The sequence below is a fragment of the Watersipora subatra genome, chromosome 3, assembly GCF_963576615.1.
Source record: "Watersipora subatra chromosome 3, tzWatSuba1.1, whole genome shotgun sequence".
Classification (NCBI taxonomy): Eukaryota; Metazoa; Bryozoa; class Gymnolaemata; order Cheilostomatida; family Watersiporidae; genus Watersipora; species Watersipora subatra.
Window position 1 is genome coordinate 67,453,446 of NC_088710.1, and position 278,386 is coordinate 67,731,831.

Genomic DNA, 278,386 nt, shown 5'->3' on the forward strand with positions numbered 1-278,386 from the left:
TGTGTGTATGTATTTATAGATATGACGTGTTGTGTGTATGCACTTATAGTTATGACGTGTTGTGTGTATGTATTTATAGATATGACGTGTTGTGTGTATGCACCTATAGATATGACGTGTTGTGTGTATGCACTTATAGTTATGACGTGTTGTGTGTATGTATTTATAGATATGACGTGTTGTGTGTATGCACTTATAGTTATGACGTGTTGTGTGTATGTATTTATAGATATGACCTGTTGTGTATGCACCTATAGATATGCCGTGTTGTGTGTATGCACTTATAGTTATGACGTGTTGTGTATGCACCTATAGATATGACGTGTTGTGTGTATGTATTTATAGATATGACGTGTTGTGTGTATGCACTTATAGTTATGACGTGTTGTGTGTATGCACCTATAGATAGGACGTGTTGTGTGTATGTACTTATGGATATGACATGTTGCGTGTATGCACCTATAGATGTGACATGTTGTGTGTGTGTACTTACAGATATGACATGCTGTGTGTACGCACCTATAGATATGACACATTGTGTATAGTGATGTTAAGGTGATTTTGTCACCATGCAAGACAATGATTTTCCATACATAGTAAATGTTCATTGCTGATCAGTCGATAGCTGTTCTCTAAGATTGCTGTTATATTGCTAACACTCAGCTAGTACGAGGAAGACAGAACTATGCTGTGAGGTGAGGGTATTACATAGCCTCAGGATTACACATCTAACGGTCTAAGCTGTCTTAGCCACCAATTCAACATCGGATCCATATAAACAAAGGTTATACAATACTGCATATGATCAGCGTCGCTTGGCTATTATGGCCATCATATGCACATGAATGCTCTGATATTCAGCTAGAGAGGACTATAGTTGAGGGTAAACAGTGACAGCAAAAGACTGTAAAGTGACAGAATCAGGTAATAGCAGATCTGATGACAGAGTTGATGTCATAAAAACGATATTAGTAAGTCGGAACGCATTTGGCTGCACAGGGGTACAGGTGCAATTGTAAATTAACACTGCAACAAAAACATTGCAATGTGCAATTTTGAAGCATGCACCATGAGTGAATCAGGGAAACAATTGCTCTGTGTACTTTATGTTGTACATACATGTATGTAGGAAGGGTAAATGGTCCCAGCGTGTTAAATACCAAAGAGAATAATACAAATCTTACTCTATTAAAATGTGATGACACACAATTTACTTGTTGATAAAACAGTTTGATGAAAAATTATTGGAGAAGGTAACAAGAATATAGGCGATTATGAACGCAGAAAAAAAGTAACTGATTGTCTATGGAACCCCTGCAGGTAATAGAGCAAATATAAATCTTACTATGCAACAAATATAGACAGAAGGATGCAGTTTGCATCTAGACTGAAGCCAAAGGGTGTTGACTAGGGAGTATCTGATGTGTAGTGTCCAGCCTATGACATTTACTCTCACTAATACTCTAACTCACACTAATACAGGCGTAGTTCCATGGCTACTATTGTATGGCGTGAGGTGGTGCATAGTACCTTCCATCACAATTGCACAGAAGAGAACATGCTACGCTACAATATCTTATCTAGCTTGTATCACATCCTTGACTTGGTCAGTTAACCAATCAACTCCCTCCGCTAGTCCTTCACCAGTTAATGCATTGCTGGCACATATATGCCAAGGCTTGTCTCTTATATCATCAAGCACCATAAGCGTAGACACCTGCATAGAATGATTGCGTAAGATTGGAGAGATCTTGTGCAATAATCAATTATGTAATTTTAAACATAATGATATAAATATCAGAAAATCGCCAAGTAAAACAAGCATAGGTTTTTATTGCATTGGAGTTGTGACACTCAAGCTAAAATGCAAAAGACGTGTAACACTTGCTCCAGGTAATGTGGAGAAGGTAACTCCTCCAGGTCCTCCAGGTAATGTGGCACGCATTACACTGATGACGCTTCATAACAGCTTTAAATTGCTGAATAAACTTACTTTTAGCTTGTCAGTAAAATTCTATTATTAACATGTTTTGGCAAAAGTTAAAATATTCATAACACACAAGTCCACACATAACATTGTAATTGTTGTAAAATATGTCAAATACAAAAGCTGAGAAAGCAAGTGTTAGAAGTATACAACAGATATAGTATTTGTACACTGTGATATAAGTTGTTCACTTTTAGGTAATCTGTTGTATAGGTCTTTGTGCTGACCAGCATCATGCCATGATATCACAAATTAACTAATTATTATGCAATGTTTTGATTTTTCTTATCGATATATTCTTGGTTTTTATCGAGGTTGATTTGTTATTGCCCAACGTTTACTAAGTTGTAAATGTGCTAGCACCCTGACGCTAATCAACTACTTTTAATAAAAATTAAACCTGAAACCTCTAGTAGTTTCTGTACGTTTTAATTATAAAACTAAGAATACGATGAAATAAAAAAGTGCAGCTACTTTTTGCCAAACATTTAAACAATAATCTTAGTACTACAACGTGTTTTAAAGTAATCTAGGCCAGAGCAATTCCAACAACACAAGAATGCTATATGCGAACAGGCTTTACGTATAACACGACTGCGACAACACAGGAATGCTACATGCGAACAGGTCTTCCTTTACACGTGTACATGTTTACGACATACGAAGTGACAGCTTACTTTGACACTAGTTGCAGCATCTCTCATATCCATCTTGTTAGCAAAGAACAATATTGGTACTTTTCGGCCAGCTATATCCTTATGTTGTAATATTTGGTCTAACTCATCTTTTGCTACCACCATGCGCATCTTGTCACTGCTGTCTGTAACCAAAGAACAGCATTGAGTATTATTTTTAATTACAGTTAACCACCCCTCAGTCAGCCGAGTGCAGGTCATACGAGTGCAGGTCATACGTAGCAGAACATCACAACAAAAATGTCATTCCTTTTAGCCCAATAATAATGTTGTGTTTGCAATAGACATTTTAATTCAGCGAGTTCCTTATAAAAAATAAAATACAAGTCTACACCACAAAGATTGTCAGATTGTACCTACCAATCACAAATATTATGCCATGACAGTCTTTGTAATAATGCTCCCAGAGAGTCCTGTACCTGCCCTGACCAGACATGTCAAACACTTGAAACTTGAGGGCTTTTGTGGAGAATGACTCAACACTAAAACCAACAGTTGGTACGATCTCATGCCTCTTCGATTCAGCTGGCTTCAAATGATTTATGATGGTTGTTTTCCCTACAAGCGAACTAGTTGAGTAACTGGTTTGTGGTGTTCAGCAAGCACCTCACCAGGCCTTCCTGAGAATTTGAGGCCAAACAAAGAAATGAGTGAAACATAAATAAGGTTTCAAAGAAATTAGTAAGAATGTAAGGTGAAAAACAAAGTCATATGAATACCATTTTGAAAAATAACTCTATGCGCTTGATAATTGCCCGCATACATCATGATAACTGTAGAACTCAGCGCCATGAAATTAGTTATCATTAGCAAAATATATGAATAATAGTAAGTAATAATGATATAACAATGTAACGACAAGTGAACTTGGACATATGGTAGTAGAAAAGAACTACGAATGATGTCTATCAGTGTGGTAGTTTGTTTTATGATAATCTCTGTTGACTAGCCTGCATGTTCTTACGTGTATATTTACTTATTGCAGTTATTTTTCTGTCACAAAGTAAGAAGACTTCTAGTCTTGATGACTTCAAAGTCTTCTAGTAAGAAGGCTCACAAGTACGTAGACCCGGCTCAAAAACAGTCCAATCCAAAAATCACTCCTAGAAATATACAAGTTGCGAGGCTGCTCAAGATTCTCAGAGCTGCTCTATCATTAGCAAACTGTTTTAGACACAATCTACTGTTTTAAAACATACTTAAACTAATCAATACAAATCCTGTCTATATTTCTTTATTCCAATTGGTCTCAAGTTCAATGACTGTTTTCTCATTCCTTGACCAACACTGCTTTCTTCAATCATCATTTTTTTCTAAGCATCTTGCCAGCTCAGCCTTTGCAATAGTTCATTTTCTAATTTACTTGAAACGTAAATTACTTAGCCACATTGGATACACTGACTCACAGGTGTTGTTACCACGACTAACATGTACTGACATACAGTATCTAATCAGTCGCACCGCACCTAGAACAGTACTAAAAGTATTAAATGAGTTGCAGTTTCTGGTCAGTTATCCATTTACCAAATCTTCTTTCATGAGCAAATAGCCCTTTAATGGTGAGCTTAAATATAGTTCCAACATCTAAGGAGATCTTGGAAATTACCGAGTTTTAGTCTATTACTAACTTACCATAACTATATTACGCATGACACTGAATGATTATCACTCAAAAGCATTCTGCCAACGGAACTTACAAGTTACTTTGGCTTAACCGGTTCTGGTCACCAAATTCTAACGCGGCAAATATAATGCAATATATATTTCAGCTAGTTATTGTGTTAGCCCGACTTATTTAACAGAAAAGTGAGCACAGTCTGGCTGCAACGCTTACCGCTGTTATCAAGACCGACAACCAGAAGATTTGCCTCCTTTTTCTTCAGCCCCAAAAAAGAGGCAAGTTTATCAAAAATTCCCATGTCATACAAGCTTCTACAATAATATACAACTTTGATATATAACACACACGTCAATGTCAACATTGTAGCAAACAATTAAAGTTTAAAAAAGCAAGTCAGTAAAACAAATTAAACATGAATTACATAACGCCAAATGACACCACACTTGCGTATTTTTTGTTTATTTCAATTTTCTTTATAAATATTATCATTTTAAGTTTAATTAAAATCAATCAACCAATAATAATGAAAAATAGCGTTAATAACTAAATCTATGTACCATGCTGGTCTTGTACGAATGTTACCATGGAATGAAAATGCTGAACCACAATGCACCATTGACGCATGCGTATTATGACTGCTTAACGTGCGCAAACATAAACCTCAGCAGGTAACCACTCCCACGTCAGTTTTGAAATAAATCTGGCTGTTGTGTGCAAATGTTTTGGACTACTTAGTGCCCAGTTTTTTTACGGACACGCAATTCTCACGCTTTCCTCATGCCTTCGTTAGAACTAGAATCAGAGTAAGTACCAACAAGCAGATTAATGTTGATTTTACAGTTATACAAGTTTAAAAACTAAATTTCCTATTATATTTACCATTGCGACAAGGCAAAGTGAATCGGTTCAGTTCTCAAACTATACCAAGTGTATACAGAATAAAACCCCTCTTCACACCAAATGTTTTGCGGATAATATCCGTGTGATGAAAGCATCAGACCTAATGGTGATGGTAACCAATTTGTCTTCTATGAAGTGCTATAATTTATCATTTACGGTGACTAAAGTATTGTCGGCAAGCATGAGTTGAAAAAATTTGCTTTGTCTGTAAAAGCAATTAAGTTCATTTTAGTACGCATTAGTGCAGTAAAAAGTGATGCGTCTTTTAAATATAAGTAATAGATACCGGTATATCTCGTTACAGCATGTAAGATTGTTAGTACTGTATGTGATATAGAAAGTTAATCGTTGGTTTTTACTGAGTACGCCTACTTCATGTAAATCCTATGTAATATTCCGATGTAGGCTAATATATTTATTCGTTCGTGCCTTTTATAATTAAAACGCCTAATTTTAAAGCGTGTGGCTTTCATCAAAAGTTTATTTAGGGATGTTGGTGATGTTTAGTGATGCTGATTCGGCAAGCCAAGTTCAGCTTTACATCTGTTTTACAAATAGATTTTCGTGATGCTTTTGGTATATTATGCAGCAGCTTTCAGGAGACTAGCTTATCTGATACTTACTTTTATAGGGCCAAGCCAAGTTGGGCAGATCAAGTAGAAGAAGGAGATCATCTTGGTAAGTATTACATCACGTTTAGTGTGTAAGGGGCAATTGCGTTATATGGCTCCGTATTTCACCATATATATATATATATATATATATATATATATATATATATATATATATATATAAAGCAGATTTTATGTACTCATGTTCAATATACAGATCTGCCTCCAAGGTGTGAAACTTTTGACAAGAACACTGGCACCAGAGTTGTCACTGAATATAAAATTGATGATGATGGTAAAAAGGTTAAAGTTGTAAAGACCTACAAAGTGGAAACAAGAAAAGTGTCCAAGTCTATCGCAAAGAGGAAGGTTTGAATATTTTTATATTTAAATAAGAGTTGTTTGCAAGTTTTAATTTCGTCGTATATTTTTTAAGTTAGTTTGTTTTTATGTTAATACATTTATCACTATTGATATATGTATTTAGTTCTGGTTCAATAAACAATAGGTAGAGTTTTCCTACGAGGTTTTCCTTCAATGCACTGATAGAGTGTTTATATACTCCTCCTTTCTAACTCACAGACTTTGCCCAGCTCAAATTTTTTATTACAAAAAAAGTCTGCATGTACAGGATCTCCTAACTTTAGCTGCAGTAAACTGTTAAATCAGTCCATATTTTTAATTTTTTTATTATTATATGTGCTTGTATGATGTATTGCTTAGGCAGTAGTGAAAATATGTACTCATCAACTTTGCAACGCGCTGTTGTTTAAAAAGCAGCGTGAGGTAAATAAATTTAAAACTGGCATCGACATGTGAATCAATATTTAAAAAAAGTTAGTACGGTGTAAAAAAGTCATCAATACCTGTAATTGTATTTACTATTTTGTTATGAAGCTCGTTTATGCAAATTGTTCGCTTTTGTGGACCATTTGTTAGCAGTTTATACATAGTCCATACTCCCTTAGCGTCTCAACTCACAAATGACAGTCCAAGAAAGACTGATTACATTTCATCTTAGCATTAATGAGAAAACGAAAAAGTAGTTAGTCATTGCTTGTAGGAAGTATTGCAGTGAAACCTATGTTCATCCACTTTCATTGATGTAGTTGCATGCATTAATAACAATATAGCCTTGTTTCTAGGCTTGGAAGAAGTTTGGTGAGGCGTCGTCAGACCCCCCAGGTCCAAACCCTTCTAACACAATATGTTCTGTGGAAGAAATTTATATGCAGTTTGTGCATACAAAGGAAGCTGCGCAGGAGGCGGAGTCAGAGACAGACCCTCTGGCAGCTCTGAAAGGTAATTCGGGACAAGACATAGCACAAGCATCTCTAGAGCTGATCTCCTTTTTTTGCAGTTTAGGTACTGCCCTTTAAACATGGCTGCTGATATCTTTTCAGGATATTCTAAAAGAATTTAATTTAAGTTTATGTGGAAAGATCTAGAAGATGCTATCTGCTTCATTAGAGAACTTAGTTCATTTCTCCATTATTGTTAACTGAATGACTGAAAAACTATTGATAGGGTACATCAAAATTGTGTCTGTTTGTTCCTAATCAAATTGTCAGGTTACTTAGGCGTTTTAACGAGCAGCTAATTGTTGTTACACTTGTTCCGTCTATTTTCACTCAAGAATGTTGAGAAAATTTTGAACATCTGGATGAACCTGTTTTTGTTCCATAAATGGTACTTGGTTATTTATTTGCAAACATGTAAAATATATTTGGTGACCATGCGGGTGGTCTGCAGATACATTTTGTTTGTACTCGAACTATCCTTCAATTCATTGTCACATGACTGTGTTAACCAGAGTAAAGTACAACAGTAATTATAGTGATGTTGACACCACGTGATACAGCGCGCCTTCCCAGACCTTTTTCCTAAAATGCCCCTGATTTCATGTTTGCTTTAATGAGTAAACACATGCATGACTAATAACAGGGAGTTGTCACATCTGTTATATACTACACGTGAAGACTGAAATAGCAATTTGGCATAAACTGGTCACAAGTGATTTGATCTACTTGGTAAACTGAATGAACTTTATCGCCCCTTAGTTGCAATTTCAGTCTTGTGGACTCAGTCCACTTGTGGACTCAGTCCACTTGTGGACACAGACTCAGTCCACTGCATGTTCCATAGTCAGCAATTGTTTGCCGGATCATAATTAAATTAATTTCGACATATGATTGGATGAGAGTGCTGGATAAGAATTAGTGTTGCAATGGCGTTTTCATTGCCTGCATCTTTTAGCTACCTCGTGATTTACCCAAATTTTCAAAATTGTTGCTACAAAATTTAAGTACAGGAGTGGTTGTTTGTAAAGTTTGAATGCAGCAAATTCTTCCTTTCCCACTCCCTGTTCACTGTAGTTTGTGTTATATTGGTGCAGTATTAATACTGGCTGTTAAAACCTGCCGCCTCTTAAATTGTAAATCATTGATTATAGATTTTGCTTATTATCAGGTCAACAGAAGATGGTGCAGTGCAGGATATGTAAAGGAGAGCATTGGACAACCAAATGTCCTTACAAGGATACCCTCGTCCCACTGCAAGAGTCCCTCAATCAAGGAACTGAGGCTACACCGCAGAATGAGTCTTCTGGTGCTGCAGGCCGAACTGGAGGCTCTGACAAATATGTTCCACCCAGTCTTAGGGCCGGAGCTGGACAGAGGAAAGACGGAGAAACGATGTCTAGACGAGGTAGGCATTGGTTTTGAGGGAGGAGTATCATCAGTATGTAGACTATTTCCTTTTCTGTTTGGCTTTGTTGAATTCTAGCAAGGTGATACAGGGGCTTTAACAACGGGAATCACAAATGGTGTTGTGCTTATGTCAAAAATTGTTCATGAAGAAAAACAACAGGTACGAACAGTGTTGTGCGTATGGAAACAATTTAATATTAAATTATTTAATTTTAATGTTTCGTGCATTCATTATTCAATATGGGTGGTGAAAAAACGAAAGGCTTCTAGTGATAGTGGAAGTGTAAAAGGAGGCAAGCCATTTCATTTGAAATGAAAGTGGCAATAATAAAGAAGCTTTTACACATTTTTATAGAGCATGTTTTATTATTTAGTGTTCTTTGAATTCAGCACAAACCAGTATAGGGGGTCCTACCACATAACGTTGTTGTCAGAATAGTCACTTTTAAAATCACTGTCGTCACTTTTAAAATTACTGTCATCATCTTTTTCAAGTTGGTAACCAAAACGACCTCTTTCTTCACATTTGATATTTTAATACAAGTATCCATTTTGGTGGCGCTTTGGTTGCGTTGAAAGCTTGAAACTTGCTTAGCTTGAACTTCGGCTAATCAAAAGCATGGCTTAACCAGCGGCCTTCACAAATTTAGGGATGTTAGGGGCGTTGCTGATTACTCCGCGAAGAGTGACAGGCGTCCTAGGTTTTTAGGGCTACACTTCTCGTAATGAATATAGACCGAGATTGTCTTTAATAATCACTCTGTCACAGACGTGGAAACGGATTTGCTGTCAGTGTGTTGTGGTTTCATTGCTGTTTCAATTCCATTGCTGTTTACTTAAAGGTTGACTTGCAACAAAATCCACATTACAGTTATTTGATATGAAAGGATTCACCATGTTTTACTCTGTTGTGTTGTAGGTGCAAAATATGTGGAAAGGTGATTACAAGCTCTTAAAAGCTCAAAAATGAACAGTTAATCGCAGCCACACGAGACCGCCGTAGTTTGGATTCTCTTTTCAAAATGGCTCAAATGTGACGCAGTTGTGAGAGATGGTTTCTGTTTACACTTTCATGCAACCTTATTCGTCGAAATATTTTCACAAATATACTTCACGCATTCAATAAAACCATGTCTATTGTTCTTACGCGTCTATTTTATCGTCATCGTAATGCTGTCACTTTTAGCAGTGATATCCTATAACTTACCGTAAAAATTCGTTTAATTTGTTAGCCTTATCTTGAAGGAGTACATATCATTGTCTGATAATCATGACGAGCCTGTTGGTCACTTGTGATAATTGAAAAGTGCTGCAGAAATTATTTGCGCAGTATTGGGTCACATGATCAGATTACGACTTGCCGATTAGACCAAACCGAACCAAAACTGTAAAGTAGCGATCATCTATATTTGATACGGGGTCTTTGGTAAAACCCGAAGTGTTTGTCATAAACTAATGCTACCATAAGTTTTATATTGAGATTTTTATTGGCTTTTCAATTCACATGAGAACATCACGTGACAATGCAATAGCCAAATTTCATGGCTACGTCATCGAAATAAAGAGATTCCAATCTACGGCGGCTTTTCGTTTTTGAGCTTTTAAGAGCTTGTAATCACATTTCCACATATTTGGCACTACAACACAACAGAGTAAGACATGGTGAATCTTTTGATACCAAATGACTGTAATGTGAATTTTATATCAAGTCAACCTTTAAATTACCAGTCAGTCTATAAATGCTAAACCAGATGCTTCAAACCGAAACTAGTGAAGTTTCATTTGATCGTGTTGATTTATGGACAAAGTTAGGGAAGGTACGGCCACGCGTAACGAATTGTTCGTTGGTGTTGACCAAAATGAACAAAAAACACAGAATTATTTGGCCGAAATTCACCGAATTATCTGTGCTGTGCATGCCCACCAAATTCGTCTACGAAACGCTTTTAATTTGCTAAACAAGTTATTAGAATATTAGCGAGCACGATTCTAGCAGCTTGTGCAATTAGTATAGTTCAAGGCACGTATCACGACACACAATAAAAGTACCTGTGCAATTCAACATAGTATACACGATGCAACTGCTTAGTTTGCGCTATTGTTTGTATTTATCGTTTAGACACTATAGCTACAAATCGTTTTTTTTTAATATTAACAGTTTCCTTTTTAGCAGCAAAAGTTTTGTGGTAGAAAGAGTTGCCATCTTTAGCGCATTCAAGTCAGTTGCATCGCATTTACTTTGTGAATTGTCGTAATATTTTTCTTGCGTGTCGCATTATGCGCTTCGGACTACATAAATTTTTAAAGTTTCTAGAATCGCGCTCGCTAACCAACAATAGCGCGACCTAAGCAATTACATCGTGTGTACTATGTTGAATTGCCTTCGTACTTTTATTGTGTGTCGTGATACGTGTCTTCGACTGTACTAATTGCTAAAGCTGCTAGAATCGTGCTCGCTAATAATTTTTTTAGCCATTTGAAAGCGTTTCGTCGACAAATTCGGTGGGCATGCACAGCTCAGATAATTCTGTGATAATTTCGTGATTTCGGTCAGAATTTAGAACCAACGAAAAATTCGTTATGTGTAGCCGTACCTTTAGTAATCCTATTTACACAATCATCGTCACCTCGTCAACGTCACCTACAGTAATAAATGGTCGTCTCGTCTGTCACTTTTCAATTATCCCTGTCATCGGGTCATCAAAATCGTCATAAAACATGGGAGGACCCCCAATATAGATTATTTGGGTAAAGTCACAGTATTTCCGTTATCATACAAGGGACATCCTGAAGCACTTAAACTAGAATTGTGCTTTGAGTTTTTGGATTTTGGTAAACAATTTTCTCATGCTGAAGCAGTTCAGTAGGATGAACAGTTTAAGACAAAAAACTTTAAAATTGCTTAAGTCAATCCATAATTATAAGGTAATTAAGGCCCATCATACAAGGGACGCAGAAAAATCGCTAAAAACGAAACTTCAGTTTTAGGCTGAAAACTCTGTGAAGTATATGATCACATTTTAAATTCCTTTTAGCTGATGTTTGCTATGTATGTTTCAATGTTCAGTGTGAAAGAACTAACAGATTCCATTAATGGTTCTCATTAAACCACATATTATTTACCACTAAGTTTGATCATACAAGGGACATCATACAAGGGACATTTCGGATCACTTGATTTTTTTACATATTTTATTGATAGACAGTAAAGTATCTAGCTAAAAGAAACTACAACCATTTTAATGGAATACTACATCTAAAACTAGCATGCACTGAAACCAAAACTAAAACTATAGAGCTAAAAAATGTTGAGTTTACAGGAAGTGACCAGACATGTCAAAAAACGATAAATAATTAATATCTTAGATAAATATTGGAAATTAGATAAAGAAATGACAAATAAGATCACAAGGACATGCACCTTGCAAATTTACATGTATTTACGTTTATATTGACTGTAAGCAGCTTTGACTGCCTCAGCATTCAGCAGCCGATAGGCTCGACAATTGTTGTCGCATGGAATGAGCTTTGGGTTAATATCGAGGATAAAGTTAGAGTGGGTGACTTCGATATTTCTTGTGGTGGGCCACATCCATTTCTCTCCATTTCTATTTCTACAGAACTATTGCTCGCTTAGTAGGGGATTTTGGCAATGCCTTCTGTACCTTCCGTGATGCTTTTCCTGTAAAAAATTAGAGCACTTGGTTATTAACCTTTGATACTTTTACTTGCTACAAAGTGATAGAAGTCAAAATTTTATAACACAATTCTTATTAATTAAAACCAATGCAATTGAACTGATTGATTTTGTTATAACTTACCAAATGCTTGAGTAGTTGTGTATCCTGGTGTTGACTGATTACTGGTGCTTGCTTTCAGCTCACGAGCCTTCTGACGCTGAGCAGCCTTCTTGAGCCGTTCCTTCTCTCTTCGAGTAGCCCTTTGCTCCTCTGTAAGGCTGGCTGTTACTTTTGCCCATGCCTCGCGTACTTGTTGCGAATGCTTAGCCTTGTACAGCTCTGGATTTTCCGATTTCTTTTTAGCTATATATTTCCTTTGCGCGGCACAATGAGTTGCAGGCCTGTCTTTGACAACCTTTACCGTCGACATTCTGGTTGAGACTGGCAGCTTGTGAAAAGTAATTGTTCTATTGCATTGACCAGCAGCAGTGTCTTGACGGGATTATTTATTAAGGTAGCCAGTCAGGCAATCACAAGCCGACAATGCTTTGAGAAAATTTAGACAATTTTCATGAGGTATAGTAAGGGAATGAAAGAGTAGATGTCCCTTGTATGATAAAATTGTCCCTTGTTTGATAATTTATTTTCTTAATTTTTCTCAAGTAATTAAATTATTTAAAAAAACTAAACATGCCATCATGAACCTCTCATGGTACTATCGGAAAATCCTAACTAGAAATTTTTTCACATGATTTGTTTTCAAAAAAACCAAAAAATGGTGCCCAAATTATCATACAAGGGACACGTATGTATTTGGAACGCCTCTTAAGCAAGATTTATTAAGGTTAAACTTTGGAAACTTTTCCAGTCATAGAAACTTAACTGGATTAAGAGGTTCCTGGTGACACAATTTGCAATTTAAAATATGCATCTAAAAAAATCCAAAAAAATCAATGTCCCCTGTATGATCACATAATCGTCTCTTGCTGCTTAGTTTTCTCAATTTCATGAAAATTGTTCATTATTTTTAAAAATCATTATTAGTTATGGAAAGTTTGGACTTTTAGCTTTCCAATGATGTGTAAAACTTGGTTCTATGATAAAATTTAAAAATCACATCTTTGGTTTCACAATACTGTGATTTGACCCATTTATATAATCATTAAACATGCATCAGACTCGCACAAAATAACAAACTGAGACAACTTACAAACAAGTGCTTTTAACCAATGGCCATTCGGAACGTATCTCGTTCATAAGTTGGGGAGCGTCTGTGCTGCCCTTTGACATTACATAGTTGAACTAGCAGTAGCATTTTTTGTCGATGCGGTTACCAACTACAAACAGCCAGTTGATCACTTCAAAAATCTGGTGATAGAATATACAGTTATTGAAATAGTTTTCTCAGGTTCATATTTTATGGAAATTTTGTTATTCAATAAAATAGCAATTATAGTCTGTTGATCAAAAGAAAAGTTTCAATCACAATTTCAAACCCTCTCCTTTTTTGGGAAAGTGTTGAGACACTTTTTTTGACGTTCATTTCGTATTGAACATGAATGAGTTTAGCTTGTTCCTATGCGCCAAATAGATACTCTCTATTTAAACACTAGGTTTACATGTACTGTAAGACGTTGCTATAATGTAAACCTTTTTTAACGTAAATTCTACATAGCATAAAGAATTTAGGTAGTCTTTGCTTTATATTATGTGAGAAATTCCATATAACGTAAAACTTAAAGTCGGTATAAGTTCTCAAATTTGATTTGAATAACGGGAGTCCCGATAGCTAACTTTAAAAATATCATTTTCTCTCTTGCCCCACATGGCAGAGATTTTTTCTTTGCAACACAGACCGTGCTATCACAAAAAAGGTTAAAAAATCAATTTTAATTGATGTCGAAGGCATATGCCCTGCTCAATTTAATGTAAAACTACTGTAATTATGAACCGTAAACCAAGTGAAAGTGATAAGCATAAAATGAGCAGTTGTCGATACAAACCAGATTATCACAGTTACTGTACAGTCGTTAAATTAAAAAATTAAGCTTTTCTAAGGGCCAAAGGGTCGACTTAGAGAAGATCTTAGAACGGATTAGGCAATTTCCATGTATTTTACTGTTCGTATAGCGTAAAATCCCTATAACATGAATGTTTTTGAAATGGATTATTTATGTTGTAGAAACGTTCACTGAACATCATTTGTATGTACCGTACAGGATGATGTTATTCGATGGACTTGAAAATTTGGATTTCATGGCCAGACACTTTTGCAAATATTTAAAATCCGCGAATGGTCTTAGAGTTGTTGGCTCTTTTCTTAAAAGAATAGGGGAGAGTAACTATTACTTAAAATTAAAAACTAGTCCACATCGTAGTTGGTAAACACAGCGGAGTCCCAAATTCTTTGGTAACCATCGTCGGGAGTTGGAGTTGCACTACATGACAAATGAATAAGTGTATTTAGTTTGGATTGACTTACAGCTCAACATATTTGAATTTACAGTGCATAGATGACAGTTGTTATTCTTGCTTGTGATGGTTTGGTGACTGGTGAGAAGTACTCTGTAGATGTTCCTGTAAAAGTGATTTCCGCGTTTACTAGGAAATATGAAGTTGTCAAGTGGTGATACTAGAGTTAGTATTAGCTGAACGTGTTGTGTTTCACAGCGTCCGCATGAAGTACATGTAGCGCCATTGTCAGGTCACCATGAAGGTCATTATCGTGCTTCTACAGTTTCTAATAATTTTTTAAGCAAAGCGCTGAACATCTTCTTTGTCTTCTGCGCATCGTCTTGAATGCTTCTTCTTCGTGTTTGTAGTTCGACATCATGTGCTAGCTTAGTTATACTGTTTTAGAAACCTTCTGCACTGCGTGTCATGTTTTCTGATGATTGTAGATGACCTTGCCACAATTCGAGTTACTAATCTCTCAGAAGACACAAGAGAAGATGATCTCCAGGAGTTGTTCAGGCCATTTGGTAACATCTCCAGGATATACCTAGCTAAAGACAAAAATACTGGAGCCTCAAAGGTGCTTGTGCATGCCTGCATTTGTTTGTCCGTTTTACATTCATATGATAATTTGGCTGTGCAAACAGAATTCACCTGACTTATAAGTATTGTGTTTGTGCAAGTTATATGTATTCTCTCTTGCAGGGCTTTGCTTTTATAAACTTTCATCGTAAGGAGGATGCTGCACGTGCAATAAAGGGTGTTTCTGGATTCGGATACGATCATCTCATCCTCAAAGTTGAATGGGCCAAGTAAGATACCCTTTCATTGCAGAAACAGGCTGCTCATACTTGTCTCTTACTAACGTGCCAGCAGTAGAACAGTTCCATTCTTTATCTGTTAGGTTAACTGTAAAACTGCACATCACGACTGTGGTATAAATTGCAAAATCTGTGCTGGAGGTCCCCGGGCGTAATGAACAGTGCGTCGTTTTTTCCTCACTTTTCCTTGTTTAGCTGGAACTTGAATATAATGCACGCACTAATATATACATGTATATATATTTCTCAAAGTGTATGTGGGTCTGTCATTTCGGTTATAGCTATAGCGCAGGCTGATTATTTTACTGATGCATCCCTTGCGCTGCGATGCCCTTATTAAGAAGTATTTTTTCAAAGTTTTGATGGATCGCTTCTGGTGGAACAGTAACCTTTTTTATACACACTTGTATGCAAGAATTGTTATTATTAATTCTACATATTCAGGATTTTTATTTTGTTTTTTTCAGTTGTATCATTGCCAAATCATATTTTATATTAATCATAGCAAAACCGACTTAATTTAGCTATTACTTGCTAATTATTTTACATTTACTTGTAAACCTTTTTATAGTCATTTTATTTTTCTTAATTTGACTTGCACGAAACATTTTCCGCATGATATGAAGTTTAAAAGTTGTTTGACAAAGTTTGAAAACCTTAACAGTTGTTTTTATTTTCTCTTTTAATTTATTTCAATTACACAAAACACTTTTCTCATGATTTGTAGTTTGAAAGTTAGAATGGCAAATGTTGTTATATGTTAAATATGAATCAATTTTCTGTCCAAAAACTTTTTTATTACCCGGGTAACACCGGGTAGCACAGCTAGTATATATATATACATTGTATTAGTGCCTGCATTCCGAAATTCCAGCTAAACAAGGAAGAGTGAGGAGACAAGGACGCATTATTCAGCCTTTACATATATATATATATACATATATATATGTATATATATATAAAATATATTAAGAACTGAAAACTTTTAAAATATTTTTTCTACTTAAAGTTTCATGGTTGTTACCATTCATCAGGTAAAAATCATTTAATTTTACCTGATGAATGGTAACAACCATGAAACTTTAAGTAGTAAAATGTTTTAAAAGTTTTCAGTTCTTAATATATTTTATATAAATGCTCTATTTTAATATTGAGCACTCTCTTCTAGTGAACTGCAACCTTATTCTTCATCAGTATATATTATATATATATATATACACTAGTACGCTTGTCAGTCCCGTGCACTGTGAGAGATCGTAATGAGTAATAGCTATGCGCGTAATTAATTCGTGAAGTGGCAAGTCGGCCGAGGGGTGTAGAGTTAGTGCTCCTGTCAATAAATATTTTTCCAGTCAGTTTGATGTTGTTCTTTGGGGTTACTACAGGTCTGTTTTGTGCGTTCGCACGAAACAGACCCGTTAAGAACAGTTAACCTATTCCAACACTCGTTATTCATAGCACTCCTCATTTTTCAGAGCGTGGAGTGTCTCCCATCAGAGTTGAATGAACCTAACCCACTGATCAATCTATACTTTACCAGCGAATAATAATTAAAGGCCTGGCTTGTGTAACATATAATTTACAATTACAGTGTTCAAGTTTTATAGTGGGACATGAGAATTTTATTAGCCATATATAGGAATGATTTTCATTTATGCCAAAACCAATAGATGACTTTGTCTTTTTCAGTTTGACCTTCACGCAATGGTGCAGTAATGGTGCATTCAAATGCTGCCAACTACACATTTTTATTGCTGCTTATGCAGCGCTTAATATGAGTATATAACGGAAAGTAAAAAATGGCTGTTTTTATATCTCAAGTCCAACAAATATGTCATACATAATCAAGTATGATAAATGCAAAGTTTCAAGTTATGTTAAAGTGGCTATATCGCTTGTCTATTGCTGTATTCTGGCAATATAATATTGCTAGAGGCAATAGATAGTTGGCTACATAACTGCACCCGCAATATTTCACATTCTGGATGGACCTTTGCTCTCGGTTGTGCGTATGTGTGCCAATAGTTATGCCTAAATTAGTTCATGAGTAAATTCTCTTGATTAAGCAAAAGTTTTCTGCTCAGTCACTATTTGTTGCTGTTTTGTTATACTTATCTCTAGCTTGGGCACTTGAATTTTAAAAGTGTGAATGTAGTCATGTTTTTGCAACCGGCCAGTATTAGTGAAACCAAACATGCCATGCTATCATGGTTTCTCTCGTCTCTACTCTGTCTCATATATTCACAAACCATTCAACCTCCAGATCTACATGATCTGGCTGAAGATTGTGCTGGTTAAATTTGTGCTGGTTTAATCAAAATCAAGATGCGACATTCATGTTGGTTTGGCATGTTTCTGTGTGAGCTGTCATGACATTAGACAAAATGTCAAGCCTGAAAAAGTTCTTTCTGCCTAAATTTGTTAAAATGCTTGTGTCATGCCTCTCATAGACAGCATGCATAAGATATTTGTCTCAAAAACGATCACTTTACTACAGCCTGTCACTTTGTAACACATCTGATTGCGTGATGCTCAGAAAAACCTGAATTGAATGTGTAACATTGGCCAGCTTATTTTGGTTAGAAGTGAAAAGAAGAGAATAGCGTTCCAAGTCCCTACCGTAACGGTAGTAGAGCACAGCAATCTAGCACAGCAATCGTATTCCTTGCTAAAGCATATTAAATCAATTGAGCTCAGCATAAGGGTATCATATATCATGTATCATACTCTGTATGCGAAGACTTGGGTGTTGTGGGAGAGCTAGGCTTAATACTTTTTATATAATGAGTGTTTTGGTCCTGTGTAGATTCCTACAGTGAGTGGCTGCAGCCCATGAAAAAATATTGCTTTCTAAACCACCAGTGGGGCCTTATTTACAGCGGTAAATAAGATGTACTGTGAAGCAATAGTGACAGCACAGAAACTCACCAGTAAATTTTTGCTCAATAGATGTATCCTCACTAGATTTGTCAGTTCTGTTTTTCGCGGATTGAGACATGATTGTGAGGTTATGTTGAACAGACTTGTTCATCTAACTTTTCATGCCTCGTATTTGCAGCCCTTTACAAATTAATCTAGTTTGGGACAAAAACTAGAGAACTTGGGACTAATTAAACAAGTTTGAGAAAAACTGAATTTTTTTCAGTCAGCCTAGCAAGGCAACATTTTATTTGAATCCTGTTTTATCCTGAGTGTTCTAAAATCGTCAAAGCAGTCTATAAATCTCAGTCTTTAGTTTACACGAGTCTAGGGTGCTATTTAAAGCGGGTAAACTTGGCAGGGCGAGTGCAGACTATACATGGCAGACCTCATATAGTTTATCTCCTATTGAGTTGGTAACAATATCCTTGACAGTCTCTGTGTTTTCCGATAACAAATTATGTGGACATGGAAAAGAGAATTCTGTATGCCCTGCGAAGTTAGATAAACAGAACTATTGGCTGTCACTTGTTGACACGCTGCATCGCTTGTCCTCCTCCTTCGCACGGCTTATGCAAACACGGCTAACAAATTAAAAGCTTAAGCCTATTTATTGCTGTTCAGACTATATATTCCAGCATCGGCTATATATATACATATACACCGTGTGTGAGTTCATGACGGCAGCACTGCATCAAAACGGAAATGATCGATTGTCGCAAAATCAATGAAAGGTTTGGTTTTTATATAGTCCATGAAAGCTGATGGGTAGAATTGTTTATAGACTTCTCTTTGTTACGCACCTATGAAATATTTTCCCTGGTAAATCTATGAGAGAACTATGTGCAATATAGGCTACTACATAGAACGTAACCCGGTGTTATGGTGATGCTGATCGTTTTAAGTTACTTGTAGGTATCATCAAGTTATGGATGTCATGTTTGTTGTTGCACTCTTGCTTGGTAGGCCTATTACTGGTGCATCTTGTCTGAGCTGTTCGCATATTTTCTTGTACCCTTTTGTGAGTTCTGGTAGTTTATTCATTGGTTTATTCTTAGGTAGATCATCTCACCAATAAGTATCTGTAATATTACAGTAGCATGTTTTTAGCTCATCTTATAAGACGGACTATTACTTAATCTTTGCATAAATATCCTAATTACAGATTAAAAATGTTTGTACATGGTGTATTGTGGCTGGGTATATAGAATAATGCTACTATGGCTTGTCTGTTCTACTATCAAGGTCCCATCTACTCATGTACATATATCAAATAATGCTACCATTGCTTGTCTGTTCTACTATCAAGGTCCCATCTACTCGATGTACATATAAATTCTAGTTGTAAACAGAAATTTTTTAATTCTGGGAAACCAGTTATTTTGGTGACCTTCAACTAAGTGAATGCTCTGATTAATGTGTAATAGGCGATATCTGGATTAGTACTAGAGCTAGACAATCTTAGCAAAACTCACTAAGCATGTATGTGATAACTTTCAAAAGCCTGTAGGTCGGATGCCTTTGTAATTGACATCTGAGCACTCATCAATGTAATAACTCGCTGAAGAGTAGTTGTCTTTGAAGTTCTAGCCATTGTTCATTTTAAAAGTTCGTGGCAATATACGTTTGATGAAATTTGAATCGTTTCCGGTCTGAACCAGGTTTGGTCATTGGCTGAATCGAAAGTCGTCTAATCAACTTTCAATGCCCATAACTCCAAACAGAACCCTGAGTCTTTTTCCACTCATTTTTTCCAATAGACAAGTATGACCTATGCTGACGCTGACTTGTTTGTTGCAGGCCTTCTGGGGATAGCAATAAATAATAGACTGACATGCACGCGCTGAGGCTATGCAGATGCTCTATGAACCTTTCATTCGTCATTAGCCAAGTATCTCATCCCTTTAACTGTAAAGGTTTATGAAAACGTATTTTTGACTATATGAAGGTTGTATTGATATTGTGCAAAGAGTTTCAGTTATTATTAAATAAAATATTTGCAATCAATGCATGCGGTGTGTTTTTATTTTATGAAGATATTCGCTTTAGTGGTATTAACTTATTTGATTTCTCTACATAAGTAAGTTTTTTTTGCATATAAAACCAGGTGCTGTGTTTACTTAGAGGCATTCATCGTTATTCGCTCAAACAATTCAGTTGATGTGTTTTGGTGTTAATTCTTTAGTCACGATAGCTGTTCAGTCCGATATCCTGGAATTGTTTTGTGTCTGACCGTATTCCGTAGGTCGGATGCCTTTGTAATTGACATCTGAGCACTCATCAATGTAATAACTCACTGAAGAGTAGTTGTCTTTGAAGTTCTAGCCATTGTTCATTTTAAAAGTGTAACACACTGACCGGGTGCTAATTCAATAATTAAGACAGCATAAAATAATGGTTAATTCTATAATGAAATATTTGCAGTAATGGCTATAGATAGTTTTGTTTACTGGCCAGAGTAGGAAAGAAATGACACCACATCAAATGCAGAAGGCAACCTCAGGCACTTCAGCTATCATTAACTGCCATTAGAGCCAGTATTAGGCTACCTGTCAAGCACCACAAGTACCCGATACCATTGTCATACGGCTTCTTTTATCTTCTCAGTCTTGCCGATTTGGGAGGCTTATTGCTGGATGTAGTTCACTGCTTCATTGGGCTTTGCATTGCTAGGTCTTCATTTGTCTTTAACTCTTGGTAAACATTTCTGTAGATGCTCTGCAATGCTTGTGTTCCATAGCCGTACTTTAGCCTGTTGAGCTGCCGTACTTTAGCCAGTTGAGCTGCCGTATACAAATAAGTAGCAACAAGTTCTTAACTAATATGAATACAGAAAGAACCCATATATTTTAACTATGCCATAATAAAATTGTCCAATTTTTCAGCAACAGACGGCAACATATACTAAATATATATAGATAACATAAAAAGCCTCTGGCTTTATGCGTTGTTTGGCACCGTTAAACTGTCAAACTAGATACTCCTAATGAGTTGAAATTAATGCGTAGCGACAACTATATTATTTCATTGCTGAAAGTTGTTATTTCCTAAAATCTACTGGCATATTTTATGTTCCATTTCTGGCAGCAATTAACACAAATAGAATCATCAGTGCGCAATGTGTGTCAAATGTCGTCAAGTGCCAGATTGGCAAGCTCGCTTTGCACTGTCCGCTGAACAAGCTCATATATTATCATATCCTCAACATGCACACATATGATTGTGTTAAAATTTAGTCTATTAACTTTTATGAGTGACACACATTAGTTTCACATTCACTCGCATATTGACAGCATTGTGAGGCTCAAAACTATTGTGATTTGTGCTCCGCAAAAATATTTATGTTTCCAGGCCTATTGTAGATTAGGGCAAAAGCTTAGCTCATGTTTTCTCGCACTGAAAATGTCAAATCTTGTTTGAATTGCTATTCATTATTCCGAGGTAGCATTTGAATGATTCGATGATTAAATACTTGTATTGTCTTGCGATAGTGTTTGATAATGCTGGCCTATAGACATTACTATCTTTTTAAATTGTAAATATTTGAAGAGAGATCAGTGGGAGTGTAGCTAGAAGGATACATGTGTTGAATGAATGATAGAATTGGTCAAGTTTATCACAGAGTGTTCATGAGGTGATAAAGACAAGTATTCGTAGTATCACACGGTAACGAAATTGGCCTACAGAATTTACAAAAATAGATAAGCATTTGCAGATATTGAAAAACTTAGGTTAGGTTGGATAGTGCAAATGAGACAATCAACAAGTGAACAGGAAGGGAGATATCTTTAGGTCAGCATATGGTTGGCTTTTAATTCAAGGCTATGTGTACATATTGGATTTATGATTGAGAAAGAGAGCTGTCCAATTTTTAAAAGCATTCAAAACTTTTGCGTGTAGTCATTCTATATGCCATGCTAAACAGTTAACAGCCGTACAGATGGTGCCTAACAAACAAATTTGTGGGGGTGAATCCACTCCTTAATTTTGTGGATCTCATGCCATTTCACTCGGTTGGTGAGTGTCTCGCTCTGTTTTTGCTATTTTATTGCTGCTATTAATGTTTGGGCATACTTGACAACGGGTGGCAGGTGGGTGGAGCTTAGCTGCTGAGTTAATCTCGCAATATCGATATAATCAGGATATTTGCAAGAGATTGCTGGACGACTGCTAACGTACGAATGTAGCAAGTGCTGTAACAATATTTGTATTCAATTAAACCTCAGGACAATAATAAGAGGCTTCTGCTTGTCTGACTCGCATAAAATTTATCATGGAGTTACTTGCTTTGACTTGTCGTATTCTTATCCTGGTCCTCACACAACTGCCACTCTTTACCAGGTAAGTTAAAACATATTATGGCCTTGTGATGATCCAGTATGAAATTTTTTGCTACTTGAAAACAAAATTAATTTTTTTAGTAAACGAGATTGTATGCACCATAAGCGGAATAGGGCATTGCAGCTTTGGAATGTTTTAGTTTTTGTAATGGATTAATTTTGTGCAGAAAAGTGTTTCCAAGGATAGTTACATGTGTAGATAGATAGCCTGTTACATTCAGTACAGTAGTGATAACATATCGTGTGGAAGATGTCTCTCCAGACAAGCTACTAGTTAGGCAGCGAGCTCAACTGCCTCCAGTCTATAAATAGTGTGTATAAACAAGTTATCATAGAAACATAACTAAAGCGTTGTTTTATCAGCGATTTAAACGTGTAAAATGTCCACAGATTTGTTAGCTGTTCATGACTTTTACCTACACATAGCGCTTTAGTGCTCTAAGCGCAGTGCACAAGTATTGCTCTTCTCACGTTATCACTATGAATTTTCTAATTTTTCATGAAGCTACTGGGTTTAATAGTTTGTGGCAGCTAGTTTTCCTAGTAGTTTCCTTGCTTTTCCTTCTATATTTGTATTTGAATGTTCAATTCATTGTGAGAAATTTATCTGTGTCAAATTTTTTCCTCAAAACTGCTCTTCAGATTAATGATGTAACAAAACTGATATGCTACAGCGAGCCATCGAAATTATGTAGAAATTAATAGCGAATAAGATAAACCATAATCGCTGCCTTAGGGAATCCAGCTTGATGCCTACTTGTTCTGACTAAATATGTTCTAGAATATTCCTTGTGATGTGTGTCAAGTTTATACCTTCCTCTTCTTATATCTCATTTGGTTAAAATATTTCAAAGTTTATTGCCTCCTTTGCAGTAAAATTGTGATCATAGGGTTCTTATTAGGTTCTAACAAGTTAGTCCTCGGCATCTAGTAGGTAGAAAGTTGTATATTGGTTCTCGATGTTTGGTTCGAGCTAACGTAGATTACTTTGCACAATCGTGATGGACATTAGGGAATTTGCAGTCAGTTATAGCTTGTTTTATTTACCAGATCTTCAGATAAACCTTGATAAAATTTCACATCATCTTTATTATTTTATTATTTTTGTGTCAGTTTCTGCTAAGAAACATCTACATTCTACTTATATTACAGAATTTCAGAATTGTAGTATTTAAATAATTCTAGATGAGATAAATATGGCTGACAGAATCCAAACAAATTGCTCCATCATTATTATTTTCTCTAAAAATATTTTTGCATTCGAGTTTATTTCTCCTGCAAAGTTTCCATTCGCTTACCGCTAGCTTGAATAGTCCTTATACTCCTGACTGGAGGCCTTCTCTTTCCACCCATCAGCTAGAAATACTCAGTTGTAAATGTTCACAAACTATCGGTTTAACATGCTATACATTTTGCTCTGAACATTGAATTATGTTTTCATTTTAGTTCACACATTTTTCTATTTTTTCGTGCAAAAATTTCGAATTAATTCTTGCCTCAAAAAGTTAAAAATCATTTTATATGAAGTCATTCCGCTACCAGTAAACATGTATTAAATTTTGAAAAGTTTTTTTGAGTTGACATCTAAAGTTTTGAGCTTTTATATATAACTAACAGATTACATAAAATTCTGCTGTTTTATCGGCAGCTTCTTCTCTGCTGCAAATTTTTGTATTTACCTTTGTCATAAGTAGCAATAAATTTTTTAGCTTAGCGAAGAATGACATTCTCCAGTTTCCACAAGCCCATGTAGAGCCTACAATAAACCCAGATAGTATTTGCAAAGATTTTCCAGCGCTAGACGCAAACCAGAGATCTATATGTCGGCGCTATCCACACGCGACTGCATCAGGCATGCAAGGTAGGTCTATTACACAGTTATTTTCTCACATGGCAGACACAGGATGCGTCACTCCCTTCTAAAGCCAATTTTAGGTGTTCAATAAACAAAATTTTTGCAAACATGTTTAAATAAATTTCATTGCTATGACAACAAGATGATGATTTTGATGCACCCCCAATAGCTGTGGCTCTTCCTGTTCATAACGTTCATTTGACAGTTCTCCCTACACTTCAATATATTTATATATTGAAGTGTATTCAATTATATTATTATATTATTATAATATTATTATAATGTTATAATAATATAATATTATAATAATATAATATTATAATGTTATAATAATATAACTATTATATTATTAATATTATTATATTCAATTATATATATTTATCATCTTTGTTCTATATTCTTGTTATCTATAATTTTGGTTTGCTTTAATGCAGGCATATTACTGGCCATTCATGAGTGCCAAAGACAGTTCTCAGGTCAGAGATGGAATTGCTCCAACCTTGATACTACCATAGCTAATGATCATCCCTTATTGCGCCGAGGTACGTTCGTCATCCACTATGAATATCACTTAGCACGCCAGACGAGCGGCATTGAAATCATTGGTTACTCCTTTGATTGATTTTTTCTGCAAAAAATTCCAAAAATTAAGATTCTGCCCATTAATAGCAGCGTTGTTGCGTGCTGGAACTAAACTATAGAAGTAAAATTTTTAACTTCATCCAGTAATTTTATCTTATTAATTAGTATTAGTTTATTATTCTAATATAATAACAAACGTTCAGATATACTAGTTTAAATGATAAAAACCACAAAAAGTACCTAATATTTCACAGCACGGCATTATTTATTGAAAAAAAACTTGCCGAAAAATTCCACCTCATTTTTTCTCCGTACCAGGCTTATGCATTCTGTCTTTGCTGTTCTGTGATTGATCATTTTGCTTTAGCTGATATATTATGCCTATACTTCTTGGCGGACATACAGACATACACTATCTTGTGTATATAATTCTCATTACTTGTAAATGCGTGCATGTGAATGTAGGCTCTTCCACAAATGTCATCTTAACTCTTTACAATCACCTACTTATAAGCCAAATACATGTACAGTCAAACCTACCTCAAATATAGTAAAACATGTACATCTGTGGAACTTCAACAGGAGTTGCAGACTGGAACGAGCTTGATCAAGGTCAAACATGGAAAATGTTCATAATAAATTTACTAACAATGCTTGAAAAAGTGCCTGTAAACTCTTTATCTTATATATTGTAGTTGTTGATGTTTGACCGCTATAGACTGAGAACCGTGTAGGTTCTCAGTCTATAGCGGTACAGGTATTTGAATCTCTCTATACGCTATTATATAATCATTATCAGTAGACAAAACTAAAATTTATTCTTCCTAAGTCGTATAAAAAACTGCAAGACTGTTTTGTAACAAGAGCAGACAAAGCTGAACGATCGCTGATGTAAGTATTCAGCCATCTCTTGTTCTTGTAATGTTGACATTCATTCATAAGAGCTCCGATGATCAGCCTCTGAGGCATCAGTGCTTCTCGCTGACCTTCACTCCAGTCCATTGGTGCTTCAGCATTCCCCACCGATACACATCTAAGGTAGTTTAACCAATAGAGTGTCAAGCCACAGCGATGCTGCTGACCATGAGAAAGGGTGACAACTTTCTCTTGAGTGCAGATAGCGAGATAGTTTATGAATCATATAGGGAAAAGAAGGAATTTCAAAACAATTAAACAAGTTAAAACGTACTTATTTTAGTAACAGCACAAACTGCTCATAGCAGTAGCTATCGACTTTCAACCACTTGCCAAATATTTTGAGTATGGTTTTAGTTCTAGCATCCTTAGCCTTGACATAGGCGACTTTAATGTGTTTTACTATTATTTCACCTGCTAGTATGAGTCACACGCTTGCTGTTATAAGTACCTTACATGTGTAGGCTACTGTATCTTAGCTGGCACTCCTACTTGCCTCTCGCTGTCCCCAGCCGGTCACCCTGCCTGCCTACACTATCTTCTCTCGATTAGACTATCATAAACCTGCTGTGATTCTATTCCTACAGAACGTTTTCAGGCTTTCATCAGTGAGAGTTTATTCACAACATGATTTTTGGTCATTGCTCGCTTTTCCGTAAGCTGGCATTGCGTTTTTTATGACCCGAATGCTAGTTGCCCAACCGATGAGCCAGTAACTTTTTACTGTAGAATCTTGGGTTGCTTCAAGCAAGACATCTAGAGAGTCAGGGTTGCTATAAGGTGCCTCAGCACAGAATGCCATGTTATTTTCTCTTAGTGACAGACATCGTTGCATTCGTTATGCAGTAGTAGACAATATGCATGTATAGTAATGACTTGTACATCTATTCAGTAGCAGGCTCTATGGTAGTGTAGTCATAGCTCGTACAACAATACAGGAGTAGCTGTTACAGTAGTATAGTCATAGCTTGTACAACAATACAGGAGTAGCAGACACAGTAGTGTAGTCATAGCTCGTACAACAATACAGGAGTAGCTGTTACAGTAGTATAGTCATAGCTCGTACAACAATACAGGAGTAGCTGGTACAGTAGTATAGTCATAGCTCGTACAACAATACAGGAGTAGCTGTTACAGTAGTATAGTCATAGCTTGTACAACAATACAGGAGTAGCTGGTACAGTAGTGTAGTCATAGCTTGTACATCGATACAGGAGTAGCCTGTACAGTAGTATAGTCATAGCTTGTACAACAATACAGGAGTAGCTGTTACAGTAGTGTAGTCAGAACTTGTACAGCAATACAGGAGTAGCTGGTACAGTAGTGTAGTCATAGCTTGTACATCGATACAGGAGTAGCCTGTACAGTAGTATAGTCATAGCTTGTACATCGATACAGGAGTAGCTGTTACAGAAGTGTAGTCAGAACTTGTACAGCAATACAGGAGTAGCTGGTACAGTAGTGTAGTCATAGCTTGTACAACAATACAGGAGTAGCTGATACAGTAGTGTAGTCATAGCTCGTACAGCAATACAGGAGTAGCTGGTACAGTAGTGTAGTCATAGCTTGTACATCGATACAGGAGTAGCTGTTACAGAAGTGTAGTCAGAACTTGTACAGCAATACAGGAGTAGCTGGTACAGTAGCGTAGTCATAGCTTGTACATCGATACAGGAGTGGCCTGTACAGTAGTATAGTCATAGCTTGTACAACAATACAGGAGTAGCTGTTACAGTAGTGTAGTCAGAACTTGTACAGCAATACAGGAGTAGCTGATACAGTAGTGTAGTCATAGCTCGTACAGCAATACAGGAGTAGCTGGTACAGTAGTGTAGTCATAGCTTGTACATCGATACAGGAGTAGCTGTTACAGAAGTGTAGTCAGAACTTGTACAGCAATACAGGAGTAGCTGGTACAGTAGCGTAGTCATAGCTTGTACATCGATACAGGAGTGGCCTGTACAGTAGTATAGTCATAGCTTGTACAACAATACAGGAGTAGCTGTTACAGTAGTGTAGTCAGAACTTGTACAGCAATACAGGAGTAGCTGGTACAGTAGTGTAGTCATAGCTTGTACAGCAATACAGGAGTAGCTGATACAGTAGCGGAGTCATAGCTTGTACAGCAGTACAGAAATGGTTTTGTATAATAATTGCCTGTTCATAGCTCCATAAGGATGAGAAAAATTCTACACTTGAAAAAAAATTTTAAGATTTTTTATATTTATATTTTCACATGAAATATTTTATAAATTAGTTCAATCAACTCTTAGAATTCAGATGCACAAATGGATGCCGGTGAGGGCAACCTGGCAGCAAGCATTACCTTTAGACGTTTTCCGGCGGTGGTTGTTGATTTTTTCACATTGATTAGCTGGATGCAGCCTGCACTGCATAACATTTTACCTATGATTAGCGCATATCTCTCCTAGATAAACTTGTCGAGGCTGATATTTGCCATGTTCACATTATCCCACGAGTCATTGAGCGAACAGACGAATTTAGGCAATTAGCTTATGAACAGTTACTCTTAATTAAAGCAATAAATTTATAATTCACAGTAAATACTCAACTCTCCACTAATGACCTAAACAGTTGTTCTTGTTTGTAAGTAAACACTCGATCGACATCCCTACACGCCTACGCCGAATGAGGCATCGCTGTATTGTTCTATACTCAAATTTTATTTATTTTATTGTTTCTTTTGATGATGAATCATCGCTGTTTATTTACCGGCGGAGCGAGTCATTCTTTATAACTCATGTTTTGGTGATAAAAGTGGCTGATTTAGTGCATTTAGCACTATCCTAGCCTGAGGATTGTGCTTTCTACGGACAAAAGTCTGCTATGGCAACACTAGCAGTCATCACTGAAAAGGCTACTGACAGGACATTATGATTTTGTTAGTCCGAGCCGTTTGCTTCGTAAAAATCATAGAAGAACTGGTCAGGCTATCTTGTCAGGATATGACTCATGCTCCATCAGCAAAATGGCTGTACACAATAGTTGCCATCTCAGTGTTTATACTACATGTACTTATTTTTCCCTGTACTTTTTACACGTATTTATCATAGAATTGGTAATTTACAGTAGTAAAAGTCTTGATGACTGGCTGTCGGTAACACTCGATCTCCCTTACTAGTGGTGGCACATTCTGTCTTATTTAGATAGTCGACTTCTAATCAATCCATAGAAGATTACTAGCAAAACTCAAGGTTACTGAGACTATTTTTATTAAATCCGTTGCTGCCACAACATATCGCTTTACTAGGGAGTAGTAATCAAATTCAAGATTGGTTATTCTACCTATTTCTGTTTTCTGTGACTTTATTTGCTAACTGACAACTCACAAACTCAATTTTTTTTACGTTTTGTGAAGAATAACTGCTGTTTTTAAAATTTTCATAAAATGCAGATGGCTGGCTGACAGCTTCATGTGTTCAGCTAAGTTCCTTTATTGTCATATTATATATTATATTTATTGTCATACCGGTAAATAAATCGGGCTGCTGACGTTGAGTTGAAGGCCAGTCAGTCGGCTTGGAATTATCCCGCTATGAGTCGACCACCAATTGTATTGGTTACCTTTAACGTGCTCATTAGCAGGGAGATCAGGACTTCTGAAAATACGTCATAAACCTTTAGAGACCAAAAATGTTTATAAATGTTTACGGTTTGAAACAATATTGTGAGACTCCATCAGGTAGTTTTCACAATACACTAAACAAAGCTCAGCAACAACCTAAAGTTGTTAAATGGATTGTTTCGAGTTAGTTGTCATAGAGACAGTTCCTGCTCTACTAACTAAATTATAATTCTCTGTTTTTTGTTGTCATACCTTTTTAATCTAAAGCATCTGATTATAAAAGAAGTAAGTCAGCTTTACGGTTTACTCTATTCTTTTGAAAACTAAAAATTATTGCTTCCAGGGATGGGGATGTCACGCTGACGCTCTATTTACCTACACTGTTTCTGTCATACCAATAGTTGAGTTTTAAACAATAATTAATATCCTAATTATCTTAGAGTTTTCTTTATGCAACAAAACATAAGATTAGTGTTTGTCGCGTTCTGACGCAAGTATTAGTGTGGAGAAACACCCGTAGATGTCTTTTCTGTTTTCTCTTATGACATCACATTGGAAAAATTTAATCCAAAAGTTCAACATACATGTAAGTTTTAGGATTTTAATATTAAAATTTTTCAAGTTTTACGCCTTAGGTTATGATCCTATTATGTTATTGACTTCAAAACTTTGTTGGAGATGAGGATCTAGATGTTTACATTTAGTTTAGGGTTTTAGTGCTGAATGCAGCTTCCTTCCTAGAGCTGACAAAGTGATTCATGGCCTGGTGATTAGCGGAGCTGCTGCCGGTATATCAGCAGACTAAAGGAAACTGATGCTAACCACCAGCGCATGCTTTTGGTATGCCCAAAAGGGGCTCCTTAATTTGACTGGTTAAATCCTTAACCGAAAAACTCAACCACGGGAATTCGAAACAAATATTGCTAATTGATTGAGGAATTCCTTTATTTATTACTCAGTTTAAGATATCATCTTTCAGATGTGATTCTTCATACAAGCTTTAGCAATACTCTCTCAAAAGAAGACTGTATGCGCCAAACTCAGCGATACAAGAATTTAACAGTCTGTTGATAAGGAGCAGGGAATGTTTAAAGCTCTGTTGTCAGGATATAATGAAGTTGAATGAAATCAAAATAATGTTTAAAGTATCCAAATATATCAAAGGAGTAGAAAAGAAACCGATAACAATATATATAACAATTAATTAACCGCAATAAAATAATAACACTAAAATAATATATATGTATATATAGGGTATGTATACATATATATACAAACCATATACATGGTTTATTGTTATTATATATGTATATATAAATAACAATATGTTTGATTGTTACTATATACATATATATATATATAGGCCTATAGGCCTACATGTATATATACATGTATATATACATGTATATATACATGTATATACATATATATATATATTGTTACTATATATATATATATATATATATATATATATATATATATATATATATATATATATATATATATATATATATATATATATATATACGTATATATACTTATATAAATTAAATTGTTACTATATATATATATAGTAACAATAAAACATTATATTGTTATTTATATATATATATGTATTTATATGTATATATATAATACAGTAACAATAAAACATTATATTGTTATATATATATTGGTATATATATAAATATATATATAAATATATGTATAACAATATAGCCTAATGTTTTGTTGTTACTATACATATAGTTACAAAGTATATATATATAAAGTATATATATATATACATAGAGTATAATATATATATATACTTTATATATAAAAACTTTGTGTATAGGCTATACATTATGATCTATATATACAGCTGCCGCAAGAAAACTTTAGTCAAATATTGTCTAATTATACATGATAGATATATATTTCTTAGTTAAGCTGATAATCATTGCTCTTAACAGTATAATAGTATAATAAAAGTATTATTCTACTTCTATATTAATTCCTAACAAAAAATAAATATATGAGACAAGTACATGTAGAAAGAATATCGGACCATCAATCATACTCAGGGAAAACTTGCATTTTGGATAAAGTTGGTTAAAACAAATAAAAATTGCACATAAAGTAATTTCAAAGAAAAGATATATATTTCAAACACTTTTATTATTTTAATATCAGCAATCACAATATTTTAAGTGTTGACAAAGAAGGCTGGCAGGAAGTTAAAGAAGAATGCGAGGTGCAACCCTATGCATTGTTACGGTAATCGTACCCTTTGAGTTGGAGCGGCCCTTATCAGCCACCATCTCTAATAGACCCTATTAAATCTTGACTCCTTCCTTCCCTTTTAGCTAAACAATAGTTTGTCCTTCAGCACTTGTGAATCAGTTTCTAGGATTTGCGTAATAAATCACCATCAAATATTCTCTATGAAGAAATAACTATTTTCATCTTCACCAGTTGGCTACGTATGAAAGCTTGACCTACGTCGCGCCCTCCTTCATTTATCACTCTCAACAACGCCAAATCATCAAATGGATTTTGTGATTTTTTAAACAGAAATACTGTAATGTCGCGGCAATTTGAGAGGCGCCGCCATCACTCTCACCGACAAACAAAAACATTAATGAATTCTGGTCAAATAATGCCATAAAAATTCTATCATAAGTACTGAGTGGTGCATCTAACTTTTTTGTTTTGCCATTTGTGGTGGCGTTACAAAAGTTCGGTGTGCTTTTAAATAAAATCAAATAAATCTAAAGTGAAACTTCAAAGTAAGTTTATCTTTTGACTGATAAGTAATTAATTAAACAGAACCAAAACTGCAAGAATCCGCTAAGATCCAACTAAGCTTGCCTATTGATGTGCCTCGGTCATATGCATTATTGACAAGCTGTTTGCTGTTGAAACGAGCTTTAGGTAGCCAAGACTTGTCTAAAACTTTTCATTACTTATAATATGAATATGAATAGAGATCACTGCAATACCATCAGGCAAGATCTTTTCTTTACCAACTCTGAGAAAGTTTTAAAAAATCTGCAAGGTTTGATATCATCGGGCTGTATGTTCACTTTTTGGTATTCAGGGCAGTGTGTGCAGTGTGTGCTCACATAAATTGCTTGTTGTTTCTTTTTAATGCCGATAAAAAATTTTTGAAGCACTTATTGCCCTTATAGTTTTACACTCACTACTCAGTCCATTATTTGTGAATTAATAACAATATATATTTAATAAAATGCATTCCTTTCCTTTACAGAAGTATTTTTAAATGATAGTGCTCTATGTCACTGAATTAGTGTTTTATATAGCGCACAACAAAATTATTTTAAGATATTTAATAAATGTATGTTACAATACGCTTTTATTTTCTATTTTTACCATATGTTTCTTATCAAGATTTTTTAAAAGCTGTTATGAGCAACGATAACATAATTAGTATTAGTAATAAGCATATAAAACATTGTTTAAGTTAGTTTATGTATTTTTGCATAAATATTTCTGCCAATATTTTGTATTTGTTATTTTTAGAGAACTTGGTCTGCAACTACAAAATTGAGTAGAGTCGATGAGCATGTCTTGTTTTTCTTAATGTGATCTTTGAACAAAAGCAGCCATAAAAACCTTTTTTTAATACAATTGCTGCAAATTTAATTAAATATTTTGCTAAGTTGGTTACTAACTAGTTTTTCAGTTTTTATTCAGCCTTTTAAAATATGTTTAGATTGAAAGACTCAATTTTTTTTACCTTTATCTGGCTTATGCGTATTAAAACAGTAAAAATTTTTGTTTTTTTGTGTGAGTTTCTAAGAAACACTGTTTATGCAGCTGTAATAATACAAATTTGGCAATTTGACAAAGTGGAATAACAGAACAACAAACAGCGGGTAATAATTCCAAATAAATTTTTCTTGTTAAAAAAACCAGTTTTTTTTATGAAAAGTTCGTGACAAAAGAGTTCAGGTGAGGATTTGTGTCAAATTCTGTATTGATATACATATAAGCAGATCACATCATTGATATATTTTCTGAGTTGTTCTTGGCAACGTCTTTGGCTATTTGGCACGAAGGATACAGCTGTATGATTAGATACACCTGAACTGACAGACTGCACCACAGTGTCTTTAAACACTAAACAGCTCAATTCAACTAAAAGTTTTCAACTGCTGCCAGTATGGAGCCATGTGCATCACCATCAGACAGCAACTAGTCTTACCATGAAATGTAGCCTAGATTATTAGAATATATTATTGACGATAGAATTATCTCGTAAGCAAGAGTCTGATGACATTGACGATAGGTAACAAATCCTATTGAAAAAAATTTAAAATTTTATAGCTTCGAATAGTTTTTAACTACAAACTTTATGTAAATGCGTAAATAAAGGATAATCGTCAGCTGTTGACGCCGACTTGTTTTGTTTGTTGAAGGGTATCGAGAGACAGGATTCACCCACGCAATCACAGCTGCCGGTATTTTGCATCAGGTAGCCACTTCCTGCGCTCTCGGAAAAATCAGCTCATGCAGGTAATAAAATTGCAGAAAGATTTTTCTGTGACTAAAACATTTTAGCCATAAAGACAGAGCGATATTTCACTTTTTGAAGCTTTTAATGTATAATAGTATCACAGGTAATATCCTAAACTATAACCAAGGAAATGTAAAAGCGCGTATTCTATCACCATTTGCTGTTTTGCCAACTAAACTCAAGCGACCAGCACTTGAGAAGTCTTGTGGCCGGGAGAGTAGCAGTAGCTAAAGGGGATACACAAAGCGTAATGAGCAATTTCAATATCACCACTCAGCCTTGATAAGTGTGACGCCTCTCTTTGAGCCGCTTACGCAATGAAACATCCTCTTTGTAATCGCTACGTTTGATGCAGAATATAAGGTTTCTTTTTGTCATTACTGAGAAATCACCTTCCGGCCTCCCTAGACCCATTTAACATTTCAAGAGAAGAGCTCATTAAAATGTGCTAATATATAGCCAGCAGCTCTGTGATCTCTTCAGTGGCTGTATTTCATCCCAAGTCAAAGTAACTGATATGCCATATTCCGTGTGAAACTCCGAACCATCTTTAAAGATTTTCTTAAAGATCAAATATAAAAAATACCGAATGATCTACCATAAACAATTAAAAAATTTCTGCCAAATATTTTAATGTTTGACCTGCCTGGCACGCCTGACATGTGGGAAGCTTTAAACAAATATTAGCAAATAGAAAAAGACATTAAACCTGCTACAAAATTTATTTCAATGTCGACAAAGGCTTGGTTAATCAACAAACACCTGAAATAAATGAATGGTGGTTAGACGGATTGAGACAAGTGTCAACAGGTTCTACCATTACTTACTGCTGTCACCTGATATCATTGTGTAGCTGCCTAAACCAGCGCTCAGTTATTGTCTGAGCCGTTTTCAAAGGTTGGTTGTTTGATGTGACTATTTTTTACCATTTCTGCTCACTTATGCCTGGTAAAGTTCCTAGTCTAAACCGATACATGTTTTTATTAACGGAAAGATGATGCAGACTGACGATTGCAATTTTGGATATTGACTAGGAACATAGGAATATAAACGACACACAATATGACAACTGAGTAATAAGTCTACTTTGAGAAATTATATTTGTATTTCTTCTAGTCATATGGGCGGACAACATCACTCATGCTTGTTACAAGTGTAACTAGTTAAACCTTACAAACAATCTAGAACTGGGTACATATGCCTATTACTTCTAATCCATATGTCTATTATTTCTAATTCATATATCTATTACTTCTAATTCATATATCTATTACTTCTAATGAATATATGTATTACTTCTAATGAATATATCTATTACTTCTAATGAGTATGTCTATTACTTCTAATGAATATGTGTATTACTTCTAATGAATATATCTATTACTTCTAATGAGTATGTCTATTACTTCTAATGAATATATCTATTACTTCTAGTGAGTATGTCTATTACTTCTAATGAGTATATCCATTACTTCTAATGAGTATATCTATTACTTCTAATGAATATATCTATTACTTCTAATGAGTATGTCTATTACTTCTAATGAATATATCTATTACTTCTAATGAATATATCTATTACTTCTAATGAATATATCTATTACTTCTAATGAGTATGTCTATTACTTCTAATGAATATATCTATTACTTTTAGTGAGTATGTCTATCACTTCTAATGAATATATCAATTACTTCTAATGAGTATATCTATCACTTCTAATGAATATATCTATTACTTCTAATGAGTATGTCTATTACTTCTAATGAATATATCTATTACTTCTAATGAATATATCTATTACTTCTATAATGAATATATCTACTACTTCTAATAAATATATCTATTACTTCTAATGAATATGTCTATTACTTCTAATGAATATATCTATTACTTCTAATGAATATATATATTACTTCTATAATGAATATATCTATTACTTCTATAATGAATATATCTACTACTTCTAATAAATATATCTATTACTTCTAATGAATATGTCTATTACTTCTAATGAATATATCTATTACTTCTATAATGAATATATCTATTACTTCTATAATGAATATATCTATTACTTCTAATGAATATATCTATTACTTCTAATGAATATATCTATTACTTCTAATGAGTATGTCTATTACTTCTAATAAATATATCTATTACTTCTAGTGAGTATGTCTATTACTTCTAATGAATATATCTATTACTTCTAATGAATATATCTATTACTTCTATAATGAATATATCTACTACTTCTAATAAATATATCTATTACTTCTAATGAATATATCTATTACTTCTAATGAATATATATATTACTTCTATAATGAATATATCTATTACTTCTATAATGAATATATCTACTACTTCTAATAAATATATCTATCACTTCTAATGAATATATCTATTACTTCTAATGAGTATGTCTATTACTTCTAATGAATATATCTATTACTTCTAATGAATATATCTATTACTTCTATAATGAATATATCTACTACTTCTAATAAATATATCTATTACTTCTAATGAATATGTCTATTACTTCTAATGAATATATCTATTACTTCTAATGAATATATATATTACTTCTATAATGAATATATCTATTACTTCTATAATGAATATATCTACTACTTCTAATAAATATATCTATTACTTCTAATGAATATGTCTATTACTTCTAATGAATATATCTATTACTTCTATAATGAATATATCTATTACTTCTATAATGAATATATCTATTACTTCTAATGAATATATCTATTACTTCTAATGAATATATCTATTACTTCTAATGAGTATGTCTATTACTTCTAATAAATATATCTATTACTTCTAGTGAGTATGTCTATTACTTCTAATGAATATATCCATTACTTCTAATGAGTATATCTATTACTTCTAATTAATATATCTATTACTTCTAATGAGTATGTCTATTACTTCTAATGAATATATCTATTACTTCTAGTGAGTATGTCTATTACTTCTAATGAATATATCCATTACTTCTAATGAATATATCTATTACTTCTAATGAATATATCTATTACTTCTAATGAGTATGTCTATTACTTCTAATGAATATATCTATTACTTCTAATGAATATATCTATTACTTCTATAATGAATATATCTACTACTTCTAATAAATATATCTATTACTTCTAATGAATATGTCTATTACTTCTAATAGGTATATATGTATATATGTCTATTACATGTACTTATAATGAGTATCTTTATTACTTTTAATAAATATATATGTCTATTACTCTGAAACAGATTTAGGAAACGGTTTTAGCGAAATGCTTTCGCTTTATCACTTCCTTTCTTCGATATTTTGATGAAAAATGTCACAAGCCAATCACAGGGTGCCAAGCATACTCTGTCTCAAAATCTACTTTTTTATTTGATAGTCTTCAGTAGTTACTCTCTCTTGCTTATCACATGTAGTCAACCTTTTACACTTGAAGTGAATTCATTCGGAGATTTGTTTCAACTATTAAAGCTATTGTACATGTATATCGGAGCAAGTTCTCCAATAAGAGTGCGCTGTAAATCACCTAATTTGTTGCACAGCCTGTACACTTATATTTCCTTCCTAATAAACGATGCAGATAATTATCCTTAAATTCACAACAAATGTATTATACAAAATTGTGTAAAAACTAGTGCAAAATACTAAAAAAAAATAATGGTAAATAAAACATGTTTATATTGTGGCTTTACCATAAAAATGCATTGATGAAAGCTTTTAGAGAGAAAGGTAGCAATAGAGACACATGGCATAACTTACTGAAACTTCAATTAGGTCAAGGTTAATTTGATTTACATAGCTTTCCTTATTCTTATCATTTTGTGCATTTCACTTTCAAGTTCTACAAGTGTTTTTGCTTTTAAATATAAAAGTACAGTTTTAAACAGCTGTTCACTGGTGAAATGTTGAATCAAATATCTGTTCAAACGTATGTTTAAAGATTTGTATATTAAGCTGACATCAAGTCAAGGTTGACTATATTATCTCTATAACAAACATGCTGCTCGAGTCTTTATAGATAACATTTTGTCAGTGTGTGTATTATAGACCCGCTGTTAGTAACTCTATAATAGATGCATTAGGCCTATAGACCCGCTGTTAGTAACTCTATTTCAATGTAATCTATAATATGCATTAGTGTCTCTATACTATAATTATAACAGTGGAACTTGAGTCAACTATTCCTGGTTCATTTTACTACAGCCAGTTAGTCAGTGATATCATATCATTTAGTGGAGGATGATCACGCCATAATCCAGTTTTTATTCTCTTTTATAATCTTTTGTAGAATCTTGAAACTTCTAAAATAAAAGGTAGCTGAAATATCAACTTAGAAACCTAACAACCTACATGTAAATACTCAGCAAATAGTTGGAGCAGCTTCTGAGAATTAAAGTTGATTCTACCTGTCAGCTGCTGTCAGTTGCGTATTTGTAAATATCTCATGCCGACATTAATAGCAGCTGCAAAATAAATATAAAGTTTTTATAGTTCATATATTTTAATATTAATGCGATAATAATAGAATTTGTCACTTAAGCTATGTAATAACTAATTAAAGTGTTACACAGAGTTTTAAACTGGTAAAGGAAAAGTGTTCTGATTTCTTTTCATGATGCTGATGCAATGTTGCTCTGTTGCAGCTGCGTCAGCACTCTGGGTATGGACTCGGAGAGTGAGTTCAATTGGAATGGCTGCAGCCATGACCTCGGTTTTGGTGCCAAATATTCTAGGAGGTTTCTGCAGCAAAGAGACAAAGATAAGTCAATACAATCTATGATGCAAGCGCACAACAGCAAGCTTGGTAGAAAGGTATGTTTGTACTTAATCATTTGGCCCTATTAATTAAAATAACTGCTGCTGTTTGATAATGCCGTGAGAAACAAAAATCCTGCCACTTGTAGCTGTGTGTCAGTAAAAGATGACAAGAAAGAGTCAGTGGTTGATCACTTTTGCAGGCCGTCATAGATCAGAAAAGCACAAAATGCAAATGCCATGGGATGTCATCTAGTTGTGAGATCAAGACTTGTTGGCTCGCAGCTCCTGACCTCCAGAAGGTTGGAGATAAATTGAAATCCCTATACGACACCTCTGTTCAGGTAAGACATCAGCCGCAGGTGTCAGTTACAACAAGTTCAACTCGACCATTCTCATTTCAGAGTAGCACAACCATCCTTGTTGACTTTCCCGTCCACACTAATGATGCTTTGATGTTTGTGCTCTCTTGTTCACACGCTTTTGCCAACTTGAAATTTTTCAGACAGTCAAGCATTGCGCTATCCCAAACTTACAGGCAAGATTGTGTGTAACAATTGCCAAGTTTACCAAGACTAGCATTTCATTTCAACTTTACAGCAATCATCAAGCAAACATTTCATGGCTCAAAAGGTCGAAGGTCATGATTGGCTATTCATTTAGTCATTCTTTCCCTTGGCAGTCGATAACATCGGCGAACTGTAACAAGGAAAGAAAAACAACATGCCAGCTACCTATACAATGGCTGGCCTCTGAGCTTAGTAGATACCTTGCTCAAGTGTGCCTTTGCAGCCGGATGCCCGGAATGCTTTGCCATTTTTCAAATATTTAAAGATATTTATTTCCGAGACAGTATTCGTTAAAAGCAAACACATCCCAAGGTTTAATGTTACCAGTTACCACAACAAAAGTGCATTTTCTTTCAAGTCCAAAGCGAGAGTTGCATTGTCAAAAGGTGAGGCTCTGACCTCAGTCTCAATGTCATACAGAACATAAATTTAGTCTGGTGCATCAGTATTTTCCTGTTAATGCCTTCACGGCTATCACAAATATGCAGCTTGCAAATCCTAGGAGTTTTCTTGAGTTTATTCAGGATGAAATCTCCTTTACGATTGGCAACTTGAAACCATCGTAACTATGACTGCTTAGCAAACCCGTTGCCTTTGTGCACCTCAAGGAACAAATGTTTCACCTTTTACCAAAAGCCACTACACGCTGTGTTACGTTGGCTCCACACAAATTGCTGTAGAATTATAGGCTGTTGCTTTAATAAGCACCTTAGCTAAAAGCTATAATATTTTATCAAATCATTTATGATGAATGATTGATCTGCCATAATAATCGAGCTGCGCAAAACATCATTCTTCTCCGATGAGATGGTTGCTCTGTGCTGCGTGTGTTGGTTGAGCTTTTTTCCAATTCAAGATAGCTACGGCAATTATATTTTTGATTTGTTTCTTTTTGTCTTTTTAGTGAATTGCTAATAAGTGTTAGCGCAGCAGTACAATAAAAAAGTTATTGATTTAAGTTTGAGCTACTGTTCATAACTCTATTTCACCAGCCAGTGCAGATGAAAGCGAATTAGACCAAGCGGAAAAATATTAACATGGAAAATAAATAGTTTTTTTGTGATGTTTTAGTTATGTTTTAGTTATGAATTTAGTGATGTTTTAGATATGTGTTTGTCTGGTGCGTTCAGTGGTTTGTGTTTGCAGCCTTTGTTGAATATTTCACTTATCATAACATTGTGTTAACATTGGCTCATTTGGTATGTTGATCATTGAATATATTAATGAAACAAAATTGTTAGTAGTTACATTTGATTTTTGTCAGTGAAATTGCACGTCGTATAAAGAGCGTTTTATTAGAAAAGTCTTCCTCTTGCACTCGGTCATATCGACAATAACCGTTTTATGGTTTAGGCTTTATCACTGACTTCCATGCAGCTCTGTTTTCTGTTTTCTCTTGCCATTTGTTGGGTTTGCTTACCTCTACTTCATGTGATGCTTGGCTACATTTTTGAGTCTCAGCCTGGATTTGCCCTGATTTCCTTCGTTGCGGTAATTAATACAATAGCTGTCTTGAGAATGCTCATGGCCCATCCTGTGCCCATATCTCAGCCTTCTTAGGCCTTTTTTATCAGGATGTCCACCGTGAGTGAGAGGCCAGGAATTCGATGTTCTTGACCTTTTCTTTACAAATTTATCTCTACACCAATAACTATATTTCTGAAGTTTTGGTTATTTCTGTTTCCTTCAGAGGACTAAAGAGTAAGCACAACACACAAAGTCTCACATAATTTTAATACCAACAATTTGTTTAAATTATAGCATTTCTTTGTTACAGGTAGATCGCACCAACTCTGTGCAAGGAAAAATAACTCCTCAGCTTATTGTAGAAGACAACTCCGTCAGTAAACGTCCATCTCAAAAGGGACTAAAAAAGAGCATGGTTTTCTATGAAAAGTCTCCAACATACTGCGATGCAGTAAAAGAGATCGGGGTTGCAGGCACAAGTGGACGCGTTTGTAACAAAACATCTCTGGAGGAGAATGGCTGCAGTTCGCTTTGCTGCGGCAGAGGATTCTTCACTATAAAAGTACACAGAGTTGAGAAATGCAACTGTAAATTTCATTGGTGCTGCTACGTCGAGTGCGAGAAATGTGAATACGATGAGTGGGTGACAGTTTGCAAGTAAACGGCAGCGCGCTGCCAGACTCTCCAGCCTTAGATACGAGTTATGTAACCTAGTATATGTAGCATACGGTCTTGCATATTCATACAATCATAACATAACTCATTAATAATCTGTCATCAAACTTGAAAAATCTGTCTTCAAACTTGAAAAAATCTGACAGTCTTGGATGGGTATTTCGTGTGTACAGATAGAGCAATCTCTCAGCTATAACTGCCATTGATCAATAAATGCTCAGCTAAGGAAGCTGTGTAAGCTCTCCATGTTCTCATCTAGTGAATGGCTCAGCGCTCAAACTCCCAGAGCCTAAGTTATTGCATACTTTCCAGTATCTTCTCACAGCGGACTGAATATGAACGCCCGCCTCAAATCACTATAATTAGCCCTAGGTTTGGTTTAGACTACGTGCAGGTGTTTATGATACAAGCAAAATGTATGTCATATATTGTGAACATCATATTCTGTTTAAATATATTCCAGTTGCAGTTATTTGAGGATTTATGAATAGTGACGGTATTAGCCTGTTTTCTAGGCACTTTGTGTCTTATCTACTGAATGGCCTAGCGCATGCAATTAGCACCTGCAAACATTTTGCAGATATTATATTTTCATATGGTTTTCAAATTTAATGCATCATTTATTCATTCATCTGGCGCATTTTATACCAAATAATTTATTAAAATAATCTTTTACATTGTTTTATTTGATATAATAATGGTATATATATTACATATTCATGACAATATGCATATGCATACAATATATCTTGAGATGAAATTTCTGCTCGCCACATTATTATAATTACTGTAATACAGAATCCTGTTATTATTTTTAAAAGCATTATTTAATCACAAAGTTAAGTTTTATCGCATTACTAGAAAAATTTGATCTATGTAGGCCCTACTATAAAAATACTGCTAATGGGGCGCAGCATGGCCTGTGCTCCACAGTTTACTGTAGCCTATGCACACATCATATGTTTGATAAACTATTTTCTATCAAAGGCAGACTGACAACGATTCTTAGCAGAAGAGCCTGCTGGCTCAAAAGGCAAGCTGATGAGTGATAAAAAGATACTCAACTTGGTCTTCAATGAGAAAGGTTTTGCTTTTTCTCTGCCGTGACAAAATTAAAATAAAGCTCAGTTGTGAGGAAATAAAGTTGAATGAAGTATCAGAGCATATGAAAGTATGAAATATATCAGAGCAGAAAAAGAGTAATAATAGTACACATTTATATAAACCTTTTGGTTAGGGTGTCATATTGTTTATGCATATTTGTACATATATGCACATATATGTACATATATGCACATATATGTACATATATGCACATATATTTACATATATGTACATATACCGGTATGTACATATATGTACATATATGCACATATATGCACAAATATGTACATATATGCACATATATGTACATATATATATGTACATTATATATATAGATATATATAGCCAAACACGGATAACTCGCCCACGGATAGCTCGAACACATGGTTAACTCGAACGGATTTGTCCGGTCTGTTCCCACGCAATGATTAACTGCTTTAGATGACTCGAACTTAGTATCATTAACTCCAAGTTTTTTTGCCCAATGGCTACCGAGACGATTGTTATCACTTTAGAATATCACTTTATTCCAAATTATAGAGATAAACATCAACTTTTAGTAGTTCTTAGGCATCATTATTTTCACCATCGGCAAAATATTTTCGTTAACGACTTTTCTAAAGGCTTGCAAAAGGTCTAATTATTACCAAACATCCGCTTTGTGATGGCCTCTCGAAAGCAAGGGAAAGCATAGAAACCTTCGGATAAACTTAAAGTAAAATCAGCAAAATTGATCTTGGTTGAAACGCTCAGAAGTACAAAGATGTCTTTTTTTCTGAGCATTTCAACAGCGATCAAGTTTTGCCGGTTCTAATCTGAAAACTTCCTGGCAGTCACATCACCCCAAACAACAAATATAAATCTCAAGTGATAGAAAACTTTCTGATAATTTTTTAAAACTACATGAGAGGCTCTTTAACTTGCGACAAGCAATCTATGTTTTTGATTTATATATACTTTGTATATGTACATGTTATTGATAAATACATGCACTTGTGACGGTGCACTGATAACTTAAACGCTCTGATAACTCGAACCTTTTCGCTCGGTCCCATGAAGATCGAGTTATCCATGTTTGACTGTATATATATTTATATATATATGAACATATTACATAATATATATTATATATATTATATATATAATATAAATATATGATACAATATATATAATATATATATATATTAAATATATTTAAAATGTATCTAGCACCTAGAAGCAGGTGTAAAAGCATATAAAAAAGAACTTCACACTAAAAACCTAAAAGATAATTAGTGGAGTATGGAATAATAGAAAAAATATTAAGAAGAAAGTAAATTTTCAGAAAAAGCACTACAAATCTGTTTTGTGTGATGCACTCCTCCGACGCGGTTAATATATTATATATATATAATATATATAGATAAAAGAGATTCTTATATATATATGCAAATGTGACATTGGCAGCTTGAGTTGAAATAAAATATTTCTGTAAATTATAGCGGCTGCTTGGGATTATTACATAGCTTACCCTCCTCGTTTACTGGTGGCCATAGAATGGTTGCCTATCGTGTGTCATCAGCACGGACTCCCTTGCCAATTTGGCTAAGGAAAATTAATAGTCATGATGGTTTTAGGGGCTGCTTTGAAGCAGTACTTGCTGGACTCTCTGGAATAGATTTGCTCTGATTTATTTTGCTTAGACAACCATGTGTTTTGTACTAACAATTTCATCTGTTAATTTGGGCTCTACGCCTTGAATAGCCATGCTACTGTGTATCTGTTTTGATTCAATGTAAAATAAAGCGAACAAACAAACCTTTATTTAAGTTATAACATGATCAGATTTTATAGATTTGGGTAACTGCGTGTATGAATACAACAACAATAGGCCTAATGGAGTCGTTTGAAGATTTTGACAGAGTAAAGTTGCTACTCACGGAAGTAGAGCAGATATGTATTTCTAAAATAGGGTACATTTTTACGGCTGCTCAAATATGATGTTAGCAGATTGGCTCAAATCAAGACATGTAGGTCATCAAAAATGATATATATACATTTTCATTCAGTAATTCTTTCACATGCACATTTATTAATCAAGAGACCACCTGAAGATGTAGGTAGTCTTCCTGATAGTTTGCTAGGAAGCAGATCTGCCAACCCTAGAGTAGGGAAAGGAGTGAGAATCTATTTTGGGGGCAATGAAAACGCGAGGATTTGACAAGTGGGGTAAATTTTCCTGGTGTATAAAAACACCACAACGAAAGATAATATAACTCCATATGGAAACTACATGTTGTGGAGGTGGAGGTTATTGATAGTTGAGAATGCCACAAATATGTTTATACATACCTAGTTGTTGATTAGTAGTAAGTATATGATTACTACTTGTAGATTGGGACAAAAAACAGGTTTACTTGAGTAAAAAGGGCTATTACGTGATACGGGCGTGAGATGTGTGAGGCATGGGGCAATTGCATGAGTCTCACGCCTAATGCGTGAGAGTTGGCAGGTATGCTAGAAAGAGAAAAGTAAAAATTATTCTTAATGTTTTGAGTTCAAGCTAATGACTTCCTTTTCTATAACTGGGAACTCGTCATAAGTACAGCTTATAGCCATTTTATACCCTTTTAGTTAACTAATTTTATATTACTACATTATAACTATGGCAAGAGAAAGTAAAAAAGAAAGCTGTATGGAAGTCACGAAGCTTAAACAATAAGACAGTCCTTGTCAAAACGACCGACTGCAGAAGAGAGATAAGTCAGATAACCGTTTTTAAAAGGCAACCAACACATAACTTTGTATGAAACAGGTTATATGACCCATTTTTGTATGGGGTAAATGCCAGATATAGGTTCTGGAGAAGACTAACTAAGACAACCTGGCGAAAAAACTGGAGTTTTTAAAACCTGGCCATGATGATTAGTGGAATCGCGTTGGGTGTAATGACAGTACAACAGTAATTAATGCAATTGCGGAGTTGTCTTCTTTCAAAGTAAACGGTTACAAAAGGCTAAAAAGTAAAAACACAAAAGCCTCAAAACCCTCAAAACCTTCTCGCCGTTTTAGGAATATGGCTATCGTGAGGCCAAGTTTTCCTTACACCGAGTTTTTAACGAAGTTGGTGGCCCACTACAGCCCGCACCAAGCTCTGAAATAACCGGCCAAGTAAATGCACGGCAAGACGAGCAAATTTGCTGATATTTAGCTGACTTTCTAAACAGAACGACTTGAACAAAATATCTTCAATGTTTTCGAAAGCAGTGAAAAAGTTTGGCTTTTCTGTTATACAAAGGGTATGTGTTGGTAATTGGTTCAGTAGCTAGGGTAAAGCTCATAAATATTTAGTTATTTTTAGATGTGCCTCGTCATGTACTGGAACACTATCTTCGTGGCATAACACGAACCTTTTTCACAATATGCACGGAACTCTTTAGGACCCGCTGTAAAAAATTATTTATTTATTTTAGGCGAATGAGTATAAGCTTACAAAAGGTGCTCGAGTCGCTTATCATTTAGAACTGCGCCATAGCAAGCCGACGAATGTTTTATTCAAACTCAAGTCGAATAGCCTCACATAATTCCATTTCTATTCATTTGCTAACTATCTTTTAAGTGTTACGCTGTTTTACTAAGCAACACTAACGCTAATTTAATATTTGTATGGGCCTATTGCTACTGTAACAACTTAATGCATTTGGGGTGTGCTGGTTTAGTGTACTGTATATTAATGCTCAAGGATGGTGTTGTAGCTCACTGTACTATACTTTAATGTATCACTGGCAAAATTTTACATTCGTAACACTTTCAGACTTTCAAAATATTTAAAAAAGCTAAGCAAAGCTATTATTAGAATGTAGGCTTTAATAGAAAAACAATATGCAGATTCCAGAAAGCTTTGGAATATTATCAATGAAGCTAGCTGGCATAAAAAAGCTCCTACGTCAGATATTGACAAAATTGTAATCAATAACTCAGAAATAAAATGCAATAACAATAAAATAGCCAACTCTTTTAACAAATTCTTCACAGAAATAGGACTGTTTTATAAGCACTCACCACGTCTTCACCAGCTCGAAGCAAGAATAATAATGCTCTCCAATTCCCTTTTATGTATATATATAATTGTTTCTTCACTCTAGTTAACCATTTGGGTGGTAATTTCTGCTCTACCAGAGACCTGGGAGTTTGAGCACTCAACCGTTTTGAACCAGTAGCCCATTTGTCACTGCCTTGTCCTGGTTCATCTACAGGCAGTGCAGACCTTGTTTGGTCAGGCGACTTCCAAGCCGACATGGTTTTGATTATTGCACTCCTTATAGAGGTTGTAGACAATATACAAGCAAGGGTCTTGTCTAAGGACCTGCCAGAAGGGTGCAGTTGTTGGTGTTTGAACCTAGGACCCAATGATCACTGTCCCAACACTTTACCAACTGCACCATCTGTCCCGTATTTATATTATATATTTATATTATATATACAGTCAAACATGGATAACTCGAACTTCACGAGACCGAGCAAAAGTGTTCGAATTATCAGAGCGTTCAAGTTATCAGAGCACTGTCACAAGTCCATGTATTTACTTATTTATTAGTAGATACATGTACATATGCAAACTATAATATAAATCAAAAGCACAAATGGCTTGTTTCAAATTAAATGCTTCTAATGTAAAGTTTAAAACGTTTTTATCAAAAAGTATAGAGATTTTTCTATCACTTGAGATTGGTTTGTTGTTTGAGGTGATGTTATTGCCAGGACGTTTTTTAGATTGACATTGGCAAAACTTGATCGTTGTTGAAATGCTCAAAAGAAAAGACATCTTTTTTTTGAGCGTTTTACCCACGATCAATTTTGCCGATTTTTCTTGAAGTTTATGCAAAGATTACCTTACTTTACCTGGGATTCGTTAAGAGCAACACTCCGAGGCAGTTCAATTAAAAGTTTTACGAGGTTTTACGGTACATTGTATATCACTCACGCTTTTTGAATGGATACTTATTGAATGTACACACGTATTCTGCGTTTAGGTCAAACGATGAATAGTTTTTTTAGCTAAGACAACGTATACGTTTAATTACAACAATTTTTAAGACGTTTTAAACATTCAACATTCCGACATTGATTCAACACGGAATCAACGTCGGAAAACTATTCGTCACGGGCTAGCCGGGTCACGCACTCAAGGATTTTCGCCACGCACATACAAAACAACATGCGATTTTTGTTTTGTATGTGCGTGGCGAAAATCCTTGCGCGCGTGACCCGGCAAGCTCGTGCTATTCATCGTATAGCAATATAAATCAAATTTGACCAAACCTTTAGAAAAGTCGTTGACAAAAATATTTTGCCGATGGTGGTAATAACAACGCTTATGAATTACGAAAAGATGAGGTTTACCTCTATGGCTTTGAATAAAGCGATTTTCTAAAGCGATAACAACCGTTTCGGTAGCTGTTGGGCAAAAAAACAGTTCGAATTAACAGTGTTGAGTTCGAGTTATCTATAGCAATTTATCATTACGTGGGAACGGACCAAAGAAACCGTTCGAATTAACCATGTGTTCGAGCTATCCGTGGACGAGTTATCCATGTTTGACTGTATATATATACTTGAGGACCTCAATAAGCTGAGAAAGCTACGTAATCCTGTAAGCCTGTGTTAGAGGCTTTGCCATCTAAAGCCTAGCTGGCTTCCTTAGCCTAAGTTCCTGTAACATAGTCAGGCGCGAAAGAGAAGCCTGCATACACAACACGCCCCTTATTTAAGCCTGAACATAGGTACTGTAACTATTGGGGCTCAAACATCGGTTTTACCACCAATCATGTTAGGAAGCAACAAGCTTCAGGCACAGTGTCGGACATGCATGTATACTATCCTCTGGTGCCATAATAGAGCCTGCAATCTTCGTGAGCTCGCCAATGTGTTAAACAAGAGTTTAGCAATTGTACATGAGCATGAGGGCAGCCTGTTAGCCAGGTGTTAACTCATACTAAAATCAAAAGTGGCCTTACATGTATGGGTTGAGTCGTCAGCTCCTACATGCAAGTCCAGAGTACATACCTGTCCCTGTCTTTACCTGCTCCCGTTTCTTGATTAGGCATCGGGGTCACTCTCTCTTACTGACGTCATCGAATTATTTGAATCATAAAGAAGGTGGATCATACACTTCTCCTCAGAGCCTGGCTCATCTTTTAGTAGAGCCTCCTGCTCCTCCATCGCTTTAGCCCAAGAAGTCTACCCCTGGTCTACCATGCCCCTGTTTTGGCATGGCTAGCCTCGCAGCTAGTACAGGTTAGTGTCAAGACAGCATCTTTTGCACCTCCCTGTTTTGAGGTGTGGAGAGCCAAGTGGGCCTCCCCGCCGACAGACAGCTGGTTGTCTGCCGGTAGTTATGACTGAGCCTTACTAGCCTCTCAGCTAGAACAGCTAGCCTGGGTAGCAGGCAGTCTAGCGTTCTTCAAGACCTTGTCCTTCAGGGTAGCCAAGTTCATCAAGGCAGCTTTGAACTCCTGCTCATTTTCGATCTCCGGCTGGAGCTGGCACTCGTCAACCTCTATGGCTGCAATAGCCCTCCTGTACTCCTCTATTCTGGATCTGCGTTCAGCAAGGGCATGGTTACGCTGTAAGATAATCTCACGTGACATCAAACCAGACTAAACCTCATTAAAGAAGCTGCTCACCTGATTCAGGGAAGGTTGCAGCTTACTCTGAGCTGCCTCTGCGTAGCTGGTGCTACGACCATGCACCTTTGATTGTGGAACAACTTCTTCTGAGCTGGTACCACCCTCATTGAATACTTTCCTGGTCGGCCTTCCTGTCCTTCCTATCTCTGGAACCTTTACCTTTTCTATCAGACCTATTTGTCAAGTTTTGCATATTGCCATCATCTGAAAGATGCCAACATAGACCAGCAGTTATAGGCCTAGGAGGCAACAATGTAACTGGCTTAAAACCTTTCGTACATAATGCATTTAAAACAGCTAACAGTTTCAGCTGCCTCAACTCATTTATGTCCAAAAAGTTCTTGTTCAATCCTTTTATAAAATGAACTTGAATGACCATGGATTTGTGTCTACTTCTCAACCGAACCTCTGCTTCACCTACTACCTTTAACTCGGAACCATTTACTGCAGGCAAAACAGTTGATGGTGCTCTTAACCGTAAATCTAACCTGCTGACTGTTTTTTCAGTTACTGTTGAAATCTCAGCCCCTGTATCAAGCAAAAAATCAACCTCAATATCATTTACCTTTATTGTTTGTACTATCTTATCATCTAATCATTTAGGATTAGAGGAAGAAAACCTCACCCTCCTACTAAGATGACGGGAACATGCGTAGTGCTTGTCTCTTCTACCTGAGCCTCTGTCCTATTCTTGTCACTTTCGCTACTGCTACTTCCATCATAGCGGTACCTGTTAAGATCTTGTCTCCGAGAGTCCTCACAACCATTCCTAGCACAGTCAATACTAGTATGGCCTTTTTTATTGCAAGTAAAGCACCTAGCAGCAGGACAACTGCGAAGCTGATGCTGTCAACTACCACAGTTGTAATATTTATCACTCTTAAGTGAAAGTTCACCATTAGACCTAGTGCGCCAATTATGTCTATCAGCACCAGAATACCTCGAAGACCGACTAAAGTTTCTATGTCGGCTTCTACATTCATGTCTAGCAGACATATTCCCTGAAGTTTTACACCCAGCCTTGGGGTACCTATTCCTGGACCTATTATCATAATAGTATTTCACTCCTTCTAGGCAATTCTATGAACTTCTGCACCTTTACTTGTGTTACGACCAGTGCTTCAGTTTTGTTTTTAGATTGCCTAGAAACAATGGCCGCTACTTCTGAATCATGAGCAAGTTGTCTAGCTCTGAAAGTGTCAGATAACCTTGCCCAATCTACATCCCTTCCCTGCATCAATTGCCTACGTAGCGTTGACTCTCCGAGTCCATTAACATTATCATTGCCACCAAAGTTTAAATTCCTGCTGAGTTTCTCAACTCTTCATATATAATCATTTTCATCACATGCTTGAGAACAAGTTACGAGTTTCATAGTTCTAATGTATACTGTCTTCTTCCCACCATAATTTCTATTTAGGTGTTCCATGGCCTGCTCATAAGTAGAATTATGTTACTCTAAACGAATTAATCATACAGACTTTAAAGCCTCACGGCTATTCTTACATATAGCACTCGATAGCGCAAGCAGTTTAATGCGACTGCTAAAATGATTCTGACCTCCTTCAGCTCTACCTATTTTCAGAGTGGTAAGCTCTCTACACATGAGCCAAATTCTGTTAGCCAAGATTTATAGGAATTGGCTACATCACTAGGGTTAATAACTAACCTAGGGAAATCATTAACATTGAACCTGAATGCAGTCATCGTTAAAAATTTATGAATGCCGCTACCTTGATTACTGCACAAAAGTAATCAAAACACTTAACCTTGCTCTTCCTGAAACGAATAGGTAATTAATTACTGTAACACCATCACTGAGCACTTATCTTTACACCACCCTCGAATATCTACATGACATTTCGAGCACTGAACACTGTCAACGCTGTATCACTGTTCCTTACACCACTCTCAAATGTCCACGTGACAGTTCGAGCACTAATCACTGTTAACACCTTCACTGAATCACTGATCACTCCTTCGCAAGCCAAGTTTGCCTACGACGCCATGTTTTATAAGCACTCACCACGTCTTCACTAGCTGGAAGTAGGAAGAAGAATGCTCTCCAATTCCCTCTTGTATATATATATATATTTATATATATATACCTAAGAACCTCAATAAGCTGAAAAAGCTACATAATCCAGCAAGCTTGTGTGAGAGGCTTTGCTTTCTAGAGCCTAGCTGGCTTCCTTAGCCTAAGTTTCTGTAACATAGTCAGGCGCGCAAGAGACGCTTGCTTATACAACAAGGACCTCAGTTAGCTAACTCAATATCAGAGTGTAACATAATTGCCTTAGTAAACCTGAGCATCACTTCAAATAGTTTAATTTTGAATTGATTGACAGTGGCAAAGTGCAACAGAAATTAAAAAAGTTGAATGAGTATAAAGTGGAAGGCTTAGATAGCATAGTGCCAAAACTAGTCAGAGACTGCCAATTTTTTGGCAGAACCACTAACACATATGATTACCCAATCTATTTTATGTAATATCTTGCCATCAAGAATGAAAGTGGCTAAAGTATCCTAGGACACTTATGTATTCGCGTCATCTAACTATAAAAGTGTCCGAGGGTACTACCTATCTTTAAAAACAAAGGTTGCAAAACTTCGCTAATCAATTGCAGACCAATCTCAATATTGCAAATGTATTCAAAAATATTTTAAAATATTTCAAATCACTAAATACAATTTCATCTCGAAAGTAAAATTATAATTTCTAGCACACAGTTTAGATCTCAAAAAATAAAGATAGCTTAAACTTATCAAGATGCTCTCATTAAGTTTGTAAATAATGCTTTTCCAACCCGAAATGTTTTAAAAATAATCATTGGTGTATTTATTGATTTCTCAAAGGCATTTGACACTATTAACCATGATATATTATTGCGCAAGCTCAAAGACATGAATTCTGTAACACCTCTATCAAATTAACTACCGGTAATCATCACCTAACTGACCGTTACCAACATGGTTTCTTAAACAACACGCTGTAATCTCCTTTTTAAAATCACTTACGAGGTTTCCCAAGGCTCCATATTAGGTCCTACTTTATTACTATTATACATTGAGGACTTATTTCATTACACAAAATCATTTAACACCATCCAGTTTGCTGACAGCACAAACTTGTTCTTTGAACCTAAATCTCATGATGAAGACATTTCTGTAATAAATAATGGGTTGAGCATTGTCAGAAATATGTGCTCTATAAATAAACTCAACATTAAATGTTAGAAAGACTAACTTTATTATAATTAAGAAACCCTCAAAAAAGAAATACTCGTTCTTAAAATTGTTATAAATATAAAAGAACGATCTCAATAAATAGCGGTAATATACATCATGCTGAAAATATCAAGTTTCTTGGTGTAATTATTAATTTTACATTAAACTGGTTCTCTCATCTTGCCAAGTTAAGGTCTAAGCTTGCATTTATCTCTGAACTGATTTATCTCGCTTTTTCTTGCCTTCCCCAACATATGTTAATTCATCTTTATAACTGTCTCATAAGCAGTAAACATCTTCTGTATATACATACATACTACATTGTACAGTAAACATCTACTGTATATACATACATACTACATTGTACAGTAAACATCTACTGTATATACATACATGCTTTGTTGTATAACAAAATTCTTTTTATACAAAAGCGTATTTTAAAACTATGTACAGAAAACCTGTTACTTATCATGCAGCTCCATTGTTTAAAAAAGCTAAAGTTCTCCGTATACAACAGCTTTACCAACAGCGTCTGTGTCTCATAGCTTATACACCATATTTTTTTACCCTTGAATCTCAGCCTGCACCATACTACCTCACTTGACCGTCTAGACTCTCTATAGCTATTCTTGCTGCTATGTCAATTTGTGGCCAGAAACAGGTTTCATACTAAATGTCTTATACCTGAATCTGTTTTCCTCTTTATCTCAGGAATATTAGATGTATTGCTAAGTTTTGAGTGGCACTGAAACAGTATCTGTTGGGTAATCTCGAATAGCCTATCCTAGGGGTTGCTTGCTTGCTGACTTTAAGCATTGTGCGTTGGGCCTGTATCACTACATTCTTGGCTAACAATTAATAAAATATTTACATATGTATTTTTTCTTCACTTTTAGTAATTTGCGATTTTTTATTCAATGCGAACAAAACAATCCGTCGCTTAACTCACAATGCTTGTAAAAGTTTTAGATGGAGTAGATGCTATGTATAGATTTTCAATTTTTCTGCAATTATGTATTTAGCTTCTATTAGAAGTTTTTTTTGGCTTTCAGTTTAGAATTTCAAATTTTAATAGCACTTAAAGCCAATGGAATCGATTTAGGTTTTTGATCTACAATATTGACTTCATATGTATATATATATATATATATATTTATGGTGCTAAATATTATACTAGATGTTTTGTTAGCGATGTTTTGTTAGCCCTTTTTACAGTATGACCTCCTGTTTAGCTTTGTTTTTCATAGTTTTCTACAGTAGCTACAGTTTTACACATTTGTGAAATCTATGGATTAAAAAATACAGTAAATGCTTGCTTGGTCATCACGGATTCTCATGAAAATCTGGCAGTATAACCAGCTGCATGTTTCAGTCACAAAAAACATTGTGCGGTTTATGTAGTCTCCATTATAAAAAAACTTGAGTAGCATTTTGATAAATATTTGCCGAATTCTGCAAGTTGTTTTCTGGATTTTGTAACAATAAATTAGGAATCTTCTTTTAGTGGTTAAAGAGGAGAAACTCTTGCAAATATGAATCTCATTATTTTTTAATGTTTTATTTTATAAAACTTTTTTCTAAGCGCGTAGTTGTTGTATACATTATGTAAAGTTTAGCGCTAATGTATTGAATGACTTGTGGTCAAATATTTTGTAGGGATGCAATGCTCACCTTCAGTCTGGACGGGCTCTCTGCTCCAGCTCAGATATGTCGGTAGGTATCTACATATTCTAGTATATACCTAGACCAGGTAGACCTAGACCATACTAAGTATGGTGTACATGTATAATATACTAGCTGTACCTCCCGGCGTTGCCCGGGTATTAAAAATCAGCTTATAAACAAGGAGAAGTGATGAGAGTTGCCTACCACTTGTTATTAGCCTGGCACATTGCCAATAAAAATAGTATTAAAAACCGACTCATAAACAATGAGAAGTAATGAGAGTTGCCTGCCACTTGCTATTAGCCTGGCACATTGCTAATGGAAAATTCTAGTAAGCTAGTTAATAAGCACTAAGCTTCTAATGACGGGTACACCATGACGTTGCATCAGCGTTGTCCAGCTACAGCTATTATGATAATAGCTATAGCTGGAGGGACGCACATACATACTTTAAGAAATATATATAGATATGCCTAGTGCAGTATACCTAGTAGACTGCAACATTTGTTTACATAGATATATATACCTAGATTGGCCAATAGGGAAAAAGCCTGTCAGACTTAAATAGCATGACGTAACGTCATTGTATTGTACCTCACGCTTGACTGCACTGCTGGTAATAATGAAGCTTATGAGGAGAATTTGACAAAATTACATTTATTTTCACATAAAAACCTTGGATACATAATCCAGTAAACTAAAGCAATTCTGTGATAATATCTGATAACCACCTTAGATTAAAACTATAAAAGTTATGAATTGTTGCGAACAAGTCATGAGCCATCAGGGCTTTATTTGCCACCCTCTCCTATCCCTATTCTCTCTTTTCTTCGTCTCCAAAGAAGAAGTGAGAAGGGGAAAAGGGAGAAGGGAGAAAAGAGAGGGGGGCAAATAGCCCACCCACTCAAAGATCCAGACCCTGGCTAGGTGAATAGACTAATATCGTGTTGAACTAAACATGACAAAATATGATGAGCCTGTGAAGTTTTGATCTGATCAGGGAAATGGAACCAACGGCTTTCTTAGCTAGAGCTAGAACGAGACCAAGGAATGCAGGGTCGGAGTAGACTCGAGGTCAGCAATGAGGGCCAAGGTCGGACCGGATCAGAACGATTTTTTATTCATTTAAGGTTAAGAGATAGTTCTATTACAGCCTAATGTTGTTACATCAATAAACTGAGATAGAAGAAACCCTTATCACACCAATCATTATATTTTGTGGCTTGGTTTATAGATGCAATCTACAATTTATGGCTAGACATTGGTGGATCAATGCTATTAAATGGGTGATAGATTAATAGCATGATTTGGCTAGTGTTTTTATTACAAATTTTATTTTCAACTGCAATTATAATCAACAAGAGATTAGTTAAGAAATACTTTACAAATATAGAAATAGATAAGCCAGCATAGTAGAAAACAAAAATCCATCACTTCCCTAAAACTTCTGGTATTAGTGAAAGAAGCTAAAAATAAAATAAATTTGCTGGATTGAAGGTTCTTAGACGCGCTTTTAAATTCCTCAGGATGCCCTCGTTGTTAATGCCTCAATAGTATTGAGGTGGATCGTTCTTTGTAGCTTAAAGGTTGACTTGCAACAAAATTCACATTACAGTTATTTGGTATCAAAATATTCACCATGTTTTACTCTGTTGTGTTGTAGGTGCCAAATACGTGGAAAGATGATTACAAGCATTTAAAAGCTTAAAAACGAAAAGCCGCCATAGATTGGAATCTCTTTATTTCGATGACGTAGACATTACAGTTTGGTTATCGTCTTGTCACGTGATGTTCTCACGTGAATTGAAAAGCCAATAAAAAGCTAAATATAAAACTTATCGTAGCACTAGTTTATGACAAACACTTCGGGTTTTACCGAATACCCCGTATCAAATATAGATGCTCGCTACTTTACAGTTTTGTTTCGGCATTATTAAATCATCAAGTCGTCATCTGATCGCGTGACTCAATATTTCGAAAATAATTTTTGCAGCATTTTTCGATTATCACAGGTGACCAACAGGCTCGTCATGATTATCAGACAATGATATGTACTCCTTCGAGCTAAGGTTAAAAAGTTTAACGATTTTTTACGGTAAGTTATAAGATATCAGTGCTAAAAGTGACAGCATTACAATGACGATAAAACAGACGCGTAAGAACAATAGACATGGTTTTATTGAATGCGTGAAGTATATTTATAAAAATATTTTGACGAATGAGGTTGCATGAAAGTGTAAACAGAAACCATCCTGTAACAACTACGTCACATTTGAGCCGTTTGGGAAAGCGAATCCAAACTACGGCGGTCTCGTGTGGCTGCGATTAACTGTTCGTTTTTTAACTTTTAAGAGCTTGTAATCACATTTCCACATACTTGGCACCTACAACACAACATGGTGAATCTTTTGATACCAAATAACTGTAATGTGAATTTTATTGCAAGTCAACCTTTAAACAATAGCATGATGTTGAACCTCAGCAACTTCTCCATGGTAGCACTTAGTGCTAGCCTGGGAAAGTTTTTCACCGATCCAGCACCACTAAGCAACACTCTCGTCGCATTCTCACTGTGGTTGCAAACCTCAATCACCACAGGCGAAGACAAATTCAAGCCACCACGATTCTTAACTGTGATTAGGGAATTTGTTGCTTGGTTTACATCATAGTTGGTAACATCTACGAAGCTAGTGATACAATCATTACATTTCAGCTTTGGTGACCTAGCCAGCTACATAGCCAGCTGTAAAATAATCATTCTGTCTCGTTTTTGACTTAAGACATACTTGCATACTCATCATATTTAGTCATGTTTAGTTCAGCATGATATTAGTCTATTCACCTAGCCAGGGTCTGGATCTTTGAGTGGGTGGGCTATTTGCCCCCCCCTCTCTTTTCTCCCTTCTCCCTTTTCCCCTTCTCACATCTTCTTTGGAGAAGGGGAAAAGAGAGAATGGGGATAAGAGAGGGTGGCAAATAAAGCCCTGATGGCTCATGACTTGTTCGCAACAATTCATAACTTTTATAGTTTTAATCCAAGGTGGTTATCAGATATTATCACAGAATTGCTTTAGTTTACTGGATTATGTATCCAAGAAGGTTTTTATGTGAAAATAAATGTAATTTTGTCAAATTCTCCTCATAAGCTTCATTATTACCAGCAGTGCAGTCAAGCGTGAGGTACAATACAATGACGTTACGTCATGCTATTTAAGTCTGACAAGGCAACGGGTAGGAATAGCTATTATTGGCCAATCTAGGTTTATATATCTATGGTTTTAACATAATGCAAACCTTCTATATGCATTGATGGTGGTGTTATATTTTACATCTTTAACCGATTGTACTACTGTAGATGACTGTTCGCGATGCATTGAATGAAGCCTTAAGGGAGGAATTGCAGCGCGATGAGAAGGTTTTTCTCATGGGCGAAGAAGTGGCTCTTTATGATGGGGCATACAAAGTCTCCAAAAACTTGCATAAAGAGTTTGGCGACAGGCGGGTGTTTGACACCCCTATTACTGAGGTGTGTCTGCTATTGCTACAATGTCACTATAATTATTACAACCTTTTTGCCTCTGGACCAGTGATTTATATGTGTCTCTCATAATTACTTGAATAGTTTTGGCAACTTCTGTTTCTACCTTCCTTTCTCTTTCAATAGTTTTTTCATGCTTACATTAATAATTGGATGTCAAGGGAAATAAGTAAACACCTTTTTGTTAGGTGTTTATTAGGGCTTATAATTGAGCATTGTAAAGTGTACTGTTGGCAAAATTTTTAATACTCCTGATTTGGTTTATAAATATTGTACATTATTCCTGACTCTAGTAATGTGAAGTTAGTGCATAATTATTCTTGATTCTAATAAGGTATAAGTAGTTTATAGAAATGAGGCAGTGTACTGCCCACATAATTTTGTTCTCTCTTAGTACCTTGGTAATGTGTTTGTTTCTGGGTACTGTGTTTATTTCTGTGTACTTCATACTGTACCAGCAGCAGTGCATACTACAGATCTCTACCGATTGCAATAGTTTTGTTGGTCTTGTGAGTTTCATGTATGGGCACGCATTTTTCCTCTGGTATGGTTTCACGTATAACGCTAGCTGCAGTGTTGAGCGTGAAGCCATGAAAGATTGGTGTGTAATAAGTATGTGTCACTTTATTCCATGATATACTCAGTTAGACAGGGAAGTGTATCGGATAAATGGCTGTCTGTGGGCTAAAGGTTGGGAGGTCAAATCATTTGAGCAGTGCTATTTTTCATTCCTAAAACTTTATCGCTCTAACTGGACACATGGACAAACAGACAAACATTGGGATTTATGTTTATAGATGAACGATAAATAGCTACAATAGCCGAACTGAAAATACTACATCGCTAATATCAGCACCCCAGTCAGTCTATTCAAGGAGCTTTCGTTACACATCATGTAGTTATCAATTATCCATGAAAGTTTCTTATACTTGTCTGAATAGTAACTTGGTAGCCTGTTTCAGAAATACTTGTCCGAATAGCAACTTGATAGCCTGTTTCAGAACAAGGAGAAACTCGACTGGGGGAGAGGTTCATTGCAGCACGTAGAAACTCTTGTTAGTAAAGTTGAGACTATAACTTTCTTATTTTCTCTGGCACCCTGCTTCGCACATGTGATGACTTGACAAGATTTTTTTTGAACATTTATTATTGAGTAGCACTGGTAATAATATAACCATTGTGCTTGCGCATACATTACCCACCCTCAGCACTCCTTGTCACTCTGCAGAAGATTCGCCATAACTGTCTCATTTGCTTTGTAGATGGGCTTTGCTGGCGTGGCGGTGGGAGCCGCTATGGTAAGTTGTCTGACAAAACTTAAGCACTAGAACAACATCTGTACTTACGCTGCCGATATTGCGGTCTGTTCAAGTCAACTGCTGGGTTAGCCCTTCATCTACTCTAACAGGCCCTTCAAATACCTTAATATTTATAACTTTTTTTGATGTAACTAGCATAGTTTATTTTAAATTATTTTTATTATTGAGGCTGTTTTTCTAGTTGTGTTTCTATAGCATCTTTTGACTAAATACTTACGCTTGGTATATAAAGGTGAGGCTTTACTCTTACTAAAGGTTAATGTTTTTTGTTTATTGATTGGTTACCTCTCGCACCATTTTACCTGTACTTTGCGATAATTGGTTCTGGTTCACCCATAATATTTTAAATACATGAAGCAGAGTTGCAGCTTTTAAATTATAAGTGACTTTGGTAATGTTGCTTGCTACACTTAGCCATATGCTCATATACAGATACTAGCTGTTGTGGATCACCGATAACCGTACATACATCTAGCTGGACGTAATTCCAGGGTACTTCCTCTCACTTAATTTATTTTTTATTTGTATGCAGGCTGGACTTAAACCCGTTTGCGAATTTATGACCTTCAATTTTGCCATGCAAGCCATAGATCAAGTAATTAACTCTGCAGCCAAGACATTTTACATGTCAGCCGGGCAGATGCCTGTACCCGTCACATTTAGAGGCCCAAATGGTGAGCTAAGATTGTTCGTTCATATCTACGCATCAATGCAGATGCTCGCTTTCCCTTAGCGCTGGACTCTTTATATTGTTCATGTATTTTTCAGGCGCTGCTGCTGGTGTCGCTGCTCAACACTCACAATGTTTTGCTGCTTGGTATAGTTCATGTCCAGGTCTCAAGGTTATCTCCCCCTACTCATCAGAGGACTGTAAAGGCTTGCTTAAGGCTGCCATTAGAGACCCTAATCCTGGTAGGCAGGTTAGAGTGAAACTGTTTATCAAGAATATTTTAGTATTATTGCTTACATGTTATGTTCACTGATGAAGATGTTGTTTTGCCATGTTTATATATCATGATATTATGCAATATTATATTATTACCTATATATTATATATATATTAATGTTTTACAATTATATCCATATTTAGTAAAGCGATTCATATTTTTAAGCTATGTCTTGATTTTTGTTGTAGTCGTCTTTCTAGAGAATGAAATTATGTATAATGAAAGGATGCCTATGACTGCTGAGTCCATGTCACCCGATTTTGTGCTGCCGATAGGTAAAGCTAAGATAGAAAGGGCCGGTAAGTGTATTTCTGTATGTTTGCTGCGGTAATTGTCATTTTGAGGTGGTCCTAACACCATAACTCTGTGTTATAGTTACCTCTAATTAGAACATAACTCCGAACTGTCACAACCTGCCCAGCCGCTTGTTTTTATTGGAGTTTACAATTACATTAGACGCTCCTATCTGTACATCTGTATCGAGAATGTCTAAATTATTGGGATTTTACGTTATATGAACAGTAAAATACATGTAAATAGTCTTATCTGCTCCAAGATCGTGCCAAACTTACCTTTTTGGCCTTTTAAATAAGAAAAAACTGAACCAAACTTTTTTATTTAATAACTTTACAGTAACTCTACTATTATTAGTTTGTATCGACAACTTTTCTCTTTTTTGTTATCACATCTGCTTGGTTTAGACTTTATGGTAATTTTATGTTCAGTTAACCTACCTCTACCTCTCCTTATTAAGGAGCGCGTGTACCTTCAATGACAATCTGAATCGATTTTGTTTCCTATTTTGCTAGACAGGAATGTCTATGTTAGAAAACAAGATATATATCTTGTATCTTGATATTTCTACATCAAGTATATGTATGTATAATGTCTAAAATAAAATAAAACAAAAAATATATTTACTATTGTAAGAGCAGTGTCTGTCTGTTTGTCTGTTTTTCCGAAGCCAGAATTAGAAGTTGGGATAAAAGATTGATTTCAATGAGACTCCAATTCGTGACATTTAGATTGGTAAACCGGCACTCTAGCATCTGCACCAATCATCCACTACTAAGTATTTCTGAATACTTGTGCAGTTACTTATTCTCTTTGCTTTAGTGGCTTGCCTGACGATTCTCACGGCACATTAGACTGAGGACACTAATATATATAATAGAGATACCCACAAGTCTCAGAGATGTCCTAGTTATGTCATTCTTTCTCCCAAGTGTGACAAGAGAGAGAACGATATGGTTAAGGCTAACTATGGGACTCTCGTTATTCAAATAGAACTTGAGAACTTGCACTGATTTGATGCTGAAGTTATATGGAATTTCTTAGTAATACGAAGCAAAAACTTACATCAATTTTTTACGTTTAGTGGAATTTACGCTATAAGAGGTTTAAATTATACGAGTGTCTACCATATTAGCTTTACAAGGAAATACGAACATTTGGTAGTTTGTCATTTAGGCTGAACTTATGGTTGGAGCTTAGCTTCTTTCAGGACTATAACAGGTTTCCAGTTAATTGTTGTTAAAATGAGTTTGTCAAATAGATCAACAGGGCTAACACACTGGTTTACTTTGTAGGTTCACATATGACACTTGTTAGTCACTCCAGGTATGTGGGTTTTTGCCTTGAGGCAGCGGAACAGTTGGCGGCAGAGGGCATCGAGTGCGAGGTATGTTTTAGTAAAATGTTGAACGTTGCAAGATATAATTTTAGCTGGTATAATTGTACTTACAGCCATTTTCCAAGTTATTCTCAGACTGTAAGTTAGCGATGCCATGTTGTTATTAGATGAAGAATCTGTCACACTGTCTGATTCCCAGGTTCTTAGTCCGTGATTCTATATGACACCCAGATTTTTAGTTTAGGATACCTTGTGATTCCTAGGTTTTCTGTCTATGATACCTTGTGATTGCAGGTAGTAAATCTTAGAACAATAAGACCACTGGATGAGGCAGCACTAGTTCAGTCTGTCATGAAAACTCATCATATTATCACAGTTGAAGGTGGCTGGCCCCAAAGTGGAGTTGGTTCAGAGGTCTGCGCACGCATAATGGAAAGTATGTATCGTACTTGCCTCAGTGATACAGTATGTATATGACCAACATATCTAGTTGAAGAGTAGGTGAAAAGCTCTGTTACAATCATGTAAAATTTTATTCACAGAAGTTTAAATAAATCTTAAAAAACAAAACTTGTGGTATTGTCGGAGTTGCGATACCTTTTTCTTAAACTTCAATGTAAACTACTAAAGCAATAATTCATCTTGAATGTTTTTGCCCAGAGTGGATTCAGTCAATCTGTAGGTAGCTTCTCAACAAGCTGTGTTATTGCTATGATACCTGCTGAACTCTAATATGAGGTGAAAAAAATATTCAGCCGCAATCAATGCAGTCTGTATAGATAGTTACATATAATTACATGTATACATATATGATATTGACATCTTCTTTGTAGGCCAAGCCTTTGATTACCTGGACGCACCTGCGCAGAGGTTGTGTGGAGCAGACATACCAATGCCTTACGCCAAGTCCTTGGAGGAGAAATCTCTACCACAAGTTTCTGACATTGTAACCGCTGTGAAACGCAATCTCAATGTCAAGTGATGCTAGCATCATGATTGTCATTTTTTATCTGGTTGTGCAGTGACATATCATAATATCACGTGCTATATTCTTCATGTTGTCTAGGAAATCTCGAGCTGATTTATGCTGTTGCACAATATTTATATGTTTACTAACATAAAGTGTATTTACGTATTCTTTGTTATGTTCACATAAAGCCATGGTTCTCATCTGTCTAGTGAGAATCTGTTCACTCATTGAAGACATGGACAACTCCCCATTTACTTTTATAAAATAGAAATATCTCTAAACTGATTATTGAATGGCCATAGATATATTGAATGTATTGACTTACTGATTTTATGTGAAACTTCATCAACTAACTACGTAGTATATATGAGTATAGATAGAGTGTCTTACCAACAGCTATGGCAAGTACAAAAACAACATGAAAAATGGTTTTCAAGTACCAATAAATAGCCATGAGAAAGTGAAGCTTACGACCAGATAAAAGATATACTGTATATACATTGTAGAAGCTACATATATTCATTGTATGAGTTAATATTTAATAGGTAATGTTTCCGTAAGTCAATGAGAACACTTATTCTGTTTTTGCAATATCAATTTAGGAGACATTTATTCGCAACTACATCTGATGACACTCTCGTGGCAATTTTATATGCATTAAATGGTATTGTCTGAAGACACCTGTGACAGTGCGCCTTTGATAACGATGACAAAATGTCTAAATTTTTGCATGACGGTAACATATAGATGAGACATGTATTCCTAAAGATGTCAGTGAAAGCATAGAGTGTACTAGTAGGCTTTTGTAATCACCCTTAGAAAGACGAGTTATATTCCTAGAGAAACTATGGTCTTCAACAGCCTTGCTTGAACTGTTGAATTCCTTTAATATTACAAGGCCATCAAGGATTTCTTACAACTATTCAAGCCTAATTATGACCATTTCAGCTGTTGTTCTACATTTAAACGAATTTTGTTTTTGTCATCAGAACAACGGCCTTCTAATTGCAAAAGCCTGTAGGCAGACTCTCACAACAAAATGAAACACCAACTCCATGGAAACCAGAGTGTGAACATTACGAAAAATTGTCTGCGCATTAATAAGTAGCCTACTCACTACTTTCATTGCAGTAAATTTTTACCTGCATACCTATGTAGCTGCATTATCAGTCTAGTAGTATACATGTCACAGCCATGCAGTACAATTGTATTGCATACTTTTACTACTGCAGTATGCGGAATACATGCAGTACAACTATTTTCTAATGAGCAGAAGCAGTATCATTGCAGTGTTACTTACTGCAGTATGCAGTGTTGCTAGTGCACGTTTCACAGTGCTAGACCGAGTAGGAAGTTTTGCAATAATGCAATAAACGTTACATATATAACATATTTTCATGAAAGCTCATCACAGAATCAAGTATTGAGTTGACTTGGTTGCAGCCACGACACAATAGCGAAACCTGAATGCTGCTCAAACTTGATGTTGTATATGGTTGAACAACATTTACATTAGAGAACATTTCAAAGGAGATTGGTGAATGCAATGTAATCTGTGCAGAAAAATAAACAAACACACATTAATTCAAATGCACCAAATGTCAAACTGCAGCAATGATTGATTTTGAGAAATATATTTGAATAGAAACGAGAAGAATTACCTTAGAGAATTCAAATTTTAGCGATTACAGTGAATTAAAGTAAATCTTGCCCAAGGTTTGCCAGCTCAGACGTTGCGTCAGCACCATGGATAAACAGGCACACAAAACATACACACTGTACAATATCAAAGTTGCAAACACTATATGAATACATATTAACTAGGCAATGCTAGCAAGGTCTGCTGCCCTGATGGCAGATACACAACATTCCTAGATTTAGAAAGTTGGGAAGCTATATCTTCAGCAGCTTCAACCTTTCGCAACTCTATTAGACCCTCTCCTGCTTGGGAAAGAGCTGAGGCTATTAGTTTTGCACCCATCGAATCTCCTTCAGCTGAAATGACTGCGGCTTGCTTCACTTGCTCGGCCTGAAACACAACAACTGAGCATGAACAAGTTTTTACATCAGTAATAAGACTATATCTGTCAGCCTCCCCACTGAACTGATAGCAATGACAATATCCAAGCTACCTATTTTTCCGCTTCAAATAATTCGAGAGCTCAGCACCTAAAAGGCCAGTTAGAGCTAACAACTTCTGCTGGAAAGGAAGTGTGGCCTGTACTGATTGTGAAAGGCAGACCAATGTTTCAATTTATAAAATTTCATTTCTGAACAATATTTGCAAATATACTGAGAGACATGAAACATTTGTAATATTAAGGTATCTGTGAGCGTGCAAAAAACTTTTATGAAAAAATTAGATAAATGCCCGACGTTGCCGGGTAGCAAAAAAGTCTTTGAACAGAAAATTCATTTTTATTTAACATATACAACATTTACCATTCTAACTTTTAAACTTTATATCCTGAAAAAAGGGTTTTTAGTGCAGTTCAAATGAATTAAGAGAAAAATAAAACAACTGTGAAGGCTTTTAAACTTTTTCAAACTGTAACTTTTAAATTTCGTATCATAATTTTAATTAGGTCAGTGTTGGTATTGTAAGGCAAAAATGTCGTATAGAGCAGTATTATAGAAACCCACAGTAATTATCTACTGCAAACACCCCCTGGTAAAATCATCAGAACTTTATATATGTACCGTACATATTAAAATTTAGTAACAAAATAGTATATGTTAACCTTCGTAACTATAGTTGCCTACAGTAACTTTAGTGTATTTAGTGGTTATGATCTACAAGATAATTTAACATTACAGCGTACAGTGCACCCTCAGAATATGATTACCTTGATATACGATTTTTCACCTTACGAAGTGGAACATGATGATTCTGTCACCTCAACATACGAATCTTATTTTACCTTAGGAATTCAACAAAACTTTTGCTCAAGTTCAGATTTGGCACTCGATGTGCTTATTACGTACGTCAAAATAACAAACACGCCAAAATGCTATTCGTCGAAAACATTTTCACAATGTCCGAAGAGACACGATGACCGATTTCTCAGTTCCGCAATTCTCATGTGTAAAACGGTAACATTTTCCCTTTAAAACCAGTAGCAAAGTTGGTGTTGCAATCCCCTCAAACAAAAGGTCAGTAATCAGACAACTTCCCTTAACCTGCTAACATAAATCTGCTTCATTACGAAAACACAATCGTTAGGGCTTTCTTGGCGAATCAGGTTGACAAAGGTTTAATGAGAATGGCTAAAATTACATTGAAGACGAAGATAGAAACTAATGGAAGATAAAGTTTTAATGATAAAAGGTTGAAATTCAGTAAAATAGTTTAAAACTCAACTTTAGGTGTGTTTAGTAAGCTAAACTTATTTAAAGTGAGTTCAAAGTTCATGTTACACGTACATCTGCCTTGAAGGTAAGAACTCTTTACGGTATGTACTGCACATAGCACATTGCAACGTTACATTTTATGCAGATCATAACCAATAAATACACTAAATATACTAAAGTTACTGTAGGTAACTATAGTTACTAAAGTTAACAGACTATTTTGTTACTAAATTTATAATATGTACAGTACTTATCGACATTTTCATTATTTCGTCATAATCAGTACACCAACTACCAAATTTTAATTTCGAGGAAAATTTTTGTTGATATCGTATGGCAGAAAAAAATTTCCTCTTCATATGGCCAGGACGAAAAAACATCGTGTTCCATATTGTAAGGTGAAAAAACCTTATAACAGGGGCATCGTAACCCGAGGGCACACCGTATTAATTAATAATTTAGCATATGCAATCGTCAAAAGGATATAATGTGTATGGCAAAAGCGACTGGTGAGAACAGCTAAGGAAAAGAACAGCTTAGCCTTGTGGTTGCGCGCCCTTGCTAGTAGACTTGCAATTGAATGTTGTGAGTTCAAATCCAGTACGAAGGAGATTTTTCGTTGCTAAGACTTTATTGCTATAACCAGCCAGATGACAACAGATAAACACTGAGATATATAGATAGGATGAAAATCTGTATGCTACAGTCCAATCATTTAGCATCCATAATGGCAGTACGATAATCCATAATGGCAGTACGATAATCCATAATGGCAGTACGATAATCCATAATGGCAGTACGATTATCCATAATGGCAGTACGATTATCCATAATGGCAGTATGATCATCCATAATGGCAGTACGATAATCCATAATGGCAGTATGATCATCCATAATGGCAGTACGATCATCCATAATGGCAGTACGATAATCCAATAAAAAAGACCAACACAAAGACATGTTATCAGTTTCACTAAATTGAGCATATAAACAATACAGATAGAAATAACAAGTGCTAAGGCGGTAGCTAAATAAGGCCAACAAACACATACCTTCTCTACTAGATATCGCGCCCGTTCAGCCTCCTGTTGAGCTACTTGTTTCTGTTCAACAGCGGAGGTAAACTCTTGTCCGAATGTTAAATGCGTCTATAAAGTATGATGCAGTCACTTGACCATCAATAGATAAAACGTGATACTGATATGAGCAGAATACTTTGTGTTATGAAATACATGTACTCGGGGTTAGTAAATCTGTAAAAATTTATTTTACTCTCACACAAATTCAGAAGTTGATGATTGTCACGTCATCGATGATGTCCTTGTTGGCTTTATCAACGCATCCAATGTATTTGCCTTCGACATTGCAAAATAAAGTCCAATAAACTTGGCTCAGATGTGATGGAAAAGCTTATTTTATATTTACTTCAATAAAAACAAGCAAACAGTACCATCCAAACAGTGAAGCCCAATCTTTATTGCAATTGGTCAAAAACTGGCTGCTATAACAAAACGTGTAACTCACGAGGGAGATATCATCTAGTATGACGCCAAACTGGTTTGCTCTCTCAGTGAGCTCTTCATTGACTCGCTGTGAAACCATTTCTCTTTGAGTGATCAATTCGCTTGCATCAAACTGGGCCTGGTAGTAAAAACATGACTAATGGCTAAGGGAGTCAATGCAAGTTATGCTTGGTAAGAAGGATGCAAAATACTTACATGTACAGTGGATGTTCCTACAACTTAAACAATCCGTGAAAGTTTACGTTATAAGGATTTTACATTATACGAGCAGTAGAATACATGTAAATTGCCTTATCCAATTTGAAATCTTCCCAAACGAAATGCCATGCAAAGGAAAAGAAAACTTGACTTAAATTTTTTAACTTGTAGGCTTTACCATAACTGCAGTACTATTGGTTCGCATCGACAGCTTTTCTCCTTTTTCTGATCAATCTCACTGGTTTTATAAACCACGATTGCGGTAATTTTACAAGTTGATAGGGAGCTTACATATTCGACGATTTGCTTATTCTTTCTAAACTGCAAAGTCTATTCCGCAAAGTAAATCTAATAACAAATATTTTATCGTCTACAGTAAAGCAAAACAAAATACTTCTCTATAAAAAAGCGATACTACCTGTTCTTCGTCTATCTGTACCCAGGGGTAAAGATTAGGATAAAACAGAGCCTTCGACGATGTTCCGATTCATGACATTCAGATTGGTGGACCGTCACTATAACGCCTGCACCGATCGATCGCCTTCAAGTATTTGTATACAATTGCGCAGCAAGTTATTCTTTGTTTTGTTGACACATCTGACGATCTATCACGACAAACTAGAATGTCATGTAAGTTGTATATATAATAAATACAGTGGAACCTCAGTTCTCAAACACAATCCGTTCCAGAAGGTTGTTCGAGAACCGAGTTGTTCAACATCCGAAACAAGTTTTCCCATTAAAATTAATGTATGTAAGTTTTAATCCATTCCAAGTCGATTTAACAATTTTGGTAAAGTATTTTTTAACATTTTACACCATAAACTGTACACCATAAATAAAAACAGGTAAAAATATAGATCGTGTTAACTTTAATAAAAGATTTTCTATCTATAATGATGAAAAACGAAAACAAAAAGTAAACATTTTGTATGCTTTGCTCTTAAAACATCGAAAACATTAAAGGTTACGATACTATAACATAAATCGCAGAAATTGATAATGAAACATAAACAAAACGCAACAGATCAGCTACATCAAAAATCGTGTGAAAAAGAAAATATAAACAGCAATGGCTTGTTTACTTTACATCTTTGAAGATGAATCCTTCTCCAAAACAATTTAGGGTAACTCGACTGGAAGAGTTGTGTCTCTAGAAAATCTCTTCGATAGAGACGACATCCTCCCAAATGGCTCCTTTTGTAAAGAATTTATGACGCGAAACTTCTCCCTTTGTTTGAGAACCTTCCAAAAGTGGCTCAAAACAACCTCGTTAAATGTATAAACATGCCGTTTCCGGAGCTGCTCCGAACGTTTAATTCAAATGCGCATGCTCCGGTTTGGTCGAGAACCGAGACGAGCAAATCTCAAATTTTTTGGTCAAAAACCGAGTTGGTCAAAAACCGAAGCGTTCGAGAACTGAGGTTCCACTGTATAACGCTACACGCACGTTGTTTTTCTCTCGTAAGTGCGGCGAGACAGATAACATTCAAATCGAATTAGATAACTCGCCTGACTTGACAAAAGTTGTATGGAATTTTTTACGTAGTACGAAGCACAAACTTTGCATAATTTTTTACGTTAAGTGGAATTTATGTTATAGGAGGTATACGTTAAAGACGCATCTACTGTACATGTAAATTGCCTAATCCGTTCTAAGATCTTCCCAAACTCATCCCTTTGGTCCTTCAAAAAGAAAAAAGACTAGACTCAACCTTTAAATTTAATGACTGTACCGTAACTGTAGTATTATTGATTTGTATCGATAACTTTTCTCCTTTTTCCTATCACTTTCATATTTTTACAATGAGTTAAGGAGAATGCACATCTTCGATGTCAATTTACCTCGAATTTGTCTTCTACTATAGACAGCAAAGCCTATTAAAACAAAAATATAACTTTACTATAACAAGAGTGGCGTCATCTGTCCGTCCATCCTTAAAATAGGTTCAAAGTTCAGCTTTCGACGATACTTTAACTCCTGACATTCAGACCGGTAGACCGACACTCTAACCGAATATTTGCATAGCTACTTATTATCTATGCTTTATCGACACAAATGACGATTTCTCATGGCGAGCTAGACTACCAGGGCAATAGTATATATAATAGAGATAAACCTATACGGTGCTTTCTCTCTCAAGTGCAACAACAAGGAAAGCAATATTTTCAAGGCTAGCCATGAGACATGCATTATTCAAATCGAATTTGTGAACTTGTGCTGACTTCATGCTTTACTTAGTACGAAGCAAAATCTTTACATAAATTCTTTGTTATGTGGAATTTACGTTAGAGGTATACATTATTGGGACCTTTAGCACCAATTAAACTTTATCTATGAACACCAATTTTCTAATTAGTTATCAACAATCAAGTTATCAACATCATAAAGCCTTGCCATTCGAGACAGTACAGAATCACTTGAAATTTTGCTGCTTGTGGCAATGCTTAAGATATGATGATCACAATATGCCACTGTCCATGAGACAAATTTGGGCGATCTTTCAAAGAATTGATCTGGCAAAAAGATAGTTGCAATGCACCTTAGCTCATGATACATCGCAAAATCAATCTTTTTTAATCCAATCTATGACGTCTCACTCCGTGTGTCAATGAATGTTAAGTACTATTTCTAGCGGTCACGCAGACGGCATGTCAAGATCGGTAGGATGGCAGATGGCAGACTTCAGAAATCATACAAATTTATTTTTTTTCAGTTTTTGCAGTTTCATTGTTTATCAAAATATTTTTATGTCTGAACATATATTTTCGAGTGCCCACAAATTATTAGCCATATTTATTGATTTGTGATATTAAAACTTCTTTTTGGCGCGATAATGTTGCTCTTCAAGGGCCGAGGTTTTTGTGTGAGCAATATTTTCTCCACAGAATCAATCTTTTAAATTGTGACGATACAGTATCATTGATCTAATTTATGTTGATCCTTATTTCATTGATCTAATGTAGCAAGACCTTTTCAATTGGTGCTATGGGCAGTGACTTAGACTTAGAAACATACCACAACAGCTGTCAGCACTTCTCTGGTGATAGAAGGTAGGACTTTCTCATCGTAATCGACACCAAGGTTGACAAATATATTGGGTAATGATGATGATTGAGGTCGAAACAAAATACGCAATGTGATGCTCACGTTCTGCAAATCTGCAAAAAAGACCAGTCTTAATGAAGCCAGGAATGGATTATAGCACAGAAAAAAGGATAGAGAACACCAAAACTGAATTCTTGTTACCTTTACTGCCAGTGACTACAGGGACGTTGGTAGGTCGAGACCTCACATCAAATATATATGGAGTTTGAACAAGTGGGATTAAAAAATGTGTGCCTTCTCCCCGAACCTTTTGTGATACACCTGATATCCGGTCAAATATAACAGCTCGATGCCCTCCATCAACTGTAAACAAATTGGATAGTTGTTATGCCTGAAAGTGCCACAACTTACTCTAGACCTTTCCGGCTGCATTTTCAAACTTTTTTATTAAATATTTACAGCTGAGTTATGTGAGGCATATTAAGAATCACTGTCGGTATAATCTCAAAGTATTAACATGGACTCAGAAGTGCAAAAACCAACCTTAGCTGAAGTGTACAAAATAGGTGTAGTATGTTACGTTGTGAAGGTATTGCCTGAACATACCATATCTACTACTAGTAAACAGACCGCGACGTTTACGAATGGCATAGCTAAAATCTTCCATGATTCCCTTTGACAATGAGAGCGATTTAATCGTCTAAACATTAAGCATTAATTGCACTATACTCTGATATGAAAGGAAATAGTTGAAAAATAAATGTGAGCGCATGAGATATAATCTTCTGAATCGAACATACAAAGAGTGAAGCTTCCCTGTACACGATGTAAAGGATATACAGTAGACGCTCCTATAACGTAAATTATTCATTCCAGGAACATTTATGTTATAGGGATTTTGTATGGCCTAAGGGCTATCCCTTAGGCCATACAGAAAGGAAAAATTAGACTTGGCTTTTTAATTTGTTGGCTGTATAGTAACTGTAATATTAATAGTTTGCATTGACAACTGGTCTCATTTTTTTGATTAATTTCACTGGTTTTATAGAATATGATGGCAGTAATTTTACAATAAGTAGATGGGTAACGCACATATTCAACGTCCATTTACAATTATTTGTTCATTTTCTTAGACAGCAAAGTCTATTCTGAAAAGTGAGACTAATAACAAATACTTTAAACGCCTACAATAAAGCAAAACAAAAACGTATTTTACTACAAAAAGAGCGGTGTCTACCTGTTTGTTGTCTATCTGTATCCAGGGGTCAAGGTTACGATAAAAGATAACTATCGGCGATACTTCCCGACTCGTGACATTCAGATTGGTAGACCGACGCAGTAACACTTGCACCAATCTATCGCGTTCAAGTACATGTATTTATTAACAATTGCACAGCTACATGCACATTCTCTGTTTTGTTGACACAGCTGACGATCTATCATGACGAACTAGAATGCCATGAAAGTAGTATATATAATAGATATAACGCTATACATACGTAGTTTTTTGTGGAAGCGCGGCAGCATGTTACCATTCAAATCAAATTTAAAAAGTTGTCCCTACTTGACATTTCCGTTATATGGAATTTTTCAAGTAGTACTAAGCAAACTTTGCATAAATTTTCCACATCATCTGGAATTTACGTTATAGGAAGTATACATTATAGGAGCATCTAATTTATATTTACATAGCATACCCTGCTTACCATTGTAAAGTGCCGAGTTGACCACGGCACCGCCAAGAGCCAAACCCACACCGATTCGTGCAAGGCTGTTTGCAAGTTTCACGAAGTTAGCCATCCAGTCCGCCTGCAGTGAAATAAAAATCAGTTCAAGGGATGATGCGCAGCTGTGTGATGTTTTGTGCAACAAATTTTACCACAATGTTTAACACTTTTGGTCATGAGAATTGCCTACTGACATACACTTCCTGTCAAGGTTCCCATTTTGCCATTGACCCAAGCCACAACTGGTGTAAAAATAATCTTAACTTTGCAACGTTTGTTTTTGCCTAAGATGCATCCAAATTTAGTAGAAACATTGGTTAAATGGTTATAAACTCGTCTGAGGTTCAGCTAAACCATATTTAATTCACCAAAGCACTATTTAACAGCGTTCAGTCCAATAGAAACTGATGGCATGACTTTTATCTTTGCTACACACCAAAATATTTCCTAATCATTTGTTTAGTTTTAATTCATCTTCATATGATGAGCGCTGCAATAAGGAAATGGACTGGCTGTGTCCTATCTATAGCACTATTAATAATGCACGATTTATTAATAGGCCAAAATGTTTGTGTTTATCTTTGCAACAAAATAGGTAAAGTGCTATATTGTGAGGCTTTATACTGTGAGATAAGCCTTGATTTTTCACTCTGTAAGTTCTAAGTTGACATTTGGTTTACAACGAATGGTAGTTATAAGTGCAAAAGTATCAGCATGGCAATAAAAGATAACTAGCAATGGATACAAATGCAGTTTCAGTTTCCTAAATCAATAAAGCTAAGCTTTTAAATTTAGCAATAGATTGAAAGTGAATTTTTAACGTTTTACAAAAGCAGTTTGAGTTTATAGTATCTTTAGCGGCGATTATGAGAAAAAATAAAATCCCTTTTTCTATTATCATCTTTAGTGATAAGATATATACAGCCACTAAGCAAATATAACAATGCTTAATAATTAAAGCACATAAATTACATAATTTTTTTATTATATATTTCAATACATCAGAGTCTTGGCTTTCGAATGAGCCATTGTTTGACATGGTGAGACAGACATTGGTTGACGTTTATAGGATTTCCCCAGAGCTCTACCGCAGAAATGTTCAAAGGTATAAACTTGAAAATTGTGACGTCACAATTTTCATATTCGGTGTTGCATGCTTTTACCGCCTATTTTATTGCTTACTGCATATATTTATCAACTACGATAACGACGCTAGTGGCAAGCGAAGATAGGACAACTCCAGAGAACCAATAAAGATGACAAAGGAATCATTGTCATTAGCTCTCCATGTACAGATTATTTCTATGATAAATAAATCGGACACCAAGCACCATACTATGTTTTCCCGATGATATTATGCTTTAGCCCTCTCTTTTTATTGTGATGTTGAGGCGCACGACCGACTAATTAATTTCAAGCATTGCATGATCTCGCGACAGTGCGATTGACATATAGTCCTAGGGCCGTGCAACTGCAGGTCACAATTTAATCGATGTGATTTCATTACCTTTATCAACGACAGTATATTTATTGAAGCGTAATTAATTAACCCAGAACATGTGTTTGTATTGGTCAGGCGTTAGCACGATCCCCGGGCATTGTTGATTATCTAAAATCCAAGTTTATTATTAGCGCTCTTTGGGTTTAATAGCACCGATTGTCACAGAAAAGTGCAGCCTCAATGGCAGCGAAAGGGATAGACTATCTAATGCTAAATAATAGTTATGACATCACATTGTGGGAACCGCAACCAAGTGTTTTTTTTATTGCAGGACATACTTTTGACACCCTGTTTTTCATAGTTCTCTTATTCTCTGTGTATTGAATATAGGCTCATTTGAAAGCCAAGACTCTGGTGTATTGATCTATATAATAAAAAATTATGTAATTCATGTGCTTTAACATATCATCTTATTAGAAACTTTAATCTGTCATGATTGCAACATGCTTCAACAATTTTCATTTTGATTACCCTACAATATATTACAGATAGGTGTTCTTTAATCAACATGATCATAACTATTCGCTTTGGAGTGCTATCTAGATGTTCTCTTTGCTTTACTAATATCTCAGCTCCTATGTATTTGCCAGTTTTGATTGGATATATGATTTTTAAAAATCTACCAAATTTCTTTAAAGACATAACGACTAAATGCTTAATATAAAGCATAGGTGCACACACAACATCTTACGACAATCAGTTAAAGCCCAGTAAAATTTATATGTTAGCTCTCTAGGTATATTTGTTGCTATTGGAAGCCAGACCATAAGGAACATTTAAAAAATTCGCTTTTTGAAATTTGCTACGACAAGGTATGAACTGAATCCTACAGCTCCCAGCATCAAATGTTATTAAATATACCAAATGCACCACAGTTGGTCATATAAAAGAGATTCGACTGAGCAATTATAGACCACAGACCATTTACAGATATATTATCCAACCAAAAAAAGTTGAATGAAAGATTACCACCTGATGTTCATATTAACAGACCTTCATTCAACTTTCCCGCGATCTCCTAAATTCTGTAATGTTTGTTACAACTCGTCTGCAACTATAATTTGGCGACCAACATTACTCAATCCTCTATTACTATGTTAATAATGTCAAAAGTTGGTCGCATCAGAAAAAAATACACGCGAAAGTCCCATAACGCCTATAGTTTACTATTCGCCTATTACTAACTATTACATATGGTTTCATTAATTTAAATAGAAATTTTGGTTTTTTGGTAACGTTGCAGAAAATATCGTACTATACTAATATAACACAATGAGCGCGCTAAAAATGTTCAATGGTAAAATACAGCCACTATAGTCATAGTCGAATTATTTTTGAATTACACCAACAATCGTGCATATCTACACAAAAAATGATTACCAAACTATTTGTAGCTTTTACATTGATACACGAGTCATTGTACCTATGAACTTGGGTAAAAACACTAATAAATCTAAAAGAAAGTTGCAGTAATATTTAACGTATTTTTGTCGCAAAGAGACTAGTTGAAAATTTAGGAACAGGCCGGTAAGTTATTGAAAAAAAATTCCAGGAAACAACGATGGCTGATGCAAACATGTGCAGGGACTTTCTTTTCTGCACTATCGGCAATAAACAATTTCAAAAATCTTTAGTACTGTATATTTTTTAAAAATTTTTTTTACAGTAGTATCAATTAAAATCAAAATAAAACTATAGTTAAAATTTCTTTGTTTTTAAATCGAAATTTAATAATAGAGGAGTTAATTTGTGCTCAAAGGTTTCCTTTTATTTCTGTCGTGCGTGCTGTAGTTACCTAGTTGATGTCGCTGTGCGTTCTGGTGTACCAATTTGAATTTGAGACAATACACTTTTCGCACTAAGAAGGTAGTTTTACGCTATCGTACGATTTTTTAAACGTCAGGTGTACGTTATCATACACTTGTTAACTATGTGTGATTCCATATAAAATCATTAATTTAAATAGGAGAATTGGTTTTACACTTCAAACTTAGAACACCGTAATTAAACGAGCTGTTAAATCGGTATGAGCTAACTAATCTTATACGAAATTCTTTTCACGAATGGTATTAAATTTTTGCAGTTTGTAAGGTTTTGTGACTTTAAATTTAGACTATTCTGCCTTCAACTTGTTGTTCCGTGTTATTATTATAGGTTGCATTTGCCATGAAACACACTACTTACTCGATAGTAATAGTACACTTGTAATTAGCCCCAGGGGCTTTGAGAAAGTGCCTTAGAAGTACAAATTTGGTGAAGACTTTGGTTCACCTAGATTCTAGCATTAGGCTGAGTTATGTTTCAGTCTGAGATTTAAGTTTCTAACGGTTATGGGTAAGAAACTGTTATGAAAGAGGCGAGTCACGGCATATATTGATGTTGGTTCACCAGGGGCAGCAGCACGTGTGATTATGGCTGTATCTTTTCTGTCAGTAGTAAGCTCATAAGCAGAAGCTAGCACATTATGCTTACTTTCATGTGATAGAATCTTCATCAGTAAAGCTGCTCTCCGATTTATTTTTTTGGATTCAAGCGATTGTAAACCTAGCTTTTTATGGGTGTTGCTGACACTATCTCTACTTTTAAGATTGGCTATAAATCGTGTTGCTCGGTTTTGAACCACTAAGTCTTTGGAAATAGAAAAAAACCAGAAGCCGTCTATATTTAGTCACGTTTTATAGAAAGAACATGTGAATTATGTAAAGATTACAGCGTGACAATGTTCTAGAAAAGCAACAATAACACTACTGCTTTAGTAAAAATTGAATCATAATGAGAATTACATTTGATTAACGAGCTCGGAAATTTATTCACTAATGTATCCTTCACAGGTACTAATCATGACTGACACAGAAGAAAAGGCCGTTTGTGAACAGCAAGATGCTACAAAAGAAGCTGGAGACTCTGCACCAGAAAAGACGGCAAAACAGGAATTGGAGAGTGATTTGGTGCAAGAGAAAGGCGATACACAGACTGATTGTGATACTTCAGTAGTAAAATCGGAAGAAACCCTAGAGACACAAAAAGAGGATATGGGGCCAACCCCACTCGAGTCTAAGATAATTCGACAAATAGAGGTGATAATTTGATCTGACTTGTCTATTTAGATATAGAGACACTAGATCTAGATTTTAGAATACATACAGAAAACCTATAAATATAGATGAGCATCGTGTTTTAAATAATTTCTGCTAACCAATTTCTTTCTGTTAAATAATTTGTTTCAGTACTACTTCGGTGACGCCAATCTTGAAAAAGACAAGTTTCTGAAAGAAGAAATGAAAAAAGATGAGGGATGGGTACCTCTTACTGTTCTCCTTACATTCAACAGATTAAAGGCACTTTCAGATGATTCTCTGATCATAATGACTGCGCTCAAGAAATCAACCACTGATCTTCTGGAGGTGAACATCTATTGGTCATCCTTCACGTAGTACCTTGGTGCAGTGTTTTTTATGTCAGTGCGATTAACTTGAAACAAGTGTCATTTTTGGTTTTGCAGTCAATCTGTTGTTTTGTGCAACAATCCTTAAAACTTCAAGAATTTGTTTACACTGAATTTTGGGCTAGAAGTGCACAGTGTAGTGAGTTATGTTAGGAATTCATTTCATTTTTAGCTTAAGGCTGACAACTCAGCCATTCGAAGGCACCCAACACGCCCACTTCCTTCAGCAGATAATCAGCAGGATTTGCACAAGCGGATTTTATATGTGGTTAGTAATCTATACAGGCTTGCTAAATCAGATTATGGCGAAGTCTGCCAAAGAAAAAACCCATTGTTCGTTCTGAAGCCTCGAATGAGTTGTAAGACACCGTATTAAGCATATTACCTTCAGCTTAAGAGTCTGTAGGATGCTCAAAAGAGCTAAAAGACAAAAGTCATTCTTTATTATTCAGAAAGGCTTTCCTACAGAGCTGCAACTTGATGATCTGATAGAATACTTTGATAAATATGGAGGGGAAAGTGTAGCCTTGAGGAGGGATGCTAAACGGCTATTTAAGGTTTGCAGCTTTTTCTATAATTTAATTGACTTGACCGCTATTTGCTTAATTGTAACTTCTACTAACTATTTTTGGATGTAGGGCTCTGTATTTATTCGCTTTAAAACTGAGGAGCAGGCAAAGTTATTCCTTGAGCCAGAAGAGATGAAATATAAGGACACACCACTTCTCAAAAGAATGTACAAGTAAGTTTACTCATGTCAACAAGTTAGTCAACCCATTGATTGGTTGCTGGACCTCTTGACCTTTACATAACCTCCTGACCTTAGATACATTAACCATCATTTATCCTCCTTTTTTGTAGGAATGATTATTTTAAGATGAAGCAACAAGCAAAGTTTGGTGTGAAACGAGAGGAAGTAAAGAAAACAGAAGAGTGAGTTTAATAGGCAAAGTTTTTCTATCAACATTTCATAGAATTACATGTATATTATCTACTGCATAATCAATAAGGGATAAATCATTTTATCCAAGAAATCAACATACATTTTACCCCTTTATGTAAAATTGTAACATACATCGTAAATCTTTAAAAAATATTATAGTTCAAGCGTTAGAATACTTCAGCACTTCTGACTAAGTTTACGGTTATTAAAAACTTGCAAGTAATCACCAATGAAAAACTCATTCAAAAAGAGATTACTATTATTACTTACTTTATGAACACAATCTGAAACTAATGCATATAGTTAAAAATTATTTGCCTATTGCATGTATAAATTACATATGTCCATACCTATGTGCTTACAAAAGGACATGTATACGTGTGTATGGATGTTTATGTGTACATGTATGGACATATGTATGTATTCAGAATTAATCAGACCTGCAGGTTGTATTTCATTAAGTTCCTTGCTCTTTGAGCAGCTAACTACCAATATAAAGATTAATATTTACTAGAAGAGTAGAAGTCATTAAAAATATTTTATTTTTGATGTATCTCCAATTTGTCCAAACCTTGCAATAACAATGCATTTCTGTTTTAAAATGTTTCCAAATAACTTTCTGATTTTACACGCATGTTAGTGTGACTATTAGAGGTAAGAGGAACTTCTGAGTAAATTAATAGTTTTTATAACTGTCTCTTGATGTTTTTCAATTTTATTATCTCTGTATTATGACGGTAGATCACATTTTCTTAAGATTTATAAATATCTTAAGATACAACATAAATTTCTAACAATTTTATTTCACGATAGCTATTCACTTCAGCTAAATAACACTTTACTAAACGGCGGCATTAGAATTACTAGTACCTGCGTAGTAAAGCCTTTTATCTACTCTTAGGTGGCAAGAGGTTCAGAATCTTAGCTTAAAGGTCTTTGAATAGTACAACGTTGCTGATGTACAGTGCGGTGGCTACGGTTATATAGTTGCTAATATTGGAGTTGTCCTCTCAGTCATTTTTCCTTGTATATTTGGACGCATCAACTTGATTTAAAATGTGTTTATCAAGAAATGATCAAACATTTCATTCTTTGTCCTTAATTAAAATGGCTGAGATTATAGTTAGCTTTTATTGCATCGCCAAACCATCATGTTGAATTTTCATAATAATTTCACAAGACATTGTGGAATTGAGGCTGCCTAAAATAGTTCCGAGATAAAAACACTCAGTGGCATATAATAATGAGTGTTAACTGATATTTGTTTGCCAGCAGGAATAAATTTAACCACTGATGTTTCCAAAGGTTTGGTGGTGAGGAATTTATCAACTACAGTGTAATTATCATATGAAGTATCTGTGTAGAATAAACATTACAAATAACTAGTAAAATATACTGAAGTTGTTTTGTCATAAATAGTCGCAAGGTTAGTTATCAATCTACTGAGTTATTATCAGCCAAATTATTCCACGACCAAATGAGCAGAGCGAAGTTTGAGAGTTTTTATGATAAATGCATGTGCACACAACTTACGAAAATTATTCATCAACAACGTCGCAAACCCTCGTTTCGAAATCTCATCAACAAATTTAACCATCGTTTTGTAGAGTCGTTCAAGTATAATAATGATACAAAACACATATAAACCTATTCAAATATACTACCAAGTCTTTGAAAAGTGTCGACAGTCTCTTAAAACTTACCCATCTGAACATATTATACACAAATAGACAGATTTATTTGGCCGAAAATCATTATTAAAACTTACTAAGCCTTAATTTTATCAAAGTTAAGACCGGAAATTGAAACGTCGAGCGACAGAGAATAGAACGGTCAAGTCGTGCGCATTTCACGAAAAAATAACGTGCACATTTCACCAGTCTATAGCATTGTCGAATTGCCGAAGGTTTCTGTAATTAATGTAGGAGTACTGAAATTGTTTCATTTTTGCCGATTTCAAAGTAACTGACATTTTAGACACTTTTGAGTACTTTGGTATTATTCTAACTGATGTCCAACGCAGTGTAAGTAAAGGAAATGACGATGATATTTTTTTCTAACGATTCTTATGAGATTATTACAATATTTAATTATAAGTTTGGATGACTACAGAACAATGACTACGTGGTACAGATTTTCTAAAAATCTATATAAATATCACAACTTCTTGATATTGCTAGCTATGACATTTTGCAATGTAAACAAAATTGTGAATTGGTTTTATATTATTACTATTATATTAATAACATTGGTTATTCTAATAATATCAGTGCATTTTACTTCTAATATTGGCCAATATTGCATTTCTCCTATTGCAGGGGGAGAGATATAAACATATAATTTTTTCCTTTCATTATTGTTATTTGTTGTATATAATACCCTAGGACACTTATGTAGTCGCCTCATCTAACTTTCGCGTTTTCGCGGAGTCATCCTTTCGCGAAAATTTCATAAGCGAAGCCAAACTGTCATAACGAACGAGCGAAAATGCGAAATTAAATAGCTTTGGTCATTAATATTCACAATAAAATCGTCATACGTATTAGAAATGCAGGCATTTTTCGTGTGTGGTTGGCTCATTGGCCGATTTCTGCTAAACTCATTATAGCTAATACACAGATTGAGCAGCATGGCAAAGCAAATTACGTTAACAGGTTTTTTGGAAAAGCCAAGACAAATGAGGAAGATGATGATATTAGTTTAGTCACTGAATTTGTAACTGATGAGGATGAAAGTCTGGTAGGGAAAGTCATAAAATTTAATAATAATTATTGTAGTGATGAATTTTATTACCAACCAAAAACAATAACAACCTTGAGCCATGGCCACCGCGTGCTATAAATACTTGAGATCTCATATTGGTACCGCATCAGTCACAGCGGGAGGGACCTTGACGTCATTGATAGTCCAAGAAACAAATGGCAGCAAGCGATCAAATTGCATTATCGATCTCGTCAACACATTTCTACCTGTGGTTTACAAATACAAACTAGTCGCAAATTGAAAACAATTTTGTAACAGTGAACTGGACCTGATGAATCTAATTATGTTTGTTCCACTGCATTTATTTTCACATCACTATATTTTCGCACTCATCAGAGCTGCGAAATTAAGTTGCAGCGAAATTTTAGTCTGTATGCCACTCACGAAACTAAATACTAGCGAAATATAAGTGTCCTAGGGTAACACCCACACCCAGTACATAACAGCTACCATTGCAGTTATCCTATTGCACTGCAGTGTCATTTGACTGCTAATATTGCATTTCTCAACCATCAGTACCCTTTCTTTTTTTTCCAATATCTCTTTGGTCGTGGGCTGTATGACAGTGGAATTTCTAGTTTCATAACCAAACTTATCACTTCAACTGCAGGTTTAAAATTCATCTGCAGTATTTCCCTTGTCATAAGGCACACTTTTCACACACTCATGAACATGTGACGTGAAACAAGCAAGCTTTATGAGAATAAGATCACGCGTTGTTCTCGAAGCTAAATTAAATTGACTTATTATGATGGTACCAGTGTAGCGTCTAACGTGTTTCACGACACGAGGTATGCGTCTAGGACGAATTTCCTTTTCACCCATCAAGTATCAACTGAAATGCAAAATTACCATTAACCAATTTTTACTGCAAGCAGTTTTTAGAGCTACTACAGAGTAACAATGTTCATGTTGCTTTTCATTAGCAATATGATTGAAGTGGTCTGCCACTAGATGATTTCAAGGCAATTCTTCTAGGTTAGTTATGTTTTTAAACCATAACTGTCACGTACAACCTTTATTGTATTTTCTAGGTAAATCAGACACACTGATTCCGATTTTGTATTCAAAATAAAGATTGGTCCACTAACCTTCAAAGCAGGGTTGGCTCGGTTTAAACCAATGGAGTAAACCGAGTGGTTTAAACCAGCTGAAAAACCCGGTTTTTATGGTTTTTTCCATTATATTTTTGTCAAAAACAATATTTTAAGCTCCTATTGGTTCATGTGCGGTAGAAATGCAATTATATGTAATTATCAGCTGTGGAAGTTTATTTACGACGCAGTAGTAAATTGATGGCAGAGCTCAAGTTGAAACTACATGTACATGAAATCCTAGCACAACAATGACTTAGTGAATTTCATTTTCAATTGGTTTTATCAAGTGATATGATGATCTCTTTACTGATGAAATATAAAAACCATGTGAAATATACTAATCCAATCATCGTCTCTAATAATGAATGAATACTTTCTCAAGTCTGGCTAGTGAGAAAGAATTACTTATAATTAGAAATTAAAACAATTAAATTCTTTTGGGCAAAAGCTTCAAGTTTGCAAACTAATATTTCATTTATTGGGCACAAGCCAAAGTAGTTGGATTGTTAGAATTCAGTTTATCAAGTTTTTTGTGTTTTGAAAAGTTGTGCCTCAAACTTCCAACATGCCTCGCAAACAGGATCCCGTTTGGCAGTTTTTCACTTGAACTGCAAAAGGCAAAGGTTTTAAGGCAAAATGTAATAGATGTGCTGTCGTAACGCGAGGTCACGCAGATAGGCTTAAAGCTCACGTAGCAAAATGTCAAGCTGTAAACACCAATTTAGACAGTGATGCTAGTATTTAGGTGATAGAAGTTGAGTCATCTGCCACTGCTCCAAACACTAGCAATGCATCTGCATTATGCTCTGCTCTACACTACCACATGACTAATCACTTGGATTAAAATTCCTACTTATACATAGAGCTGTATGTAAAATATTCACTTTATGTGATAAGATTTCTGCTCTGTATTTCATCTATCATGTTTGATTAAAGACTCATTCTGAAATTTCCATATATTGTCTCTCTTTTTCCCATAACAACTCCCACAGTACCATCTTTAACAGATGATTCCACATATGTATGTTCAATACTCAATCATGCAGCTATAGCGCGATGTTAATTAGACTTAAAATTGCAGAAACCTTGGTAAAATTATAAAAACCGGTTTAAACCAAAAAACCTGGTTTTTTCCAACCCTTCTTCAAAGTCATTAAGGCTTTTTTAAAGCGTTTCAATATCCGTTTCGAAAACAACACAATCGGCATTACAAGCTCTGCCCATAAATATGTGACGAAACCTAGCTTTTTCAGGAACGGAAGTTAGAGATGTTTAGTCCGATTTAGAATAATAGAGATGGTTGTCTTAAAATCTATTATTATCTGAATCCAGCCTGTAAAATAATATCAGTCTTTTATGAACGGTATATAAACTATTTAAAATTGCTCGTAGCTTGTTACATGATGTTTAAATAGGCTGAACGCCGAGAAAAATGAGCTCAAAAAGCGTGGTTTAATCACAAGCTAGCGTTGTTATCGCGCTTTTTGAGCTCATTTTTAAATATGCAATGTTAAATAGTTTATCTACCTTTCAGAAAAGACAGATTATTTTTAAAGCTGAATTTAGATAATACTGGATTTTCAAACAACCAACTCTATTATTCTAAATCGGTCTAAACATCCCTACTTAGCTTCCATTCATAAAAAGCTAGGTTACGTCACGTATTTATGGGTGGAGCTTGTTGTGCCGATTGTGTTGTTTTTGAGACCGATATTGAAACGCTGTAAAAAGGCCTTCATTACTCTAAAAGTTAGTGGCCCAATGTTTATTTTGAGTACAAAATCGGAATCAGCTCGTCTGATTTACCTAGTAAATACAATAAAAGTTGTACTTGACAGTTTGGTTTAATTATTACATTTTCTGCATCCCCAGTACAGCCAGAGTTATAAACTAGAAGTTGTCTTCTATGTCTGCAACGTGATACTTTTGTCACTCTTCTTCATGTAGAGCACATGTAAAGTACACTCTTTATAACTTGGACCACTTAGGCGCATCAAAAAATAAGGGAATTGTTTAACTAACCACCCTGCCATATCTTGTAGCCTGTCATATCTTGTAGCCTGTCATATCTTGTAGCCTGTCATATCTTGTAGCCTGTCATATCTTGTAGCCTGTCATATCTTGTAGCCTGCCATATCTAGTAGCCAGTCATATCTTGTAGTCAGTCATATCTTGTAGCCTGTCATATCTTGTAGCCTGTCATATCTTGTAGTCAGTCATATCTTGTAGCCAGTCATATCTTGTAGCCAGTCATATCTTGTAGCCTGTCATATCTTATAGCCTGTCATATCTTGTAGTCAGTCATATCTTGTAGCCAGTCATATCTTGTAGCCTGTCATATCTTGTAGTCTGTCATATCTTGTAGCCTGCCATATCTAGTAGCCTGTCATATCTTGTAGTCAGTCATATCTTGTAGCCTGTCATATCTTGTAGCCTGTCATATCTTGTAGCCTGCCATATCTAGTAGCCAGTCATATCTTGTAGTCAGTCATATCTTGTAGCCTGTCATATCTTGTAGCCTGTCATATCTTGTAGTCAGTCATATCTTGTAGCCTGTCATATCTTGTAGCCTGTCATATCTTGTAGCCTGTCATATCTTGTAGCCTGTCATATCTTGTAGCCTGTCATATCTTGTAGCCTGTCATATCTTGTAGCCTGTCATATCTTGTAGCCAGTCATATCTTGTAGCCAGTCATATCTTGTAGCCTGTCATATCTCGTAGCCAGTCATATCTCGTAGCCTGTCGTATCTTGTAGCCTGTCATATCTTGTAGCCTGTCATATCTTGTAGCCAGTCATATCTTGTAGCCAGTCATATCTTGTAGCCTGTCATATCTTGTAGTCTGTCATATATTGTAGCCTGTCATATATTGTAGCCTGTCATATCTTGTAGTCAGTCATATCTTGTAGCCAGTCATATCTTGTAGCCAGTCATATCTTGTAGCCTGTCATATCTTATAGCCTGTCATATCTAGTAGCCAGTCATATCTTGTAGCCAGTCATATCTTGTAGCCAGTCATATCTTGTAGCCTGTCATATCTTGTAGTCTGTCATATCTTGTAGCCAGTCATATCTTGTAGCCAGTCATATCTTGTAGCCTGTCATATCTTGTAGCCAGTCATATCTTGTAGCCTGTCATATCTTGTAGCCTGTCATATCTTGTAGCCAGTCATATCTTGTAGCCAGTCATATCTTGTAGCCAGTCATATCTTGTAGCCAGTCATATCTTGTAGTCAGTCATATCTTGTAGCCTGTCATATCTTGTAGCCAGTCATATCTTGTAGCCTGTCATATCTTGTAGCCTGTCATATCTTGTAGCCTGTCATATCTTGTAGCCTGTCATATCTTGTAGCCTGTCATATCTTGTAGCCAGTCATATCTTGTAGCTTGCCATATCTTGTAGCCTGTCATATCTTGTAGCCTGTCATATCTTGTAGCCTGTCATATCTTGTAGCCTGTCATATCTTGTAGCATGTCATATCTTGTAGCCAGTCATATCTTGTAGCCTGTTATATCTTGTAGCCAGTCATATCTTGTAGTCAGTCATATCTTGTAGTCAGTCATATCTTGTAGCCTGTCATATCTTGTAGCCTGTCATATCTTGTAGCCTGTCATATCTTGTAGCCTGTCATATCTTGTAGCCTGTCATATCTTGTAGCCTGTCATATCTTGTAGCCTGCCATATCTAGTAGCCAGTCATATCTTGTAGCCAGTCATATCTTGTAGCCAGTCATATCTTGTAGCCTGTCATATCTTGTAGCCTGTCATATCTTGTAGCCTGTCATATCTTGTAGCCAGTCATATCTTGTAGCCTGTCATATCTTGTAGCCAGTCATATCTTGTAGCCTGTCATATCTTGTCGCCAGTCATATCTTGTAGCCAGTCATATCTTGTAGCCTGCCATATCTAGTAGCCAGTCATATCTTGTAGCCTGTCATATCTTGTAGCCTGTCATATCTTGTAGTCTGTCATATCTTGTAGCCTGTCATATCTTGTAGCCTGTCATATCTTGTAGTCTGTCATATCTTGTAGCCTGTCATATCTTGTAGCCAGTCATATCTTGTAGCCAGTCATATCTTGTAGCCTGTCATATCTTGTAGCCAGTCATATCTTGTAGCCTGTCATATCTTCTAGCCTGTCATATCTTGTAGCCAGTCATATCTTGTAGCCAGTCATATCTTGTAGTCAGTCATATCTTGTAGCCTGTCATATCTTGTAGCCTGTCATATCTTGTAGCCAGTCATATCTTGTAGTCAGTCATATCTTGTAGCCTGTCATATCTTGTAGCCTGTCATATCTTGTAGCCAGTCATATCTTGTAGCCAGTCATATCTTGTAGCCAGTCATATCTTGTAGCCTGTCATATCTTGTAGTCTGTCATATCTTGTAGCCAGTCATATCTTGTAGCCAGTCATATCTTGTAGCCTGTCATATCTTGTAGCCAGTCATATCTTGTAGCCTGTCATATCTTGTAGCCTGTCATATCTTGTAGCCAGTCATATCTTGTAGCCAGTCATATCTTGTAGCCAGTCATATCTTGTAGTCAGTCATATCTTGTAGCCTGTCATATCTTGTAGCCTGTCATATCTTGTAGCCAGTCATATCTTGTAGCCTGTCATATCTTGTAGCCTGTCATATCTTGTAGCCAGTCATATCTTGTAGCCAGTCATATCTTGTAGCTTGCCATATCTTGTAGCCTGTCATATCTTGTAGCCTGTCATATCTTGTAGCCTGTCATATCTTGTAGCCTGTCATATCTTGTAGCCTGTCATGTCTTGTAGCCTGTCATATCTTGTAGCCAGTCATATCTTGTAGCCTGTCATATCTTGTAGGATGAAGAAGAAAAAAGAGCAAGAAGAAAAAGAGGTTTGTACCCTTTGTGTCAAGTCTTAGATAGCAACTTTATCTTGCTGCACATATGATCTCATCATCATATACCATACTAGTTATTGCCATCTCTGTGGGCACCTACGGTATATATACAGTCATTTGTGGAGCCGTAGAGAACAAGTAAAAAAGAACTAAAAGAAAGAATTATGCTTATCTGCAGCAGATAGCCGTGGCTTTTATTCTTGCAGCCCAAGTGCATGCTGTATGTATCAGTTGTTTTACATTGCTAGCCCTTACCTGTATTGTTTGCCTATGATTGAAATGTGAGCACTAGATGATGGCCTTTCATGTTGCCCGCTGCTCATGTTTAAGGAATTTGAAGCACGGATAGTCCGAGGAGCCCTACTCAAAGTTGCAGGGTTGGCTACCGACTGCCCCCTTGAAAAACTAAAGGAGTTCTTTGGTGAATTTGGCAAGGTTGCATGGGTTGATTACAACAAGGGAGAGGATCATGTAGGTTGTTTGTCTTATCTCTTTAGCTTGACATTGTCATTCTACCAATAGACCTCTTACGAGGCTTATCATCAAATTGGAGTTGTCATTCTAGTATTGTTGAATCCGTCTCGCAGTGTACGCTATTCACAAAGATTGTCATGCGTGGGTGTTAGCTTTTGTGTGCTTTTATGAAGGAAGGTCTAACTGTTCTTCATTTTAGGCAATAATTCGTTTCGGCAATGAGAATGAGGCGAAGAGTGCATGGGAGAAGGCTGTAGCAGCAGGCACTGACGGCAAAGTTATGTACAATGAAAAGGAACTCTCAAGCGGCTTTATTGAAGGTATAGTTTATTATTATGATTACAGTATAGGTGAATGCTATGATTGAGTACAGTATTGCATAACGGAGTCATGAGTTCTGGTTGAACTACAATTCTACAACTATTTTCTTGAGATACTCCTGCACTATACAGATATGCCTGAAGCAGTTTTGAAGCAGTATAATCAATATGCCCTGGTTTTGGTTTAATATGCAACCCTTTCCCACTGGTCTACACTTTAAATTATATAATGCTAATAACACCGTGCTAATAAGCAGTCTTAGTAGAATCACCAGATGTCAGATTATTAGCAGCATCAGTTTTCTCGTAACCGGCTCAATTTTACAAGCATATTTGGCTATGGCTCGTAAAACAGCTGCGGTCATGGCCAGTCATTTGATTATGTGTGTAAGGAGTTGTGTGTTGTTGTTTAGGGTAGCTGACCAATGAATTGATAGCATTCAAATCGTAAATCTAGAACAATTGTGCCAAAACTTGTTGCTGAGTTTCTCAGTTATCCTATTGACTAAAGCTAAATCGCTGTCTTCACTCGCATCTCCTCTGGTCATGTCTAGTTATATCACTTTTTCGCTGAGTTTGTAGACATGAAAAATGTCTAATATTGTAGCAGTAGTGCAACCACGTCTATGGTCAGTTAATAGCGTCAATGCAATTGTACGTCTAAAATGATGTGCCCATACTACTAGCAGAAGATCATTATTCAAAAAATAGACAGTGATTGGTTGGAGCATTTAGAAACTTGACATAGCATTTTAGAAACAATAGCTCGCTGTATGCGTCATTAAATGACTAGTCAAGGTCGTAGTTATTCAAGCCATGGCTAAATGCACGTGTACAATATAGACAGTTACTGGAAAGCTGATGGTTCAAATGACCTGAGATTTGGGGATTGTACATAAAATGCTATTTAACAACATAGTGTTAGCAGGTTGTTTCATGAACTTGGAATCATATGACTTTTGAAATAAGTTGATGCGGTAGTTTTTAAAGCAAGCAGTTCTATTTCCTTGATTGAAGCCTGTGTTTTCATAACATCTGTTATCTGGGCTATAGGGGAAGAGGAGGAAAAGCACTGGAAGAAGGTGTTTGAGAGTATGAGAAACAAGTATCAGAACAAAGGTGGTAAAAAGTTTGGCAGAGGTGGTCATCGAGGAGGGCGTGGAGGATTCAAGAGACGCAACGCAGGTTAGTCAGGCCTTGGTCACTGCCAAGGCTTAGGCATTAAAATAATATGGTTTTGTAAGTTGTTTGCCCAAAATGTGATGGTGGAAAACAATAATCAACTTATTAGTTTACCTTGTAACTAACGTGAATGATTCTCTCATTAGTTTATAGTTGTCTGAATATGCTAACACTGGGGACATGTTGTTTGCGTAAGATTAATAAGTGCAACTTCCTTTAGCCTATAATTATTGTGAACCTTTACTGTTGCTATGTGTAAGTCTTTAGAGAGTTGGTATGTACTGTTACTATGTGTAAGTCTTTAGACAGTTGGTATGTACTGTTACTATGTGTAAGTCTTTAGACAGTTGGTATGTACTGTTACTATGTGTAAGTCTTTAGACAGTTGGTATATACTGTTACTATGTGTAAGTCTTTAGACAGTTGGTGTGTACTGTTACTATGTGTAAGTCTTTAGACAGTTGGTATGTACTGTTACTATGTGTAAGTCTTTAGACAGTTGGTATGTACTGTTACTGTGTGTAAAGCCTGGTTTCCATATGACAGCGCAAGGCGCGCAACAAGGCGCACGACGTCGTGCGTAGGCCAGCTGTGATATGGAAATGTCAACGCACGACGATCGCGCGACGTGCGTACGCTGATCGCAAGGATCCAACAGAATGGATCCTTACGACGGGTGCGCGCGATGATGCACACAATACACAATTGCGCGGGTGCCCACAATACACTACTCTACCTTTTCAACCTATCCCACAATTCAAACGGATGGCCGTTTTCTGAAGAAATCGGTCTCCCATACGAAAGAGTAAGCCTGGCTTTCATATGACAGCGCAATATCGCAGCGGAAGGCTGTTTTTCCGAAGAAATCGGTCCCTCCTACGAAAAAGTAAGGAAATTTCCCACTCTGTCCAATGAAAAACATGGCGCCTACGCGCGATATGGAAACACTGCATCGCAGCCCAAGAAATGCATTGCGCACGATCACTGGGCCGCGCATGATCATTGCGCTGTCATATGGAAACCAGGCTTTAGACAGTTGGTATGTACTGTTACTATGTGTAAGTCTTTAGACAGTGGGTATGTACTGTTGCTATGTGTAAGTCTTTAGACAGTTGGTATGTACTGTTACTATGTGTAAGTCTTTAGACAGTTGGCTTATAAATATGTAATAGCAGTTTGATTATGTCAAATAGTTTTTGTCTTGCAGTGGCAAATGTAACATTTCCGTTACATTATATCTTAACTAAACTTTGGAAATGGTTGGAAAAACTAAAAAGAGAGATCAGTCAGTATGGTAAAGCTGCTAGACAGCATCTCTATGGTCATTCCAACATGTTTGTTGTGCTGACAAGTTAGTTGCCCAAGTTCTAGTTGTTGAGGTAGCTGCTAAACAATAATTCAGCTTCAAAAGATTTCACTCTAAAATTAGCAATATAAATGTTAGGCTAATAGTCTGCAATATTGTGGTAGTTTAAATGTCACCGCGGATACGATGCCAAAACCCCAAACCTTATTTCTTACTTCTCTTGCTGAAACCACTAGTTTCCAATCTACTTACATTATATATTCGGATATGCCTACAATATAGCCTTCAAAATTAGATTCGAAAACGGCTTTTTTTCATACCTAAATGACTTGACACTGAAATATCGAATTCTTGTAATGTTAAGTTCATGGAGTGTTCATAAGTTAAAAATATCACTAAACAAATCTAATGGGTTCTAGAACTTTTTCTAAATATCTGAGCCACTATTCTACCCTATTCTATTGTTTTTAGGCTCTTGGCTACTATGTAGTTACCTTTAAAATTTATTTGCATCGTAGCGCAACACAACCAGTAGAAATAAAAACAAGCGCGATGATGGAGACTGATTTAATGTTTACTACCCCTGGGGTAACAGTAAACTACCAATGCTGTAGTAGCCCAGGCTATATATTAGTAAGGTCTGATACTATGCCTGTCAATTTTAGGTGGTGACAGCAGCGAGACAACGGCAAAAAAATCAAAGGAGGGTGGCAGCTAGTCTATACTTCAATGAAGTAATGATAGAATTTAATATTTAGTTTGTAAATATTTGACGTTGCTCTTCGGAAGCAGCGACCGTCAATTAGTTGTGTTATTATATATCCACACACGTTTTATACTGTTTGTTATAAAATAAATCTTGTACCCCGTTTCAAATATGAAATGCGTTCATTGTTCTCACCTAAGGTATGCTTTGCATTCAACATTGGCATTAGCGGTCCAAAACAAGTCACTGTTGTTATCATCTTTTACTTCAGAACTTAGGCAGAACTTCAAAGTACGTATTGTGATTTGTAATTTGTTCAGCTTGGATGCTATTACTTTATAGAACTTCCTTACAGCACCAACTCTACTTTGTAATAATTTACTTCCATAATAATGCACAGTAATTAGGGAAGGGTTACGCAATAACTGGTTCCTGCGAATATGAATTATAATGGAGTGCTAGGGTTATCAATCCATTCATTGTGTAGCCATTCATTGTAAGCTGAGCTTGTTGAAAGCCTTACGTAATAATGCGCCATGCAAGAAGAGCATTAAAGTCTGAACAATGCTGTCAAAGAAAGCTTGTTTAAACTGCGCAGGCTTCTTCCATAAGGCTTGCAATTTTGTACCACAAAGCTGAGTGGGAAAGTAGTGTATGTTATGCTCATTCTGTTTTAATTTTTAGTTTGTAAGTGAGTACCTTTGTTCTTTACTAAAACAGAGTTTCCTTATAGTGGAATAGTTGCAACATAACACAATGCTATGTACAAATATTCAATAATGGTGACATGCCATCCACTCTAAAAATGAACGTTTTCTGGCGTTACGCCCATTAACAGTTCATGCTCTATTCCCACCAATACTGTGACCAAGTGATCCCATTGTGTGCTGTGCAAGCACAAGTCCTTCAAGAACTAACACAATGCGAAAATACCTAGGCTCATATATACGCTGTTTGAAATAGGTGATGTGCTGCTATTAGAAGAGCAATAATGAAATTCACAGGAATCCTAGGTAAGGATGTAAGAAATTAATATTTTGGCAATATGTTGAGATTACATTATGATTAGTAGTTCAGTCCATGATTATAATTATTTTAAAAAAGAGGTACAGCATTCACTCTTGCTTCGCCTTTCATAGATCTATTTGTGCAACGGCTGAAGTGATAGATGCAGTTTCTTTCAGTAAATAATCACATAGCTATTGCATCATTTCTTGTTACTAGATACTTGTATAAAATACATTGTATGCTGCCAACAGCTATTATTGAAAGCTAGCTTTCGAAAACATGTAATTGCCTAACTTCCCTGTTTGGGTTTTGTCATTGTCCAATTGCTATGGCGTCCGCTTGTGGGTGACAGTCCCAATGTCTTGCTGACACTATTTTCACAAGCTATGGTTAGATGTAGCTTTATAAAACACGCCTGATGTTGGGGCAAAGTCTTGCTAGTTAGGCTGAAAGAAATTGATATTGCTTTCATCATGGCACATTGAGTAGAATTTGATGAGATTGTGACAAACCAAATGATAAAATTCCTAACTTTGTCTGTATACAAAATGAAGGAAGATATATTGCTAAGATGAGAGCCTGCCATTTGTATAGAGTTAATAGCGTTAGTGTTGGCATAAAAAAGAGGTCAATCAAGTTAATATGGTATCACATTCATTTGTACCAAATAATCCAGATCGTATGAAACATCCATAAAATTGAGATAACAACATTAGTATAGGTATTTGTTTTCAAGTGAAACTGTATAACAAGCAACATTTTGTTCTTTTTACTATGTTAACATTTGATTACAACATTTTCTTGTCACCATATTGTAAGGGTTTATACAACTTTATACCGTTAAACAGTGGAACATGTTATGGAGCAACATGACTGATTACTGTGCATCCTTGAATTGTTAGCTTGTGTGGCTAAGTTGGATCAATGATATACAGCCCCCCAGGGGCTGTAGGCCTATATCATTGGTTGGATCCTATCAAGGACCCGCTTGTTAGATGAAAATGTTGAGCACCATTTCACAATTTAAACATCCTCAAGAAGCTAAAGTCAATTATGAGATCAGTAAGGAATACCTTACTTCTCGGCTTCACTGGCATTACAGAATGTAACAAACTATGCCTAGCTGCAAAACTTTGAGTGAGATTTGTCTTTTTTCTGCTGTAACGTACTTTAAAAATTGATTTGGTTTGAGTTGTGTTTCCGAGTCTTCTCAGCTCATCTCCAAAATGGTCGAGTTCAAAATTTTGCTTGACATCCGAAGAGGTTTCAAAATATTCATTTAAACAACAAATTGTTTCAAATCTGTTTAAGATGTTTATAAATTATAAACCAGGATTAGATTGCATATTTAAAACTTAATCCTATTCACATAGTCCGGCTCTCATTTACTGGTCAGGCCAGTTGATCCCTTATCTTACTGGATTATCTTTGACGAGGGAAAACACTCTTTGTCACCGTTGGGGTGGTGAGGGTGCCTCATATGTTTAAAGGTTGACTTGCAACAAAATCCACATTACAGTTATTTGGTATCAAATACTCTGCATTTGATACCAAATGCAGAGTATCTTTTATGATACCTCATTGCTCAGATACCCGATACCTCATACGAATGAGGTTGCATGAAAGTGTAAACAGAAGCACATCGTGTTCAACTACGTCCCATTTGAGCCGTTTTGAGAGGGATTCCAACCTACGGCATTTTCGTGATGGCTGCAATGAACTGTTCGTTTTTGAGCTTTAAAGAGCTTGTAATCACATGTCCACATATTTTGCACCTACAACACAACAGAGCAAGACATGGTGAACCTTTTGATACTAAATAATTGTAATGTGAATTTTGTTGCAAGTCAACTTTTAACAGTTTGCTATGATATACTTGGCTCGGGTTCAGCAATGTTGTGATAGTGTTTAGCATTCAGCTGAGCAGCATCTCATTTCGTTTATAGGCCTTAGTGGAAAGCTTTAGTAGTAGCATCTGGAGTTCACAGAAATTGATGTTGGTTCACGACGAGCTGCTGATCTTATAGTCATTGTACAATCATCCGCTATCCCGTCAGTCGGTTGACGAGAGTGCACTGCGAGTGTCCTCTGCTTGCAGAATACGGATTAGCAAGTTCAACTTGTGATTTTCCCATCACTTTTTAAACGTTTGCAGGCCAAGTTCATACTGTGCGACTCCACTTGTACTCTTTTTCTACCCTTAAGTTCTGCTCTGACAGTCTCAGTTATTAAGACATGCAGCTAACTCAGCAGCAGTCTTTTACCACGAACTTACTTAACCCAAGGCTGAAAGATCGACAGTGATAAGCAAGATGTCGCATTAACCTGCCGAACATACATACACTAGCCTTACGGTGAGAATAGCAGCCCGTGCTTAGTAATTACAAGCTGGAATAAAACTGCATCCAACTAGATGTTCAGTATAGCAATGCCGCTTGCCGCTTGTACTATTGAGTTCTAGTTACCCTAACAAGAAAGAAATGTGAGATAGATTGCCAAATTAGTCAGCACACTTCACTAAGTACCATACTAAATCTGTAGCAATGAATACCATACTAAATCTGTAGTGATAAATCCATTGTTATTACAAAACTGGCCAGGGAATTTTCCTTGCCAAACATTCACCAAAAACTTGCTGAATGTTTGCTACTACAAAATTAATGGTAAAATATATTAGAGTAGCAGCAAGTACCAGGGTTATGACCATTACAAGAAATCATAACTGTGCACTGATGCCCAGATGTAAAAAACATTGAAGTGCAATAAATTTTGCCTAGATATCCATGTAGTTGTCTTAGCAGCGCAGTAGTAGTAGCAGCGCAGTAGCAGTAGTATGCATATCATAGCCTGCGGTATAATTGTATTACATACTTTTACTACTGCTCAGTATGCAGTATACATGCAGTACAACTATTTTTAATGAACAGTTAGCAGTATTGGTGCAGTTGCAGTAGTGCCTACTGCACAGTGATCAGTGGTAGATGCATTTGGAGTGTTGCTAGTGCACTTTTCGCAATGCTAGATGCAGTAGGAACTTTTGCATGACACTGCGCATACATGCAGAGCACATTTTTATAGAGACTCATCCTAGAATAAAGTATTGAGTTGACTTGATTGCAACCCAAGTTTCCACCAGAGTATGAATGGGCCAACAAATGGATCACAGTTAGCGCGTTGTATATGGTTGAAATGAAATTCTATCATGGTTTTAGTATAGATATAATGTTAATGAGTATAAAATACCAAGAACCCAATTTCACGTGATTAGGATGGTGGTAATGCCAAGAAAGCAAGTAATAATGGTAGAAAGCAAGTTCATGAGCTTTCTAAACATAGCATCTGACAATTTCGCACAGGTTCTTGAAAAGTCATCAGTGTCTGTTGTCACAGTATCAACTTCATACTAATGTGCAGTTGTAGTACCCACGCAGTTTCAAGTTTTAAAGGATTCCTCTTCGCATTATAGATAGTGAATTGCTAGGCATCAGGTAATGTGTCAAGGATGTAGATGCATACCTGCCAACTCTCACGCATTGGGCGTGAGACTCACGCAATCACCCCAAAGAAAAAACGAAAATGCGTGAGATTTTTGCCCCAATTTTTACAGTTTTATATATACAGTACTGTACAATCATTGATACATCAATTGCCCCAAAACCAAATCTCACGCATTGCCCCACTCTTGGGTTGGCAGGTCTGTGTAGATGCGTACATAGTGGATTGCAATGGGCAATTTGCAGTAGGGTGAATTGTCTGCTGTACATTAGAAAGTTTTAATGAGCTGCAAATTACTGATACTGTACTACATTGCAACAATGATATACAGCCCCAATGGGCTGTATATCATTGATTGCAATGATGATAACGCAGTGCAGATCTAATGCGTCACAATACCGGCAGGTATTTCTTATGCCACTGGATAAATAATATTTTGTTGGTAAATGATGAAAATAATTAAAACACACGCAAATATAAGCTTGCAAAACATTTTTGTGTGACATAATCATTTAACCATAACCAAAAATCCGTAACCTCCGAGTATTTGTGCGTAATGGTTACGCACAAAATATGGCCGTACAAAACTTATCCTGAACGGGTGAACGGCGGGTTTGCACATTACGAAAAGATAACTTTATTTTAAGTAGCTCATATATAGTGTTATTTTATTGTGTAACAAATATTGTTTAATAAATTTGATTTTGTGTACAATAAATATTTTCTAACAATAAATTATTGAAAATACCGTAGTACTATTTTAGTAGTACTTGTTTAGCGCGTGAATACACCTCGTGACCTGACGCTTTGCCACAAGTAAAAGCCATGTGATCATCTTTCCCGTGATGCTATAATTGCGCTGCACAACCGCCTTGGCAGTTAACGTATAGCTTGCCGACTGTTACGGTCTTCGTAGCTGAATTATTCGTTGAAAGTTTTTCTACCCACCAGCAAAGATGGTTGAGAAGGGAATGTCTTGTGTGAAGTACTTGCTTTTTGCATTTAATTTGTTGTTCTTCGTAAGTAGTATCAACGTACTTAAAATTTGTTATCTGTAACTTGTGGCCTTTCAGGCTTATTCTCTTTAAGCTTGGTGAGACGATGAGTGATATTTAGTTGAATCTGTTGAAGAATCGCATATCATGTTTATTGCAATAAATTCTTTTGCCCGATTTCGGGATTTACGGGTTCTTAAAACACCTAGACCTAGACCTAGACGTGTCTTGTATGTTAACTGATGCTTATGCAGACTGAACACTCATTTGTTGCTACTGTATGCCATTTCTGTGAATTTCTCATATGGACTCTGCTGTTAGGTGACATTATTGTTTCAGATATTCGGAGCTGTGCTTATAGGGGTTGGTGCCTACGTGCAGGTGAAGCTATCGGATTATCTACAGTTCTTCGAAGCGGGATCTGCTAACGCCACAGCATTATTACTAATTGTCGTAGGAGCCCTCACCCTTGTTATTGGTTTCTTCGGTTGTTGTGGCGCCATTAAAGAAAATAATTGTATGGTCATGACGGTAAGTTGCATGCAACAAGAGTAATAACTGAATCACTAAACACGGTTTAGATGCAGAGTGTTTAATTTTTGTGATGGGAGTCGGAGGGCTATGAGTCATGTTAGTAAGTCATGTAAGTTTGTTACTGTAACATCGATTTACAATAATTATCCAATAGAGGAGACGTACCAATATTTCTTACTATTTTTCTAAATATGAGGCCGTGAACATGGTTTGATATGCACTAAACACGAGGAAAAAAGTCTATATAGGTAATGCTACATATACCAAAAGTTGCTTTGGTATGGAAATACAAAATTGGGCAACGTCATCCATTGTACAGATCATTTGTCTTTTTTGTATGCTTGTAGTTGGGCCATTTTAAGAGTAAAGTTTGCTTTTATTTTGTGGCTTTGACCAGCTAGATCTTCTGGATGTTCTAATCTGACTGGTGGATATGGTTTTATCAGATTCTCATTTGATAGTTTTGTTTGTTCATAGCATCTTCCATTGTCTTTAAATTGGAAATGCAATATATTAATTCATTACTGGTTTAAACAGTTTGCAGTGCTGATAGCACTTATTCTCATTGCGGAGATTGGAGGAGGAATTGCTGCCTATGTGTTCAGGGCAGATGTAGAAGATTTACTCACTTCTGGCATGAATGATACGCTGCAAAAGTATGGCGAAGATGAAGGAATCACAAATCTTTGGAATGAGACGCAGTCCGGGGTATGCTGTTTGTGCCTGCTATGTCCAGTTAGTGTTTTCTTTTAATAGTCGTTTTCTTCCTCATGCAATGCATCTGTTTTTAGTTGCATTGCTGTGGTGTCAATGGCTACCAAGACTGGCTGAAACTGCTTGGAAAAGTACCTGTTTCCTGTTGCACAAATGGCACAAGCTGCTCAACTCCCAAGGACTACTACGGAGAGGTTAGTTTCCAATGCATAATGGGAGCTGTTGGCTACTTTTTCTGCCAATGAGTGAAGCTTTACCACCCTTATTTGTTTGTAGGGATGTTTTGATAAAATCAAAGAGGCAGTTATGTCGAACATCGCGATTGTCGGTGGAATTGCTATTGGCCTTGGTGTTGTCGAGGTGAGTGGTCCACTTATTGCTTTGTCTGTTTACTTCTAGACCTGGTAAAGTAGTCCGTCTGACTTGATCATTGCTATCAATGCCTTAGCAGCTCTCTGTTACTCACCCCTTTTCTATGTGTAGTATGGTAGTACCATTACTCACTCGCTACAATTCTAAACAGAATACCTCTCCAAACAAGTAGTAAATCCCTTGTCACTAACTACGTCTCTGTCTGTCCAATTACAGTTTCTAGGCATTGTTTTCGCATGCTGCCTTGGAAAAGCCATTAGGAGTGAAGATCGCTATGTGTAGGCTGAATAACACCGCACTTATAAATCATATCTACCTTACTACACACTTGAGGTAAAACACCCCTCGCTTTCTGTCTAACACCTATCTCCAATATTCACCTCCGTTACTAATAGTTACTTTAGCGATGATGCTGTTTAATCTTAAACCTCTGCTACTGGTCGGTTGTGCCATAGAGTTAAGTTGAGTCTTGTTGTTGCAGATACTCGGCATCGTGTTGGCATGCTGCCTATCCAGCGGAATAAAGAAAAGCGCCTATGTCACTGTTTAAAGATGACCGCTGTCACGTCCGTCGACTCATCTACATTTTTTACATTTATTAACTTCAATTTGTATTCAAATGTGGAATTATTTTCATAACATAACAAATATTTCTATAGTTTGTACATAATGTATTCTCATTGTTAAATTTGAATGTATTAATAAAAAGTGTATCAATTTCAAATTAAAGATTACATTTACGCACTATACTTGATTTCTTGCTATTTTTTATTGTCTGGCAAATGTTTGTACAAATGCGCTAAACAGTCATTTACTTCAACTTGGCTGACTTGCAGCGCAATTTCGTCTTTACACACGCTCTGCAGGATAGCCAGTATAGGCTGCACATCATAGTTTGCATCCTCATTGGTCAGTATACGCTTCTTAGCAATGTGAATGATTATCTTTAAGAAGTCTCCATAGTTGAATCCAAGATAAGCTCTTAGCAAAACCTACAAGCATGTAGCAGAGGATGAGGAATGCTAGGGCACAGTTTTCTCCTTGTAAAGGAAAGTTAAGCATAGATGTTCACAGCATATATACAGCCACAATGAATATTGCTAAAAAGCAGTATAAATACGCAAAAGTAAACTGTAAATCGATGTTCGATACCCTTCCAAGATCAACACTAACTTTCTATTTTACGAATGTACCAAACCCATGGTTAGAAAAGCAGACAGCGCTGTCGTTGCTGGACCTACCAAGGTTGATACTCGGGAAGAAACACTCACCTGGCTAGGCCCAGACTTGGATACTGTACCCCCAATCACCCGGTTGGTCAATTTGAAATACACCCCCTAAACACTGGGAGTTCCCTAAGGGTGCCCAGATTCCACGCCCCACTAAACATCCAATATGATTCAGAAGCTAAAAATAATTTGCTGCTGGTGAATTTAGCTTGTTTCTGACCTCAAAATCACCATGGAACAGTGTGAAGAAAGCTATGAGAAACATGGGCCCTTTCACTGGCTTGGCTGTGGAAAACCCCTAAAGTAGCAAATTCACTGACAGTGCCCCATAGTCTGAAAACCCCCCTAAACGTGATTTTGGGCCGAGCCTAATGGGCCTTTTGGGGGAGTATCAAACCTGGGCTTGACCTGCTCCAATAAGAATAAAGATTTGGCAGCGGGATGCCGGTGTGCCAGCTAACGTGGGAATGATGTGTGGGCGCAACAGATCCGTATAACGTTTTAATTCAGCATGATGACATTCTTGTTCATTCAACCGACAACAGGTTGCAAAAGATATCGAGGACGCTATTTTGTATACAAAGGGCACTGATGGGACAGTGAAAACTCATTCGTTTCAACATTTTCTCTTCATGACAAAGCCGTTATATGTTGGAAAAACTTTTCCAATATGAATATACTATTTCCTTTTTCTACTCCAAAACCTAAAGATAAATAGGATACTTAAGCAACTGCATTAAAATAAATACATTGTGTAACTATGTACAGCTACAAATTAAAAAAGTTATGTGTAACAATAAACAATAAAAATTTCATTGTTTCTTTATTTTTGAAACGCTAAAATAAAAGCGTATAATAGTCGATCTGCCGTTTAAAAAATAGCGAAAATGATAAAAATGTTCAGTGTAACTTATTCTAGCTTATACTAAATGCTATACTATAGCCTATACTATACTAGTAGTATAGTGAGAGCAGATCTACACATAATAGGTGGAGCTTAGGGAGCAGGAAGTGACATCACATCAGGATCTGTTTGATTGACAGTTGGGGGGCGGAGCTAGGCGGTGTTGAGTCATGGTGTGAGTCATGGCGATCTGTGTGATTCGTGGTGCGAGTAATGGTGTGAGTTGGTTGGTGACGTCGCGGTGGTGGTGTCGGTGGCCGAGTGGTGAGTCGGGCCGCGAGACGATTCGCGGTTGTATTTGGGATTATCGGATTTCGTTGGCGTCCGGTAGAGGTCGCTCTTCCGTGCCGTTTCGGGGATTGACGGAGAGCTCGGTGGCGACGGGTTGACGGACGGTGGCGGATGGATTTCGAGATCGTCGGAGCTTGTATGTATTTTCTTTTTTCCGATCCCGAATGAGAATGATGTGTCTGCGAACGAATATTCATTTTGATTGTAAACTTCATAAATTCTGAAATTATCCATCGCTGTTATGGTTCCACTACTTTTTTAAAGATAATGTATAAATTGATGAAGTATTATTAGTTAGTGTTGATTGTTACTGGAGCTTCTGAGGAGTCAACTTCCAATAGTATGAATATCGACATTATTTCTGAAAGAACTTCCCAATTGAATATGAAACAAAGAGAGTATAGAAGACCAACCAAGTCTAGATTGAACAGAACTACGTCATTACGAAGATCATCAAGAAAAAGTTCGGTAGTAAAGCGGTTATTCGAATCCAAGGAAAATTATATGGAAGGAGATGAGAAAATTACGTCACCTATTGTAACAGTTTTTAAAACCGAGGAAATGCAAGAACCATGGAAATGGATTGATCTAAAAGTTTTGGATATTCCAGCTTCGTTAGAAGTAATACAAGCAAATAAGTCTGAAGAAAATGACAATTGTGAGATTGCGTTGCAATTCTTCGTTGAACGTAAGGGAGAGCGTGTGGTATTATGTTCGATCATCGATCCTCAAAAGTATAACATTCCCTCATCATTTCAATGGTTGACACCAGCTCTCATGATATTGGATCGAAGTGAGATTTACATGAACTCTAAGTCTTCATCAGGATTAAAACTTTTCAGAATTGACGGAGCATGCAATCTGAAGGAATTCAGAGAGAAATTAAACAAAGATTATAAACTCTGTATATCAAGACAGTAATGAGTTAAGGAAATGATATTATGATTAAATTTTATATAGTTTATTTGATGATATATCATAGGGATTTAAACTTACTATCAATGGATATGTTATTGAATAAAAGTTTTGTATATAAAAATGCTAAAACATAATATAAAAAAGACTATTGAATTTCATTCAATCCCAATTTTCTTCTTCTTCTTTCATTGTCGAATGAGAATGAACTGTCTACAATCAAAACATACATTATTTTTAGTGAGATATAGTAAAAGTAAGACATACAATCAGATTAGATGTACATATACTTATTATCTGTACTTTAATAACACTCCTGATGATCTCTTACTACACTTTATAATAATTGTACATATACTTATTCTCTGTACTTTATTAACACTCCTGATGATCTCTGACAGCACTTTATAATAATTGTACATATACTTATTCTCTGTACTTTATTAACACTCTTGATGATCTTTTACAGCACTTTATAATAATTGTACATATACTTATTCTCTGTACTTTATTAATACTCCTGATGATCTCTTACAGCACTTTATAATAATTGTACACATACTTATTCTCAGTACTTTATTAACCTCCTGATGATCTTTTACAGCACTTTAGAATAATTGTACACATACTTATTCTCTGTACTTTATTAACACTCTTGATGATCTCTTACTACACTTTATAATAATTGTACACATACTTATTCTCTGTATTTTATTAACACTCTTGATGGACTTTTACTACACTTTATAATAATTGTACACATACTTATTCTCTGTACTTTTTTACCACACCTGATGATCTCTTACAGCACTTTATAATAATTGTACACATACTTATTCTCTGTACTTTATTAACACTCTTGATGATCTCTTACAGCACTTTATAATAATTGTACACATACTTATTCTCAGTACTTTATTAACACTCTTGATGATCTCTTACAGCACTTTATAATAATTGTACACATACTTATTCTCAGTACTTTATTAACACTCTTGATGATCTTTTACAGCACTTTATAATAATTGTACACATACTTATTCTCTGTATTTTATTAACACTCTTGATGGTCTTTTACTACACTTTATAATAATTGTACACATACTTATTCTCTGTACTTTTTTACCACACCTGATGATCTCTTACAGCACTTTAGAATAATTGTACACATACTTATTCTCTGTACTTTATTAACACTCTTGATGATCTCTTACTACACTTTATAATAATTGTACACATACTTATTCTCTGTATTTTATTAACACTCTTGATGGACTTTTACTACACTTTATAATAATTGTACACATACTTATTCTCTGTACTTTTTTACCACACCTGATGATCTCTTACAGCACTTTATAATAATTGTACATATACTTATTCTCAGTACTTTATTAACACTCTTGATGATCTCTTACAGCACTTTATAATAATTGTACATATACTTATTCTCAGTACTTTATTAACACTCTTGATGATCTCTTACAGCACTTTATAATAATTGTACACATACTTATTCTCAGTACTTTATTAACACTCCTAATGATCTCTTACAGTACTTTATAATAATTGTACATATACTTATTCTCTGTACTTTATTAACACTCTTGATGATCTCTTACAGCACTTTATAATAATTGTACATATACTTATTCTCTGTACTTTATTAACACTCTTGATGATCTCTTACTACACTTTATAATAATTGTACATATACTTATTCTCAGTACTTTATTAACACTCCTGATGATCTCTTACAGCACTTTATAATAATTGTACATATACTTATTCTCAGTACTTTATTAACACTCTTGATGATCTCTTACAGTACTTTATAATAATTGTACATATACTTATTCTCTGTACTTTATTAACACTCCTGATGATCTCTTACAGCACTTTATAATAATTGTACATATACTTATTCTCTGTACTTTATTAACACTCTTGATGATCTCTTAATACACTTTATAATAATTGTACATATACTTATTCTCTGTACTTTATTAACACTCTTGATGATCTCTTACTACACTTTATAATAATTGTACATATACTTATTCTCAGTACTTTATTAACACTCCTGATGATCTCTTACAGCACTTTATAATAATTGTACATATACTTATTCTCAGTACTTTATTAACACTCTTGATGATCTCTTACAGCACTTTATAATAATTGTACATATACTTAATATCTGTACTTTATTAACACTCTTGATGAACTCTTACAGCACTTTATAATAATTGTACATATACTTATTATCTGTACTTTGTTAACACACCTGATGATCTCTTACAACACTTTATAATAATTGTACATATACTTATTCTCTGTACTTTATTAACACTCTTGATGAACTCTTACAGAACTTTATAATAATTGTACATATACTTATTATCTGCACTTTAATAACACTCCTGATGATCTCTTACAGCACTTTATAATAATTGTACATATACTTATTCTCTGTACTTTATTAACACTCCTGATGATCTTTTACAGCACTTTAGAATAATTGTACACATACTTATTCTCTGTACTTTATTAACACTCTTGATGATCTCTTACTACACTTTATAATAATTGTACACATACTTATTCTCTGTATTTTATTAACACTCTTGATGGTCTTTTACTACACTTTATAATAATTGTACACATACTTATTCTCTGTACAAATGTATATATAATAATAAAATGTGAGTGAGATAAAAGCTACTGAAGATACAATAAACAAAGCTAGGATTGTGCTAGTCCATGTTGATATACAAGTGAGCAGTGATTATAAATGTATATATAATATTAAAATGTGAGTAAGATAAAAACTACTAAAGATACAATAAGCAAAACTAGGATTGTGCTAGGCCATGTTGATATACAAGTGAGCAATGATTATAAATGTATATATAATAATAAAATGTGAGTAAGATAAAAGCTAGGGTTGTGCTAGTCCATGTTAATGTACAAGTGAGCAGTGATTATAAATGTATATATAATAATAAAATGTGAGTAAGATAAAAGCTACTCAAGATAGAATAACCAAAGCTAGGATTGTGCTAGTCCGTGTTAATATACAAGTGAGCAGTGATTATAAATGTATATATAATAATAAAATGTGAGTAAGATAAAAGTTACTGAAGATACAATAAACAGAGCTAGGATTGTGCTAGTCTATGTTAATATACAAGTGAGCAGCGAATATAAATGAATATATAATAATAAAACGTGAGTAAGATAAAAGATACTGAAGATACAATAAACAAAGCTAGGATTGTGCTAGACCCTGTTGATGTACAAGTGAGCAATGATTATAAATGTATATATAATAAAATGTGAGTAAGATAAAAGCTACTGAAGATACAATAAACAAAGTTAGGATTGTGCTAGGCCATGTTAATATACGAGTGAGCAGTGATTATAAATGTATATATAATAATAAAATGTGAGTAAGATAAAATCTACTAAAGATACAATAAGCAAAACTAGGATTGTGCTAGGCCATGCTGATATACAAGTGAGCAATGATTATAAATGTATATATAATAATAAAATGTGAGTAAGATAAAAGCTACTGAAGATACAATCAAAGCTAGGATTGTACTAGTCCATGATGATATACAAGGGAGCAGTGATTATAAATATATATAATAATAAAATGTGAGTAAGATAAAAGCTACTGAAGATACAATAAACAAAAACTAGGATTGTACTAGTCTATGTTGGTGTACAAGTGAGCAATGATTATAAATGTATATATAATAATAAAATGTGAGTAAGATAAAAGCTACTGAAGATACAATAAACAAAGCTAGGACTGTGCTAGTCCATGTTAATATACAAGTGAGCAGTGATTATAAATATATATAATAATAAAATGTATTATTATATATACTCACATTACTTACTCTCATTTTATTATTATATATATATTTATAATCACTGCTCACTTGTATATTAACATGGACTAGCACAGTCCTAGCTTTGTTTATTGTATCTTCAGTAGCTTTTATCTTACTCTCATTTTATTATTATATATACATTTATAATCATTGCCCACTTGTACATCAACATAGACTAGTACAATCCTGCTTTGATTATTGTATCTTCAGTAGCTTTTATCTTACTCACGATTTATTATATATATATATATATTTATAATCACTGCTCCCTTGTATATCAACATGGACTAGCACAATCCTAGCTTTGTTTATTGTATCTTCAGTAGCTTTTATCTTACTCACATTTTATTATTATATATACATTTATAATCACTGCTCACTTGTATATTAACTCTTTCGCTACCACGTTAATTGTTGACCAAACGATTATTCTGCCCAAGTTAATTCAAACGGATTTTCTAAAAAATCCGATATACCGTTAGTATTTAAGCAATATCTCAAAAAATGAAAACATATATCGTTTTACTTTTAAATGTATCTTATTCAGAACAAAATTCTCCACAAGATAGGTGTAAAATTGTTTAGCAACTCTTACTCTCACAAAATTCCTGACGCTTTTCTTTGCGTTGAACAAACTCGGTGTGTTTCTTATTGTCATGACGATAACGGTCTGGTTTTACCGTTTTTGAAAAAATAATTAGAAATGGAATTGTTGAACCAAAAATTTAGTTGCACATCATTGGCAACAAGGTTGTTTCATTGGAAACAATTCTTTCAACAACATGTGGAGATTACTGTCTTCTCTTTGCAATATTTTGGAGCAGAGGATGTTCAATAGAAGATTTTCTAACAGTTATGCTAAAAATTTCTGAAACAGATACACGAGATCATGTAGTTCAAAAAACTATACTAGATAGATATGATTGGAATGAAAAAAAATTAGTAAAAGTCTTAATAACGAAGAAAATGAAGGTGTTGACAATGTACATATTCAAGGAACTTCCCAAATTGTTAAATTACTAGAAGATCTGACATAAATTTTTTTTTCTATATTTTACAATTGAATATACATATATACTTTATATCGAAATAAAGTTGGTAACAAATACAACCGAATATTATTTACTTTTTGATATAAGTTTTATATATTGATATACTCACACTGAGTTGGAGCTATCCTCAAAATAATCCACATATTAATCCATGTATGCCCCTTTACTAGTTCATCATCTTCATCTATTTACTGGTCGAGAAACTGTTATGGAATGGTTAAGCCAAACCAAACAGGAGAATTCCATAGGTAAACCTAGGAAAACAATCAGGTCGAATGCCAAGGCGCTTGTCCACACAACAGCCCCTGAAAACAGCGACACTCAACGAACTTAATCGCGAGTAGCCGGCTAACAGAATTCTAGCTGAAGCATACAAGCCTTATGGTATCAACACTCGATCGACCCAAATTCTCAAATATAAGTAGGTATCAAGAGATGGTTAATGAGGCAGAATATTCCATCAGATTATGCAACGCTTATATAGTGAATTGAAGAATGATGGGTGTGTCCAAAGGAATTAATGAAGCGAAAATAGTAAACAGATTTTCGCGAAATTGAATTTCGCGAAAGTGAATTTCGCGAAATTGAATTTCGCGAAATTACACATTATATATATTATATAGTCAACTTTCGCGAAAGTGAATTTCGCGAAAGTGAATTTCGCGAAATTGGATTTCGCGAAATTGGATTTCGCGAAATTACACATATATATTATATAGTCAACTTTCGCGAAATTGAATTTCGCGAAAGTGAATTTCGCGAAATTGGATTTCGCGAAATTGGATTTCGCGAAATTACACATATATATTATATAGTCAACTTTCGCGAAAGTGAATTTCGCGAAATTGGATTTCGCGAAATTGGATTTCGCGAAATTGGATTTCGCGAAATTACACATATATATTATATAGTCAACTTTCGCGAAATTGAATTTCGCGAAAGTGAATTTCGCGAAAACTGTTTATATATATCATTAGATCACAAAATTATTGAACCGCGACAACACTTCTACTTGTTATAAATCCTTCGAGCGAATATGCCTTTTCAATTCAGTTCATAACTTCACAATGAGTACCAGAGACAACAGAAAAAGGAAATTTCAAGAACGATTACAATGTGTAGATAAATGTGTGAAGCGATGGGGTTACTGCTCTCATGGAATGGAAATAAGCGATCGGAAGCGAAAAGCTTGTCGATTTCTCTTACGTGAAAAGTTCTATCAAGATCTCAACGAAAGATTACGGTTTACAGTAAGTACTACAAATTCAATCTAGATGTTATGTAGGAATGATACAATGAATCTTCTCTTCTGAGTAGTAACTATGTGTTCTAGGCTGATTGTATTCATTGCAATTGCAAACTCCAATATCTTAGCAAAGTGTATGTTATATCCCTACTCAGATTAAAACAGATTATTTTAACTGAATATCCTCCTCTGTCTGTGTGTCCTAGTCTGACTATGTGATGTAACATATTTGTTTTTCTTATTGTCTGTATGTCCTACTCTAGCTGATTGCATATCCTATTCTGTCTGCATTACATCTTGCATATCATTCTATGATTCGATGACTAATGCAATTGAAATTTACAATTTAAGTTGGAGTCCATTGTGAATGTAGAGTCTACTATCTCAGCAAGGATATAGTAAACCATCCTGACTGTAATCATTGCAATTGCAGGCTCCCGTATCTCAACAGGAAGATTCCATTCAGAAAAAGGATGGATCTTCTTCTTCTTCAGTAAGTATTACATTATATTTGATTTTTAGTTTGAATGAATGATCTAATCTGATTGTATGTCTTACTTTTACTATATCTCACTAAAAATAATGTACGGTATGTTTTGATTGTAGACAGTTCATTCTCATTCGACAATGAAAGAAGAAGAAGAAAATTGGGATTGAATGAAATTCAATAGTCTTTTTTATATTATGTTTTAGCATTTTTATATACAAAACTTTTATTCAATAACATATCCATTGATAGTAAGTTTAAATCCCTATGATATATCATCAAATAAACTATATAAAATTTAATCATAATATCATTTCCTTAACTCATTACTGTCTTGATATACAGAGTTTATAATCTTTGTTTTAATTTCTCTCTGAATTCCTTCAGATTGCATGCTCCGTCAATTCTGAAAAGTTTTAATCCTGATGAAGACTTAGAGGCGATAGATAATTTCAGAATTTATGAAGTTTACAATCAAAATGAATATTCGTTCGCAGACACATCATTCTCATTCGGGATCGGAAAAAAGAAAATACATACAAGCTCCGACGATCTCGAAATCCATCCGCCACCGTCCGTCAACCCGTCGCCACCGAGCTCTCCGTCAATCCCCGAAACGGCACGGAAGAGCGACCTCTACCGGACGCCAACGAAATCCGATAATCCCAAATACAACCGCGAATCGTCTCGCGGCCCGACTCACCACTCGGCCACCGACACCACCACCGCGACGTCACCAACCAACTCACACCATTACTCGCACCACGAATCACACAGATCGCCATGACTCACACCATGACTCAACACCGCCTAGCTCCGCCCCCCAACTGTCAATCAAACAGATCCTGATGTGATGTCACTTCCTGCTCCCTAAGCTCCGCCTATTATGTGTAGATCTGCTCTCACTATACTACTTATACTTATTCTTATATTAAATGAAACTTCAGCTTAAATATTTTATGGGTTTTACATTTTTCATGCTATATTTGTAATTTTTGCCTCTTTATTTTACTTAAAAAACTAGAATGTTGTGACAATCTTTGAAAGTCGTGTTGGGAATTATTTTGGATTTAAAACCGTATATTTCCGCAAATTATTTACACAAAAATGCACTTCAAACACCCAGATCTTTGACGCAACACACTGACAAAAAGTATTCTCCAATACGTTAACTTGATACCCCAGATCTCTATTGACTAATGGAAATGCTAGGAAATAGAAGCAATAAGGACACCTGGCAATGCCCATGCCAGTCATGCATGTCCCTGCAATCATCGATTTGCCTCTGCACACATGAAAGTGTTTCCTGAAGATATTGCCAGCATTTGGGGACATTGTTCCTGTTAAACCAGTTGTGGTTGACTGATAAAGTCACCTCCTACAATGAGAAAAGCAGCAGCGAATCGAGAGTTATATGCTGCCAGCTATAGCGAGTAGCTGTCACCTACACAGCAGTGAATAGAGTGATATATGCTGCCAGCTATAGCGAGTAGCTGTCACCTACGCAGCAGCGAATAGAGTGATATATGCTGCCAGCTATAGCGAGTAGCTGTCACCTACGCAGCAGAAAATAGAGTGATATATGCTGCCAGCTATAGCGAGTAGCTGTCACCTACGCAGCAGCGAATAGAGTGATATATGCTGCCAGCTATAGCGAGTAGCTGTCACTTACGCAGCAGCGAATAGAGTGATATATGCTGCCAGCTATAGCGAGTAGCTGTCACTTACGCAGCAGTGAATAGAGTGATATATGCTGCCAGCTATAGCAAGTAGCTGTCACCTACGCAGCAGCGAATAGAGTGATATATGCTGCCAGCTATAGTGAGTAGCTGTCACCTAATTGATATAGACTGAATGATTCTATTCATGGAATAGTATAAAAGGCAACAGTATCACGAATACTCTGACGCCAAAATCCTGTTTCACACTTAGTACTGGCAGGATTTGAGAATACATATTGATGTGGCAAAAATATTCAACGCGGATGTTGGACTTGATGTTGGACTTGTTGTCTTTAAATTTCATATTAGCTGAGATAATATTAACCTAAAGATTGTTTATTGAACGTGTTGTTTCAGAATTAATCCCGTATGCTGCTGTACGCGAATATGTGAACCTAACTCCTGACGTCATAGACAGCGGCGCAATATGAATGGTGGAAGGTGTGAAGATGATTGAGTATGAGATGAGAGCAGCGATTATAAATCTTTTACTTTCACCATTGGCATTTCTTCGTCTAGCTACAGCTCATCAACCGAAGTGAGCATCTAGTTTATTTGAGCAAACAGTAAAACATGGGAATATGCAAAGAAAATGCAAATAATGTATGTCAGAATTGCAAGGGACTGAATGACCTACATTTGAGATTACAACTCCTGTAAAGGATGGCCTGTAAACCTACCAAGTTGTGTACTTGATGATGCCAGCCACTAGGAATAAATATTGCTTCTCCAGCCTCCTGCACCACCTCCATCCTCTGCTTATATAAATGGTGAGCGACTGAAGCATATTGTTCTGTTGAAACATCGAATGGTAAGTTTCCAAGCTTGTCTTTGAGCTTATCTTCTCCCCCTTTATAAACAACGAAACCCCGTAAGAATCTCGTAATGCATAAAATTCCAAAAGTTCTGATCTGTGACTGTATTTATATGACTATTACACGGATAAACTAGAGTACTTCGCGTAGCATCCGTTTATGAAAAATTTTTGGTGGAGTGTTCCTTGAGTCAGCGACCAGCTAAATCGTTACCACACGTGTCAGTAGTATGTAGAGAGCAGATCTACACAAAAAAGTGACGGATCCAGCGGGGGGATAGAAAAAGGGGGTTGCGAATTAAATTGGCTAGGGGTGTAGATTGAATTGCGTGGAGTTGAATGAGATGTTGGGGTTTGGGGGGAAATTGTGGTGTAGAGTAGGGGGTTGAATTCGAGGGGGTATGGATCCGCTCCCGGCGTAATCGGCGGATTATCTGTGGATGAGTCATCCGATTAGTGGGGGATGAGTCATCCGATTAAACGTGGATTATCGCGGGATTAGTCGGGGGAATCGTTGCGGATTAGTCGGCCGAATCGTCGCGGATTATCGGTGGATTAGTGGGGGGTGAATATCTGGGACATCGAGGGCTGGTTGGTTTTCCGGAGTGGATCTCGCGGATTATCGAGGAGAGCGAGAGATTACCGGATGAGTGAGGGGGTTAATATCTGGGACACCGAGGGGTTGATTTTCCGGAGATTGTTATATATTTGAAACATTGAATATATATGAGAGAGTGTTTATGTACAAAGTTATTTTTTGAAGATTTGATGATTTTGTAATGTTGAAGCTCTTGAATGGTTAAGAATTTTAAGGAATTTATTTTCGGTTTTTTTTTGTATTTTTTTGTATGTAAGATTGAAATTTGTTGGAGAAATTAATATGTTGAATGAAAGATCAGTTTTATTACAAAATTATTCACTTTAAAAGATATATTTATATGTATTATTCATTATTTCCATCATCATTTTGTTTCAATAAAAATAAAATAGTTTATGTTTAACTTGAAATATATGAAAATGTTCAAGTAGATAGGACACAATAAAGATAATATAGTATAAATGAAACATTGAATATATATATGAGAAAATGTTCATGTACAATCTTTATAACGAAGTTTGTATCGAGTTGTTTATCATTCACTCATCGTCATCGGAAATATCTATGATAGCAGATTCCTTTTTGCATTGTGAACTCTCGTAAAAACTGCTTGCTTCTTCATATCCCATGACTACTACATCGTAGTATTCGCGAGTATTGTGAGATGTTACTAGTCCCTTGTATATAATGATACCCGGATAATTTTCTTTCAACGAAAGGGCATATCTCAAAGGCATCGTTAAAGTTCCTTGAACTTCCTCTCCATCAACTTTGGTTGAAAATGCTACAGTTGGTACCACATTCACCTTGCCTTCAGCATCTTTGTATTCACTTGTTCCAACATTGTGATAGTAGAAAATAGATGGTGCTTTGAACTCCTTGAGATGACGACTCTCGAAAAGTTGTATAAGTTTTTCAAGTCTCTTCGTTCTCAGATTGGCTAGAGTGCGTTTCATTTCCAAGGGAGTTGAGGTTCCTTCTGTTACTCGTCTTAAGTCATGGTAACTTCCCTGTCCATTACTCTTAGGTTTTAATCCAAGATATACCATAATACTTGGATAAGACAGCGATTCATCTAAAAATCGTTTTGGAGCAAATACAGCAGTAGATTTACTAATCCCATTTTCCACATAGTTGAAGTGAATGATACAGCACGCTCCATGGATCGAATGAGCTTCTTCCGTTTTTGTCACCTCCATAATCAATCCTACTGAAAGGTCTGTCATTTTCTGCAGTGATTTTGCTTCCATTAAAGTATCCTTACTTAATGTTCTTAACTTGTCTGCCATATCTTTTGCCCTTTGCTCCAAATTCGTTACGATTTGGTCGGATGTCTTCTTCTTCGTTGGAGGAGTCCTGTTAGAAAGAGTTACAGGTGAAATTTTCTTTTTCGACATCTTCACTGAACTATTCGATCCAGGTTTTATCACTCCAGATTGAGTATTATCCTCCATAGTTGTGTAGTGTGATAATTCTCTGAGATTGAATGAAGAATTGATATCGTTTTAGTAAAATTCTGCTGGTTATATACAATTCTCCTCATCAAATGATTAATGAGTTTTGATAAATTTAGCTGCATCATCCATAATATCAGAAGACTTTTCGCGAAATTGAAAAACGCGAAATTCAATTTCGCGAAAGTTGACTATATAATATATATAATGTGTAATTTCGCGAAATCCAATTTCGCGAAATTCACTTACGCGAAATTCAATTTCGCGAAAGTTGACTATATAATATATATAATGTGTAATTTCGCGAAATTCAATTTCGCGAAAGTTGACTATATAATATATATGTGTAATTTCGCGAAATTGGATTTCGCGAAATTCACTTTCGCGAAAGTTGACTATATAATATATATAATGTGTAATTTCGCGAAATCCAATTTCGCGAAATTCACTTTCGCGAAACTCAATTTCGCGAAAGTTGACTATATAATATATATAATGTATAATTTCGCGAAATCCAATTTCGCGAAATTCACTTTCGCGAAATTCAATTTCGCGAAAGTTGACTATATAATATATAATGTGTAATTTCGCGAAATCCAATTTCGTGAAATTCAATTTCGCGAAAGTTGATTATATAATATATATAATGTGTAATTTCGCGAAATCCAATTTCGCGAAATTCACTTTTCGCGAAACTCAATTTCGCGAAAGTAGACTATATAATATATAATTTCGTGAAATCCAATTTCGCGAAATTCACTTTTCGCGAAATTCAATTTCGCGAAAGTTGACTATATAATATATATATGTCATGCAAGTGCCAAGTATTATTGGTACTTTGCCAACAAACATTATGCTTATTAGCTAAAGCTTTATACAAGCTAATATATTATAGTACTGTCTCATTATAGCTATTAATAATGCTTGTAGCTTTTTACAAAGCTTTTCTATGACCAAACATATAAATACTTGGGTTTTCTGTTATCAAATCAGTTGTCTCTGGAGAGTGCAATAAACCACATTTCTCTAATTTAATACTCTATTTGATTGCTTCTGTGCAGAAACATAACAGAAGCTAATTGGCGACAAGGATTTCTCTTTTGAACAGTTACAAAGAGTTTTGTTCAGATTTTATCATTGATAAAATCGATACAAAGAGTTCTAGTTTATTACAAGAGTAACTGTTCAAAATTGCACCACTACAATGGCAGAAGTAGCAGACCTGATCAAGCTAATGCAGAAGCAGCAGGAGGACCAGAGACAGCAGCAAGAGGAATACAGACGTCAGCAAGAAGAGCATAGACAACAGCAGCATGAGGAGTTCAAGCAGCAACAAGAGGAATACAGACGTCAGCAAGATGAAAGAATGGAGGAGAATAAGAAACTGATGGAGCTACTACTACAAAACCTACAACGGAAACAAGAAACAGCTGCAACCGCTGTTCCAGCCTTCCCAGGTTTTGACCCAACAGCAGAGCTACTAACAGATTACATAGACAGATTCAACACCTTCATTGCAGCAAATTCTATTCATCAAGACAAGATTGCTGGCACTTTTCTCACCAACCAACAGCCTACACTCTACAAGCAGCTTAGTAATATGGCAGCTCAGCTTTCAACACCCAAGCAGATCAACGACCTCAACATGGATGAAATACTGGAATTTCTCAAAGACCAGTATGACCCTAAGCGCTTCATTGTTAGAGAGCGTTACAAGTATTGGAGTGACATGCAGAGGAAACCTGGAGAAACTATTCAAGAGTTAGCTGCCAGAATTCGTCAAGATGCAACTACATGTGCCTTCATAGACATTACAGATCCATTAGATGAGGCTCTCAGAACAAGATTTATCTGCTCTGTAAACAATGAAGCAGTTCTCAAATCTCTCTTCAAGGTCAAGGACAATGAACTCAACTTCAACAAAGCTATACAGGTAGCACAGGAAACAGAAGAAGCAGCTAAAGTTGCCAAAGAGACAGTTTATGGAAACTCGTCTAAAGTCAACAAGGTTGCTCAACAGAAATCAAGATACAAACCACTCCAGAAAAACAACTCTACACCTGACAAGCAGAAGGAAGGAAAGCTATGCTACAGATGTGACCGAACTAACCATACAGCGGATGACTGCAGATTCAAAGCAGCCACCTGCAACTTTTGTTCTAAACAAGGTCACATAGAAAGAGCATGCAAGAAAAAGAAATCATCTGCAGCAGGAAAACCAGTAAAGATGATAGAATGCACATCAACCAAGATGGTGAAACTTGCTGAAAACATCAAACTGGAGGGAGACAACTTCACACTTGAACTGGACACTGGAGCTTGTGACAACTTCATCTGTAAATCAATATGGGAGAAGCTAGGAAAGCCAAACCTAAAACCTACTACAGTTAACTACAAATCAGCCTCAGGACATCTCATAGAGACGCTTGGCAGATGTGAGCTAACTGCCCAATTGGATGCACAGAAAGAAGTCAGACTACCATTTGTGATTAGTGCTGTACAAGATCTCAACCTACTAGGAAGAACTGCTATACAGCAACTAGGCATCTCTATTGATGACAAGCTACAACAGAACCTTGTATCAACAATCACAGAGAACCAGCCAGATGGGAGGTTACAAATCAAGTGTAAGGAGATGTGCAAAGAATTTCCAGAAATATTCAAAGACGAGCTAGGATGTCTCAAGAACTTTGAACTAGAGATAAACTTCAAACCTTCAACAAAGCCAGTCTTCTGCCGACCCAGACCAGTTCCTATTGCCTTGACAGAAGAGCTCAACCAAGCATACGAAGCAGGTGTAGCTAAAGGCATATGGGAACCAACTCAATTCAACCAGTATGGAACACCAGTTGTACCTGTACGCAAATCTACAACAGGTCAAGCTGCAGGGAAGATCAGAGTATGTGGAGACTACTCCAAGACTATCAATAATCAGCTAGAAACACATAGGAAACCTATCCCACTACCAGAAGATCTAATCAGAAAACTAGGTGGAGGCTATTGCTACACAAAGATTGATTTAGCAGATGCCTACAATCAAATATTGTTGGCACCAGAAAGTCAACGACGACTAGCACTATCAACACACCGAGGAGTACTACTACAGAAGAGGTTGCCCTTTGGCATAAGCTCAGCACCAGGGTATTTTCAAGAAATCATGGAGCAACTGACACAAGACCTCCCAGGAGTAGCAGTATACCTAGATGATATACTAGTGAGTGGAGCCAATGCAGAGAGCCATCTACAAAACTTACGTCGACTTCTTCAAAGATTAGAAGAAAGAGGGCTCAGATGTAGAAAAGACAAGTGCTGTTTTGCTCAACCGACAGTAGAGTATCTGGGACACAAACTCACTTCAAAGGGAATCACTAAAGGAAAGAAGGCAGATGCAGTACAACAGATGCCAGTCCCAACAGACTTAACTCAGCTAAGATCTTTCTTAGGAGCTACACAATTCTACAGCAAGTTCATACCCAATCTGTCACAACTCACAGGACCATTGCATAAACTGACACGCAAAGGAGAGACCTGGAAGTGGGGCACTGAACAAGAAAAGAGCTTCAACAAACTGAAAGATATGCTATCAACTGATAGTGTCTTAGCACACTTCAACGCAGATCTTGACATTGGAATCTCATGTGATGCTTCAGAAACTGGACTGGGAGCTGTACTATTTCATCGTTATCCTGATGGAAGTGAGAGACCAATAGCCAATGTTTCAAAAACACTGACCAGCACACAGAGGAAATATGGACAAATACAAAAAGAAGCTCTCTCAATCATATTTGCTCTAAAGAAGTATCACCAGTACCTGTATGGTCGACGGTTTATCTTGGTAACTGACCACAGACCTCTTCTCACACTTCTAGGACCTACCAAAGGAGTTCCAGCTCTAGCAGCCAACAGACTAGCAAGATGGGCACTGGTACTAAATCAGTATGACTACACCATAGAATACAGATCTACCCAGCATCATCAAAATGCAGATGTCCTCTCAAGACTGCCAGTTGGACCTGATAAAGAGTTTGATGCAAGAGAAGATGAGGATGATGTTGATACAGTATGCACTATTCACACTATTGGACAACAGCTCAACTCTACAGACTACAATGTTCTAGCAAAGGAGACAAAGAAAGACCCAACACTAGCCACAGTAATGCGCTACACAGCAGAAGGATGGCCTGGTAACAAAGAGATGAAGGAGACTCAGCTGTCACTCTTCCACAAGATCTCAGATTCACTTTCTATCACTGAAGGTTGTCTTCTATATGGCAACAGAGTAGTCATTCCTGTCAAGTTACAACAGGAAGTATTAAAGATCCTTCACCTTGGACACTTTGGAATGGAAAGAATGAAGAAGCTAGCTCGAACTGCTGTCTATTGGCCTCGCATTGACTCTGATATAGAGGAGACAAGCCGACAGTGCACTGCCTGTGCGGAACACCAGAAGCTTCCACAGAAGTATCCTATACATCCCTGGATGCTACCTGAGAAGCCATGGAGTCGTCTTCACTTAGATCATGCAGTAAACTTCATGGGCAGCCAATGGCTAGTGATGATAGATGCCTACTCAAAGTATCCATGCATACACAGGACTTCATCTACTTCTACCAGAGCTACCACAGACATCTTAGAGGAGATATTCGCACACTTTGGATACCCTCACGCCATAGTCACTGACAATGCTACCAGCTTCACCTCAGGAGAGTTTCAGCAGTGGTGTCAAGAGAGAAGCATTGTTCACCTCACTGGAGCACCCTACCATCCAGCTACAAATGGCGCAGCTGAAAGACTAGTACAATCCTTCAAACAAGCCATGAAGAAATCGTCACTCCCACCTAAATCTGCACTACAACAGTTCCTGATGCACTATAGAAGGACACCACTTCCTACAGGATACTCTCCCAGTCAGCTGCTGAATGGAAGACAGATGAGATGCAAGATTGACACCCTATTGCCATCACCCGCACACATAGCACAGTTTCATCAATCCAGAGAAGTCAACCGATCTGCAGAAAAGACAGTTAGCAAGATACACAGCTACAATCTTGGAGCACCATGCTATGCCTTGTATCATGGACCTAGACGCAACAGACAACCTAGATGGGTTCCAGCCATTGTTACTAAGATATATGGAACTCGTAGTCTCAATGTCAAAGTGGTACCAAAGGGACCTACTTGGAGAAGACATGTTGAACAACTCAGACCAAGATACTCAACAGAAGAAGATCAAGACCCTGGAGATAAACCTGATATAACAGAGGAGACAAAACTGCAACTACCAGCCCCTACAACTGTAACAGAGCAACCTCCGTCTAGAAGAAGACCACGCAACCCTCGTCTACCTGATGGAGATGAGTATAGCAGAGACAAACCCCGAAGGTCTAAGAGAACCAGAAAGAACCTTTAGCTTAGTGAGGAGGTGTCATGCAAGTGCCAAGTATTATTGGTACTTTGCCAACAAACATTATGCTTATTAGCTAAAGCTTTATACAAGCTAATATATTATAGTACTGTCTCATTATAGCTATTAATAATGCTTGTAGCTTTTTACAAAGCTTTTCTATGACCAAACATATAAATACTTGGGTTTTCTGTTATCAAATCAGTTGTCTCTGGAGAGTGCAATAAACCACATTTCTCTAATTTAATACTCTATTTGATTGCTTCTGTGCAGAAACATAACAATATATAATGTGTAATTTCGCGAAATCCAATTTCGCGAAATTCACTTTCGCGAAATTCAATTTTCACGAAAGTTGAGTGAGACAAGATGGATTAGAAGAGATTTATAACTTTTGTCCGGGTTCCACCTCCTTGAACTTGACTAGTATAAATACAGCCAAGTTTGATGGGCTCACCATTATCGAGACTTTTTTTTTCCTGGAGTTATTATACATGAAATTCTCAGAACTTCGAACTATTTCTATACCTAACTGGATTATATATCTCACAAAAGTTTGGATTAATTCTACAATTTGGATATCTACGTATAATCTTCTCTCAGAACTTTGGATTATATTTCTCCGAACTAACTGGATTATATATCTCACAAAAGTTTGGATTAATTCTACAATTTGGATATCTACGTATAATCTTCTCTCAGAACTTTGGATTATATTTCTCCGAACTAACTGGATTATATATCGCACAAAAGTTTGGATTAATTCTACAATTTGGATATCTATGTATAATCTTCTCTCAGAATTTTGGATTATCTCTGTTTCACTGGATTATATTTCTCCGAACTAACTGGATTATATATCTCACAAAAGTTTGGATTAATTCTACAATTTGGATATCTATGTATAATCTTCTCTCAGAACTTTGGATTATCTCTGTTTCACTGGATTATATATCTCCGAAATTTGAATACATCAAGGAAATGTATCCGGCATCTTCCCATTCAGAAGGAGACTGGAGCAAATCTGATGAGGTAAGTTGATTTACAATAATTGGTGGAAAAATTTTTTTAATGAATGAATAAATGTAGAGAGAATAGTAAAATGAGATTTTTAATTCTTGGCAGCTGGAAATCTTCCTCAAAGATGTTCAAGCTTTCACGAGAGCATAATTTAATTTCATCGGAAAATTCTACTCCTTCCACTTCAATTGATAATAGAGAAAGAAGCAGAAGTAGGGAAAGAAGTGCATCATCCGTTTCAGCTAATAAATATATCTGCTTAGAATGTTCGACTTCATTTAACACCACTTCATGGAATAATTCTCAATATACTGATTACTCATGATGATCCCTCACACTACATGGAACTAGCAAGTCTACTAGTTTAATCTATTTAAAGGATCCATGGGTGCTTTACCACTTCATGGAATAATTCTCAATATACTGATTACTCATGATGATCCCTCACAGTGCATGGAACTAGCAAGTCTACTAGTTTAATCTATTTAAAGGATCCATGGGTGCTTTACCACTTCATGGAATAATTCTCAATATACTGATTACTCATGATGATCTCTCACAGTGCATGGAACTAGCAAGTCTACTAGTTTAATCTAATTAAAGGATCTATGGGTGCTTTACCACTTCATGGAATAACTCTCAATATACTGATTACTCATGATGATCTCTCACAGTGCATGGAACTAGCAAGTCTTCTAGTTTAATCTAATTAAAGGATCTATGGGTCCTTACCACTTCATGGAATAATTCTCAATATACTGATTACTCATGATGATCTCTCACAGTGCATGGTACTAGCAAGTCTACTAGTTTAATTTAATTAAAGGATCCATGGGTGCTTTACCGCTTCATGGAATAATTCTCAATATACTGATTACTCATGATGATCTCTCACAGTGCATGGAACTAGCAAGTCTACTAGTTTAATCTAATTAAAGGATACATGGGTGCTTTACACCTTCATGGAATAATTCTCAATATACTGATTACTCATGATGATCTCTCACGGTGCACGGAACTAGCAAGTCTACTAGTTTAATCTAATTAAAGGATCCATGGGTGCTTTACCACTTCATGGAATAATTCTCAATATACTGATTACTCTTGATGATCTCTCACGGTGCATGGAACTAGCGAGTCTACTAGTTTAATCTAATTAAAGGATCCATGGGTGCTTTACCACTTCATGGAATAATTCTCAATATACTGATTACTCATGATGATCTCTCACAGTGCATGGAACTAGCAAGTCTTCTAGTTTAATCTAATTAAAGGATCTATGGGTCCTTACCACTTCATGGAATAATTCTCAATATACTGATTACTCATGATGATCTCTCACAGTGCATGGTACTAGCAAGTCTACTAGTTTAATTTAATTAAAGGATCCATGGGTGCTTTACCGCTTCATGGAATAATTCTCAATATACTGATTACTCATGATGATCTCTCACAGTGCATGGAACTAGCAAGTCTACTAGTTTAATCTAATTAAAGGATCCATGGGTGCTTTACCACTTCATGGAATAATTCTCAATATACTGATTACTCATGATGATCTCTCACAGTGCATGGAACTAGCAAGTCTACTAGTTTAATCTAATTAAAGGATACATGGGTGCTTTACACCTTCATGGAATAATTCTCAATATAATGATTACTCATGATGATCTCTCACGGTGCATGGAACTAGCAAGTCTACTAGTTTAATCTAATTAAAGGATCCATGGGTGCTTTACCACTTCATGGAATAATTCTCAATATACTGATTACTCTTGATGATCTCTCACGGTGCATGGAACTAGCAAGTGTACTAGTTTAATCTAATTAAAGGATCTATGGGTGCTTTACCACTTCATGGAATAATTCTCAATATACTGATTACTCATGATGATCCCTCACAGTGCATGGAACTAGCAAGTCTACTAGTTTAATCTAATTAAAGGATACATGGGTGCTTTACACCTTCATGGAATAATTCTCAATATACTGATTACTCATGATGATCTCTCACGGTGCATGGAACTAGCAAGTCTACTAGTTTAATCTAATTAAAGGATCCATGGGTGCTTTACCGCTTCATGGAATAATTCTCAATATACTGATTACTCTTGATGATCTCTCACGGTGCATGGAACTAACGAGTCAACTAGTTTAATCTAATTAAAGGATCCATGGGTGCTTTACCACTTCATGGAATAATTCTCAATATACTGATTACTCATGATGATCTCTCACGGTGCATGGAACTAGCAAGTCTACTAGTTTAATCTAATTAAAGGATCCATGGGTGCTTTACCACTTCATGGAATAATTCTCAATATACTGATTACTCATGATGATCTCTCACAGTGCATGGAACTAGCAAGTCTACTAGTTTAATCCAATTAAAGGATCTATGGTGTTTTACCACTTCATGGAATAATTCTCAATATAATGATTACTCATGATGATCCCTCACATGGCATGGAACTAGCAAGTCTATTAGTTTAATCCAATTAAAGGATCTATGGGTGCTTTACCACTTCATGGAATAATTCTCAATATACTGATTACTCATGATGATCTTTCACAGTGCTTGAAACTAGCAAGTCTACTAGTTTAATCTAATTAAAGGAACTATGGGTGCTTTACCACTTCATGGAATAATTCTCAATATACTGATTACTCATGATGATCTCTCACGGTGCATGGAACTAGCAAGTCTACTAGTTTAATCTAATTAAAGGATCCATGGGTGCATTACCACTTCATGGAATAATTCTCAATATACTGATTACTCATGATGATCTCTCACGGTGCATGGAACTAGCAAGTCTACTAGTTTAATCTAATTAAAGGATCCATGGGTGCTTTACCACTTCATGGAATAATTCTCAATATACTGATTACTCATGATGATCTCTCACAGTGCATGGAACTAGCAAGTCTACTAGTTTAATCCAATTAAAGGATCTATGGTGTTTTACCACTTCATGGAATAATTCTCAATATAATGATTACTCATGATGATCTCTCACAGTGCATGGAACTAGCAAGTCTACTAGTTTAATCTAATTAAAGGATCTATGGGTGCTTTACCACTTCATGGAATAATTCTCAATATACTGATTACTCATGATGATCTCTCACGGTGCATGGAACTAGCAAGTCTACTAGTTTAATCTAATTAAAGGATCTATAGGTGCTTTACCACTTTATGGAATAGTTCTCAATATACTGATTACTCATGATGATCTCTCACGGTGCATGGAACTAGCAAGTCTACTAGTTTAATCTAATTAAAGGATCCATGGGTGCTTTACCACTTCATGGAATAATTTTCAATATACTGATTACTCATGATGATCTCTCACAGTGCATGGAACTAGCAAGTCTACTAGTTTAACTCAATTAAAGGATCCATGGGTGCTTTACCACTTCATGGAATAGTTCTCAATATACTGATTACTCATGATGATCTCTCACAGTGCATGGAACTAGCAAGTCTACTAGTTTAACTCAATTAAAGGATCCATGGGTGCTTTACCACTTCATGGAATAATTCTCAATATACTGATTACTCATGATGATCTCTCACAGTGCATGGAACTAGCAAGTCTACTAGTTTAATCCAATTAAAGGATCTATGGTGTTTTACCACTTCATGGAATAATTCTCAATATAATGATTACTCATGATGATCTCTCACAGTGCATGGAACTAGCAAGTCTACTAGTTTAATCTAATTAAAGGATCTATGGGTGCTTTACCACTTCATGGAATAGTTCTCAATATACTGATTACTCATGATGATCTCTCACGGTGCATGGAACTAGCAAGTCTACTAGTTAAATCTAATTAGTGAATCCATGGGTTCTTTACCATTTCATGGAATAGTTCTCAATATACTGATTACTCATGATGATCTCTCACAGTGCATGGAACTAGCAAGTCTACTAGTTTAATCCAATTAAAGGATCTATGGGTGCTTTACCACTTCATGGAATAGTTCTCAATATACTGATTACTCATGATGATCTCTTACGGTGCATGGAACTAGCAAGTCTACTAGTTTAATCTAATTAAAGGATCCATGGGTGCTTTACAACTTCCTGGAATAACTCTCAATATACTGATTACTCATGATGATCTCTCACAGTGCATGGAACTAGCAAGTGTACTAGTTTAATCTAATTAAAGTATCCATGGTTGCTTTACCACTTCAGGGAGTTATTCTCAATATACTGATTACTCATGATGATCCCTCACTGTGCATGCAACTAGCAAGTCTACTAGTTTAATCTAATTAAAGGATCCATGGGTGCTTTACCACTTCTTGGAATAATTCTCAATATACTGATTACTCATGATGATCTTTCACAGTGCATGGAACTAGCAAGTCTACTAGTTTAATCTAATTAAAGGATCTATGGGTGCTTTACCACTTCATGGAATAATTATCAATATACTGATTACTCATGATGATCCCTCACAGTGCATGGAACTAGCAAGTCTACTAGTTTAATCTAATTAAAGGATCTATGGGTCCTTACCACTTCATGGAATAATTCTCAATATACTGATTACTCATGATGATCTCTCACAGTGCATGGTACTAGCGAGTCTACTAGTTTAATTTAATTAAAGGATCCATGGGTGCTTTACCGCTTCATGGAATAATTCTCAATATACTGATTACTCATGATGATCTCTCACACTGCATGGAACTAGCAAGTCTACTAGTTTAATCTAATTAAAGGATCTATGGGTGCTTTACCACTTCATGGAATAATTCTCAATATACTGATTACTCATGATGATCTCTCACGGTGCATGGAACTAGCAAGTGTACTAGTTTAATCTAATTAAAGGATCTATGGGTGCTTTACCACTTCATGGAATAATTCTCAATATACTGATTACTCATGATGATCTCTCACGGTGCATGGAACTAGCAAGTCTACTAGTTTAATCTAATTAAAGGATCCTTGGGTGCTTTACCACTTCATGGAATAATTCTCAATATACTGATTACTCATGATGATCTCTCACGGTGCATGGAACTAGCAAGTCTACTAGTTTAATCCAATTAAAGGATCCATGGGTGCTTTACCACTTCATGGAATAATTCTCAATATACTGATTACTCATGATGATCTCTCACGGTGCATGGAACTAGCGAGTCTACTAGTTTAATCTAATTAAAAGATCCATGGGTGCTTTACCACTTCATGGAATAGTTCTCAATATACTGATTACTCATGATGATCTCTCACGGTGCATGGAACTAGCAAGTCTACTAGTTTAATCCAATTAAAGGATCCATGGGTGCTTTACCACTTCATGGAATAATTCTCAATATACTGATTACTCATGATGATCTCTCAACTTCGAAAATCAAAAAATTGTGTTGTATATAGACTTCGTAGTGAGAGTAACTGAATCTTTTGTAAATTTATTCCAATCAACATTTTAAAACATTGAGAATTGTACAATCAACCGAATCTTTCTTAGATTCATCTCATGCGAAATTGCAAAATATTGTAAGTTATACAAAACTTATATTCGGTAAATCATCCGTTAATAGTAAATTCAATCCTGTACGATATAACAACATATAATCACTATAAAATTCAATCATATTAACAATTCCTTCACCAAAATTATATCACCGAACAGTTTCCTCAAGTAATCAATGTCTTGATATACAGAGATTGTAATCCTTGCTTATTTTCTCTCTAAATTCCTTCAGATTGCAGGCTCCATCAATCTTAAATAGTTTCAATTCTGAAGAAGACCTTGACTCCTTATAAATCTCATTTCGATCCAAGATCATGAGAGCTGGTACGCTCCATTGAAACGATGAGGAAATGTTATACATTTGAGGATTGATGATTGAACATAATGTCACACGCTCCCCCTTGCACTCGATAACGAATTGCAAAGCAATCTCATTATTGTTATTTTCGTCAGTCTTATTTGCTTGTATTACTTCTAAAGAGGCTGGAATATCCAACTCTTTTAGATCAACCCATTTCCATGGTTCTTGCACGTTCTCGGTTTTAAAAACTGTTGAAGTGGGTGACGATGTTTTCTTCACACCTTCCGTATAACTATCCTCGGTTTCAAATAACCGCTTTACTACCGAACTTTTCCTGAGTGAACTTCGTAATAACATAGGTTTATTTGATCTAGACTTGGTTGGTCTTCTACATCGTCTTTATTTTATATTCAATTGGGATATTCTTTCAGAAATATTGTCGAATTTCATAGTACGTGAAGTTGAGTCCTCGGAAGCTCCAATAACATTCAGCACTGACTAGTAACGTATCGTGAATTTATATATTTTCTTTTTAAAGTGGTGGATCCATAACAGTGGTGGATAATTTTCAGAAATTTATGAAGTTTACAATCGAAGTGAATAATAAGAGGTTCTTACTTTAACCGAATTATCTAATCCGTCTGTAAACCCTATCGAGAATATCGAGCTCCAACCGCGAAATTCAATTTCGCGAAATTACACATTATATATATTATATAGTCAACTTTCGCGAAATTACACATTATATGTTATATAGTCAACTTTCGCGAAATTGAATTTCGCGAAATTGAATTTCGCGAAATTGAATTTCGCGAAAGTGAATTTCGCATTTGAATTTTTTGTAACATTTATAGTTTATATTTTATAATAAAAACTTATCTCTCATTCAACCAAATATATAACATTCTCCGGAAAATCAACCCCTCGGCGTCCCAGATATTAACCCCCTCACTCATCCGGTAATCTCTCGCTCTCCTCGATAATCCGCGAGATCCACTCCGGAAAACCAACCAGCCCTCGATGTCCCAGATATTCACCCCCCACTAATCCACCGATAATCCGCGACGATTCGGCCGACTAATCCGCAACGATTCCCCCGACTAATCCCGCGATAATCCACGTTTAATCGGATGACTCATCCCCCACTAATCGGATGACTCATCCACAGATAATCCGCCGATTACGCCGGGAGCGGATCCATACCCCCTCGAATTCAACCCCCTACTCTACACCACAATTTCCCCCCAAACCCCAACATCTCATTCAACTCCACGCAATTCAATCTACACCCCTAGCCAATTTAATTCGCAACCCCCTTTTTCTATCCCCCCGCTGGATCCGTCACTTTTTTGTGTAGATCTGCTCTCTACATACTACTGTGTCTTTGTGTGTCCCAATTTTGCGGTGCCTTTATGAGAAAAAGAAGCATTTGAAGATAACAATTAGTGTACAGCTTGAAGATCTACTGTTCTACACACGGTATATGTTTAAGTTATTGGTAATGCCGCACACCTAATTTCATGAACAGCTAATGTGTTTACAATATTGTTACGGACATAATGTTTTTATATAATATTAAGAAACTTAGCACTAACCTGCTTATAACTTTTAAAAAATTATCCCTTCTTGGTAGGCAGCACTCGGCATAAATTCTATTGTTTGACTCAGATGAAACGTTAAAATCTTCCATGAAAGAGCTGAGTAGAGACATTACATGTGGCAATAAGAAAAACTCATCAAAGATTCACTCATCTAGTTATAAAATAAATATTCCTTCTTTACAATACCCAATCAACACTTGACATAAATTTTACTATCAGATCAAGAGTTGAAACGTTAAAAATTTATACTAATTTGAGGAGGGCCATGGTTGCGTAATGCATAACAAACGGCGAAAAATGCAACACTACCCGACCTTTTATTTGCAAACAGAAATCAGTCTAAACCAGATCTCCAACATACTGCATACGCGATGCGAATTTTTATGTTTTCAGTTATCGCAACTAATCTTGTCATTCATGTAGAGCGCCCCTGATAAGATTTCAAAACTTTATGTGGATCGTCGAAATCTGATGTTTGAGGTACTCTTGAACGCTCCTTGTATAATGGTATTATTGACTCGCACACCCATTGCGGCATTACTAACTACAATTCTCACCTGACGGATAGAGAATCCAGCGCTTTTTTCCACATACATTGGCTGACCAGCTGTATGACCTGAGGACATCGGCATGAAAGGGGGTCCTACAGAAGAACAACCGAATATTATGACAGAGAGTTTCGAACTTCTCTATGACAGTTTTTCCATAGATTCACTTGGATAATAGGGATATTCTTCACTCTACAGACAAGAAATATCAGGAGAATCCTTCATTTTATAAGTACTAGTGCCTTGGCAGTCCAGCGTGCGGCAAGAGATCGTCATATGTAATAACTATGTGCACAGTTATTCTGTCATGCAGCAAGGTGGTCGGAGTGGCGTGGATAGCAGCGTGTCTGGCTGCAAAGCTGTATGGCCGAATTTAAATCTCATGCAATGCTATGTTTCTCCCAAACTCTAACCGTGGCTTCAGACAGATGGACACGGCTCTAATTATAGTAAAGACATTAGCTACGCAGTAAAACTTCCCTTCAGACCACCTGACAGAATTGACTGTGCACATTGAATGTATATAAGTTCGGCACGGAAACTGCCTCATTATTTCGATACTCAGTAAGATTGATCACAAGAAACCAAGCAGAGTATCCAGCTGATATTCTATATATCATTCATATCAAAGAATTGTAATGTAACACTTGCATAGCTTTCAGCCATCGCGTAAGATTTGTGGAGTAGTCAGAGTTAATCATCCAAGCATACTTTCAAGCATACACTGACTTTTATTAGGAGCCTCTGATTTCCCTTTGATCCGATGTCTGGTACTAGAAAACTTTTAGTCATAGGTCTGCTAGGGATGTTAGCAGCCAAAATCAGACACTAGTGCAAAGACAAACTTTGCTTGAAGTGGCTCTGCTAAATCATCTCTTGTAATCTTCTATAAGAACTTTATCTCAATGCCAATTCTAATACTTTTTCTAAAGTAAATCAATGTTTATGGAAGACTGGGTGGGCACTAATTGCCATTGATAGGATTGTGGAGGATTGTGACTGGCATACAAGGGTACAATGCTATGCATTGATAACTGAGAAGTATTGATCAATGTACGGATTGCGTCATCAATATAGGAACTGATATCGCGTAGGTGATTCAGAGCATGTGATGCTGTGTGTGTGGCTCAGTCACATGATTCTGAGACTAGATTGAAGTAGATAGAATTCACTCTCACCGATTTGTTCCTACACAATAAAGACTGTATCTCGCCTTGCCTTATATTACTAATGCTTTTCAAATACGACTGTTATTGTAAAATTATTCTACCGTATCTTTAAAGCCTGGGTCCCATATACGCCGCAAGACCGGGGACAGCACCGCAGGTCTATCAGCGATGAAATGTGAACCTACGCAGCGAGTACCGCCAGTAGTCGCCGGCGGTCAATGCAAGAGTTCAGCGCTGTTCAACTTTCGCAAAGAGCCGTAAAACCTTCCCAAAATGCACTGTACAGGTCAGCATCTTTAAAATGGCACGACGATCGAACATTTTTATGCGATTATTAGTGATGCAGCTTTATGTGAACCGAAGCCGTCGAGCCTAGCATCGCAAGTGTTTTGCTGCGCATGATTACCGCCGGGGTCTCGCAGCCAATATGGGAACCAGGCTTTAGACTCAAACAGATGAGCGGTAGGAAGGCAGACAGAGTTTTCCCAAGAAAATTTGGAGCATCATTATTGAATAGAGTAGGTTGCATCAGGTAACCAAGCTGGCTCTAAAATTACTAGCATATATAACTAAAGCCCACTGATAGACCTCCTTTGATGTGGAAAGGCTCTCTCTATTGCGCCGCCCGACTAGCTAAGGACAAGAGACAGGGGTGACCATAGAGAGAGAGGTTACAAGGCAATGACCAGATAAGCCAGCCATAGCTGGGTCAAGTGGAAGTGAGACGAAGCGAACATCCCTTGCAAATACCATCTCAATGCACAACAAGATAGGAAGTGATACAAGTTGTGGGCCATCTTACAGAAAGAGCCATGTCTACATGGAAGAAAGGGGAAATGACAGTAGAGGTAGCATGCCATAACTGACCTAAATATCTTCATCTCTCCAGGCTATAAGTTGCCTCAACATGGGCTAAGCTTATTTGGAACCTTCCGAGAACGTTAAATCCTAATTAATGAGGCAATAGATAACTATATCATTACACATGTGACAATGATGAATCACCCTTTTCCTATTGCGTGTCTATGAATCCGCGTTAATGCACGCTGCGCGTGAGGCTCAGTCATGGTGCTGGTGCCAAGGAAACTCGGTTGCTTAATTCAGCATCCGAGGCTGATGACTGAGTCAAAGTCAAGACTTAATAGAATTGAGTCAACGGCCAATATCTTGCATGGCCCCGATGAATGAGTTCGAAGAAACTGCTTGTTTCCCAGACTGTTCAAGACTGACTCAAAGATGTAGCACCAGCTACTACTATCATAACATGGCATACCCCTAAAAACAACATTTTCAACTGGATCTCAGTATCTGTTAGCCATTTAGGTCATATCAAAATGTGTGAATGCAAAGTGCAGAGTGCATTGTCCTTTCTTATAAGACAATTTGGTTGTCTCCCAGGCTTTTTGAAGCCCAGACATCGCAGAAATAGGGATGCTACTTTACGGTGAGAAAAAAGAAATTGTGACATTTTGACATACAAATGCCCAACATAAGGATAGCTACATCAATCACAGGAGTCGCTTAAAATTTATGAGAGGCTTGCACCATATAAAGTTTTCATATTTAATGGCTGAGCCAGAGATCTACTAGCATTCCATGTAACGATGGCTAGGTCACTTTCCATAATACTGCATCAGCTAGGAAGGTGGAAGTAGCTAGCCATACCTAACTTGGAGAACTGCTGCACAACTGGGTACACCAAAAGACTTGAGGCGCATGTATACCACACATGGTTATTATAATATGGAGACAGGCTAGCTGCCAACTTGAGGACTGGCTAGTTCAGACTACAACGTAGAGCTAGTGACCACTGCTGGTCTACAGTGTTCACTGTGGTGTCACCACAGTGGACACTGTAGTGCCTACCTAGGCTCCACTGTAGGTTATTTATTTCTATTTCAGTTAGTTCACCTACCATCAGCCTATCGTGTACAGCACATATGATGACAGTTTATAACCTTTCCATTTCTGGTATTTACCAGAAATGCCAACATATTTCTGTTCAAATTTCTGTACACATTATGCGCACACATAAATATGTACACATTTACCCTGTACTTACCATCTCATTGATCAATTTCAAAATACTTTTGCTTGTGCAGCAAGGGGGTTGAGAGATGGTGGAATTTTTACAAACTGAAGTATTCCTGTGTAAATAGGAACACTGGCTTTAGAGAATGATCACTATGTGCTATTGTAGAATCCCAAGGTGTTCACTGAGCATTATGTAAACATTAATTTGAGACAGAACAATCACTGTGTTTCCATGACACTCATGATGCACAAATTTGAGTCAATCCGCAAGTTTACGGCATCATGGAATCGGCGTAAATCCGCAAGCTAAGCGAGTTTTGCGATTCGCAAAACTTTATCGAATCCATCATGCTTGCGAATAATGAAAACAGCACACGCGAATGATACGCTTTAAAATACCACTCCAGCTATTCAATTTTAAACATTTTCAATACTTTCGTCCTCCTTTTTCGATCGAGTTTCACGCGCTTGCGTACAATAGCGCAAACACGTCACGTCATAGCGTACAATTCCTTATCTTTTTTCAACAAGGCGCCGGAGTCAATCCGCATCATGCAAATGTCCATAGAAATACTAATTGAAACACTCAATTCACAAGGTAACACAACTCCAAATCCACATGATGCGAGTCATGGAAACACAGTGAATAAGTAGTTAGGTTAACAGTGCATGGATTTGTAATCGAAAGTCAGCTGTCTGGAGAGGAATATCATCAGAGGTCTACTGTACAATCAAGCTTATGACAGCTTTACGATAGAAATTTTCCAGCTTATGATGTAAAATTTCAGAAAATGGTTGACTATACAACAAGTAATTTTCAGCGTACAAACGGTTGAGTTTCTCAAAGCATTGCATTGCGCTAGTGAACATGAAGCAGCTTGTGAAAGTTGAAATGAAACAAGCCAGTAAAGTATAGAAACATTATAATATACTTACATAGTATATACCTATACAGTTATAGTATATACCTATACACTTACAGTATATACCTATACAGTTATAGTATATACCTATACAGTTATAGTATATACCTATACAGTTATAGTATATACCTATACAGTTATAGTATATGCCTATACAGTTATAGTATATACCTATACAGTTATAGTATATACCTATACAGTTATAGTATATACCTATACACTTATAGTATATACCTATACAGTTATAGTATATACCTATACACTTATAGTATATACCTATACAGTTATAGTATATACCTATACAGTTATAGTATATACCTATACACTTATAGTATATACCTATACAGTTATAGTATATGCCTATACAGTTATAGTATATACCTATACAGTTATAGTATATACCTATACAGTTATAGTATATGCCTATACAGTTATAGTATATACCTATACACTTATAGTATATACCTATACAGTTATAGTATATACCTATACAGTTATAGTATATACCTATACACTTATAATATATACCTATATACTTATAGTATATACCTATAAACTTATAGTATATGCCTATACAGTTACAATAAGCACATAAGCTAAGTTAGTATACACTTCACCTACCTTATATTAAAATAAGTTACATCTACGCATCGCTGGCCTAAAGCTCCATCCATGTGTTGATAAAGTACAGAAGAATAACTGCATATTTTTTATTGATAGGTAATAAAGATATTTGTGTTTTTTTAAATAAAAATTAATTTTTACTTTTGGTTATTGATGTAGCCGTACATAATGCCCTTGATTTAATGCTAGACGTGTTCACATTTGTAAACAGAATTTCATAAGCAACTGTTATAGGTTTCTGGGCAGTAGAAAATACGAACAAAATTAAAATGTATTATAAAAGGAATGTCTGCTCCAAAATACAAGAGCTTCGACAATATTACAACCATATGTGTGCAAGTAAGCAGGTTTAGCTGAGTAACGGACCCTAAATAGCTAGTTACCAGACTACAGGCCCATAGAACGAACTCATTGATGCATGATGCCAAGTTTCTGAGCTAACTAATGAAGCCACTCCTACAACCGTTGTTAAAGATGTAGTTGCGTCAAAAATGAAATTAGCACCCATAAAAGGCTAAAACATCAGCTACAATTTGATGCCATTTTTGTCTTTGTAGACCAACCCTGTCCAGAGATATATGCGTTTGAATGAGGCCCTCTTTTAAAAAGCTCACGTTCCAGCGGGTGCCTATTTCGTGACGTCACAAGCAAGGTATCTGAAACGAAACCACGAGCAATAAATATGAGGTCGATTCGTTAGCCAATCATGCGTGCGAAATTTTTATATAGGCCGTAATAAATGTTATCACTCGTAAAACGCGTTGTCTGTGATCTCGAAGATTCTCCTAATTGGAGAATTCATTCTCAACGCGTTTCAACAATTACTAAGTTATATACAGTTTTAAAATGGCTTCAAGTTCGAGCGACCGCTACTCAGAGTTATCTGAGCAACTTTTAGTAAAAGATTAGAGTAGACAGCCTATGGCCAAAGCTGACAGGCGTCAGCAGTGTTTTGCTGCAGAAGAAGACAGAATGGAGGTAAATTAACTTAGAGTCTTCTATACTTTAGTAAATGTAATATTTTTTATAGTCATAAATACATATACTAATTAATAAAATGATAATTCTTTGCTATCTCCAATCATCGTTTCATAGCTTATCTGCCGTTTTACCTAGGCTATAATATCTTTTTCGAATTTTTTTTGGTAAATTAGAGTCATGATTACAAATTATTTTCACTCGTAGGAAGTGGGTAAAATCGATTGATCATTGCAAATCTTTAATTTCCAGAACCAAAGCTTCGAATCGTTGGCTTGGCGTACTTGTGCTTTTATTAAATGTTTATTCGTTTTTAAAATTACACTCGCAATCTATTTAACTCCCAATTTGGAAGCTGTCAATAGATACGCTTTAGAATGACATATCTATGAATGACATATTTATTGCATCTACTTTGTTTACATTTACTTGTTTTACTGATTACAGAATGTTTATGTCGTCCCACCAGCCGAAGAAGCTTTGTCAGTGTGGAAACTGCCATAAAGGAGAAAGCGAGACTTGAATGCGTGCTGGATGATGTTTTGTTTGAGTTTGTTGCAGTAGATGAATTTGTCTTATTGTATCAGCTAATACTATGTGAGTGGCCACGACTTGATGAATATTTTTAATAAAAGCTTTATGCCGAGATGAAAATATTTTTGCTTGTAAAAATTATATAATAAAATAATATTGTTGAAGATAATGCAAAACATGATTTGCAGAATATTGTAGTGAATCGGATATGGTATATGGGTGTCCGCAGAACTGGAGAATGTGAGTTCAAATCCAGTTTGCAGCAGACTTCTCATCCTTAAAACTCTATCCCTGTCTATATTCTTTTCAAAGAAATGGCTTGCTTATTTCACTTATTTAGTATTCGGTAAGAATAGTACTAGTAAGAAACTAGTACGTAGGCAATAGGTAATAGGCGACATAATGTGGGCGGGGCTTATGGGAGGCTGTATATCGTTTGTATGGGTAGCTGCAGAACTGTGCTGATACAAAGACCGCGTTCTACATAAGTGACTTGACAGAATTACCGTAGACCGGTAGAATTGGTAGTCGGTACCCAAATGTTTACACAACATTTGGAGAAAGTGAGTAGAACAAATTTTCAATTTTCGTTATTTGAGGCCTTTGAAACATTCATAATAATGCATCTGTAGCAGGATTCAAAATTTTATTCTAGCCAACATGAGCAAATACGAAATATGATATATGCCAATAGAGCCGCGTAAGACTAGACTTTTATCGCAAATACCCGATGTGAATACGAGAGATAGAGACAGGTTGCCAAACGCGTGACATCATTTTGGGCAAGTCTGGGCACGTTTTGGTGGCCTGAGCGTTTTTACGGCGATCAGATTTTTTCGGTTTTAATCTTCAAATATCTTGGCAATGCGATCGCGTAACACAACAAACAACATATCAACTGATAGAGAAAAAAAAATGCTTTCTTTTAAGATCAACTTAAATTTGACGCAACTACATCTTTAAGAGGCTACGTTTACAGTAATCTGATCCACACTCACGCTGTAATAAGACATTAGCATAAGTCTGATCGACTTATAGTTGAACAAAAATGAAATTTAAACATGTTGCATTTTCAACTTACTGTTAAACAGTATTTTTAAGAAATGCACTAGTTATTCCTACCGTGATGCACATAGTGCCTAGGCTTTTTTTAATATACTTCAATTAAGAAAAAAGTTTACCTAGTTTAAATAATTTTTGTTGGCGAGTTTTAACAGTGTTATATTATTGCAAGCCGTTGGTTAGAGAGCCTGAATCAAATCATTTTTACGCTGTGAATCGCGTCAATAACTGCAGCGTATGACCTAGTTTCACTGAACTATCATCAGTTTAACAAAGTTTACCATTGTAAGAAGCACATTAATTTATGTTACTAAAGGTGCGTTTAAGATAGACGGTTTCAAAATTTGGTTCTGATACAAATATCCATAGAAAATTGCAATAAATATTGACTTTCTTGTATTGTATTTATTTACATCAGTGATCTACATCATGCGATTTGGTTACGTTTGACATTGACCAATAAAATTCATCACAAAAATTATGGTCTGTATATGAAATTCCTGCTAAAAATCTGTTATTTGTTAGCCTAAATATGTTTCAATAAAGGGTGACAGACACTAGAGACTGCGAAATGATTTATCACTGAAAAACAATGTGATCTGCTGTTGGTCAATCGAGATAAATTATTCCAACCGAACACGAGTAGTGTAAACACACAAATATGCCATTTAATCTAAAGGGGAAAGGATTCATATACGAACACACAATCCAATAGCTAAAGCCCAACTCTACAACTACATGTAGTGAAGGGCTGGTCACGTACTTCTTGTTGGTTGACGATTATCAAGATAAGGAGATGAGTTGTTTACGAACACACAGTCAGTCTCTAAAAACTAAACTGAATGACAGGCGTCTGATCACACGACTCTCTCGGTTATCCACACAACTCTCTATTGATATCATATCGGCGGGAATTACTTATTTCATAAAATAATTTATTGCTTTTATGATTTATTTTAATTCATTATTTATGTCAAAAATGTTGCTCAACATCATGTAATTTTATTTTTTTAAGATTATCTAATGATTGATCAGTTTCCTAGGAGCTGTTTACTTACAGTCCAATGACCTTCTCTTGCAACAGGCTCACCTTTTGTAATGTAAGTGACTGGCCCAGACAACTAGCCCCATACATAACTAGCCCCAGACAACTAGCCCCATACATAACTAGACCCAGACAACTAGCCTCAGACAACTAGCCCCAGACAACTAGCCCCAGACATAATTAGCCCCAGACATAACTAGCTCCATACATAACTAGACCCAGACAACTAGACCCAGACAACTAGCCCCAGACAACTAGCCCCAGACAACTAGCCCCAGACAACTAGCCCCAGACATAACTAGCCCCAGACATAACTAGCCCCAGCCATAACTAGCCGCAGACATAACTAGCTATTATACGGAAAGTTGTTTATAGTTTCAATACTGATAGCCACCTAGTGTGACCAGGGTAGTCACTATGGTACTTAGTTAACATAGCCTGATTTGACTCCATGTTGATGGAGCCTAAAACCGAACTTGACACTTGAAGGGAGTCTGAAACCTCAGGATAGCTGAACTAGTATTAACAGCACTTAACAACCATCCTTACTAGCTGAAGGTGTGGGTCGAATATACTTGTTAATGGAAAACTTATCTTTTTATCAGCGCATCACGCAAAATTTGAACTCGGTGGGAGTAGTTGACCTAAACACGCTATCCAAATCATGCTGGAAAAAAAATTAGCTGCTACTGATCACTCCAATAATTATTATAACACATTTTAACAAGAAACCTGTAAAACATTGTAGGAGTTATCTGCATCTGTACACACGCTAACGCCGTTCATGTTATCAGGGTTACCAATTGATATCGTTGCTAGTTGGCTACAACTCTACACCCTATATACATGTACACTCTACGACAGTCCAACTATGGCAGTATGAGCAAGACCTCAATACCGTGACCTATTTACAGGCAACTCTGTGAAGGCTAATGTAACCCAAATAAGGCTTATCTATAGATGACTGAGTTACCTCCTTATATTAGCCTTCTCAAGCGTGAAGTTTGACTTCAGCCAAACTTACTGACTACAGATATTGCTGAAATAATGGAATATAGTACATGTTTATGCCCATTCATCCGTCTCAATGCAGTTGCCTAGCAACCATGGCTCGAATTTAAATGTTGGTGATGTTTGCTATGAGGAAATATTGAGCTGAGTCAGGCCATGGCGGAAATTTAGCATTTAGTTAAAAAGTATCCTACCTACCAGGAACCTTTGGGCCCCATGTATACAAATCTGTAGTCATCAATGCCTTTATCACAGCAATATTCATTCAGCCAATCGGATGAGAAACAGGCAGGAGTCTCATAGAGTTCGACATCTGGATGGGATCTGCAGCAAACCAGAAGCCCAAGTAGAGTTCAACTAGATTACAGCTAAGACTAGGATGGCACAGATAAGTGATAAAACAGTTAAGGATGGGGCATGGATGGCTAGTGCAAAATTGACTATTCAAGGTTGATGGCAAAACTAGAAAAAAGCGAAATGAATTATTGAAGATATAAGAGTGATTCGGACAGTTCACAAACATCATAGAGCCATGAAAAAACCATGACATTGTAATTTCTAGAAAATCATAGTAGAGAGGAAGTGAGCAAAGTTTAAAAATTTAACTGGATGTGGTAGAGTTGAGAGGTGAAACGGAGCAGCCAAAACCTGTCAGGGATGACCAGCTAAAAACTCCCTGAAGAGCCTTTATGATAATAAACAAAAAGGGAGAACAAAAAAACTTAGAATAACTCACTGGCAACATGTTAGCCAGCAACCCAATATTAATCCTCCAATTTAAAAATCATAAAAGAGAGAAAACGACTCCAACATTTAAAAAGCTCAGACTATCTCACCAAATTACCTCATAAAGTGGTAGTCCTTTAAATACAAGCAATCTGTATGAGAAGAGTTGTTGAAGCTGGTCAAGTAATTAAGGTACTCTCTAAAGGTCATCTCTGTCTTCGGGTGGGCACCATACTCCTCCCTTCCACACCTGGCAACAGGTACTGTCTCGTCTCCTGCCAGCATCAGCAAGTACTTATCGATAAACTTTGCTTTAATTTACATATAAACAAAGAGATCAACTATAGTAAAAAAAGTATGCACAAATTTTGCAAGCAATCTCCTGTTAGTCCTGGGTGAGTGCAAACAACTCCCAACTAGTGTAATTGTTATAATAATATAGGGACAATGTACAAATATTATTCAGTTATATATTAAATATAAATATAATGGAGAAAACCGCTGAACTATTCTGCAATACATACCATATTTCTGGCAGATGTAGTCAACATTTAGATAGCCAGTACCCTCATTAGGTTCATCTTGGAGCCAGAGGTCAAATATTGGCCAGCGACTCCCGCCTCGTGTAATGCATACATCTCCGGTCAATATGAATGGGATATTTTTAGAAATGTAATCTAGGGCAACCGAATGGTTTGTCTGGTTAGCATCAATGTGAACCCTAAAAAGAGAGGTTTCATTTTGACACCCAGTATAAATATCAGATATAACCCTTAGCTATTAAAGACTCAGCCTTCTACATCTCCTTATAACTCTTGGTCAAGCTTCCCAATTTGAATATGAACTTTTGTAATTTGGGTTAATTTGTCATCTAAAATAGTGTGGTTACAAGAAACTCAAAATTCATACATAAAACAAATAGTGCCCAAGCCAAGCCAGAGTACTTAGAAAAGTTGTGTTATCAAATTTTATCATTGTTGTTAGTGCCATTTTTTTATTATATTGATTTAGGTCCTATATTATAACAAAGACTATATATACAACTCTGAACACTACACATGAAAGTATAAATGGATATTTTGATTCAGTTTAGTGAGAAAACGAAAGGTGGTGCTCATTTGCTTCCCATACAGAAACAGTAGCTGTCAATATTATGACATAACATAGTGATGTCAGAAGAGCTGCTCCATTTCCATGCTTCAGATCGTATAAATCGAACTACAGAATTTGCAAAATAGAAAATCTAATGCTGTTCTAGACAAATAAAAACAAGCAAAATGTAAAACCGTGTTCATTACAACATGAGGTAGAATTCAAAATAGGCTACAAAGTATACAATATGTACGCTACGTAGTATACAACACAAAAGCTACAACGTATACAACAAGTATGTTAAAAATTACAACCATAAAGTATACACCATAAAGTATATAATATTTCTGCTACAAAGTACACAGCTTGTTTGTCACAATGTATAACGCCTCGATTTTTCCTTGAAAATGAAACTAAATCTTTTGCGTAGGCAAATTCCTTCATGACAAGTAGATATAAATATTTGCGTGTCTGGTGGAAAACATTCATTCAAGAAAGCTCTGTTGATTAGACGCTCAACCTTAAGTTGAACGAAAATGTTTTGCAGTTACATTGTATGTTAGCGAATGTTTAACCATTGAGGCATAACATAATTCTCTTACAAATGCTTTTTTGCATGCAGAGAAGTCATATTTTGGGAAATAGTTTTCTGTATTATCATTGGTAGTTGACTTAACAAAATTGCTTCTACATGTACTAGTGTTAAACATGATTCTTACAAGGCCATGAAAACAGCTCTTTCTCAGCTAATCACAATATAAAGAATTATGAATGTTAAAAGAGGAGATTACTCTGAATAACTCAAATCTTTACCTGACTTTGCCATCATTGTATGTATAGCTACAATTATGCTAACGTGTAAAATTTTAACACCGTAGACCAACAAAAAAACAGACAATTAAACCAGTAAGAGAAGAGTAAATCTCAGGTTGATGGCATCTGTTGGGTTGTGATAGCGAGATAAAGTGTGCCAAAAGGTACCTGAGCACTAACAGTACCCGTACCTTGTTATCTCATTACAGACCTCTAAGCTTGCAGTGCAGTCATTCTCTTTTACCTGTTCCTGGTGCATCGTTGAATAATGGATAACAAGGCTGATTTCACAGAGCCTGTAAGTGCATGTAAAAGTATTTGCCACTTAACAGCTAACTCAAATCAATCAGGCAAAAAACGTTCTTGCTAAAGAATACCAAAACTAAATATAACCAGTTTTCAAGTTTTCAGCCTCCTTGAGGTGAGACACATTTTGGAATAGACTCTGTTGTATGTGATACTCTAGTGACAAGTGTTATATAATAGATGATGTATGTGATACTCTAGTGACAAGTATTATATAATAGATGATGTATGTGGTACTCTAGTGACAAGTATTATATAATAGATGATGTACATGTATGTGATACTCTAGTGACAAGTATTATATAATAGATGATGTACATGTATGCAATACTCTAGTGACAAGTATTATATAATAGATGATGTATGTGATACTCTAGTGACAAGTATTATATAATAGATGATGTATGTGATACTCTAGTGACAAGTATTATATAATAGATGATGTATGTGATACTCTAGTGACAAGTATTATATAATAGATGATGTACATGTATGTGATACTCTAGTGACAAGTATTATATAATAGATGATGTATGTGATACTCTAGTGACAAGTATTATATAATAGATGATGTACATGTATGTGATACTCTAGTGACAAGTATTATATAATAGATGATGTATGTGATACTCTAGTGACAAGTATTATATAATAGATGATGTACATGTATGTGATACTCTAGTGACAAGTATTATATAATAGATGATGTATGCGATACTCTAGTGACAAGTATTATATAATAGATGATGTACATGTATGTGATACTCTAGTGACAAGTATTATATAATAGATGATGTATGCGATACTCTAGTGACAAGTATTATATAATAGATGATGTACATGTATGTGATACTCATGTGACAAGTATTATATAATAGATGATGTATGTGGTACTCTAGTGGCAAGTATTATATAATAGATGATGTATGGGATACTCTGGTGACAAGTATTATATAATAGATGATGTATGTGGTACTCTAGTGGCAAGTATTATATAATAGATGATGTATGTGGTACTCTAGTGGCAAGTATTATATAATAGATGATGTATGGGATACTCTGGTGACAAGTATTATATAATAGACTATAAAGTATGTAATGTAGCATTCCAACATTCCCATCCTATATAAATGTTGACAGGCAGTGGTATTTTTACACCAGGCTCACCAAGTTATTAAACCAGTCATTTTCCGTTCATTTTATAGTCAAACTATAGAAATATATGACTGTCACGCTTAAAAGAGACAACATAAACTTCCAGGGTATATGGTTTCACATGACATTGGGCTGTTTATTTGTGCCATCATCATATACTAAGATTCATTGAATGCCCAAAAAACAGGCACTATATATGTGAAAAACAGAACTATCCATACTATAAGTTTTTTGTTTAAAATAGATCAGAGTTGCACAGAATGAATGCAAGAATCCTACCTTGATTATAATCTCAAGTGCCAACTTCTCATAGTTTGCAAATACGTGAAGGTAAATATTGACAGATAATAGTCATTTATGTAGTTTCAGAATAGCACTAGAAAATGCGCACTTCATCTTGGAAAAAATTACCTATATGAAGTAACCTTATTCTCTACTACCATATTTAATCAACGCTTTATCAGTGATGTAAACTATATATCAACTCAACTCTGTTAAGGCAGATTCTGTTATTTTCTACATACTTCTAAAATTAAACTATTTCTGTCTACTTTTGTGTTGAGATTAGCTAGGTCTCATCAGAGAATCGATTCTTCCAGATGTTGGAACGGTGTGTGAGATGTAGAAAAATATGAAAATTTTAAGACTAAACTCTTAACAATGAAAAGCCATAAAATATCAATAAATATTTTGATAATAAATTTATCGGTTATCAGTATGCTGCTGATATTGATGTCTCTAATTCAAGATAACCCTTATTTTGGTATTGATTTTCTTGCCAGATGTATGTTTTTTAGGATGCGAGAAAAATATTGATGTTTTAGAGCTGAACAAGAAAAGACGAGGAACCATGTATCTTAAGAACACCGATTTAAGGCAATGGGAATAAATGAGAGTTAAAAGCAAATGATTGATTGGTTGTCTCAATCCTTTTACTTAGATTTTAATTTTGTTAGCAATGCTCCGAGTTGTTTGGAGGTGCTTGTATTGTTTGAATGCTTGACCATCATTGCCTGTACTGATGGTGTAAATGGGGTCACTTTTTACAATTCATAGAGTATTTCAGTTTTTAATCTTTCGATGCCTTCTAACAGGCAGTTGTTATGAGTGTTCAAGTTTTGAAATCAGTTGGAAGGTTAAAAAAATTGCTCGTGCTACAGTATATATTTTATTTAAAAGATTTATGGAAGTACATGGAAGAGCAAGCTATTGACTTGAAATGTCTGTTTATTAAACAACATGTTGCTTGCTGCTCAGTTATACTTTATTTTTCTTTGTGCTGTTTGCTGTTATGTTTTGGCTTTTGCTAGTTTTAGCTACTTCTTTATGTGGTTACTGTTATCGGCAGTGCTTAACCAATGATATACAGCCCCAATTTGGGCTGTATATCATTGGCTTAACTAGGTGAATGCTTGGCATTGCATGAGTAACAAAAAACAGCTTATAAACAGTGACAGGTAATGTAGTTACCATTGGCTAAGTTTCTTTACCCAATGAATTTGAGTAAATAAAGCTAGTAACTTAAGCTACGTAGGCAATAAGAGATAATAAGCTACTATAATAAGATCCATGAATATAACTGTGCTTATAATAGTTATGCTACGCATCATGATCTCTCACGCGATAATGATCTTCAAGCGCTAGTAGTAATCAAAAGTATCGTCGCAAGTGCTTGAAGCGTGCGTATATTAACTGGTGTAATAAGTATGTGCACATTTATTCCACAGTAAGGCAAGTAGGCCGCGTAGTGTAGTGGATAGCATGCCTGTCTGCAGAACTGGGGAACTGAGTTCAATTTCAGTACGAAGCGGTTTTACCGTTCCCAAAGCTTTATTGCTATAACTGGATATACAAACAACAGACACTCACATTTATATATAGAGAAGAAAATAGGTAGAAGATCTACTTTGTCAACGTTGAACGCAAGTAACATTTTTTTTACGTAGAAGTGAAAATATAGCCGTTTAATAAAATGGCAAAAGTTGCTGTATAACAATACTAATTCAAGCTTTTGCTCCAGTTACGGGAAAAACACTAAAGGCTGCGCTTGGCACAAGTTAATCTCATTTCTAGCTAAGTCAATGTTATGGGCCAATAGAAAGTAGTATCACGCTAATCTAGCCTTCACAAATAGGTATACTAACATGTCATGATCCACGGCATAACTTATATATAAACCGATTAATAGTGTGCTTTATATCGTATGTAACATTAAAAAATCTATACAAATTTGTTAGTTGATGCAGTTATAATTAGTCAAACTAGCAAATTTAAAATTCGAATTTTAGTAGTGTCACAGTCATTTGGCAAAAAAAAAAGATTTTTGTGAGCCAGGTTACAGCCTTGAAATCAAGATTATGCGATAATAAAATAGCCCTAAACGTGTGTATTAATTTGAAAATGGGTGCCCAGCTTAAACCTTGAAACCATCACTATACGTGCTAGTTTTTTCGAGTAATTTTGGTGTGGATGGTCCGTCGCTGGAGCTCCGACCATGATTTCCATGCAACGCACGTATTTTATGCCCTTCACACCAACGTCAATTAGCCTTCGAGCACGTTTATATTTTTGTAAGCGTGGTACGTCACAGATTCTAGACTTCGATCGTAGGCTATGTTGCTACGCGATCACTAAACAAACAATGCCAAACCTTCGATAAAACCTAACGCATCAAACTCTGTTCGGCATTGACTGTAAAACCAAGGAAAGCGAAATATATCAAAGTATTACCACTCTCACATCAAAGAACAAAACACGTTGAACCGAAATGGCTGTTTCAAAAAACTTAGCTGAAATAGGCAAGTACCTGTTGTTGATGTTATATTGTATTGTGAATATTTTGTACTTTTTAATAAATAGTGTCGTCAGCTCACTTCAATTCCCGGTAAGAATGTAGTTGGTCGCTAACTGTCAGCCGAAAACAATTTAATCACACTGATTTTTATTTCTCGTAGGCTGCTTCTAATCATTTTAATAATAAGCTATTTCATTGCTATACAGGATGGTTTTACCATGCTCCAGAGCCTCCTAAACGAGGTACTTCTCATGAGACACCTTTGGCGTCCCAAATTCCTGGCTTGAATGACTTGTCTTCCATTCCACATGATGATGCACCAAGACCACTTTTTCGAGACACAGGTAATGCTTTTATTACTATTATAGTCATTACAATATTCTGTAAGGAATTATACTAGCAAACGTTCTAAAGCTTCTAAACTATTGTCTCTACAATAGCTAAACATTAGTCATGCTAAATATGGACAAGAAAGCAAACCAATATTGTAAAGTAAAACAAAGTTTTAATATTGAGTTTACCATTTTAGACACAAAGTATATTCGCATGGCAAAAATGGGAGGACGAGAAGATTTGCTCAGACACAGAGACCCTAAACCAAAGAAAAAAGAAGCTGTTGCTTACCCTAGAAGTGACTGGTACTACTTGGAAGATAACAAGCTAGAAAATGATAGTGTTGAGCCTAACAAGTAAGAATAATTTAAAAACTAAGCTGAAACGTCCAACAATTTTTCCTACCAATAACGAAACGTTTGTACCTCTCTATTATTCTTTTTGCAGACCATGGGAATTCCGGCTGCCGGAGTATATGGTGCATGATGAGCACAGACCATTTGGAGATAACTATGACTACAGAAATGATCCAGAAGGATTAATATATTGGAAAAAAGGACGAGTTGCACCAGGTATAAAAACTTAGCCTGCGCACTCCAGTAACAATACTTGGCAACTATTGCAAGTTGGTAGTATTGTCTCACTGATAGGTTAACCACATTTTTCCATGTTTTAGGCGCACCAGAAATCAAACACGTATCTAGAGGCCAGTCTACCCACCAACCAATGACTACTCCAACAGGTCCAGCATTTATTGCTAAGCCGCAATCTGGTAGAAACCAAGAGTCAGAAAAAACAGCTAGATATCCAGATGTGTAAGTTTACCTCCCTTGTGTTAGCTGTTCTTTCTCACTCACTAAGCTTCCGTTAGGCGTCAGTCAGTGTATGAACTGATTTGCATAAGTTTGATTGACAGTCAGAGCGATTTAATGTAATATGCCCTTGTCACCATCAGCAGTTTTTTTAAGTATTCAACTTCAACTCGTTGTTTAGAAGTCAGGCGATCACCGAGCTCTTATAACACCTTGTATTGGAATTATTAGTGATGCTCCAACTCACTGATAATTTCTAGCTATTTGGGTTTTTTTTAAAACTAGGATTACGCATACTACACAAGTGTGTATCTTAACTGCGTTACCATTCCACAGGCCTCCAATGTATGACAGAGATGGCCGACCCGCTATGAACAAACTGTTGGCCTACGGATATGCAAATGAATGGCAAACACCAAGCAATGAGTGGCATGAGAAATGCAGATCATGTAAGTGACAATTAAAAACAAAGATTACTTTAAAATGTGAATGTATTGTTTTGCGTTTTTTGTTTGAATGAGACTAAATGAGCTTTTTCGCCACTGCTAAAGAGATATGATATCTGATCAGATATCATCGTTTACATAAAACATTTGAAGTTTGCAAACCATCTGCTATCCTTAAGCTGTCACAAAGTCCAGCTTAGAACGCCAAATCATATGGTACTTTGCTTACAGTGGAAGATGAAGAGCGCAATGCCAGGGTAGCACATCTGTCAAAACCATCTAGATCAGCAAAAACTACGAACAAAAACATGATGTGGAACGACCTGAAAAACCGACAAACACAGCCAACAAACGCGTCCCGCCGAGTCATGTCGAACACGGGTGTTCAGGGAGACAAACCGCTTTTCAAAATATCTAAGTAAGTATCTGTGTTTAGAGCCCAATAATGGCACATATCATCAAACTAGCGGAATGTCCGGCATTGAACGGGTGTTAGAAATCAGCTGATAAACAGTGACAGGTCATGCAGTGTTCTGCCACTTACCATTAGCCTGGCACATTGCCAATGGCTAATTTGAGTAAGCTAGTAAACTATTGCTAAACTTACTGGTAAGATCTGTGAGAGCAAGCTTTAATTATGTTGCGTAACGCATAAGGCTATGCGTATTTTCACCCAGATATCAACTCAAATCGCCCAATGATTCCATCAATCTCGTGTAGCTCAATGGATTAGAATATTGCTTGGAAAACGGAGATGGTTCCGCGATCAAATCTTCTGTGATATAGATTCTTCATTCCAAGATTTTAATAGCTATAGCTGGACACAAAGAACCACACACAAACTTTGAGGTTTATATATAGCATTCTGAACCTAGCAACAACAGAACTAGGTTGCAGTCGGTAAAATACATTAAGGATAAACGAATATAATATATTATTACTGCAAAAGAGATTACTAGCTCCCATATATGTATATTGTTTAATTATACAATTGATATTAATTTCTAAAGCTCTGCTCTGTGACCTTAGGTTATTCGTTGTTTATTGTCAAAAATCTTTTGTTTCAGATTTGAAAATGTTGGTGCAAGGGTAAACTCCCATCACGTTTTACCACCGATATAATGAGGAGAATTTAAGACAAGGTGATCTCATATCTGCAATTAGCATCTAAGCCCTCATTTTGTACATATTACATAACATCAATAGATTATTAGGGCAAAAGGTCTTCCCGATTATTTGCTTTCAACAGATTTTTTTCTTGTTTTAGAAATCTATGACTATGACGAAGCTTTTTGTAAATATTTAAATTAAACAAGCGTGTGTTCTTTTAGGTGCATATGATTTTCTGTTGAGAGGTCTATTTCATGTCTCAAATAACTAATACTTGTAGAACATTATAATAAATATATATTGTTGCAATCCCAATTGATAGTCAATATACTGCTGTTGTATTCTAACAAATAATCTATATGCAAAGAGAAACATTGTTAGCATGTAAAGAATCTATTGAGCTGTTCTTATTACTCGGAGCATCCACTACTCGGCTAAAGAGAAATCTCATACAAATATAGATGGTCTAGTCACTCTAGTGTATAGTCATATAATGTGCCTTCTCATCTTTTAAACAACACTAGAAGACCACACAAGATAAAGTTAAACTCTCTTAAAAAAGGGAAAACATTCGTTTACAGTTTTTTGTGATTTCTCTAACTGATTTCAAGTACACGTATAATGACACAGAAGCTCCTAACAATGCACAAGTTAATAGTCCAATAAAAACAGGTATTTTTAGGTTGCAGTATAATAAGTTTTTGTGGGTCTAAACTTGGGAAGAGGCTCTTCAAATGGTAAGTTTTGCAACAGTGGGCTGAGTTGACCAAAACTCAATTCATAATTACCATGTACTTGCCATATACATTTATGGCGCAGGAAGCTTGATTTACTTTCTGAGCCAAAACAAATACAACTAAAAACACTTCTGTGACAAACAACAAAATTCCCGAGCTATCAGAATTAGAGTTAATCCTTTTTTAAAACTTGCTGGAAAAGGAAAGAAAGCAGCTCGACTGTATTTATAATAAAAGTCTGTAGTTTATAATAAATAATGTAAAACCCCTATTTGAACACCATGATACTCTACTTTTCAATTTTTCTCCTATAGTGGCCTCTATTAGAGATGATGTTCAAATTTAGGGTGGTGTTGTATTTTTCAAATACATGTAACTCGTCAGAATTTTGGGAAGTTGAACTTAACCCTTTTATGGGTGAAGCGAATCTCGCCTATATTTTGCACTTCCTTTGCGTGGAGTGACATTAACCCTTTTGGTTGTAAGAAATATGTTAAAACTTACCTCCAACTTGTCGTAGATCTTTAAGTAAATATGCATTGAGAAACTGAAAAATATTTTGATCAATTGATATCTATTGCTTGCAATTAATCTATTTCTAATTAGTCTATAGTTTGCTTGGTTGCAATCTGATAGAACTTTAAATTTTTTATTTCATTCTAAATTTGAAGGCATATTTTTATTTTATATCTATATTTAACAATGTTGCATAAGAGTTCATTGCACTCATTGATATGTTTGCTACAGTTTGCAGCCAAAACTTGTCTTTTATGTGCATTAGGAGAAGAGTTACGAGCGTCCATCTACTGTAAGCTGAGTTTAGACAATCGCAATGATGTTATAAAATAATATGCCTTAAATCTGCAAATCTATAAGTTATATAATAGTAATCTACCAAAAACCACCAATATATATTCAAGAACAAGTGATATGTATTTGTAACTTAACTACTTCTACCCATAGTCAAGAGAAAGCAGACACGAAATGAATAACAGAAAAAACAAGACATATTTTACACCAGATAAAACTTGCCGTACAACTCACTCTACACTCATCACCTCGGACACCTTGAATTAGTAGCGAGTAAATCCATTGCTGCTTCTACTGTTTGAGTGCTTGTCTTATTAGATTACTCCACTCTGTTAAGGATGGACCTACAAGGAAGAACTGTGAATCTTTCAGAATAGTAATTTACGTTTGGTCTAACATAGGGTAACATAGCGACCAGAGTGTAAATAGAAGGGCTAGCATAAGGTAACATGGAGATCACATAGCAAATAGAAGAAGGACTAGCATAGGGTAACATGGAGACCACAGAGCGAATAGAAGAAGGGCTAACATAGGATAACATGGAGACCACTGAGCGAATAAAAGAAGGGCTAGCATAGAGTAACATGGAGACCACAGAGCGAATAGAAGAAGGGCTAACATAGGATAACATGGAGACCACTGAGCGAATAGAAGAAGGGCTAGCATAGAGTAACATGGAGACCACAGAGCGAATAGAAGAAGGGCTAGCATAGGGTAACATGGAGACCACTGAGCGAATAAAAGAATGGCTAGCATAGAGTAACATGGAGACCACAGAGCGAATAGAAGAAGGGCTAACATAGGATAACATGGAGACCACTAAGCGAATAAAAGAAGGGCTAACATAGAGTAACATGGAGACCAATGAGCGAATAAAAGAAGGGCTAGCATAGTGTAACATGGAGACCACTGAGCGAATAGAAGAAGGGCTAACATAGAATAACATGGAGACCACTGAGCGAATAAAAGAAGGGCTAGCATAGAGTAACATGGAGACCACTGAGCGAATAAAAGAAGGGCTAGCATAGAGTAACATGGAGACCACAGAGCGAATATAAGAAGGGGTAACATAGAGTAAAATGGAGACCACAGAGAAAATAGAAAAAGGGCTAACATAGGGTAACATGGAGACCACTGAGCGAATAGAAGAAGGGCTAACATAGGATAACATGGAGACCACTGAGCGAATAAAAGAAGGGCTAGCATAGAGTAACATGGAGACCACAGAGCGAATAGAAGAAGGGGTAACATAGGGTAACATGGAGACCACAGAGAAAATAGAAAAAGGGCTAACATAGGGTAACATGGAGACCACTGAGCGAATAGAAGAAGGGCTAACATAGGGTAACATGGAGACCACTGAGCGAATAGAAGAAGGGCTAACATAGGGTAACATGGAGATCACTGAGCGAATAGAAGAAGGGCTAGCATAGGGTAACATGGAGACCAGAGTACAAATAGAAGGGCTAAGATAGGGTAACATGGAGACCAGAACACAAATAGGCAAAGGGCTGTAGCTAAAATTATTTAGGATTTGCTATTTGATATGCTTCAGACAAAACCCAAAATGTAGAAAGCTTCAAGTGTTTGGGTTGTTCATATTGTTCATATTTATTACTAGTAGGCAACCAAGAATACATTCGTAATAAGTTTAATCTATGCGCTGCTACCAACAATCAGCTACTGCTTCAGCACGGCGAGTCAACAATCAAAATCAAACAGTTATTTTGTGATCAGATAGACAAGATGTGTCTCACAATCTCTCTGCTAAACACGCTGTCGTGCTTAATCTTTGGCTTGAATATTATATCTTGGTCAGCCATTTATGCAGCTCTCTGTATAATTGGTCAACTCTGTCTAGTTGGAATTGTCCTCTCACTTCCTGTTCTTATATTAAGGTGAGTGTTTAATCTTATGTTTAGTACAAGTTTATTCAAATAAGTTGAGTAAAAGATGTATGGTAGCAATTATTAACTGTTGTATGTGCAAATCAGATTATTACACAGCTTCATGAGCCTTAAAGTGGGCTACTTTTGACAACAGCCAATCAAATAACTTTATAGCTATTGACTGACTCAACTATTGACTGGTTTAATTGTTCATTAAAATGTGTACTTGGAGCTATATATTTCAGTATATCAATTGCCATAAGAATATTATATAACTTGCCTATTTACGATTGATATAGTCCTATTTAATCATGTATACCTAGTTCCCGCTTTTTAGCCTTGATCTTTGTTTATAGTCAATGGGGGGATAATCATCTTTGGTACTAGATTTACTGTTGATTTACTAGCGAGACATTTGTACATGCAGTATTAATCATTTATATCATATAGCTATATGTATGATAGTAACATAACTTGTTAGTAATAAAATTTGTTGGGTCTCTTAATAATCTTTGTTGATTATTGGAGTTATTTGCTCACTAACAAAAGACTGTCTAAAAGCTACCACAGTTGTATTATCTTGGTAGTTGTAAAACAACGCCTTAAAGTAGTATGTATAACAAGCATTAATGCTACGGTTTACAAAGAGAGCGATGGTATTTCAAAGAGTGAACTTTCCTATAGTAGCTAACTTATATTTCTCTTGTATAGGTGCAACTTTGAACAGAATAGAGAATTTATAGAAGTGGACAAAATAAAAGGTAGTTCTGTTTTGCCTGAAACGAAAAGAACAGGAGAAAAAGTACCAAAAGAAGTCAATAGTGATGGTGAGTGTGCATGAATATAGTTATTATTATCACTATTTTACTTACACAAAAAGAAGTAATTAAACAATACAAATGGGTGACACTAAGTGACAAGTAGCTGCAGGTACAGTGTACAGTGACACTGGCTGCAGGTGTAGATATCATCAATATTGCATTGGTAATATATAAAGCTGCAATAGAAATTAGTAAGTCAATAATAGTTCTGCTGAGCAGCATTCGTCACAGTAAGTTGAGTACATGTTTAGTGTAAATAGAAGCCACTACCGGTTTGAAGGATCTTCTATGCATTGCGTTATATTTTATATTATTTTATATTATCAGTGTAATAATTTCATTTTTATTATGTAGTTATACAAAACTTCTAGTAGTAATTGTTTTAACTATGAATACTTATTTCTATTTTGCTTCTGATCATGTGATGAACTCAGTAGTTCTCAGTAGGTCAAATCCTATTGAAAATCAACCCTATTGTATATCTATGTAGTGTTAACGCTGTTTTCTGTTGCATTACAGATCTGGATTTTGAGCTGAAGGAAGAGATAAAGACTCCAGCAGCTAAATCAATGGATGAACCAGAGGAAATCTCTGAAAGAGAGAATAACTCTAATGATGCCTATGAAGATGCCAGCTGTGTAGTAGAAATATATAGTAATGCTGCAACATTTTCTACGTTGAGCTCTCCAATTGATTTTCAAATAGATAATGGTCATCTAGACTCTAACATTGCTGAATATTCCTTGACTGCTACGGAAAGTACGGATAGTCCCGAACTTAACCTCACTGACACGACTCTACTTCAGAGGAAGGCAAAGCCTACAAAGAAGCAAAAAGTGCGAAGAATTTTCTGTTCATGTTTTGGTGTCAGACAGTGATTTATGGTTAATGGCCTGTGTACATATGTTTATGTTGTTACCAATAATAACCACATATCAGTTTAATATCAAGATAACTGGCGAAATCATTCATAAATTAGGATCAAAGAGTGTAGATAACTCCAGGTAATGGAACAAGTTGTCTAATAAACACCTGCTTGGTGTAAGAGGCTGGTAACCAACTTTTCCAGCCTCATTAACACCATGAATGGGTTCAGTGAACATATCAGCAATTCTTTAGCCGAATAGTAATAGCAAGTTGATGTAAATATTTCATCACCCTGTAAACAAAAAGATTTAACCTTGCACTAAATCTCATTACAAAAAATGCTGCACCTAGTAGATGCAAATAAGCAGCCATCGCGTGATTGAGATTGGTCCTTTCCTTAGTTTTAGAAGAAATCATTTGATTTTTTAAAAACGTTTTACTGAATTTCATTGGCCTCTGAAGCTGTTCATATGACAATTCTGATGCATGTATTATCAATGATATACTGTGGGGCTGTATATCATTGGTATTATACATGCATGTATAATATCAATGATATACAACCCCACAGTATATCATTGATAATACATGCATGTATTATCAATGATAATACATGCTTCGATCAGTTTTCCACTCAACGTTACATATTAATATGACTGACAACAGGGCCTGTAACAATATATGGTAATTAGCTGAAAATTGTTGTTTTTATACTTTCAGTGGAGTAAAAAATAAAATATGTTATATGTACGGTTCCAACATTCAAGCACCTTTTATAAAAGCGACTTGAGCTATTTTGCCATGCAGTACAGTTCATGATACAGTAGACTGAAGTTCCTTAGCAACAACCACTTAGGTTACTTACAAATTAAGCTTGATAGAAAATTGTTATAAATTGCATTAAGATGTTTTGATTTTAAATGTTTTCCAAACATACACAGCAATGAGAATAATAATTTATGTTTGTTGTTGATCTGCACTACCATTTGAATGCACAACGAACAACTGCAACTATATAATTATCTGTGTTGTAATAATTTATGTTGAATAATTTTTTTACACATTTTTTTATTAGATTATATTGCTTATGAATTTGATTGAGGACATAATGAAGCAGCAATTATGTACTTTGGCAAAATGTCAATTATACAATAATTAAAAGTTGTCTTCTCTTTTTGTTTTCCAGAACGAGTTTATTTTGTTTTCTTATGCTAAGTAGTATCCAAATGAGATGAAAGTATCAAACACAAGAACACTGTTGTATACCATAGCAAGTCTAATTTTCTATCAGTTGGTACCATAGATTGATTCTATTAGGTGTGCTAAGACAGGGTTTTATTCAATGTATGTATCCTAGGAACTCATTAGTATTTCGGAGGTTTCTTACAAGCTAAAGGTGTAGGCTGTTCAAACTGTGAAACTATGAACCATACTAGTTAACTAACATGAACTTCCCCGGCCAACTCTTGCTCAAAGTTGATTATATTTTAAGTATAAGTATTGCGTAATAGTACTGTGAACAAACTATTAATCTATTAATCACAGGCTATTAATTACCCTATAGGTTTATTTCAAGATTCTTCATGACAACATAAAGCTATTTCCTAAATTGTTACAGACTAACATCAAGTAAAATAATAATGGAAACCATATTGTGTAACTATTTATTGGTAGGGTGTTCAGGCAGTCTTCTTATTCTTCCTCAAGTAAATCATCTTATTACTCTGAAATCCCTTTTGAACTCTTGTTATTGGTGAGTTTATTTGTGGTGAGTCCATTACACAATTTCTTTTCAGTATTTATCAGGAGACAATATGAATAGCCTATGGCGCCTTACAGTGCCTCGCGTTGCGCGTTCACAACTCGAGTTGTACAACTCGAGTTGCACAACTCGAGTTGTGAACACGCAACGCGACTTTTCAAAAGTAAGGTGCAATATATCGGTATTACGGTAGCATAACCGTAGATCTGGTTATATTAACAATGGTACATCAATAGGCACCCGTTAGCTAATAGAAATTAAACTGTATGTGCTGTAAAACTAGAGCTAATAGCGAACTATACTAAGCCGAGTTGCACAACTCGAGTTGCACAACTCGAGTTGCACAACTCGAGTTGCACAACTCGAGTTATATTTACAAACTCGAGTTGTACAACTCGAGTTACACAACTCGAGTTCATCAAAAATCCAGGCCGAGTTCTTTTAACAGCAACTCGAGTTCAACAACTCGGCTTGAGAACATCTCATCATTTCATTTTCTCTAGCAATATTTTCTATATATAGAATTTATTTTGGTGCATCACTAAATGCCGTTGAAATAATTTCTATGTTCATTTTCGGTGTTCATTCAGTTTTTTTGTCAGGTTCTAGAGAGATAACTCTTTTTCATTTGAAAAAGAAGTGGTCTACCTCCCACATAGATTGTTTTTAGTTTGCTTTTACATTCTACAATTGTTTTTGTCTCGTTATATTTATAGAAATAAATATGCGCAAGTATCGCCAATATATATATATAATTTAAATGTGTCTATATATTTAAACTATTATTATTAACTTTCTGTAAATGTTCTGTAAATGAGACACCCCAATTACTCACTTTGCTTTTTTACAAACTCGTGTTAGTTTTGCGTATAACACAACTCGAGTTAATCATAAACCCAGGCCGAGTTGTACAATTTGGCAACTCGAGTTGGACAACATGGCAACTCGAGTTGTACAACTCGAGTTGTGAACGCGCAACGCGAGGCACTGTAAGGCGCCATACTTAGCCAATAACTTAGCCATTAGCCTGTGTCTGCAGGATGCGTTGTCTAGGCAGACTGAAGTTTCTGGAACCACAGTACTGCCTGGAACAACAGTACTGCCTGGAACAACAGTACTGTCTGGAACAACAGTACAATAGGAACAACAGTACTGCCTGGAACAACAGTACTGCCTGAAACAACAGTACTGTCTAGAACAACAGTACAATAGGAACAACAGTACTGCCTGGAACCACAGTACAATAGGAACCACAGTACAATAAGAACATTACCAACATAGTTGAAATTATGTTCTGAATTCTCTAAACAACGTTTTCATAACATCTAACTGTCATCACGTTGTATGTTTCTAGGTTGAGGCAGATATAGTAACAGTAGACCCAAGAACCTAAAGAACGCACAAGCAAAAATAGCTCTCGTAATTCCATTATGCAACTTTATCAGAATCTGTATTTGGTGATGCAGTTTGTAAATCTGTCCATATAATTTATCTATGCTTTACATGAAGTCATGGTATTTTGCTATGATTTAAGTGGGCACTACTGATCATTTTTACATAAAAATGTGCAACTAATTTTAAAATGTCTGGATGTTTTGAGCTGGCAAGATGGCTACATTAAACAATCAAAGAATTTTGTTGTCATGATTGATTTTTGATAATTGATAATTTTCAGTTCAGCAATTGTCTTAGCCTGTCTTGACAAGCTGTTGTTTTTGCGTAGTTGTCCCCCCGTCGAGCGGCGAGCAACAACAGCTTGTCACAAGACGTACAGCACCTGATGCATCAGCTGCACTTATAGGGAGTTGTTCTCTTCCGTCTACGCGGCTTGGCCGCGATGTTATGTCGGTCGCTCCATTGGTAATCATAACGGATTTCACGCAAGAATTTATGTAGAAAAAAAACAAGATTACAACGTTTAACCAAAGACCAGTTTTTGTGATAAACTTTAGTAGAACTTAAGAATAAAATAAACTGAAAATGAAATCCATTAGAACAAATAAAACTGACTGGTACAAAAATAGAAATAAAACTGACTGAGCGCACAAATAACGACATGTTTAGTCGCTGTTGTTACCTAAGTTCTCAAGTTCTACTAAAGTTTACCGCAGAGACTGGTCGCTGGTTAAACGTTATAATCTTATTTTTTCTACATAAATTTTTGCGCAAAATTCGTTATGATTACCAATGGAGCGACCGACATAACATCGCAACCAAGCCGCATAGACGGAAGAGAATAACTCCTTATAAGTGCAGCTGATGCATCAGGTGCAGTACGTCTTGTGACAAGCTGTTGTTGCTCACCGCTCGACGGGGGGACAACTACGCAAAAACAACAGCTTGTCAAGACAGGCTACAATTGTCTGTGTGTTCCCATTGGGCGCACTAGGTGTTTGAAAATTTTATTTGCCATTTCCTGGCTTCTCTTGACACTCATAGGTAAAGCATGGAAACACTTTGTCGTTATAAACTTGCCTTATTACATTATTGATCTTAAAACGTAGATAGGTATTTTGTACATTAAAAAAAATTGAAGTTGTCTGCTATTGGAATGTCGACAATCGCACCGTTCGCTTAACATGCTGGACGGTTACATCGCCCGTTTAACATAGAGAACAACGTATTAAATCGACCGTTTCAAATGTAGACCAGTTAATCTTCCGACGAGTCATATACACAGCAAACGTTGATGTTGGCATCGTAATTTTGAAGCACGACGACGCGAAAATCGCTTTTAAGATGGCATTTGGTATCTATTCTTTGTTAGAAGCAATCTTATTATGTTTAAACGCTGTATGCGTACTGCACGATAAAAGATTTTTATCAAAACGTAAGTAATTTTGGTGTGACATCTATAATACTATAATGTTTAATGTTAAGGTACTTACCTAAGATGTAGGATACTCCGTGCATGAACTAGCAACATTGACGCCAACTTTTCAAGAATTTTGTGAAACATCTCACTTGAGTCTATATTTACTTTGTAGCAAAAGTGTTTGTTTATTCCAATGGTTCTTAACCTTGTTGGATGTACTGAATCCTGCAAATATGTGTACAACAACCAAACCTTTTGTAGCTGAAAATGTCTGTATATATATATAAGTGAATGAACTAAAATATGCTATTTTTGCCAAATTCATGATTACTCTTCACTAAATCTCTGGGGTTGAACCAAACTCAGGTTGAGAACTACAAGTTTACATGAATGCGACAAAGCATTTCCTGGTTCTGCGCTGACTATCCATGACACCCTCTTCCTAAAACATACATATATTTCAAAAACAGATGTGGAAGCAAAGACATAATGTGATGGCATAACACACAATCAGATCAAACTGAAAAAGCTAGCATTAACTATTTTTTCTATGTAAACTACATCCCTTCTAATTTCTAAGATCACTAACAACAAAATCTGCTAACCAAGAGGGTGGCCTACAAACTCTTGACTTGGTTGGCCTGAACAGGGTTAACAGCTATGGCTTTACTTTTTGCATCCTGTGCAGCAGGCTCAATGCACATGTTCAACTTTTGGATCACAGCTAAGCTCATACATAGTCTACTGTTACTGGCTGTTGTTCCTCTGGCTGCCTTCAACACAGTATAATTTCCTGTACACACCTAATTTCTTTCTCTATCTTTACTGCTGTTTTAGAAACTAAATTAGAAATCGTCCTTGTTTCTCAAACTGTATTATATTTTGGATTGTTTGGTTTTACAGATATTTGGTCTCTAATCTTAGAATGATATAGTGGCACATCTCATTTTGTGGACATTGTTTGTTCTAATACATGTGTTTGGTATCTGAACAGTTCTTCACATGGAACAATATCCTCAATGTTTCATGAGCTGTTATGCCAACACAACATCCGCAATACATCCTCCGGAGCGAGTTAACATTTTCTTGTTGCGATGATTCCATTTGACCACCTTATTACCTAAAACCTTACAAGTGCAGCAGAAAATCGGGTTTTGTTGAATGTGCAGATGTCATCAGATTCGTGTTGCAGTAATAATTAGTATTGTTAACTCATAGAGGCATTAAAACAGGAAGAAAAAAGAATGCTGGATATAGGCGACTATGAACAATAGTTAATTATTCTATATGTGATAGTAATTAGGATATTAAAGGAAAGATACCCATGCATATAATGTAAGTAGTTGAGGGTAAGACAATCTCTGCAGGTTTTTAACTTGTCGGTCAACAGGTTTACACGCTACTTTTCTAGCTCAGGCTTTCAGGCTTTAACATAGAGGAGCTGTTTATTGATGAAGTATCTCACTTGGTAGCCCTCTTTCTGAGAATATACGGTCCATATGTTTTGTAATCAATGCTGTAATTTTATTCGTTAGTTTTTTCTACGTGATATACCTTGAAGACTTATAATCAATGCCAGTAAGATACAATACTCCATTATAGGGATTTATTCCTATAGCTAGTTTCTGCCAGTTACTCCCCACCCCTATTTATCGGGTCCTCCAATGAGCTGGAACAGGGTCAATTCGCTTACATGGGTGACATGCCTTCACTATATTCTCGAACATGTTTTTGGTAACTGTTGGCTGAGTTTGAGGTTTCTTACTATATCTGCGCCATTCGAGGCAGCCTGACAGGGACTTTTTACTCTTGAAGAACTCTTGCAGTGTCAATTGGTCTCACAAGCCCTTCAAAATCGAGCCATACATTTGCAGATGTTGGTTTAGTCATGACTCGGGTACTACTGATCGTTTAACCGATGTGTCATCTACATAATGATCAGTTCTGCTATGCACAGCCTTATGAGTTGAAGAAACTTTAGCCCAAATCATTGTCATAGTCTAGCGAGCAGCATTTAGTACAAAACCCTCGTTCCATCCGATATAGCTCGTGGTTGAAACATACAGTCTGAAATCTATGCACTGAGACCTCCACATAAAGCTGCAGATAGGCCTTTTGGAGGTTGAGTAAACAAACAATGCCACCTGTTTTTCTCTTTTCTCCCAGCTTCTTCTGTTGCACTGCCACATCACTACCAGAATTCCTATGCACATATTAGTTGACCTGATGTCTATAGTCCATGACAGGTCTGTCCTTCTTTCGCTTGTGATGAAGCAGCCTTGAGTGGAACTATCCTACTTACTTTTCTATGTATTTACTCAACATGCGGTTTCAACCAGCCATCATCAATCCGCCGTACCATTTTGTTATTGTGTTGTTTCTTACAGTTCTCTTTTATGGTACGTTCTGGCCACTGATTTATATTATTAGTATAGGCTCTTCACTTTGCCATTTAACTTTTGCCTTCAAAGGTCTTTTTGTGGGAAGTAATTATTGTCAATTGTTCCAGCTTTGCCACCTACCCAATTTTCTCTAGTTCCAACAACTCTACATTGGGTCACACAAAACAATTGCTTATGCTTAAGTTAGCTATTAAAGGTTAATTGACAAGAATTTAAAATTACATCTATATCTAACGATATAATCAAGATATTTAGTTTTTCAGCAATGATTTTGATGTTAGAAGAGTGAAAAGCCACTTTTAAAGACAAAAACACTTGTAATGAAAGCTTCAAATTGTGATGGGAGCAGTTCATTTTTTAGGCAAAACAAAGATGTATTGTCTACGATGTCAATGCTGACGATTAGCCAATGCGTGAATGCAAGACAAAAGTGCTTTTGTTTATGGCGCCTTACAGTGCCTCGCGTTGCGTGTTCACAACTCGAGTTGTACAACTCGAGTTGCCGTGTTGTCCAACTCGAGTTGCCGAATTGTACAACTCGGCCTGGGTTTATGACCTCGAGTTGTGTTACCTATACGCAAAACTAACACGGGTTCGTAAAGAAAGCAAAGTGAGTAATTGGGGTGTCTAATTTACAGAAATTTAATATTAATAATAATAATAATGATTTAAATATGTATACATATTTAAATTATATATTGGCGAGATTTGCGCATATTCATTTCTATAAATATAAAGAGACAAAAACAATTGTAGAATGTAAAAAGCAAACTAAAAACAATCTATATGAGAACCGAGCAGCGAATTTTTTTTTCCCAAACAGGTTTACACACGGCAGTAAAATTTTGGCTCATGGTTGGCTTAGTAATCGAGTTTTAGTAATCAAAACCTACATCATTACATTGAAAGTCAATAGTTATAATTAGAGAGGAACACAAAATTCCAAAATATTATTCAAAATGGCTTAAATTAATGAGTTTTAAGTGAGCGCCTCTTACGTTTTAACAGCACTTTTTGAATGATAACATCAGTTTTGCTACGTTATTTAGAATTTTGTGTTCCTTTCTAATTATAACTATTGATTTCTAATGTAATGATGTAAGTTTTGGTTACTAAAACTCAATTACTAAAGCCAATCATGAGCCAAAATTTTACTGCCGTATGTAAACCTGTTTGGGAAAAAGAAATTCGCAGCCAGCCGGGCAACTTCTTTTTCAAATAAAAAAAGAGTCATCTCTCTAGAATCTGACAAGAAACTGAATGAACACCAAAATGAACATAGAAATTATTTCAACGGCGTTTAATGATGCACAAAAAATTCCATATAGCTAGAGAAAATGAAACGATGAGATGTTCTCAAGCCGAGTTGTTGAACTCGAGTTGCTGTTTAAAGAACTCGGCTTGGGTTTTGATGAACTCGAGTTGTGCAACTCGAGTTGTACAACTCGAGTTATATTTACAAACTCGAGTTGTACAACTCGAGTTGTGCAACTCGAGTTGCAAACTCGGCACAGTATAATTCTAATAATTCGCTATTAGTTTTAGTTTTACAGTACATACATAGTTTAATTTCTATTAGCTAACGGGTGCCTATTAATATACCATTGTTAATATAACCAGATCTACGGTTATGCTACCGTAATACCAGTATATTGCACCTTACTTTTGAAAAGTCGCGTTGCGTGTTCACAACTCGAGTTGTGCAACTCGAGTTGTACAACTCGAGTTGTGAACACGCAACGCGAGGCACTGTAAGGCGCCATATTTTGTTGGCTGCCATTCTACTACATTTTCCCTCTCTAGCTGCCATGCTCCGTGTTTTGGTTACCCTGCATGGCAGATAATTATAATATGCTGATTATAGAAGTACACCAATCGGCTTGTGTGTTTCATTTCGTGGACTACGCTAGTGACAAATTTTTTCTTCGCACAAATATAAAATTGAAAATGTTGTCGGTAAAAATTAGCTATTCAGGGAAGTCATCTGTTTAATACCTACTAATACATGTTTCGCTTTCTTGAAATAGGATTTTGATCGGACAGTTTTTAGATAATATAGTTAAAAGACGAGGAATTTTAATACACCTATTAGCATTGCAGCAGTTTTTAGTAGATATTGTGCAAAGACTGTGAAGTTTTCTGTCCTCTTTTATGACATAAAAATGTTGATAAAATCTAGTATTTGGTCAAAATTACTCTAAAATATTATTTAAACCCCAGTCATGTAAGGATGCTTTGCACTGTCAGTTAACCTTTAAAATATGGCCTATCATGTTCAATTAAAACTAAATGAATTTAAAATATTTTGAATCCAATCAGCATAAAGATAATAATTGAATAATTGATTTGCGTTTTAAATTATTCTTTGTGTCAAGGTTGGAGGTGGTAATTTTGTTATAAGCCTCTAGAACAGAAATTCTGAGTTCTAAACTTAAATACTTAAATGTTTATAGGCACAAACTCTGGTGTGGTGAACTTTAGAAAGCAAAAATTTTCCTCTTTTTGTGTCATAATATCACAATCATTTCTAGAGCACACTGAAGGAATAATCAAAATAGTTTATTAATATCCTCTTTGCTGTTCCTTACTGGGAGGTCGTATTAAACCAGAGGATAAGAAGTTATCTGCACGTTATACAAACTGCTGCTAAGGTCACATGTGGACGTGTTACGGAGAGCTACAGCCAATTAGTTTATATTAAATGGAGAAGCAATCCAACTATGTCAACCATCTTATGGTTTACTTTATTTAGTTGGTCCTGCTGAAGCACCTGGCTTCGGAGAGGAACCCGGAATGAAGTCACAACTACTAAACCTCATAAAATCTATAAGAACAGTTGTAAGAAGTAAGTTTGCACCTCATTATAATGTTCATTCACAATCATATTGGTCATAGGTTTATGTAATCCGTCTGTTTGTTACCCTGTCAACATATTATGCCATAGTATAAGATGAAAGTTGAAAATATTTCTATTTATTAATAATAGCTTTCGTAAAATGCTTCCTACATCAAAGAAACTGGTCCTCCCTTGACAAAATAAAATGTTAGCTGTTCTCCTTAATAGGTTTAGTCTTTGTAAGAATGGCTCCAATCTCTACACAGGCTTAGAAGATCATGTTTTTCTGTTTGATTTTTCTATTCTATATTTACAGTGTCGCTCTGAAGTTATTGCATTCTTAATCATTCGCAAAAATGTTATGCAAAAAGGTGATGTTTCTGTAGTGTAACAAAACAGTTTGAAATTTGATCGCAAGTGGATTCTATTTTATTTGCCTTTTTGTCTATAGATATTTAGATATCTTATGGTAGCATCTGATCTGGTATTATCATAGTGAAACCTTGACTTATGACATACAAAGTCAAATTAAAAGCAAATATTCAACTCAAGATACGATGTTCAAAGTTTTTTAAAACACCAGTCGTTAGCGAAAAATTAAAAAGCTAGTGAAGATGAGAAACTAAACATAAAACAGTGTCTAAATCAACTCGGCTGATATATATTAATCTAGTCGCGGTTACAGTAACACCACATGTCTTTATTGTCCCTTTACCTCTGAATCTATACTTCCATTATCACTTCTCAGCTGTACAGTAATTATATAAAGCTTATCATTATTTTATTAGTCTAGTTACAATAATTATATAAAGCTTATCATTATTTTATTAGTCTAGTTTTTCTATGTAATTTCTATGTTCGCATGTTTAGTTTTTACACACGGTGTTTTACATATAACGCATTTATTTAATGCTAAATATAGCTGACTACTTCAATTAGGTATCATTAAGTATTTTTTGCTGTAAAATGTTTTATAAGGGCTGCGTATATTATAGGGCTAATCTTGTAAGAGTATTTGCGTCAACATATGACAATTTTGACATATGAAGAAAACTGTAGAAATAATTGTTTAGTATGTCATAGTTTGAGTGTATTTCTAACCATTTGTCATAGACATACCATAGCTATATGGCCCTCTTGTGGGCAAGCTGCTGAGTGTGCCATGTGGGAAGAAAACTTTTTGGTACACCCATAGGAATAGGCTGGTCATCTGAAAACAATGACATGCATGTCATTTCTCTTTAGCTTATAAGGCAACTTTGTTAACCAGTAGCATGGCATCTATTAATTGGGACAGCCTGCGCATGCCTTGTAACATTGGTAACAGATAGCTATAAATATACCGGTGACCAGCAGCTGGTTATTTGATGTAGCCTGCTGCAGTCGATGCTCTGTGCTACTCAAATAGGTTAGCACATTTTAAAATTGTAACGTGTGCATTTGGTGTCTTAATACTGTGGTAATACTTTTGTATAATTTAATGTTATTCTACCCTAAGCCTGAATGTATACATCCCACCCAAGTTGCGCTAAAGAAATGCACTAAATCCCAAAAATACAATGACCATGTAGATGAAATTATTACAATCAGAGTTATCTTACTTTATTATACCGAGGAGACAAGTCTGAATATGTCAATTTTTGGAAAGTTCCGCATATGCATTACTATAACATGTACATAATATTTACAATTTCTCGATGCAACCACAGATTTGCTATAGCTTCTTTTGTGGTTTAATTAAGGAATGTCACTTGATTTCGCAATCCATAATATATATGCTCATAGAATTTTCCTTATTGTTAAAAGTGCGTTACTTCATTCATTTTATTAGTTGTCTTGAACTTATCTCAAATTTGTTTGCAGTCCCACTAATAGGAGTCAACATAGTGACTATTGCGCTGAAGTTGGTATTGGGATGAGGTATAGAGAACTTGCGCCACAGAATAGAATTAAAAACATTTTATACGCTGTATATTTATTGACACCAACATTGACCTATCAATTCTCAATTTCATGTACACATATATATAATATAATACATATTGTTTACATTATGGTATGCTTATTTTGTGTAAGATCGATAATGGTTTGGCCGATCTCGATCTCGGGATGTTGTTGGTCCTAATCTAGGATTCTTGTCCCTGCTACTGTAATAAGGTGTCATGCCTCTTCCACGACCCATTCCGCCCCGACTCTCCGACATACCTGCTGAAAAGGTGAGTACAGCCAAGTCAGGTAGGAAAAGAGAAAACTGATATTAACACTGATATTAACACTCATACAAACGAATGATAAGTTATACAGACACAAGAAACTTTGACTTACATCTTGGAGTATAGGACCGCCGGTCAGATGATGAATTCTCATTACTGTATCTGCTACTAGAACTCTGTGGAGAGAAAGTTCTTCTCTCTTGCCTTATATTGCTCATCCTACAGCATAGATCTTGTCTCGAATCATATATACTAGGATGTGGTGAGCTAAAGAACCAAGCTTTTCAGTTAAAAAATGGATTTGAGGAAATAATGTTCAAGTACTCACATGCCACCGCGGCCTCCAGCAAATCTGGCACTGTCATCAAACCTATGGCCGCCACCTCGAGTATGAAAGTAACTGCCCCGTGTACTTGATGAGCCTCTGGGAGTACCTCTGTTGCTACCTCGAAATCCTCCACGAAAATCTGTCCAAGTAGTAAGATGAATATACTGTATGATGAGATATTAGTAAGATGAATACACTGTATGATGAGATATTAGTAAGATGAATACACTGTATGATGAGATGTTAGTAAGATGAATACACTGTGTGATGAGATGTTAGTAAGATGAATATACTGTATGATGAGATGTTAGTAAGATGAATACACTGTATGATGAGATGTTGGTAAGATGAATACACTGTGTGATGAGATGTTAGTAAGATGAATACACTGTATGATGAGATGTTAGTAAGATGAATACACTGTGTGATGAGATGTTAGTAAGATGAATATACTGTATGATGAGATGTTAGTAAGATGAATACACTGTATGATGAGATGTTGGTAAGATGAATACACTGTGTGATGAGATGTTAGTAAGATGAATACACTGTATGATGAGATGTTAGTAAGATGAATACACTGTATGATGAGATGTTAGTAAGATGAATATACTGTATGATGAGATGTTAGTAAGATGAATATACTGTATGATGAGATGTTAGTAAGATGAATATACTGTATGATGAGATGTTAGTAAGATGAATATACTGTGTGATGAGATATTAGTAAGATGAATACACTGTATGATGAGATGTTAGTAAGATTAATATACTGTATGATGAGATGTTAGTAAGATGAATACACTGTATGATGAGATGTTAGTAAGATGAATATACTGTGTGATGAGATGTTAGTAAGATGAATACACTGGATGATGAGATGTTAGTAAGATGAATACACTGGATGATGAGATGTTAGTAAAATGAATATACTGTGTGATGAGATGTTAGTAAGATGAATTCACTGTATGATGAGATGTTAGTAAGATGAATACACTGTATGATGAGATGTTGGTAAGATGAATACACTGTATGATGAAATGTTAGTAAGATGAATACACTGTATGATGAGATGTTCGTAAGATGAATACACTGTATCATGAGATGTTAGTAAGATGAATACACTGTGTGATGAGATGTTAGTAAGATGAATATACTGTATGATGAGATGTTAGTAAGATGAATATACTGTATGATGAGATGTTAGTAAGATGAATACACTGTATGATGAGATGTTAGTAAGATGAATATACTGTGTGATGAGATGTTAGTAAGATGAATACACTGGATGATGAGATGTTAGTAAGATGAATACACTGGATGATGAGATGTTAGTAAAATGAATATACTGTGTGATGAGATGTTAGTAAGATGAATTCACTGTATGATGAGATGTTAGTAAGATGAATACACTGTATGATGAGATGTTGGTAAGATGAATACACTGTATGATGAAATGTTAGTAAGATGAATACACTGTATGATGAGATGTTCGTAAGATGAATACACTGTATCATGAGATGTTAGTAAGATGAATACACTGTGTGATGAGATGTTAGTAAGATGAATATACTGTATGATGAGATGTTAGTAAGATGAATACACTGTATGATGAGATGTTAGTAAGATGAATACACTGTATGATGAGATGTTAGTAAGATGAATACACTGTGTGATGAGATGTTAGTAAGATGAATATACTGTATGATGAGATGTTAGTAAAATGAATATACTGTATGATGAGATGTTGGTAAGATGAATACACTGGATGATGAGATGTTAGTAAGATGAATACACTGGATGATGAGATGTTAGTAAAATGAATATACTGTGTGATGAGATGTTAGTAAGATGAATTCACTGTATGATGAGATGTTAGTAAGATGAATACACTGTATGATGAGATGTTGGTAAGATGAATACACTGTATGATGAAATGTTAGTAAGATGAATACACTGTATGATGAGATGTTCGTAAGATGAATACACTGTATCATGAGATGTTAGTAAGATGAATACACTGTGTGATGAGATGTTAGTAAGATGAATATACTGTATGATGAGATGTTAGTAAGATGAATATACTGTATGATGAGATGTTAGTAAGATGAATACACTGTATGATGAGATGTTAGTAAGATGAATACACTGTATCATGAGATGTTAGTAAGATGAATACACTGTATGATGAGATGTTAGTAAGATGAATACACTGTGTGATGAGATGTTAGTAAGATGAATATACTGTATGATGAGATGTTAGTAAGATGAATACACTGTATGATGAGATGTTGGTAAGATGAATACACTGTATGATGAGATGTTAGTAAGATGAATACACTGTATCATGAGATGTTAGTAAGATGAATATACTGTATGATGAGATGTTGGTAAGATGAATACACTGTATGATGAGATGTTAGTAAGATGAATACACTGTATCATGAGATGTTAGTAAGATGAATACACTGTGTGATGAGATGTTAGTAAGATGAATACACTGTATGATGAGATGTTAGTAAGATGAATACACTGTATGATGAGATGTTAGTAAGATGAATACACTGTATGATGAGATGTTAGTAAGATGAATATACTGTATGATGAGATGTTAGTAAGATGAATACACTGCGTGATGAGATGTTAGTAAGATGAATACACTGGATGATGAGATGTTGGTAAGATGAATACACTGTATGATGAGATGTTAGTAACATGAATACACTGTGTGATGAGATGTTAGTAAGATGAATATACTGTATGATGAGATGTTAGTAAGATGAATACACTGTATGATGAGATGTTAGTAAGATGAATATACTGTATGATGAGATGTTAGTAAGATGAATACACTGGATGATGAGATGTTAGTAAGATGAATACACTGTATGATGAGATGTTAGTAAGATGAATACACTGTATGATGAGATGTTAGTAACATGAATACACTGTATGATGAGATGTTAGTAAGATGAATACACTGTGTGATGAGATGTTAGTAAGATGAATATACTGTATGATGAGATGTTAGTAAGATGAATACACTGTATGATGAGATGTTAGTAAAATGAATATACTGTATGATGAGATGTTGGTAAGATGAATACACTGTATGATGAGATGTTAGTAAGATGAATACACTGCATGATGAGATGTTAGTAAGATGAATACACTGTATGATGAGATGTTAGTAAAATGAATATACTGTATGATGAGATGTTGGTAAGATGAATACACTGTATGATGAGATGTTAGTAAGATGAATACACTGCATGATGAGATGTTAGTAAGATGAATACACTGTATGATGAGATGTTAGTAAAATGAATATACTGTATGATGAGATGTTGGTAAGATGAATACACTGGATGATGAGATGTTAGTAAGATGAATATACTGTATGATGAGATGTTAGTAAGATGAATACACTGTATGATGAGATGTTAGTAAAATGAATATACTGTATGATGAGATGTTGGTAAGATGAATACACTGTATGATGAGATGTTAGTAAGATGAATACACTGCATGATGAGATGTTAGTAAGATGAATACACTGTATGATGAGATGTTAGTAAAATGAATATACTGTATGATGAGATGTTGGTAAGATGAATACACTGTATGATGAGATGTTAGTAAGATGAATACACTGCATGATGAGATGTTAGTAAGATGAATACACTGTATGATGAGATGTTAGTAAAATGAATATACTGTATGATGAGATGTTGGTAAGATGAATACACTGTATGATGAGATGTTAGTAAGATGAATACACTGGATGATGAGATGTTAGTAAGATGAATATACTGTATGATGAGATGTTAGTAAGATGAATACACTGTATGATGAGATGTTAGTAAAATGAATATACTGTATGATGAGATGTTGGTAAGATGAATACACTGGATGATGAGATGTTAGTAAGATGAATATACTGTATGATGAGATGTTAGTAAGATGAATACACTGTATGATGAGATGTTAGTAACATGAATACACTGTATGATGAGATGTTAGTAAGATGAATATACTGTGTGATGAGATGTTAGTAAGATGAATACACTGCATGATGAGATGTTAGTAAAATGAATACACTGTATGATGAGATGTTAGTAAGATGAATACACTGTATGATGAGATGTTAGTAACATGAATACACTGTATGATGAGATGTTGGTAAGATGAATACACTGGATGATGAGATGTTAGTAAGATGAATATACTGTGTGATGAGATGTTAGTAAGATGAATACACTGTATGATGAGATGTTAGTAACATGAATACACTGTATGATGAGATGTTAGTAAGATGAATATACTGTGTGATGAGATGTTAGTAAGATGAATACACTGCATGATGAGATGTTAGTAAAATGAATACACTGTATGATGAGATGTTAGTAAAATGAATATACTGTATGATGAGATGTTGGTAAGATGAATACACTGGATGATGAGATGTTAGTAAGATGAATACACTGCATGATGAGATGTTAGTAAAATGAATACACTGTATGATGAGATGTTAGTAAGATGAATACACTGTATGATGAGATGTTGGTAAGATGAATACACTGGATGATGAGATGTTAGTAAGATGAATATACTGTGTGATGAGATGTTAGTAAGATGAATACACTGCATGATGAGATGTTAGTAAGATGAATACACTGTATGATGAGATGTTAGTAAAATGAATATACTGTATGATGAGATGTTGGTAAGATGAATACACTGGATGATGAGATGTTAGTAAGATGAATATACTGTATGATGAGATGTTAGTAAGATGAATACACTGTATGATGAGATGTTAGTAAAATGAATATACTGTATGATGAGATGTTGGTAAGATGAATACACTGTATGATGAGATGTTAGTAAGATGAATACACTGCATGATGAGATGTTAGTAAGATGAATACACTGTATGATGAGATGTTAGTAAAATGAATATACTGTATGATGAGATGTTGGTAAGATGAATACACTGTATGATGAGATGTTAGTAAGATGAATACACTGCATGATGAGATGTTAGTAAGATGAATACACTGTATGATGAGATGTTAGTAAAATGAATATACTGTATGATGAGATGTTGGTAAGATGAATACACTGTATGATGAGATGTTAGTAAGATGAATACACTGGATGATGAGATGTTAGTAAGATGAATATACTGTATGATGAGATGTTAGTAAGATGAATACACTGTATGATGAGATGTTAGTAAAATGAATATACTGTATGATGAGATGTTGGTAAGATGAATACACTGGATGATGAGATGTTAGTAAGATGAATATACTGTATGATGAGATGTTAGTAAGATGAATACACTGTATGATGAGATGTTAGTAACATGAATACACTGTATGATGAGATGTTAGTAAGATGAATATACTGTGTGATGAGATGTTAGTAAGATGAATACACTGCATGATGAGATGTTAGTAAAATGAATACACTGTATGATGAGATGTTAGTAAGATGAATACACTGTATGATGAGATGTTAGTAACATGAATACACTGTATGATGAGATGTTGGTAAGATGAATACACTGGATGATGAGATGTTAGTAAGATGAATATACTGTGTGATGAGATGTTAGTAAGATGAATACACTGTATGATGAGATGTTAGTAACATGAATACACTGTATGATGAGATGTTAGTAAGATGAATATACTGTGTGATGAGATGTTAGTAAGATGAATACACTGCATGATGAGATGTTAGTAAAATGAATACACTGTATGATGAGATGTTAGTAAAATGAATATACTGTATGATGAGATGTTGGTAAGATGAATACACTGGATGATGAGATGTTAGTAAGATGAATACACTGCATGATGAGATGTTAGTAAAATGAATACACTGTATGATGAGATGTTAGTAAGATGAATACACTGTATGATGAGATGTTGGTAAGATGAATACACTGGATGATGAGATGTTAGTAAGATGAATATACTGTGTGATGAGATGTTAGTAAGATGAATACACTGCATGATGAGATGTTAGTAAAATGAATACACTGTATGATGAGATGTTGGTAAGATGAATATACTGTATGATGAGATGTTAGTAAGATGAATACACTGTATGATGAGATGTTAGTAAGATGAATATACTGTGTGATGAGATGTTAGTAAGATGAATACACTGGATGATGAGATGTTAGTAAGATGAATACACTGGATGATGAGATGTTAGTAAAATGAATATACTGTGTGATGAGATGTTAGTAAGATGAATATACTGTGTGATGAGATGTTAGTAAGATGAATACACTGGATGATGAGATGTTAGTAAGATGAATACACTGTATGATGAGATGTTGGTAAGATGAATACACTGTATGATGAAATGTTAGTAAGATGAATACACTGTATGATGAGATGTTCGTAAGATGAATACACTGTATCATGAGATGTTAGTAAGATGAATACACTGTGTGATGAGATGTTAGTAAGATGAATATACTGTATGATGAGATGTTAGTAAGATGAATATACTGTATGATGAGATGTTAGTAAGATGAATACACTGTATGATGAGATGTTAGTAAGATGAATATACTGTGTGATGAGATGTTAGTAAGATGAATACACTGGATGATGAGATGTTAGTAAGATGAATACACTGGATGATGAGATGTTAGTAAAATGAATATACTGTGTGATGAGATGTTAGTAAGATGAATTCACTGTATGATGAGATGTTAGTAAGATAAATACACTGTATGATGAGATGTTGGTAAGATGAATACACTGTATGATGAAATGTTAGTAAGATGAATACACTGTATGATGAGATGTTCGTAAGATGAATACACTGTATCATGAGATGTTAGTAAGATGAATACACTGTGTGATGAGATGTTAGTAAGATGAATATACTGTATGATGAGATGTTAGTAAGATGAATATACTGTATGATGAGATGTTAGTAAGATGAATACACTGTATGATGAGATGTTAGTAAGATGAATACACTGTATGATGAGATGTTAGTAAGATGAATACACTGTGTGATGAGATGTTAGTAAGATGAATATACTGTATGATGAGATGTTAGTAAAATGAATATACTGTATGATGAGATGTTGGTAAGATGAATACACTGGATGATGAGATGTTAGTAAGATGAATACACTGGATGATGAGATGTTAGTAAAATGAATATACTGTGTGATGAGATGTTAGTAAGATGAATTCACTGTATGATGAGATGTTAGTAAGATGAATACACTGTATGATGAGATGTTGGTAAGATGAATACACTGTATGATGAAATGTTAGTAAGATGAATACACTGTATGATGAGATGTTCGTAAGATGAATACACTGTATCATGAGATGTTAGTAAGATGAATACACTGTGTGATGAGATGTTAGTAAGATGAATATACTGTATGATGAGATGTTAGTAAGATGAATATACTGTATGATGAGATGTTAGTAAGATGAATACACTGTATGATGAGATGTTAGTAAGATGAATACACTGTATCATGAGATGTTAGTAAGATGAATACACTGTATGATGAGATGTTAGTAAGATGAATACACTGTGTGATGAGATGTTAGTAAGATGAATATACTGTACGATGAGATGTTAGTAAGATGAATACACTGTATGATGAGATGTTGGTAAGATGAATACACTGTATGATGAGATGTTAGTAAGATGAATACACTGTATCATGAGATGTTGGTAAGATGAATACACTGGATGATGAGATGTTAGTAAGATGAATATACTGTGTGATGAGATGTTAGTAAGATGAATACACTGTATGATGAGATGTTAGTAACATGAATACACTGTATGATGAGATGTTAGTAAGATGAATATACTGTGTGATGAGATGTTAGTAAGATGAATACACTGCATGATGAGATGTTAGTAAAATGAATACACTGTATGATGAGATGTTAGTAAAATGAATATACTGTATGATGAGATGTTGGTAAGATGAATACACTGGATGATGAGATGTTAGTAAGATGAATACACTGCATGATGAGATGTTAGTAAAATGAATACACTGTATGATGAGATGTTAGTAAGATGAATACACTGTATGATGAGATGTTGGTAAGATGAATACACTGGATGATGAGATGTTAGTAAGATGAATATACTGTGTGATGAGATGTTAGTAAGATGAATACACTGCATGATGAGATGTTAGTAAAATGAATACACTGTATGATGAGATGTTGGTAAGATGAATATACTGTATGATGAGATGTTAGTAACATGAATACACTGTATGATGAGATGTTGGTAAGATGAATACACTGGATGATGAGATGTTAGTAAGATGAATATACTGTGTGATGAGATGTTAGTAAGATGAATACACTGCATGATGAGATGTTAGTAAAATGAATACACTGTATGATGAGATGTTAGTAAGATGAATACACTGTATGATGAGATGTTAGTAACATGAATACACTGTATGATGAGATGTTAGTAAGATGAATACACTGTGTGATGAGATGTTAGTAAGATGAATATACTGTATGATGAGATGTTAGTAAGATGAATACACTGTATGATGAGATGTTAGTAAAATGAATATACTGTATGATGAGATGTTGGTAAGATGGATACACTGTATGATGAGATGTTAGTAAGATCAATACACTGCATGATGAGATGTTAGTAAGATGAATATACTGTGTGATGAGATGTTAGTAAGATGAATACACTGTATGATGAGATGTTAGTAAGATGAATACACTGTATGATGAGATGTTAGTAAAATGAATATACTGTATGATGAGATGTTGGTAAGATGAATACACTGGATGATGAGATGTTAGTAAGATGAATATACTGTATGATGAGATGTTAGTAAGATGAATACACTGTATGATGAGATGTTAGTAAAATGAATATACTGTATGATGAGATGTTGGTAAGATGAATACACTGGATGATGAGATGTTAGTAAGATGAATACACTGCATGATGAGATGTTAGTAAAATGAATACACTGTATGATGAGATGTTAGTAAGATGAATACACTGCATGATGAGATGTTAGTAAGATGAATATACTGTGTGATGAGATGTTAGTAAAATGAATACACTGTAAGATGAGATGTTAGTAAGATGAATACACTGTATGATGAGAAGTTAGTAAAATGAATATACTGTATGATGAGATGTTGGTAAGATGAATACACTGGATGATGAGATGTTAGTAAGATGAATATACTGTATGATGAGATGTTAGTAAGATGAATACACTGTATGATGAGATGTTAGTAAAATGAATATACTGTAAGATGAGATGTTGGTAAGATGAATACACTGGATGATGAGATGTTAGTAAGATGAATACACTGCATGATGAGATGTTAGTAAAATGAATACACTGTATGATGAGATGTTAGTAAGATGAATACACTGTATGATGAGATGTTAGTAAGATGAATACACTGTGTGATGAGATGTTAGTAAGATGAATATACTGTATGATGAGATGTTAGTAAGATGAATACACTGTATGATGAGATGTTAGTAAAATGAATATACTGTATGATGAGATGTTAGTAAGATGAATACACTGCATGATGAGATGTTAGTAAGATGAATATACTGTATGATGAGATGTCAGTAAGATGAATACACTGCATGATGAGATGTTAGTAAGATGAATACACTGTATGATGAGATGTTAGTAAGATGAATACACTGTATGAGATGTTAGTAAGATGAATACACTGTGTGATGAGATGTTAGTAAGATGAATATACTGTATGATGAGATGTTAGTAAGATGAATACACTGTATGATGAGATGTTAGTAAAATGAATATACTGTATGATGAGATGTTGGTAAGATGAATACACTGTATGATGAGATATTAGTAAGATGAATATACTGTATGATGAGATGTTAGTAAGATGAATACACTGTATGATGAGATGTTAGTAAGATGAATACACTGCATGATGAGATGTTAGTAAGATGAATATACTGTGTGATGAGATGTTAGTAAGATGAATACACTGTATGATGAGATGTTAGTAAGATGAATACACCGTATGATGAGATGTTAGTAAGATGAATATACTGTATGATGAGATGTTGGTAAGATGAATACACTGGATGATGAGATGTTAGTAAGATGAATACACTGTATGATGAGATGTTAGTAAGATGAATATACTGTATGATGAGATGTTAGTAAGATGAATACACTGTATGATGAGATGTTAGTAAGATGAATATACTGTATGATGAGATGTTAGTAACATGAATACACTGTATGATGAGATGTTAGTAAGATGAATACACTGTATGATGAGATGTTAGTAAGATGAATACACTGTATGATGAGATGTTAGTAAGATGAATACACAGTATGATGAGATGTTAGTAAGATGAATACACAGTATGATGAGATGTTGGTAAGATGAATACACTGGATGATGAGATGTTAGTAAGATGAATACACCGTATGATGAGATGTTAGTAAGATGAATATACTGTATGATGAGATGTTGGTAAGATGAATACACTGGATGATGAGATGTTAGTAAGATGAATACACTGTATGATGAGATGTTAGTAAGATGAATACACTGCATGATGAGATGTTAGTAACATGAATACACTGTATGATGAGATGTTAGTAAGATGAATACACTGTATGATGAGATGTTAGTAAGATGAATACACTGTATGATGAGATGTTAGTAAGATGAATACACTGTATGATGAGATGTTAGTAAGATGAATATACTGTGTGATGAGATGTTAGTAAGATGAATACACTGTATGATGAGATGTTAGTAAGATGAATACACTGTATGATGAGATGTTAGTAAGATGAATATACTGTATGATGAGATGTTGGTAAGATGAATACACTGGATGATGAGATGTTAGTAAGATGAATACACTGTATGATGAGATGTTAGTAAGATGAATATACTGTATGATGAGATGTTAGTAAGATGAATACACTGTATGATGAGATGTTAGTAAGATGAATATACTGTATGATGAGATGTTAGTAACATGAATACACTGTATGATGAGATGTTAGTAAGATGAATACACTGTATGATGAGATGTTAGTAAGATGAATATACTGTATGATGAGATGTTGGTAAGATGAATATACTGTATGATGAGATGTTGGTAAGATGAATACACTGGATGATGAGATGTTAGTAAGATGAATACACTGTATGATGAGATGTTAGTAAGATGAATATACTGTATGATGAGATGTTAGTAAGATGAATACACTGTATGATGAGATGTTAGTAAGATGAATATACTGTATGATGAGATGTTAGTAACATGAATACACTGTGTGATGAGATGGTAGTAAGATGAATATACTGTATGATGAGATGTTAGTAAGATGAATACACTGTGTGATGAGATGTTAGTAAGATGAATATACTGTAAGATGAGATGTTAGTAAGATGAATACACTGTATGATGAGATGTTGGTAAGGCACACAGATAGAGGTGCTACAGACTTGCATATTTAGATGCAGGCTATAAACATAATACGAAAGCACTTACTTGGCTTGAAGCCATCCGGCACAGTTGGGAATCTTGTGCGACCTCTTCCTCTGTCAAACCCTCCTCTTCCTCTGTCCCTCGATGGAAAAGTAATCTATAAACGCAATCAAACCTTAGGTTGATATTTTTATTTGGTTGGCTCAACCAAATAAACAAATAGACACTTACGCATAGACCTATCAACTATACAGTTAATAGGTCTATGCGCTTACATTTAATGCACTTGAGCTAACGTTTGTTTCCAAGCTAATCAGGGCCAAAAGTTTACTAACATCCAGTTGAAACCTCCTCATACTATTGCTCCCTTTTATTTTGAAATGTTAGTTTGAATTGTTGCTCAGCACGCATGAAACAAAACTTTTGTTTTGATGCACTAAAATGTTGCAATTGGCTCATACTTACTGGCAGTTACATCATTGACAACTAATGTTAGTTTGCAAAAAAATTCCATTTTTCATTTGATGATTTTTCCTGTCAGCTGCTGTTGCAGATGCAAATGCTCCTTGAAGGCAGCATATGACTATAATGGATCCCTTACCAAAGTAGATCATGCAACTATTGCAATACCTGTAGCTACAGCAATACTTGTAGCTACAGCAATACCTAGCTACAAGTATTGCTGTAGCTACAGCAATGGTGCTATGTCTGTCTATTAGTTCTGCCCACAGTTCGGGCGCTAATTGGAGAGACTAGATCAGAAAGTCGATCGTTCTGCCAGTGTCGGTGCCACCAATATCCTATCAGTTTGGTTCTTGTCAGTTTGATAGCTCACTGACAGTAATTTCAGTGAAGAAGTACATAACACATACATGAAATCTAGAGAAAAATGGGAGAACTTGCTCTATGTACATATTGCTAGACTTATCTGAAGGAACTAAGACTAGTTCTTTAACACGTCTTACAATAAGCTTGGCTCTCTAACAAAAACCTACCACAGAAGGCTCATTGCTGGGGACATGAGCTATTTTCACGAAGTCATCAACATGCATACTGGGAGGTCTACTTGTATTCTGGGCTCTGTCTCTAAAGTGGTCTCTGCCCCCTCGGGTAGAGATTCGGCCTCGTTGTTGGCCCCTTCGCATTACACCGAGTCCTCTCATTGGTGCTTTAAACTCGGTGCCTGCTTGTCCTAGTGCAAGAACTTCATTCTTCCTGCAAACATGCAAGTTTTATGTTGACTTCCTACTTTCAACATCTGTTTTAAGGTTCATGTGATTAGGGAAGGTAGATATTGATATGAATAATAGAGGCATATTTTTCATTATTTAATGGTATAGACATTGCTGACTCCGAAATAAGAATGGCAACGAGTAGCAACTAGGTAAACTGACCGTGAGTGTATGATAGTCACTTTGGCTAAATTGTCTAGTCCAGCTTCTGCCTTCTTAAGTTCATCCTCTAAGCTAAAGTCTTTGATATGCTGCTCACACAACTGTATGAGATCCGACTGCACCCTATAATGATTAAAACTGTTAATTACACTGAACAGCTTTGTTCCTACCCACAGAAAAGCGTGGGGAAAATAAACATTACCACAATCAATTGTTACAAAAAAAACTTTGTCTGTATAATGAATATCATAAATGCTTCACCTAGCTAAAGCTATGATGAATGAGATTAACTCTATGGATCTCACATACAAAAGATAAACTAGGATATGCACTGACCTATCATCTGTCTCTTCTACGCTGGAGTCATCGGCCATTAGATTGGTGAGCCAGTAGTCAGAGGAGTGCTTCACTATATCCACATCACATACGACATAAATCGATCGTTTGGAAAACTGCTCTTGAATTGAGGCAGACTCAGTTATTTTCTCAGCCTCTTCGCTGTCCATATCCTCAGCTTCTGTTGGTGAGATAACACAATTCAAGACATTTCAGAAGATTCCAATATGATTGTCTATCTGGGTGTGTTCACATGCTACTGAGAAACACGGGTATTCCAGATGGTCTATCTACGTGTGTTCACACATTACTGAGAAACACAGGTATTCCAGATTGCCTATCTGGGTGTGTTCACATGTTACTGAGAAACACAGGTATTCCAGAATGTCTATCTGGGTGTGTTCACATGTTACTGAGAAACAGGTATTCCAGATAGTCTATCTGCGTGTGTTCACATGTTACTGAGAAACACAGGTATTCCAGATGGTCTATCTGCGTGTGTTCACACGTTACTGAGAAACACAGGTATTCCAGAATGTCTATCTGCGTGTGTTCACATGTTACTGAGAAACACAGGTATTCCAGATTGTCTATCTGCTTGTGTTCACATGTTACTGAGAAACACAGGTATTCCATGAAATTATTAAAGATAATATAGGAATATCTTACACGAATTGTCTCTACAGCTTTACATTATAAAGTTGAGGAACTAGTGACTTCATACAACTTGAATTTTCAAAGTAATTCACAAAATCAACATTGCAAATAGGATTATTACGAAATACCTGTCTGCCAAGGGTACATTTTAATGAAAGTTTTACTTCAGTTAGACATGCAATAAAATGCATCAAACAGTGTGATGTTTTCTAGACCTGCTGAGCACACTGATACTGTTACAAGCAGTAAAAGATAATACATACATCTATTAGACTAGGAACATTACTAAGTCTAGCAGAGAAGAAGTCCATTGCTAGCGTAAAGCTAGTTGTGCGGCATTAAACACTACAAGAGGAACTTGTGTGATGGCATACTAGCTATTCATTGGGAGGTATAGAGACAAATGTGTTCAGACCTGACCAAGCAATTAGTAACATTAGTAACAATCAATTAAAGCACACTGTTTACATATCTACAGACTTTGGATGTTTGCAAATAAATCTCCTATCGACAATAGAAAGTGGGTGAACAGTATGACAGCAGTAAGCGAAAGATATGAGTAACTACAGTGGGTGAACAGTATGACAGCAGTAAGTGAAAGATACGAATAACTACAGTGGGTGAACAGTATGAAAGCAGTAAGTGAAAGATACGAATGACTACAGTGGGTGAACAGTATGACAGCAGTAAGTGAAAGATATGAATAACTACAGTGGGTGAACAGTATGACAGCAGTAAGTGAAAGATACGAATGACTACAGTGGGTGAACAGTATGACAGCAGTAAGTGAAAGATACGAATGACTACAGTGGGTGAACAGTATGACAGCAGTAAGTGAAAGATACGATTAACTACAGTGGGTTAACAGTATGACAGCAGTAAGTGAAAGATACGAATGACTACAGTGGGTGAACAGTATGACAGCAGTAAGTGAAAGATATGAATGACTACAGTGAGTGAACAGTATGACAGCAGTAAGTGAAAGATACGAATGACTACAGTGGGTGAACAGTATGACAGCAGTAAGTGAAAGATACGAATGACTACAGTGGGTGAACAGTATGACAGCAGTAAGTGAAAGATACGAATGACTACAGTGGGTGAACAGTATGACAGCAGTAAGTGAAAGATACGATTAACTACAGTGGGTTAACAGTATGACAGCAGTAAGTGAAAGATACGAATGACTACAGTGGGTGAACAGTATGACAGCAGTAAGTGAAAGATATGAATAACTACAGTGGGTGAACAGTATGACAGCAGTAAGTGAAAGATACGAATGACTACAGTGGGTTAACAGTATGGCAGCAGTAAGTGAAAGATACGAATGACTACAGTGGGTGAACAGTATGACAGCAGTAAGTGAAAGATATGAGTAACTACAGTGGGTGAACAGTATGACAGCAGTGAGTGAAAGATACGAATGACTACAGTGGGTGAACAGTATGACAGCAGTAAGTGAAAGATACGAATGACTACAGTGGGTGACCAGTATGACAGCAGTAAGCGAAAGATACGAATGACTACAGTGGGTGACCAGTATGACAGCAGTAAGCGAAAGATACGAATAACTACAGTGAGTGAACAGTATGACAGCAGTAAGTGAAAGATACGAATAACTACAGTGGGTGAACAGTATGACAGCAGTAAGTGAATGATACGAATAACTACAGTGGGTGAACAGTATGACAGCAATAAGTGAAAGATACGAATAACTACAGTGGGTGAACAGTATGACAGCAGTAAGTGAAAGATACGAATGTCTACAGTGGGTGAACAGTATGGCAGCAGTAAGCGAAAGATACGAATGACTACAGTGGGTGACCAGTATGACAGCAGTAAGCGAAAGATACGAATAACTACAGTGAGTGAACAGTATGACAGCAGTAAGTGAAAGATACGAATAACTACAGTGGGTGAACAGTATGACAGCAGTAAGTGAATGATACGAATAACTACAGTGGGTGAACAGTATGACAGCAGTAAGCGAAAGATACGAATAACTACAGTGAGTGAACAGTATGACAGCAGTAAGTGAAAGATACGAATAACTACAGTGGGTGAACAGTATGACAGCAGTAAGTGAATGATACGAATAACTACAGTGGGTGAACAGTATGACAGCAATAAGTGAAAGATATGAATAACTACAGTGGGTGAACAGTATGACAGCAGTAAGCGAAAGATACGAATAACTACAGTGAGTGAACAGTATGACAGCAGTAAGTGAAAGATACGAATAACTACAGTGGGTGAACAGTATGACAGCAGTAAGTGAATGATACGAATAACTACAGTGAGTGAACAGTATGACAGCAGTAAGTGAAAGATACGAATGTCTACAGTGGGTGAACAGTATGGCAGCAGTAAGTGAAAGATATGAATGACTACAGTGGGTGAACAGTATGACAGCAGTAAGTGAAAGATATGAATGACTACAGTGGGTGAACAGTATGACAGCAGTAAGTGAAAGATACGATTAACTACAGTGGGTTAACAGTATGACAGCAGTAAGCGAAAGATACGAATGACTACAGTGGGTGACCAGTATGACAGCAGTAAGCGAAAGATACGAATAACTACAGTGAGTGAACAGTATGACAGCAGTAAGTGAAAGATACGAATAACTACAGTGGGTGAACAGTATGACAGCAGTAAGTGAATGATACGAATAACTACAGTGGGTGAACAGTATGACAGCAGTAAGCGAAAGATACGAATAACTACAGTGAGTGAACAGTATGACAGCAGTAAGTGAAAGATACGAATAACTACAGTGGGTGAACAGTATGACAGCAGTAAGTGAATGATACGAATAACTACAGTGGGTGAACAGTATGACAGCAATAAGTGAAAGATATGAATAACTACAGTGAGTGAACAGTATGACAGCAGTAAGTGAAAGATACGAATAACTACAGTGGGTGAACAGTATGACAGCAGTAAGTGAAAGATACGATTAACTACAGTGGGTTAACAGTATGACAGCAGTAAGCGAAAGATACGAATGACTACAGTGGGTGACCAGTATGACAGCAATAAGTGAAAGATATGAATAACTACAGTGGGTGAACAGTATGACAGCAGTAAGTGAAAGATACGATTAACTACAGTGGGTTAACAGTATGACAGCAGTAAGCGAAAGATACGAATGACTACAGTGGGTGACCAGTATGACAGCAGTAAGCGAAAGATACGAATAACTACAGTGAGTGAACAGTATGACAGCAGTAAGTGAAAGATACGAATAACTACAGTGGGTGAACAGTATGACAGCAGTAAGTGAATGATACGAATAACTACAGTGGGTGAACAGTATGACAGCAGTAAGCGAAAGATACGAATAACTACAGTGAGTGAACAGTATGACAGCAGTAAGTGAAAGATACGAATAACTACAGTGGGTGAACAGTATGACAGCAGTAAGTGAATGATACGAATAACTACAGTGGGTGAACAGTATGACAGCAATAAGTGAAAGATATGAATAACTACAGTGGGTGAACAGTATGACAGCAGTAAGTGAAAGATACGAATGACTACAGTGGGTGACCAGTATGACAGCAGTAAGTGAAAGATACGAATGTCTACAGTGGGTGAACAGTATGGCAGCAGTAAGTGAAAGATATAAATGACTACAGTGGGTGAACAGTATGACCGCAGTAAGTGAAAGATATGAATGACTACAGTGGGTGAACAGTATGACAGCAGTAAGTGAAAGATATGGATGACTACAGTGGGTGAACAGTATGACAGCAGTAAGTGAAAGATATGAATGACTACAGTGGGTGACCAGTATGACAGCAGTAAGTGAATGATACGAATAACTACAGTGGGTGAACAGTATGATAGCAGTAAGTGAAAGATATGAATGACTACAGTGGGTGACCAGTATGACAGCAGTAAGTGAAAGATATGAATAACTACAGTGAGTGAACAGTATGACCGCAGTAAGTGAAAGATATGAATGACTACAGTGGGTGAACAGTATGACAGCAGTAAGTGAAAGATATGAATAACTACAGTGGGTGAACAGTATGACAGCAGTAAGTGAAAGATACGAATAACTACAGTGGGTGAACAGTAACAGAGCAATAAGTGAAAGATACGAATGACTACAGTGGGTGACCAGTATGACAGCAGTAAGTGAAAGATATGAATAACTACAGTGAGTGAACAGTCAGCCAAGTTTGAAAGTATGGAAAGCGGAAGCAACTGCTCTGTGTTGTTTGTGTTAAATTTTAATGCCTTATATCTTTATATATATAGTATATATTGCATATATAATAAAATAATATATATAATAACATTTTCCTCGGTTTGTATGCAAACTTTCTAAACCAATTTCATTTGGGAGTTGTCGGGACAAATGAGTTCAGCCAGATGGATAGACATTGAGCCAGACATAGAGACAAGCTTTCTTTAGGTTTGTCAAATATATTAGCTGATAATAACTCAAATCAGTATATTTGAATAAAAAGAGGGCGCTGTTGATTCTCACTCTGATCTGGTCGCCATTGTAAAAGTATAAAAAGACATAAATGGGCATGCTGACATAGGGATCTAAAAGATGGAATACATACTGGCATCTGAGAGTGAACTGTCAACAGATTTGAGGATCTTGTTGATGCTGGTAATATTAGCAACTATTCCCTCCAGTGACTCCTCTACCAGATCAACTAGAAGCTTCTCTAGCTGGTCAAGCGGATGGGGCTGCACTTTCCAATTTACCATCTGCAGAGATTTGTAAAAGAATATCATGCCTCCGCACATGCAACAACAGACAAAGGCATAACATGACCTCGAAATGCTTGATAACACTGATTACACCTTACTTTTCGGGAAGATAAGAGTAACAAGTGATATATTTATTGCTAACTTATTGCAATATGAATGAATAAAGAAATGAATACCTGAGCGAGACAGAGGGCAGAGATGGTTTGGTGCCGTTGGCTATCGGGGCTATTATCAAGCTCAACAAGAAGTCTCAACAACTGCAGAGCTGTTGAGAGAGTAGATATGCAGTCAGAAGAGTCCTTGCTGAAGGTATTGTTGAGCCGGGTAAATAGATTGTAGAGTGACATTGAATCCCTAGTCAGACCCCTGAAACAAATAATGGCCGCACATTCTATTATGTTTCTCGATCCACCTAAAAAATTTCAAACAAGAGTAAAACCAAGTTTCACCTTGTGAGACAGCGGAACGTGTAGTCATAATCTGTAAATAGGACAAGAGTCCGGAGAGAGAGAAGCACTGATGCGTAGCAGTGGTCATAGTTGCCGATATGCTCCATAAAGGCGAGAGTTATCTTTTCATGTGTCTCCGCATCTGGCAGCTCATTCGCTAGCTGTGTGGCGATGTCTACACTGTCCAAATCATCGATGAGGGAAATCTCTACGTCACACAGCGATTGCAGCAATGTCTAAAAGTGATACGTAAACTTTTGGCAGCAACTCTTGGTGCTGACACAGTGCTGGTGTACAATCAGCAAAAACGTTGCTAGAGATTTAGCCCAGACAACCGTGTATATACAGCGAGTAAATAAAACGGGCAAATAAAGCAAAAATGGACAATTTTGAAGACCTCATATAATGAAATTAGCTTCAGATATAATAAACAACTTAACAAGAATATTCTGATGTATACGGTAGCTTCAAAACTTGCCTGACGGCACCTACATGTACTTTTGGTTTATGGTCAAATTGTTTGCTTACCACAATGTTCTCCTGACACTGATTGTGAGTCGACGATTCGGACACGGTATTCAAACAAGCTAGCATCTTATTGAACATTCGGATGTAGTTTGAGTTCTCAGCCCTAAAAAAAAGTCTGTGAGGTCACTCATGTTACCTGTAAAATAAGGAGCTCAACTACTAAACGGGTTTCAAGCAAGTCATAAGGCTGATTACACGCACCTTGAGCGAAGAGAGTTTATCAGCGCTGTTTTAGCTGGTGCTTGTTGAACCAGATAGGACAGAATACCAACTATATTTGTACCAATGACGTCTGCCTCATATGTCGTCTTCTTTTTTGTTTCTTCAGCTTGTGTGCCCGCGTCCATTCCTGCCAAAAATGATCCTGCAAGGTTTACAACGTGACCAATAGAGCTATTGCACGCCTAAATTTATCCTTGTAAAAAGACATCGAATCTAAAATGGAAGCCACAGTGTTACAGCGTGCGCCCACCGTGACTCCTCCAGCCCCCTTTCTTGGATTCGGTCTGCCCCACTTCACGTGTGGAAGCAGAATAAGTCATGATAAAACCTCCGCATTGCCTAGTAACTTTGCTTAAATTAAAAAAATGGGGCATATGTAAATAATTAACAGAAGGCTGCAGTGGGTGAGCCTATGCTATGAATGCAGAGCACGCATCCAATTTCGTACAGCTTTTGGATAACATTGCCAGAGTTGAGCTTTTAATCACAGTTAAAAATGTTAATCTGTCACTCCACTACAATATAGCTTAGCAAGAGAAACAATGGTAAAGTGCTTCAGTTGACCTGTTGAAGCAGGTGCCTCTGATTGAGGGTCAGAAGGCAGCGTGTCTATAAAGGCTTTAAGGAGGCATCTGGTGACAAACTGCGCCAAATGGTGGTTGAGGTCAGCGAGCTGCCCGCAGAGTCTTCTGAAGGCATGCTGCAAGTGGAGACAACTTGAGCCTACAAGCAGACAGAGTACATATGGATAGATGAGAGCTATTGAAATTATAAAAAAGGTTTACAACACAGGAAAGTCTCATGAAGATAAGCAGGATTATGTTTGTCATGTTTTGCTGTTTGCTAACAAACATGAGAAAAAAAACAGCCACAAGAACTGATACGCTCAGAGATGATGCCATTAGGATACAAGGTTGCTTAGGGAATTAAAAAGCTTCAGTACTAATGAAGTCACTCATCAACTGCACTGCAACTGACACATAAACGGTCAGTTGCAGTGCAGCATTCACACCATTCTACACTTGCAAAAGATGGAAGCATTATTTTAGAGACCAACTAGCTGTACTACCCGCTGTAGTGTAGTAAAATGGCCATGTAATTTAATGGCTGCATACATTAAATTGATGACAATTTGTGATTTGTCAAATATTACTAGATGTCATAAATATATATATGTATCTTTGTCCACATAAGTCTTTGTGTGAGTAAATAGCAATGCTGGAGGACATTCATAGACATGTGGTGTCAATTCCATAGAATGATTACGCAGTGAAATAATTATCAGAGAAGCTGTAATTTGTATCTACGAATAACGCGTGACATAGCATATAATAGGTTTTTTAATCACATTCGGTCGCCTTGAATTAAATAACGAAACAGCAAAGCAGAATTCTATAATGAATATTAAGCAAAAACAAAGTGATTATAGAAATTTTTGTGGGAGAGTAGTAGTTTAAGAGTCTATTGTGAAGTAATTCTTCCGGTCAGACAATCAAACAGTTTCCATCTTTATATGGTAAACTATGACGGATATAATATGCGCCCTAAACTGAGATGTCAAATGACCTATACATTACCTGATTGCCTATATTATACTTTATTGGCCAGCCAAAACTATTCATTATATTGATACAAAATACCAAATAATAAAAACTTGACAACTGTCATGATATTAATGCTAAAATAAGTAACTTGAGAGATCAGCTTATCAATGACTGGGAACAATACATGGAACAATACATGGAACAATACATGGAACAATACATGGAACAATACATGGAACAAGGGAGAACTAGGAGCAAAGCAAAAAATTAATTCAAATTCCCCGTGCAAAGCACTCTTTGTGAAAGAGCAAAAACTCGTACCCGCTATGCCCTCAATATAGAGCTCCATGTCAGCAACTATTGGTAGGAGATGAGCGCTCCATATGGTTCGATGATTCACATTCAGCTGAACCTCTTCCTCCGACAGCGCCTCATTGCACTACAAATAACATTTTGATATATTGAGTACTTGAGCAATATGGGTTATATGTCCGACCTGTTATTTCATATAATAATAACAGGTCTGACATATAAAGCATACGACATACTATGGTCTGGTCATATAAAGCAGCAATAATAAGGCATGATGAATGAGCTGTTTAATGAGCGGACAACTCCACTATCATTAATAGTTGGGTCATCAGCAAGTCACTCGAAGTAAAAGTGAATGACAGGTTCCTGATCACATGACAGTCTCTGTTATTCATACAATAATTTTTATTCGTATCTAGTCAATGGCAATTCATTAATGAGTAATATTTTAATAAATATTTTCTTTATCTACCAAACTCCAGTAAGGCGATTTCATGTCAGATCATAGACTAATAAATTTAAGGTCAGATGCTGTTCCTATAACTATCAGTGGCCTTACTGAAAATTGAACTATCAGCCTGTAAGTATAACTAAATACATCTATTTAAAATACGTCACTTTTATTACTACAACTTGGACTTCCTGATGTCGGGAGAGTGAGAGGATCACGTGACAATTAAGCTTCCAAAGCTGACTCTCTGCTTTCTGCTTAGCATGATAAGTTTAGAATCAAATTTCGTAATTGAGGGCCTCGTTGTGCTACTAATTCACCATTTGTGAGTGTGTGACCGTCACCATGAGTGTGTGACCGTCACTATGAGTGTGTGACCGACACTATGAGTGTGTAACCGACACTATGAGTGTGTAACCGACACTATGAGTGTGTGACCGACACTATGAGTGTGTGACCGACACTATGATTGTGTGACCGTCACTATGAGTGTGTAACAGACACTATGAGTGTGTGACCGACACTATGAGTTTGTGACCATCACTATGAGTGTGTGACTGACACTATGAGTGTGTGACCGACACTATGAGTGTGGGACCGACACTATGAGTGTGTGACCGTCACTATGAGTGTGTGACTGACACTATGAGTTTGTGACCGACACTATGAGTGCGTGACTGACACTATGAGTGTGTAACGGGCACTATGAGTTTGTGACCGACACTATGAGTGTGTGACCGACACTATGAGTTTGTGACTGACACTATGAGTTCGTGACCGACACTATGAGTGTGTGACCATCACTATAACTGTTTGACTGTCACTATGAGTGTGAGCGTCACTATGAGTGTGTGACCGTCACTATGAGTGCGTGACCGACACTATGAGTGTGTGACCGACACTATGAGTGTGTGACCAACACTATGAGTGTGTGACCGACACTACAAGTAAAAAAATGCTGACAATGAGCAAGCTTCACCTGGATAGGCAGGGGCAGCGGAAGGAGTTCAGAGAGCATCAGAGTACCACTGAGGTAGTTGCAAGGATGTGAGATGGAAAACTGAAGAAGCTGCTTGACCATGCACGTCCAGAGGCTGTTACTCATTGCTGAAACAAGACATGTTAGTAGACCAAACAGTCGGACATCAGCAGACCCACAAGTCAAACTTGGCATCAACAAGAGTCACCTCTAGAAAGAGTCATCCTAGCAAACCTCTACGGACCAGAGAGTTACTAGAAAGGCTACTAGTAACAGAGTTAGCCACACTGAGCATCATAAAACATGGTCAATTGCAACCAGAGGCCATAGTTCTTGACTAATATGTTAAGTTTATTTGTAAATGTAACAACAAAGACATTAGAAAATAAAATAAAAACCAGCAGCAACCAATTACATCTCTAAAAATATTTACTCTAAAGTTAACGTGGAAGTAACATGTATGCTCATAATGCTGCAGAGCATGGAAGTTACTGTTTGAGAGAACATTCCAGAAAACAAATAAAAAAAGTTGTGGGAGGAGTAAACACCTACCGTCATTTATCTCAGTTTCGGTGCCTGTGATCTCAGGCTGCGTGTATAATGCCAAGATGTCTATCGTCAACTTCTGTATCTGCAAGAATAGATAAAATATTAGAGCAAAAGGCATGGCAACAAGAGATAAATGAATTAAGTAAAAGGATCAACCGTCTGCCTACCTGCGTAACCATCTGCCTACCTGTGTCACCATCTCTGAGTCGAGGGATCCGATGGGTACACTGCAAACGACGGTGAAGGTACGAAAAAGAGGTCCAAGCGCCGTAGTGTCTTGATACCTCCCGTTTCTCGCAGCAATCACTTGAGCAATGACAGTCTTCATGAGGGTGAGAGTTGTGTGGAATATGAAGAGTAGTAGGTCCCTGTCCACGGCGGCCATAGTTGCACCTCGCTGCCATGAATGCAGCTGCTTTTCACTAAGTTTCTGCAGTGATTCGAATTTGTTTAACAACAAGAATCACTAAGTTAACACAGCATTAATCTAGAGCTAAAAAGCCGTCAGATTATCAAAACAGACATTGGCTTCGCTCTATAAATTTAAATAATAACGTTTATGTGCATGTAACATATCCATATGTGCATGTAACATATCAATATGTGCATGTAACATATCAATATGAGCATGTAACATATCAAGATGTGCATGTAACATATCAATATGTACATGTAACATATCAATATGTGCACGTAACAGATCAACATGTGCACATAACATAACAATATGTGCATTAAACATATCAATATGTACATGTAACATATCAATATGTGCACGTAACAGATCAATATGTGCACATAACATAACAATATGTGCATTAAACATATCAATATGTACATGTAACATATCAATATGTGCACGTAACAGATCAATCTCACGAGTAGGTCCATATATCACATTATTTACTTACCTGGTAAAAACATGGTAAGAAAATTGTTCCATTTACGATCAACTAAAACGCTGCTACCGTTATGTACGCCGACCACATAGTATGCAAAAGAGACTACTGGTTAACATTTCACTCACATCCATAATCTTGATCCACCCACTTAGACAGTCTTCCTTGTAGATCTCTAGCAAAGCTGTCTGGTAGCACAATTCCTCTGTGGTGAACCCTACAGATCAGGCCAGAGTTGACAACTCCTGATCTATATAACTAGACCACACAAGGTAGGACAGAGCCCAACTATCTATACGTCTAGACCTATTAGCGGCAGCAGATCATCCAAATCAACTATCGCCTACTTCTGCTTCAAGACACCATTGCAGAATCTGTCTTATATGAACACTAGGCAAGGTAATTGCAGTCAGACATTGAAAGAGCTCTTGTCAGAACTGCGCAGCACAAATAATACAACCAACTCATGGTCTCTAACTACATGAGGGATAGACAAAATGGATATACAGAAGAACGAATAGAAACTCCTACCAGTATCCGCTGGTCTAGGAGGAGGCAGACCTATCCTAGACATGACTCTCAGGCAGCTGAGTAATCCCACTTCTACCTTGGGTAACTGGTCGACATAGGAGTGAAAGAGCTTGGCCAGAGTTTCCACGCAGGATTGGTCGAGCTTAACGATCTCCTGGTACGGCTCTAGCCAGTCCAACACACCCCCGAATATCTTACAAGAGCCCTCTACAAGCAGGCTAAACAATGTATAGTCAGGGGCGGAGGTAAGTCTAATGCTGTCGATCAGCTACAACAACCAGTAATAATTTAATGTAAATAGAGCTTCTCATCTATCATGTAATATATACAAGTCGGTAGAGCACAATCTAAACATTTCTGCTGATTCTAAAAGGTGCATGACAGTTGAAAATAGGAATATTTATTTCAAAGTCTTTAGAGACCTAAACTATGGCAAATGCGATAAGATCAAGGTTGTTTTATTATATACATGTACATTATTTTACTACTATGTAATTTGTCAATACATTTTGCTTATGGCCTGATTTCACATACCACTGTAATAGGGCAAGTGATAACTAACTGTCCAATAGCATTCATATGGCAGGTGTGATAAAGTGAGTACTTCTGCACATTAGGGGAGAATTCCAAAAAGTAAATACCTCAGCATACAAGTGTTTTCTGCTAAGGCAAGAATTTATTTAACTACTGTACCCAGATATACCGTAAAACCTCTGTTTGAACGCCACCTTTATTTGAACACCGCCTCTAATAGAATGCCACTATAGAAGAAGGGTTGAATAATACAGCGTCACCCTTTAATTGATCAACACCTCTAATGGCCCGTCACTTTGAAGTTCTTTGATCTTTACGAACCCATAATAGAAAGTAGTCATCTGTAGAAAAGTGACCTCAAAATGGTACTAATAATGACTCGGTTACAAAAATAACAATTGACTCTTTCGTTGTTGCTGTAGTGGTTGCCATGATTTTAGTGATGGTCTAGCTGAGAAGATCAATCGTCACAATTATCAGAACTACACTCTGCTTCGACGTCACTAAGATTTAAATCCTATCCATTGTTTTCAGATTCGTCCATAATGTGGTTTACAATCTTATTTGACGACTTTAAAGCGTTTTGATGAACGATGAGCATACTTTTCAGGAACACTGTGTGAGGTAATAACAGCCATTGTTATGGCGTATTCTAACTGTAAAACGTTGAAAACGTCTTTGAAACTTAAAAATGTTATGTCCGTTTTCTAACTCCAAAGCTTTGCGGTTTTTATTTAAAGCTTTGAAAGCAGCTTCATCAAAATAATTAATAACTGTATCCTGCTAATGTTTTATCGCCCCCCTTTATTGGAACATCACCTCTAATAAAACGCTGTAGGGGAAAGGTTAAAAATAGAGTGCCATGGCGTTCAAATAGAGGTTTTAAGGTAACTGTGCATGACTATTGTACGCATGTAACTAGTGCACATACATGCATGTACATGTAACTAATATACACATGTAACCCAATTATGGGCACAACTAATGCATGTGAACAGTGTATTTGGTTAACGAGTATACCATGTAGTTATTATAAGCATATAACTAATGCATGCATGTAACCAGAGCTGTACACATGTAGCTAGTGCATGTGTGTAACTACTATAGGCTAAAAACAGGATCACTGCGTGCACTGCACTTTCATGACCAGCAGTACACAACTGATTACTGGTAGACTGCTTCCTCACATTTTATAGCATCTATATATATATATATATATATATATATATATATATATATATACAGTCAAACATGGATAACTCGTCCACGGATAGCTCGAACACATGATTAATTCGAACATTTCCTTTGGTCCGTTCCCACGTCATGATAAATTGCTATAGATAACTCGAACTCAACACTGTTAATTCGAACTGTTTTTTTGCCCAACGGCTACCGAAACGGTTGTTATCGCTTTAGAAAATCACTTTATTCAAAGCCATAGAGGTAAACTTCATCTTTTCGTAATTCATAAGCGTCGTTATTACCACCGTCGGCAAAATATTTTTGTCAACGACTTTTCTAAAAGTTTGGTGAAAATTGATTTATACTGCGATACGGATGAATAGCACGGGCTAGCCGGGTCACGCGCGCAAGGATTTTCGCCACGCACATACAAAACAAAAATCGCATGTTGTTTTGTATGTGCGTGGCGGAAATCCTTGAGTGCGTGACCCGGCTAGCCCGTGATGAATAGTTTTCCGACGTTGATTCCGTGTTGAATCAACGTCGTAATGTTGAATGTTTAAAACGTCTTAAAATTGGTGTAATTAAACGTATACGTTGTCTGAGCTACAAAAAACTATTCATCGTTTGACCTAAACACAGAATACGTGTGTACATTCAATAAGTATCTATTAAAAAAGCGTGAGTGATATAGAATGTACCGTAAAACCTCGTAAAACTTCTAATTGAACTGCCTCGGAGTGTTGCTCTTAACGAATCCCAGGTAAAGTAAGGTAATCTGCATAAACTTCAAGAAAAAACAGCAAAATTGATCGTGGGTAAAACCCCAAAAGAAAAAAATGTCTTTTCTTTTGAGCATTTCAGCAACGATCAAGTTTTGCCAATGTCAATCTGAAAAACGTCCTGGCAATAACATCACCTCAAACAACAAACCAATCTCAAGTGATAGAAAAATCTCTATACTTTTTCATGAAAACGTTTTAAACTTTACATTAGAAGCATTTAATTTGAAACAAGCCATTTGTGCTTTTGATTTATATTATAGTTTGTATATGTACATGTATCTACTAATAAATAAGTAAATATATGGACTTGTGACAGTGCTCTGATAACTTGAACGCTCTGATAATTCGAACACTTTTGCTCGGTCCCTTGAAGTTCGAGTTATCCATGTTTGACTGTATTTCTCAAAGTTTGTGTGTGGATATGTGTGTAGTTCCAGCTATAGCTATTAAAATCTTAAAAATAAAATTCGGCGTTTCGTTGGATGCTCACGAACGAATGCATCCACAGGATTTTTATACAAGCACTCTACTACTGAGATACATAAGGCATCTTGTTCAATTACATTATCATATTCCCTATACCATATGCACACGTTAATTATTTTAGCATTTCGCCCACGCGTTACGATGCCCCTGTTAAAAAATATTTTTCATAAGGTTCAATTGCTATATCTGGGGTCAAGGCCAATTTTTCTCCCGTGGCGATTATATTATCTCCGTAGGAAGAGCCTCGACATTCTCTCTCCGTTCAGTCAGACAAAGACAGTATGATCTCATTTTTACATTTGTACCAGTATCGAGAGGTACCAGTATCGTCGTATTCAGAGTTTTGATGGATAGCTTCTAGTGGAACAGTAATCTTTTTTATACACACACACTTCTATGCAAGAATTGTTATTATCAATTCAACATGTTGAGGATTTTTATTTTGTTTTTTCAGTTCGTATTAATTGTATGTATCATTACCGAATTACCGAATGATCTTTTATTGTAATCGTAGCAAAACTGACTTAGTTTAGCTATCACTTGCTAATTATTTCACATTTACATTGAAGCACTATTATAGTTGTTTTATGTTGTTTTTTAATTCATTTGATCTGCACAAAACATTTTTCTCATGTTATGAAGTTTGAAAGTTACAGTAGTTTGACAAAGTTTGAAAACCTTTACAATTGTTTTTATTTTCTCTCTTAAACTATTTCAACTACACGACACAATTCTCTCATGATATGTAGTTTGTAAGTTAGAATGGCAAATGTTGTTATATGTTAAATACAAATCAATTTTCTGTGCAGACTTTTATATTACTCGGGCAACGCCACGTAGTCCTACCATATTTTGTGACAGCGATGACTTTAGAGATGTATGGCTCTATGATGGTGACATCGGTTGTATACATGAGGACCAACTGAATGAAGTCATTCACATACTTGGCTGTGGTGCTGAGACGTACCTTAGTATCAAGTTCTTCGTCTCCTGCGTATATAAGCAAAGTGATGAGCCAAAGTTGTGTTAAAATACTCTGCTGGAGTATCATAGTATATGAATGAAGATTATTACCGAAAAATAAATGAATTTTCCAGGTTCAACATGTGTTTATCATTTACACTAGATTTTCAAAGAGCAAATTATGTTTATCTTCTCTAATTTCTCTTCCAACACTAGTTTATACTAAGTTTGCTAGTAATGTTTTGATAGTAGAATAAATCAAAACAGACAAGCAAGATTAATCAGCTGTTAAATCTTGAAACACGAATTGATACATTCAGCCTTGTGAGTGAGAATATGAAAACATTTCCTAAAAGTTCCTGACAATGTTAGCTAAGTTTAAAACTCTACCTGCATGAACAGATGTCCCAGAGGTAGAGATTATTCAAGCGGTAATGGAATATGGGGCGAACTATAGCTTTGAAAGATCAGTATTTGCTAAGAAACATACCGCAAGGATCAATGAGAGTTAATAAAGGTTCCATATCCAATGAAAGAACATTTACGAGAGCATCTCGTCCTTGAGGGGTGACAGTAAGACCTAACATGGCATGCAATATTGCCAGCAGTTCTGAGTCATCCACACTCGCCTCATCACTTTCAGAAGCTCTTGAGATATTCTCTTTTAGTTGATCAACATATTGTAGCGCCTGTAGACATCAATGCAGCACACAAAAAATGCAACAGAAGGAACTGTGAAAAAGGTACAAACAGGTAAGCTTAGCACAAATTGAAACCATGAATTATATTACCTGCAACTGGTAAACTAATTCCAGTCCAAGTGTTTGTGCTGAATTTTCTTCACATTCCGAGTCCTTATCATACTGTAACAAAAAATTAGCCGACAAGATCACTTACAGGCTGACAGAATAGTGTATTAAGAATACATGGATATGTATAACAGAGATGTACAATACTGCTTTACTCCACAAAACAAGATGATAAATCAACCTGTACGGTTGATTTATCAGCTATTAATCCCAGAGATATTACCATACAAATCATAACTACCATAAAACCTCTACTTGAACGCCACCTCTATTTGACCGCCACGGTGAGAGAAGGGTTGAAAAATAGTGCACCACTCTCTAATTGAACGCCACCTCCATTTGACCGCGAATTTGACAATCTTGATCTTTACGAATTTATAATATCAATTGATCAGTAGAAAAGTGTCCATTAAATCATATTAATAATGAATAGTTTACATCAATAACAATTAATTTTCTCGTTGTCCAACTCCAACGCTTTTCATTGTTTTTGTTAAAGATTTGAAAGGAACACCATAGAAATAATTAATATTTGTTTCAGGCTAATAGTAGTTCCTTGTGTAACTTGCTTAACGTGGTATTGATACTTCAGAACACATGTATATAAAAACCGGTTTACATTTACAATGGTAGATAAATGACTAGTTTTAGGCAAAAGGTGGCGTTTAGTGAGCAAAACTTTTACACATTGCATTTGTGCTAAATGCATCGCGTAAAAGTATTGCTCAGCTGAAAAAATTGTTTGGAGGCTAATATCGACTAGTTCAGCAGGGCAGAAGAGTCGAGGTCAGAAGATATGGTGGAAGGTATTGTACAACCAGAAGATGTTCATTCCATCGAAAGTAACAATCAGAACGCAGCTATCCAAGCAAATGACGCAAATACTTTTGTTTTAAAAATTTTAATTTTTGTTTCTGCATGTAATATAACTATGGTTCGTTTATGCCACTTGTTCATCAATATATATATATATATATATATATATATATATATATATATATATATATATATATATATATATATATATATATATATATACATGTATATCTGTAGCATTTGATCGATTATCATTCTATAACTTATAAATTTGCAGATTTATTATTTGATAGCATCATCGCGGTAATCTGATCTTAATCGCGGTAATCTTATCTTACAATTGAGCAACCTTCATAACTCCTCTTCTGTTGCACATAAAAGTTAGTTTTGGCTGGAAACTGTAGCAAATATATCAATGAGTACAATGAGCTTTTATGCACCCTTGTTAAATATAGATATCAAATAAAAATATGTTTTCAAATTTAGAACGAAATAAAACTAGTTGAAAGCTCCGACAAATTGCAAAGCAGTACACAGGCTATAATATCATCGCAGACTAATTACAAGCGATAGATATCAACTGGTAGAGATATTTATCTGTTTCTCAATGCATATTTATTAAGATAACTTTGACAAGTTGGAGTTATGTTAGCAGATTTATTGCATCCAAATGGTTTAATACCACTCCACCGGAAGAAGAGGGCAAAATATAGGCAACATTCGGTTAAATTTACAAAGGTTGAAATAAAAACAAAGGTTAAATTTATTTTCCGCAATTCTGACCAGCCAGTTGAAAAATACTATGTCAGCCTCTATTTGAACTCCGCCAATTGAGCGCCACCATAGAGAAAGGGATGTGGAGAATTAAGGCTTTCATTTAATGGGTTTTCAGTATCTTATGGTTATTATAGGGCGCCATGTCACGTGGACAACAGCAGCCACAGATTCCAATAATTATGCCTCCGAAATCTCTTGCTGGCGATTCCGCATAGCAACAGAGTGCTATGTGCTATTGACAGCAGAGGCCCTTTTACTGATATCTGGAATATTATCTATATATACTTTAGTTGTCTAATCACAAAAGAGTGTGACATACATATATTTAAGCAAAAATCTTTTACTGCGGTGTTTTCATTATTAAATAGTTTACAAGCTAGATGTGAGATGACACTAAATAATATTAATTGAACATTGACTGAGCTAGTAAATGATAAAACATAAATAAGAGCGAGTTTGCATGTAACAAGGGAGACAATTTCCAATTATAATGTAACTCATTTTAGGAAGCATACGACGATTTTAACAAAATAAATACTGCTTACTGCGGACAGCAATAGAGTTCTGATAATACAATTGATGACATCAACATTCGTGGATAAGTAGAGAATCCCTGGCAATGTCTTCAACATCTCACTTAAAATATCTCGAATCGCTTCAAACACGTCAGGCTCGGTGGCTAATGCAGGGGAGGAGAGCAAGACCAGTAGGACCTCAAGTAGACGGCTACAAAGTGAATGATGGCTGACATAGTTGCACAACTGGTACTTGCTATTGTCCAAGAACGGAGAAAAATAAATGACTAATTCCGCATGGGTAAATTATGGCCAGGCGAAAACCTATAAAACTCACCATGAGGAGAACATTGAGAAAAGACCAGGATATGGATCTGAAGGTGAATGTGAAACTTGATACTGTTTCCGAGCTGGCAGGCTAGTTTGAGCTGGCTGAGCCTGCACATATTTAATATGAAGATAACAAAATACAAGAAATAACAAAGAATGAGAAAATAACCGCTGATGAGGAAAGCCTATAGTGTGATCATGAGATAGCATAACCATGATGTGGTTAACAGAGTTGTGATGAAATACAGAAACATGATGTAGTTAACAGAGTCGTGATGAGATATAGAGACATGATGTAGTTAACAGAGTCGTGATGAGATACAGAAACATGATGTAGTTAACAGAGTCGTAATGAGATACAGAGACATGATGTAGTTAACAGAGTTGTGCTGAGACACAGAGACATGATGTAGTTAACAGAGTTGTGCTGAGACACAGAGACATGATGTAGTTAACAGAGTCATGATGAGATATAGAGACATGATGTAGTTAACAGAGTTGTGCTGAGACACAGAGACATGATGTAGTTAACAGAGTCATGATGAGATATAGAGACATGATGTAGTTAACAGAGTTGTGCTGAGACACAGAGACATGATGTAGTTAACAGAGTTGTGATGAGATACAGAAACATGATGTAGTTAACAGAGTTGTGCTGAGACACAGAGACATGATGTAGTTAACAGAGTCGTGATGAGATACAGAAACATGATGTAGTTAACAGAGTTGTGCTGAGACACAGAGACATGATGTAGTTAACAGAGTCGTGATGAGATACAGAAACATGATGTAGTTAACAGAGTTGTGATGAGACACAGAGACATGATGTAGTTAACAGAGTTGTGATGAGACACAGAGACATGATGTAGTTAACAAAGTCGTGATGAGACACAGAGATAAACATAATGAGATACAAAGACAACACTTACAATGTAATCCTTTGGATGTTTAAGAACAGAAAGAACCTCTTCCAAACAACTGACCATCAAGTCCACCTCCACGTCATCAACACCAGTTGAATCAGCAAATATGGCAGGGTCAGCGGGTTCACCACTGCTGTGCTCCCGCATAAAAATCATTGTCCTTTCAGCTAATCTAAACAGATGAGTTATATATAGGAAGCTGGAAAGCGTTAAACCAAAGGTGCGAGATCAATACATTTAGGAGTGCATGAGATCAATACATTTAGGGGTGCATGAGATCAATACACTTAGGAGTGCATGAGATCAATACATTTAGGGGTGCATGAGATCAATACACTTAGGAGTGCATGAGATCAATACACTTAGGAGTGCATGAGATCAATACATTTAGGAGTGCATGAGATCAATACATTTAGGAGTGCACGAGATCAATACATTTAGGAGTGCATGAGATCAATACATTTAGGAGTGCATGAGATCAATACATTTAGGAGTGCATGAGATCAATACATTTAGGAGTGCATGAGATCAATACATTTAGGAGTGCATGAGATCAATACACTTAGGAGTGCACGAGATCAATACATTTAGGAGTGCATGAGATCAATACATTTAGGAGTGCGTGAAATCAATACATTTAGGAGTGCGTGAGATCAATACATTTAAGAGTACATGAGATCAATACATTTAGGAGTGCGTGAGATCAATACATTGTAGACCATAAAATGACCCACAGAAGAATTAAAGATGACATCCTACACACTTACTTATTAGCAGAGTCTCTTAGCTTGGCAAGGGTCTCATAGAAGTGTACTTTACGTAGCAAGGCAGAGAAGGCAACCATTATCCTTGCATTCTACAATATTATTTAGAAAATATAAAAAGATACAGGAATATTGCTACGACCTCTCAACTCCTGCATATCATAACACCCATACCACTGGCCACCTATCAGCAACCATGCAGGTAATAAATACACTAATATTAGATGAGAGGATTACCTGCTTGGTTAGGGCTATATCTAGCAGTTGTTGGTATCCACTCTTTTCTTCTGTAGACTTGGATTCCCCAATAAACCAGATCATCCCCACCTCTGAGTGAGTGAGCATATCGAGAGACTTTATGATGAGCAGCCGCAGTGATGTAGCCATAGGCGAGGAAACAAACAGGTCAAGAAGCAGCTGCTGGATGCCTACTTCCTGTTCAAACACAGAGCACAATCAAGCCACTAAATCATGCGCAAGTTCTCTATCAGCATGGAGCTACAATGTCCATGTAGTCGCTGCAGATGAAGGCAGAAAATGACTACTCATGGTTGGTTAGCAACTAAAGACAGCTATATATTGACTTATAAAAACATACAAGCATTCTCTGTGTTAGCTCGTTGCAGAGGACGAACATTTTTCCGACAAACTTGATGCCCATTTTGAGATGACGGACTTTGTACGGAGTCTCTGGCTGGGCCATTGCAGCTGATATGCTAAGAGATTCAAGACTCCACTCAACAAGGGTGTTGACAGCTGAATCAAAAGTTGCTGGGTCCACCTGTGACAAGGAGGCCAGCGCGGATGATATTAGCTCCTCCATCTTCTCCATTCCTTGCACCCACCTACAGCCAGATCAAATGAGGCTGTTGATAGGAAGTACAACCGTAACAGAATAACACCTGAAAATGCTATATTTAAATACACGCATGAAGGAAACAAAGAAAAGACTCGCTTGTCATGATGAGGTGGCTCTCTGTGCTTGTCAATAAGGTTAAGAAATTGTTCGGCCGAAGTTGTGAGCGTTTCGTTGTCACAGAGACGCGCTCGCTCCTGTGCGTATGCTGTTAATGCTGGGCTCAGAAACATCTGAAACATTTCGTAAATTATTATTCAACAAAAAAAGTAAAGGACAAAGTTAAATAGACAACACGATGCATGCAAGTGCACAAGTTGACAATGCAGCAAACGTAATTGAAACCATTGAGTGTGTAAAGACTAAAGAGAATCGAGTATAATTTATTTACTATAATATATCACATTTATGATTCAGAACAACCCGGAAGCAAATAGAAAGTAGTGCTGGGCACGAGTACTTCTTGGCCAACGAGCTTAAACTCGTCCCCTTCTGTTCAAGTTTTTCGAGTGTCGGGTAGATGGTAGAGCTTGGCACGAGTACTTCTTGGGCAACGGGTTTTCGGGTATCGGGTTTGTTGACACGGGTTTTATGTCTAAAATTTCCAAACATCGGATATATTTTAAAATTTATAATGCAATTATAATGCTATTCAAATTATTTATTGTTTTTCAATATTGTCTAACGCTATTTTCCAACAACCGATATTCATGTTCGCAGCCTTAACCTTTCGAAATTTGAACCCCAACTGTCGTAGGGCATGGCGTAGGGTGTGTCAGAATCTCAATCGGGCGGAATTCCGGCATTCAAATGGCTTTGTTTACAAAAGCCATTTCTAAGTAACAGCGTAAATCAATCAAATTAATTTTTGCACAAGATATTAAGTCAGAAATTTTACTCCCATTTGTAACAGTTTTTAAATATCTTTACCTACTTCCTACGTTTTAATAACAAAATTTATTTGAACGTTATCGCGAAAGAATTGGCACGACTTTTTCCAGTATATTTTGAGTCATAAAATAATGATGAACATGTACTCAATGGATATGATGCTAATGTACTCAATGGATATGATGTTAATGTACTCAATGGATATGATGTTAATGTAAATGTTTTTATGAGTTTTGTAAAATCGTACAAACACTTATAGTTTCAGCCCGAATAATGATGAAGTACTGTTTTTTTCTGTTTGATGACATTTGCTGTGGGTTGCCTGACTTTTTTACTAGTGTTTTACCAAATATCATTGTATTTTGAGCACATTCAGATTTATATAATAACAATTTAAAAAACTTCGGATCGTTGGACACATTGCCCAGGGTTACTAGCACGCAATGACGAAAAGGCCAGTGTTCAAAGGGTTAACAGGCGGGTTATTAAACAATATTTAGAGAGCCGGGCGCAATAGACCGAGTTTTTGTCCACTCTACTTGACAGATCCGCGTAACAAAACCTGAACTCGCAAGTCAAAACCCAAACCTGCAAGACCGAAATGCTCAAAACCTCTATTACCCGATACTCGAGAGAAGATAAACCCACGAGTCTAACGAGTTTTATTACTTGTGCCCAGCACTAATAAAAAGTATTTTACTGTATATATATACAGTAAAATACTTTTTACTGTATATATACAGTAAAAAGCATATCCCTTTTTTCGCATATCCCTGAATTGTATATTACTAGCTGTGCCTTCCGACGTTGCCCGGATATTAAAAATCAGCTTATAAACAGTGAAAAATGATGAGAGTTGCCTACCCCTTGCTATTAGCCTAGCACATTGTCAATGGAAAATGGTATTAAAAATCAACTTATCAACAATGAGAAGTAATGAGAGTTGCCTGCCACTGGCTGGCAGGCAACTCTTTAGCAAGTGGCAAGCCATTGCCAAGCGCCTGGCACATTGCCGATGGAAAATTTCCATATACTTAGCTTCTAAAGGCGCGTTTACACTGGCCAACACCGACTCCGATTAGGTGCCAATACCCCGACTCAGACATTTCACGTATCGGTGCTGACACCGACTCCCCTTTACATTGCAACGATCGAACTATTTTTGTCGGTACCAACAGCCAATCACAGCGCTTCACCGTTCTGACCTTCACCCGACCACGCAAAGACGAGGACACATAAAATCAACGCGCTTGATGTGAAAAATTCTATACTAGTACTACACTACTACTGCTGCTCCTACTACTACTACCGCTAAAAGCAACTACTGTATGCCGAATGGAGTCTTCCGATGACGATGAGATTTTGTTGATGGCAGGATCAGCTGCGGCAGCTCTGACAGCCTGTATGATGGAGGAGGAAGAACAGGTTTGTTTGATATATTTATTTTGTTGTTGTTTGTTGGTAGTAGCAGTAGTAGTAGTACTAGTTATTAGTTATTGTTTTGTGTGTGTACGCAAGGAGCTTTTTGGTGTACGTTTGCGTGTCACGACTGCTATCAACATACGTACCAGTCTAGTCTACTACTATTTATTCATTTAAATAATATTATTTCACTATCAGAAAGAGCACGAGGGAAAGTTTAATGAGGCTCCTAGCTTCTGATTGGCTGATGAGCGTCCAATTTGTCGGCACAACCGGGCACTGCTGGGTTGCACTGACACCGATTTTCAGATCGGTGCAGACACCGATCTCTCTGTTCACACCTACAGACGCCGACTCATCAAATTTGTCGGTGCTCGACAAAATCGGTGACAAAATCGGCCAGTGTAAAGCACCATAATGACGGTACACCAAGACGTTGCGTCAACCAGCGTTGTCTAGCTACAGCTAATCTAACAATAGCTATAGCCAGAATGCAGACACATGACACACCGACTTTGAGAAATATATATATAGAAGTACTGTATAATACTGAATGGTAAATTGGTGATATTGTGTGATCTGAAAAGTTCTGTTGTGTCATAGCATTTGCATGAGATGAGAGTTTTGCTCATATAAACCAGCGCCTTGAGTTGATGGAATTTTTTTAGTTTTAAAGACGACTAAGATGCGAGTATATAAGCAAACTCTCCTTTATCAGTTTTAAAGACGACTAAGACGCGGGTATATAAGCAGACTCTCCTTTATCAGTTTTAAAGACGACTAAGACGCGGGTATATAAGCAGACTCTCCTTTTTCAGTTTTAAAGATGACTAAGATGTGAGTATATAAGCAAACTCTCCTTTTTCAGTTTTAAAGACGACTAAGATGCGAGTATATAAGCAAACTCTTCTTTTTCAGTTTTAAAGACGACTAAGATGCGAGTATATAAGCAAACTCTTCTTTTTCAGTCGTAACTTTTTTTAGACATGCAAAAACGATTTAAGGCATAATTCTGTTAGAGCCAACCTATGAACAGGAAGTGAAAGACAAACTTATGCATGATTTGCATTGGGTTTGAGTAAACTTTTTGTACAATACATAACCCAATGGTGTCCCTTGTACGTCTTCCCTGATTAATATTTTAACAGTGCTGATAAGGAGAAGCATAAAGTGCAACCGACACACAGGCAAACATCTTAGATACAGCCACACAAAGGCCTAGGAAGATATGTAGAAGGGATGATACCATAAGTGGCGTGACTTCAAACTGGTACGGATTGAAGGAACTGAGCTCTGTGTATCCATCATATCCATCATCATATCCAGTCTGTAAATGAAGAAAAAGACCCTTTGCTCAACATTTGTGGCATAAAAAGATTTTAAAAACACAAATGCAATGCCAAGTGATGACTTATTAAAAGGAAGAAAATGGAAATGTCACCTCATCTGTGGTAATGATATCTCCTGCCAAGACATCTTCCTCAGAATTCATCTCTTGATCATCTGACTCCGCGCCTGCCAGTCCAGTCGTTTCCTCTGTGCTCGAGATACCTCCATACAGCTGACTATTCACTGAGTCAACAGAACCACTGGCAGCAGCCTTACTGGGAGGTACTTTCACTTCAACTAAAGATATTCAACAATCTTCAAGTCACACAGTGTCCATGAACAGACAACGGTGATCACTTCAATACAGCCTAAATTTATGTACGCATTATAGTGCAGATGCGGTGCAACACGAAAACCAGAGATGTTCTTGGCAACTCAGTTTATTTTTAGTAAACTGGTTTTTTTGGCAAACCATTATTTTACTGGAAAACAACCTTCGATAAATCATGGAGGTAATGGAAAAAGGCTTAAATATACAGCATGCTATGAAGGAACTCTGCAGCATCTTTACCACCACTAGTGAGTAAACTACAGCTTTATAAAAAAGAGAGCAGCAGCACTTATCTTAACAACTCTCTCAACTTTTCATCATTTTGACAGTTGGCAAATAAAGCAAACATCTTATAATTCACCATCATTAAGCTGTACTGCGAGTTATTCGCAAAACAACTGCTTTCATGCTTTCAGCGGGAGATAGAAGGTTACATAGACTATGAATAAATAACTAAATGCATCCTAGTTGTATTCAGGAGAGACATTTTTATCAGTCAGAAAGACTTGACAGCCACACAGTATAATCTTTTTATTAGTCAGAGCAGTATTCAGAAAATTATGATAGCCATGCAATAACTCAAATTTAATGATTTTAAACTGTAATTGCATTCATACAAGTTTATTTGATGATTTTAATATCCTTATGAGCGTTAAACAAAGCTCAAGAATAGCGACTCGGCGATTGGATTAGACCAATCCCATTTATTAAAGCACACGTTTCAAATTAAAGGGTCCAAAGTCTCTGCAAGAGAACGGCTCAATTTTTTATGAGATGTAAAGTTGCTATTCCATAGGTATGCGTATGACAAATCAATTCAATATATAACCAGCTTTTTAAACCAGCCTCATGAAAAACCGCTATATGTGGCACTCAAGATATTGCTTTAAACAGAAAGACACTGCTAACCTTGCGTAGAGGGTGGCGGAACCTCTACTTTTATCACAGCTGCCGGGCTGACTGTTGCAGGAGCATTTGATTTAACATCAGTAACTGCCGCCTCCTTCTTAATGCTCACTAAGGAAGAAAAATACTTCATAAGTGTGGGTGCATGCGCAGTAATCATGCAAGTGTGTACATACGCAGTAAACATCTAGAGGTATATGTATGCAGTAAAAATAAGGTTTGTACAAGATGTGTGCAATTGGAGTAATTTCCGAGTAAACATGCCTGTTTGTATATATGTAGCTGTTGACGTTCACAAATAACATGTTACTGTGTACATCAACAGTCAACATGTAAGAGTAATAATACATGAGTTGATGGAAATAGTTGAGATAATGGTAATAGAATAAGCAAAGAGAAGACAAACCTTGTGTAGGTTTAGACGAAAGAGCAGGGGGTTGTTGAGGCTGGGTAGGTATATCCTTCATCACATTGCCATACACAGCCAGTGTGATGGCGGAGTAATAGCCTTTCACAATGAGGCAATCTGTCGGGCATTGTTTCTCCATTAGTAACTCAATATTTCTCTCATTATACTCACAGCTACAGGTAGTTTAAAAGATGAATGACACCCATGTTATATGACCTAGAAACATCTCTTATCTTATCCGTTAATAGACATCAGAGAGAGGTCTCACTGTTTATAAAACCAATGACAAGTTCAATGGATTCAAAAGCATAAGTAGTCCATCATCTTTTAGTAACAGCACTGTCAAAAGTTCACATCGATGTCATGTTTGACATAAAAAATGTCTTACACTCAAATCAAAAGTGCTCAGCTTGTAGAGAGTATAAAAACTGCCTTCCTCACTCATTATTTGTGAACTTGGTGAAGCAATCCACAAATGTCAAAATAAATACTAAAAAAACGCGTAATAGAATGGTAATATGTTTTATTGTCAGTCACGCTTTCATATGATACACTCTGTCATTTTAAGCTTTTCAACATGGTCAAAACAAATAATATACTCATAGTATTACCCTGAACCATAGACCTATTAACTATACGTATAAAGTATAGTTAATAGGTCTATGCCCTGAACGCTTAATGAGAAAATGTGAATCACTTCAATAAATATGAGAGTCGTCTTATCTTCCAGTAAAATAAAAACCATATAATAGCCACAACCAAAAATATTTTGATATCACAAATATCTTATTATTTAAGAAAAAATAAATCAGGTGATAGGTTTGTATTTGCTGAGACTTATCAGTGAATCCATTCTCTCCCTATGAGTAGCTTTGATTTGATCTCTGATATCTCGATTTCCTGTATCTAACTAAGCACTGCCACAAGTGGTTCTCTCCATATTCTGATTACAGCTTGTTAAATCTTTTTACCTTGGCTCCGTATAGCATTGTTTAAGGCATTACCAATTACAACTATGTATGTACATATTTACATGTTTGACTAATGTCAGCAGTTACATATTCTGTAAAATTTGAAGGGTGTGGATACTGACCAGCAATGCAGTACATACCATGAGTGTATCAACAACTTAAGTTGTTACTTTTCAATAGATCATATAATATAAGATTATGAAAACATCGGTAAGCCACTATAGTAGGCATCTAGTGGCTACAATACAGTAACTGTCTCCACTGTAGCCATCTATTGCAAGAACTGAAATGGTTTGACCGTTAATTTTAATATTACACTATTAATTTTAGTGTTGTTCTGTTTGCCTATATTAGGTATTGGTTTATATTTTGTTTTGCATCATTTACAACTTTGTTCACAAGTTTGCAAGACTCCAAGTCAACATTGTTGCTATGTATTTGTAAAGTAACTGCTTCCATATAATGAATATACATGTGTATTAATCAATGTCTAAACACCACTTAACAATACATGTGTAGAGAACTCACAGGCTTCACTCACTCTCTCATAGTTATTTGTAGTGAGTCAATGGATGCATTATATGTTATAAGATTGGATGTGCCATTACCAACTAATGCTTTGTTGATATTTTACGACTTCTTTTACAGACTGCTCTGAACATAGTAAAACTTTCAGCCATTTTAATCACATGACATTAGCGAATTATACCAAATTTACACAAACTTTTTTAAACTTTCCCTAAAAACCAAAAAATACCGAAACCAAATTTTATTGCTCCGTTCTACCATCTACATCACTAAACTTATTTATCTAAATTATTAATGCATAAAGCCAATCACTTTTATAAACAGCCACAAAAAACAACTGAAATATAAATACAACAATTATTTATTACTTGTTATTGTAGTTATACTTGCTATCTCATCTTTGTTTAAAAACATCTCCTAAAGCAGTACATACCAGCAGGTACATCATAACGATATCACACAGTGATAATGCATTATCCTTCTCATTGACAACATTTATAAAAAAGTTTATCTCAACAAGTAACAACTTTAACTATTTTACTAATCCCACTTATTGCTGATGCTGCTATGGTAAATCCAAATCGAATGTATAACCTTGTGTAGCACTTTATGGATAGAAGGAAAAAAACATACTGAAACTTTATGCAACCTAGTGATCATACGAGGTATAACATTCTAGCAACAGTTTCACTAGTGGAAACTCATTACAGAATGTGACACGAAGATATATGTTTGAGGTCATACAAAAGGTCGTACTCATATTTGTGTCCCATCACACCCCGTCCCATCACACCCCGTCCCATCACACCCCGTCCCATCACACCCCGTCCCATCACACCTCAATTACGATAGGTTAGGAGATGTACAAAAGTTAGACTTGATTTACAGAAAGTGACTCCAGCCTGTGTGGGCTACTTTAGTATTATTGAAAAGAGTAAAATAGGCGATATATATCATGCTTCGAAACTGGAGTATCTATGACAACCTTCTATAGTTGAGCGATAGCTTTTCAGCCAGAAAATCTTTTTATAGCTTTGTACAAAATATGTGGGTGGTGCTCAAATTGTATGGAAGTGTGTAGGCCCATATAAAGCAGGTGCGACCAGATATCATATGACTGCTAGTAGTGTCAGTTCAGGTAAGTAGTAATCAAAAAATCAGCAACAGGTCAACTTCTGGGTATGATAAATGGATAAATTATTGTGAGCAATTAAATTATGTTGCACACCTGACTCTAATACTGCACACAACTGACTCTAATACTGCACACACCTGACTCTAATACTGCACACACCTGACTCTAATACTGCACACAACTGACTCTAATACTGCACACACCTGACTCTAATACTGCACACACCTGACTCTAATACTGCACACACCTGACTCTAATACTGCACACACCTGACTCTAATACTGCACACAACTGACTCTAATACTGCACACACCTGACTCTAGTACTGCACACACCTGACTTTAGTACTGCACACACCTGACTCTAGTACTGCACACACCTGACTCTAGTAATGCACACCTGACTCTAGTACTGCACACACCTGACTCTAGTACTGCACACACCTGACTCTAGTACTGCGCACACCTGACTCTAGTACTGCACACACCTGATTCTAATACTGCACACACCTGACTCTAGTACTGCACACACCTGACTCTAGTACTGCACACACATGACTCTAGTACTGCACACACCTGATTCTAGTACTGCGCACACCTGACTCTAGTACTGCACACACCTGACTCTAGTACTGCACACACCTGACTCTAGTACTGCACACACATGATTCTAATACTGCACACACCTGACTCTAGTACTGCGCACACCTGACTCTAGTACTGCACACACCTGACTCTAGTACTGCACACACCTGACTCTAGTACTGCACACACCTGATTCTAATACTGCACACACATGACTCTAGTACTGCACACACCTGACTCTAGTACTGCACACACCTGACTCTAGTACTGCACACACCTGACTCTAGTACTGCACACACTTGATTCTAATACTGCACACACCTGACTCTAGTACTGCGCACACCTGACTCTAGTACTGCACACACCTGACTCTAGTACTGCACACACCTGACTCTAGTACTGCACACACCTGATTCTAATACTGCACACACCTGACTCTAGTACTGCGCACACCTGACTCTAGTACTGCACACACCTGACTCTAGTACTGCGCACACCTGACTCTAGTACTGCACACACCTGACTCTAATACTGCATACACCTGACTCTAATACTGCACACACCTGACTCTAATACTGCACACACCTGACTCTAATACTGCACACACCTAACTCTAGTACTGCACACAACTGACTCTAATACTGCACACACATGACTCTAGTACTGCACACACCTGACTCTAGTACTGCGCACACCTGACTCTAATACTGCACACACATGACTCTAGTACTGCACACACCTGACTCTAGTACTGCACACACCTGACTCTAATACTGCATACACCTGACTCTAATACTGCACACACCTGACTCTAATACTGCACACACCTGACTAGTATTGCACACGACTGACTCTAATACTGCACACACCTGACTTTAGTACTGTCCACACCTGACTCTAGTACTGCATGACAGACAGCAGTCAACTAAGTCACTGAAGTCACTAGTTTTACATAACAGCTGGCCACTGAAGGGCTGCTTGAGACACATTTAATCATGCCACACATGTGCAAGCAGAAATTATATGAATAGTGAGTTATTTGTTGACTAAGAGACTCGTAAATCTTTGACACTGTGTTAAATCAGCTATGTGAGAGCTGTTTGCTGTTGTTTACCTAATGGCCATTCACTTTAAGTTACTCTGCAACCACCGATCCGCCAACACAAGCATGGCCGCCATTGAGTAATTAATACACTGAAATACATCGTCAGTTAAAAGAAACAATCTAAAGACAATAAAAGAACTTTTTGTTTCTAGTGTTTCATCAAACAATCATAAGAACTGATTTGACTAACATAATAAAGTAATAATTATATAATAATAAAGTAAATTAGCGCTTAAAAATGGACAACTCAATTTTCATAACTACCTGGTATTCATGTCTTGTTCAGCTGGTAATCAAAACAAATAATATTGAAAACCGATATTTCTGTACATACTACATCGTTCAGTTCCAAAACAAGCTAGATATTGAGTAGATCGATAAATATATTTTGCTTGCATTACGATGAGTTTTATAGTGCAAAGTAAACTGACATATGGGACAGGTATGACTACATAAATCTGCGACGTACCTGCCTATTTTTTGAAAAGTCGGAGGGTTAGTAGTGTTACGGTTGTTGACAAATGCCTCGACATGAAATGCTGATGGATTAGTTGCTCCCAGCCGAGTTCCACAGGAACTTATTTCCACCTTTGCTCCAAGGGGAATGATCCTCATCTCCTGAACTACTACTACTTCATTAAACTGGATCAAGTCAAGATTGACCCCCTAAAAACATCCATTAACCTGGTTAACACTAATATGGTGGTTAAAAACAAAAATATGCATGCTTCAAAGCGTTTCACAACTGTTTCGTCATACCTTGTGCCTCTGTTACAAGCATTGCCTCTATCCTATAAAAAATAAATCTTCCGCATAATTCTCTTGCTTGTAGCCGACTTTGCGTTTATGAAACTAATGAAATTCTAGGTGTGCAGCTAGTAAAAATTCCAATATAATGCTGAATTGATTAGTGGGCAGTAAATAGGCAGAGTATATATGCAAAACCATCAATAGTAAACTAAATGTGCATTGAAAAAATCTACCTTAGTAATCATATGCATAATATCCAGTACTTTCACAATTGGAAAGCAAATGAACAATTACAAATCTGTTACCCACTGGTTCGAATTTGATAAAAACTAAACTATTTAGAGTGAATGTATCGTTTCATTATCTCCTAGTACTCATTAATTCGGCACATGGAATAACGGATATTAAGAGATGTTGTTAAAAACGACACATTTACCTAAAAGATTTAGCTCTAAACAGTTTTGGATTGTCAATACCTTGTAATCAAACAAGCAAAAGTCAATATATCATGTTCTGCTAGTAAAATAATAGTAATCATTGAGTCATAGCGTCAGCATAAAATAGCTTTCTAACAGCTATTTTGGCCCACCTTTGAAACTTGTGATTTTGCTGTACAAAATATCAACACTGATTTGTTTAGATTCTGAGATAAAACGCAGATAGGAATGATGGATGCAAAATGAATAATAATAAAACTAAACTTACATCGGTAACGTCGTGAGAAAACGTATCAAAGAAAAGCAATTTCAACTGCGCCATTGCTTTTCTATTAATACGATATCTTCAAGCCTTCAGTTTAACATGCCTTGTCCAAAAGTTCCGCAGTGCAATGCAAATACGAGTTTGGTGTACCAATGGAATAAAAGCAATTTTTATCCTAATCTTGGCTTCTGACATACAGCACTTTATATAGGGGGTTATCCGTTAAGACACAAGGCGCAAGTACGTGCAACCGACAGCTTGTCGGACTAACGATGGGCAAATGTTCTAAATGGGTGCGTCTCCGTGTACTTAGCGGCGAGAAGGGCCATCTATGCGGACTGTTCACGATGAAAGTGAATACTCTAGTCTAGAGTGGCTTGCTGATAAAAACGATCCCAATCTAGATACAAAAAAATCATGGCACCAATCGATGAAATACATCTGCGAGACCAAGTGGAGCTGTGGCTCTTTTGATATCATTAGTTCAGTGAGAGTACATGCACATTTCAGCTTGAGTGGCCGCTATGACTTCCTCAGACTAACATGGAAAAGAACTTCTGCAACCTACTTACATATATAAATCAACATGCTGAAAATTTATTGCCAAATGCTCAATCAATATTAGAACGTTGTCTCTAATTGACATGTAAAAGGGTTGTCTAAAGAAATCAAAATGTCAACTAAAACATGTACAGGGTGTACCGAAGGAAGATAATTTACAAATAATAAATCAGAGGTTTGGACTTATATTCAATGGTGCAAGTGCGAACCAAATCTACAGCATTAAAAGAAACTATGAATTGGGAAACAGTGTACATATTTACTAGAGAAAAGTTATGTTGAGTGTCTACAAAAATAACAAAAACAAATATCAGTACAACAAATTTCTACATGGATAAACAATGAATATTTGGAGACAGCCAGTAAGAAAGTTAATTCAAAAAAGTCTGTCGACCAGTCTATGCTCGTTTATATACAGAGAGTGTGGGATTATTATATATGGGCATCAATGAATTGACAGGCCACATGCTTGAGAGTTGAGATCAGAGTCTGTGTGGACGCCAGTCTAGAGATAACAATCCATAAGTAACCTAATGGCTCTGAAAAGAGAGAAATGACAAGTTATAGTTGCATCGTGGAGCCACGACTAATGCTGGGCTATAAGCTATTAATGTAGTATGATACTGCAAATACTGTGCCACATTTAATTGCTGACATGATAGCTATTTTCTTTCCGTATACTTGAACTAAATTATATAAGATGTTCAACGTTCACCACAATATTCGTCAACAATTTTTCGTCATTCAACTTGCATGCTTGATCATAACTCATATTGTAGTTAAAAAAAGAACTTGTATTGTGGTTAAAAATACAATCATTGAAATGCATGCATGTCTATAAAGCAACATCACTATTATACAAATTACTGTTGCATCTTAGCAACACGTTATATACATTTGATTGTTGTACATACACATTACATATAACACAAAATAATGAGTGTAAACTTGTTAGCTAACCATCGCCTGAAGTTTGGCTGTGTATTCCTCCTTTGCAGCCTCATATAGCTTGTTGTAGGGAACTTTCTGATCATCAGTGAGTTTGCTCCATTCTTCAGCACCCTTGCTCACAATTTCCTTGTGTCCCAGCTCAGGATGCTTTGCCCTGAAAGCCTCTAAATAATGCAAGTAACCACTCTTTGGTCTCTTAGGCGCATAAGGGTCCTTCTGCAACGATAAAAGCATTGTATAACAAACTGCAGTGTTTGTAAAACCTTGTTGATGAGATAAAACTTGGATCCGCAGTTCTGATGCAACTGTGGCATATAAGCAACCATCTTTTATGAGCAAACAAAAACTTGTGTAACAGCAAATATTATTTTCAAGTTCATGTTACCAGAACACGCAGCAGCATACCTTTTTGCGAGATCGTTGCGCCGCCATACCGGGAGGGGGTTGGTATGTTTCCATTTCCTTTTCATATCTCTGCTTGTCCAATGCGGCTCGTGCATCCCATGGTTTTCTTTCATCCTCACTCAAATTCTTCCACTTGATTGATGCAAGTTTTGTAAACTCTGTTACCTATAGCAAAGAGTAATTTATAAAAGCCATAACATAAAAGAGTATATGCTTCTTCTGAAACCTTGCTCATTTTAAACCTTGCTACTTACATTTGACGTGTCTGCTTCTCCTGTCCGCTTACACTTTTCTCTGAAATCTCCCATAAAAATGAAATAAGCAGATTGTGCTCTCTTCGGGCGATTGGGATCTTTCTCACTGTTTCGTCCTAAAAAGACAATACTGAAGCTGCAAGTGACATTTAATTAAAATTAATTGTAGTCGTTACAAGTCCTACAAAAACTGACAAAATCGCTGATGAGACGGTTCCCCTTAAAAATGCTACAAAAAAGGTATTTACGCTATTTATAAGAACAAACATCTACTTAATTACAGTAAAAAAAGCATGGCAATTATAATTCTTTCTTTTTTTCAACATTACTATATAAAATTAGCACCAGCAAACTTGAAACTATAATTTCTCCGCACATTTTTTTTTGCAAATATTCACTACATAACACAGAAAATAAAACACGTGCAAAAAATCATACCTTGATTTTCGTGGTATTCCCGCTATATTTTTCCATTTAAATGCTTCAAAATTAACCTAAAAACTGTGTGTGCTACTTAAATTTATCCTTGTTGGTGCAAAATTATCAAGAGAAAACTGCTATCGAAGTTTCCTCAAACGCGTAATAGAGCACCATGACCACATACTATTACAATGTATAAATGATCTTATATAGTAATACTGACCCATTGTGGTGCTATGATTGTATACAGTATATTATTATATGTGCTATGGTATGGTAGTAAGCGTATCAATCGAACGCTTCAAAGCTCTATAGTTTAACATTAAACGCAAACGTTGGAAACACACCCGGATTAAACCCAAATATAGTTTTAAATTAAATAAAACAAGTTATATTTATTATACATTTTAAAAATATTTTTTATTTAATTAATTATTTAAATAAACAATTTTTGCATGTTTGCAACAAATTATTGTTATAAAATATATTATGGGTGTATGAATTGTCATCTCGCAGCACATTTTGTTTTCATTGGTTTCTGCTTGGTTCATTGGTTTCATGATTTGACACAACGTTTTATGTGAGAATTCATTCCGTCCACGGAGCCTTAGACGAGAAGATAGTGTATTAATCACATAACATTAGCTGATTAGCAGTTTTATATTAACTAAATAATTATTGGCGTTTAGCGATCCTAGAGCATACTAGAATTCCCAGGATATTAATAATTGTCTAGTTAATGTGTCATAGGCTTAATATTCAATCAACAAAGAAAAAAAATTTAATAAAATGCTCAAAACCCAAAATGTTAGAGAGACACATCAACCTGAAGCACTGTCTGACACACATCCTGTATGTCTTATACTTTACACGATACTCAAATAATTCTCTATTCTTATGTATTAGACACTACGAGCTATTACTGAGTATTGCATGTCTAGTCCTAACAGTAATTAGAAATGTTTGTTAACAGGGTGAAGCGCGTGTTATATGAGTATTATGAGCAAAGTCTTACTTACTTGCGGATAATCCGCTCCGGATCAACTACTCATGCATATTCTGTAGACCAAATTCACTCCCAGATACAAATTCAACTTGTATCACATCAAACTGTCTGAATTCAAAGTAGGCATTTATTTTTGTAGTTTCTGGTTGATTGGTTTGGTTTGCAGTCTTTCGATAAACAAGAGTTTAGAGGCACCTAAATTGTGGCATATGTTAACGAGTAATTGCAGGTAATGATGATTTGTTTTGCCTAAAATTGGTTGTATATAAATTACACTTTGATAAACATATCAAAAATATTCTGAGTTACCACTTATGTCACTAAAACATAATATATTTTTCATTGTTAGTCTCTACATATCGCAATGAATGTTGAAGGCGGCCAGCCTTTACTACCTGTAGAGTGTGAAGCGTTCTGCCAATCTTTACAAAAATATGATCTTCGAGATGTTGGATCTAGCAGGTAATAATTTAATGTCGATATGTGTACTGAATACTTGGTGTGCTAAATATTTATGATTTATACAGTAATACAAAAGTGGCTGATTTGTGGATGTAGTTGCTAAGATTTGTTAAAAAAAATTGTGAAAAGAAGGAATGGTAAGAGGAAAGCATTTACAGTTTCACCAGCTGTATGTTTGTAGATCAGATTACTCCAGGCACTTGTTAGACAGTATTTGTATGAGAAAAAAACATAAGGAAGCTCTTATCTATGATTTTTGATAATTATTTTTTATTTATACAATTAAAATAAATTATAAAACAAAATTTAAAATGCTAAATATCCATCATATTATTCATGAACAGTTTTGGTCATTTACCTTGTATGCTTGATGATAAACCCATGCTGTAAAAAAATACACACAATTATTCGATCACGCATGTCTATAAAGCAACACCACTATTATACAAATTATTGTTGCATCTTAGCAACACATTATATACATTTGATTGTCATACTTTTTCTGAGCTTTCAAAGAGGGCAGATATCAGACACAAAGTCTGTCAAAGGCATCAAACTGATTATAATTATTACATTTTACTGCAATTCAGTGTCAATACTAAAGCTAGTGAGTCTAAGCACATTCGGGATAGATTTAACGATTGTCAATAATGCATTCAACAATTGTTCTTTTTAACATTCTACTAAGTCAAAACATTATTAATGGATCTACACATTTTTGTTGTATTTTCATAGATGAACATTAATCCAATCTAGACTGAGTGCACAATGCACAACTATTTAACAAGCACTATTCATATATGCTGAGTAAAACATAATAGCGGTAGCATACGTATAATCTTCAGCTTTCAAATAAAACATACGATTACTATAAAGCATGTTTGCTCGTTGTTTGAGTAATATTATTAATAATCTATTATAATTTATTGTAATGTCCTAATGTTTTATATACATGTTTATATGGTGCCTTGTTTATTGATAAATTATACATCAAACAGTGCCTTAATTGCATGTATAGTGCAATGAAATATGGTTGTTCATAAAGGATTTTGTTAACATTCTGTTATTCTTATTATGAACGAGTGGAGGCAGCCTGGCTTGGTCTGACTGTTTGCTTTTTTTATAGCTGGAGTCGACAACATGAAAAATTGGAAAAGTTGAACATGCAAGCAATCGCGAATGCTGCAGCAGAAGAGAGTGAATTTGTGAAGGAGTTTCTCATCAATGAAGGGAAATATCCCATGTTGATAGAAGATCTGCTCACCACTGAGCTCTGGAGGGAGAAAATATTTTCTCAGTTTATCGCGGTGAAGTTCGAGCCTAAAATTACTTTTCCTGTCTATATGGTGGTGAGTAAAATCATGTCCCTTTTCCTGTCTATATGGTGGTGAGTGAAATCATGTCCCTTTTCCTGTCTATATAGTGGTGAGTAAAATCATGTCACTTTTCCTGTCTATATGGTGGTGAGTAAAATCATGTTCCTTTTCCTGTCTATATGGTGGTGAGTGAAATCATGTCACTATGAAGTAGTCTTCATTACTTATAATGTTTTCCTAAGTTGTTACCCTTTTGGTAGGCACTCATTTAGGTGTGCCAAGCGTCGTGCAGTCCTTATTCAATATCAAGAGCCAATTTTACAACTACATGTAAATGTACGATTGGATGATCGTCTTATAGTGAATTATTAGCCAATTTCAGACTTGCAGCACGGCTGTAGGTTACTGTCTAGGTCATGTGATCATAAGCAGCTCTGATTCGTTATCCTCCTGCAGCTCTATCATGAGGCTACATTAGTGAATCTGCTAGAGACAACACTCTACTATCAGGAGACCTGCGAGTCATGTGGAGATGCCATATTAGATCTCATAGACTACTGTCACAGAAAGCTCATTTGGCTTTCAGCAAGGTATGTAGGTGGATTACTTACCTCCAATACTTTTTTCTTTATCTTTGGGAAATCCTTGGTGCATTTTCTACAATTGAGAACATTTTTATAAGTATTGCCTACATATGACTCAGTTAGGGATGGGATACAATGTGATCCATTAATGTACTACTTGTGCAAGGCTTTCGGCAAGTTTTATTTGTTCCAGCTTGTTACTTAGCTTTTTACATGACAGTTACAGGCTTTCAACTCATTTCAACATACGTGATATGAATAAATGGCATACAAACGAAAACAATCATTTTAAAAATATCATTGTTAGCTACTATAACAATCTTTCACCTGATATTCGTTATCTTAGCAGAGAAAGATATTTTAGATGCTATATATTCAATTGTATATATAATTGTTCTATATATAACCATTATATATATAACCGTTATATATATAACCGTTATATATATAACCGTTATATATATAACTGCTATATATATAACCGCTGCCTTTTTTTGTTTTATGATTCTTGTATGGCATAATTTGGAAAACATTTCTGTTTAAAATGAAAATGTTGCCAGTAAAGTAATATATATGTATATATAGGCTATGACATAGTCATTCTGTAAGTATCGATGCCTTGTACAAGTATTGTTCTGATTGTTAGGTCTGAGGAGGACTTGCAGACAGAAGTTGACGCAGAAGATGCGGAGGAGAAGGCATCTGCACTTGGACCCAACATGAAAGTAATACTGTATTATCATTATCACGCTCTTTATTTTACTAGTCATGGAATAACCGATGAACAAACAAAGTGGTATGTATGCTCAGGTAGTCATTGACTTTTTTTATTCACAGGAGTTGTCTTCACAGGATGCAAGCATTCAATTTGACATTGCCATCAAGTGTCTCTCTCTACTACGATACATCTGTGATCATCTCTCAGTGTGAGTATAACAGCTGGTTTCTCTTCCGTGTGGCAACGGTGTGAGTATAACAGCTGGTTTCTCTTTGATGTGGTAACAGTGTGAGAATAACAGCTGGTTTTTCTTTGATGTGGTAACAGTGTGAGTATAGCAGCTGGTTTTTTTCATGGGGTAACAGTGTGAGTATAGCAGCTGGTTTCTCTTCCATGGGATAACAGTGTGAGTATAGCAGCTGGTTTCTCTTCTATGGGGTAACAGTGTGAGTATAGCAGCTGATTTCTCTTCCATGGGGTAACAGTGTGAGTATAGCAGCTGGTTTCTCTTCTATGGGGTAACAGTGTGAGTATAACAGCTGGTTTCTCTTCCATGTGGTAACAGTGTGAGTATAGCAGCTGGTTTCTCTTCTATGGGGTAACAGTGTGAGTATAACAGCTGGTTTCTCTTCCATGTGGTAACAGTGTGAGTATAGCAGCTGGTTTCTCTTTCATGGGGTAACAGTGTGAGTATAGCGGCTGATTTCTCTTCCATGGGGTAACAGTGTGAGTATAGCAGCTGGTTTCTCTTCTATGGGGTAACAGTGTGAGTATAGCAGCTGGTTTCTCTTCCATGGGGTAACAGTGTGAGTATAACAGCTGGTTTCTCTTCCATGTGGTAACAGTGTGAGTATAGCAGCTGGTTTCTCTTCTATGTGGTAACAGTGTGAGAATAACAGCTGGTTTCTCTTCTATGGGGTAACAGTGTGAGTATAGCAGCTGATTTCTCTTCCATGGGGTAACAGTGTGAGTATAGCAGCTGGTTTCTCTTCCATGTGGTAACAGTGTAAGTATAGCAGCTGGTTTCTCTTCTATGGGGTAACAGTGTGAGTATAGCAGCTGGTTTCTCTTCTATGGGGTAACAGTGTGAGTATAACAGCTGGTTTCTCTTCTATGGGGTAACAGTGTGAGTATAGCAGCTGGTTTCTCTTCCATGGGGTAACAGTGTGAGTATAACAGCTGGTTTCTCTTCCATGTGGTAACAGTGTGAGTATAGCAGCTGGTTTCTCTTCTATGGGGTAACAGTGTGAGTATAGCGGCTGGTTTCTCTTCCATGTGGTAACAGTGTGAGTATAGCAGCTGGTTTCTCTTCCATGTGGTAACAGTGTGAGTATAGCAGCTGGTTTCTCTTCTATGTGGTAACAGTGTGAGAATAACAGCTGGTTTCTCTTCTATGGGGTAACAGTGTGAGTATAGCAGCTGATTTCTCTTCCATGGGGTAACAGTGTGAGTATAGCAGCTGGTTTCTCTTCCATGTGGTAACAGTGTGAGTATAGCAGCTGGTTTCTCTTCCACGGGGTAACAGTGTGAGAATAACAGCTGGTTTCTCTTCTATGGGGTAACAGTGTGAGTATAGCTGCTGATTTCTCTTCTATGTGGTAATGCAAGTGTTCAGGGCTGGTTATGTCAGGACTATCATCTGTCAGTTACTAGTTGTAAAAAGATCTAGTCTTGCAGCTGATAGATTTTATTAAAATTATACAATAAAAACTACTCATAAGTTGATTTTACATGCATCTTTAAACATCGTTGTTACAACTGTCTTGTATGTTAACTCCACCAGAAAATAATGGTCATGGAGAGTTATTTGATCTATAAGTAGATAACTCCTAATACTTTTATTGCCTTGTAAATGTTTATTAGCTGCTCTGTTGGTTTCGGCTGCTAAATAGGTTGTTGCAAGTTGTATTGAACAAATTTGTTGAATAGCTGTATAAAATTATGCTAATATATTAGTATATTAATAAAATATCACCCTTCTTATTTCACTAACATGTGAGTGTATTGCTTAGAAATAGCAGATAAGCTCGTTCTCGCTAATATAGCATCACTTTGTGAAGATGTTTCTCTGATTTTGGGCCTTATAAAAAGATAAAAAGGTGCATGAGTTCTGTTTTTAATTGTTATTATTTGTCACCACTTCAGCAGCGAGAAATGATCAGGCATAGTGTGTGTGCTCTTTGACAGCCTGCCACTCAGCTGCTCATCCAGGATACTCAACTCGCTAGACTTCCCGGTGCTGTTAGTAGAGATTCTTCAGAATAGCCCATGGACCAAAGCAGATAATGGGAAACTACAAAAATACATAGATAACAAGTGGACTGTTATTACAGATTCTGACCGGTTCAAGTTAACAAAAACGGAAGGGCAGGTAATATTTTACATTTGTAGAATTCTTATAGGGCTAAATTTAACGCTGCATTGAGGTACTGCAGCAAAATATTACAAGACCAAATTTTTAATTTTATAGAATCGAGTTCTGCATATAATTTTGAACAAACTAGTACTCGATCTTTTTCGTTCAGTTTTCAGTCTTGCTTGTCGGTAACCTACATGTATATCAACTGAAACTTGTATTACTTGCACATTCTAAATGCTTCAATTTAGGCTACTGAAAAGCGTACAAACTAACCAGCCAAATTCTAAAAAATGTTTTAAAGCTTCCTTTTTTTCATATCGCTTTAGGTCAAAGTTCAATAGCCTTTAGCATTGCTTCTTTCTAAAGTAGCTTACCTCTGAATTTGTGTGAAATTAATAGAACTGATAATTTAAGGCTAGTGTCAGGACCACTTTCTGAGGTTTTGGTGTCTTTTAATCCAAGATATTTGGCTTATGGCTGCTTCTATAAACTATAAGCTAAAATAACAAGTAGCTGCCAACTCATTCACACAAATTCTCAAATATTTTTCATATTTATCCTTACATATGTTGTACCTGATGAAATAAAACAGACAACGACACTTGCTGAGAAACTTCCTTTGATATACAGCAAGAAGTAGCGTCTCATAGCTTTTGGAGTGGATAATTGGTAATAAAAATGTAAACAAATGATTTAACCTGCATGACCGTGGTGATCTTGTAAGCTGTCTGATTAGTTGCTGCAAAATCACTGTTTTCATTTTCATATGTTATATGCTATGCTTTATGTATTGCACTAGCGAAATGCCTGGCGTTGCACGGGTATTAAAAATCAGCTTATAAACAATGAGAGGTAATGTAGTTGCCTGCCACTTGCTATTAGCCTGACAAATTGCCAATGGCTAATGTGAGTAAGCTTACTGATAAAAGCTGTGAGAGCACGGATAAAATTATGTTGCGCCATTACGGAGAGCGGTAGGGTATTTCACCATATAGCGACGTATATGGTTATAGCTAAATTGGTAAGGCATTTGCCTAGTGATTGGGAGGTTCCGAGATCAAATCTTCTGCGATGCGAGTTCTTCATTTTGATAGCTATAGCTGGACACTCCAAAGTACAGAATCACAAAGTAACACACAAACTTTGAGATTTATTTATATGAAATGAAAAGCCTAGTTGAGATATATACAGAGCCAATTACCAGTTGTCTGTACGACTGGCTGGTTGTCCATCGTGTTAGTTTATCTCATATAATATTTTCTCTCAACTAGATTTGGCTGACTCTCTACAAGCTGCTCATGGATCCTGACTGCATGAGGAAGTACGAGCTGAATGGTCTGAGGAAAAACACTCTTCTTAAGGTGTGAATCGCTTTTGTTTTACATATCTCTCTCTCTCCCTCCCTCTCTCTCCCTCTCTCTCCCTCTCTCTCTCTCCTCTCTCTCTCTCTCTCTCTCTCTCTCTCTCTCTCTCTCTCTCTCTCTCTCTCTCTCTAGCAGCTCTCTCTCTCTCTAACAGCTCTCTCTCTCTAACAGCTCTCTCTCTCTCTCTAACAGCTCTCTCTCTCTAACAGCTCTCTCTCTCTCTAACAGCTCTCTCTCTCTCTCTAACAGCTCTCTCTCTCTAACAGCTCTTTCTCTCTCTAACAGCTCTCTCTCTCTAACAGCTCTCTCTCTCTCTAACATCTCTCTCTCTCTCTCTCTAACAGCTCTTTCTCTCTAACAGCTCTCTCTCTCTCTAACAGCTCTCTCTCTCTCTCTCTCTCTCTCTAACAGCTCTCTCTTTCTCTAACAGCTCTCTCTCTCTCTAACAGCTCTCTCTCTCTCTCTAACAGCTCTCTCTAACAGCTCTCTCTCTCTAACAGCTCTCTCTCTCTCTCTCTAACAGCTCTCTCTCTAACAGCTCTCTCTCTAACAGCTCTCTCTCTAACAGCTCTCTCTCTCTAACAGCTCTCTCTCTCTCTAACAGCTCTCTCTCTAACAGCTCTCTCTCTCTCTCTAACAGCTCTCTCTCTCTAACAGCTCTCTCTCTCTCTCTCTAACAGCTCTCTCTCTCTAACAGCTCTCTCTCTCTCTCTCTCTCTCTCTCTAACAGCTCTCTCTCTCTCTCTAACAGCTCTCTCTCTAACAGCTCTCTCTCTCTAACAGCTCTCTCTCTAACAGCTCTCTCTCTCTAACAGCTCTCTCTCTCTAACAGCTCTCTCGCTCTAACAGCTCTCTCTCTCTAACAGCTCTCTCTCTCTCAAACAGCTCTCTCTCTCTCTCTAACAGCTCTCTCTAACAGCTCTCTCTCTCTAACAGCTCTCTCTTTCTCTAACAGCCCTCTCTCTAACAGCCTTCTCTCTCTCTCTCTAACAGCCCTCTAGCAGCTAGAGCCGCTTCTAAATCAGTTGCGATTCAAATTTATGAAACAAAGTTCCTCTCTAGTCATTCGAGTCAGTTTTGATTTGTGCAAATTCAAAATTGATTTGGATTTGATAAACGAATCAAATTATTAACAAACATTTCCCATGCAGTCTTATGGTGAATAATTGATCAGTTATAAAACAGAAGTTCATGTTAATACAAACAGTTGAGTCCTTGTGAAATAACTATCAAAGGCAGTCAGGTAATATCATACCGTGTTAAATTGTCGTGCCTAGTGTTAGTTACTGTGTTCTGTCAGCAATATTTATCAAGTGGCAGTTGTGTAGAAGAGGAAAATCAATTGCAAAATGGCGGACAGTAATTGTAGGAAAATTTTGTGTGTTAGTTTAACTGATTGGTGATCTCATGTTTTGCTAGTTTTTATATGACAGCTTTTGCTCAACTTGTGATTAACATCTACCTAATTTAATAATAATAATATTGGAAGTGGTCTTAAAATATATATAATTATTGCAAAATGATGTCCTGTTTAAATTATTATTAAGATTAATAAATTATTATTGTTTAAGATTAATAAATTATTGTACAATTATAATAATTTCTAACTTTTTTACTCTACATAGAATGGTAGAACTATGCTGACAAAATCAGATAGGACAAATGTTATCATCTTCATCTCAGAGTATTGTTTAACCTTGCAATGTTTGTTCCAATTAAACAAGTTTGTAGTAAAAGTAGATTCATAATGCATTTCATAATCTGTTTCTAAAATGCAACAGATGAGTGATAGCATGAGAGTTTCAAACATCTTTTCTTTGCCAATGGCAATACTTTTGTATATTGCCGATATTACAAATATCGGCAATATTACTCCCGATATTACTTTGACATTCTTTTGTTGGCAGCAGATGTGGATTGTGTTAGAGCACCTGTACTTGTCACTCACTTATCTTTACTTATCTAGTCAGGTTGTTAAAAGCACTGAATGCTATTGAACTAGTTGATATTAAGTATTGCTACTGTCATCGGTAGACTTATTCATGTCTTGAGAAAAACTATTGCTCAAAACTGAGTTAATAAGGACTGTTTATGTCAGTGATAAGTCTATTAAAAATGAAGTTTCTATTGCTCTGTACCCTATGACTGCACTTATAATCTACTAGTGAAAATGAAATGTTGCAGTTACGATCACACTTGAATGAGTTAATGGTGGATCAGCTACCAATCCTTGGTGATTTGCATATGTACCTTGAGCGGCTGAGTATGATGGAGGCCCCTGCTTCAAAACAGGATCTCATTCTAGAACAGGTTGGTCTATGGCTGTGCTTAGTTGGTAGTAAAACTACAAAATATAATCAAAAGAAACTTAATCGAATAGCATTATATGTTATATCAGATAGCATTCTGTACAAGTCACTTTTCATAATATGACGACATTTTACCATAGAGAGATGTTTTCATTGCGTTGGTTTTCTTCAATTGACGCACCGTCTCTTGATATGTACAGAACTTAATTTTAAGGGCAAATAGATTTATGCTCTACATATGTCTGCATAACTATATGAGTATCTGCCTGAATGGTTCACTGCCAATTCTGTTACTTCACCAGATGCCAGAGATTAGGGCGCGGCTATTAGAAGACAATAACGGAAAATTCGTGACAATCAGCAAAAATCAGATGAAGAAGTTTTTTGATCCAAGTGAGGAGACCCTAAAGGAGCAAGCTAAAAGGTAGATTCATATAACAGGCATGTTTCTTCTTTCGCAGACAATAACAGCGAGAATTATTGCATGTATTTAACAGAGATAACATGTAGGCCTACAGTACTGCATTCATCAGACATACAGTTGCATTTTTAATTTGTTAGATGGGCCGACACTTACAACTTTGACATGTTGGAAAGTCTGATATCAGAACCAGCTAAATGTGCAGTGTGTGGGGAGCTGGCTACAAAGAGGTGCTCAAGGTGCCAGAATGAGTGGTACTGCAGGTAAGCGTAGAAATTAGTTTTTCCTAAATTACCTTTTAGCTTGTTTACTTGAGGGGCTATGCATCCATGATTGGTCATTGAGGCTGCTGCCTGCATCAACGGAGTGAATGCATTGATAGTAAATGTGATAGTATTTTTGCTTGAGGTTAATTTATGCTATTCGACCACAAAATATAAAATGCGTAACACACATAAAAGACAGCAAAAATAACAAAATACGTATTCTGTTTGCACAAAGTAAATTTTTATTTGTTTACTCCATGTAGGTATCGAGATTGATCTCCGGTATGTTTTTAACGAAAAGTTGTAGATCATAATCCATGTTTTCTTTGAGATATATCCTACTTTAGCACTTCAACTTATTTTAGAACAAATGAGATCTAGGCTAGGCATGGCACAGAGATACCTTTTGGATAGACTGTCTATTTATTTAAATAGTTGCATAGGGTATGAGTTGAAATAGACTAAATACCTTTGTCTCTGATTAGTGAGGGTCGCTCTTGTAAGGAGACTGTAACCTACAATGGAAAGTACTCATCTATAGATCTACTAGTGTGAGTCTTAGTAGCTTAGTCAAGTGAGTTATTATATTCAGTCAACTGAGTATTGTAGGATGTCAGTCAACTGAGTATTGTAGCTCGTTAGTCAAGTTAATATGCAGTTGTGTGAGATGTTATCGCTCTTCTCTCTCTATTACAGGCGTGAGTGTCAAGTTACAGCGTGGAAGAAACACAAATCTATCTGTGACATGCTATACACAGCCAAGCAACCATTGAAGTAACCAGATAGTGTGTTGAGGCCAGGCCCACCTGTGTACAAGCTCCTCACTGTGTCGGCAACGAGCTGTTTACTGCTACTGGCTGGTTTGATGAATGCCTCACTGTTTATTATCTATGAGCACCGCAGAGACCACCTGAGGTTGTTGTTTGCGAAGGAGCAAGTTTTGTTATTAAGTTCATTGACCGGGCTCATACCAAGATGTTCATATCGATATTCAGCTTCAAATCATGAGCTGTAAATCTTTTAAAGTTGGCTGGTATGAATATAGAATTTTCTTACTGCTATGCTACTTTTTACAATAATTGCGACTGTATTTACTTGTTACTGATTATACAGCTAGGTTCTTGTGGTATGAGCTGTAAACTGTATTGATCTGTCTCGTGGTTGCTTTTGTAATTAAATCTGTAAAAAAGTTGGATGTTTTGTATCCATGAAAAATGTCTTGTTTTTCTAATTATCTGTTCTTTTATTATACTAGATGAACTACAGAAATTATATGCTAGCAAATGTTTAGAGGAACACTTATCGGTGCTGAGAAAGACTGATTCTGTATGTTATCCAAAACAATAATAAAAGCACCATGTAATATCCTGTTCGTAGACTTGGTTTCTGTCATCATACTCGCATGCACTAAAGACAAGGTGAGAGCTAGTGCTATAGAGAACCATGTCAAGTTTTAATTGTTTGGTGATTTTGCTGTTCTCATCATGTCTGCGACAGAAAAAATGGTTGTAATATAACTTTTCATCATTTTGTTGACTCTAGTCTTGCCTTTATATTTTCTATAAACTTTGAAAGTGAGATTGTTAGCTTACGGTCACGACGTTTTTAGAGAATTTACAAAAAAATACTGGCCCATAAATTTTCTTTAGTTTTATAAAATACTTACACATTTAAACAAAAACATAAAATATTTTTTACAATCTTTCATACTGGTTAAAAACAAACTGTTCATAGCCATTGCAATCTGAAATAACAAGCGCAATCTAACAGCTAGATATTAGCCCTGTATGTAGGCTATATGTGTGCTTAACTTGGTGGCTGTAAATAGATTTTTGTTCTGTCTAAATTCTAATACCTATGTCGTCAACTCTGTTGTGATGTCATTGAAAAATGAGCTGCCAAGACGCAGAAATAAGCGACAAACATCAATAGTTTCTGCCTGAGTAGCCGGTGACCACCGACCTCAACAACAGGTCATTGACCTGATCATTTTTCGCAAGCTTGTAAACATTGAATCATTGTTTACTATCAAGTTGCTCTCGCTGCGGTACCATCAGTGATTGAGAGGGTTAATATTACAATCTAAAATTAAAGCAGAATTAATTGCTGTGCTTTAGCACCACACAACTCTGTAAAGTAATTGGACATACATTAAACTTTTTATGTATCGTTCATTTCCTATGCGCCTATTTTGATTGACATAAAAGTCTGTTAATGTTCTATTGTAAATGTTGGTCACTCTAAGTTCAAGGCTATGAAAGAGTCATCTAAAACAGTATATACAGTACGCAATATATTGGTATAGTTTCACAGCCCCATAGTTTGGAGAGAGTCTCATCTCTAGAAAAGAAAAAAATAGATAATAAAAATGTTGGATCTTTTATGATTCCAGAGCTTTCTCTATGAAATATAAATACTTTTCTTAAATTACGAATAAAATTAATTCTTCTTCCTGTGAGCATGTTATTAATCACGAAGAAGCTTGGTGAATCGGCCTTTGTTTGGCTCGGAAGATATTATTTTGCAATTAATTCTTGCTCAATATTGTCAGGCATTCGAGTGGAAGTTACGGTCATTGTTCTGCACTCAAAATCACTGAGAGTATTTCTGGTCACCATAGTTTGTGTTTCACAAGCCTTTGGCAGCATCTCTTACCACCTGTAATTATTGGTTTTATCGTCTGTTTGTTGTTGGCATCTGTAAACGCCACTCAGTGGAGGCTGTCTATAGTTAGATTTAATTTGCATGCAGGGCACAAACACAGTATGTATTCAGTAATGTGATTTGTAAACACCGACCAAATAAAAATGTCAGTGAAGAGAAATTTTAGTACTAACAGTTGATATTTTAACAGCTAATGAATGTACAATAAGTTTAGATTCTCCTGTGAACAAAAATACAGAAACATTTTAATAAGAATTATACAGCTTTCGGCGATGTCTCACATGACTTGGATATGAAAGGTTAAAGCTGACCGCACAAGGAAGCCAAGTTAACAAACGCTGTTGAGGTTAAAGGTCCGTAATCTTTGCTAGAAATAAAAACTGAATCCATGACTTGACAGCCGTAACATCTGGCAATCTTGGAACATTGGAATCAAAGTTATAAAACAATCTTCTTCGCTCAGAAAACCAATATGGCTGCCATTGTCCGACTTGAGTTTCACCTAAATATGCCAGAATGTGCTGATTGATAAACATACATGTAGCTAAGTGGAAATCGCTTTGCAGAAAAATCAAGAATTTAACAATACTGTAAGCTATAACTAGATTTACTTACTTACTTATTTACTTACTAGATTTACTTACTTATTTATCAAGTGGCAGTTGTGCAGAAGAGGAAAATCAATTGCAAAATGGCGGACAGTAATTGTAGGAAAATTAGCAGCAGTTTACTAGGATAATCCATGAATAATCTATGGGTATGACATGATGTGCATTGCAAAAGCTGCCTACAGCAATGCACATGGTACCCATGGGATAATCACAACCTGTGATTTTTTGAGGTATAAATTGATTCAATTCATAACCCAAAACACTCAATAGCTAAGGCATCCGACCAGCATACAACTGCCTTGTCAATTTCATTATATACCGCCATCAAAACATATGGGCCCAGCAACCTAACAGTTTTAATAAAATGCTCTCTCAGCTGTATCCACCATAAAAATTGTAGTATTCATTTCACCATTGCTAAACAGTTTACAACACAGAAAGGTGAATAAATGTAGTGGTGACATCATTCAGATTAGCCTAGTTTCATCAGAACTCCAGGGTTCCATTTATTTTTCTCTGCAGGGCTCACTATGGGCAATTATTTCATAGCGGGTCTGCAGCGCAATGTCCCTTTTCAGCATATTTAAGCCATCATTGGCACAAATCTCAGTTGTTATCACACCAACTGGACTGCAGTCGACTGTGTTTCGCACTTGCAATTCTGGTTCAAGGAAACAAATATCAGTGTTTAAAATGGCTAAAATTGGTTCGATACCATTGCCTCTGTGGGTTGAAAGATAGGTATTTTCATTTGAGTGTCTTTGCATCATCCACAGCATTCCACTATTAATGTATCTCATATGTAACGTGCAAACCTACCGAACGACATCAGAACTGTCAAGATGCAGTGGCAGCCTTACTACATCTGGAATAAGAAGGCTGGCTTTGAAACCATGCTCTGGTTTCTCTGTTTTCTCCGGTTTTCTCTGGTCGCCTATTTAACTGGACTGCAACAGTGCATGCAAAATCATTAGCTGCCTGCCATCGGCAGTAAGTGACAGAAGAATTCTTCCTATCCAACAACTAAAAGGTTACAATTGTAGAATATTTTCTCAGCAAAAAGTCATCAGGCCATTGATGGAATTTTTACTATTAGCCACCTACTGCTGTAAGTTTGATAGTATTAATTTAATGGGTATCAATGTCCATGCCTTATTCTTCTGCTGGAACAATAACTAGTTCCTTGTTTGATTTACTGGCAAACACTCAACTATTGTTACCCTCATTGGGAGACTTTTTCATGCCTTGACACAGACTGTTGCTCAACTTTGAGTTAATAAAGGCTGCTTGTTTATAAGTAATGAGTTTATTAAAAATAAAGTTTCTATTGTTCTGTACTCTATGGGTTTTACATGCACTAACAAGGTGCACAACAAAATGACACATGATGATGATGCAAAATGATACATAACAAAATGAAATAATGCGATTACGATCGCATTTGAATGAGTTAATAGTGGATCAGCTACCAATCCGTGGTGATTTGTACCCCCTAGAAACTACCAAATACTCTTGTGACTCTAGATGCGAAGAGATACGAAGAGTTACAGATTTTTTATTAAAAACAGAAGAGGTTGTTAGGTAGGGCATTAGATACGGTATATAACTTATCTGACTCTTGTTAAACAATAGTAGCGATATTTGATTTAAATAGGTGAATTAAAAACATAAAAATAAAAACCCTGAAGCGTCCACAATAGCAACAACCTGAAAAGCACAATGGCTGCAATAACCAGTCTAAGAATTGTCTTTTCTTTCTTGACTGAGTTTTATGTAAGGTGCTAACTAACCTCCGCTTATATAGTCTTGGTAGTTGTAAGCTGGATGACGCGTATGAGCTCAACTCTTAATACGCTGTCTCGACCATATGAGTGCTACAGATAACTTTATCATATTAATAAAACTCTTTAAAAACGAAAGAAATTACGTATTTTAAATATTAAGCTATGCCAAAGAAAAGAGAGTTGATATGAAAAATGATGAACACAATTGTTAACTCGCTGGGCATTTCTTAAAAGCATCTAAACTTCAGAATGAAGTACCCAAACAGAAAGTTTTCGGTTCAAACGTCTATCACATGATTACCATGTGATTAATTACCAATTTAAACTACTCTTTGATAAAATTTGGATTCTCAGCGAAATGAGATGTTAGTAGTAAAAGGAGTAAATGTACATGCATTTGAGCGCGCAGGGCTACTATTGGCTACACTTTTAACTTAACCTTTGACTTGCTGATTAACAAACGTCTGCACTCAGCAGTTAGCCCGACAATGAAAAATGTGTATAGTAAAACCTCTATTTGAACGCCACCTTTATTTGACTGTAATAAAAAAGGTTTACATTTACGATGATTTATGAACGACTAGTTTTAGGCTAAAAGTTGTGCTTAACGAGCAAAACTTTTACGCATTGCAGTTTTTCAAAATGCAAAGCGTAAAGGTTTTGCTCTGCCATAAAAATTGTTTCAATACTAATATCGATTAATTCAACAGTGCAGAAGAAGAGTTGAGGTCAAAAGACATTGTGGAAGGTATTGAACAACCAGAAGATGTTCGTTCCATCAAAAACAACAATCAAAAGGCAACTGACAAGCCATTTGTAAATTACAACGCCAGCCTTTATTTGAATGCCACCTCTATTTGATCACCACTATAGAAGAAGAGTTGAAAAATAAAGCCCCATGGCGTTCAATTAGAAGTTTTATGGTAAATATACCCTATATATTTATAAAACTCTAATAAATCATTGCACTAAAGAAATAATATAAGTGGTAATTAAAGTGCTTCATAAAATATTGCTTTGTGTGGGACTCGAACTCACAACACTCATCTTAGTAAACCGACACCCTACGACCTGCACTGATCAATCATTCTGAATAGCAGAATAAGAGTGGTGTTCGGTGACATTAAAAAATTTCTCTCGTAAGAGAAAAGCTACAAAAGCAGACTTCCAGAGCACGGGTTATTATATGGCCCCGCTCCAAACAACACTGGCTCAATTGGCAATCCTAGAACACCTACTGTCGTCTTTCGTATCAATGCATCACAATTTATTGAGTTAGAAACTCAAGAATGCCCTATCGTAAGCATTAAAGGCAATCGACCTCAATGAACGCCTTTTTGGATTGTTGTAGAGAAAACAGCCAGCAATTCACACTGAAAATGTACACATGTGCTCTGCAGGCTCTCTGATTGAACATGACGGAAATTTCAGACAACGTAGAGGTTAATGCTAGTATATTATAGTGTTTTGAAATTCAGACAATTTTTGAAATGAATGTTACCTATTACAACTAAAATAAACTAATGTTCCCTTTATGGCTGTGTGACACTGGATTATGCACTCCGCTGTGCACTAGAAGGGTGCATCCAATGCAGTGCACTTTTAATAAGCTATAGCACTGGATCTTGTTCAGCCAATAAACAGAGATCCGTTATATAACAGCAAGCTTTATTTGAGTTCATCTAATCATTAGTGGTGGATCCAACTTTCTGACAGGGGAACTGAATTATGTCAATGTTGTGATAAAAAAACAAAGTTTATAATACTCATATCTTGTTTAAGTAAAGTCATTTATTTTTGGCATTATTTAGGAAAAAGCCTTTCTAAGTATAAACCTGTTAATAAGTGTGTATAGAATATAAATCCACTGCTAGCTATAGAAAGCTCTTGATCACTTTGTTTGTGCAGGTGGATTGCATATAAACTGATGAATTGTTGCATGTGGGCAGTATTCAACTGCCGCTTGTATTGGGTGTCCTCAGGAAAAAGTGATATAAACAAGTAAGTGCACCTAGCATATTTTTGTAGTTCATTGCTAATTGTTGAGCAGTAAAACATTTCCCATAACTGGTCACAACAATTTATTGTAAGAACATGCGGGAAAGTGCTAAGCCATGCTACTACATTTTTGGAAGATGTTGAAAACGAGAGGAGAGTAAAAATTGATAGATATTAACTTTTTTACACCGGTCAAAGTCATTTAGAGCAAATTAGACAATCGGACAAAAACAAAACGATTATAGTTTTAGACGATGTAGTTGTCGTGATACCTTGTAATTTTGTTGTAAAGAAGAAAAAGGTTTATGCGAGTTAGTATAGTTGTAGAAGGCTGGGAGAATCATGGTACGAGCATGGTTGAAATCAAGAGCTGAGATAGTTGCTGATGAGGGAGAAGAGAAAAGTACAACTGAAGTAAGTGGACTGTTGATGGATAAGATGGACATAGGCACTGACGCTGAGAAGAGTTTGTTGCTTGCGGTAGAACAAGCAGGAGTTAAGCTTAACAAACTAGAAAAAATTGATGACTTTGACCCAAAGGATTTCACTCAGAGATTTGACATAACTCTGACTGATTCGGTGGCCACCAACCAACCTCTAGGTGACCTCTCCCAAGAAGCTTATGAAGCGGAGTTGGCCAGATATAGACGTCCTCATTTTCACTTCACGGATGAGATGAGGCTGATCAAGGATGGCAGTTGCTATATAGACATTCAAATCACTGACCAAAAGTGGGCGCGACTCTATCTTTCCACCGGTGATCAAATAATTATTCCTGCTGGAGTGTTTCACTCAATTTCTCTTGGTAAAAACTGGTTTGTAAAGGCATCTGGCTATTATAAATCGCGTGGCCTTGAGAATGAATACCTACCAAGATACGACTACGATGTCAAAACACTCATCCCTGCCAACGAACGCAGATGCTCCCAGTTTGCAGCGACCTCCAACTAACTGGACTTCCTGGTAACACCACCTTATCAGCAGGTACACAGGGCACCCGTCCCTCCACTTCATCAATTTTGGGCTTCAATTAAAGTTATAAATCCTTAATGGCTAGTCAGTGCAAGTGTTTGTATGTTCTTGTGAATCATTTATATTCATACAAGTGGTTTTTTACAATAGTTTCTTTAAAACTGAGTATATTTAAAAGAAATCTCATAGCAGGTTCATCATATAATACTATTTGCAATACATCATAAAGCAATGTTGGAAAACATCTTTAAATGCTTTTTAGCCTTGCAACTTATCGGATTCTAATGGTAATTGCTAGCTTGCGATTTAGTTATGAAACTAGATACCACTCGAGAGTTGTGTTCTCGAGCTGCCATACTAGCTAGTACCTACTACTGAGTCTAATGGTGGTACATCCGCAGAAGTATCATTTTATTAAATTAATTTTTCTCAGAAAGAGTGAGCGAATGCATTTAATATATATTTTATGCAGTAAAAATGTTATGCATCCAAAAATTTAATACTTACATACCATGCATATACGCATTGCCACATATCTAACAAAGTAATTAAAGTGCATGTACAAAGACAAGTTAGAAAAACAGTAAATCATACAAAATATTTGCTGTATAACGACTAGACAGAAGATTAGATACATAATCTCAGATCTGATGCATGTTGCAATAACGCAATGTCAAAAATAGTTGACAGCCTAAAATGCGAGTAAAGCTTTTTAACAGTGAAAAAATGAATAACTACTAAAAACAGTTTAAGAACGACCTTCCATGAGCAGCTTGTGAAGAAAATTACATAATGGCAAGAATGACGTTGCTGGCCTTTCTGAATAAAAATTGGTTCACCAGGAATCTGGTGAGTGTGATGCGCTCACTTTCCATCCGAGGAATCATAAAATGCTTACATTTTACTTGGGTCATATGCATAACAAATGGGGGAACAACTCTCAAAGCTAATCTTTGCTTAACGGCTCAAGTGTGTGGTACGGATAGGAAAGTTTAGAACCTGCACGCACATCAGGTATCGGATCCATATAATACGGCGGAGAACTTGGCTGAGCCTCATCAGCATCTCTCCTAAAGCTTGGATTGGCTACTTCTGGCTGACAATAATCATAGGGGTCTTCAGGAGGGTCACAGTCCGCGTAAGTTGAATCCCTAGTACTTTTAGCGCTGTAGACATGGTTGTCCTCAGCCGTAGGAACACAAGTGGGCTGTGTATACTCTGATGGTACCTCACCACAAGGGGATGCAGCCTCTGAATAGATCTCACCATCACAGCTAGGAGAGACTAAGATGGGAGCCATAGGCAGTACCTTAGGCGGTTGACAGACCTCTGACGGGTCCGTATACTCAGCCGAGTCCGGTGAGGACGAGCGATTTGCCATTTCCACGTAACTTGTCTCTTCATATACAGGCACCTCATACTGTTCAAACAAAAAATGGAGCATAAGACACATTTGTCAACTATCAGCATATTGGAATGAAATTAATCAAGGAATACAATAATTGATTCAACATAATTTTATATAATAATTTGAATTATTTAAATAATATATATCATATAATTTAAATAATCAAATAATAATTTGATTCTAAATGAAAAGAGATCCTTCTCAAGGTTCATTACACCAGTGCGGAAAGGAGTATCACAGAAAACTAATCAATATTAGGCAATAGATATAATTTGAGTCAACTTACACCGACAGACGTGACCCGATCATCCCGCTGATTTTTGAGCAACGACCGAGAGAGATAGGCAGCATTGCCTGTGGAGTTTCCTGGAGGTGCTGCAGCACCAGCACGACCGAAGGTGTCTTCCCTGGGTAACTCTCTCTTGTAGAAATGTCTTCTGTAATACACCATCTATATATGATACACATACAAGATTTGACAACATATGTTGACATACATATACAACAGCTGCTTCACAATTTGCATGATCACCCCTCCAGAGAGTTAACAACAACCGAGCCTCGGCATACGGTTACAGCTTAGCTTGCGATCATCTCAATTCCAAAAACACAGTTGAAAATTGATGTTCCGTACCAATATCAGAGTGAAATGACAAACTTTATAAAATAACACGCCACAGTATATTTATTCCAAATAAATTATTACCAAAGTTACCAGTAAACATGATATCTTCAAGCTAGTACAGCACAGCTACTGAGCATCAACCTTCACTTACAGCTGCTGGAATGTCAAACAACAGTTATTGGAAAATCAAACAACAGCTATTGGAACATCAAACAACAGCTATTGCAACATCAAACAACAGTTTGTGGAACAGCAAACAACAGTTGTTAAAATGCCAAATTACAAACAGAGAGTAGTGACCCATTACAACCGCAGAGCGCAGAGTGCCATACTACAACCACAGAGTGTCACATTACAACAAGAAAGTGAACTCACTACAACTACATACTGTCATAATACAGTCACATAGCGAGACATTACAGCTACTGAGTGTCACACTACAGTCATGTAGCGCCACGCTACAGCAACAGTCATACAACATCCCCATGTTATAAACACATAGGGTTATACACAGAGCATCACATTACAGCCACAGAGTATACCACGCTACAAACATAGTATGCCACACAGCGGTTACAAAGTGTATAAGCCTAGAGAGCATCTTCTAGGATAGTTGGGTGTACCAGCTTTGCATAGTTTATCACTCACGGTCGTCTTTGATTTTGGCGCCTCCTGTAGAGGAGAATCCCGACGACGACTATGAGTAACAGCACAACAGTCAGTACCAACAGCACGGCAAGCACAACTGTAAGATTGACCTTGCCAGGCCCTGCAAGGAATATTGGGATCCATAAAGTTGAGATATATATGCGGACTTCAACTCAAGTATAAGTTATCCTCTAAGGTAAAAAATTTAATCCTACAAAATGACTATGACAACAAAACAAGTATGGAGTATTACTTACTGTATAACATAATATTACAATATTATATCATAATATTATGATATATAATATCATCATAATATTATGATATCATATATCATAATATTATGATAAAACATCTACTTGGCATAAAATGACTAAGGGTATAAACTAAACTTGAAAAACGAAAACAAAACTGAAAACTTCCTCCTTTTTGTCTCAACACAACTTCTGTGTAAGCTTTAATTTGGCAAAGGTCACTGTGTTCCTCCTTTTAGCGTAAACTTGACAACCGTACTTAAAACAGATAGCCAGAGTTGCCAAAATATGAATCAGTGAGATAAGCACAGACAATGAGGAAAATCATATCAATAACAGCTGCAAGATGCCCAGCCTGAAAATAACAGACCTTTAACTAAATATTCATCTCTATAGCTATTATTAGTAGTATCATAAAGTAACAACATAGAACATATGTATGTTTACTGCACCTCCTACCTATAGTGGTGATAGAGTAGTCGGTGCTGCCCGGTGCTATGTCAGTTGTAGCCACTGTGACACCCTCCGATGTGCCTATGGTCGTCTCGACTGCTTTTGCGCATTGGGGCAGTGCACTAATGCTCTTGTTGACATTCTCATTTATGCCTCGATCATAGCTGCAGAGGGCTTCCCCGACGACTACAGGGTTGACACAAGCGCGGTCTTCTTCACTGAAGTAAGTCGATGCTGGACAACTCTGATACTTCCATTGGTATGGGTTTAAGCAGAAAAAATAGCCAGTGCAGATTGTAGGGTGACTGATCTCGGTGTAATCGTCAGGGTCACACGGTACACATTCTAAAGTGAAAATAAAAGCGCTGCATTGAATGACACAGCATCCACATTTGAGCACAGTCAAACCTGGAATTCATAACATCTTAATTTATGAATTTTTATGACATGAAAGGTTAAAGGAGTAAACATTTGCCTCAATATCTGAAGTAATTTTCAACATGTGACATTCGAGCTTTCTCGAAACAGTGCGATTATGTAAATCTATAAATATATATAAATCTCAGTGTTTGTCTGTCTATCTATCGTTCGTCTGTCCAGTTATAGCAATAGTTTGAGGAACCAAAAATCCACTTCACACTGAAGTTAAACTCGTAACCTCCAGGTCTGCAGACAAGCGAGCTAACCCACTACGCTACGCTGTCCTTGCCATACTATGAAATAATAGAGCACATACTTGTGCATCGCTTGCAAAAATAGTAGCACCCTGTTCATGATTGCGTTAAAGATCATTACGCATAAGGTAACACAAACGTGCTTCAGATGAAGAAGACAGCTTTTATTATAGAAAGTTACTAGCTTTACTAGCTTAAGTTACTCAAATTATTTTGGTAATTACTTCATTACCCATGCAATACCGAGCATTCATCTAGTCTATATATGGAAATCTCAAAGTTTGTCTATCGTCTATCCACTTATAGTGATACAGTATTAGCAACGAAAAATTCAAATCGCAAGTCTATTAACAAGCGTCCGCAACCACAAGGCTAAGCCATTCTTATCAATCCCATCGCTCTTACCATATACTGTATACCCTTCTCCCGATAGCACATGCTAAATGACATATTAATTGATACATTGAGGCAACGGGTTTTGATGGCCCTGTTATAAAATATTTTTCGCCTAACTCTATGAAACACGATGCTTTTTCGTCCTCGCCATACTATGGCGAATCTGTTTTAAGCCATACGATATCAACAGAAACGCCTGTCGAAATTAAAATTTGGCGATTGGTGTACTGATTACGACGGAACAGCAAAAATGTTGATATGCTATTTGCTGAAATACCTCCTACAGCGCCGAAAAAGGATATACGCTGCTCACTATCTCTATTTAGAGTTATTCGTTATGGTAAAAACAGATTTGCAAACAAATAAGTGATGAAATTTTAGTTTGAAGTTTAGTAACATACGTACTAAAACGTTCTTTAAGTATGTGTTTAGTAAGCTAAATTAATTTAAGTTAAATTCAGCGTTTATGTTACACATCTGTCTCGAAGGTAAGATCTCCCCACAGTACGTACTACATGTAGTACATTGTAATGTTATATTTTCTTGCAGATCATAACCACTAAATACACTAAAGTTATTGCAGGTAACTATAGTTAGTAAGGTTAACATATTGTTTTGTTACTAATTTTTAATAATGATTTTGATGATTTTTACCAGGAGGTGTTTGCATTAGATAATTACTATGGATTTCTATACAACTCTATGCGATATTTTGCGTTATGATGCCAACAGTGAAACGAATTAAAATCGTATACTAAATAATTTTCATTGTAATCGTAGCAAAACAGACTACAAATATTTAACCCTTACTTGCTAATAATTTCCCATTTACATTTAATTTACAGTTTTATTTTTCCTCCTAATTTATTTCAACAAAACACTTCTTTCACGATATGATACGAAATTTAAAAGTTACAGTTGTTTGAAAAGTTGAAAATCTTAAGAATCGTTTATTTTTCCTCTTAGTTTATCTGAACTGCACAAAAAACACTTTTCTCATGATATGAATTTTAAAAGTTAAAACGGTAAATGTTGCATATATTAAATAAAAATAAATTTTCTGTCTAAGAACTTTTATATTACCCAAGCTAGCCTATATATAATATTATAAATCTTAACGTTTGTCTATTTGTCCAGTCATAGTGATAAAATTTTGGTAATTGAGAATTCGCTGAGCAATGGATTTGAACTCAGCACTAACAGTTTTGCAAACAGGCATTTATCCAATACACTATGCTGTCTAACTGGTTATACCATGGAATAAATTGGGCACATACTTATTACGCATGTCATTTTTTCATGGTTTCACACTCAACGCTGCAGCTAGCGTTATGCGTGAAGCCATACCAGAGGAAAAATGCTTAAACTCACATGGCTGAGACTACTGCAAGACTACTACAATCAATATAGAGCTGTAGTAGGCACTGCAGCCGGTACAGTATGAATTACACAGAAATATACACAGTAAACAGAAATAAACAAAACACCTTTATTTAAAGGTTAGAATGATAAATGTTGTACACGTTGATTAAAAATAAATTTTCTGAGCAAGAACTTTTTTATTACGCATGGAAAGCTGGGCATGGAAAGCTAGACATCCATCTGGTCAGTACATACCGTATACCGTATATGAAGTTGTTCATTTGGTTGGTATCTATAACGTTCAAATAATAATAATAATATTGAGCAATGCTTCATATCATCATCGTATAGTTTTAAAATAGCGGTTTTCAACAATAGTACAAATATTAGTAGCAGTAATAAGAAAGAAAAGTATTATTTTCTTAGAATTAAAGCACAAATTAACACGAGCAAACATTTTCAGATCAACTCGTTAATAGGTCTCTATTATCATCTAGTAGTGGTGAGAGGAAAGTAATTAGCACCAAAAAAGAAACGTAGAACTAGTGAAAGCGGAGAGCCAAGCCATGGTAATTAATGATGAGATGCGCAAAAATATTATTAAATGAGAAAAGAAGAATATAAATAAATTATGTTAGCTCAAGGTTTGCGTGTAAGCCTAAACCATAATCAGTTCTAGTCGCAACTACTGACTGCATGAGAATAAAACTCCATACCTCTATTGTCATATCTACCTACTATCTCCTGTACTGCCAAGGCTGCACTTACATTCGCCTGTCTTTAATGTAGATCTCTTTTTATTGACTACAATCTTATTAGTTTCATTTTTACATATAATAAAGTTTTTATATTTAGTTTTGTTTACAATAGCTTTTATAATACTCTAATTACCTCAAGCATTTATTTTTAAACTTTCAAGTCGTGGAATGATGTAAAGAAATCTAATACCATTTCATCTAACAGGAATATTTGCTCCAAAATATAACGATTGTAGCATGAGAACAAATCTTGGAGCAAATTAAATTTGTATGTCAAAGTTTGACAGTGCACAAAATATTAGGATATGGACGACGAATTGGCCAATAGCGTGTCATGAAACAAGAGATCCACAAAAGGGTCTCACCTGCCAAGTCCTCTACGGTGTAGGAATAGCCACCTCCGACCAACAGAAAGTAGACAAGCAACATGATGAAGAGGCTTTCCTTCTTTAGGTCATGTTCATAGCTTGAAGTTAAATATAGCCATACTGTCTACAATAATTATAGCATTCATATATGCCCTATTTATAAATATCATATATATTTGTTAATACAGAAGAACAAAAACAAAAATTATACAAGACTATTACAATGCTGAAAGAATTAAATTAGAGTTAAATTTAAAAAAAGTCTGGGTTTAGGATCTATAGCCAAATTATGTTTAAATTCATCATGTATGCTTGTATATTTGTTATGGTGATCAATATATAGTAAAACCTTACTGTATTTTATTTCCTGGATATTACCAGCTGTATCACACTAGGTTTGCATTTCCACCTTCTATTACAATTCTTTGATTGACAATATTGTATTTTTCAGAATAATAGTTCGCTAATAATTTAAAATCACTGTATTCCCACAAGTTTTAATATTATGTCCCATCTCATTATATACTTCTTTTGCCAAGTCGTGTTGTTCTTTGCGATTTTGTAAATGATTCATATTCTTTTTTGAAAGTGTGATTTTAGCAAAGTTTATAAGCGTAGCCACTTCCATGAAAACTTGGTATGATTTATTAATAAATACAGGCATAATCGATCTTCTCTTCTTAATACCATCCTTCGTTAATACTCGAGTAACACCACCTCCTCCTGCTGCTTGAAAGAAATACTGAATGGCAAATGATTGAACTTTGGGAATAGCTGGAGAATTTTTTTTCATAGATAAAAAGGATGCAGAAAAATTTTTGTATTCCATTTTGCTAGGTTTTTTTTGTGCTTCATGGATGAGTAGGCCTAATTAGCATTATAATCTTAACTAGCGGAATGTTTTGCGTTGCATGGGTATTAAAAACCAGCTTATAAACAATGAGAGGTAATGTAGTTGCCTGCCACTTGCTATTAGCCTGGCACATTGCCAATGGCTAATTTGAGTAAGCTTATTAATAAAAGCTAATTACTTGCTCTCACAATTGAGCATGCATAAAATTACGCTACTGCCCTCCATGACAGTAGCCACTTCCATGCAAAATTGGTATGGTTTATTAGTAAATACAAGCATAATCAATCTTTTTTTTTAATATCTTCATTTGTTAATACTTGAATAACACCACCTCCTCCTGCTGCTTGAAAGAAATACTGAATGGCAAATGACTGAACTTTGGGAATGGTTCGACAATTTTTTTCTATAGATCATGCCATTGAATCGCAACGAAGAGCGGTAGCGTATTTGCACCCAGATAACGAAATATATCGCCAAATGAATCCATCAAACTTGTGTTGCTTAATTGGTAAAGGATTGGACTGGCAAACAAGAGGGTTCAAGATCAAACCATCAAATCTTCTGCAATAGGGATTCTTTATTCCAAGATTTTAATAGCTATAGCTGACACACACATGCGTGCATGCACACACAAACTTCGAGAAATATATATAGTTTGGGGATCCCACTAAAAACGGGTAACGAGTCGAGTGCTGGACTTTTGGATGGTTTGCTTTTGGAAACCATCAAAATACTATCATTACCATTTTAACAAATGTGGGTCTTACAAACTTCATGAAGAGACTATATCAAATGGTGAAACTTTTGGGTAAGAATGTTGAATGATAGGTGCTGGTCTGAGATGTCTAGACATATATTTTCAGATGTTCGCTGTTTATTACTGTCTATATTCATCGCAAGTTGTTCGGTGATGATTAGCAGATGCGAAAATGAGCCAATAGACAGACCTGGAATATTAAGCTATCACAAGTGTTTGTTTAATGGTACCGAATAAACAATTAACTGACTGGAGAGAGTATTCAAAATGGATGATGTGCCAGCACTTTTGGATGCAACCTGACATCATGGTGGACATTTCACGGCAGCAAGCTGATTGTCAAAATACTATTACTGCTATAATTGATTTATTAATGTCAGATTTATATCTACTTCGCCAAGTAATGCTGTATTGCCTGCAAAATTGAATCTTATCTCTTCATCATCATTAGCTAAATCATTAATGTCTATTAGCTATTTTACCTCAATACGGGACTCTATTCGAAAATGCATCTACTTTTACTTTATAATGGCGGAATTGAGGTGTAACTCGTCTATAACTCTTTGTAAAATATTATTAGCAAAAGTTCTATAATTTCGACTCGCAGAAACAAATACATTAAAAATAATAATTTTTATATTTATCTTTTGCATACTCCATTCCGTCTGCCAGCCTATTATCTGTATAATTAATAGGTGCTGTTGATTTATCTATATAAATATTTCTCAAAGTATGTGGATATGTGTGTCATTTCGGCTATAGCGCACGCTGATTATTTTACCAATGTGGCCACGCGTTACGATGCCCCTGTTAAGAAATATTTTTCGTAAGGTTCATTTACTATATCTGGGGTCAAAGCCAATTCTTCTCACGCGAAAAATTACATTGTCTCCGTGGGAAGAGCCTCGACATTATCTCTCCGTTCAGTCAGACAAAGACAGTACCATATCTCATTTTTGCATTTGTTCCGGTATTGAGAGGTACCAGTACCGTCGTATTCAAAGTTTTGTTGGATAGCTTCTAGTGGAACAGTAACCTTTTTTATACCCACACACTTCTATGCAAGAAATGGTATTATTAATTCTACATATTCAGGATTTTTATTTTGTTTTTTCAGTTCGTATTAATTGTATCATTACCGAATCATCTTTTATTGTAAGCGTAGCAAAACCGACTCAATTTAGCTATTACTTGCTAATTATTTCAAATTTACTTCTAAACCTTTTTAGTCGTTTTGTTTTTTTAATTTATTTGACCTGCACGAAACATTTTCCTCATGATATGAAGCTTAAAAGTTGTTTGACAAAGTTTGAAAACTTTTATAGTTGTTTTTATTTTTTCTTAAATTATTTCAACTACAAAAAACACTTTTCTCATGATATGTAGTTTGAAAGTCAGAATGGCAAATGTTGTTATATATGTAAAACACAAATCTAATTTCCGTGCAAAAACTTTTTTATTACTTGGGCAACGCAGGGTAGTACAGCTAGCACTAAAGTCATTGTAGGCACTTATAGTTACTAAGGTTAACATAGTATTTTGGTACTATTTTTAATGATGATGTTTTTTACCAGGAGGTAATTGTGTTAGATAATGACTATGGGTTTCTATACCACTCTATGTATGTCTATAGCCTACAATATTTTCACATGCCAACACTGAAACGAACTGAAATCGTATAATTGTATAGCAAATAATTTTTTATTGTAATCGTAGCGAAATAGACTATATTTGGCCATTCCTCTCTAATGATTTTACATTTAAACACCTTTACATTTATATTTTTCCTTCTAATTTATTTCAATGAAACACTTCTTTCAAGTTATGAAATTCTAAATATACAATTGTTTGAAAACCTTTACAGCTGTTTTATTTATTTTTAATTTAGTTGTCCTGCACAAAACCATTTCCTCATGATATGATGTTTGAAAGTTACAGTTGTCTGACAAAGTTTGAAAACCTTAACAGTTGTTTTTATTTTCTCTCTTAAATTATTTCAACTACAAAAAACACTTCTCTCATGATATGTAGTTTGAAAGTTAGAATGGCAAATGTTGTTATATGTTAAATACAAATCAATTTTCTGTCCAAATGCTTTTTTATTACCTGGGCAACGCCGGGTAGCATAGCTAGTCTTAATAAAAATTTATATATCCGAGTAAATCTTTTTTTACAGCTCAATGAAATAGGTGGAAGATTGGGGTGTGAAAACCTTGGTGTTTTTACTTATTGCCTTATTTTATTGTAGATCTCCATATTATAAAAATTTTTTTCAAATAAAGTATGCATAGGTAACACCGTTCCTGTAGTAGCACCGTTGCTAAGGAGGTGTAAACAATGTCTTAATCTTAAATTTCATAACTTATTGCAATGATTTTCATAAATTATCAAAGTAATTTTCTAAATTTAATGCAAATTATATAAATTAATACAATATTTAGTAAACTTAACATAAATTTCATACATAAATTATTAAAATTCAGTAATTATAAAAGTATTTCAGAAATTGTATGTAAAAGTGTTTCATAAATTATAACTAATATTTCCTAAATTTAAATCAATGTCTAATGAACTACTGTTACATTCTGGAGAACTTACTGATTCCAATGATATGGCACTTGTCTAAATCAGGTGATAATAAACAGAAATGTACATACATAATTAACTCTACTTCTGCTGTTTGCGCGTTATTATCTCATTTGTTTATGCATCACTAAGCATAAAGGAAGTCAATCCTAAATGAATCGTAGGCGTGTAAATAATGCTATCTTGCGCATGGTAGGCATGTCTGTTGCCATACTTAAAACATATTTATATTGACATCATACAAAGGTGTGTCCAAAAATCGCACCATCTCAGTGGATGAACATGTAGACAATAACCTCTATGTTAGTGAGCACTTCGTGCAGTCTTCCAAAGCCGAGTCAAAGCTGTATAAGAATGAAAGGGACCTAAATCAACTGAAGTTCAAAATTGAAAAAGGGCGTAAGCCATGGAAGTGAGTGTTTTTATAAGTTACTTTCACTTTGTATTTAAACAATTATAGCGAGTACATGATTTATGCATGTTGCAGTTAGTTGTCTCTCAACTACAATAAGTCATAATTTTATTGTGTTTTATAGGATTCGGAGATGGCACCATAAATTACAAAGATTAGAAAAGAAACATCAAGAAAACCGAATGGCAAATGCCTGAACTTTGGAATGATTGGACAATATTTTTCCATAGATAAAAAAATGCAAAAAATGTTGTATTCTATTTATCTATGTTTTTTGTGCTTCATGGATGAGTAGGCCTAATTAGCATTTTAATGTTAATTGGGGATCCCACCATAAAAGGGAAACGAGTCGAGTGCTGTACCTCTTGGGTGGCTTGGAAACTATCACAATACTATCATTACCATTTTAACAGATGTGGGTCATTTTCATTGCTGTTATAGCTTGAAAGTGATTGTGTCTAATAAAGGGTTTTTAAAACCAACAATGGCGTCTCTTCTTCAATAATTCAGCTGTAGCTATAAACCACCTGATAAGAAGGCCTTCCAATACTAGCATTTTGTCAACATAACTGATAAGAATCATGCATTAACATATTTACATTAAAGGTTGACTTGCAACAAAATTCACATTATAGTTATTTGGTATCAAAAGATTCACCATGTCTTACTCTGTTGTGTTGTAGGTGTCAAATATGTGGAAATTTGATTACTAGCTCTTAAAAGCTCAAAAACGAAAAGCCGTCGTAGATTGGAATCTCTACTCATCTGACGTAGTATTCCAGTTTGGTTATCGTCTTGTCACGTATGTTCTCACATGAATTGAAAGGCCAATAAAAAGCTTAATGTAAAACTTATCATAGCACTTGTTTATGACAAACACTTTGGGTTTACCAAAGACCCAGTATCAAATATAGATGCTCGCTACTTTACATTTTTCTTTCGGCATTATTCAATCGTCCAGTCGTAATCTGATCACGTGACCCAATACTTCGCAAATAATTTTTGCAGCTCTTTTCGATTATCACAGGTAACCATCAGGCTCGTCATGATTGTCAGACAATGATATATACTCCTTCGAGGTAAGGTTAAAAAGTTTAATGATTTTTCACGGTAAGTTATAAGATATCAGCGCTAAAAGTGACAGCATTACAATGACGATAAAACAGACGCGTGAAAACAATAGACATGGTTTTATTGAATGCGTCAAGTATATTTGTGAAAATATTTCAACGAATGAGGTTGCATGAAAGTGTAAACAGAAACCATCCTGTAACAACTACGTCCCATTTGAGCCGTTTTGGAAAGCGAATCCAAACTACGGCTGTCTCGTGTGGCTGCAATTAACTGTTCGTTTTTGAGCTTTTAAGAGCTTGTAATCACATTTCCACGTATTTGACACCTATAACACAACAGAGTAAGACATGGTGAATCTTTTGATACCAAATAACTGTAATGTGAATTTCGTTGCAAGTCAACCTTTAAGGTGTAACACTGATGAGATTGCATGAGCTCACTTTGTAACCAGCATATCACAACATGCAAACTAGTTTATCAAATATAAACCAGCTGCTACATTCGAGTCAATGTAGCCTGTATGAGCATTATTGAGGCTTGCGTTGGCTGTCAATAAATGGTGAAAATGGGTTAGTTTAGTAAAATTTGAGTTAGTAATGATTAAATATAGCCTTCTTTCACCGTTTTTAAAAATTGGCTTTCGCTATTTTATTCCTATGGGACCTCTATATCTACTAGCTTGTAACTTAAACTTTCTAATCAACTCATATATCTTTGTCAAGTTGTCATGGGTAAAATTCGTGAGCACAAGACTGAACTAGATTTTGAAATTTATGTAAAGGACACATAAGGTATGAGCAAATCATAACAATCACGATTATGTACTAGGCTATCATAAATTTAAAAATATGTGGGAATGAATACCCAAACAGCCTTCATGAGGAGACTATATCAAATGGGTAAGAATGTTAAATGATAGGTCAGCAGTAGGTGCTGGTCCGAGATGTCTAGACATTTATTTTCAGCTGTTCACTGTTTATTACTGTCTATATTCATTGCAAGTTGTTTGGTGATGATTAGCAGATGCAAGAATGATCCAATAGACAAACCTGGAATATTAACCTATCACAAGTGTTTGTTTACTGGTACCAGATAAACAATTAATTGACTGGAGAGAATATTCAAAATGGATGATGTGCCAGTACTTTTGGATGCAACCTGACATCATGGTGGACATTTCACGGAAGCAGGCTGATTGTTAAATAGCTATTACTGGTATAATGCACGTGAGGAAAACAATATAGTAGGAAATAAACAAAAAACCTAAGCATTAATGCCACTAATGTTGCTAGTCTAACTTAATATCAAAGTAGGACGACAGTATTCACAAGAACGACAGTACCTACTGAGAATAGCTATGCAATGCTGTAACAGTAGGCTAACTTATAGGCTACTAACAAAAACTACTCAGCAAAGCATAAGAAGAGTGGACCTATATAAATACTATAAACCATAAATTGAAATGAATAAAGCTAATATATAAAACGGCAATAAAAGAAAGGATCTGAGCAGCAAAGCAATATGGCACAGGTAAAATAACTACTAACTGGCAGTGAAGGCGATAAAACTCGTATCTATAGAAGACGAAATCATATCATGTATAGTTTCAGTAAAAAAGTAACATTTGCTACTTTTATTACTCAGGACAGTCATGTAACTATACCTATGAAAATAATTAGACACTTGAAACATTACCTATAAGTTGGACCACTCATTAGTTTTTTACTTTGTACAACCCTTCTTAGTTAGTTTACTTGCTGTAGTACCTTGTGAAAAATATTGTAAAATATGACTATGGATTACCACAGTAAATGTTACTCATAAGTTCAGTTACCGGAAAGGGATGTAAAATACATAGGACTTCGAGCCCTGTGTAACTATAGAGCTGTTAAAACGATTTTTGCATCTAATTGCATCTATAGTAAGCTGAAGACGCCAAAGAACTAGCGCTAGTTCCAGTGACCGCAGCCTTGCGTCAAATAGAATACTAAGAATTGACCTATGCTCGCACGTGCGATTTATGATGTTCTTGTCGTTGTCGGTGCATTTGTAGCGAAAGAACGATTAGCTATTAACCTAACTTGTATGATGTAGCGGCTTGCACATCGTGTAATCGTTCATTACCACATATTTCAAATTTCGCTTTTGTGGGCTTCTATATATTTCGAATTCTAGCTATATATTATAATGTAAAGTCTAATAAAATTAGGATACGTCAATGTTTCGCGTGGGCACCTTTACCGTTTACGCTCAAGTGAAAAATAAAAAAATACGTAGTAGGCATACACACATAGATATAATAAACTATAATAATATAATAGAGTTTATTATATCTATGCATGCACATTTTTAGAAAAAAACAATTCGAACCTCGTTAAATAATTCTACGTTTGAAGCCCATCTCCACTAGTTTTACAACACTGTAATATACGAAACAATTTTATTGTGCCATCGAAGTATCTACCTAGACATAAGTCCTTAGGTACTAGGCAACATAGTTTCTGTGTTGCATTATCTTATGCAATTCAGTTATGTTCTGCAAACCCTGCAGTGAGATCTGATAGTACCTACCTATTCGTGTCCTTCAACAATTCTTTTGAGTAAAAACTGTTTTTGTTAGTTGTTATTTAAAAAAGTATAATAGAGAGTGTATTAGAGAACATCAGTTTTTAATTCTGTCCATCTTTGGTCTCACAAATGAAACAGAGAGTATGTATTACAAAACAACCAGGATACATTAGGGATATAAATGAATGTGCGAATGTGAAGTCACTTAATCTTAAAAGAAGAACATGTCTTTTGGTATGTTTAATTCCACAAGTAATCATTCAAGGGACAGAGACTAAACAAAAATAATCTGTCACTTTTAGCAGTTTTTGATAGTCTAATTAATCTGACACATTTCCTGGTCTAAATCACTGGTCAACTACAAGTGTGAAGTGAGCCTATATACCGCTGACACACTGATCTAAGCTGAGCTCACTCACTAAGCAAACAAATAGCACTTCCAACTCTGCATTAATATTTGGTGTTTGCCTTAGTGTTGTTCACATTCTACCATAATCACCAACGCAAACTATTCTGCAGTACTGTAGCATTAATTCTGTAAGCCACAACATATACTTGACAAAAAACCTGTAAGTCAACAAAAGAGTTGATTTTAAAATGTGTAATTACAAATTGGTGAATGCAATAAAATACCTGGAAAATGAGTTGAAAAATAGTGGCATAACTAGAATATGACTTTCCTAAAACACTATTATATACACACGCAACAAGTTTCATACCCTCAAAATTTTATTGCCCTGTCATACAATGTTTATAGTTTTATCTTTACATATTTTAGTGCATTATTCATTTTATGCATATCTTTTTTATTTCGTGCATTTATTCCAGACAAGTTTTAAGTTGGATTTAGACCAAACTTCACAACATGGTTTTTGCTAATTAAATATTTCCCGAACGCTGTTATGGTGCACTCATTAGCCTTAAACAATAGTTGACACTAATTCCATTGTGTTAAGTTCTTGTTTCGCCTATAAAATTAAACAGCACAAACCTTCGTTGAACACTACATTCGACAATGATGATAATAAATCTCCCATCTAATAAACATGAGACATATTGCTATATGTAGCCAAAATTTGAGGTGTCTCCAGACTTTGTCTAGCACTGCAGTTTCTTTGAAAATACCGTAAATAATTACGCATAGCAATTAAAACAGATGCATTATTGAGAGATTATCATACAGATATTGATTAATAAGTAATCAATAAAAAGAGGTCTGACTGTTACTTTTCACCCTAGAGACATGCAAATAGAAGTTTAAACTTTGTGAAGCAGGAGAGGGATGCTGTCAAGGTAGAGGTGGCAATAAATATGAGGCCTACTTAGCAGTGTAACCTACTTTTACTTGAGACTCCGTAAAGCACAACTAATTTCGCTTGGTTATTGTACTATTCTCAATCTAGTAATTTTTCTTTTCAATTCTCACTTCCTTAGAGAAACTTAAACCATAACTGTCACGAACAACTTTTATCGTTGTTCCTAGGTAAATCAGACACGCTAATTCCGATTTTGTACTCAAAATAAAGATTAGTCCACTAACCTTCAAAGTCATTTAGGCTTTTTTAAAGCGTTTCAATATCCGTTTCGAAAACAACACAATCGGCATTACAAGCTCCGCCCATAAATATGTGACGAAACCTAGCTTTTTCAGGAACGGAAGTTATGAATGTTTAGTCCGATTTAGAATAATAGAGATGGGTGTCTTAAAACCCATTATTATCTAAATCCAGCCTGTAAAATAATTTCAGATTTTTATGAAAGGTATATAAACTATTTAAAATTGCTCGTAGCTTGTTACATGACGTTTAAATGGGCTGGACGCCGAGGAAAATGAGCTCAAAAAGCGCGGTTTTATCACAAGCTAGCGTTGTTATCGCGCTTTTTTAAATATGCAATGTCAAATAGCTCATCTACCTTTCAGAAAAGACTGATATTATTTTTAAGGCTAAATTTAGATATTAATGGATTTTAAAACACCCATATCTATTATTCTAATTTGGTCTAAACATCCCTACGTAACTTCCGTTACTAAAAAGCTAGGTTACGTCACGTATTTATGGGCGGAGCTTGTTATGCCGATCGTGTTGTTTTCAAGACCGATATTAAAACGCTGTAAAAAAGCCTTCATTACTCTGAAAGTTAGTGGACTAATCTTTATTTTGAGTACAAAATTGGAATCAGCGTGTCTGATTCACCTAGTAACTACGATAAAAGTTGTTCGTGACAGTTATGGTTTAAAGCAATGAATGCTGGAAATTGATTCAACTGTAGGTTGAATATTTCTTAAAATTTACATCATGCGTTAAAAAATTCTTATTTTATAGGTTCACCTGTTAAAGGAATATCGAGGAATCTTTTCCTGTTTGTTAGAACCCTGCTCTGTTTCAACATCATGTATCCAGTAATCGCATGCACCGACAAATACTTGCTCGTGTCAACTCTTAATAAGACATGCCTGCTGTATGACCTAACAGCCGAAAAGCATCTCCCACTTGTTCTCGAATCCACTGCACAAAAGGAAAAGGAGGTGGATTTAGAAGCCAAGGGCGTGGTACTCCACGCTGCCTTCTCTAACAATAGTCTACATTTTGCTCTCTGCAATGACTACAAACAGCTTCTACTTTATTCCAGTACTACTCTTGGTAATTATTACGCATTGTGTAGTACGAATGAATGATGTAATAATGCGAGGCTACACTCTCACTGTGTTTCCATGCTTCAAATGGGTTCGGAGTTGCCCACTGCCAATGAATTCGCTACCTACCGTTTCAATGATTAACAGTTACACTATAGATATTTCCAAGATTGGCGATGTATTCCTCAAAACAAAATTTGTTAAAGTAGACTCTCTTTTGGGTCAGGATCACTTTTCAATTATCGCGGAGTCAACGAGTTGCACTAAGAATTAATGACTTCATCATCCTCGTATGAACCACCCTGGCCGGTAAATGTTTATGTAAAGGCAAAAATTCAAGCAGAAACATTAGCGAATAGCAGTGAAACGTTTTTGTAGCAGAGACCCGTGTGGTTGTGGACTAAAATGTGGTGAAATTTTTTTATCTCTTCTCGGGAGAGCTTAGCTATGTATTATTGATTCGAATCCATAAGCAGTGAGCGCTTGTATAATGTCGAATTTAGCAAAGCGAAATGACCTCAAATGCGTTTGGATTTTGCTTTTGTTACAATTCACAGCCGAAGCAACTTCAGCCCCATTCGAAGCATGGTAATGCAGTAAATAAACTCTTGCATTTTTATTCACTTGTATTCTTTTTTAGAACAACTTGCAGTAAAGCCAATGAGTTGGAATAGCAGTGTGTAGCCCTATCATGTCTCATCCATCACCGTTTTATCAGCATTGCATGGTCTCTATACAAAGACCAAAAAAACTTTCATTTAGATGTTAAGAAAGGACTCTGTCTTGCTATGAAACTTGCCGACTTGGTTGGTAGGTGAAAACAAATCCTCACCGTGGAAACTTTCAAGCACTAGATCTACGGCTAAAAAAGGGGTCAAGGTTGAGTTTGCACCAGATGACAAAAGCCTTGTGATAGCTGACAAACTAGGAGTAGTTACACAATACTCCGTGGATGATCCAGACAAGGAAGGAGTGATTTTATTAGGTCACATATCTGTCCTCCTTGACTGCAAATTCATCTGTTCTGGCCAGTATCTCGCTACTTGTGATCGTGATGAAAAGATACGCATCAGTTTCTACCCCAACACCTTTGAGATTCAGGTATAGTCCTACCTATAAAGCAAGCGTAAGGCTTATTTATGACCATTGATGTATTGTAGGCTTGTAGCAATATATGTGAATAGCTCAAATTTACTGTAAACATTGTAGAATGTTTACAGTAAGTTGCTGGAATGCATCTACCTATCTACGTTTATTTTGCCTTGAAACCCACCCTGTAGGCTACTTGACAAAAGCTAACCATTACTATTAAAGGTAGTAGTGGTTAGCTGTAACTACTACTACCTTTAGTAATGTAAATGACATTTCATTTACAGTGACATGTCACTGTAAATGACATGTCACTGTAAATGACATGTCACTGTAAATGACATGTCAATATTGAGTTGTCTTACCTTATCAAAAGAGTAAATAACTTCTACATTAATAAGTATCAAATAGAATTACTGTAAAACCTCTATTTGTATGTCATGGCGCTCTATTTGTCACCTCATCCTCTATGGTGTCGTTCAAATAGAGGCTGGCGTTGTATTCTTTAATCAGCTCATCAGAATTTTTAGAAGATAAATTTAACCCTTTTGCGAGCGAAGCGATAGTAATGTTGCTTATATTTTGCACTCTCCTTCGGCCAGATCGACATTAATGCTGTCGGCATCAGCATTTTTGCTAAAACATTTTTCATATGCGTCGAAGTATCAGACCGAGTTAAACATTGAACTACTTAATTTGTAAAATGTTGGCAGGGATACAGTTATTAATTATTTCAATGGTGTTGATTTCAAAGTTTAAAAGAAAAAACATAAAGCCTTGGAGTTAGAAAGCTGACATAACTTTTTATGTTTTAAAGATGTTTTTAGAGTTTTATAGTCAGAATACAATGGCTGCTATTACATCGTAGTTTTCCTGAAGAGTTCATGTATTCTCATCGATCATCAAAACACTTTAACGTCTTCTAATAAGATTGTAAACCACATTTTGGACGAATCTGAAAACAATGGATAGGATTTAGACCTTAGTGATTTCGAATCAAAGTGTAGTTCTGATGATTGTGATGGTTGATCTTCTCAGGTACACCGTCACTAAAACCATGGCAACCACTACAGCAACAACGAAAGAATTAATTGTTATTGATGTAACTAAGTCATTATTAATGTTGTGGACACTTCTACTGATCTCTTGGTATTATGGGTTCGTAATGATCAAAGAATGTCAAATAGTAGTGATCAAATAGAGCTAGTGTTCAATTAAAGGATGGTGTTGTATTTTTCATCCCTTCTTTTATAGTGGCATTCTATTAGACGTGGCATTCAATTGAAGGTGGCTTTCAAATATGTAGAGGTTTTACAGTATGTTATTATTAAGCAGTAAAATGACACAATTGTCACATTCAATTCATAAAACCATTTTATGTTTTTTGTCTAAATTGTTAAATTTAACATGAAAATGAGTGGTCAAGTCATTTACTTGGGGAATTTTGGGGGAATAAATTTAACCCATTTGTGGGCTAAGTGATGTCACCTTTATTTTGTACTCTCCTTCGGGCGGAGCCACATAAAACCTATTCGATACAAAAAATCTGCTAACTTCCAACATGCAGCTCTCTAAATAAACGCATTGGAAGCTGATAACTATATCTACCAGTTGATATCTATTGCTTGCAATTAACCTGCGATGATAGTTTAGCCAGTGCCCTGTTTTGCAATTAATTGGAGCTATCAATTTATTATTTTATTCTAAATTTGAAGGCATATTTTTATTTTATAACTAGATTTAACAATGTTGCATAAAAGTTCATTGGACTCATTGATATGTTTGCTACAGTTTGCAGCCAAAACTGGCTTTTGATGCGCAATAGAAGAGGAGTTACGAGCGTCGATCCCTTGTAAGCCGAGTTGAGATAACCGCAAGGACGCTCTCAAATAATATGCTATAAATCTGCAAATTTATAAGTTATATAATAATAATCTATCAAATGTTCCAAATATATATTCGAGAACAAATGACATATACAAACCATATTTATAATACATGCAGAAACAAAATTAACATTTTTGAAATAAAAATATGTGCATCATTAACTTGGCCAGTTGCGATCTGATTGTTGCTTGTTGTTCTTCCGGCCGTTCAAGACCTTCCACAATGTCTTTTGACCTCACAACTCCTTTTCTGCCCTGCTGAACTAGTCGATATTAGTGTCCAAACAAAACTTACGCATTTCAGTTTGCACAAATAATGATAAAATTTAAACTTTTAGCCTAAAGCAAGTTGTTCATATACCATCGTAAATGTAAACCGTTTTTCACATACGTCGAAGTATTAAGATCGCGTTAAACAAGGAACTACTATTACCCTGATACAGCTATTAATTATTTCTATGATGTTGTTTTCAAAGTTTTGACGAAATAACCAAAAAGGTTGGAAGAGTTGGAAAACGGGCTTCGATACAAATAGAAACAACAAAAGAATTATGATGTTATTGATGTAACTGAGTCATTAGTACAATTTTGTTGACACTTTTTGTACCGATCACTAGCTATTTGTGGTTCGTTAAGATCAAAGAATGTCAAAATGGTGGTCAAATGGGAGGGGGCGTTCAATTAACAGTGGAAAATAGTAGTTCACTTAGAGTCTTAGAGGTTTTACAGTATTGCATTTAAAGAATAATTAGGTAGCTAATAATTTATATTTTATATTTCTCTTTTACAATATCACCTTTGAGTTGGTAAACACCTAACAGATTGTATCAGCTTTAAAAAGACCGAAGAATTTTATATTGTCGTTGTCTGCAGTCCAGTAAACGGTTTTTTGTGAATAAATATCGTTACACCACATGGTAGTTTGACAGGTAGACAATGACACTAATTATATTGTGTTTGTGCGATGTATTGTCAAAATTTAATTATGATGTAAATAATTTTGTCACACTATTTCTATGTAATACCAGAATAATTTAAAAAAATCTGTGATACCTTCTCATGCCAAAACACCCTCTGGCAAAAACATCTTTTAATAAGTTTTAAAAATAGCTTGCAGTTTTTTTTATCAAACACCTTCAAGGTAAGGTAGGTGTAAGAAATTTCAAAGTAGGCTCGGGGTAAGGGTTTTCAAAACAGGGTAAGGGGTTTCAAAACAGACTCGGGGTAAGGGGATTTCAAGGCAGTCTCGGGGTAAGGGGATTTCAAGGCAGTCTCAGGGTAGGGGGTTTTCAAGGCAGTCTCAGGGTAAGGGGGTTTCAAGGCAGTCTCAGGGTAAGGGGATTCAAGGCAGTCTCGGTGTAAGGGGATTTCAAGGCAGTCTCAGGATAAGGGGATTTTAATGCAGTCTCAGAGTAAGGGGATTTCAAGACAGTCTCAAGGTAAGGAGATTTCAATGCAGTCTCGGAGTAAGGGGATTTCAAGGCAGTCTCAGGGTAAGGGGGTCTCAAGGCAGTCTCAGGGTAAGGAGATTCAAGAGTCTCAGGGTAAGGAAATTTCAAGGCAGTCTCAGGGTAAGGGGATTTCAAGGCAGTCTCAGGGTAAGGGGATTTCAAGGCAGTCCCAGGGTAAGGGGATTTCAAGGCAGTCCCAGGGTAAGGGGATTTCAAGGCAGTCTCAGGGTAAGGGGATTTCAAGGCAGGGTAGAAGTAAAAAGCTCTTGAGGGATCTATTAAATGTGTTGGTTTGATTGAATTCTTGTTGGACAAAGTGGATGTTTCAATGAAGCGCTTCTCTGACTGTGCTAGAAGCCTGCTCTTACATTGTAGCATGTTAGGAATGCAATGAGAATCTTATTCACAGACTAAAATTGTTTTGAGATAAACTAAATAAAATTGTTTTTACAGTACTTTATATTGAAAATTGTTAATACGCAAATATAAAAACAGGAATATTTAGACCTATGTTAAATATGTGCAATAACATTCTATTTGTATCACAAAATGGTTGATGTCTTTTTAAAAAAAAGGAAGACCACTATGGTTAAAAATTAAAGTTGTATGAATATATAAGAGACTCAATTGAAGTTGCTTTGACACAAACAGGTTGGTCATTAGGTCAGCAGGAAGCTGTTCTGTTGTAAAAGGTGCTCACGCGTGCCTGTTGTGGTGCTATGTTACAGGCCTTCTGTTTGGGGCATAGGAAGCATGTAACCTCACTAGCAGAGGCAGAACCATGGTTGGTGTCTGGTAGTGGTGATGGAACAGTCAAGCTGTGGGATCCTGAAACTGGCAAGCTTCTCAGTGAGCACCATTGCCATGGTGACAGAATAGTGCAGCAAATTGTATATATGAAAGAGGCGAAAAAAGTCATATGCTTGCTGAATGATTGCAATAGACTCCTTGGCCTCTCAATAGAATCTAACAGTGGCAATGCCTTTTTTCAAAAGCATGTTGAAGAAATGGATTTAACTGCTCCTGCTTTAGCTTTTTGTAAATATTCAGAGAATAGTTTGATCGTGTTAGTAAACAACTCCAAAAAACCTTTGGAGTCATTGTCGGTTGGAATTAATAGCAGTTCCGCTTTGCCATGCCTGTCTAGCATCTGCCAGCACTTGGAGTCTCTGTGGAGTAGCATGGCAGGAGCTGCTGATCTCCAGCGAGCCTTTCACGCCGATATCACCAAGATGGACATGCTCAGCATTGAGCAGAGTGGTAAAAAGCTCAAAGTCGACTCAACACATGCAAATAGTTCATGTTTACCTCAGCCAACTTGATTCATATAATAAAGGAGATGTGTTGGTCATGTCAATACATTGCATAAAAAAGCTCAAACTGATTTCTTGACAATGGAAAGACTGTTTTCAACTTTTGCACAGAGCATGCCTTTGTTAATATCATTTCGTTCAAATCTGGTTGTCTAAGTTTATGCAACATTTGGTAATGCTGCCGCTTATCAGCAACTGTGAAACCTAATACTATAGCATTCCATTTATTTTCATTCCTTGACCTTCACTTTTTTAATAACCCACATATTTTATGAATCAACTTTAATTTAGGAGTTGGAGGATTGTAATGGGAACAATATGATTTTTGAAGCTAACCCATTGTTGTGTATAAATGGGTGTTATGAATTTAAGGACAGCTTAAGTCTTGTTAGTCTCACAAGTTAATGATGCTCTCAGTTCTTTTAAAAATATTTCCAGCTGCAATAATACTAACAGTTTGCTAAAGTTGTTTCACTTTAGATTTCTGGTATGGAAAGCTATTAAATTAGCAGTCGTATGTATTGCGATAAGTTATTTAGAAGTAGGCAAGATTTTTGTAGCGTACTAAAATACTTGGTGTTAGATTTATTTTTTTGCGTAAACTTATTTTGAGTTTAATAATCAGGTGGCACTGGGAACACAGCCGCTATAAAATACACTAAAAATATGATAAGTGAAAATATCATTCATAAAAATGTCTTTGGGTGAGGTCCGAGCTAAAACTTGCTACATTGCAATCATCAACTGTTAAATATTACAAGTCATTGAGTTAAATGTATAGTCATAAAACAATTGTAGTTTTTCTGGTGTCATGTAATACTATTTAAAATTTCAATAGAACAGTATTTCAATAACAAGATTAATCCTCTTTATATATATACTACTGAATGCTTGGATTTGCACGGGTAATAAAATAATTTTCCAATGAATTTGAGTAACTTATCTGGGAAGCTAGTAACTTTCAAAATCTTTGCTATAATAAGATCTGTGTTTGAAGGTTAATAATTGTTTTGGGTAATAATCAAGCGGATTTTTTGTTGCTAAAATCGCTATAGCTGGACAAACCGGCAACATACAAACACTGAGATATATATATATACTGTATATGTGTATGTATTGCCTAAGCCTCCTGTTCACAACCATTACCAACTTTTCAATGCTAAGTTCATGTAGTAAAGTGTTAGTTGTATCATTCAAGTTAGAACTGCTTCTCAATGTGTTTCAGCTATGGCCCACCAATGAATCTGTACACTTGCCTTGTAGTAAAATTGTGTATCAGTTTCTTTAGAAGAGATGAAATTACATTCCTGTAAGTTTGCGCTAAAATGTACAAGTTTACTCAAGTTTGGTTAAAAAATACTACAAATATATAAAGTCAGGGAGTCAGCAACCTTTTTCATAAGAAAAATGCTGATTGCTTATGAATGAAATGCAGATGAAAGAGTGGTAGGATGATTTTCTGTTTTATAACAACAAAGTTGCCATTGCTACTGAATACTTTAATGCATTTCACAGAGAACGAAGCGAAGTTTAAATGGGCCCCTCGCCAGCATACAGGTAATAGCCAGTTTTAAAATGAGGCAGAATTTGAGTTACCCTTGTCATATCTAGAGGAAGTCTTTACTTTTTAAATATGTAATAAGTAGGACTGAAGGTTACTTAATAAGGCCTATCAACAAATGAAGTAACTGCGACATGAATATGTAAGTGAATACATACAAATATATATTTTATAGCAGCCACTATAGTATTCAATTTCGGCAAACGCAAAGAATAATTGATCGAAAATAAATGCAGTTAGTTCAGGCTTCAAAACTAATCATGTGCAACAATATGATGTTCAATAGCAACCAATAAAAGCACTGATAATATTACTAATGATTGGCCAAGCAGCTGTCTTATGTTTAGCATGTCCTATCTGATGACTAATCAAATCATTTGTTAAGTGGTGACAAAGGCAAGCAGTTGTGCGATGTCATTGTACCATCTATTGACTTTGTTACATTGCTGGTGAGTGACCTTTACACGACCTTATCGCTTTCAATTTATTTCTGTCATAATTGGTTATTATTGCTCTTTTATAACGATAATTGGATGCTGAATTGTATGCTTTTGTATAGCTAATGTGGTTTTTCAAATATGTATGGAGACAGTGCTTTCATTTTTTGTTTTACTAATAACGTTTAGCAAACAGCTAACTGTGTTAAGAGCAATTTAGCATGTTCATTGTACAGTATACAACCAAGAATTTTTAAGAAGTTTGAATAGACCAAAATGTGAAGATTGTCGCAGCCATTTTCAGCTGTTATTTTACGCATAGTTCACTCTGTTATAAAGTACTAGCTGTTATGTAAGTAGCTTTCTATTAATTTTAAAAACAATAATTAGTTCATAGAACAGGACATGTCTCACTTTGAAGAAAGATTTGGTAACATTTCTGATCAACCAAGGCAATGTTATAGAGCAGATATGACACAATTAACACAGACCGAGAGCTCACTGTTAACAGCAAGGATATTGAGAGTCAATGTCTGCTTATCTGTAGCCTACCATGTGTACTATTCTCACTTTACAACACTATTCATTTTCATCGCTGAACCTCCTATAACTGGCGAGGGCAATCTCACATCCCCCTTGTTTTGAAAAAAAAGCTTGAAGCAATGAAAAACGTGCCTATTCAAATATATGAAAATGATACGATATTGGAAGATCATTTTAAAAACAGTTTAACACTTTCGCATAGCAGCCACGTATAAAAACCACTCACTTTGTGATCTTTGACATTATTCCTACCTCTTCTGTACTATTATCTGATTGAAACGTGGTTCTTTTTTGGGTATGTGAAATGAGCAGATCGTTTGCAGGATTGATTCTTCTTGCATCCCACTAACAACAGCTTGCTCCCCTGGTCAGGAAGTTCCACCTTACAGCAAAGGTAGTAGTAGCCTCAGTACGTACTACCTCAGGTAAAAATGGTGGTCTCAAAAGAAGGATTGAGGAAACTAAAAAAATACTAAATAATTAAAGCCATGCTTGTCTTTTGCCTTTGACCCCTGACTTCTTAGAACTGCAAGTGGGACAAATTAAATTACACTATGAATTGTTGTCTTTAGACTGAGAGGGAAAAATTTCAACTGTTTGCATAGAAAGGCTAAGTTATAGGTATGTTTACATTATTGTAAAAACTTTCTTAAAAGATTCATAAATTAAATAAATGTATAATTAATTTATTAATATTTATTTGTTAATATTAAACTTAATTAATAAATAGATTTTCGTAAAGAGATACTCCGACTACTGTCCTTGTGCGACGGTGATTAAACTGAATCTCAAGTAGCTTCAGAAAGTACATCCAGGTGGCTAGAACTAGAGCCGAATTGTAGACATATTAACTTTCTTTATAGTTTGTCAAATATAACCTTGCAGTATACAAATGTTAAAGGAATGAAACAGAAAACCAAGCAAAATCATAGCACTCCAAATCAATGGTACATGTCATGAAAAAATATTTTTGTGTCTGAAACTACAACAGTAATATAAAAACTAATCTTACAATGACAATTGGCTAATTAAATACTGTATCCTCTGGGAACACTAAAGACAGCAGTCTAAATGAATAATGAATGAATAATGAATAATAACTGTTAGTATATGTATGAATAATAACTTAGTATATATAAGCTACAAGAGGCTGTTGTGAAACAAAGCTGACCAATCGTAGAATAACACATGATAATGCATTTTGAGCGATAGTTTCTCTTTCCTTGTAGTCTGATTTGATTTGATCCTAACTTTATTCCATCGACCATAAATGGCAAATGCAAATCAAGCCGTGTGGAGAAAACTTGCACCTGTGCAACCTTTTTTTCTTCATAACTTGTCGGAAACCTTTAGTCGTAGGAAAATTACTCCCATATTGTTTTTTAGTTCTTGTTTCTATTAGTGAGATGAAAAACATGGCTTTTGAATTTCTTTTACATTTGTGCCTTTAGCATCGCAAAAGCATATATGCAAGTGAGTTTTAGATGTATAATCACAAGGAACAGGTACAGTGTAGATGTTGTACAGGTAATATTTATACTTAAGTTAAACAAGCATTCAAACTGAAACCTTTAACACACCGTTTGGTTAATGGTTTGTTATGAATAGGAGATACGATAGTTAAAAAGCAGCTTTGCGTGATGGAAACTGAGTTCCTGTAACTGGCAGATAAAATCAGTGAAAATTCTGAAGAAATGTCTACTGTTGTCTATAGTGTAACATGATTGGCCAATCTCTAATATTGTCTATAGCATAACATGATTGGCCCATCTCTACTGTTGTCTATTAATAGCGTACATGATTGGCAGAAATGTCTACTGTTGTCTATAGGATAACATGATAGGCTAATAGGTTCTTTGTTTACCTTGAATTATTTGCGCAGAGCAGATGGTGCGTAGAAACAGCGCAAGTGCACTGACACAGAAGGGGTCAAGGATAAGAGTATAATGTAACTTGTTGTCATTCATTCATGAAATAGTATATAATAGTAACATATTTATTTAAAAAGAATAATTATGTGAAGGTAAAAGTAAATGTAATAAAAAGATTTGTTGGTAAACAACTCTGCTGTCTCCATATATTCAACCTATATAGGCATCGCTGTCACTAGAGATGGTCTAGCAATGCCTTTGTTCGGTTATCAAGGTGTGCTGTAACAATGATAGTTCTACTATAATAAAACAAAGGCAGATATATAATAAATTATAACAACACAAAAAATGATAAGTCTAAAGAATAACTGAATGCACTGATTTAACTACAGGCCAGAGAAAAATAATTTATAGCCCAACAGTGAGCCCAAGTGCTGTCCTTGACTTGCTTTGGGTGTTCATTAAACCTTTAGCATTGCTCTACTTGACAGGATATGAGCTCCGAGTCGAACATCTGGTGAGACTATTCACACTAAGAAATCTTACGGATTTAGTGATAAATATTTTATGCATTGCAAGTAGTTAATACCGGTAATTGCAATTAGCTAACAATTGCAAGTAGTTAATAATTGCAAGTAATAATTATTGAAAATAGCCAATGAAGAATCACTAACACTAAATTTATGTTAGTGGTTCACATTGCAGCAGTCTTTTTGAATTGCAATAGAATCACTTATATTATAAGTAAAATATATAGTAAACTGAGTTAGATATTAAATATATTTTCCTATTTGTTCATTTAAACTTCTTAATTACTTTCTCATATCAGTTTTACTAACCTGCGACTGTAAACATAAACTAATATAAATGATAAAGGTTTCGCTTGTGTAGTTTAGCTCTCAGATTGCTGGGACTATTAATTCATAATTTACCGATCATTGACCCTTTTTGTCTTTGACTTAACTGTAATAATCTTTTTCATGATATTTTAAATATTTTTTATGCGCCGCACATAACAAGCCAGTTTCTCTGCTTGGATGCATACAGAAATAATTTCACCTCTTTGCTCTTGTTTTTACAGCTCGAATGTGCAACTATCCTCCTCTTCCTCACAACATTCTACTCCAGACCCTCCAGACCACTCTATTATTTGTTCTCATTTTTTTCTGCTGTCTCCTTGTCAAGAGCTTCCTAGCTAAATGGCTGTCGATTCTCCTTTCTCACCAAATAAACCCGAACTGTAGAATGTTCTTACTCTCACAGCCCTTCTGAAACCATTAATCTTTAGTAGTTATGTCCCCCTACCCATTTTTATTTTTCAAGATTGATAATAGATTTTGTTGTTATTTCCTTTGTTCACATAAAATATAGTAACATCAAATAAATAGACAGATTGTATGCTTTAAGTTCTTTCGCTTGCTTATCTACTGCACAATCTAGTGTTTAGGAGGAGGAGTCAACCTACCCACAGTAAATAAGGTCACAGAAGTTTCCTGCTTAACTCGTTGAACCGTTGCCATTTTAACTCTTTGATGTGTATTTTTATGCCTTCTAAACATGTATTATTCACGCCTACGTTTTCTTGCTAGGGTCGGCGTTATGATTTAGGTTCTGCCCACACTCATTGTCAGCTGACCGACCCATCTGGACAAGTTCTTTGATTTGACAGTAATTGACATTTTCTAGCATTTTTAATCTAATTTTTAAATTTGCAAGCTAATTTTTGTTGTTAAACATACGTTTAATCGAATTCAAGTGGCCACATCAAATCATCTTTAATTAGGTTTTGTTTTTCCTTTCAGACATGACAGCAAATAGTATCTAGCTCTCTCCGCCCTTTTTATATCATTGATTGGGTGTGGGTTAAAATTAAATAACATAGCCTACTACACTCTCTTTGAAAATCAGAATGATTATTTGGTCAGTTTTTCTGGAGATTAGTAAAACTTTACAAGATTATACCCTAGCTAAGATATAATCTTGTAAAGTACACAGCTTACTTATCTTATATGAATACAGTGCTTACTAACTGATAGATACTTTTATTGTCCACTTTTCACTTCCACACCAAGTTTTCTTTCGGTAAGTTTTCATCATGTGATATGGTAATCAGGATCTATGGCCATTGCTCACACATAAGTAGCATGAATAATCAAGGAACGATGATACCTATTTTCATCACAATAAGTATAACGCTGAAAGCATAGTGTTACTGATGCTCGCGAACAGCCATGTCTACAACGCCTGACCTACAAACCCTGGTTGAGATTCAATTTCCAAATAAAGGTTCCTGGTGGTGACAGTAGTGACATCCAACCTTGAAATGATCTCTGCAATGGGACATGTCTCCAGTCATCAAGGTTCTCTTGTCATTGACTCAAATATGTTCAACTAAGATCACAGAACCATTGCATTGTGCAACAACGCTTTTAGAAAAACAGCGCAGCTTAGCCTCTGCTTGCGGTAAGCTAAACTGACACCATACTCCGTCGTAGAGGGTTTGCGCACACTGATGATAGGCTAGTCTGTAAAGACACACTGCCCACTGATCACAGTATAGTCACTTGTGTCCAAACACTTGTCACACATTTAACTTGAAGTTTTCCATACCAAATTGGATGATGGAGCCTGTTAGCTTCTCTATGTTTGTTGAAAACAATGACATAGAGCTTCCAAAGAATATAAGTAGTTTGCTCCGTAGCAAGCGGGTTGAGCTGATGATCAAACCGGACTCTGGAATTTTTTCAGCGAAGCAAAATAAGGGAAACCACATATCTATTACCTTCAGCCTAACATTTTAACATTGGGCATCAATGTATTGACTTTTAGATTCTACAAGAAAAGTAACTTTGGACTAATTGAGGCTTAATAAAATTTAATCAGTTCTAAATTCTTTGAAGCGTTCTGTAAACTCTCTCTCTCTCTAATATGCTGACTCTACATTTGGAGAGATTAGAGGTATTTTGCGATATTACGTTTTTCAGAATACTTAAAAACAAACTTCTATACAGTATGTTCTTCTCAACAACAGCTAATCAACACGCTACAAATGACAGAAGATCTGGAATGTTAGAATAAATGGGCTCACAAAAACATTGATGCTTCCACCAAAAACTAGTAGAAGGGTACGAAGATACTAGATACTAGATATGGTTTTAACAAATTGTTTCATTGTATGTTTAGCTTAGCAAGTGTATGTTCAGTTTAGCAATGTACACCACAATGCCGTAAGTGGAAAGCATGTAAAGCAATATGGGGATTTACCTGTCGTGGTATCATAAGGACACTAGTACTGAAACATGTCTAAAAACGTTTTTTTCTGAGTTACATTAAATTATTGAAAATCTGGCTGCCTACTTATGAGGTCTAAAGAAAATGGTTGCCCAACTGTTTTAGTTGAAACAACAAAAAACTATTTTACTTAGTTGATGGGTAAAAAGTATGGGATTACCCTCGAAAACCTAGTAAGAACAAATTAGACTCGGGTAACAATATAATATATTGTAGCACAGTTAGTGATCTTCCGTTGAATAGAAAGGGACACACGGATGACTCTATCAAACAATTGAATATGTAATGAATGCAGTAATCAAATGTCATATGTCCAGACTTGCGAGATAATTCAATCCGACAGCAGCGGAGAAAGCATTTTTAACCCTGATGCTGCACGTGCATCTAGGATAATACCATGTCAGCTTGGCAAGTTCATTGCGGTGTTTTCATTTTATTGTCATGTTTTTTGACAGATGAAGTCTGTGGCCTTGGTTACGCGCAAGTGTAATACATGACTGCTGGTCATTGATAACATTGCTTGGAAGGTTAACTTCAGACACACCGCTTTCATGGCCTGGGGCTACTTTGGTAGGTGCTTTTATTCTTCCATTCCGCTCAAATGTGCTTTAGAGAATATTAAATGAGTTTGCATAGTATTATCTTCTCTCATGACAAAAGTATAGGAAAATCTAGAGACTGTTTAGACAAAGTCTATTATAGTTTGTAGAGTGAGAATTATCAGACACTTCCTTTACATAGTTCAAGCTTTTCTCCTCTTACCATTTCCTTGGCCTAGACAGAGCCGTATAGCTTCACAGAGTCCTGCGACAAAAACCGGAAACCAAAACGCTTGTTTCTAAACAAACCCCATTGACATACTGATCTCTAATGGAATATTCTTACCCCGATCTCAATACCTCACTTTTTTGCATTTACTTTGCTTTTTTACAAAAATTATTGGTAGTTTCTTGTAGGAAATTTTTTCTTCTTTTAAACGGTGTACAATATAACAATCAATTTCAGAGTGACTGCCAATGGGAGTAATTTTTTTGGTTAGTATTGCGGCCTCTCCATTATAACTTATATAACAAAAAATTGGACGTGGCCTGTTGTTTTGAAACCAGCGTTTTTGTTTCCGGTTTTGATTGCGGGACTCTGTGAAGCTATACGACTTTGAGCTTAGAGAGTTAAGAATTAAGATTACAATCTTATTGATGAATAAGACACTTTTGATCAAAAAATGATTGATGGAGTGCTTCTAGCATTTATCAGTTCTCTGAGATTTTGGTGGCAATGTCAAACATTAGTGGATTCTTAAGCTCATAGTTGGGAAAAGGAAAAGGTTTTATTGCAGGTCATTTGAAGGCAAATTGTAAAGTTTTGTCAACATAATTCATGAAATGGCTAGCAAACTGGCAGTCGTGACAGATAGTGCCACCATGATGCACTCTCTTGACGGAAACGTATTTTACATTAACTTCGGTTATGAGCTATTTAATTAAATGCCGTTGATTTGTGACAAAAATATTTGTTGTTTCCCAGTTATAGGTTCGACTTTATTTCAAACTGGTGAGCAACTCTATCTACAGCGGTATATGAAATAAACTGGATCTCATCGATAAAAAAAATAAAACTCTCATTTACAAATTTGTTATTCGTCGTCGCGAATTTCATCAATAGCAATTTCATAAATTATATATTAAATTAATCCTTCTTTTTTCCTGATTTCAAATTTTTTAAGCCAAACCGCTGTCAAATAATGTTATTGAATGATTATGTAGGCTAAACTCTAAACATTTTGTTTTTTAAAAGTTGAAGAGAATAATCTGTACAGATATGATCACACCACATATACATTATTTATATTAGCTTATTTCATGTTATATATACCTGTATGTAAGTATAGCCTTCCAACAAGGGGTCCAGTTTATTTCGCACACCACTATGTATACAGAGGTATGTGGGCTAACTATATCTATATACATGGGTATATGGACCAACTATATTTGTATGCATGGGCATGTAGGCTAACTATATGTGTATGCATGGGTATATAGACCAACTATATTTGTATGCATGGGTATATAGACCAACTATATTTGTATACGTAGGTATGTGGGCCAACCACATTATATCTATATACATACGTAGGTATGTGGGTTAACTATATCTATATACATGGGTATATGGGCCAACTATATTTGTATGCGTAGGTATGTGGACCAAATATATCTATATACATGGGTATGTGGGTCAACTATATCTATATACATAGGCATGCGAGCCAACTATATCTGTACACATAGGTTTGTGGGTCAAATAGATTTATATATGTAGATATGTGGGCCAACTATATGTATGTACATAAATAGGGGTGCTAACTGTATTTATAAACATAGATATGTGGGCCAGTTATATCTATATACGTGAGTATGTGGGCCAACTATATTTGTATACGTAGGTTATGTGGACCAAATATATTTATATACATAGATATGTGGGTCAACTATATCTATATACATAGGCATGCGGGCCAACTATATCTGTACACATAGGTTTGTGGGTCAAATAGATTTATATATGTAGATATGTGGGCCAACTATATGTATGTACATAGATATGTGTGCAAACTGTATTTATAAACATAGATATGTGGGCCAACTAAATGTATCTACATACATGACTAGATTTGGCTACATCTGTAATTCATAAACCCTCTGCATACATAATGTCTCTATGTAATTTTTGAACCATATGCATTCTTCCCACATGCAGTGCATGATTGTGCATCATATTCTCTACATATAAATCATAGGAATGAACTCCATGCGTTTACGTGTAAAACATGGATTCACACCATATGCTGGGCACATAGAGCATATGAATCCACATCATATGCTTCCATAGAAAGCAAATTAATAGGTGCCATATTCCTACATGTAGTGCATGTGAATGGGTGCCACAGGGTTACTTATAGTGTGTGAATATGATATGCATATCATATTATATCATAAGTCATTTATGTTCTAGGTAATTGTGTGAACATTTGACTACGCTAGATGGATATCATGTTGGCCTCGTTCACATGCATGTGCAAACATAACTGTTTGAGTTCCTTAATTTTGTGATTTAAATATGATTGTATCTTTCATATCAAGTATGTATACAACAGTATATATCAATTAGATGTATGAACTCTGTATTAAGTATACATAAGTAATTGGCATGCAGATTGCATTGTTGACACTGAGTAGTAGAGAGGCTAATAGTCATATATCATGATGCTTTTTGAAAAGTTGGTTTTGCATGCAACACATACTTCAGCATAGTACACTGTACTTACATCGCCATGGAGTTATCCGCTTCAATTGTGAAAACAATATATGTAAATCTTGACAAATTCTTGTGACTTGGCTCTTTAATCTATGTTATAAAACATAAATAACATTCTTAAGTTGTATGGAATATTTGTACCATTTGAAATAATAAATTTTGCCAAAGGCTGACACCTCAGAACTAAAGCATACTGTAATTTTCTTTTGAGACATCCTATGGGATTTTAACACAAGAACAGAATACCAAAGTTTGGTAAACATTCTTTATTTTCTAACGCTACTACATGTAGTTTCGTGTGAGAGAGTTTGTATCAATTTTAAATGCAATAATGACATTCGTAAACACATTGCATAGCGTTACAAGTTGTATCTGAGGCTATTGTGATCAGCTATAGTTTAAAGTTTTACCTAGAATCTGAACGAGCACTAAAATCTTCACTGAAAGTTTTCTTTATAAAAATTAGTAAATGATTAAGTTTTTCATTTTAAAAGGCATGACCAGTGACTGTCTTTCGCATCTAGTTATGACAAGTACATCTTTGCTTGTAAAGATTATATCTCAAGCCTTGCTGTTGCCTTATGTGGGTTTCAGAGACGATACTGCCTTCCCTGGTTACCATACTAATACTGATAGTGATGGCCTGTTGTATATATGGCTGCTGTATCTGGGAAGGAAAGTCGAGCAAAGAAACGCCCATCTCAGTCCTCATAGATCGACAGCACAGTTTGCAGAGTAGTCATAGTAAAAAGCTGAGCGCTACAAACAGCTCGACAGCGCCATTTCATACGATGCCTTCCTTAACCGAGTCCTACACGAGACAATGTCATACAGGTGACGATATATTTACTGCTATGGAAAAATTCAATTCGGCTGGTGTAAAGGGAGGATAAATCTTTATGAAAAACAGTCAAAGAAAATCAAAGCCACCGCTGTACATAAACTATTCTAACTATGCTGCGTAAACTGGATATACCATACATAGTTTAGGAAATTTTTTCTCAATTAAATGGGAGGTAAAGTTTAGATGGAAGAGCTATGGCTAAAGCTTGTAGCCGTGATTAATCTCAGATGTTGAGTTGCGCTCTCCTCACCCAACTACTACTTTGTTGGAACACTGGTTGATCGCTGTCAAGTGAAGTGCTAACAGTCGAGGTACGTTCCAACAACGAACAGATCAAGTGTCACTAAGAGGCAATTAATGACAAAGAAGTTAATTAGACACCTACTGATAGAGATCAATAGCAAATGGATGTTGTTGTGTGCATCTGCATGTGAACCAATAAAGTCCTTTTATTCAGTTTATATACATGTATACAGGTTTACTCTATTACTCCTACAGATTACCTCTATTACTCCTACAGGTTACCTCTATTACTCCTACAGGTTTTATTCACCTGGCTTTTATTTTATCAGATTTGTGACACTGCTAAAGCTAGTTTGGTAAAGGTTTTTTTATCTCAACAAAATACTACCAAAGATAACCTATAGCATTTACTTATGCTCCTTTATCCTTTGATCTCTTCAACCAAATGCATGAAGAATACAAAGAACTGTCACCCTTTTAATTGAGGTGTCATACAACCTCCTATATACTACAAATCTTACTGTTTTATAAACCACACATAGCCTTTCCCATCAACATCAGCAACATACTAACCAATCCATAGAGTAATTAAGTTACTTTTTTTCTTCTTTTGCTGACTGCAAAAAGGCACCTCATTGCTTCTATTGGCATACTAGTAGGTACTGTCTATGATTTTCTGAATATAAGCAGTCAAATCTTACTTAAAGGCTTGTATAATAATGGTGCGTATGCGCGTGATCCCTCAAACATCAAGCACATGTATGTCTGCTTTGCTTACTGGAAGCGGAGGCTGTGAGTGTTTTTTAAGAGCATTGTTGTACAACGCAATGTCTCCGTGATCTCGCTGAACATATTTGAGACAGTGGCAAAAAACATCGATGATTGGAGACATGCCCAGTTGCAGAAAACAATTTGAGGTTTAATAGGATTTTTATTACCATCAGGGGCCTTTTCGGGAATTGAACCTGACCTGTTGGGGTTCAAACAACAGGTCAGGCGTTCTAGACTACCAGATCACAGCAATGTTCGATATCATCTGTTGACAGTTGAGATGTGTCACAGGTGTTTGTCACCATGCTGAATGACATTATTTCCTGTTATCCATAACGAAACTATACTTAAATGAAGTCTAGTGATGAGACCAGAAAAAGTCATGTCGATGGTAAAACTAGCTCAAGTGTGCACTCAACTGTATATCGGTGTCAATATTAGGCTAACGAATAGTGATAAAAGTTATAAAGAGGAGCTATTAGCGTTAACTAGCTGCATCAACTCGTAACAATACCTCTGGCTACAGTTCATCTTTGACACTTTACAAAATCTTTATGGCTTTTAGCGGTATTGATTGAGTCGAACAGAATTTACACAAGCAGTTAATTGTGATCAAATACTATAATTACGCTCTGAAGACTCAATTAGATTTGCTAACTAAATGAGAAGCTGACCTGAGGTGATGCCGAGCAGCATTATAATTTGCTGTATTAATTTGTAGTTCGAAAGACCAACTTTTTGTCTAAATCAAAGATGTGATAATAACACGCAACACAGCAAAAATATAGTCTTTTGGTTTCGAGATGACTTGCACTTGATATATGGCTGATATATGATATGACTTGTACATGATATAAGGCTGATATATGAGATGACTTGTACATGATATAAGACTGATATATGAGATGACATGTACATGATATCAGACTGATATATGAGATGACTTGTACATGATATAAGGCTGATATATGAAACGACTTGTACATGATGTAAGGCTGATATATGAGATGACTTGTACATGATATAAGACTGATCTATGAGATGACTTGTACATGATATAAGGCTGATATATGAAACGACTTGTACATGATATAAGGCTGATATATGAGATGACTTGTACATGATATAAGGCTGATATATGAGATGACTAGCACTTGATATAAGGTTGATATATGAGATGACTTGTACATAATATAAGGCTGATATATGAGATGACTTGTACATGATATAAGGCTGATATATGAGATGACTTGTACATGATATAAGACTGATATATGAGATGACATGTACATGATATCAGACTGATATATGAGATGACTTGTACATGATATAAGGCTGATATATGAAACGACTTGTACATGATGTAAGGCTGATATATGAGATGACTTGTACATGATATAAGACTGATCTATGAGATGACTTGTACATGATATAAGGCTGATATATGAAACGACTTGTACATGATATAAGGCTGATATATGAGATGACTTGTACATGATATAAGGCTGATATATGAGATGACTAGCACTTGATATAAGGTTGATATATGAGATGACTTGTACATAATATAAGGCTGATATATGAGATGACTTGTACATGATATAAGGCTGATATATGAGATGACTTGTACATAATATAAGGTTGATATATGAGATGACTTGTACATAATATAAGGCTGATATATGAGATGACTTGTACATGATATAAGGCTGATATATGAGATGACTTGTACATGATATAAGACTGATATATGAGATGACATGTACATGATATCAGACTGATATATGAGATGACTTGTACATGATATAAGGCTGATATATGAAACGACTTGTACATGATGTAAGGCTGATATATGAGATGACTTGTACATGATATAAGACTGATCTATGAGATGACTTGTACATGATATAAGGCTGATATATGAAACGACTTGTACATGATATAAGGCTGATATATGAGATGACTTGTACATGATATAAGGCTGATATATGAGATGACTAGCACTTGATATAAGGTTGATATATGAGATGACTTGTACATAATATAAGGCTGATATATGAGATGACTTGTACATGATATAAGGCTGATATATGAGATGACTTGTACATAATATAAGGTTGATATATGAGATGACTTGTACATGATATAAGGCTGATATATGAGATGACTTGTACATGATATAAGGCTGATATATGAGATGACTTGTACATGATATAAGGCTGATATATGAAATGACTTGTACATGATATAAGGCTGATATATGAGATGACTTGTACTTGATATAAGGCTGATATATGAAATGACTTGTACATGATATAAGGCTGATATATGAGATGACTTGTACATGATATAAGGCTGATATATGAGATGACTTGTACATGATATATGACTGATGTATGAGATGACTTGTACATGATATAAGACTGATATATGAGATGACTTGTACATTACATAAGGCTGATATGTGAGATGACTTGTACATGATATATGGCTGATATATGAGATGACTTGTACATGATATAAGGCTGATATATGAGATGACTTGTACATGATATAAGGCTGATATATGAGATGACTTGTACATAATATAAGGTTGATATATGAGACGACTTGTACATGACATAAGGCTGATATATAAGATGACTTGTACGTGATATAAGGCTGATATATGAAATGACTTGTACATGATATAAGGCTGATATATGAGATGAGATGACTTGTACATAATATGAGGTTGATATATGAAATGATTTGCACATGATAATGTATAAGGCTGCATGTAAAGATCTGTCTCTTTAACACGCAGACAGGAAAAGAAATATGAATTTTTCATCTCAAATCAAAAGATAGGGATTTGAGCTTGTCTGAGATGCACATTACAGTAACTAAAAACTAAGTTTTACACAACTTTAAAAAGGAGATGTTAAGACAATTAGATACTTGTGTGACAACTATAATAGGCAGCAGCAGAATTTCTTATAACTTGGCATAACAATTATTTTACTGATGTTGACAGCAGTCATAGCTACCATTGTCATGGCAATAGCAATTAGCCTGTATTCATCTAATTTCTCTAAGAATAAGTCTGATGGCAATAAAATTAGACTTAACACCCAGACAGCTTTATATGCAAGATGGTTGTGTTCATATAACTTCTATGCGCTACTCGTATGGTAATAAGGACTGTTTTTGTTGTATGGTGTATACTAGAAGCATATAGTAATGTAATTAGAGGTATATAATTAACCTCTCTGGAAGTATGTACAGTGCCAAGATAAACTCTGTAGCGTTATTAACAGCTAGATGGCTGTTATAGTGTTTATATAAGTTATCAAAAGTCTGGTCTTATTTTTAAAGGATTTTTGGCCATTTTTGTAGAAATAAATACTGTTTTCATATAATTTTTATAAAACAAATACTATTTTAAAAAAATGCAATAACATAATTTATAGAATAAACTTTGATTCTCGCAATATAATCATTTTATTTTTTCTGCATTAGCTCATGTCAAACCATTTTATAGGCTTTAGGTCAATCGTAAAGTATAAAAAATTTAAAAATGAGATTTTAGTGGCAAGTAACAATTAGATTTTCAATAAATTGATCATCTGACATATTAAGATGGAATATATGAACTTAGCAGCTTCAAAACCATTTTTGTTTAGTGCTACTCAAAACTGTCCAGACTGCACAGTTGTGATTCAACGAAACTTCACTGATTGTGCCTCAAATAAAACTATGCAGTTTAAAGAATTAGTAAAGCACACAAGCTACAAAATAATGGTACAATGATTAACATAACAATTTTATTTCTTGGTGTTGTAAAGAAAACTTTCATGGTGTAAGAGGTTTCTCACTAAAAACACATATCAGAAGATATTTTTACCAGTTATATTTGGCTTTTTAATACTTTGAGCAACAAATAAACTCTTTTACCACAACTTATTCAAAACAATGCTAAAAGTTTCAACAGGAATCCTTGAGAGAAGACATTACACTTTAATTGGTAAACACATCTATGAACTTCAAAGATATAGCATACAGTATATAAAAACTACAATTGACAACACATAGTCTCAAATTAATTATAAACAGACAGAAAAACATAGATAAAGATGCCACAATGGGTACTGCTGGTCTTTGGAATAAACAAAACCATTACCATCGGGCCACCATACAATATACTTGTAGGTTTAATTTCAAGTATTCAAATCAGGTATAGCGTTAACAGTGAATCAGAAATTCACAACACAAGAGATCATACTAAATTTAAACTATACTCCACAAGTGAAGTTTGTTGCAAAATTTTCTCCTATGCAAAAGTTTCATTATAATCAGTACAAACATTTTCAACATCAAACAAAGTGGTTAACACTTCTTTAGAGCATTGTCCCCTCGTATGTAAGCAGAGCGCGCAACTCTTACATTTAAATTGTAGCGCTGAGATACCTAACCATGCGAGAAAAAGCGTAGATACGCCACCGTACATAAACAGAATCATTTATCGCTGATCGCTAGTAATTTTTACCTGCAGCCGCCGCCAGCGTGGAATTGTTACAAAGTCGTGTCGCCAAGGCGTTTAAATAGAAAGCGCGATGTGCCTTGTTTTTATTTTGAAATATAGACCATCACGTGTTTCAAACCAAGTCTAAAATTTCTATTAGTCTGACAAATAATTTTTAATATTATTGTAACATATCATTTAAGTTGAAATCATTTAAAAATTGGTAGCATTTCAGGGACACTCATGAGTGTTACGCGGTATTGTTCGTCTTGTACTAAGTTTAGAAATTTTTTGTTGAGAATCGCGATGTAATATGCTAAAATGTTTGTTTTATTAAATAATTTGTACATTGACAGAGTTTTTAGCTAACATATATAGCAGTAAAATGCAAGCCTACTCAACTATATGTACATCCAAGTATTGGTTTTGTTTTGCCTTTCCATATTTAGAGCTAGCCTACAGTTATCCAGATGCAGGTCTGAGGCAAATTACATTGTTGTAAGTTTTGAGTTTCCCAAAGTTAGCAAAACTGTTTATGCAATGGTTCATAGCAAACCTGGAGAAGCTCTCCAACTTCTGTTCTATTGAATTCAAATGCAAATTTTGCACATTTGAGCATGTAAAAAGCTTATGTCTTGCTTATGGCAAATATTGCTGCAAGTGTGGGAAAAACAATCTCTTTAAAAAAACTAGTGCTAACAAATAGATCACACATATTAACACAAATTTCACTAGGCTCACTCAAAATGATTGTGCCCTAAAAGATACATGAAATAGACGCAAGTGCCGAAGCCAACACTGTTTCCCTCGAGATTGCTCAGACACTTAATATGCACATTTGTCTTAATTTTGTTGGTTATGTGTCATCCGAGTTATTTACTGCCAATCTCTCTCTCATACATAGGCTAAACTCAATTGCGAAGTTAGAAACGTTTCATGGTATTAATGCTATTGGGCTAAAGACCTTTTCATTGAGTACCAGGACTGTTTTACAGATATGGAATGTTTAGAGTGTGAACATGCCATCAAAATTGAACCAAATGTGAAACAGACCTCAAATGGTGCCACTGGCTGCACTAGAAAAGGCCAAGGCTTAGCTAGACAGTATGAATGAAAATGATTGGTATTATATCAAAAATTGATCAACCAACAGAATGGCCAATTAGAATAGTAGTAGTTGAAAAAAGAGTTGCTAAATTTTTTTTCAACTCAAGGTCTTATCATAGCTGTGTTAAAAGACTGCTATACTATACCAACACTACAGGTCATAGCACTCTGGTTCCCCATGCATGCAGAGGCTTGCATGATTTAGCATGAATCATAGCTACTGGCATATGAAAGTTGATGAACTGATTCAGTCACATTTTACCATTTGTTATAGCATTGCTGCTGAAGTTTTTAAAAATACATTGAGAAGATATTTGGTCATCTTTAAGTGGTTGTGGTCTGATTAGACCACATTACTTATGATAAAAATCAACAGGAGTGAAATAGAACAACAAAGAATATACTCATATGTTCTTTGAGACTCGGTATAAAGTTCCACCCTCAGATTGTCCAACTCAAATCATGATTTTTTTTGTTTTTTTCTAATTTTACAAAAATCAATGTTTCTGGACAAACAATCTTGTTTTGATGTGTGTGTGTGCGTGCGTGCGTGCGTGTGTTGCAAATCTGTAAACACTCTTCTGTCATGAAGTGTGATGGAAATAATTGACTGTATGTGTAGCACATTGCTACAGAAGGACCTTTGAAGTTAGGACCTATAAGCTTATTTAGTACACCTCAAAGTAGGAGGTAGCAAATTGTGAGGTATCGACTGAAACAATTTTCCCATCTGCTCTACTCTAAAATGACATTATGATATCAAACTCTACTGCAATTGGTTCAAAGGCAAACATCAAAAAGGGTTTTCCACACTTTTGGTTTTATTATTTCAAAAATAAAAAACTGGCTAGGTACTGAAAACTGGCAAACTGGTATTTGTATTTCGCATGATCAACAGCATCAATCACACCAAGGAAGAATGGACTTAAATATTTCATAGCGCCTTTTTTGTCTTTGGCTCTCATTCCCACTTTGTGTGAAACTAATAATCGCTCTACTCCACTCACTTACATGAGCGCAAGAAATGTAAGAATTTGTAAAATTCAACGTGTAAGTCAATAATACTAAAGAGTGGGTTCATCAGCAGTTTGCTGCGCAATGCAATACACAGACAATTTACATAAGCAAAAAAATCTGATTTGTCAAAAAACAAACATTGAAAAAATTAATTTCAATAAAAATCTGATTAAAAAACCACGGTTTTTTCCAATACTGCCTAATGCAACAGTTGAGCATGGTATACAAAGACTGTTTGGCACACTCCATTTTTCTGAACTGCCGTCATGACTGAACTCTTATGAGTGTTTCTTAAAGCAGATGCTAATTGGGTTACCAAAGCCATAAGAAGTGATCAAAGATGAACCAACAGCCTGCAATACAATGCTATGATATCAGAGGCTTAGATGCAGACTCTTCATAGACTGACATAGTTGCGGTTTTGCTTCGAAATTGACATTCTGTAGCAAATGCTTTGAGAGCTTATACTGAAACCTAATAAAACTAGCTGCAAATATTAAAGAACTGTTGGCAGTCATGCTCGGGTATGAAAGATTTCACTGCTGCATATATGGACAGCAAATAGATATCCAAACAGACCATTACTGATAGGTGGCCTTTGTAGTAATCACTGAACAACTACTTATACCATAATTCTTGAAAAAGACTGCTTGTTAAAGTTATTCATGGGCATCTGAGGGTGCAGAAGTACAATTGTTCAACGTTACAATTGTTCAATGTTACATAAAGTTTTACAAGGTCCTTAATTCATTAACATATTTTTTTTGTTTTAATGCTTTGCCACTAAAGAATATTTTAAATGAGACATTATATATATTTTGATATCTTTTCCTTATCCAATGACCTAATTAGTTCCCATTTAAATAGTGAATGAGCAAAGTGTGTATTTATATTCCACATGAGCTGTTACTTGTACTTATAAATTAATTGCTTTGGTAAAGTTATGCTTTGCTGTGGATGTGAGAAAGTGGTAATTAATTTTATTTTTCTTGATATTACACCTTTTTTTGAAGTTATCTTAATTAACAAGTTTTTTACCAAGAAGTACTAATATTCAACTTACTCTCAAGCCAGCTTTTTTAAATTTTAAGGACCAGATACTTGACCAATAGGATGAGTTATAGGGCTGCATGCTATAAAAATACAAAATACTTTTATCTTACAGACCAAGGAGAGTGATTGGTTGGAAGCTCAAACCTTCAGAAAGAGCCGCCAGAGAAAGTTCATTTCTACCTACAGATATGCTCCTGACTTGCTATGGTAGGCTTTACTATTTCACACCTACCGGCAGAGGGTGGAGGGGGAGGAGAGGGGGGAGAGTATTCGAGAGTTTTTGAGTTTATACTTTAATTAAACCTGGTTTACTGTAAAGACACGCACACAGCTATGTACACACTTGTTTATAATACAGGATGAGGACTACTGAACCTTATCAGCTAGTGACTCAGAAAAATGTTATAACAGCGCAGTTCTATTAGCGATACGATTAACTTGGCAACCAGAAACTCCTCTCTGATGGATCAGCTAAATGTATCTGTCGCATAAAAAGTCTACCCACCAATTAAGTTCAGCTTCTTTGTTTTCATAAGTCTGATATACCGCAGCCATATGATTTGTTTGTATTGTTATTAGTTTGTACATATTCCTGGTTTGCTGCTTTCCGTATGTCTTCAAATACATTTTTCTCTACGCCCACTCTACGCTGGTTCTAAATCTATATATACATGTAGGTCTTTCCATAGAACTCGCCCACAAAGTGTGACATGTAGGTCAAAATCTCAAATCACCCCTACACTAGATTTAGCATTACTTTTAGGAAGCCCAACTATTCAAATTTTGTAAACAAAACAGTCTTTTGCTGTGTCGTTGGTAAATTCCGCAGTATATTGGTGTTTCTACAACAGGTCAGGGACAGGTTGCCAATGTAACAGGGGACACCATATCATACAGTGGTGTGCATAAACTTGGAATCACCAGTTAAATCTTCAAATATGTATGTTTATATGCTGTTGTCTAAGAAATTCTTTGGAGTTAAGTGCCTCAACCCCATCAATATATATATCATTTGAAAGGGAAAATTCTGAAGAACAAGATGATGCCAAATATTCAAAAATATTCTCAGATTTTTATCGCTGGGGGTGGATTTACCGAAAGGCAGACTTATTGCAGGCTATGAATGTTGTTAGTGAAAATTGATAAAATAGGATACAAACAAACTCTTTTATACAAATTGGTGGCCCTGAAAAGGGCCGTTGGGTTATTGTTGGTCTTCAGAAGGACTGGTAAGGTGTCTTGAGCTGAGCATTAGTATTTTATTGGCCAGCCCTTGTTCTTGATCACCATCTGACACCGTCGAGGCATGCTGTTTACCAACTTTCTGAGCTCTTCAGGAGTAATGATGTGATGCCAAGGATTAATATAAATCACTCAGAAATGATTGTGTTAAATCAATCAATGCATTGTTTGAAAGCACATCTTCTGCTGATCAGATTGTTATATAATATCTGGCATGGCATCATAATTGGCGGGAAAATAGAAAGCAAATGGAAGATCCATTCGATATACATGTAGAGTGAACAAAACAATGCGATTCCAAGTTTATGCACACCACTGTACCTTTTTATCAAACAAAAAGACACAAGCTTAATCATCTTTCACCTGCTTTAATACTTGGGTAATCAGGTTACAATGCCATAAAAACAGTTAATTATGGAGTGCAAACAATATACTTTACATAGAACAATTGCCTGTCTTACCACACATACAGGTTGCCGATGTAACAGAGACACAAGGGGACACCATTTCCCGGTTGCACTGGTAATATTGCCAAATGATAACACTACGTCATTACTTTGAAGTTATTTTACTTCCAACATACAATAACAGTGATCATACTTGTTTATATTTTTTGATTCCAGTTATTTAGGTTAGTTATCCTTAGTACAGGTTGCCGATGTAACAGGGACACCAGGTGATGCAGTGTCCCTGTTACATTGGTACCATCGGCAGAGTGATTTCAACTTTGCAGATAACAAGGAACGAATTTGCAGAAAAAATAATGCTTTTTTTGAATAAATTATTTTACATTTCAGACCCCAATGCTTTCAAGTCACACTTTTTGCAACAAAAACTGTCGGGGACACCACATAATAATGCTTTTTGTTTCAATAAGTGTTGGTCGCTGGAAGTCATACTTTCTACTTTGTGTCAATTGATGTTTGGATTGGTGCTATCCAAGTAAACACTGATCCATTATGATACTGTTTTCACTTTGTGATAATGTAAACGTGAAATATTTGATTTGTTTAATCACACACCTGTGGGCTAGTTCTGTAGAAAGACCCGTATATACATCTCAGTGTCTTTCTTTTTGTTGAACCCTGTGACTAGTTATAGCAATTGTAATCTAGCAATGAAAAATCCGCACTGCACTGGATTTGATCTCTGTACCTCCAGATCTAAAGGCAGCAAACTTGACCATTAAGAACATGGAATACAATGGATTCATTAGGCCAATAGTCATTACATTGGTCAAGATACTCACACTTAAAGCTCTTGCTTGGGGTTAATAACTAGCACTGTTGACCATTATGCGTAATGATTGCTAAACTGACCCAAAACTTTGGAATTGTTTGAATAAAAATCTAGATTTCAAGGTAAGTTCCTTAAATTCATTAGATAATTATTCTATTAACCGTTCAGCGCTGGGCATTCATCTACATGTAGTTATTAAAGAAATGTTCTTTTTTCAGCTTCCTGATTGCCAATCGATTTTTCCATTTTTATATGTTATGGATATTTTGGCCAGTAGTTTATAGTTTAAAACCTAAACTAATATACTAAATATAAAATTTAATAGTATAGTTTATGCCGATGTATTTATTCAGTAATTGATTAATGGTTTATTGTTGCCAATTTTATAAAGAAACAGACAGCTGACAATGACGATTCCTCACTTGTGTTGATAATATATGTGACTTGGTCTATGTCATTTTGCGTTAGAAGAAAGTACCTACTCAATCGATGATCATTGGCAATTGATTATTTGCATTGATCAACTATATTAAACAACGGTTAAATACAGTGTAGGTAGTTTATACATTGATATATAAAAGCTACATAAGATGTTCTCGAAGTCCTTGAAGTCCTACTGAGTCATATGAGACTCGTCATCATTTTCTGA

The 278,386-nt window shown here is 35.8% G+C and overlaps 16 protein-coding genes, 1 long non-coding RNA gene and 1 other non-coding gene across 23 annotated transcripts; 10 read left to right on the plus strand and 8 right to left on the minus strand.

Annotated features, from left to right (window-relative positions):
• Positions 1-1,138: 1,138 nt before the first annotated feature.
• Positions 1,139-4,911, minus strand: LOC137391189 (ADP-ribosylation factor-like protein 6). The gene is made up of 5 exons (XM_068077576.1): positions 4,861-4,911; positions 4,517-4,614; positions 3,043-3,240; positions 2,665-2,807; positions 1,139-1,717 (listed from the first exon to the last, which is right to left on the minus strand). The coding sequence occupies exons 2-5, from the start codon at positions 4,599-4,601 to the stop codon at positions 1,577-1,579; spliced, it is 567 nt and encodes a 188-aa protein (XP_067933677.1). The 5' UTR covers positions 4,602-4,614; positions 4,861-4,911; the 3' UTR covers positions 1,139-1,576.
• An 87-nt stretch (positions 4,912-4,998) lies between these two features.
• Positions 4,999-20,407, plus strand: LOC137390181 (eukaryotic translation initiation factor 3 subunit G-like). Its single transcript, XM_068076466.1, has 8 exons — positions 4,999-5,106; positions 5,835-5,881; positions 6,032-6,183; positions 6,960-7,116; positions 8,284-8,520; positions 15,103-15,236; positions 15,362-15,468; positions 20,197-20,407. Exons 1-8 carry the CDS (start codon positions 5,081-5,083, stop codon positions 20,219-20,221), a joined length of 885 nt encoding a protein of 294 aa, XP_067932567.1. The 5' UTR covers positions 4,999-5,080; the 3' UTR covers positions 20,222-20,407.
• A 2,152-nt stretch (positions 20,408-22,559) lies between these two features.
• Positions 22,560-42,464, plus strand: LOC137390119 (protein Wnt-10a-like). Its single transcript, XM_068076380.1, has 7 exons — positions 22,560-22,737; positions 24,446-24,597; positions 25,026-25,133; positions 34,099-34,195; positions 38,887-39,055; positions 39,202-39,342; positions 41,345-42,464. Exons 1-7 carry the CDS (start codon positions 22,670-22,672, stop codon positions 41,693-41,695), a joined length of 1,086 nt encoding a protein of 361 aa, XP_067932481.1. The 5' UTR covers positions 22,560-22,669; the 3' UTR covers positions 41,696-42,464.
• Positions 42,465-45,955: 3,491 nt separating this feature from the next.
• Positions 45,956-63,162, plus strand: LOC137392207 (pyruvate dehydrogenase E1 component subunit beta, mitochondrial-like). The gene is made up of 10 exons (XM_068078861.1): positions 45,956-46,091; positions 54,366-54,422; positions 57,730-57,900; positions 59,175-59,210; positions 59,764-59,905; positions 60,000-60,143; positions 60,367-60,477; positions 61,768-61,859; positions 62,106-62,247; positions 62,645-63,162. The coding sequence occupies exons 1-10, from the start codon at positions 46,044-46,046 to the stop codon at positions 62,791-62,793; spliced, it is 1,092 nt and encodes a 363-aa protein (XP_067934962.1). The 5' UTR covers positions 45,956-46,043; the 3' UTR covers positions 62,794-63,162.
• A 1,237-nt stretch (positions 63,163-64,399) lies between these two features.
• Positions 64,400-75,694, minus strand: LOC137389541 (prohibitin 1-like). Its single transcript, XM_068075574.1, has 7 exons — positions 75,584-75,694; positions 72,609-72,711; positions 71,104-71,265; positions 70,873-71,015; positions 67,657-67,773; positions 67,185-67,280; positions 64,400-64,810 (listed from the first exon to the last, which is right to left on the minus strand). Exons 2-7 carry the CDS (start codon positions 72,700-72,702, stop codon positions 64,598-64,600), a joined length of 825 nt encoding a protein of 274 aa, XP_067931675.1. The 5' UTR covers positions 72,703-72,711; positions 75,584-75,694; the 3' UTR covers positions 64,400-64,597.
• A 211-nt stretch (positions 75,695-75,905) lies between these two features.
• On the plus strand, positions 75,906-91,402 carry LOC137391262 (la protein homolog). The gene is made up of 12 exons (XM_068077676.1): positions 75,906-75,996; positions 76,962-77,207; positions 77,358-77,534; positions 77,748-77,843; positions 78,028-78,132; positions 78,214-78,317; positions 78,437-78,508; positions 87,209-87,242; positions 87,579-87,719; positions 87,922-88,042; positions 89,096-89,227; positions 91,196-91,402. Exons 2-12 carry the CDS (start codon positions 76,971-76,973, stop codon positions 91,246-91,248), a joined length of 1,272 nt encoding a protein of 423 aa, XP_067933777.1. The 5' UTR covers positions 75,906-75,996; positions 76,962-76,970; the 3' UTR covers positions 91,249-91,402.
• Positions 91,403-96,583: 5,181 nt separating this feature from the next.
• LOC137392083 (CD63 antigen-like) lies at positions 96,584-99,088 on the plus strand. 2 transcript variants are annotated; one of them, XM_068078706.1, is made up of 7 exons: positions 96,587-96,758; positions 97,074-97,265; positions 97,806-97,976; positions 98,060-98,176; positions 98,259-98,342; positions 98,571-98,687; positions 98,836-99,088. In XM_068078706.1, the coding sequence occupies exons 1-6, from the start codon at positions 96,696-96,698 to the stop codon at positions 98,634-98,636; spliced, it is 693 nt and encodes a 230-aa protein (XP_067934807.1). In that variant the 5' UTR covers positions 96,587-96,695; the 3' UTR covers positions 98,637-98,687; positions 98,836-99,088. The 2 variants fall into 2 exon arrangements, with proteins under 2 accessions (XP_067934806.1, XP_067934807.1); XM_068078705.1 differs by lacking the exon at positions 98,571-98,687 and having other exon boundaries at positions 96,584-96,758.
• LOC137392082 (2-oxoglutarate and iron-dependent oxygenase JMJD4-like) lies at positions 98,931-142,774 on the minus strand. The gene is made up of 9 exons (XM_068078704.1): positions 142,688-142,774; positions 139,549-139,653; positions 137,977-138,173; positions 137,571-137,727; positions 136,925-137,050; positions 127,356-127,441; positions 110,785-110,954; positions 109,618-109,761; positions 98,931-99,346 (listed from the first exon to the last, which is right to left on the minus strand). Coding segments are annotated over exons 1-9 (1,218 nt in total). The 5' UTR covers positions 142,690-142,774; the 3' UTR covers positions 98,931-99,115.
• An 811-nt stretch (positions 142,775-143,585) lies between these two features.
• Positions 143,586-146,628, plus strand: LOC137390911 (uncharacterized protein C7orf57 homolog). Its single transcript, XM_068077227.1, has 8 exons — positions 143,586-143,616; positions 143,819-143,956; positions 144,142-144,301; positions 144,393-144,517; positions 144,622-144,760; positions 145,094-145,206; positions 145,435-145,621; positions 146,271-146,628. Exons 1-8 carry the CDS (start codon positions 143,586-143,588, stop codon positions 146,323-146,325), a joined length of 948 nt encoding a protein of 315 aa, XP_067933328.1. The 3' UTR covers positions 146,326-146,628.
• Positions 146,629-155,884: 9,256 nt separating this feature from the next.
• On the plus strand, positions 155,885-163,300 carry LOC137390100 (immediate early response 3-interacting protein 1-like). The gene is made up of 3 exons (XM_068076351.1): positions 155,885-156,029; positions 161,169-161,261; positions 163,116-163,300. The coding sequence occupies exons 1-3, from the start codon at positions 155,939-155,941 to the stop codon at positions 163,169-163,171; spliced, it is 240 nt and encodes a 79-aa protein (XP_067932452.1). The 5' UTR covers positions 155,885-155,938; the 3' UTR covers positions 163,172-163,300.
• LOC137390912 (protein virilizer homolog) lies at positions 163,217-209,761 on the minus strand. Its single transcript, XM_068077228.1, has 35 exons — positions 209,708-209,761; positions 208,722-208,918; positions 203,927-204,102; positions 203,524-203,631; positions 202,396-202,580; positions 202,201-202,281; positions 198,741-198,874; positions 198,384-198,630; positions 198,023-198,220; positions 197,789-197,877; positions 197,028-197,193; positions 196,106-196,206; positions 195,799-195,979; positions 193,643-193,714; positions 193,342-193,540; positions 192,735-192,878; positions 188,902-189,108; positions 188,499-188,587; positions 187,659-187,901; positions 187,475-187,553; positions 186,923-187,050; positions 185,502-185,619; positions 184,201-184,359; positions 183,616-183,763; positions 183,415-183,517; positions 182,887-183,122; positions 182,614-182,803; positions 182,288-182,434; positions 177,044-177,216; positions 176,708-176,830; positions 176,309-176,528; positions 175,377-175,470; positions 163,794-163,932; positions 163,578-163,684; positions 163,217-163,457 (listed from the first exon to the last, which is right to left on the minus strand). The coding sequence occupies exons 1-35, from the start codon at positions 209,759-209,761 to the stop codon at positions 163,315-163,317; spliced, it is 5,178 nt and encodes a 1,725-aa protein (XP_067933329.1). The 3' UTR covers positions 163,217-163,314.
• Positions 195,385-195,509, minus strand: LOC137392325 (U11 spliceosomal RNA). Its single transcript, XR_010978228.1, has one exon. It is a non-coding gene; the product is annotated as a U11 spliceosomal RNA (small nuclear RNA).
• A 518-nt stretch (positions 209,762-210,279) lies between the features above and the next one.
• Positions 210,280-212,617, minus strand: LOC137391143 (high mobility group protein B3-like). Of its 3 annotated transcripts, none has more exons than XM_068077506.1 (5): positions 212,519-212,617; positions 211,876-211,991; positions 211,622-211,786; positions 211,226-211,432; positions 210,280-210,804 (listed from the first exon to the last, which is right to left on the minus strand). In XM_068077506.1, the coding sequence occupies exons 1-5, from the start codon at positions 212,520-212,522 to the stop codon at positions 210,796-210,798; spliced, it is 501 nt and encodes a 166-aa protein (XP_067933607.1). In that variant the 5' UTR covers positions 212,523-212,617; the 3' UTR covers positions 210,280-210,795. The 3 variants fall into 3 exon arrangements, with proteins under 3 accessions (XP_067933607.1, XP_067933610.1, XP_067933608.1); XM_068077509.1 differs by lacking the exon at positions 212,519-212,617 and adding an exon at positions 212,314-212,471; XM_068077507.1 differs by lacking the exon at positions 210,280-210,804 and having other exon boundaries at positions 211,217-211,432.
• Positions 212,618-213,434: 817 nt separating this feature from the next.
• LOC137389971 (zinc finger MYND domain-containing protein 10-like) lies at positions 213,435-223,932 on the plus strand. Its single transcript, XM_068076175.1, has 12 exons — positions 213,435-213,530; positions 213,651-213,763; positions 214,890-215,112; positions 215,536-215,669; positions 216,310-216,388; positions 216,501-216,589; positions 218,569-218,752; positions 220,012-220,101; positions 222,289-222,414; positions 222,716-222,837; positions 222,975-223,097; positions 223,797-223,932. Exons 2-12 carry the CDS (start codon positions 213,666-213,668, stop codon positions 223,876-223,878), a joined length of 1,350 nt encoding a protein of 449 aa, XP_067932276.1. The 5' UTR covers positions 213,435-213,530; positions 213,651-213,665; the 3' UTR covers positions 223,879-223,932.
• LOC137389972 (uncharacterized) lies at positions 218,534-223,885 on the minus strand. The gene is made up of 4 exons (XR_010978089.1): positions 223,570-223,885; positions 223,130-223,187; positions 222,355-222,448; positions 218,534-218,674 (listed from the first exon to the last, which is right to left on the minus strand). It is a non-coding gene; the product is annotated as an uncharacterized lncRNA (long non-coding RNA).
• A 6,567-nt stretch (positions 223,933-230,499) lies between the features above and the next one.
• On the plus strand, positions 230,500-231,108 carry LOC137390913 (uncharacterized). The gene has a single exon (XM_068077229.1). It carries the CDS (start codon positions 230,500-230,502, stop codon positions 231,106-231,108), a length of 609 nt encoding a protein of 202 aa, XP_067933330.1.
• A 418-nt stretch (positions 231,109-231,526) lies between these two features.
• Positions 231,527-245,592, minus strand: LOC137390210 (uncharacterized). Of its 3 annotated transcripts, none has more exons than XM_068076505.1 (6): positions 245,453-245,592; positions 238,073-238,199; positions 234,524-234,862; positions 233,811-233,931; positions 232,824-232,974; positions 231,527-232,549 (listed from the first exon to the last, which is right to left on the minus strand). In XM_068076505.1, exons 2-6 carry the CDS (start codon positions 238,134-238,136, stop codon positions 232,076-232,078), a joined length of 1,149 nt encoding a protein of 382 aa, XP_067932606.1. In that variant the 5' UTR covers positions 238,137-238,199; positions 245,453-245,592; the 3' UTR covers positions 231,527-232,075. The 3 variants fall into 3 exon arrangements, with proteins under 3 accessions (XP_067932606.1, XP_067932607.1, XP_067932608.1); XM_068076506.1 differs by having other exon boundaries at positions 245,524-245,591; XM_068076507.1 differs by having other exon boundaries at positions 238,073-238,195; positions 245,453-245,558.
• A 3,062-nt stretch (positions 245,593-248,654) lies between these two features.
• LOC137391532 (tRNA (guanine-N(7)-)-methyltransferase non-catalytic subunit wdr4-like) lies at positions 248,655-255,070 on the plus strand. Its single transcript, XM_068078036.1, has 3 exons — positions 248,655-248,967; positions 249,775-250,061; positions 254,115-255,070. Exons 1-3 carry the CDS (start codon positions 248,718-248,720, stop codon positions 254,706-254,708), a joined length of 1,131 nt encoding a protein of 376 aa, XP_067934137.1. The 5' UTR covers positions 248,655-248,717; the 3' UTR covers positions 254,709-255,070.
• The last annotated feature ends 23,316 nt before the right edge of the window (positions 255,071-278,386 follow it).

What these genes read in the sequence shown, in the direction of transcription:
- LOC137391189 (XM_068077576.1), bottom strand. Translation starts at nt 4,601, where the DNA reads ATGGGAATTTTTGATAAACTTGCCTCTTTTTTGGGGCTGAAGAAAAAG. An exon ending in TGGCATAATATTTGTGATTG is followed by an intron (nt 2,808 to 3,042) that starts GTAGGTACAATC and finishes CTTTGGTTACAG; the next exon opens with ACAGCAGTGACAAGATGCGC. An exon ending in ATGCTGCAACTAGTGTCAAA is followed by an intron (nt 1,718 to 2,664) that starts GTAAGCTGTCAC and finishes CATTCTATGCAG; the next exon opens with GTGTCTACGCTTATGGTGCT.
- LOC137390181 (XM_068076466.1), top strand. Translation starts at nt 5,081, where the DNA reads ATGCCTTCGTTAGAACTAGAATCAGA. An exon ending in AGAAGAAGGAGATCATCTTG is followed by an intron (nt 5,882 to 6,031) that starts GTAAGTATTACA and finishes TTCAATATACAG; the next exon opens with ATCTGCCTCCAAGGTGTGAA. An exon ending in CCCTCTGGCAGCTCTGAAAG is followed by an intron (nt 7,117 to 8,283) that starts GTAATTCGGGAC and finishes GCTTATTATCAG; the next exon opens with GTCAACAGAAGATGGTGCAG.
- LOC137390119 (XM_068076380.1), top strand. Translation starts at nt 22,670, where the DNA reads ATGGAGTTACTTGCTTTGACTTGTCGTATTCTTATCCTGGTCCTCACA. An exon ending in GGAAAAATCAGCTCATGCAG is followed by an intron (nt 34,196 to 38,886) that starts GTAATAAAATTG and finishes GCTCTGTTGCAG; the next exon opens with CTGCGTCAGCACTCTGGGTA. An exon ending in ACAGCAAGCTTGGTAGAAAG is followed by an intron (nt 39,056 to 39,201) that starts GTATGTTTGTAC and finishes TCACTTTTGCAG; the next exon opens with GCCGTCATAGATCAGAAAAG.
- LOC137392207 (XM_068078861.1), top strand. Translation starts at nt 46,044, where the DNA reads ATGTTTTCGAAAGCAGTGAAAAAGTTTGGCTTTTCTGTTATACAAAGG. An exon ending in CACATTTAGAGGCCCAAATG is followed by an intron (nt 59,906 to 59,999) that starts GTGAGCTAAGAT and finishes TGTATTTTTCAG; the next exon opens with GCGCTGCTGCTGGTGTCGCT. An exon ending in CATTAGAGACCCTAATCCTG is followed by an intron (nt 60,144 to 60,366) that starts GTAGGCAGGTTA and finishes TTTTTGTTGTAG; the next exon opens with TCGTCTTTCTAGAGAATGAA.
- LOC137389541 (XM_068075574.1), bottom strand. Translation starts at nt 72,702, where the DNA reads ATGGCTAACTTCGTGAAACTTGCAAACAGCCTTGCACGAATCGGTGTG. An exon ending in CAACTCGGCACTTTACAATG is followed by an intron (nt 71,266 to 72,608) that starts GTAAGCAGGGTA and finishes ATTTGTTTACAG; the next exon opens with TTGATGGAGGGCATCGAGCT. An exon ending in CGCGATATCTAGTAGAGAAG is followed by an intron (nt 64,811 to 67,184) that starts GTATGTGTTTGT and finishes GTTGTGTTTCAG; the next exon opens with GCCGAGCAAGTGAAGCAAGC.
- LOC137391262 (XM_068077676.1), top strand. Translation starts at nt 76,971, where the DNA reads ATGACTGACACAGAAGAAAAGGCCGTTTGTGAACAGCAAGATGCTACA. An exon ending in CAACCACTGATCTTCTGGAG is followed by an intron (nt 77,535 to 77,747) that starts GTGAACATCTAT and finishes TTTCATTTTTAG; the next exon opens with CTTAAGGCTGACAACTCAGC. An exon ending in ACAACAAGGGAGAGGATCAT is followed by an intron (nt 87,720 to 87,921) that starts GTAGGTTGTTTG and finishes TCTTCATTTTAG; the next exon opens with GCAATAATTCGTTTCGGCAA.
- LOC137392083 (XM_068078705.1), top strand. Translation starts at nt 96,696, where the DNA reads ATGGTTGAGAAGGGAATGTCTTGTGTGAAGTACTTGCTTTTTGCATTT. An exon ending in ATAATTGTATGGTCATGACG is followed by an intron (nt 97,266 to 97,805) that starts GTAAGTTGCATG and finishes TGGTTTAAACAG; the next exon opens with TTTGCAGTGCTGATAGCACT. An exon ending in GGAATGAGACGCAGTCCGGG is followed by an intron (nt 97,977 to 98,059) that starts GTATGCTGTTTG and finishes ATCTGTTTTTAG; the next exon opens with TTGCATTGCTGTGGTGTCAA.
- LOC137392082 (XM_068078704.1), bottom strand. An exon ending in GTCTGTAATGAGATAACAAG is followed by an intron (nt 138,174 to 139,548) that starts GTACGGGTACTG and finishes CTCTCTTTTTAG; the next exon opens with GGTTCACATTGATGCTAACC. An exon ending in CTACATCTGCCAGAAATATG is followed by an intron (nt 137,728 to 137,976) that starts GTATGTATTGCA and finishes TGATGCTGGCAG; the next exon opens with GAGACGAGACAGTACCTGTT.
- LOC137390911 (XM_068077227.1), top strand. Translation starts at nt 143,586, where the DNA reads ATGGCTGTTTCAAAAAACTTAGCTGAAATAG. An exon ending in AAAAGGACGAGTTGCACCAG is followed by an intron (nt 144,518 to 144,621) that starts GTATAAAAACTT and finishes TCCATGTTTTAG; the next exon opens with GCGCACCAGAAATCAAACAC. An exon ending in CCGCTTTTCAAAATATCTAA is followed by an intron (nt 145,622 to 146,270) that starts GTAAGTATCTGT and finishes CTTTTGTTTCAG; the next exon opens with ATTTGAAAATGTTGGTGCAA.
- LOC137390100 (XM_068076351.1), top strand. Translation starts at nt 155,939, where the DNA reads ATGGCATTTGGTATCTATTCTTTGTTAGAAGCAATCTTATTATGTTTA. An exon ending in TAAAAGATTTTTATCAAAAC is followed by an intron (nt 156,030 to 161,168) that starts GTAAGTAATTTT and finishes TACTTTATTTAG; the next exon opens with TTGGTCCTGCTGAAGCACCT. An exon ending in TATAAGAACAGTTGTAAGAA is followed by an intron (nt 161,262 to 163,115) that starts GTAAGTTTGCAC and finishes ATTTGTTTGCAG; the next exon opens with TCCCACTAATAGGAGTCAAC.
- LOC137390912 (XM_068077228.1), bottom strand. Translation starts at nt 209,761, where the DNA reads ATGGCGCAGTTGAAATTGCTTTTCTTTGATACGTTTTCTCACGACGTT. An exon ending in AACTCTCATTGATCCTTGCG is followed by an intron (nt 192,879 to 193,341) that starts GTATGTTTCTTA and finishes TTATATACGCAG; the next exon opens with GAGACGAAGAACTTGATACT. An exon ending in GTGACTATCATACACTCACG is followed by an intron (nt 176,529 to 176,707) that starts GTCAGTTTACCT and finishes GCATGTTTGCAG; the next exon opens with GAAGAATGAAGTTCTTGCAC.
- LOC137391143 (XM_068077506.1), bottom strand. An exon ending in GAGAAGCAGACACGTCAAAT is followed by an intron (nt 211,787 to 211,875) that starts GTAAGTAGCAAG and finishes TCTTTGCTATAG; the next exon opens with GTAACAGAGTTTACAAAACT. An exon ending in CGCAACGATCTCGCAAAAAG is followed by an intron (nt 211,433 to 211,621) that starts GTATGCTGCTGC and finishes TTATCGTTGCAG; the next exon opens with AAGGACCCTTATGCGCCTAA.
- LOC137389971 (XM_068076175.1), top strand. Translation starts at nt 213,666, where the DNA reads ATGAATGTTGAAGGCGGCCAGCCTTTACTACCTGTAGAGTGTGAAGCG. An exon ending in AGGATCTCATTCTAGAACAG is followed by an intron (nt 222,415 to 222,715) that starts GTTGGTCTATGG and finishes TTACTTCACCAG; the next exon opens with ATGCCAGAGATTAGGGCGCG. An exon ending in CTAAAGGAGCAAGCTAAAAG is followed by an intron (nt 222,838 to 222,974) that starts GTAGATTCATAT and finishes TTAATTTGTTAG; the next exon opens with ATGGGCCGACACTTACAACT.
- LOC137390913 (XM_068077229.1), top strand. Translation starts at nt 230,500, where the DNA reads ATGGTACGAGCATGGTTGAAATCAAGAGCTGAGATAGTTGCTGATGAG.
- LOC137390210 (XM_068076505.1), bottom strand. Translation starts at nt 238,136, where the DNA reads ATGTTGCTTGTCTACTTTCTGTTGGTCGGAGGTGGCTATTCCTACACC. An exon ending in CACCGTAGAGGACTTGGCAG is followed by an intron (nt 234,863 to 238,072) that starts GTGAGACCCTTT and finishes TTTTCACTTTAG; the next exon opens with AATGTGTACCGTGTGACCCT. An exon ending in ATCGGGTCACGTCTGTCGGT is followed by an intron (nt 232,550 to 232,823) that starts GTAAGTTGACTC and finishes TTGTTTGAACAG; the next exon opens with TATGAGGTGCCTGTATATGA.
- LOC137391532 (XM_068078036.1), top strand. Translation starts at nt 248,718, where the DNA reads ATGTATCCAGTAATCGCATGCACCGACAAATACTTGCTCGTGTCAACT. An exon ending in TTATTCCAGTACTACTCTTG is followed by an intron (nt 248,968 to 249,774) that starts GTAATTATTACG and finishes CTTGGTTGGTAG; the next exon opens with GTGAAAACAAATCCTCACCG. An exon ending in CCAACACCTTTGAGATTCAG is followed by an intron (nt 250,062 to 254,114) that starts GTATAGTCCTAC and finishes GCTATGTTACAG; the next exon opens with GCCTTCTGTTTGGGGCATAG.